The following is a 288,358-nucleotide window of genomic DNA, read 5'->3' on the forward strand; positions in this document are numbered from 1 at the left end:
GGAGAAATGAAGTGCTGACCAGAAAAGCAGACAAGAGGAGGGCTTGGTTGTTGGGACCATGGAGTTTGGTCCCTACCTTGTGGGCTGTGAAGAGCAATGAAGTGCTTTTTAGAGAAGAGTGACTTGGACAAAGAAGTTTTGGGAAAATGGCTTTGCCTGTAGGAATGAAGTGTGTGTGTCTTGTGTGTGTGCAGGCACAATTGTGCCCGGAGGCGAAGAGACTAGTTATCGGCCTCTTAGAAAGAAATGAATGTCTGGGTTAAGGGAAGGGGGTAGGAATGGAAGTAAGTGGTGAATGGTAAGGTATAGTCAGGACTTCGATAATGCCAACCAATTTTTTTTAACAAACAGGGCAATTTCCATTGAAAAAAAATCCTGGAATGCAATGTGACATGGACGGATTTAGAGACTTAAGGTTAGCGTTTTAAGATTATGCATATTTTAAAGATGGTTTTCTCATGCAGTAGCTATAGTTAAACGATTCTTTTTATTTTTTAACCTGCATGTGTTTTTCTTCCCTTATTATTTTAAATTCCACCACTCCACAATTTGCTTAATTTGATTTCAAATTAATCTCTTGCATGTATTTGCAGAAGGAAACCCAGAATTGGAAAAACGGCAAAGGTTTCATAGATGAGTTTCCTTCCTTGAAACCAGCTATCCACGGAGAAATGGGAGGCACGTGGCCAACTCTTGCTTTTTTAGCAGGTTTAATGTGACCTTCAAAACTCCTTAGGACAAGCTGCTCTCCTGCGGGGCTGCATCTCCCGTGAGACTCAGGCTGGCACGGACTCCGGGGCTGCCTGGATGTCTATGGCTAGCGGTTCTGAGGCCAGAGTTGGCAAAATCACGGACAAAAAAAAAACCAAACAAACCACAAAATCCCTTGCTTTACCACAGCTGGCTCATGAGTGAAGTCGCGGAAGGAAGGTTCTGCTCTTGCCCTGTTAAAATTCCAGTGCAGCAAACACACACACACACACACACACACACACGCACGCTGGTCGGCTCTTCCCACTCTCTGCCACGCTGCACCAGCATGCCTGCCCAAGTCCTGATTCATGAACCGTGCCACCTTTGTCTCATTTTAAACTGTGCAGACTATTTTAATCCTTCCACCCCCACCGCAGATTTCCCCCCTCCCTTCATCCTCTGGAAAGCTCTGATGCAAGGCGCTTGCTAGGTGAGAGCGCGCTTCTCCCCATCGGCTCGGGTGGGCGAGATCCCGAGAAGCCCCTCCGCGGGACTCCGCCTGCGGGGCCGCTGCCCCAACGCCGCTGGGGGCGCCTCGGGCCCTTTAAGGTGCCGCGCTCTCCGAAGTGCAGGCAGCGAGCTGCGAGCAGGCGCGTCCCAGGCGGGGTGGGGAAGTCCTGCCGCCCTCCCCTCCCCCGCCCCTGAGCCCTCCGGCCGGGGCCCTGCGCCCACTGCGCTCGGGCGGGCCATGCACCTGTGAACCATGTCCTCCTCCTACGCCAAGAACGGGACCGCGGACGGGCCGCACTCGCCCACCTCGCAGGTACCGCCCCTCCTCCGACACCCGCCTCCTCGGCAGCCCCGGAGCGCCCCGCCCTCGTGCCCGGCGCTCCGGCCCCCAGTCCTGGGAGTCCGCGGCCTCTCTCCCCCACCCTCCTCCGCGTCCCTTTCTCCTCCCGCTCCTCCTCTTTCTCCTCCTCCTCTTTTTCCACCTCCTCACCTCGTCCGGTCTCTGCGCTCCCGCTCCTCCGGAGCCCGCAGCCTTCCCCAGCAGATGCCAGGGACTCGGACCCCGCGCCCCGAGAGTCTTTGTTAATGGATGTGGTGGGTGCTCTCGGGCTGCTCCTCTCCGGCATCTTTTCAGCTGTCGAGGATTGGAGTGGGCGGGTGGGGGTGGGGGCTGGATCTGGGGGCCCCCAGGAGACTCGGGTGCGGGCTCTGGGGACCCCCGGAGGCTGGTCCGGGAGCGGACTGTAGCCGGGGGTGGCCGCCCGGGTCCACGCCGCGGTCCTCACCCGATTCCCTCTGGCCCCCGTGTATCGAGTCCAGGTGGCCCGAGGCACCACTACCCGGAGGAGCAGGTTGAAAAGATCCGATGGCAGCACCACTTCCACCAGCTTCATCCTCAGACAGGTAGGAGGCAGGTGCGGGACGGACGCTGAGGAGCAAATGGGCGGGAGGCCGGGCGCAGCCCCCGCGTGCGGGATCCGCGGGTCGCGTCTCCGTGGGTCGCGTCTCCGTGTGCGCCTCTTTCCGACCCCGGCAGGTGCTCCGGCTGCGGCTGCGAGCTTTTTGCTCTGCCGCCGGCTCATGGAGTCTTCGGTCCCGGCGCCTCAGATCCACCCTGAGAAGTTAGTTTGTGCGTGTGGACGCAAGTCAGCGGGGCCTGGTGTAGCGCGGGGACACTGGGTTTAAGACTGGAATGTTTCTGGTTGCGTTTTCAGTGTGTGGGGGAACGTCTTTAAGCAGTGTAACTGGACTTTGGATAACCAAAGCTCGTGAGGCCCGGCACCTGGTTTGATTCGGCTGAGAGTTAGGGCTCTCTCCTATTTTGAATACTCTTCTTTGTCTCTAGGTTTTGGGAGGAGATCTCCGAGCTCTAGTCAAAAGGAGGACACTTGGAGCAGAAAGTTTGGTCTCCGTTCGGGACCACTTCCTTGGTTCTCTAAATTAGGGAAAGAGTGCCAGATCTGTTTAGGTCGAAACAAGCGAAGGTCGGCTCTCAGTTCCCGGGGTCTGGGTGGTAATGCACTGAGTGTTTGTTTCTCAGTGGTTGTTTTTCTTCTGCATGGTTCCTGTGCGCGTTGTGTGTGCTGAAGATCGCAGGCTATGCGGAATACTTAGGTGCCTTTTATCCTGACCCAGGCTTTAATTTTCCTTCTGTCCATGTGTTGTAAATAAAACCACCCCTACAAAGCTGATGGGTGCTAGGAAGACCATGCCAAAAAATTTAAAAAGTAAGTCACCTTGATCTCTTTTTGGAACAGAAACTGTCAAGGTGTGTGTGTGTTAGGGGTGACCTGGGAAGGACGTTGGTCATTGCACCAAGATGCTATTATCCCAGACTCCACTGTGGACTGCTGGAGTGACCTTGGCAAGTCTTTTTCCCTCTAGGTCTAGGTCACTCAGAGCATCCAGCATTGTGAAATCTGTTTTTAACCTATGATGACAGCTTTGCTGTGTTTCTGTAGAGATTATCTCATCAATTTGAACAGGTTATCCACGACGAGTGGGCATTAGACTCAAAATTGGACTCAAACCCATAAAGCATAATTAGATATTATGTAGATATTAATTTTCTGCATTAACAAAAATTGTTACTACTTTTCTTTAATTCATTGAGCACTAAGATGTGCATTATTAAAATAAGTATATTTTGGATTCTGAGTTAATTCTAAAATTACATTCCATTCTCTTTGCTGTGCTTAGATTTCTTACATGTTTGATATGGCAAAGACATTCTTCATCTTTAAAAAATTTTTTTTTAGTTATGTGACTGAAATCTTATTCTTGTTTATTTGGTAGATACCTATTTTTGGTAGTGTTTTACTGTTGAAAAATTCTTAGAAATACCAATTACACAGCAGCATCTAACTAAATGCTTTTGAATTCATCTGCACTATCACTACACTAATGCTTTATTTTACTAAGAACAAACAAAATAATCAATGTTCTTTCTAATTTTATTCTGTCCTCAATTTGCTCCAATAAATGATTAAGTGAGATAAGACAGATATAAGTTCTGTATGCTGGTATGTGTTGCCATAAAAATATAAAAAGTATTCCATGGTACAATAAATAATCTGGGGAGTAATTTAAACCAATGCAGAGTTTTAGAACAAACATTTCATCAGTCTTTCTGGTACTGGGATTTGTTAGTTTGATAAAATGGTCCCATTTAAGTTGAAGAATTGGTTGTAATTATATCACATACACAATCTTCCCATATTTTTTCTGCAAAAAATACATACTTTTTAAAGCACTTACAGTTCAGTAAATCTTTTACACATGATCTCATCTCAATGGCATAACACAGATTTCTATAATGGCTACAAGAAAAATAACTGAGGATTTTCATTTTTTGAGAAGATTTAAAAATGATTGCAAATGATATTTAACAGTGTATTTTTGAAATAAAATTGAACAGTTTTTACCCAAATGTCAAAAAAATTTTAAAGCACAACAGCTCTTTATGTTATTAGAGTTTCATTATTTGTTACATGATCAGCAATTTACTATTTTTGAATTCTTGATGCATTGGAATACTGGAATTTCTTGGTAATATTTCCCAGTCTTTGCGATGCTTTTGCACATGAAGAAGATAGTGACAATACCAATAAAAATAGTGCTGCTAATTTCTCTGGCATATTATTTACAAATACATGGGAAGGAAACTTTCACCAAAAGAAAAGAAAAATTATTTGTCGAATCAGCTTCGTAAGACTGGGCTGGTGGTAAAGAGCAGAAGACAGTCAGCAAACTCAATAAAACAATGTCTATTCTTTGAGTTGGTGAAAATGTCAGTGTTTAGTGTGTACACGCACAGATATATGTATGTGCACATGCCTATCTGTGCACAAGTGTGAGCTGGCCTGAAAACAAGCAGAGGGGGAAAGAGAGCCTGCCTCTGAGAACTGTGCTGAAAGTCCCTCGGGCGTTCTTGACCTTGTTTCCTGATTTACTAGATTGCTGGCCTCCACAATTTAGGAGAGATGGAGGTTTTGGAAGGAATCCAGAAAACAACTAAGTGGTTTCTTTGAGGAAAGGTGAGAAGATTTAGTATTTTGCCAGTGAAAGGAGAGAGAGGTACAGGTGACCCAGTAATGATCTTCAAACCAAGGCGTTCTTTGGAAATGATACGGATTGTTCTCCGTCCTCAATGAGGATGAAACTCAAGAACTGGCTACAGTTAGAAAGAAATGAGTAAGACTTTCCTAAGACTGCTGCTGTCATTTTAATGGCTTTCCAAGGGAGGCTGTGAAACTTTCTCCCAGGAGATTACTTCTGAGAGGCTGTTTAAGAATGGATTATTTATTCATATTTTATATTTTAAGGAAATGCTTATTAAACATTTGCTATGTGCCCAGCAGTCTGCTAGATACTACGAAGGAGGAATGAAAAAGGTGAATGGGGCAAAGCCCTGGTAAAAATCCCTAAAAAAGGGATTTTATAGTCTAGTTATGGAGACATAGATGTATAGAAAGAAACTGTTTATGTATAGCATAGTGTATGGCAGCAATATTGCAAGGAATGAGGGCGTGTCCAAAATGCCTACGCGTGCTGACTATTGAAATGCCTGTGGATGTCACTCACTGCACATACAGTTTGCATGGTCGAGGAGTCCAGGTTACTCTCACTGGGGTTACTCCCAGTGTTCTCCCCACTGGGGTTTAAAGAGAAAGTCTGATCGGAGTGGGATTGCTTTGTCGACCTGTCCTTGTTAAGTCTGCCCTGATGGGGACTGCAGAGTCTCAGGAAACCTGGCCCCTACCAGCCTCCTCTCGAATCCAGAGCTCTCAGTTCTGGACATACCACCCTCCTGCCTGTCCCAGGCCTTTTGCACATGCTGAGACCTCTCTCTGGGTTCTTGCTCTTCCCTCTGCCTAGTTGACTTTTAATCTTCCTTGTGGTGGAACTTCAGTCATCACTCTTAATCTCTTTGATGAGGTTAATTTCCTAATCATGCACCTTATCTCAGAGTGCATTATGCCCATTCTCAGTGGTACCACCACTGTTATAATTTAACAGGTAATTAGATTTCTCTGTTAATGTTGTTCTCCCCATCTAGATAATAAGTTCCACTTGGGTGGGGACATGTTTGGTTTGGTCTCCTTCACACCCTCATCATTTAGCATAGCAGATATTCAATAAATACAGGGTAACCATGGTTGTATGGAAAATAATACAATAATTAATAAATAATACAAGAATAAACTCTGTGTTTTGCATTCTCAATGACCTCTCTATTCACTGGAATGAATGAAGGAACAGATAGATAGAGGGATAGTTTGGTGTGTTTTAGGCATGGAGTTAGGCTTCCACATTAAACTTTTTGTTTAATGGTGAGAAATCACTTCCTAACAAACCTTTGCAAAGTTGGCAGGGGTGTGCAACCTTTTGGTGTCTCTGGGTCACACATTAAATACATTGTGATGCGCAATCACACACCAAAAAATCTCATAATGTTTTAAGTAAATTTACAATTTTGTGTTGGGCCACATTCATAGTCATCCTGGGCCACATGTAGCCTGTGGGTTGACATCCTTGGTAGTAGCTTAAAGCAACACTTAAAAAAAGTTTCTGTATGCTTACTAGATAGTTCTGCTTTATGTGATTTTACTTGGGCCTGGCATGGCTGATGGGACTAAAATATCAGTTGCTCATGTGTTTGGGCAGCTGGTGCTGGCTGCTGGCTGAGAGCTGATCTAGAGCTTTTGGCAGGGGTCTCAGTTTTTCTCTACCTGTGTGTTTGCTTAAGCTCCAAGGTGCCTGGGTTCCTAGAATGAGCATCACCAGAAGTGAAGGCTGAAGCTGCAGATTTGGTTAAGACCTAGTATCAAAAGCTATCTGACACTACTTCTGTTCCAATCTCTAAGTCAAAACAGACCAGAGGGCCAGCCTAGTTTCAAAATGAGGGTAAATAGACTCTATATTTTGATGGAGTAGAGAAAGGTCACCTTAAGGAAAGAGCCTGTAGAATGGAAGGTATTGCTGCAGACATCCTTGGAACCATCTGTCTTTGAGCAAGGAACCTTGTTTTTTTAAGGTATGCTAATCCAATGATCATTACAATAATTCAGTGAACCCACGGTGTACTTAGAGATCTACTAAGCTGATACTATAACCAAACAAGTTGGCAAAAAAAATTCTTTGGGTTGTAATTTGAACACTGACTATAGACACCTTTTTCTGAAGAAATGCAAAATTTTCCCCAATGAAATGCAAATTCATCAAGACAAGGTGGATATACTCTGTGCCTAGCTCTAAGAATAATCATATGCATAGAGGCATATATATGCAAAATTTATCCACAAATTTAGACTCACAGAATTTTAGAACAGGAGGAGATTGCAGAGGGAAAGTGCTTCAATTTCCTGTTTTCAGATAAATAAAACAAAAACCAAAGGACATAAAGGCCTTGCCAAAGTCATGCCAATTGATAGTGAGACAGTCTCAGATTCTACAGTTTTTCCACCAGAACATTTTCATCCCTGAAGAATCAAGGCAGACATACAATTGCACATCCATGTGGACACAGGAGAGGACATATGGAGCTTATTCCTCATAGGTCCTAGAGGTATTCTGAATTTATATGGTTATTGTGAAGAGCAAAGCAACATCCGGAGGATCTGGAGACAGGGGTTTGTTTTCACAATTTAACATGGGATGGGATTTTTGGTTGCGTTATTCGTGGTTCATTTAAACCACCTGGTGTGTTTATTTACTAGCCACTGTTTTACCTAGAGTCTAACGAAGAAGCAAAACTTCTTGAGTTTTTATAACGGAGGGACTTAGGTGATGACACAGAGAAGCTAAACTTAGATGTCAGCAGTAGTGAGAAGCCACTATCACCTCTAGGCTAGAAGGACAAGGAGAAGAAACTGTTATAGGAGCCCAGGGGCCAGAATCACCTGGTAGATGCTGGAATCACTGGGGTGCCATTCTGCAGGAACGAGAGACACACAGGATATTACCTCATACCTGTCAAAAAGACAAGAAGTAACAAGTGCTGGTGAGGTCTTGGAGAAAAGGGAATCCTTGTGCACTGCTAGTGGGAATGTACATTGGTACAGCCAGCATGAAAAACAGTGTGGAGGTGCCTCAAGAAATTAAAAATCGAACTACCATATGATCCAGCAATTACACTTCTGGAAACAAAAATACTACTGACTCAAACAGATGCCAGGGAATTAAGAAGTACAAATAGGTAGTTACAGAACAGTCATGAGACTATACAGTACAGTATAGGAAATGGAGAAGACAAAGGACCTACCCATGACCCATGGACATGAACAATGGTGAGGGGATTGCCTGAGGGAGTGGGGGAGGGACTGGATGCAGGGGGGCAAAGAGGGAAAAATTGGGACAACTGTAATTGCATAATCAATAAAATATATTTTTTAGAAAGAAAAGATATATGCACCCTCATGTTCATTGCAGCATTAGTTACAATAGCCAACATAAGAAAACAACCAAAGTGTCTATGGGTGAGTGAATGGATAAAGAAATTGTGGCGTATATGTTACGGAATATTAGCCAATAAGAAGAGGGAAATCTTGCTATTTGTGATGACAGTATGGATGGACCTTGAGGGCATTAGGCTAAATGAGATAATTCAGACAAAGAAAGACAAATACCATCTGACCTCATCTTTATGTGGAATCTAAAAATAAAAAACAAACACCCCCCTTGCCTCCCCCCACCACCCCCAAGCTCATAGATACAGAGATCTGATTATTGGTTACCAGAGGTAGGGATGGGTGAAATGGGTGAAATGGATCAGAAGGTACAAGGGTACAGTTAATAAATAATACCGTTGTACTGTTTTGAATATTTGCAACTTGCAAATAGAGTCGATCTTAAAAGTTATCACAAGAAAAAAATTGTATCTATGGATGATGATGGATGTTTACTAGACTTGTGATCATTTTGCAATATATACATATACCAAGTCATTATATTGTACACCTGAAAGTAACGTAAGGATATCGGTCAATTATGTCTCAATTAAAACACAGAGAGACACACACAGAGGAAATGCAGCCTCTGCCAAAGAAGCCACTTGAGGTGGAGAGAATGGGAGAGAAACACTCTGGCTTCTTGCTTTTTTCCACCCGCAATCGCACCCTCACTCCCTCGGCCCCACGGAATGCCTGCCATCGGCTGAGTGTAGGTACGTGGAAGCCAGCCAACATGGGAGCCTGGGAAACAGCCCGCCAGCCTCGGCCCCCCGGAGACAGAAAGCACAGCAGGGAAAGGGGAGAAGTAAATCTAAGGGAAACAGGCCAAGACCGGCACAAGCATTTATTATAATTTAGTTGCAGGGAAGACAATAAAGAATCGTTTTCCCTCAGCAAAACTGAAAGTTTTTATTTGACTTGTGAGTAGACCTTCCTTGCTAAATGGTATAATCCAGTCACAACTAACTTTAAGGAAAAGTTTATACTGTTTCCTCTCTGAATTTTCTCTGTAATGCATCTCTCCAAATTGAGATCTGATAGAGCAAGAAGGAACTCTGCCTCTCAGAGCGAATTCTTGCTCTTGGCTTTGAATAAATGGAACTGAATTGATCAAGCTCCTGATTGACAAATCTAATTATTGGGCAGCGAACCAGTTAACCGGTGATTTTTTGCTTTTCTCCAAGTTCCTGTTTTTGGCACACAGAGTTCCCTAAATGTTATTTTTGTAGAAGAAAAAACTCCTTCCATTTATCGAAACTTAGATAAATTCTGATTCAAATCTTGATCTCTCTAGAAAGTCGTAGGGTGCTGTGTGGAAACATAAGCCGAGAATGCCCTCAGCTTTGCTGTGCTCGCCCCTTAATGCCGCATGTGCAGATGGTGTGGTCACTGGGCATCAAGGACCAGAGACTGCCCCTTATTGAGGGGCAGAGCAAAGGTGGAGCTGAGAGAATGTAGTTCAGTCAAACCGCGTGGTGTAGTTAGTTGTGGAAACTGGTCTCCCCAGTCCTGGCGAGTTTACTAACTCAACGGGGTTAGGTGGGTCCAGCAAATCTAGGTCTGGCCCATCTTTTCTGGCTGAGGCCATGGCACTGTCAGGCTCATCATCTTCCTCTGAGTTGGGCCTGTTCACTGTCTCATTTCTGCAGTTTAGACTCAGAAGAAAGCACAAACCCTAACCAGGGCAAGCGGGCTTGCAAGTCACCCAGATTCACTGATGACTTGGAACCATCCCAGCTGTGTGGGGAGTGGGCATGACTCCCCGCTTCTCTCTGTAGCTCTCCATGTTTGGCCTCTGCATGCTTTTTAAAGCAATATTTGGAAATGAAGTTCTTCCTAGGACCACAGGCAGTGCCACTCTCTGGTTGCTCCCTCTTTGCTGGAGCTGCCTTCCCAGGAGCAATGTGTTTACTCAGAAATGGAGATCCTGAGCCCTGCAGGCAGAGCCTGTGGATGTTTTCACTGTCTAGGAACCCAGGTGTTGACCAGTATTCTCACTGTGGGCTGAGCAGAGCACTGCCGTAACCATCTGCAATCAACTCTCTTTACAGTGCCTCTCCGGATTACAAATCATGAAATGAGTAAGTCTCAAGAAGAGGTAGGCTTTTATTTCCAAAGTGTCCCCATAAACAACACTCTGACTTGAGCAGCCGGTATTGTCCTGCCTTCAAAGTTACAGGCTCTGGTACTTCATGAACCAGGAACACGTTCAGGTAGAATTCAGCACTCTCCTAGAAAGAAGGTAAGTTACAGACTACAGAGCAAACCATGAATTTTACATGGATGTAACTAACCATGTGAACTGGGGCAAGGAGAGAACTAGAAGCCTGAATGAATGGGCTAAATCAAAGATTCAGTTTTAAGGGAATACTTTTGTTGCTTTCAAGTAACAATGGTGATAAGCTGTGTGCTATGGCAGCCAGTTTTCCAAAATAGATGAGGCTGATGCACGATCAACACCTGGCCTGTGCGCAGATCGAGATTTGAAATTCCTTGAAGGTAGTTCTTATTTTAACCAGGTATACATGCCGCTCTGCACACTCTCCTATGTTCTTTAACATATCCTTCCTTATTCCGCGGAGCAGAGGTAAAGTACTCGAATCTGAAGGGATGGCATTCAGCACTTGCACTTCAGCCACTGAAAGCGTTAGGGGAGAGGGGCTGTGAAACAGGCTGCACAGCACTGGATCTTTTGATCATTTCACTGCAATCATCTGGATGACAAACCATTTCTATTTTATTCTTCATTTGATGTTTTTTTCTGTTGCTGGAGTATCTTTGTCGAGGGTTGCAATTTAATTGCTACAGTACACAGGTGGCAAATACAAGGCCAAATCCGGCCCTCCACCTTGTTTCTATCCGGCAGCAGCGCCAAGGGCTTCTTCGCCCCTAGTGAAGGAGTAGTTACATGTATGCAGTCTTAACATTACATTCAGCAACTGCAAGGCTGATGTGGCCCCCAGTGAAAATGAGTTTGACACCCCTACTATAGTAGTAATCTTGAAAAGAATCTGCATTTTTCCTGGTTATCAGAATCACTAGAAATGGCAAAGTTTTGCAGCGTTCACTGTGTTTGAATATTATATATATTCATTATTTTTAAATTAGGAAAATTTGTTTAGGAATTTCTTTCTTAATAGAGGAAAGACCAGCAGTAATGGAAATGCACAGTAATTTATGTAGATGAATTTATCATACTTTCCTACTTTCTTCTCAAATGGCGGAGTGCCAGTGTTAGCAGCTCAAATGCTGATGGTTTTTCCAAGTCCGACAGGTGGGTAAAATGATCACTGTGAAGGTTAGAGTGCTCCGCAGGCGTGATTTCTTATTGGCCTCATTGTGTGCGTGCACATGCGCGTGTGTGTAACAGAAAGGGGGACGTCATTCCGTAATTCCGAGGCTGTATTCTGTTACCACCGTGATCCAATTTTAGACCACCTTCACCACCCCAAAGGAAAGCTTGTACCCATTAGCAGTGGCTTCCCATCCTGCTCCGTACCCCAGCCCTAGGCACCCCTTAGTCTACTCTCTGTGACTATAGATTTGCCTGTTCTACATATTTCATGTAACTGGCATCATACAATAATTTAAGAACTTCGTGACTGCCTTCATATTTTTTCATTAACATATTCTCTGCACCAGCTGAAGCCCCTGGCCTAGATGTGCAGATGTTGGCCTGTGGGTGGAAAGGGACTTGCATCAAGCCCACGTCCCAGATGGCTTTTCAAGTGACTGTGTTGAATGGGGTGTCTCATGTTTACATTTATTTTGGAGCTGCAGTCTTAGGTAGTTTTTAGCAGAATTTTTTTTAAGTTTCTTTTTTTTTAAAGATTTTATTTATTTATCTTTAGAGGGGAAGGGGGAAGAAGAGAGGGAGAGAAACATCAATGTATGGTTGCCTTTTGTGCATCCCCTGCTGGTAACTGGCCTGCAGGGAACTGGCCTGCAACCCAGGCATGTGCCCCGACTGGGAATCGAACTGCGATCGTGTGGTTCGCAGGCCCGTGCTCAATCCACTGAGCTACGCCAGCCAGGGCTTTAGCAGAATTTTTAACCTGCGTGGAAATGACACTCCTGATGTCGTCCTCCTCGTTCTCAGGATTGAACGAAAGTGAGTGGCTCCCATCTACAGGAGAGGACATTATGGGATGAGAGGAACAGGATTACTGTAATCTGTCAGAGCAACATAAGTGGTTACAGCTATCATTTTCAGTAACTTTTAGTAATAGTAATGTCTTGGGTATTTATAAATCAAAATAATTCTTTTCTTTTATCTAGATCTTCACAATAACTCAGCTTTGGTAATTGTAATATTTCTTCCTTGAGAGATACAGTTCAGAAGAAAGTCGAGTGTTTGTGAAGCTAAGTAGCGCATTTATGGGAATTATTGGGCACATAGAACTGCGCTGTCCATGTGACAGGTGCCACTCAATTATGTTTGAGCGCTTCCCTGGGGGACGAAAGTCAATTATCAACACCGTCGTGTGGCAGAGAAATAGGTCAGCTGCAGACATTCTCTGCTGATTTCAGGAAGATTGGGGAGCGATTTAGTTTGGAGGACTTCTTTATTCTTTTTGTCCCGTGTCGTAGGGAGACCTTGCAGTAGCAAAGGCTCAGTGTTTCATTCGGTCTTGATTGTTACGCTCACTTACTTTCATGTAACATAAATATTGTTTTGATCTTATTACATAAATAACCATGTAATACAGAAACTAAACCAAATAATATCTTTTTAAAAACTATGTCAACTATACACTAAGAATAATAATGTGTACCATGGTTATTGTTATTATTTTATTGCTATTTCTACATAAATAGTGATGATGCTCAAGGTTTAAACTAACCCAATAAAATGCAAATTTCATGTTTCTAAGTATTTTGTTTACCTAATGCTTCTACATACAAGGGATTAATTGCCAAAAAAAGGAAGGACAATGGTATTTTTTTTAATTATGTTTTTTTACATTGTGGTAAAATACACATAATGTTAATTTTACCATTTTAATCACTTTTAAGTATATAATTCAGTGGCATTAAGTATATTCACTCATGTTATTTTTAAATGAGTGTGGCAGGTTATTTAAAAAGTACAAGCAGACAAAACTTAAATATATCCAACTTACAAATATGCTAAAAATATCCACCATTATCCAGGCCTCCTAGCACAACTGCGGCCTTGTTTAAAGCAACAGAAAACAGACCTGGGAGTGCTCACCAAGCCATGGGCCCCAAGCGGGGAAGGCCCAGGAAGCACTGTGGACGCTGACCAGGCAGACCCTCGGGGCGGGCACGGGAAGTTAGGGCCGGGGCGGGACCCTCCGCAGGGTGGTGCCCTGCCCCAGGATTCCTGCTTTCCCACCCTGAACGCTTTCCTTCTTCCTCCACTGTCTGAAATCCGAACAGTTTCAAGATGATTTAGGTTATCGAGCAGCCTATTTTTAAAATGTGATCGCTCCCAGGAGCCTTAAGGGGTGCTAGTCATTCATACATTGTTGTCATTTGCCTCACTGCTCACAGATATGCTCATCTTACCGTCTTACAAAAGCCCAGCACAACAAAGCAGAGGGGCTCCCCAACAAAGACCCCGGGGTCCTGGGGCAGTTGGTCCCTTCCACACAGTGTTCTCCCCCTTCTTCTCGATCCAAGCTCCTACCCTCTCCCCTCCATTCTTCTCCCCATCCCTCCATCATGTCACGCCTTCTCCTTGAAGAGGTCTCACCATTTCCACCTGATGACAATCTTTCTATCTGTCAAACCCTTCTAGCATCTTCTCCTCTGTGAAGCTCTGCAATACAGCTCCAGATCTTTTCCTCTGGCACTCCCTGACATCCTGTTTTGACTTATTAAATTCTCCTTGGTGTAACCTGGAGGTCCCCATGACTCATCAGCCAGTGGGTCTACCTGGACATTGTCCCTAGCCTATCATGTGAGACAAGAGCAAAAAGGAGCAAAAGAGGAAGTTACAAGGGATCAACATTAATAATCCACATTTTGCTTGTTCATCTTGCTTAACTGTCATGATAAAAACTGAACACCTTGCCTACTTTCTGTGAGTCTGAGGGGTGCTCATTACTCTGTCCCTTATTGGTATCTGCTGCCATAGCCTTCAGAGAAGGCTCGTAGCTCTGCAGTTGCTCTGCCTTTGTGAGAACACTACTGAGAAGCTGTTTCTCAGTCAAAACCTGGAAGGCAGCAAAGGGCCCCATGTTCTCAGCTTCTCCATTCAAGCTGTGTTCCAGACTTTCTCAACTCTGGGTCTCTTTCTGTCCCCTGGGCCCTTCAATGGCACCTCCTGTGCCCTGCATTTCACAGATTCCTTTGAAAAGCCAGACTTGTGTGCTATCAGCCCTCACTTTTCTTTGTAGGGTTACACTGGGGGACAGACCTCATTCTGCCTCTGCCCCAGGACTGTCCACAAGACTTGCTTCTAACAATGACTCCAATATAAGTTGACCTACACAATTTGATGTATACAAAGATAAACTTTGAATCCCTTTTAGCCTCAGCTGCAACATACTCTTAATAATTTATGCTCTTTTCTTGATTTTTGCTTTATGAATTTGCATTGGGGACCATGGTGTTGAAGAAGTAAGAGGAAAGGGAAAGGTGAGGGTAGAGCTGAAGTGCTTTGGGAGTTAGCGTGGGCCCGAGTGGGGCGTCGGAATAAAGACCTTGGGACAGGTGGAGGGCACTGGATGCCCGGGGAAAAAGACAGTGGTGGGTGGGAGTTGGTTTCAGAAAAGGTGGATGAGGACCAAACTTGGTTTTTTTTTTAGACTTGTTCTGGAACTGTGTTTGTTGGGCATCTTTCAGTCGCAAATAAACAGAAATTCAAGACCAGGTGGCTAAGGCAAAATACTGAATTGTTGGCTGACGCAAGTGAAAAGTCCCGGAGCAGGTCTGGCTGACTTCAGATGTGGCCTGTTCCATGAGTTCATGACTTCATCAGGGTTCCTGCTCTCTCTCCCTCTCCCTCTCTCCCTGGGCAGTTCTTTCAACATTGCCTGCTCTTCTGTGCTCAGTTCTGTGTGCTGGCCTGGGCCTCAAGTTAGCACCTGTCATGGCAGGGGCAGTGGCCACAGTGGTTCAGGATCTCCCATTCATCTATTGCCCTGTCCATAGGAGGAGATATCCTCTCTCCTGGTGGCTCCAGCAGAATGAATGGGATTTTTGTTTGGCAGACGTACTCTCCTCCCCCTGCAACACACACACACACCTTGAATCTTATTGGCCTGAAATGGCTCATGTGTCAACACTGCGCCAGCCAGGGGACCGCCTGGAGCCAGGAGGTGGCCACTCCTAGAGAAGAGATCGGGGTCTGCGCTGCCAAGGCTGAAACTAGGGAGGACCAGTTCCCTGAGGGAATTTTGGGAGCTAGTGGTGGACAGAGGGCAATACGGCTGTTGCAGAGGTAGTCAGCCAGACGTCGGCTCAGAGAAGGCCCCGACTCAGGCAGAGCCAGGCAAGGTCGTGGGGATTTCCGCCTTTTCTTGCTCTTTCTTCCTCGTGTACCATGTTTCAGCTGGTTTGTGGGTTTAGGAATTTTCAAGAAATTGTGGTAAAGTACATATAAGACAAAATTTACCGTTTTAACCATTTTTAGTGAATAGTTCAGTGACAAACACATTTATATTTTTGTGCCGTCATCACTACCATCTACCCTAGATCTAATTTTGTAGGCTCATCTGGCATCCTGACTTTCTATTGTGATATTGTTTCTTAGTAAGAAAATATGTACCAAGTCTCAAATAACTGTCTAAACAATGGATTTCTGGGACACCATCCAAGTATTAATACGGGAGTGACTACCTGCATTAATATTTCTCAGGGCCTGTTTTCCTGCTGGCAAAATGGGGGTTTGAGTGGGGTGGGCTTGGTGACCCCTGGGGTTCATTCAAGCTCTAGTATTACAGCACAAAAGTCTGTGTCCACAGATGTGTGTGGTCAACGCATTTGTCTTAGAAAACACTGTTCTGTAGTTTTTGTGGAAATCCTGGGACACTTAGCTGCTGAGATGAGCTCATAAAACACAGAGTTATCAAAAATTATTGACAGTATTAGATGAAGACATTGTTTTCAGAATGTAGCGAAGAGTTGATGTGGAGAGAAGTTCACAAGAGGAAAGATAATTTGGATGGAGCTGGCAGTTATAACTCTTTCAAGCATATGCACGCAGAACAAAAGGATATGCAAAGAATAGAGTGGGCTGTCAAGAATGAAGTGTTTGTGAAATGTGGCACGACGATTCTCAGACATGCATCCTGGAAGCTATTAAGAGGAAGTCGGCTGAGGAGTAGTGTGGCTCCTGCTGTTAAGATTATTAAAGCCACCAGGAAGAGCAAGGAGCTAATGGGGCTTCACATCTATAATAAGAATAACAAAAGTTGCCAGATTGAAACTTTGCTCTACTCTAGGTGAGTAGAACCACAAGATTGATTTTCTTCATTTGAAAGCACTGCATTAAGAGGTTTCAGTACTGACTTTTCTGCTTATCCCTGGTTTCTCGGAACATGATATTTTGTGTAGGTAGTTCAGCACAGCTTCCTGTATTCTAGTGAGGCAGGGATTTCTGTTTTTAAGTGAAATTACGTAGTGGGCTCTGGGGCATCTGTTTACAACAGACCTTGTGTGTTCAGGTTGCCTTGGGTAAGCTGGTGCGTTTGACTGTTTTCCTCCTCACCCTTCTTATAGTCGATGGCACATGCTCCTTACTTATTATTTACAAAAGCATTTATATACTGCTTTTCTGGACATGGTTTAAGTTACCTTGTGTGTTATCACAAATGAATAAAGTGAACCAAGGAGAAAATAAGGGTAAGTCAGTCAGTGCCCTGAGTGCGCAGAGTGTGTGCCAATGGAATCCTAGCCATTTGCTCATTGGGGGCCTCAAGTTTATCTCTGCAACTTCTAGGAACTACCCAGAGAGGACAGCAGGAACATTTACAGGCTTTACAAAGTCCAAAGGTAAAAGGACAAGGCACAAATATTTCCCACACTGAGACTGGATAGAAGTTTCTCCCATGTTCTCATGAAGTTGACACTGTGCAAGGCAGTAAATTAAACCTTATCATAATTCTGGAATTCTTATAATATCATTTAGTATGTAGCTAATATCCCTCATCGTGCTGGAGTACAAGTGCAATAAAAGCAGTTATTGGGAGTCATTGCAATATGGTCCACAGACATCTGTGATTCTTAACCTTGGCTGCATATTAGAATCATTGGGGCAATATATAAAAGTCCCCATGCCCAGGCCACTTTGCAGCCTAATTAAATCAGAATTTATGGGGCATTGGGGAGACACAGGCATCAGTATTTCCCAAAGTCCCCAGGCAATGGACGTGGTTCTCTGGTGTCATGTAATCCAGAGGGAGATTTTAGAACAGCTGTTTTCAACCGGGACATATGAATCAGGATAGGTTAGGTGCTGGTGCAATAATCAAACTTCCGCAAAACAACAGCAATAACAACAGCCTATTGTGCACTTCAAGTATCTCCTGAATTAGCTGGGGGCTTGTCCTCTGTTTTTCTGTCTCTAATAGAGCAGCCACTATCTGGGACATTTCTGCTTGCTGCAGAAAAGGGACTGAGACCCATGGTAGATCATACATTGGCTATTGAAGCAGCACGAGTATGTGCTGAGCTGCTGTAACACTGAAACTAAAAGATACAGTGTATATTTCTGTCACTTAACAGCCCAGAGATAGGTGGACAGTTCAAAGTGAGTAGATGGCTATTTGAGTTCCAAGAGTTTAGTGGTCCAAGGTGGGAGGCTCTGCCATTCCTGATATTTAACTTCCAGTTTTGGTTCCATCGTGGCTGCTACAGTCATCATCATTTCCTAGGCAGCTCAAGGGAGAAAGAGAATAGTAGTTTCATTTTTAAGGGAATGACCCAGAAGTTAACCACATTTCTTCTGCTCACAACCCATCGGCCTGAACTTTGTTATGAGGCCACATCTGGCCTCAAAGGAGCCTGAGAATGTAGGGTCTAGGTGAGTAGCTATGTGAAAGCTAAGAAGTGTGAGGGCTCTGTCTCTGGAAGGAAGGGAAGAATGGATATTGGAGCTAGTTAGGCAGATTCTGCTTTACTAGAATTAACATCATTTACATATCCATACTACCCCAGTAATTCTATAGAGTCAGTGTAATTGAGCACAGTAGTGATTTTCAAACTTTGGTTTCATCATAGAAACCCTTTCTTCACATGAAGTTGCAGACACCATCCTTGGAGACCCTGACTGATGAGGGGTGCTGCATCTGGAGCCCCCCCACTTCCCCCCTCCTGCTCTTGGCCACAGTCCTAGTGGAATCTTAAAGGATCATGAAAATCATTGATGCAGATGAACTGGTAGTTTTATAGACCATTCTCCCAAAACACTGTTCTTCTTTTTTAAATCCTCACCGGAGGACATTTTTTTTCATTGCTTTTAGAGAGAGAAGGAGGATTTTAAGGAGGAAGAGAGAGAGAGAGAAACATCGATGTGAGAGAGAAACATTGGCAGGTTCCCTTCCATATATACCTGGTCCAGCGATTGAACCCACAACCTAGGTATGTTCCCTGACCAGAAGGAATTGAACCCACAACCTTTTGGCTATCACATGATGCTCCAACCAACTGAGCCACACTGACCAGGGCCCCAGATACTGTTCTTCACAGCAGAACTTGGGAATGGTACTGAAATGATGGATCTGAATAATTCTTCCAGCTAGTTCTATCTCAGAAAGCCATCTCAAAGCCATGCATTTCTCCCCATCTCTCCTGTTGCCTCCTTACTGCCTCCTCTGACCCACCACCATCTCTCTTCTGATCTACTGGGTTTCTCTGCCTCCATCACCGCTAGATCCCATTTCACACAACTTCTGCAGTTATCTTTTATTTTTACTTTTTAGATTTTTATAAGATTTATTGGGGTGACATTGGTTAATAAAATTATACAGGTTTCACGTGTACAATTCTATAATACACCATCTGTATATTGTGTTGTGCATTTAACACCCACATCAAGTCTCCTTCTGTCACAGTTTATACTCCCTCTACCCTCTTCTACTTCCCACACACCCTTTCCCTTTAGTGATCACCATACTGCTGTCTGTGTGTAGGAGGATTTTTCTTGTTAAACCCTTCACCTCTTTCATCCAGATCCCCAAAACCGCTCCTCTCTGATGCTGTTAGTCTGATTTCTGTATTTGAGTCTGTTTCTATTTTATTTATCTTATTTGGTTCATTAGATTCCATGTATAAGTGAAATCATATGGTATTTGTCTTTCTCTGACTGGCTTGTTTCAGTTAGTGTTATACTCTTCAGGTCCATCCGTGCTTTTGCAGAAGGTAAGGTTTCATTTTTCAGGGTTTAGTAGTATTCCATTGTGTAAAAGGTACCAGGGCTTTTTTATCCACTCATCTGCTGATGGGCATTTAAGCTGCTTTCAAATCTTGGCTATTGTAAATAACACTGCAATGAACATAGAAGTGCATATGTTCTTTTGAATAAGTGTTTTAAATTTCTTCAGATATATTCCCAGTAGTGGAATTGCTGTGTCATAAGGCATTTCAATTTTTAATTTTTCGGGAAAGTCCATGCTGTTTTTCACAGTGGCTGCACCAATCTGAATTTCCACCAAAAGTGCATGAAGGCTCCCTTTTCTCTACATCCTTCCCAACACATTGTTTGTTGACTTATTGATGAAGGCCATTCTGACAGGTGTGAGATGATATCTCATTGTGCTTTTAATGTTCATTTCCCTGATGATCAGTGACATTGAGCATCTTTTCATATATCTATTGGCCATCTATATGTCCTCTTTGGAGAAGTGTCCAATTTTACCCATTTTTAAATTGGGTTGTTTGTTTTATTGGTGTTAGGTTGTATAAGTTCTTTCTAAATTTTGATTACTAACCACTTATCAGAGGTATCATTGGCAAATATCTTCTCCCAATTGGTAGGCTGTCTTCATTTTGTTGATGATTTTCTTTGTTTCTTTTGCTGTACAAAACCTTTTTAGTTTGATGTAATTCCATTTGCTTTTTTTCTTTTGTTTCTCTTACCTGAGTAGATAATCAGAAAAAAATATTGATATAAGAAATTACTGCCTATGTCTTCTAGGACTTTAATGGATTCAAGTTTTATATTTAAGTCTTTCATCCGTTTTGCATTTATTCTTGTGTGTGGTAGAAGAAGATGGTCTAATTTCATTTTTTGCATGTAACAGTTCAATTTTCCCAATACCATTTATTGAATAGACTGTCTCTACCCCATTGCATGTTCTTGACTCCTTTGTCAGATATTAATTGACCATAAAGATGTGGGTTTATTTCTAGGCTCCTCATTCTGTTACATTGATCTATATTTCTGTTTTTATGCCGGTACTATGCTGTTTTGATTACTGTGGCCTTGTTGTATAGTTTGATATCTGGTAGTGGGATTCCTCTTCCTTTGTTCTTCTTCCTTAATATTGCTGTGACTATTTTGGGTCTTTTATGGTTCCATATAAATTTTTGGAGTATTTGTTCGAGCTCCATGAAATATGCTATTGATATCTTGATGGGGATTACACTGAATCTATAGAATTATTGGGGTAGTATGGATATGTAAATGATGTTAATTCTTTCTGTTCATGAACATAGTATATGCTTTCACTTATTTGTATTTTCTTCAATTTATTTCTACAGTATCTTACAATTTTCTGAGTACAGGTCTTTTCACATTCTTAGTTGAATTTATTCCTAGGTATTTTTTAATTCAATAGTACATGGATTTTTTTTTTTAGTTTCTATTCCTGATAGTTCATTCTTGGAATTTAAAAATGCCAATATTTATTTTGTATCCTGCTACTTTACTATATTCATTTATCAGTTCTAGGATTTTTTGTGGGCATCTTTATGTTCTGTGTAGTACAGTATCGTGTCATCTGCAAATAATGACAGTTTTACCTCTTCCTTTTTTGATTTAGATATATTTTATCTCTCTCTCTTGTCTGATTGCTGTGGCTAGGACTTCCAGTACTATGTTGAATAAGAGAAGTGAAAGCTGACATCCCTGTCTTGCTCCTAATCTTAAGGGAAACTCTTAGTCTTTGCCCACAAATGAGATGTTGACTGTGGGCTTGTCATATGTGGCCTTTATTATGTTGACGTATGTTGTCTTTTTCCACTTTGCTGAGAGTTTTTATCATAAATGAGATGCTAGATTTTTGTCAAATGCTTTTTCTGCATCTATTGATATGATCATGTGATTTTTATCCTTTATTTTGTTTATGTTGTGTATCACATTGATTTGGATATTGTATCAACCTTGCATCCCCAGAATAAATCCCACTCGATCATGGTGTATAATTGTCTTAATGTTTTTCTGAATCCAAGTTGCTAATATTTTGTTGAGGATTTCAGCATTGATGTTCATCAGTGTTATTGTCCTATACTTTTCTTTCTTTCTGGGGTCTTTATCTAGTTTTGGAATTAGGATACTGCTGGCTTTGTAAAATGAGCTTGGGAGTCTTCCTTCCTCTTGAATTTTTTGGTAAAATTCACCTGTAAAACTATCTGGTCCAGGACTTTGGTTTGCTAGGAGTTGTTTGACGACTGCTTCAGTTTCATTAGTTGCAATCTGTTTATTCAGATTTTCGGATTCTTTCTGATTCAGTTTTTGAAGATTGTCTATTTCTCAGAATTTATCCAATTTTTCCAGCTTGTCTAATTGTTGGCATATAGCTGTTTGTAATATTTTCTTATAAAATCCTTTATATTTCTCTGGTGTCAGTTGTTTCTCCTCTTTCATTTCTGATTGTTTGTCTTTGAGTCCTTTCTTTTTGATCTTGAATCTGGTTAAGGGTTTATCAGTCTTGTGTATCTTTTAAAAAAAACAGCTTTTGGTTTAATTGACCTTTTGTGTTGTCTTTCTAGACTCCATTTCATTTACTTCTACCTGATCTTTATTATTTATTTTCTTCTACTCACTTTGGGCCTTGTTTATTGTTCTTTTTCCAGTTCCTTTCAATGAAAAGTTAGGTTGTTCATTTGAGAATTTTTTCATTTCTTGAGGTAGGCCTGTAGTGCTATACATTTCCCTTTTAGGACTGCTTATGCTGTGTCCTATAATTTTGGGTTGTTGTGTTCTCATTTTCATTTGTTTTAAGGTATCATTTGACTTCTTCCTTGATCGCATTGTTCACCCATTCATTTTTTAGTAACATGTTGTTTAGCCTCCATGTCTTGTGTGTTTTTCAGTTTTTTTCATGTGATTGATTTCTACTTTCATAGCATTGTGGTCAGAGAAGATGCTTGATAGGAGTTCAATCTTCTTAATTTATCAAGACTTGTTTTTCGTTCTAACATGTGGTCTGTTCTTGAAAAGAATGTATAGTCTGCTGCTTTGAGGTGAAATGCTCTGAAGATATCAATTAAACCTATCTGATTGACTGTATCATTTAAGCCCCTGTTTCCTTGTTGATTTTCTGTCTGGAAGATCTGTCCATTGATGTCACTGGGGTGTTAAAATCTTCTACTATGACTGTATTACTGTTGATTTCTCTCTTTATGCCCAAGATTTGCTTTATGTTTAGGTGGTCTTATCTTGGGTAAATAAATGTTTACAAGGGTTGTATCCTCTTGTTGGATTGATCCCTTCAGCATTTTGTAATGTCTTTCTTTGTCTTTTATTATGGACTTTGTTTTGAAGTCTGTTTTGTATGATGTAAGTATTGCTATCCTAGCTTTTCTTTTCATTTCCATTTGCATGAAATATCTTTTTTTCATGCAAAAATATCTTTTTTTTAAATATCTTTTTTTATTTGTTTACTTTTAGTCTGTGTGTAACTTTCATTCTGAGGTGTGTCTCTTATAGATAGCATATATATGGTACTTGTTTTCTTATCCATTCTGCTACCCTATGTCTTTTGATTGGAGCACTTAAGCCATTTACATCTAAGGTGATTAGTAATAGGTAGCTGTTTATTGCCATTTTATTCTTTATAACTATGTTTTGCTGCTGTTTAGTCTTATTTGTCATTATCATTGTCATCGTCTTCATCTTCTTTGTCTAAGAGTCTTTAACATTTCTTGATGGTAATGAACTCCTTCATTACCACCAAATGAACTCATTACCTTCCAAATGAACTCATTTGGAAGCTCTTTATTTCTCCTTCCATTTTATTTTATTTATTTATTTTTCTTCTCCTTCCATTTTAAATGATAGCCTTGCTGGATAAAATAGCCTCGGTTGTAGCGGAGTTATTTTTTTTACAAAGGAAATAATATGTCATTTTTCTGTTTAGAACCCTCCTATAGATTTCAGTTGTGTTAAAACAGAATCTTAATTCTTATTGTGGTCCACAAGGCTCTGTAATGATCCCACTACCGCCAAACCCTCATATTTCATCTTTAACTCTTCTGTTTACTGCTCTGCAGTCTTTCTCCCACCCCATCGCTGTATCTCTGGCCTTCTTTGTGTTCTTTGAATCAGCCCAAATTAATTCTGTCTCCAGGCCTTTGTACTTTTGTTCTCTCATCCTGGAATGCTCTTTTCCCAGCTGTTCACATGGCTGGACTCCTTGTCATTCTTTCAGTTCAGCCCAAACATCTCCTTAGAGAGACCTCCTCCCGCTGCCCATTTAAGGTAGATTCTTCTCTTCCCATATTGCTAGTACATTCCTTTACTGTGAGAAGTCATCTTATTTATGTAGTTTTCTTTTTACTTATTCATTCTATCAATCCTCACTGGAATGTAAGCTTCAAAAAGGCAATGAACTGGTATATCCTTGTTACTGAACATTCCAGGAAAGAGAATAGGCATCTGACACCTAGTGAGTGTTTAATGTTGATTGATAAATGAATAGAAATGACAGCAGTTTTTTGATTCAGTAGCTGGCTAAGAATCTGGGTAAGGTCTAGACTTCATTGTTACTTGTTTTTCACTTTGTAGCATAAGAAATCATGCTAAGGACAGACTTGATATTTTTCTTTAAGAACTGAGGTATCTAAGAAGAAAAGTTTCTTGAAAAGAAGGCTTCGAGGTGATCCAAGCCCTGAGGTACCTCCTTGAAAGTAAGTTTGGAGTTTACTCAAAAAACACACCAATAGATATTAATGGACCCATAGTTTCAAGGTAAAAGACATAGCTTCAGGGATTTTGGCTTGGAAAGACTATTAAAGCAGTTGTGGTCACATGCCACCTTAGCCCCTACCATGACACATCTGGGTTTAAGAAATTCCCTTCCTAATCTACTTTCCAAAAAGTCCTCATGACAAACTATCTATCACTGGCACTGCCTTACAGGGTTGATGTCAGGGATATTGTCTACAATTTCGTGAAGTACAGGTGAGCACTCTGTTTTCATTGGGCTGTTCCATTCTGGATTTGCATCAGGGCAGTTTCTGCCTTAATAGAGGTCATCTGAGAGGCCTCTTGTCCATCAGCAACTGACCAGCACTTGGACTCAGCTCTTAATCTCCTTGCAGCTGATACTTTGGTCTGGTGCCAGGTGTTGGACACCTGAATCCCTGCAGATGAGAACCTTTTGTCCCAGACTACCTTGGGAAGCAGCAGGACTCTTGGACTGGAATTTGAGCCAGAATTAAGAAAGGGTGAGATGAGCGGCTATGTGTAATGGCTGAGGGGTGTACGGCCCCACAGGAGTAAAGAAACAAAGTGATGGTTTGACCAGACCAGAGGGGAGGCTGTCACCTGCAGGCCAGAGGTCAAACGTGGGAAAATCAGCAGAGCCAGTGGGAGTGAGTAAACGTTGCCCGTGTCCTTCTCATCTGCTCTGCTCACACTCCACCGCAGTGCTCCCCCCTCCGCTGCTTTTTCTGGAGAACTCCTACTCCTTTTCTTCGTGATTGCATAAACGTCATATCCTCTGCAAAGTCTTCTCCAACAGTCGCGGGCAGAACGAGTTTCTTCCTCCCTTAGTATATTTGGCGCACTTTCACACTGTTTAGAAATGTTCTCGTTACAGGCCTCTCCCGTTACCAGTGGACACCTCAAGCACGTGGCTCACTCTTAATTTTCTTCAGAGAGGCTGAGCAGCAGCGCTATTAACGGAGTCAGCTCTGACGCGGGTGGACAGGAGTGTGAGGACAGGCGTGTGAGGACAGGCTCCATCGCTTTCTACTTGTGTGACCTTGGGCTAGTCACATTATCCCCGGAGCTCATTGTCCTCCCTCACGGAATGAGGATAACAATACCTGCCTCATAGCGTGCTACGAGAATGTTGAGAAATAAGATAGTATATGTGCTTCCTGGATGAAAATTATTTTCTTTAAAACCACAACCTGCTGTTGCTGTTCTGCTTTTTAAGCAGGTTAGTGGTCATAATTCGTGTCAGTGCTGCTGACTTCCATTTTTAGAGACTGATGGGGAAGGCTGACATCTCAAAGCCTCTGCCAGTTCCTCTGTGCTGGAGGAATTCCAGAGGGATGCTGGTCAAATTGGTGATAATGATGGTGGCTGTGCTGATGGTGGGGTTGAGATATTTGTGGTACCAGTGGTGGTGCTAGTGACCATGGGGGTGTGGATGGGGTGGCAATGGTAAAGGTGGCTGGATGTGGTGGTGCTGACTATAGGGTGGTGCTGTGGAGGTGGAGACGATGGTGCTGATGGTGATGAAGGTGGTAGTGCTGAGGTGGCACTGGCGGTGGTGATGATTGTCATGTTGGTGATGGTGATAGTGAGGATGGAAGGTGGGGATGACAGCTGTGGTGGATCTGACGGTGGTAGTGTTGGCAGTTCTGAATGTTTTGGGAACAAGGGGTTTCTGACATTTACCCTGGGTTCCTCACCTGTTGCTCAGCTTGCCAGTTGGGATTCATGATTCCCAGCCCTGGGAGTAATGATCACACAGCTTTATGGGGTTGTTTTTTGGTCCTCTGTCTATTTGCTTTATTCTGAACTCAGTGCCCTGAGCTCATGGGCTTACCTGGGGCTCTTCACCTGGCTCCCAGCCCTTGACTCACGCTAGTTTTGGAGGCGGTTTCCTGATTCTAGCATAGACGTCTAGCCTGTCTGTGCCCAGCCTGTAGTCCTAGAGCCTTGCCTCTTCTGGTCCTAGGTCCCTGCTCATCACCCAGGAGCCAGGAATGTGTCCCCAGTAAACTTGTCCTTTGAGTTGCTTGTCAAGTGAGAGATTTTAATGCTAGAGGAAGACATTTCTTACTGAAGGGAGTGCTCCAAAGTTCTGAGAGTCCCCCTCTTGAAGCTGTTTTGAAGATGTGTTTCTTCAATCTGTTTTCTTAAGGGAAACAGCTGGCAGTAATGGAAGTTGGGCTTTCTTTTCAGCAATGACAGCAGTTTGACATATATGCCCACAATCATCTTTTTTTCAATTCCCCAAATCTATCCTTATTTTCACACAGTTTTTATTATCCTACACTGTGTTCCAATCTCTTAACATCACCTCACTATTTGTTTATTTGTATATGTAGCAATTCATTTGTTTACAGCTCCATCTCAGCTTGTTCAAAATTCATAATAATTCCGTTCTCCTGCCAACTTATGCCAGGCTTGGTGATGGCACTAGAATCCGGGGGCAGCGGCTACATTCTCACGTAAACATAGTGAAAACATGATTGCCAGCTTCCTACACAAGGGAAACGGCATCAGGCTAAAAAGCAGCCACTTCAAAGGGGAGGGCACATCCGGGTATGCTGAATTCGGTACAAAGTCAGGGGTGGAAGGTGGGATAGGAGACTTTTGGGGGCCTTTGATAACAAGGAAGAAGATCTCCTCCTTAAGATAGTCACTGTTTTGACATTGTAGCACTTGCATTTTTTAGTGGCTGACTATCCTTTCAGCTTTCTGGACCCTATTGATTCTTTGGTGGTTGCACAAAGCAGGTATGTATGGATTTCTTCCGAGGACCAGTAGCATTTGTCATATATTGCTCTGTGAGAGCATGTCTTCGTTGTTGCATAAAAACCACTAAATTGGCACTAAATTCTGGTCTATTAGAAAGAGCACAATGATTACAGCAAAAACTCAAGTTCAAGGTGTAGCTTTACCATTTCCTCGCCCTGGAGTAAGTCACCTCACTTCTTTGAGCTTAGTTCCATTTTTGTAATATGGAGCTAATAACTGCAGTGCCTTTATTGTAGGGTTTTTATAAGCCTGACTGAATTAATATCTGTGAAAAAGGGTTATAACATTAAGAGTTTACTATTGTATTTTTATATTTAACTTACAACACTTACTTAGGAGTGAATGCTCTTTACCTGGGAAGTTCGCTGCTTAGGAAAATTAATGCAAATAGCACAGATACGTGTGAAAATCATTACGCTTTAAAACCACTTAGCACGTAAAATTACCCTAACATTTAATATTTATTAGGCCATCCTAGCCATGTGACTTTCTCAAGTTGTCTTAGAGCTGTGACATAAGAGATTGGAGGCCGACATTCTCCAGATTTTTGCCTCCACACTGTGCTCTCACAGCCTGGAATGACTGTCCCCATTCCCGCCTCCTGTATGTCTCCTCATCTCTCAGGCCCCAGCTCCAAAGCCACCCTTCTGGAACACAAACTGCTCCTGGCGGAAGGAGTCATTTCTGTCATTTTACAGCTTATTCTCATCTGTAAACTGCCCCTCTCACTTCCTGTCATCTAATTGTAAATGACACCTGAATGCAAGCTCCAGGAGGTCAGGGATTTTTGTTGCTTTTGATCCCTGTGCACTTCCCAGTGCCTACAGACATGCCTGGTTCACAGTGGGTTCATGGGGAACCTTTACCGCATGAACAGACGGGTGAATGAGTGAGTAAAGCAGATAAGTCCCCTTCAGTTTCTGGAGGGCGTGAACTGGCTGACGTAGATGTCCCTGTGCCTTTACCTTAGGGCTTCGTGCCTACTAGGTTTGCATATTTGCTGAATGAATAAATTTCTGGATTAGGGACTCATCTATCTAAAAAACAGAAGAGAAAGGCTAAATATTACAAGGTGCTAAAAATGTCACTGTATTTTCACGCCATAGTTGTTTAAAATATGTTTTTATTATGTTTTTAGGTTATCAAAGACATTATTACTATTTTTATGAGAATCTGTGATAAACATCTGGAGCAGTTTTTAAAACCAAACAAACTGAATAATTAGGCTTCCCTGGACTAGTTTTTAATAAAAATTTTAGATTTTTCCCTTAACAACAATGCAAACATCATTAGCATAGAACATACCAAAGTATGTTTTATAATTTTAGTGTCCTAATATACAGATATTAATAGTTGCTTCTAAATAAGACTTATTGCAAATTCATAGTTAGTATCAAAATAATGAGAGCCAGATTTTTGTAGATGGGCATTTGCCAGATTTTTTTTGTAATTTCCTCCCCCCTACTGTGTTTGAGGAAGTCTTTCTCATAGTAAGGATTCTAGAATTATACTTACAAAATTTTATATCCTCTTCAGCAGATGAGCTGACCGACTTATAGTCTCCATGGTAACAAGGTTTCTGCATCTCCCCCAACTCTTTTTAAAATAGCCTAAAGTCACAGAAGGGAACTTAGATATTAATAGCCTATGAAATTTCACCATGAACAACAGTTATTAAATATGCAGCTTTTGATTATTTATTTCTTGATCCAGAATCATCATGATATATAGCAACTAAGACTAAGCATATATGAATGTGATTTTAATACTCATGCAGATTAGGACATTAGTTTGCTAAAATCCTTAACTGTGGGCAATGGGTTTAAATTAGCCTTCACTTCCCAACTTCCCTTTTGCTAGTCAAGTCAGATTAGGTACTGTCCTCCATTGAGGAGTGAATAGCATAGTAATAATAATGCTTTAAGTTACTTTAACATCTATGTGAAAGACAAAACCAGGGCTCTTTTGTTGCTATGCAATTTCTGTAAACACCCATTTATGTTAGGCGTAAGTGTGCTGTTTGTACTAAATAAAGAAAAAAAGCAAGGATGATTTCTTGGGGCTGTAGACTTTGTTGACTTGTTTGGATTCTTTGACACCCATAAAAAGTTGCAGATCTAAACTCAGCTTGTGCATAAATGATTCTCTAAGCCTAGTAAGATATTTTGAAATAGGATTGTATTTAGTTTCTTGAAATTCTGTTTTTTTCCCCAGAAGTACCCGATTTTTGATATAGCATGACGTGGAGCATCACACAGAAAAACTGATTTTTATTTTTGGACCTACTTTTAAATATTTATTTTTGAGAAGTCATGTCATATTCTCGCTTGTTTGCTGTAAACATTGACATACATTATTATTCTATCAAAGATCTAGAATAAAGGATACATTTTTCTCTAAAAAAGCAGAAATTTATTAATATCTGGACTTCTTGACATTGTGATGAGCTTTTAAAAATGTTATTGGAGCTATAATCCTATTACAAGATTGTTTGAGAGTCATACCTAAGAAGCCACTCAAACTATTTCCGCCTCACTTTCCACTGTCATGTCTCCATATTTATTTTCTTGGCTGTCACCTGATCAGGTGGAGCTGTGTAAGACCGAGTGTGAAGGGTATGTGCGAAAGTAGCAACCGATTCACTAAAAAAAGAAAAGGGTGTTGCTTATATGCTTGTGATTGAGATTTGCTTGGGGGGGGGCGGTCTGCTGATGAGGCTGTTGTCATCACTGCAACTCCTGTGTGGGGTAAATCTCCTAGGAGCCTGAGGTCCTCCTCTACTCCTTGCCTGCAGCGACAGGGCTTTGTTTGATCCAAGGTTCCTCTGAACACTTTTGTGCAGGTGGTTTATTTGGGAAGTGATGTCCGGGAGCAGGAGTGGAGAGAGTGCAAAGCCAAGGCCAGAATGTGTTCACAGGTTGGCCAGCGCTGGGAACAACGAGTGGTTGACGACACCACACCTCCCTAAGGAGCCTTATGAACTGCGTGTCAGACTGTCCACCTGGACCACCAAAGGGGGAAGCACTTCTCCATGGGTATCTGTCCCCCACTGGTCAAGGGTGGCCCCATGGGGTTGGCTCCCTCACACTACCAGGTTGCGCATGCATGAGTATCAAGTATCCTGCCCCTCCTGGTCAGAGAACCCAGGACTGGAAGCTGGAGGCCTGGGGTCCAGGTGAGGCCAGGCAGTGTCGGATCACACTTGTGTGAAGCTGGCAGAAGGCTGGGTGGCACGGATCACTGCAGCAGTGACAGGAGTGAGGGGTGGAATCTAGAAGATGTGAAGTGGCTCCTGAAAGGTACATGTGTGCATCTCAAAGACACCAGTGCCTGCCTCATCAGTTCATGGCTTATTACCTTGTGGAGGGAGAATTCTCTGCATCCTTCCAGGGAACGAAGGTGCTGAATCTTTCAGTCACATGTGATAGATCCATGCTTACAACCTGCCTGACCCTTCCGATCCCTTCCTCAGCCTGGTACCTCCGCCTCATTAAGAGAAAACCATCATCATGTCCCAGCTTCATGCAGCCATTCCAGCTGAATATAAGGACAGTGTCAGGTGTCCTTGACAGCACTTTGAAACCAGAGTCACAGGAGAATGTTCCCACGTCAATGTTACTCTTTACCCAGCTTTGTATTTTCTACCTTCCAGTCTAAAGCCCTCAGGATCCAGTCCAAACAGTCTTCTTCTGCCTCTCGCTGATATATATTCCTTTAATGCTTTGATGAATAAACAGTTTGCTTCCATTTAAAAAGTTTTTTATTGATTGATTTGAGAGAAAGACATCAATTTACTGTTCCATCCATTTATGCATTCACTGCTTGGCTCTTATATGTGCCCTGACTGGGGATCAAACTCGCAACTTTGGTGTGTGGGGATGACACTCTAGCCAATTGAGCTAAAAAGCAGCTTATTTCTGACTATGCAGTTTGCTTCTGAAGAAGGAACTGCATTTCCCTGTTTGGGCTGTGCCAAGTTGTGACCCCAGTTATCATCTCAGAAGCAATGAGATGAGTAGCAGCAGATTTTTAAAAGGACAAGAATTACCTTGTTTTCAGGCGCCTACCTTGTGTCAGGACTTTGCATGGTCTCTGAGAAAGGGGAGGCTGCTCTCCTCCAGCAAGGAGAGAGCTGCTGTTCATGGCTGGGAGGATTCAGGGATTTAACATGCTTAGGCTCATCCCCCCAAAGGTCCAGATTCCAGGTCAAATAATCACCCGACTGGGTGATTTCCTATCAGGGCCCTGACTTCAGCCGAGGAGACACGTTGAGACTGCACTCAGCCCCTTTGCAGGCCTTTCAGCGTTACAGTTAGTGCCTGCGCCTGATTTTCCACACTGTCTGCCTGGTGGCGACAGGAGATGAAGGTCAACCTAATGGCTGTCAGAGAGGCCTTTCACAATGTGCCTTGTGTTTGTAGTTGACTCACCTGGACGTGTAATTTTAATGGTATCTCTTCAAGGCTCCCAAAGCAGTTAACAAAAGCCAGATGACTCTGATTCTTACCATTACCCTTGACCCCCATGTCATTCACGTACCACAGCTACCACTTAATTCAGCATTTCATATTCCATTTGTGCCTCATCCTAATCCACCGAAGTTAAGCGTAATAGTAAGTGTGATGATACTGCACGCCGGGGAGTCACCACCCTATCACTGCCAGCAAAGGGGTGAGTGATCCAGCTCTGTTATCCAGAGGGTCTGCTTTTCAAGTTCACTTCTTTATTAACTTTCTTAGCTTGGCTCCACAAGGAAGCAGAGCCTGAGATAAACACTTTCATGCAGGCAGTTTATTTGCAATGTGACCCCAGTTGGATCAGAGGACCTAGGAAGAGAAAAGGGAAGGAGGGAAAGCCGAAACATGCATTATCAAACTGACCACTGCTGAGGGCAGCGGGTATCCCTGTACCTTTGAGGAGACTTATAAGATTTATCTCAGAACTGTCTGCCTGGCTGTTAAAATGAAGAAGCATGTACCCATTGGCTTCTGTCCCTGTTGGTCAAGAGTGACCCAAAGGTGATGACCTCCCTGCACTCCTGGGTGGCAAGTGCATGAGTGTGGAGTGAATACCTGTGGGTGCCTAAGCCTTTATTGGCATGAGGAAGCTCTGGAGCAGGAGCTAAAGGGTATGTAGAGGGGAGAGAGAGAGACGGAGGAGAGGTGCGGTCAGATGACACCTGCACAAATCTGGCTGAAGCCTGTTTGGACCTCCTTGCCTCAGCAGGGCTGGAGTGGGACAAGGGGCTGAGAGGTTGCCAAGTGATGGGTGAGGGATGTGTAACAAGGCCTCATTGGTTAAATAGATTCATTTGTTATACTCACTAATGGTATCCATTTTCTCTTGATTTTCTATTTTTCTAATGTGAAAATATTTAACTTTTGTAATCAAGAATAATGTTATTAAAAATATTATCCCATTCCTTAAAAAAAAACCCAAAGTATAGTCTTAAAGCGAGGTTATGTAGGACTTCCTGGGGGAAAGGACAAGTGAAGAATGTAGAGAAGCAAATAACTTAGGAAATTAAATTACTGCTTGCTGTTACTTTGCAAGTGGAATGTAGGGAAGTTCAACATGATAGCAAAGAACCTGCACTTACACTGTGTGAAGTCTTTGAATTGCTGGTCAGAATGGCTCATTGTTAAGAACTCTTCTTTCTAGCACTTCCTTGACCTCTTAAGAGGATTATCTGTGTGTTTTAACAGATCTAATAACCAAGTCTTTAAAATAGATGTTACCAGCCAGGGGACTTGTCAGAAGTTAAACTCCATGGGAAAAAGCTCATTATTTCTCTTCACACTGGCACTATCCTATGGATCAGGGTTGGAGGACGACAGATATGCAAGTAAATAAAATTTACTACTCAAGCAAGAGTATACGTTGAGTGCCTGCTCTTGCCGCTGGTGGAAATTATGTTCTTTCACAGGCTCTCAAGGCAAGCATTCTGAGAGAACCACCATCCGGGGCTGCCCCTGGGTGCCCAGTGTCTCATCTTCATCCATCCTGCCATGGAAAGAGTCCAACCTCATCTCCATCAAGGCCAAAATGAAGGCCAGTGTCCAAAGAATCTGTGCCACTGGTCCAGCATCAGCACTCTCCTTTCTCGTTCAGGTAGCTTTGCACTGTTCCTGGCTGTGATTGATTGCTGTGCTGCTGTACCCAGGCTCCCTCTTGAAGCTTGCATTTGGAGTCTGTGTGACTGCTAAGGCCACATGGTTGCTAAGGAGACAGAACCCACTGAGCGAATAGGGTGAGTGTGTGTTACTCAGTGAGAGAGAGAGAAAGAGAAGGTGCAAGGTCTTTGTTAGCTGGGATTATATTATCTCGAGGTTGGGAAGGACCAGGCTTTATTTTCGAACTAGCCAATCAATTTCCCAAGATTTCATGGGCTTCTGATGGGTCCACCCCCTAACCAATCTATTTCCTAAATCTTCCAGGGTTATGTCTCTTATCTAATTTGATTCTTTTCTCAGGCTAGACTAACAGGCCTCTAAGGTCACCATCTTGGGTCCTATTGCACATGTGCTCACCTCCCCCTTTATTGTTCCATCCCTTCCCACTGTGATCTGTGTGGAATGGACCAGTGTGAAGTAACTTCCTAGGGAAGGAAGCAGGCTTATGCTCCATACTATATTATGTTTAGTAATGTCTGATTTCCTTTGGCCCCCATCTTTATTAATAACTAGCTAACTACCTATGCCAACACTCTGTGCTAGGCACCTGGCACAGGAATGTAAATAAGAATCAGCCCTTGATCTTAAGAGCGGTTCCTTCTGCTAGTCCTCATTTCATAGGAGCACTACTGTGTAGCAGCCAACTGGGGACTGATGTGTTCTGGTTTAATGTTGAATTGTTGGTGAATTCTCTATATGCCTTGCATAGAGAGGATATCTTGGATTTCATAACTATGTAGATAGGATGTCTTGGATTTTATGATCTAATTTCTTTGCCTGAGTATATTTTGATGCCGGTGTAGGTATAATTATCATAGCCAACCATCTTGAAGAAGTTTGTTTTCTTTTTTATGTATATCTGTCATTTGAAGAATGTATGCATGGAGTTCTTGAAAATACATAGACATTGTGATGCACACATAAAAAATAAAAATTTAAAAGAATAAAAAGTAGAAATATAAGTTTGACTGTTTTCTTTTTGCACCCTAGTGGATGTTCTCGCCTACCACTTGGAGTGCGGGACATCCACTTTGGCGATGCTTGACTTGGATGGCCACAACTACATCCATGTGTGACAACAGGGGTGTTGAAAGATGTGAAAACTCATGTACGTGCCATTAGACAAGTCCAGACCTAAACCAACCTCTCTGATACTTGTATATTGAAGACTGTCTTAACATTTCAGAATCTTTATCAATTTCCGGTTCTCTGCCATTCGGAAGGCCATATTGCATTGTCTGCTAGAATCTAGAACAAAGGGGGGCAGCCTATGTTTGTAGATAGGTTTGGTTGGCTCATCATTCAGAGAAAAAGAACTCTGAGTGAGTGCCAAGACTTGAAGATGGGGGTATTTTGCACTGGGTACTGAATTTTTAACTTGTCTTTAAAAAGAGAAGTTACAAAACTTAGTTCTGCATTCTTTCAGGGAGACAATTGTCTGGCGATAACTGCATTACACAGGCATTTCCTCTCTCTGTCCTCACTGATTCCCATCCCCCACTTCTCGTCGCCTCACACCCAGCATGCTTCACTCAGTGATGCTCTCTGTGTGTCTTCTGTGGAATTTAAGCTGTCTCCTTTGATCTAAATTTTGAAAATGATTAATCTTTAAAAAGGTTTCTTGCAATCATATAGTGTGCAGAAAATCTATTCAGGCCTTATTCTGAAAGGAATGCTGTTTGCCTAGTTTGTTCGCTTAAAGCCCCAGAATCTAGATTACATAGGCAGGTTGAAGTTGGCTCAGAATAGTGTGGTTTATTATAGTCTAGTGGTTACGGCACAGCCTCTAGACTGCGATTACCAGGGCCCAGATTCTGTCTGCCATTTCCTCGCTGGGACCTCAGGCATAGTACTTAGCCATGTCCTGCCTCAGTTTTCTCATCTGCAAAATGGAGATAATAACAGATGGATAGATGTAAAATAAGTGTCAAGTAACATTGCTTAGTGTGTAGTAAGCAAGTATTGGCTGTTATATTATCTTTAATTTACCAATTCCTTTAATTTAGTATTTAACGATGATTATTTCACAATCTCTAGTTAGATGAGGAAAAACTAAACCCACAATGTGGAATAATCTACATGCAGTTAATTGAACATAAATATTTGTACGATAGATTCCCATTAGCATTCTGGCATGTCTGATATTAAACCAATAGTTTCCACTGAGGAATTGGTAAGTTCCTTAGTGTGAAGCAGCCATGGGCATTGTCTCTGACCTGGTCCATATGGATACTTCTCAGCTCATCTGCTGAACCTCTCCTTTGGGGCTTACTGGCCCACACCCTAAGGCTGATTGGAGTTCAAAGGGGCACTTTTTCATCCCCAAAGTAGATATGCTAATTTCAGAGAAGCGCCAGCCTTTCTGTCTAAAACTGCTCACAGTTCATGCCTCATATGCTGCCTTCTGCTCTGTTTCTTTTCTAATTTGTCATTAGACAGGTCTGGGGAAAGCCAGACTTGAAGGAAGTTCTCTCCTCTCCTGCATCCTCTCCCACTTGCCTGCAGTCTGCTTTGCTGTGCTGCTCCAAGTTCAGTGCTCCTCCACCAGCCTCCTCCACTCCTCAGAGATGAGGAGGTGGCTGCTTCCGTGGCACTTCCAGTCTGGCTCAGCCACAAGGGTTTACTGTTTAAATTTCATGCCCATACCGGGAGTGTATCACTTTCGTGTGCTTTAGGGGTGCATGTATCTTTCAAGATGCTGTTTTGTGAGTTCTTTGTTGTGGTGGTTTAAAGCAAACTCACCTATGCAAATGCACAAATGGCAAGGGCCTGAATCAAAGCTAAAAAAAAGTGACTTAGAAGAGTGGTCAGTGAAATGTTCAGTCAGTGTTTGTCTCGACTCTGCGGAGTGGTCCAGACGCCTGGCCGGGGGAGCGGGACTTCGGTGTGTGCTTTGCAGCATTTCTACTCCCTGAATAGTTTTTCTGAAACTCTCCGTCTGTTCTTTTTTCTTCTACTTGTTTTGATGTGTTAGGAGTTCTATACATTGATTGGCTTGTGCTTATTAGTGGGACCAATAAAAGAATAGCGAACCAAAATTTCCAGAAACTTTTCCACATAAGACAACATGGAAAATGAATTTACCCATTCATCTTTGGTATTTGCTTAAAAAGAATTACCCAGGATATTTGAGTATGCACCAAATATTCTTAATCATTATTTTTACAAGTATACTTTGTTTTGCTATTTGAAATGACCAGCTGCATCTGGAAACATCCCTAACATCGCCTTCCCTGCCTTGGGAGTCAGGAACCGCAGCCTCTGCATCTGGCTTTTTTACTTATTCTGTGTGTGACCCGAGCAAGTCATTTACTGCCTGTGAATATACTTAATAAGCTCTTTCTACTTCACAGAGTTCTGGGAGGCTCCAATAAGCCCACTTATTTAAAGTTACTTTTAAAAGTAAAAGGCGATAATGTTGGGTGCTTTCACACTCCAGAATAGAAATTTAGTACATATTCAGTAGGCAGTCCATGTTTGCTAATTTAAGATAATACTAATTAATTCTTTTCTCTATTTTTAAACAGTTTCAAAGTTTTTGATTGAAAAGGAGCACATGCTCATTGCAAAACATCAGAGAAATATAGGAAAGTGTAAAGATCACCTATAATGTGATAACTGCTTTCTATCAGCATTTTGGTGTATAGCCTTCCACATCTGTGCATCTGTATGCAGAACGTGCATTTTTACCAGCACTTTTATATTGCTCTGTTACTTGCCCTTTTCACGTAAGACTGTATTGTAGACATCCTTCTCGGTTAATAAGTAAGAGCTAGTTTATTGCCTGTGTGCATGTACCATGATTTACTTAACTAACCTCTATTGCTGGCTATTTGGTTTCCCATTTTTTTTACTTTAAAAAATAATGCTGATGTTTTATTCTTTTATGATAAATTTCTAGAATGGGAATTCCCAAGCGGTTGTTTTCTGAGCCAAAAAATCTAACGTACCCCCACCAGGAGTTATAGAATATCTAGTAACAAGGAACATATGCCTGTAAAAGAGTGTTTGGTACAGTTTGGGCCTCACAGCTCCAGAATCAGACTGGTCAGAGCAGCAGTTTGTCTCTCACATGTTTAGAGGAGTCACACAGTCGTCACTGGAAATAGCCGAGGATCTCATTACAGGGTAGCTTTACTTGTAGCCCAGTACAGTGGTTCTCCTGTGCATGAATAATATGTTAATAATTACTTTTAAAAGTAGTTATTTTAGTGTAATGATGTATAATGCATACACATTTAGCAAACATTTACAGAATCCTGAGTGTTTAATCAACTTTTTGTCACACACTGGGGATATAAAGTCAAATGAATTGCAGTTACTTTTCTTGAAAAACTCAGTCTAGTGGGGGAGATAGACATGTAAACAAATAAACACAGTAAGTTATATTTATACTAAGTCCTTGGAAAAGTGAAAGTCCATCTCCCTGATGCCTGCCCTCGACAGAGATTAGAGAGAAGAATGGTCTCCCTTCTATCTCCATATTTTATATATAACGTATTAATGTATATTAATATATATTTTATATATTACAAATTGTTTTCAGATTTTTACCCTGAGGTAGAAAGTGTCATGAAGGAGGAGGGAGAGAAGAGCAAGAGAGGCTGAATAACACAAGGAAGTGACCTCAGGATTCTTACAAACTAATTGTCCAATGTTCAGCTTTATGTTTTTAGGATTTCTGTGATATAAAGCCTCTCTGTCTACTAAACCATGAATACATAGAAGTCCCAAGTGAATGGAGCTCTTTATTTATGTGTTAGGTTTTTGTATTAGTTATCCATTGTTGCATGAACAAAACCCACTTATTATCTCATGGTATCTGTGGGTCAGGAATCTGAGCCTGGCTTAGCTGGGCCTCAGGGGCAGTCTCACGGCTGCAGTCAAGGTGTCAGGCAGGCTGGGGTCTCATCTGGAGTATCTGCTTCTGAACTCACCTACATGCTGGTATCAGGATTCAGTTCTTTACGGTCTGTTGTACACAGGGTCTCAGTGCTTGGCTGGCTGTTGACCGGGCACCACCCTCAGTTCCTTGCCACATGGGCCTCTCCAATCAATGAAAGGGAGTCTGCCAAGAAGGCAAAAGTCATCTTTTGTCATCTGATCCTGAAAGTAACATTTTTCAGTGTTGCCAGATTCTATTGGTTAGAAGGAAGTCACTCATGGGGAGGGAATTGTACAAGCCAGGAATACCAGGAGGTGGGGATCATTGGGGGCCATCTGATAGGAGGCTAACTTCAGTTTTCAGTGGGATTCAGCATAAGGAATTGAGGTTCATGTTTGTGGAAGCAAGGTTTAGCCACAAGGCACAGAGCAGAAAACAAGAACTCGGTGGAGGTAGAAAGTCAGAGGCAATAGTGGCCACAGAGATGGAGCACCAATCCCCCTTCCTCCTCTAGGAATTTCAGAAATCTTAGATGAGTATCGAATTTTCCCCAGGGTGGAACTATGGGATAGGCGAGTCATAGCTAGAACAGAAAGGGCAGGGTAATTCCAGTTGCCCCCTGGGTTATAATAATAACAGAACTATGGAGAAAATGCTGAGGATATAAAAAAGGTAGAATCTGTTAATTATCTGGCAGAGTTAGGAAGACTTCACCAGGAGGCAACACCACCTGGGTCTTCACGCATGCGCAGGAGTCTGCTCTGAGCAGGAGGAGGAGAGCACATTTGAGAGCAAAGGCAGTTTTAGGTGTCCAGTGGTTTTTGGATAAACAGAGAAATTTGATAAGCCTTGAGTGTGGGAAATAAGGGAGATACTTGTGTCAGATAAGATGGAGAAGTATTTGTGGACTTGAAATTTCTGAGTTCTGAAAATTTCTGATGTCAGAAAAATCTTGAATGTATTGATGAGCCAATTGATATGATCAGATTTTAAATAAGCCTCCTCTGGTGGATCAAGGGGGTGGTGGTGAGCATGAGTGATGATACAAGAACCGGAAGCTCTGAGCGCCCTGACTTGCAGTGCTCATTGACTTCACTGTCACATCTTGCCCAGTTTCTCTTTCCTTCCTCCTTTTTAGTCAAACGTAGAGAATTTCAGAGGCTAGAGTTCCTCTGAAGACAGTTATTTGTCTTTGTAACAACTTCTTAATTATCTTCTCTTTGAATGGAGTGGTGAGGGATCACAGCTACTTTAAGTATTAATTAATTCCAAAAGCCTCTAGAAGCTGAAAAGCCTTGTGTGGATGTGTGAGGGTTCAGTAATGATCGCAGTCACAATCAGAGAGCAGCAGGACTGGGTGGGTGTGGAACGCACTCCCATCTCGCGCCCCCTGCGGGCTGTGTCATCTGCTGTGTCTGCCTGCGTGAGGGAGTCGGGCCACGGAGAGGCCCTGCTGCCAAGTTGGAATGGAATTGCTGCCTGAGGCCAAGAGACAAATGGGAAAAAGCTTGTTAAAAAGAAGTTCATCTTAACTCAGGACACCAAAGTATAACTAACCCATCAAAAAACAGATAATTTGGATTTTGCTAAAAATTTTTAAAACTTTTGTGCTTCCAAGGACACTACCAATAAGTGAGAAGACACCCTAAAGAACGGAAGAAAATATTTACAAATTATACATCTGATAAGAGACTTGTCTCTAAAATACATAAGGAACTCTTACAACTCAAAGTAAACAAAAAACCCAAATAATTAAAAAATATGCCAAGGATCTGAAAAACGTTTCTCCAAAGAAGATACACGAGTGGCCAGTGATCACAAGAAAAGATGGTCAATATCGTTAGTCATCAGGAAAATGCAAATCCAAACCAAAATGAGATGCCTCTTTATGCCCGCTGGCATGGTTGTAATCAGAAGACAGAAAATTTTTTCTAAGAATGTGGAAATAATGCTTTGTGAGAATGTGAACTGTGCTGGTAGGAATGTAAAATGGCCAAGTGGCCTTGGGGAATAGTTTGGTAGTCCTTCGAAGGTTAAACATAATGAGTTACCTCAGCAATTCCATTCCTTGGTGTATACCCAAGAAAAATAAAGGCTTATGTCCACGTGAAAAAATTCTATACAAGAATGTTTATTGCAGCATTATTCAAAATAGCCTAAATGTGCACCAACCCAAGTATCTATCAGAGAAGAGGGAGAAAGAGGCTGGGGGAATGAGGAAGTAAAATATAAAATGGCCATACAAGGGAATATTATTTGGCAATTAAAAGGAATTAATTGCTGATATCTGCTATAATATGAATGCATCTTGAAAACATTATGCTAAATGAAAGAAGCCAGACCAAAAAATAAACCTCCACGTGTTATATGAGCCCTTTATATAAAAAGTCCAGAATAGGCAAATCTCCACAGAAACAAAGTGGATTGGTGGTTGCCTAGGGATAGAAGGGGTGGGGAGCTTGGCAGGTGACTACCGAGGGGAAGGGACTTCTTTCTGTGGTGATGAAAGTATTCTTGAATTGTGATGGTTTCACAGTCTGTGATTATACTAAAAAAACATTGAATTGTACACTTAAATGGCTAACTTGAGTGATATATGAATTATATTTCAATAAAGCTGTAAGAACAAATAAAAGAAGAAGAAGTTAATAGTAGAAAGCCAGTGGGGAAGCTGGCCAGCTCAGTAGGGATGGGGGAAGGTCAAGGAAAAGGACTTTATTAGGTAAACTTCAGCAGTCACCCGTCTTTACTTTGTCATTCTATATGTATGTGGTTTTTTATGTTTTGTTTTTAGAAAAAATGGATATACTTACATTTTCTTTTCCTCGCTAGACTAGACCTGGCCCCATTTGCTTGTTAAAAAAGCAGTGCACATTGGTGGAACGTTAATGGTCTGAACTACATACACTTTCCATCTGGCTGGCACTCTCCAGGAAGCCTCTTTTTATTTGGTTGCGACTGACTGATTAGGTGGTTTGTTCATGTTTCATTTGCGCTAATTTGGCTCATTGAGAGTAAGTCTAGTTTGTGAGTTGCCCTCCTCCCCTTCCCCAATACTCCCAAAAGCCCTTATTTAGAGACTGTGTTCTTTTCATACGTAGAAAGTGATCATATTTCTCACCAGTCAGTGTGAGATAAGGATTGAGGGGACAGTGAGGGTTGGAACTGTGTGTGGGAGAGCCCAGACACTTTCTTCCCTGGTCTCTCTAAAGGACGGGAAGCAGGCTCTGCGCAGGACGCTCCTTTGGAGAACCCTTTCCCTGGCTCACTGCGTTTCACCAGGGAACCTGCGGCCTTCCCCCACCTTGCTGCCTGCTACAGCAGTGGCAGCTCCGCCAAGATACGACCACAAGGCACAGGTGGGCTCACACTGGGGCTCTCCAGGCAAAGTACAACGACTGGATAGCCCACTCTGTCTCACCTGGTTGTTTTGATAAACAGGCCGACACATTTGGCCTTCACTAGGAGCTCCTCCCCTGAGGGTAATGATGGTCATTTGCAAACACGGCCATAACTGGAGTCCTGCAAAAGGAATCACACACTTCCCTGTTTATCGTTCATGCGCTACAGCAGGAACTCAGCATGTGGAAGCCTCATCCTTCGGGATGCAATTTGGCTTTCTTTCTGTAGATCTAAATCTTTTGAGGAGATGGAATGTAGGGCTGTGGCTGGTAACCTACTTCCTTCTTATGATGAAGGTCAGGGAGAGAGGGAGAAAGAACGAAAGAGGGAGGGAGTGGGAGGAAAGGAAGGCAGAGGGGAAGAGAGAGAGAGAGAGCAAGCAAGAGGGCCACAGAGAATCACAGCAGGAAAAGATGTAAAGGTCTCTGGCTGGCGTAGCTCAGTGGATTGAGCACGGGCTGTGAACCAAAGGGTCACAGGTTCAATTCCCAGTCAGGGCACATGGCTGGGTTGCAGGCCAGGTCCCCAGTAGGGGACACATGAGAAGCAACCACACATTGATGTTTCTCTCTCTTTCTCTCTCCCTCCCTTCCCCTCTCTAAAAATAAATAAATAAAAATCTAAAAAAAAAAAAAGATGTGAAGGCATCCGAGTAAACCAGAGAAAGGAGGAGATGTGAGCTTGTAAGACAAGAGGGAAGAACGCATGTGGGGGAGGGCAATATCAGAGCGTGAAAGACCAAAGAATGAGTTAGGAAGGGTAAAGCTGCAGGCACTGTTGAAAAATAGATGAGTAAAACGCTACTGATTATTGATTCTTCCTTCTTTATGTTCTAGAAATTGCATTTGATTGTACCCGGCCTTAATTCTCCATGACTTTGAAAACCTTAGCTGATGCCCCTTCATGCACACCGACCGCGCAGCCGCCTTCGAGTTTCCCATCATTTCCTCGGTCCCTCTGCCTCCTCTTCTCCCTGCTTCTTTCCCGTACCCTCCCCCAAGCACTTGGCACTTTGACTCTAGAAGTAACCTCAAGGAAAGTCTAAGAGATTTGGCTCTTTCACTTAACAGAAAAAGAAATCCAGAAAAGTTAAATAACAGGCCCAAGGTTATACAACCAGCGAGCTGCAAAGCTGGACTAGAATGCAGAGCTTTCACTCCAAGGGCACCTGGCACATCCAGGTGTCTCCATTTGGCTCACGCCCTGCAGAGATGATGTTATGGGTAGATCTGGTTGTCAGAGGGGAGAGAGGGCCAGTGAAGTGCTAGCCTTGTCAGCTTCTTTTATAGCTGGGGGCTGGGATGGGTACTTCTTATTTTCCTCTTTACTTCATTTAGCTTGGGGATTGAGGTGGAGGTCAGTTGGTTTCCACTTGGACAAATTCTCATCCTTTCTAACCTTGCTCCAGCTGGGCTGCCTGGAGATGTGCCTTCCCAGATCTATCCCGTGGTCTCTGGAAGGGTGGAGAGTGGAAGTGGGTGGGGAGTAGATGTGGGGAGGAGAATTCACACAGAAATTTCTGATGGTAGTGGGGGTGGGGCAGTAGGACGGAGTCTCACTTTACCCCAGTGGTTCTCAGCTGGGGTGGTTTTGCCCCCAGGAGGACTTTTAGCAATGCCTGGGGACATCCGGGAGACATTTTTGGTTGCCCTTTCTTGTAGTGGTTAGAGACCAGGGATGCAACTAAAGGTCGTGTAATGACATCTGAGAGTGAGAGTGGGAGTGAGAGAGCGAGAGGGGGGTGGGGGGCACCTGACTGGTCACCCCACCCCCACACATGCCCCAGCAAATTCGAACCTGAAACCCAGGTATGTGCCCCGACTGACAGGGGATCCAACCCACAAGTTTTTGGTGTATGGATGATGCTGTAATCAACCGAGCCCCCCCAGCCTGGGCTGACCTAACCTCTGCATAACAGACACTCAGGACCCACCGCCCAGGACAGAGACTTTTTCCTAACTGGGTGGAAGCACCTGGGGACAGTTTAGTCCAGATACCTGGGGCTCAGGCAAGCTGTTTGAGATGATAAGCTGACTAGAATTTCCGGGTTAATTAACTTAATTTAAAAAGCTGAGGTTTGATGAAAAGCAGGCAGACTTCTTGTCTCCTTTTGAGATGCTTACAGCTCAGCAGGCCTATCTCAGCTGCTCTCATCAAAGGCCTCTTGCCCAGGGCGACATCTTAAAAAGGCAGAAATAAGGGCTCTCTCCGATGTAGCCTCCAGTGGTCCAAGTGTGACGTTGAATAGATTTAACTGCCAGTTGTGGAGAATGAAATGGAAAAGGAAGTGAGCGTGAGACCAAAGGGTGGGAGACAGATTTTAAAAAGGGCAAAATACCTGTATTTTGCTACATATAATGCACACCCACATTTTTGGTCCAAACTCTCAGGAAAAAATCTTTTTTTTTCAATTTTTTAATTAATTAATCTTAGATACCTTTTTTTGGTATTATAAAGAAATTTTAGCATTTATTTTTTAACATATTATGGTACAAGAAATTTTATATAACAGATAACTGCAAAACACAAGAACGGATACAAGAAATTTTATGTACTGGTAACAAATTTACGATATTTATGCATCACAGAAGGCCAAGAACTTTTCATCGCTCTCAATATCAGAAGTATCTTCTTCTTCAATTTCCACATTACCGGTGTCTTCTGAAGTCACTTTCCTCATCCCGGTAAATTTCTTTGTCCTCAGTTCCATCCGTAGCATTACCGATGCTGCAGCTTTCGAACAATTTCACAACCACTTCCTTCTTGACACTATTCCATGATCTTAGGATTCAATCACATACCTGGGTGATGAACACTTCCTTGGTCCTGCCTGTAGGTGTTAAATTATTGTCAGTTGACTGCATCCACCACGTCCACTCTTTCTTCATTAGGGCCTTAAGAAGCCTGTTTACTGACATGGTTGCAGTTGGCTGGTTAGCCCGCCAGCTATCACAGCAGGTTGGGTTTCAAGTCCGCTGTGACTGGTTTTATACTCTGTGTAACATGGGCTTTGCAGTGATCAAAAACAAGCAAAGCTGGTTTTTAAAATACCGGCAGATTGTGCAACTGTTTGCTGCAGGCAAGTTGAAACCAGCCACTGCCACAGGGAGATCATCATTTTAGGGCTTGTTCTAGGCCAAAGGTGTTGGATTTAACACATGTAGAACGTAACCTCATTTTACCTTGTTGAGCCCCTGAGTGTGTTTGTATTCCTAGCAGAACACATAGCTTCTTTCCCCGGGAAAAGGTGTGTCTCCCTGTGGCTGCATCAGAGAAAACGGGTGTGCTGTGCTTCGGGACGTCCTGGTCTCCGCTGAGCGGACAGTCCATAGAATGTAAAACTATGCTCTTGTGTAATCAGGGTTTCCAGGTGAAAAGGTGCCGTTTTCTTCTGATAACTCATTTCTCTATTCTATTAAAAAAGCTAACTCAGGTTGACCTAGATGCCTTGATTTCTTCTTTCCTTGTTATTACAGTTGTTGTTACAGAAAATGCTCCCCACCCTTCCAGTGGTTCTATTACTGTAAAGAAGACTTGCTGATTTCTAATCATTTATTGAATTTTTTAATCCCTCTATTCCAAAAAAAGGGGGAAAAGAACCTTTTGAACTGTTCATTACCTGTGGGATTTTTTTTCCTCTTCAAAGAATCTGCAAAATTTTAACAGATCCTTGCTCACTCCATGTCGGCTTGGAGCTGGGGGCTCTGCAGTCCCGGAACCAGGGCAGGGAGTTCGCAGGAGTGGGATTGTGGGTGTGAGCCACAGGATGGGGGGGAGGCTACTTGAAAATCTGTAGAATGTACACTGGATCCTCTCCCAATCCTTTTTTTTTTTCCATTGTGATAGAAATTTAGCATGGAAACCCTTTTTAAGTGGACTGGAAGGTGGCATTAAGCACATTCACACTGTTGTGTAACCGTCCCCACCGTCCATCCCCAGAATGCTTGCTTCATTCCGCACTCTGTCCATGAAACAGTAGCTCCCTACACCTGCTGCCTCCGGCCGCCGGTGACCTCTGCTTGGCTTCTGTCTGTGTGAATTGACTGTGCTTGGTGCTGTATGTAAGTAGAATTAACACGGTATCTGTCCTTTCGTGTCTGGCTTATTTCACTTAGTGCAATGTTTTCACGTTCACCCCGTTGTAAGATATATCAGGATTTCATTCCTTTTTAAGGCTGAGTGGTATTCCACGTATGTAGAGACCATGTTTTGTTTATCCATTCATCTGGGGATGGGCATTTGGGCTGGTTCCACCTTTTGGGCTCTGTGAATAAACATAGTTATACTCCCAATCCTTGTCTTTTAAAGCATGTTAAGGACTCATCTGCCTTGTTAAAGCACCGTAATGATAGCTACCTTTCCATATCTATACGTACAACACCGATATTTGTGTATTTATCCATATGTATGTACTGGGAATAGTTACATAATGGAAATGGTTTTTTCTGACCTGAAGTCCTGAACCAGAACAGTAGTACCCTTACAACACTTGCTTTGTCTCTCCCCTTCATTCCACCCAATCTGTTTCTCTCTCCTGCTCACTGTTACCATCTCTTTCCTAACTCTCCTTTCTCTCAGTTTAATTTAGCATACTTTTATTGTTGAAAACTCTTCGGGTACAAGGTGCTCTGGGAATTTTGAAGACTAAAATTGCCCTTGAGCTCTCCTGGCCTGGTGGCTCAGTTGGTTGGAGTGTCGTCCCGTACACCAAAATGTTGCAGGTTTGGTTCCTGGTCATACTTAGGTTGTGGGTTCCCTTCTCGGCTGAGGCACAGATGGCAGGGAATTGCCTGATATTTCTCTATCCCTCTCTCTTGCTTCCTCCCTCCCTCTCTAAAGAAAAATAAAGACAAAAAAGGTACATCTTTAGGTGAGAGTTAAAACAAACTGTGCTTGAGTTGAATTGTTTATAGTCTCTTATTGGAGACTAGACCGGTGACACCAGTGGCGTGAACCTGCTGTGACATTGGGCTTCCTGAGGGACGGCAGAGGTGAGGGGAACGTGTTTCAGGCACAGACAATGACCCTGGTGAAGGCCGTGCAGCGGGAAATGCTAGGGATGTTTCGTTTTGAGTTGATTTTCTTGGTGTGTGCCCTTTAACAGTTTTTCATTACTCCACCTGATAGCAGTAGCGATTTCTAAACTCTGTATGGTAGGTTTTATATGGGAAGGTTCTCTTTCATAATTTTGTTTTGAGAGAAGTGCTGTGATGTGTTTGTTTGCTTGATATAATCTTAACAGATACTCTCCATGGTTCCAGCTGAGGGGCTAGCATGTTTTTAGTGTATTTTACGTCAGTCATTTATTTTGATTTTTTCAGGTAATTTTATTTTTTTATTAAATTAATCTGATTGAATCAAATGTTTGTGAGGCCTCTCAATTTAGTTGAATATTTGAAGGATAGATATTGCTCAGTTGAACGGTTTATATTTGGAGAATGAAGGCATTTATGTTGATTTATTTAACAAAAGAAATGAATTCTAGATATTCACAAATGCATTAAAAACTCAAGTATGAGACTTTATGGATATACACGTATACAAGGCTGTCTCTAAAATGTCCAGCAATTGCTAATGTAATGAGAATGGTTGGTGCAACATTGATGTAACTTGGCAGCCAAGGACAGTGGACTGGAATGTGCATGTGTGAACAATGACGACTTCACTGTACTAGTCAGTGGGGGTGGTAGATGCTGTTGAGTGAGAGTGTGTACTGTGTGGCCATCACATTCAAAATGACTGAGTGAGTAGAGCAATGAATCTGCATCAAATTTTGTGTTCAGCTTGAACATTCCTCCATGGAAACTATTCATATGATTCAAAAGGCTGGTGCTATGGGCAACCGGTGATTGGCAGCTTCACCATCACAACACACCTGCTCATGTATCACATCTCGTGCAGAGTTTTTTGGCAAAATATCATATCACCCAGGTGATTCAGCCCCCCTACAGCCCAGATTTGGTGCCCTGTGACTTCTGGCTTTTCCCAAAACTAAATCACTAGATCTTTGAAAGGGAAGAGATTTCAGACTGTCAGTGAGATTCAGGAAAACACATGGGGGCAGATGATGGCAGTTGGGAGAACTGTGTGAGGTCCCAAGGTGCCTACTTTAAAGGGGACTAACATGTCATTATTCTATGTACAATGTTTCTTGTACTTAGTATTTTTTCAATAAATGTCTCTATTTTTTATATGACATGGATGGATACCATTTGGATAGACCTTGCATGTATATATTTATGTATATTCTTTTTTTCTCTTTTAATTCTAAGTATAAAGGTAAAAGATTAATAATCCTTTCAGCCAAAAGGGACAACCTAAGATGTAACATACCATTTTCCTTTCTTTTAATCATCTTCCAATGATTAGCTGCTATTAGCAGATGGCCACACAATATGAGCAGTAAATAATGTAGTAAATTTAGCTGGTGTTTCTGGTCAATGGTACTGCCAGTCTAGCTCCTTGGACATCAGCCATGCTTTGCAGAGTAAGTCTAGTCTGTGGGACTCACTCAGGAAACCTCAGGGGCTTGAGAGCTCCAGGCCTCTTTGTGATCAGGAGCCCGAGAAATGCAGTCCAATCCAATGCACTGGACAGCCACAGCATGCGAGAGTAGGGCCTGGGGAAGGAGCAGGCGGAGGAAAGGGAAGGAAACTGCATGGCATTCCCAAGGTCAGAGGGAACAGGAGCAGGGTGCTGTTTGAGACTGTGCTGGTGACCCCAGATGAGGTGGTGGGATGGGCCAAAAAGGCATTGTAGCCTTCTTACCATTGTCGCAGCAAGTAGTTTGGAGCTTCTGGGAGCTTGGCCCTTACAAAGTCATTGACCTTGCCCTGGGTGCTGGGAGACAGAATACTGCTTTTGAAGCAGGACTTGGCCCATTCCAGCTCCGCATTGGGGTAAGGTCTACCTAGAAGAGTGGTGAGCTGAACAGATTACAGTTTACTCATTTGTTCACACATCCCACTAATACTTATTGAGCACCTACCATGTGCCAGGCATTATTTCAAATGCTGGTGATGATGAAACAAACAAGACAAAGGCCCTGCATGGAATTTATATTCTGATGGAAATGTTTTATTTGATACATGTGAAATGATTACCATAATAGGATTAGTTAACATTACCTCACAGAATTACAACTTTTTTTTGGTGGTGATGACACTTAAGAAGTACTCTCTTATCAACTTTCAAGTATATAATTCAGTACTAATTATAGTCACCACGCTGCACATTATAGATCCCCAGAAATTGTTGCATCAGGTCAAGGTCGGGGCCACAGTTGTCACTCTGCTGCTGTGGACATTGAGGGCTTTCTCGAGATGGTCAACAAAGGGATTTGATCACAACGCAGTGTTGTTCACGTGGACATTTTCCACTCGGAAATTGTTCTGAAGATACCAATTATTTCATAGAAAAAGTCAACTAGCCGCAAATTACCACCGCTTGGCACAGGTAGTGTGCGTATTTGGGCGTGAACTGAGGGCCAGATTGTTAGGTAAGGCCTACATTTCTCTTACATTGAAAAATTCTTTCTGAACTTACTGAGTTGAAGGAAGCGTTAGTGAAATATGAGACCTGGAGTAGGCGTGGCATCACTTGTTTTGAGTCCATCTTTTTCTGAGCCAGACTTGATAATAGGGATTTATAAATTTGAAGGGTCTAGATGTTACTGAATTCTTTAAAAAATGTTAAAGTTACATTCCATGACAAAGGAGAATCATGAACTTTCTGACACAGCAGATGTATGAAATTGTACACTTTAATTAGTATATGGGTTACACCTCCTGATATTTTGGATACATAAAAAAAAAATTCCCAGCTAATTTACTCAGAATAACCCTTAAATGAGACATTCCCATGTAGCTGCAGAGAAAGTAGGGGGCTATCATTTACCAGCCAGGATTGTCTTTGTAGAAATGGAACGTGGAATTAGAATTCAGATTCTGTTGGACATAAAATATGTTTCCCGAACACAGTGAAGGAGCTTTGGTGCTTGCCATCGAGTTGTGTCCGAAGTGTGCACAGAATCCACAGCGTCATTAAACACCTTCTTCTTACTTCCTGTTCAAACAGATGCTGTTCCACATATGTTCGGCTTCAGTGCCTACTCTGTGTCTATGACTGTTGCTAAGGCCTTACTTAGTTTTCTCAGAGCTTTGCTCTTCTTGTCCAGTGTCAAAAAGGAATTCCTGCATTTCTCTGAGCAGGACTGGTCCCACCCTCGTTCTTTGCCCTAAGTACCTGCTGTGAGCAGAATGATCAGTCATGCATTTTCACTGAGAAATGGACAGCAGTGTGAAACAAGGCTGATCTCAAAGGGCGATAGTGTGGTTGGGAAGGTCTGTGAAGACAATCGTGGACATTCTAGGGCTCCATACGCTGTTCGGCAAGTGCCTAGAGTAGGAATACTATAGGCTTTCTGCCACAGACTGGTCAGGGAAAGGTTCGGGTTCAGCATTGGGAGATAAAAGTTTTAAATAAGTAGGGATTAGAAAGCTATATTTCTTGATTTTCTTTTTAATACAAGGAAACATTAGCTCATAGAGCTAAACCTTTAAACAATGCTGTTTAATTACCCCCATATAAACTAACCTTCAGTTTTGGATTAGTTTCTTATCTTTCCACTCTACTGGTCCAGGGCTCTTACAGAGGGCTGACAGGAAGTCATCTCTGGGTGGGGACCTCTTGAGGACGGGACACACAGACCCGGGGAGACAGTGGGAATTTCCCTTCAGCCCACAAAGTGCCTGGGCTCCCTGCCCTGTGCACCACTGACTTGCTGTGTGACCTCAGCCAAGTCACAGCACCTCACAGGGCCTCTGTCTACCTGTATGGCAGCGACTTCTCAGTGTCCCACTCCTGGAGTCCCTGAAACGGCTGAGTCTGAGGCCAGTCCTGCCTTTTTATTGCCTGTGTCTTTCATGGAGAGAGATTCAAGAGGGGAGGGAAGCCTCAGCCTCTGCCTCTGCTGTTAATTTGCTCTAGAAGATGCTGGGCTGTGGGGAGGGGCCCGGCCGAGGCAAGGCCCGCTTTCCCCCGCTGGGCCTCCCGGCTCCTTCACACCTCTCCACTGAAGTCAGTCAGGGCCCCAGTGGAGTCCGAAGTGCTCTCCCTGCTGAGCACACTCATTATGTGCAATCAGGCCGCACTTACCAGCCAAACCCCTGTTGTCTGCAGTAGAAGTTGTGTGGGGGATTTGCAGACTGAACGCGCCCCATTAGGCCACTGCAGACAGCTGAGGCATGAGATCAGCCAACTCCAGTATTCCAAAGTCACCAACCTCTTGCCTTACAAGGTTATTTATTATGTTCCCACTGCAGGCGAGCATCCTTGATTCTTTAAAGTATTTAGGAACATTGCCATCAGCAGGATTTATGAAAGCAGCCAGCACTCCCAGTTCCCGCTCCCGAGTACAATGTAGTAGGTCACAGGTTCCTGACATGCATTTGTTTGGGGACCCCTCAGATTGTCCCCAGTTTTCCCTGCTACTGTGAACCCTGAATAGATTCCCTGGGGCCTGCATTTTGTCACAACTTTTTTGGGGGTCCTTGCCTTTCCCATCCAGCTGCTGGAGCCTGGCTCCATCTTCCTTCTAGTTTGGGTTGTGACTAGCTCCCTGCTGTAGCACTGAGCAGGTAGGTCTGATGAGGGGGGCAGGCAGCTCTGGGGATGGGCGGCAGTCAACAGTACTGCAGGCCTGCTGATGTCTTGATTGCAGGTTGGCCAAGCCGGCTGACTTTCAACCAACTGGGAGAAGAAAATTCTGTCTGGCAAAGTACCCACTCCCTTTGGGTCTCAGAGGTGAGGTGTGGCTGCCCTGTAGCAGTTCTTCATCCCTCCCATCTCTGGGAAAATACTGGCGTCCTCCTCAGTGCCGTGCCTTCACCTGGGGAGAGGTTAGGTGCTTTTGGACAAAGCAAGAAGGGGAGAAACATAGCTCTGGTCGGAGTCAGAATGTGCCAGGATATGTTTCTTGCTTTACCACATATTTCCTGCTTCTTTTTTTGCTTTGAAATGCCTAAATCAAGGAGTCAGATGTGCAGGCACTTGCAGAACTAGGCTTACATAAACTCCACAACAGCATGATCTCTCTTTCATGTCTGCAGATGCATTTCTTTAGCAAAGACTGAGGTTTGGACCCAAGCAGGATTTACTGTTTTTGGAACAACTCGGCCTGTAAATCAGTGGGATGAAGATTGCCACACGAGCGCTGATCCTTATTCAAAGGAGGAGAGTCTTGTTATATTATTAGGTAGAGTAAGTGTGTTATTACATCTGCCTTAGAACTCTCATCATAGGGGGGTCTAATGGGGGGGGGCTAGCATTATTTCTGCCTAGACCAAGATTCTCAGATATGACTCATTGAGAAGGTCCCAAAACAGAAGGCCAGGATAAAGACCACAAGGAAGCCCTTGGGAACCTATTGCTATTTGTCCCCCCAAAATTAATGGCGGCACAATCAGCAGGTTGCAGTATGCTCTAATGGCGCCCTCTTGTGGCTAAGGTCATTATGAATATTTTGAGATAGAAACATCCCAATAAGGATTCTGTCTAGGTTCATTGCCCTTTTGCATTTTCCAGTGTCTAGTGCAGGTCCTGGCACACTCAGTCTTTGTCAAACTGAAGTTTGTGGAGGGACCTCATATTGCAGCAGAGGATACTTGTTCTGTATTAAACTAGAAGGCATAGCCAAGGCTTTGACATTTTGTCTTTCAGCCATGGTTCCTAGGCCATTGGGTCCACGCTAGGACGGAATACTTTGCATCGAGTCTGGGCTGTCCAGGGTGTCCTGGGGCATCACTTCCCACGCTCTGGAAATTGCCTCCGCAGGTTGACCTCCTCGTTGAAATCGACCCCTCATTGCAGTTAACGCTTCTATTTTCATGGATATGATGAGGTTTAAAAATCTTCTGGGAATTTAACTTCTTTTTGAAGTTTTAAACTCAAGAGAATGCTTGAAGGAAAAAGGTTGAGGGAAATTTTTATTGGCTAATCTGAGGTGAAGTCATCTTGTGATTTGTCAACCAGGACAGTCTGAATCCACATTAGATCCCTTCTAATACTCTTAATATTTTAAAAGTTATCTTAAATAATTTTTGGAGCAAGGAAGGGAATAAATATACAGAAAATAGTGCATGTAAGAAAGTTTTCTCCTCCCAGGAAGCATTTGGATATTGCCCGTGATGTGGGGGAGACAGTGCCAGGCATTATCTTTAGCTGGGAATCTGAACTGTCCACCTCCTACCCAGACATTTGGGGTTTTGCCGGGCGCTGGATTATACAGGGGACCTGCCCATTTGTGATTAGGATAGGACGTTGGAAATCCGTTCATTCAACAACAGGGCCCCCTCATCAACCACTGACAACACTTGGCCACTGCCTTTTGGGGACGGCCACCTGCCCACATAGTTCTTTTGGTCACCTCGTCTGCCTTGACCCCATCATTGGTTCCACTTAGGATAAAAAACGAAAACCAGGCAGTCCCATTTAAGCAGCACCACGCAGTACTCAGTAAAGAATAAAAGGGTCAGGGCCGCTCTTCCCCCCAGAACACTTTTTTCTCACTCAAAGGTTGGCTGTGTTGGGGCGCGTGTTGCCGTGAGGGCATCCACTGCAGGAAGCAGCAGCTCTGCCGGATGCCACGCCCTGGTCTTTGAAGGCCGACTGCAAACACCTGGAGATCAAAAGGCCACATCCTCCTCATTCATATGCAAAACATTAAGTTAAACTTGGCATTTATGGGATGCTTTTCATCGAGGCTTTTTCTGTAGAGAGGCTGCCTGCACAGCCCGATTTTGTGGTAACAGGGCTTAAAATAGAGAAGGCCAGAGCAGGCGGTGCGGTCAGCTTGCTCTTCTTGCAGGAGGTACGTGTCATCCTGGAGTCCTCAGTAACCGCCGCCTCGGAGACTTCAGGAGCATTCTGTCCATTAAGCGTTGCCATTTGAGTGCCAACCTCTGCTCCCATGTCCTCTACAGAGTTCTGCTGCCCAGCATGGATGTATTAAGACCTACTTTGCAAGACATGACTTCTGTTGGGATTATAATTTGAAATGAAATTTGAATGCAATGACCCTGTGCATTCTGATAATTTGAACAGCCCTGTTGGGAGATACTAATGAGGAGAGAGTCCCTCCAAGTCTATCTTACCCTTAAACCTGACAGGTTTTATTTGGAATGGCAGCCTGTTAGTGAGGGAGAAATGCTCATTTTTCTTCCTGCCTAAGGAGTCGTTGAACTTTATTTTTCCCCTAGGTGTTAGGAAACAGGAATTAAAAATAGCAGCTGACCCAGACATACTGTGCAATCAAAGTTTCTCTTCCTGTGTTGCCAATTACCTGCCTCTTATTAATAGGGAAGAGAAAGATGTTACCTAAAAACTGAAGGTGTCAATAATTCTATTCAGGGAAATCTAAAATATCAGAGGAATTAAAAGAGTTCTTTCTAAAGGTCAAAAGCTTACATTTTTCATTTTCCTCTATTCCATGTGACCATTTGACCTTTGTCTTAAAGCTTCCCTCCCCACACTTTGCACCCCCCCTAGTTAAATGTTGTGTCAGATTATTTAAAAGTTTCTAAATAGGGGGGAAATTCTTCCACGTTTGGCTCCTCTGTCTTTTCAGCATATATGGTCTGAAGGAGAATTCATAAAAAGGTGGGAGGCTGGGTTTCCTGTTACTTCTGGAAATGGTATTCACCCAAGTCACGCCAAATCCGCCTCGTGCCCTGAACAGTAGACGCTGAGAGGGTGGGATCTTCACCCGCCAGGAAGGCCGCTGGAGACCACGCTGAGACCTCGGGGTGCCCGAGCTGTGAGGTGGGCCTGCATGTGTGGAGAGAGGCTCAGGCTGCTCCTCCAGGGTGCTGGGCCCAGCCTCTCAGTACCTCGGTGCTGTTTCCAGTAACTCTGAAGCTATGGCAGTCAATTCACAGCACCCAGGGAAGGACTAGACCAAAGGGTTTAATTTGCATCAGGAAGCAGACATCTGCCCTTTTGCACAAACACTTGCCAGCCCAGCTCTTCATCCCTGCTCCCCTCCATTCTCCGTGGTGGTTATTTAACCAGCCACGTGGGCCTGCGAGCTGGCCCTCAATGCACCCGGCTCATCCCCACCCAGTCCGCTGCCCTGCTTGGCGTGGTGGTCTCCAGGTCTTTGCCTGGACCCCTGTTCCTCACCCAGGCCTGACTGCAAGTGTGACCTTTGTCGTGGAGCCTGTTCGCACCAACCTAGTGTATAATTTTTCTGTTTTCTAGCTTCGTAGCGTTTTTCAGTTCCAGGATTGACCTCAGATTCCCGGTAAAAGCAGACTGTGGCCCCATCTCGTAGGTGTATCTCAGCTCCACTACTTACGTTAGAAGTCGTCTGTTTGCCCTTCCAAGTCCAGCTTCTACTCTCCTCCACCACCTTCTGTGCCCAGCCCATCTCTGGGCTTCTTGCCTCTGGCTTCTGTTTCTTCTTCCTCCTGGTTGGACTCAGCCATTGGAGGGAGGCCGGGGGAGAGCTGAGGTCAGTGCACCCCTCCAGGGATGACCACACCTTCAGCGAGTGACGCTGTTCATTCACCCGCCCTCTCCAGTTCTGCCCCTGCTCCCTGCGCTGGGCTGGGCATGGCCCTCCCTGTTTGCGCCCCGGGGGTTCTGCACTACCCCTTGTTAGTTTCCTTAAAAGCTTCCCACACATTTTTGAAAAGTTGAATTCTCCTAAAATCACTTAGTTTGAGAATGTCAGTTATTTCTTGCAGAGGCAAATAACTGAATAGCTACGGGCAGTTAATTCACGGCTCTGTGCCTCAGTTGCTGCATTTGCGAAGTGCTCTTAACAGTCTTCACAGAGTCCTTTTGAGATGAAATGAGTTAATGTTTGCAGAAATGCTCAGCAGGGTGCTTGCCGCATGGTAAGTACTACGAAAGCAGTTGCTATTTTAACTGTTGTTGTCGTGTGCTTGTTGACCCTTGATCCTGCCAGCATGCCTGCTACTTGGGGGCAGGGGCTCTGTCTTCTCGCTGCATTCCCAGGTTCTAGAACAACGCTTGCTCCACAGAAGCAATAAGTATACTCGTATAAATTAAGTCTGTGTGCACAGGGGACTTAAAGACATTATATCCATTTTTCTAGTGTATGTGAACAAAGATCGTACGACCTGTTTTAGCAACACTAGTAGTTGCTCTGACAGTAGTCAGTGCCTGGATGATACAAAGGAGATGAAGCTGGGGGTCCGATTCCAGTGAGGAAAAATGGACAGAGACTACCTAGAAGACGCCTAAGCTAATTTTGTCCAATCAGTGGTGTGTTTAGCGAGATTCCGGCAGTTGCCGTGGGGTCTGGAGAAGCTGAGTTGGTGTGGCAGCTCCAGAATCCGACGTCCGGTGTTCAGATCCCGGGCTTGCCCTCCACGGGCTGTGTCCCTTGGTCACATTTTGCTTGCTCAGTTGTCTCTTCCGTAGAGGGTGACAGTTGTCGCTCTTCTCCTGGGGTGATGAGGATTAAGTGAGTCAATATATGGAAGTCGGTGAGTTCAGTGCTAGCTGTTATTATTTGACCTTTTCATTAACCTTCCAGCAGAAACACCAAAAATTTCTTAGGGCGGAAAGATGTAAAGTACATCGAGGTCTTTTTTGGCAACAGAAAACGCATCAAGTGAAATACCATTTAGATTTTTGAGTTCTCCATTGTTAAAAGTTAAGTTTTTAAGAAGCATCTTGGTAATAATATAGTTTAACGACAATCTTTATTTGCTGTCCTCAGGGAAGTCGTCATTCACTACAGCATCCTGACTCGTGACACCCTGAATTAGAGGTGTCCTCTTCCGTAGTTGATGGATTGAATGAGTTGCAAGTTAGCGAGTCAGCTGTTGATTTCCGTGGGCTGTAAAATCTGTTTTGGTCCAAAGTGCTTTCAGGGGGGAGATGGTTAAAGTGAGTCTCAGGGACCTGGCTTTGCCCCTGGCTGGCTGTGTGGCCGGTCGGGCTGCAGACCCGTGCCTTGTTGGAGGACATTGTTGGACCGGTGAGAACAGGACTCCTCTCAGCTCTCTCAGCCTTCGGATCTATATTTTGAAACCATCTGCAGGGCAGTTTTAACAGAAGGCCTGAGAAATCCGACTTGGTCGAGTGCCTGCAGTTCCTTTTTTCTTCTCCCTTCTCCACCACAGTTTCCCACCTTGGGGGCTGCAGGCACACTTGAGTCACGAAGGCTGAGCTGGGCTCTGCTCTTGCCTGAACAGGACATGAGGGAGTCTGCTCTCCCCTCATTGAACCTGAGCTAAAGTACGGCCTGGGCCACCGAGCTTTAAGCCCCTGGTTTTTCAAGACCATCCTTGGGGCACTTAGCTTTTAGAGAGTTGGGTGCCAAGAGAGAAGGCAGACTTGGAGTATGGAGGGAAAATCCGTTTTCTAAAAAGGATACCTATGAAAGCATTCTCCTCTTTCCTTCCCCTAACCCAGGACTCCCCCTTCGCTCCTGGGAGGCTCTCAGGACTCTGACACCTGCACATGCAGAGCAGTAGTCAGGGAGGGGAGAAAGCTGGGATTCAGGATGAGGATGTGCCCTGCCCGGTCCCTTTGGGCAAGCCCCTGGTCATCTCCCGCAGGTGGTGTGGCCTGGGAGGGCCCCGTGGGGCCTGCAGTGGGGATGGCAGCACCTGTAACAGCAGAAGGTCCGGAGGAAAGACATCATCACCCTGCACACTCTCTCCTCCCCCACGTCCGTGTGTCCAGTTTCTGGAGTGTCCTCCTACCAAGCCGAACTACATGTCACATGTCACATGGGGCCGCACTTTAAATCACGGTTCACTCTTGCCTTTATCTTGTCTTTATTTCATTATCTTAATACCTTATAGTCATTACTTGCTCAAATTTAATAATTTGTGAAGTGTCCTTTGTACAGTGACCAACTGACCTGGGGACTGAGCAGGTTTTGCAGGACGTGGGAGAAAGGTTAGGTGCTAAAACCAAGACGGTTCCTGGCCAAGCAGGACGATTGGTCAGCCTTTCTCTGGGTCTTTTCTGTCTTGCAGGGAGTTTCTCGATACATCCTTATTTATTGTCTATGAGGTTTTTTCTGTCCCATAGCAATACCTTCCATCTACCGCAGACGCCCTTCCCTGGTGACTGCCTCACCCTAGTCTTTCCTCTTCGCTCCCTGGCCTTATGCCCAGACCCAAGGCTGAACAGCGAATGTGCCACCTTCCCTGGACCTCACGTGACATCTTTCTCAGTCTCAGAAGGTCCAAGTGCTCAGAGCTGCTTCTGGAAGACGATGAGGCATCATGAATCTGGGCTTCAAGGCCGCCTGCTCAGCACACCCTTTCCTATGGTTTCTGCCTCCCTCCCCTCTCATCACGATACCGCCTTCCCGTCCAGTGGCCTTACAGCCCCTCGCTGCGGCCTTACTCTGTTGCTCCTGGCTGGAGTGTCCTCTCCCAAGTGACCTGGATTTTTCTCCTCAAAGCTGCTTAGTGCCATCCTCTAGGAGGCCTTCTTGAACAAACCCTCTCCCTCCTTTCTCATCCCTAGCACTCGCTGGTGCCCTGTCGTGCATTTATCCTTTCCTTGCTGCTGTCCACTTGTCTGAGTTACTTGTTGCTTAGTAAGTTTTAAGTACTGAATGCAAGGGTCTACTCCTCGTTTCCTGGGACTTTGCCACAGCCTCACAGCCCCATTTGCCATGTGGTGACGCACGGCTGTTTTTGACCAACAGATTGCTCATTTGGTCTCAGTCTTGGTTGGACGCCAAGGAGAACAAATTCCAATAAATACTCCCTTCTGCTTCTTTCACAACAACACAGGTCTAAGCGATGTGATTATACTGATTGCATCATGATAATGCAATGATTGCATCACCACCTGGCCATCATGCGGGCTGAGTGTTCAAAGGCTCACTGAGGGAGTGGTTTGTCTGCAGGCCACAGTAGAACCGGTTGGGTGCATGAGGGCCACAGGGCGCGTGGGCTGTTCTTTGTTACAAAACAGGAGGCGGCACTGGGGGCAGGAGGTTGCGTATTGACTCGTGCAGGCCATGTATGAATCTGGGCCACAGTGAACTGCTGGTTCATGTTCTGTCTATATGTTTAGGGTAGCTTTAATGTTTTTAATGCAACTTTCCCCAGCTGTGCCCATTACTGGTTTGGAGGCTACAATAAAAGCTAACAAATCAGCAGCCCTTTGGTTTAGCATCTACCATCGGAATCCCTGCAATTCCTAGTCCTAAATGATTTCTTTCCAGTTAGAGGAAATTAAGGGCTGCCTACTCCTTTGCTCATCCCTCGTTCACTCACTTTATTCAGGTCTCGGCCCAGATAACCCTTCTCTTGTGGTTGCCCCCGTGGGGTGGCGAGGTTCACTCTGACCCTTGACTTGGCTCTGATGTGGAGACAGTGATGCCATACAGTGACAGAGAGGCTGTGAAGAGATGAATTACTTCCAAGTTGAGACTGTTTGGGGAGCGGAGGGCAGGTCCCCAAGCAGTACTGAAAATGGCTTCAGGGAGCAGGGAAGGGCATTGGCTTTGGCTTTTCTACTAGATAGGGCTTTGGGCTTGTGTCGTTTGAGCTTCGCACCAGAGCCAAGAGAGGTGGCACACGGCTTTCCTGCCAGCTCGCCTGACGTGGGCCAGGAGGGGAAGAGGAGGCATGGGGCTGGAAAGGTGTCAGCAGTGCAACATCCAGCGTGGAGGAAGTCCCTTTATCACAGCCCTTTTCAGGGACGATTTCTCTAACCACCACTTGGCACTACCTGCTTTCATATGAAAAGTTTATCTGATCACTGTTCCCCGATAGATGAAAAGAGCACTGTCTAATTTGTTCACCACCCAGTTCCCAAGGTCAAAAATTGTGCAGTGGAAGCTCTCAGTAGATTTTTGCTCAAAGAATGTGGTGGCGTGGGTGGATCCACCTCCTGCCTACCGACTGCATCTCCGACCCTGCCCCCTGTGGTATCTTCTCTGCCCCTTCTCACCTGCGGCTCCCAAGGCACTGAGTAGACTCCCCTTCTCACCATGAGTTCATTTATGTGGGCATCATTGTCAGAGTGGTGTTCGTACATCTGCAATTTGGAGAAGTGATTAATCTTGGGCAGTAGCAATTAGCCTCAGTATTTTTACTGGTCAAGAGTCTATACTTTGGGATGACATATACTTAGGCTGCTTAGTAATTGTGTAACTTTGCTCTGACTGGTGTGTCTTAGCTGGTTGGGCCTTGTACTGTAAAGTGAAAGGTTGCTGGTGTGAGTCCCGGTCAGGGCACATGGCTTGGGTTGTGGGTTTGGTCCCCAGTTGGGCCACAAACGAGAAGCAACAGATTGATGTTTCTCTCTCATGTCGATGTTTCTCTCCCTCTCTTTTTTCCTCCCCTCCACTCTTTCTACAAATAAATAAATACAATCTTTAAAAAAATTGTGTAACTTTGACAACTTACTCAACAATTCTCTGCATATATTTTTTCAAAGGTAACATGGAGGTATAAGAACTTAGCTCTTAAGCTGAGTGTGCATTACAATGCCTGACATGTGAAAAATAATAAATATTATTATTATAATTATTGGTCTTCTCATTCATTCATTCATCATTCAACCTCTATTTATTGAGTGCCTATTATAAGCCATAACCATTCTTGGCGCTAAGGATCAGCAGTAAGTGAGCAAAATGGACTAGAATCCCTGGCCTCATGGAGTTTAAATTTCAGTAGGAGAAATTGAAAATAAAAAGGTAAATTAGAGAAACACATACTCTGTTAGCGTGTGATAAGTGTCATCAGTATATTACATTGTGTGCTCACCGCCCAAAGTCAAGTCTTCTTCAATGACCATATATTTGACCTTCTTTACTCTTCTATCTTGCCCTCACCCCCCTTTCCCTCTGGTAACCATCAACAGTTTTTGTTTGTTTGCCTTGTTTGCTGGCCTGCAATCTCTGTTTTATATTTCATGTGAGTGAAGTCATAAGGCTCTTGACTCTTCCTGTTTGACTTACTTCACTTGGCATGATAGTCTCAAGATCCACCCATATTGTCGCAAATGGCTCTATTTTACCTTTTCTTATGGCTGAGTGTATTCCATTGTGCATATGCACCATATTTTTTCCCCCCTAATCCTTTATCAAAGGACATTTTGATTGTCTCCATGCCTTGTCCACTGTGAATAATGCTGCAGTGAACATAGGGGTACATATATCTTTACAAATAAATGTTTTCCAATTTTTTCAGGTAGATACCCAGAAGAGGTATTGCTGGGTCATATGGTAACTCTATTTTTATTTTTTTGAGGAATTTCCATACTGTTCTCTGTAGTGTCTTTACCAGTTTACATTACGACCTGCAGTGAACGAGGGATCCTTTTCCTCCACATCCTCTCCAACACTTGTTATTTCTTATCTTGTTGACAATAGCCATCCCGACAGGTGTGAGGGGGTATCTCATTGTGGTATTGATTTAAAAGTTACAATTTTAAACAAGGTTGGCAGAAAAAGACCTCAATACGATGACATTTAAGTAAAGACCTGAAGGAGATCAGAGAGGGAGGCAAGGGTTCCGTGGGAAAAGAGCGTTACAAGCAGAGGTTACTGCCAGTGTAGAAGTCCTGAGGTGGAATCATGCTTGATATATTTAAGAAGCAAAAAGAGCACGTAGAAGATATAATTCAAGAGCTCACAGGGGTCAAGTCATGTTGTGACCTGACTTCTATTCAAGTGAGAAGGGGAACCATTGGGAAGTTTGGAGCAGAGGAGTTACATGTTCTTTCTTATATTTCAACAGGACTTCTCAGGCTGCTCAGTTGAGACTAAATTTAAGGATAAAAGTGAGGGTGGAAACAGAGACACCAGTCAGAAGGACATAGCATTAATTCAGGCAAGAGAAAAGGACGGCTTCAACTTCTGGTGAAGGTGGCGGCATAGGTAAACACAGCTCGCTTCCTCACACGATCACATCAAAAGTACAACTAAATTGTAGACTAGCCATCACTCAGAACTGTCCGAAATCAAGTTGAATGGATGTTTGACAGCTACGGCATTAAAGAAACCACATCCATACAGACTGGTAGGAGGGATGGAGTCATGGAAAGGGCTGGACCCACAACCACATGTGGTGGATAAAAATTTGGGAGGAATATCTCAGCAGGGAGGAGTCCCAACCCTACACCAGGCCCCCTGCCCAGGTTCCAGTGCCAGGAAGATAAATCCCCATAACTTTTGGCTGCAAAACCCAGCCAGGACTCAGTTGGTAGAAGAAACTACTAGATTCCCAAGAGGTGGGTTCTTTAAGAGGTACCGAGAAGTTCATCTTAAAGAACTCACACACAGACATACTCAGATTCACTCCTTCTGGGCTCCTGTATTGGGTAGCAGTTTGGAAAGCACCAGTGGCATATAGGAAGGAAGTGAGGGGTCTGGTATCAAGGTGAGAGCTTGGGGACAGCTTTCTTTCAGACAGAAAGGCCATTTTTCCTTTTCTGAATCCACCTGTCAAAGAGCCAGAGAACCAGCAGTCAAGAGCCATAGCTGAGACTCCATCAACCTGGCTAACATGGTTCGCCTTGCCCTGGAGATCCCCTGAGACTCTGTCCCACCCAACTTACCAGCCTACCCAAAGTATTAACAGGGGCTTTTCCATATGAATGGCTGATCTTGACTCAGGCTTCACAACTTCCTAAATCCTCTCAAATAAGCAAGGACTGACCTCAGTGAGTTGCTAGCCCCCCTACCTCTTGCTAAGTGGCACCAGACCTGGCATTAGCAGCAGCCAGTTTAGATTCACACCTTGGCTTTCCCGGGGAATCTCCAAGCCCAGCACAAGTAGCAAGCATCTGAGATTGCTTTATAACCCAGGCAGGGTGGCCCTGGAAAAAGCATAGGTGGGGGCTGACCTTGGCCTGCACCACCTGGGAAACCCTAAAGCCTGTGCACCGAGTGGACAGCTACAGACCACATCAGAGCACCACCATCCTGCCCCTGCACAGCTGATCCTCCATGGAGGGCAGAGGTTGGTGGTCATTGGTCATAACCAGTCCTTGTAGTTGACTGGCCTGGGTAAATCCCTCCCATTAACTTGCCAACAGCAATCAGAGCTCAGCTACAAAAGGAGGGTGTACTCAGCCCACAAAAAGGGCACACTTCCAATACCCAGCTTGGGTGATAGGGAAGCCTGTGCCACTGGATCCTACAGGACACCTACTACATTAGGCCATGCTACCAAGACAGGGAGTCATAACAGCTCTACCTAATACATAGAAATAAACACAGGGAGGCTACCAAAATGAGGAGAAAAAGAACATGACCCAAATGAAAAAGCAGATCAAAACTGCAGAAAAATAATCATACAAAATGGAGATAAGCAATCTATCAGATGCAGAGTTCAAAACACTGGTTATAAGGATGCTCAAGGAACTTAGTGAGGACCTCAATAGCATAAAAAAGATCCAGTCAGATATGAAGAATTCACTAATTGAAATAAAGAACAATTTGCAGGGAAACTATAGCAGAGTGAATAACAGCATGAATCAAATCAATGATTTGGAACATATCATTGGAAGCAAAAAACAACCAATCAGAACAACAAGAAGAAAAAAGAATTAAAAAAAAAAGGATAATTAAGTAGCCTCTGGGATAACTTCAAGCATTCCAACATTTGCATCATAGAGATGCCAGAAGGAGAAGAGAAAAAGCAAGAAATTGGAAATCTCCTGGAAAAAAATAATAAAGGAAAATGTCCCTATTTTGGTGAAGGAACTAGACATGCAAGTCCAGGAAGCCCAGAGAGTCCCAAACAAGATGGGTGCAAAGAGGCCCACTCCAGGAAACATCATAATTAAAACACCAAAGGTTAAAGATAAAGAGAGAATCATAAAAGCAGTAAGAGAAAGCAGTTAGTTACCTACAGGAGAGTTCAGCCATAAGACTATCAGCCAATTTCTCAAAACAAAACAAAACAAAACAACACAAAGCTTTGCAGGCTAGAAGGGTACTGACAAGAGATATTCAAAACTATGAAAAGCAAGGACCTACAGAAGAGATTGCTCTACCCAGCAAAGATATCATTTAGAATCAGAGGGCATATAAACAGCTTCCCAGACAAGAAAGAAGGAGTTCTTTATCACCAGACTGTTATTGTATGAAACGTTAAAGGGACTTTTTTAGGAAAAGATAAAAAAGTATGAACAACTAAATGGCAATAAATACATGTCTGTCAACATTGAATCTAAAAAGCAGACTAATCAAACAAAGAAGAACCTAGACAGCATTTTGATGGTTGCCAATTGGGAGGGGGATGTGGGGGCAATGGGTGAAGAGGTGAGGGGATTAAGAAGTACAAATAGGTTCTTACAAAATAGTCATGGGGATGTAAAGTACAGTATAGGAAATGGAGTAGCCAAAGAACTTATGTGCATGAGCCATGGACATGAACAACGGTGAGGGGATTGCCTGATGGTGGGGGTGTTGGATGGAGGAGGGCAAAGGGGGAAAAATTCGGACAACTGTAATAGCATAATCAATTAAATATAATTTAAAAAAGAGATAGTGATGGCTTGGACCAGGGAAATGAAGGTATTGAACAGTGTTCACATTCTGGATCTATTTCGAAGGTTGAGTCAACAGAAATTGCTGTGGATTGAATGTGGGGAGTGGGGATTGAAAGGGGAATGTGGAGAGTGGATTGAAAGTAGAGTTGAGAGTGACTTTATAGGTTTTTGGCCTGAGCAACTGGGAGAATGGAGTTGCCATTTTTAGGTCAGGAGAGGAGCGGGTTTGTAGGGGAAGGGAGTACATCAGGAGCATTGTTTTGGACATGTTACGTTTGAGATGCCTATTAAAAATTCAAGTCAGATACGTGAGTCTGGAGTTAAGCAGGAGAGTTAGGGATAGATATATAGAGTTTGGAGGCATCGGATGAGCCGCCTGCCTTGGGTACCAGTTGGTGTACTGTTGATATCTGCCACAGCTGCATTAGGTAGGTTGCTGTAGGCCCAGACTCACTTCAGGTGCAAACTTACCACAGCCTCCAAGTGCAAGGGAGTTAATGCCTCCAATGAAACCTTCCACCACTGGATAATGAAGCAAGTGGGCAAATGCATCAGCACTGTGGGGTGGGGTTGGAGGGTATTTCTGTGCACTTTTCAGGAGGCCTGGTAGAATCCAACCCCTGTTGCCCAGAACAGTGACCCTGGAAAGGTACATTTACGCTGGCTTTTCTCATCTTCTCTCTTATTCTCCCCACTTTCTCACTTCTGATAAATGGGAACACGTTCCAAATAAACTCTCTGCACTCAAGTCCTCGAGTCAGGCTCTGCTTTCAGATGAACCCAAACTAAAATGCCAGTTTGTAAAAAGTACCTAAAGCTACCAGTTTGGATGCTGAGACCTCCCAGAAAGTGAGTGTAGACAGAAGAAGAGGTCTGGGAGCTGAGCCATGGGGTGTTTCAGCAGTCAGAGCAGGGACTGTCAGTCCTGGAGGAACATAAGATCACTGAGGGGAACCCAGTCACCCACCCATGCCTGGGGCCCTACCCTGAAGAACTAGACCAGAGTCATTGGGAGTAGGCTCTGGCATCTGTATCCTTTAAAAGCTTTCTGGATGATTATAAATGACAGCTAGCATTGAGAACACTGATTAGAGGTTGGAAAGACGATGCTCCAGCAAAGGTACCTAAGGAGCAGCCAGAGAAGTAGGAGGGGTTGCCAATGGAAGGATGGAAGGAAGAAAGAATGTTAATGTCATCTGTCGTCAGTGGGTCAAGATTTACCAATAGATTTAACCACATGGAGACCTTTGGTGACTTCAGTGAAAATGGTTTTGGTGAGCAGTGGTAGAAAAGCCTTACCGTGATGGGTTCAAGTTAGAGGGTGGGAAGATTGAAATTGGAGTCAGTTAATGTTGGCAACTGTTTCAAGGAGCAAGGCTGTGAGGAGGAGTGGAGAACTAGGGAGCTAACTAGAGGGAGAAGTGGGTCCCAGAGAGGGGTTTTATGATGGCGTGTTTCTATGTTGATGCTGGTGGAAAGGGCAACACTGATGATGCAAAAGAGAAGAGAGGGAATTTCTGGAGCCCAGTCCTTGAGCCCACACTGGGGGTGCTGGTGGTATGGGGGTCTAGGCTCTTTGCTCATAACAGCAAGAGTGCTTGGACCCATTACAGGGAGGACGTAGATGTGGAAGTTTGCTTCCGATGGCTCCCAGGAACCTCTTCTGGGCACTCCAGCGGCGGCCCCAGCTCTGTGCCCGCCAGAGGTGCCTGCTGCATCAGCGTCTGTAGTGAGTGCGCTTTGTGGGTTCCAACCATACAGCCTTTCCCTTTACCAAGCACAGAGATAGGTGGGGCAACACTTCCTGCTGTGAATGCAGCTCTTCCTGTGCATGTATATTTTTCTACAATGCTCTAGGCTCAGCTCAAAGCACATTTAAAAACAAATGTAAACAAAGGAAATTTTCCCAAGGGAAAATTCATTGTTTTAATGGTGTGACAAATGACATTGAACATTTTCTGCAATTTTGTAAAAAAACACACGGGGGCGCTATTCCTTTAAAACTGCAGCATATCCAATTTTGATGATTGAAGGAATGACTTCTTTGAAGTTAAGTTTCCAGAAGTTCATTTTCTATGAAATGAGAAGCTCTCGTCACAATAACAAGATATTTTCCGTACCTCACAGGGCATTTGACATGTTCCAGAGACCTGGATTTCTTAATTTAATCTGGCTCTTAAGCAATTCTTTTACTTCTCCTGCCACTTACTTTGCACTTAAAGCACAATGCTTATTTTTTTCTTATTTCTACTTCTTCATCTGCTTATGATACAGGCTGAAGGCTAGCCATGAATCCAGTTTGTGCTCACATCTGGAATCAGGTGGACTGAAGTGGGCAGTTTGGGAGAATTTGGAGAATGTGCCTTGTCTTTCTTGGTTCCCACTCCCCCGTTTCAGACTCTTGGCTATGAATTTTGCTCTGTTGCATTTTGTATGTTGTGAAAGAGGAACTTCTTTTGGACCATTTCTTGTTTTCAGTAATTCACAATTCCTAATTTCTACAAATGAAAATAAAGGTGTTGGAGGTGGGGTAGGATTGGAAGAACAGTAAAATTCGGAATTTCCTTACCAGTCCAGCAATAGAAGCCAGTGGTTGCAAATAAGTTAGCCACAATGGCCAGTCGGTCTGAGGTTACTTCTGCGTTTTAGATTTCTGGTTTTGCAACTTTTAAATTAGTGCTGCCTACCTTATTGCTACACTGTCAGGTCGCTGGGGGTGCGGCACCTGTCAATAACGTAATGGTATGCTTGTGGGTAAGATTCCATAGTGCCTGTCAGAGTTGGTGTGTTAAACTAATCAGCAACAATCGAGGTAAGCATTTCTCACCTCCTTATTTCACAGTTCAAAGCTAAAGTAGCATATAACCTTTTTGTATATGTTTTATTGATTATGCCATTACAGTTGTCCCTTTATTCCTCTCCATCCTGCATACCCCCCTTATTTCATGTCCATGTGTCACAAGTTCTTTAGATTCTATATTTCCCATACTATTCTTGCCCTCCCCCCTATCTATTTTCTACCTACCATCTATGCTACTTATTGTCTGTACCTTCTCCCCACTTCTCCTCCTCCCACTCCCCTGTTGCTAACCCTCCATGTGATCTCCATGTCTATGGTTCTGCTCCTGATCTAGCTGTCCTCTTAGTTTGCTTTTGTTTTAGGTGTGGTTCTTAATAACTGTGAGTTTGCTGTCCTTTCACTGTTCATATTTTTTATCTTCTTTTTCTTAGATAAGTCCCTTTAACATTTCATATAATAAGGGCTTGGTGATGATGAACTCCTTCAACTTGACCTTATCTGAGAAGAGCTTTATCTGCCCTTCCATTCTAAATGAAAGCTTTGCTGGATAAATCAATCTTGGATGTAGGTCTTTGGATTTCATGACTTGGAATACTTCTTTCCAGCCCCTTCTTGCCTGTAAGGTCTCTTTTGAGAAATCAGCTGACAGTCTGATGGGAACTCCTTTGTAAGTGACTGTCTCCTTATTTCTCGCTGCTTCTAGGATTCTCTCCTCCATTTTATTCTTGGCTAATATAACTATAATGTGCCTTGGTGTGTTCCTTCTTGGGTCCAACTTCTTTGGGACTCTCTGAGCTTCCTGGACTTCCTGGAAATCTATTTCCTTTGCCAGATTGGGGCAGTTCTCCTTTATTATTTGTTCAAATAAGTTTTCCACTTGTTGCTCTTCCTCTTCCCCTTCTGGTACCCCTATAATTCAGGTGTTGGGACATTTAAAGACCTCCTGGAGGTTCCTAAGGCTCTCCTCATTTTTTTTGAATTCTTGTTTATTTCTTCTTTTCTGTTTAGTCATTTTTTTCTTCCTTCTGGTCCACCCCCTTGATTTGAGTCCCAGTTTCCTTTCCATCACTATTGGTTCCCTGTGCATTTTGCTTCATTTCACTTAGTGTAGCCTTAATTTGTTCCTCTAATTTGTGACTAAAATCAACTAGTTCTGTGAGCATCCTGATCACCAGTGTTTTGAACTGTGCATCTGATAGGTTGGCTATCTCTTTGTCACTTAGAAGTATTGGCTCTGGGGCTTTGAGCTGTTCTTCTTCTTGAGCCGTAATGTTTTGGTCTGTTTGTGCCTGTTATGTATGAGGGGTGGAGCCTTAGGTGTTCACCAGGGCGGGGCAACCCTTGTCGCTGGTTTGTGGGGGCAGGGTCAGAGAGGGGCAATGGCATTTTTTCTGCTCTCTTTCTGATTTTGGTCCCCTCTGCTGCTTCCCACAAGCAAATTGGGCCCTTCCGGTGCCAGATGTGTGGGCCTGTGCACCCTCCAGAACCCTGTGGGTCTCTCCAGTGAACTCTCTGTGAGCCTGGGAGCCTCTCCTGGCACCTCAACCCCTGAAAGTTTTTCCAATTGGTGCTTTTAAGCTTTAATTCCTGTGGCTGAGGCCATGGTTTTTGTGGTCTGCCTCACTGCTCACTCCTTTGCCTAGTTTATCTGAGTGTGAATGTGTGACCACGGTCAGCCAGACACCTTGCACCCTCACTGGGTCTGCCAGTTGCCACCCCACACCTGGGATCTGCCAACTGCCGCCTGCTCACCTGGGTCTGTCAGGTTGCTTTTTCCTGCTGCGACCCCTCTCCACCAGCCGCCGACCCCTCCCCTCTTACTGGTCTGGCTGAATGGTTTTTTGTTGTCAGACTTCGGTACAGTTCAGTTTTCTTTCTGTTTGGTTGTGTTCTGGTTTCTAAATCTTTGTTCTTCATAGACTTGGTTGTGTGAGGAGGTACAGTGTTTTCACCTATGCCTCCATCTTGGTGTGAAGTTGTAGCATATAACCTTTTAATGACATTTTTAGGATGATCCAGTTGGAAAATTACAATGTCCCTTATGTAAGAGCTTTATGGAAGCTGCTTAAATATGAAAGTATACAAGCAAAATACAAGCAAAAATAATGAAGAGAAGCCATGTCAAGCTAAGTAATTACAGAACTGTGGGCTACAAATATTTGTTTTTAACCACTTTGTGTTTTTCTCAAGTTAACTTCGACTTGTGAACAAGCGGTCCCTAAAGTAGACATGTTAGTGTCTTCTTGACATTTGCTGTACCTCTGTCTTGGTGCATTCGTCATGCTCCATCTTAAATATCAGTCATCACCCTGGTGCTCACGGTGCCCAGGACACAGTTCTGAGTTGTCTGTATTTGCAGAGGTTCTCTTTTTGGTTTTATGATAACAGAAATGCTTTCAATTCTCTAAGTTGTACCCTTCAGTTGTTTTTCAAAACAGAGAGTCCGCCACTTTGCTCGGGGGAAGCTATTTAAAGTGAATCCCGAGATGAAGATTCAATGTGAGTACTGTGCCCATTCCATCCCTACCGTGGCCTTGATTCTGAGTTGATTCTCTTCTCATATTTTTTTGTACAAACCTATTTCAGTCTTGCTGTTCTTGAACCTCCTCAACTTTCCAAATGCAACCATTGTCAGGAACTAGCAACTCCAGCAACCTCAAAACCAGCCCCCAAATCCTTAGGATGATTGCAGTTGTGAGGTGTCACACCATCTGCCGGGGGAGCTGCGGCAGCGGTGTCACAGCTGCGGGGTGCGGTGGGTCCCTGCGGAACACGACGTCTCTACTGCTTTTGACTTCATGTCATTGCATTAAGGAAAAATCACACCAAACATCTCATCATGCAACTTTGCAAGGAGGGCTGGAACAAATGTCGAGGTTACATCATCACACACACGAGTGGAGCCTATTGGGGAGACGGAGAGGTACGACCTGCCGGCACTTCTTTGAGAAGGGATGTTGCACTTCTTGTCCAACCTAATACAACCAGGAGATTTGAGAAACATTGTAGCAATAGAGACAAATCTTGGTTATTCTTCAGATTTTTATGCTGTACTTGGGATGAATTCATTGCTTTTGCACTCTGAAGCACCTTGCTTTTGTATGAGCTGAGCCATCACTGGGGTTCTTGGTAAACTGGGTACGGGTTTCTCATTTCCTCCACCACTTGTCTCGAGTGGCTGTGGACTGTGTGGTTCGTCTCTGCCCTTCCCTCAGCATATAATGAAGAGTGAAAACGAAACAAACTGGGTTTACTTGCAGAAGTTAAAGCGAGAGTGGCGTGCATTTGGGTGGAGAGGATGCGGGCGTGTTTGGAGGAGGGAGATGCAAGTAATAAGCAGATTGCTGGAGAATGGAGCTGAGGGCCCCCTGAGTCCCTGCAGTGGTGGCTTGTGGGCTGTCACTCCAGTTTTGGGGAGCTTGTCTGTGACTTTTGATGACAAGGGGCTTACAATTCTTCGATGTACACAACCTTAATGTTAACTATATATTACACTAGAGAAAACCTTTTTAGGAAGAAGACCAAATGTAAAAGCCCCATGCCCACTAAGGTAAAGAAGAAGCTGTACCCTTTTTAAGAGGACAGAATTGAAGGAAGAAAGTGGAAAAGAAACACCAGGCTACTTTCAGCTTTTTCGTTTTCTTCCTTTCGAGACTCTGTGTATATAGTTCCACGCGTGTTGTCTCCAATTCTGTGACGTCTTTAATCAAATGATATTTTTGCACTTGATAAAATGCGCACTTTTTACACTCAACATTTTATACTTAATAGGCTGATTCATAAATAAAAGTACAAAAAGGAAAAAAGGTACTGTTTTCATATTTATTTATTTTTATAATGAATTATCACAAAGAAATATCTACAGAGAAAGAATACTTTTTTTTAAAGATTTTATTTATTTTTAGAGAGAGGGGAAGGGAAGAAGAAAGAGAGGGAGAGAAATATCAATGTGTGGTTGCCTCTTGAACACCCCCTACTGGCAACCTGGCCCACAACCCAGGCATGTGCCCTGACTGGGAATTGAACCAGCAACCCTTTGGTTTGCAGCCTGTGCTCAATCCACTGAATTACACCAGCCAGCATGTTTTAATATTTAGAAAGGGTGTCAAATATTCTTTTAAATTTTGACAATATTCTCAAAAGGAAAACATTTTCATGTTAAGAAACTTTTCATCTCTCTTCTCCTAATAACCTACTGACATTTCTAGGTGAATCAAATGGTAAGGGAGGATGGGTTGATGGGTTGCTGCAAATGATACCCATGTTTTCATTAAGTCAGACTTTGGCTGTCTGAAGTGTGACATTTTTCTTTCCCTCCCTCCCTCCCTCCCTCCCTCCCTCCCTCCCTCCCTCCCTCCCTTCCTTCTTTTAACTCCTTGCCCCACCAATCACCCCACTGTTGGGGTGACATTTTTCCTTGCTTGAAGTTTTAACCCTTTATGTGCTGATCTACAATTTTATTTTATTTGATATTCTCAAATGGATTGTGTATTTTTTTCTGCTTACTGAAACAGGTTGTACAGAACTAAATTTGAAAAAAAAATGTCTTAATGTCTCAAGAGTGCTGTGTATTTTGAGAGCAAGTCACAGATACAAGTGGCAGGTTAAATGTATATAGTTTTATACAGCACATTCTAGGTGCCCTGGTTTGAGCTCTTGCTCCTTCCCATACTCCCACATTGTTTCAGAGAGGAAATTCCTGAGCTTTCCTTTCTAGGGCTTCCTCCTCCTTTAAAAGATTAAAAATCTTTTTTTAAAAAGATTTTAGTTCATTATTTTTAGAGAGGGAGGGAAGGAGGGAGAGATGGAGAGAAACATCAGCGTGTGAGAGCAACGCTGATTGGTTATCTCTTGCATGCACTCTGACTGGAGCCTGGGCCCACAACCAGGGCGTGTACCCTGAGAGGGAAGTGCATCAGCCACCTTTCGCTTTGCTGGATGACGCCCAGCCAAAGGCCCCATAGCGGCCAGGGCTCCAGGTGCGTTCTTAATCCTCCAACCCCACCAGCTGGTCGTCATCTGTTAATTGTCACTTTGTTATGCTCTGGAACTTCAGTCTCCGTCCCCACCCCCACCCTCTGAGCACTCCTTTGGCTGCAGTGGTACTTAAGTATATCCTGTTTTGAGGTCAAAGGAAGCATAAAAACAAAGCTACCAAGTCCTTACCATTTCCCCAGGAGACTGCTGGATCGCTCTCTCATTCCCTTGCTGTCAGAGGTCTTGGAAGAGCAACATTTTACTCACTGCCTTATTTCCTCGTTGCCAATTTACTTCTCCGACAGAGACATTTGGCTTCGTGCCCCATCGTTCTACTCTGAAATGCCCTCTGAAAAGCCACCGGGACTTCACTGCCAATTCCCAAGCCTTCGTGGAATGCCTCTTATCATCTCCGGAACACTTCACCTCTCTGGAAACTCTCCTCTCCCTGACTTCTGAGTCACGCCCCTGTCTCTAGACTGCAGTGCTGCCCCCTTGCTGCAGGTCCCGTTTCCTTAGCCGGCTTCTCTTTACTACTTGACATGTACTTGTTAGAGCTCCAGGGTCCTGACTTAGTCACAGCCTCACCCTTCATTCCTCTGACAGACTCATCCATCCGTGTGCTGAGTATTCCCCAGTGGTTGTACCGTCCCCAAATAGTCTCTGGGAGAAGGAAGACAAAATGGTCTTTTGACTCCACCACCCAAGTAATCCCAGCTCGCCGCTCACTTGGAAGTGTCCTTGCAGACAAGGCCCTTCTCCTTGTTGAAAAGGCTCTTGTCCGGCAAGCAGCCATGCACGGCATTGGGAGGTGGTCACTGCGTGTCAGGCATTGTCAGGCTTGTGTCACTGTGTGCCGCGGAGACATGTCATTGACCAGATTTCATCTTTTCACCTCACTTCTCTTTTTCATGTCATGTCCGAATGTTTTTTTCTTCAATTTAACTGCTATTCTTACTTTCCCACCCTTATTCATAGATGAAGTTTAGAATCCTCTTTTTGTGATGAGTGTTTTAATATCTGTTCCCTTACTGCTGCTTGGCTAGACCTGTTGTACAAACTTCTGTTTTCTGTCATATGGTGTGTATCTCAAGGCTTAACCTATTTCTTTACTATTACATGTAAAGAGAGACACTCTGCTTTCTCCTTGCCTTTGGAACCAATAGGAGTATCCACCAGAGGCAACCAGAATATTTATAACGTGAGAAGGTCATAGTCACAAGGACAACTTCTGGGGCCATTTGTCTCTCTTTCTACTAACTTGTCAGAGCCATGGGGACATAGCTCCCTGTCTGTTCTTCCCCAGGAGCCTCAAACAGCAGACACCTTAGAAGGGCAAGGAGAAGAATGCCGCCCACCACCTGAGCCCACCAAAGCCCAGATGGACATGACACTCTCTCCCAGTTCAGCTGTTTGAGCCCAGCACCACCCAGGGCCGCTCTTGGGTAACTCTCAGTCTGAGAAGCCCCCCTTTCTCACGAGAGTAGGGCTCATAGTGCACAGAACCAGGACCTGTAAACTCTGAGGACTTTGACTTGGGGATGCACGTGAGGCAGTACTGCAGGCCGTAGGGTTAAAAACCTTGAGTTGGAGACAAAATAGAAGCACAGTAACTCTTTCCTGAGTTTTTTAGAGCTTCACCTAGTGCCTGGGCCCTCTTTACCCACTCAGCTCCCACACCGACTGCCGCTCAGTCTGAGGGCCTCTCCTGCTGTTTGGGCAGACACGTGTCCTGCTGGCTTGGCCCCCGTTTCAGTGACAGGGTCCTCCTGCTGGTCTGGGGGCGCCTGTGAGAGGTGTTTGAGTTTCCGGGACGGCGGGAGGGAGAACACCAGCTTCATCAGGGAGACCCTCCACGCTCGCGCCTTCGCAGTGGGTGCCTACACACACGGGCGCGTCCACACACAAGTACGGACGTGCTGGCCGTCCGTCCTTATTTCGTCCATGTCTCATTTTAACACCGTTTCAGCATTATTCCTGATACTCTGTTGCTGGGGAGATAACCATCCTCTGTATTATCAGAAAAGCCCTTAATTCATTTATACAATACATCCACCCACTCCTTCTTTCGGTAACCCACGCATTCATTTACCCATCTCTCCGTACACCCGCCCACCCGCCTACCCAACCATTAAAAAGGCACCGAGGAACTATGTTGTGCCACCGCTGCCTGATGCAGGGAACTCAGAAACTGAGAATAATCTCCCTTTACTTCACTATCTCTCTTGTCTTACACATACACACACCTAACTTTTTGCATCAATTCCAACTGACCGTGAGGAGTAGAAGTGGGATGGAAAAGATGCTTGTATAGAGAATGATACTCCCAAGGCAGAGCGGTAACAAGAAATGATCTGAAGTAACTGCTGTCATTCAGTTTTACTGATGGAAAGGAGTCCGGGTGAAAACGACCACTGGGGCACGTGTCCTGAAGCGCCTGCGAGGTAATCAAAACTCCTCCCCAAGCGCCCACGCAGTGCTGATCTTCGTTCACCAGGAGAGTCTGGTCACCATGCCAACGTCAGAGCGGCGTTGGGCTCCCAGGCAGCGCAGGACAAGCCACATTAGTTCCGTCCCTCTTCCAAGCCCAGGCCCCAGTCGCCGGTAAGGCCTTTTCCCCTTGGCTTCACCCACCCTCACCGGTCAACTGGCTTGCGTCTCTCTAGCCCTAGAGAGAGAGAATGGTTGCATACCAATTGGTAACAAGCACTCACATTTTTATAACTTTAATGGTTTTAAATGAAAATTTTCCTTAAATATCTGATATCCTTGTCCTTTGAAAATAGTATACAGAGTATTGTAAATCATGAAAATTCCCCCTCCCATTTGTTTTTGGCTCAACATCAAAAACATTATTATTATTTTTTTTTACCATGTTTTGAAAAATAGTGCCTGCTCCAGATGTGTGGAGGGATCACGGTTTTAACACTGACGCTCGCTGGCTCAGCGCTTCTTTGGGTGTTTGCATTTGGACACTTTTCTTTCTGCTGCCTTCTTCCTTGCTCTCCCGTACCAAGCTTGCTGCTGCTGTTGATGTTTCCACCCGAGGTCCCATTTTCCCTGCTGTCTTTGTTTCTGATCTTCAGGGATCTTGAAAATCAGGTCATAAATGGGTGTTGTACCTTATCGAAAGCTTTTTCCGCATCTATTGATATGATCATGTGATTTTTGTCTTTGCTTTTGTTTATGTGATGTATTACATTTACTGATTTGCGTATGTTGAACCATCCTTGCATCCCTGGGATGAATCCTACTTGATCATGGTGTATGATCTTTTTGATATATTGTTGGATGCGATTTGCCAATATTTTGTTGAGGATTTTAGCATCTATGTTCATCAGCGATATTGGCCTGAAGCTTTCTTTCTTTGTTGTGTCTCTATCTGGTTTTGGAATTAAGATGATGCTGGCTTCATAAAAAGAATTTGGGAGTTTTCCATCCTTCTGGATTTTTTGAAATAGTCTGTGGAGAATAGGGGTTAGCTCTTCCTTAAATGCTTTATAGAATTCTCCTGTGAAACCATCTGGTCCAGGGCTTTTGTGTGATGGGAGTTTTTTTATTACTGCTTCAATTTCTTTTGCACTTTACACCAGTCAGGATGGCTATCATAAACAAAGCAACAAACAACAAATGTTGGAGGGGTTGTGGGGAAAAGGGGTCCTTAGTTCACTGTTGGTGGGAGTGCAGACTGGTACAACCATTATGGAAAACAGTATGGAATTTTCTCAGAAAAATAAAAATCAGCCTGCCTTTTGACCCAGCAATTCCACTGCTGGGATTATATCCTAAGAATCCTAAAACATCAATATCAAAGAACCTATGCACCACAATGTTCATAGCAGCACAATTTACAATAGCCAAGAGTTGGAAGCAACCTAGGTGCCCATCAGTAAATGAATGGATCCAAAAATTGTGGTACATATACACAATGGAATTCTATGCTACAGAGAGAAAGAAGGAGCTACTACCCTTTGCAACAACATGGATGGAACTGGAAAGCATTATGCTGAGTGAAATAAGCCAGGGGTTGAAAGACAAATACCATATGATCTCACCTTTAACAGGAAGCTAAACAACAAAACAAACAAACAAGCAGAAAAAAAAAAACCAAAAAACAAAGACACTGAAATAGAGAACAAGGGATAGTGACCAGAGGGGAGAAGGAAGGGAAGTTAAGGGGAAAAAGGGGGAGGGATTTGGAGGAACAAATAGGAAGGACACAGGGACGAGAACTAAGGGGTGTGGAAATGGGAGGGAGGTGGGGAGCAAGGGGCGGGGGAGGCTGGGATGGGAAAAATAGACAAAAAAACTGTACTTGAAAAATAACTAAATACAATTATTAAATTAAAAAACAAAACAAAACGGAATACATCAAGCTAAAAAAGTTTCTGCACAGGAAAGAAAAGCAACCTACTGAATGGGAGGAAGTTATTCACCAATGACACATTCAATAAGGTGTTCACTATCCAAAATTTACTGGGTTAGCCAAAAAGTTCATTTGGTTTTCCTGTAAGCTGGCTCTAGTAACACCTAGTTGTTTTTCATTTCATTCAAAACAACTGTGTGAGATTGTATTGTGACAGATGTCCTATCAGCATGTATTTAAAAATACTTACAGAAATTGGAGAATTTTTATGTAGCCATTTAATATTTAAGATGGAAATAATATGCTAAGTTATTAGCCCATTATGCTTTATTATTTCAAGAAAGTTTGGGTGGAGGAAGTGGTGAGGGGAAAATACAGACAACTGTAATTGAACAACAATAAAATGATTTTTAAAAAAGGTAAAAAAAAAAAAAAAGAAAAAGAAAATCAGGTCACTGTGCTTCTTAGAGCTGTGGCTTCAACTCTTCAGAATCAGAAGAAATACACCGTGACTGAAGGTCTGAGAAGAAGTCTGAGGATTAAAGTACAAGAAATTGATTGTTTTAAGACTTTTATTTTCTGCTTTTCTGTCCTCCAAGGTTTTTAGAAGGCTGTCTTCTGTATCCCAGCCTTCTTTTGCATGGGTAACGTTGCCCCATCTATCTGCAACTGTTCATTAGCTGATTTGGGATAAGTCCAATTTTCCAAAGTGTAACCTGCAGAACATCTGCATCAGAATCACTAGAGGTGCTGTTAGAATGCAGGTGCCTGGGTCCTACTCCCAACTCATTAAATCAGAATTTTTGGGACTTCTGGCCAAGATGGAAGTGTAGGTAGACACATTGTGCCTCCTTGAACAACCAAAATATTTAGAACAACCAAAATATTTTTCTAAATATTTTCAAAATATTTAGAAAAAAAATTTAGAAACAAAAAACCCCCCAGAACTGAGAGAAAATTGAACTGTACGGAAGTCCAGCAACCAAGGACTTAAAATAGACACATTCATGCAGACCGGTAGGAAGGGTGGAGTCAAGCACTGGGCGGAGAGGGTTCCCCGCAAAAAAAAAAAGCAGTGGCTTGCAAACCTCGGACCACAAGACAGCAGCTGGTGGACCCTGGGCTCACAGGCAGTGAGTGGCTGGCAGACCCAGCAAGGCGCACAAGGCAGCTGGCTGACTGGGTGGTCCCACATTCGCCTACAGATAAACCAGGCAAAACTGGGGAGCAAGACAGACCACACAACCCAGGGCCCCAGCATGGGGAGATAGAGCCTCAAAACACTGATTGAAAATACCTGGGGGGGGGGGTGAGGCAGTGGGAGAGACTCCCGGCCTCACAGGAGAGTTTGTTGTAGAGACCCACAGGGTCCTAGAGTGTATGCGAGCCCATCCACATGGAAATTAGCACCAGAAGGGCCCAGTTTGCTTGGGAGAAGCCGAAGAAGGGACTGAAATCCAAGCCCCATTGTTCCCTCTCAGACCCTGCCCCCACATACAGCATCACAACCCAACAACTTGGGTTGCCCTGCCCTGGTGAACACCTAAGGCTCCACCCCTTATATGTAACAGGTGGGACAAGACAAAAAAATGGCCCAAACAGAAGAACAGATCAGAGCTCCAGAACAAATACAACTAAGTAACAAAGAGATAGCCAACCTATCAGATGCATGGTTCAAAACACTGGTGATCAAGATGCTCACAGAATTGGTTGAATTTGGTTGAAAGTGAGATGAACAAATGAAGGCTAGGCTAAAGAAATAAAGGAAATGAAGGAAAATGTACAGGGAACCAATAGTGATGGGAAGAAAACTGGGACTCAAATCAAGGGGGTGGACCAGAAGGAAGAAAGAAACATCCAAACAGAAAAGAATGAAGAAACAAGAATTCAAAGTGAGGAGAGGCTTAGGAACCTCCAGGATGTCTTTAAACATTCTAACACCTGAATTATAGGGGTACCAGAAGGGGAAGAGGAAGAGCGACAAGTGGAAAACTTATTTCAACAAATAATAAAAGAGAACTTCCTCAATCTGGCAAAGACAATAGACTTCCAGGAAGTCCAGGAGCTCAGAGAGTCCCAAAGAAGTTGGACCCAAGAAGGAATACACCAAGGCACATCATAATTATATTAGCCAAGATTAAAATGGAGGAGAGAATCCTAGAAGCAGCAAGACATAAGGGGACAGTCACCTACAAAGGAGTTCCCATCAGACTGTCAGCAGATTTCTCAAAAGAGACCTTACAGGCAAGAAGGGGCTGGAAAGAAGTATTCCAAGTCATGAAATCCAAAGACCTACATCCAAGATTGCTCTATCCAGCAAAATTTTCATTTAGAATGGAAGGACAGATAAAGTACTTCTCAGATAAGATCAAATTCAAGCAGTTCATCATCAGCAAACCCTTATTATATGAAATGTTAAAGGGACTTATCTAAGAAAAAGAAGATAAAAAATATGAACAGTGAAAGGACAGCAAACTCACAGTTATTAAGAACCACACCTAAAACAAAAGCAAAAGCAAACTAAGCAGACAACTGGAACAGGAACAGAACCACAGAAATGGAGATCACATGGAGGGTTAGCAACAGGGGAGTGGGAGGAAGAGAGAGGGGGGAAAAGGTACAGAGAATAAGTAGCATAGATGGTAGGTAGAAAATAGACAGGGGGAGGGCAATAATAGTATGGGAAATGTAGAAAGTGAAGAACTTATGACCCATGGATATGAACTAAAGTGTGGGTGGAAGAGGGTGTGCAGGGTAGAGGGAAATGAAGGGGGAAAATGGGATAACTGTAGTGGCATATAAAATATATGCTATTTCAATAAATATGTTTTAAAAATTGGGGGGTAAAGGGCCTAAGAACATGCATTTTTATTAAGCAGCCCCAGCTACTCATTTGCCCTAGAGCTTGATAACTATTGGAATGGGTGCAATGCCTGTGTTTTTAATCTGAGCTAAGCCTATTTTACATTCGTAGTTGCAAATTTCTGAGATACTCAAAGAGGCAGAAAAGTCTAGTGGTTAAAAGTGAAGGCTCTGGAGCAAGTCTGCCCAGGTTTAAATCCCAGTTCTGCCTGTAACTGCTCCATTTTATTGAGCAGCCTATGTAAATGCAATGTGCCTCAGTTTTCCCATCTGTAAAATGGAGATGATAGTTCCTACCTCACAAGATTGTTGCATTAGTATAGAAACAGTTAAAAACTGTAAGCACGCAATAAATGTTCACTTTTATTGCAATCATATTTTTGCATAGTGGCTGCGTCATACCTTTTGTGGTTTATGCAAAGCACAGTGACCGCTGCTACACATAAGAAAATCTTCCCCACCGCTCTCATGCTCCAGCACGCATGCAGAGAGAGACATGCATACCTGGTACCACGAATGAGCGACGTGTCATCACTTGGTTTCAAGTAGCACAACTGTAAGTCATCCGTTCCTTTAAAGTTACTGCCATCCCTTTGAAAGCCGCATATCTAAGTTTGAAGGAGTATCACTGTCATGAGCTATTTTTTTGTCATGAGCTTAATTTTTTTGTACCTATTTAAGCCTCAAATTGTGAGACTCATCAAGGGATTCAAACCAGAGTTATGGCTTTGGTTTAAGTTGAGACAGTGAGGTAGGTTCATCTGTGTGCACCAGATTATGCATCAATTATGATGGAATCCCATCCAGAATTATACTGGTTTCTATGGAAACCAGATTCAAAATAGGATCTTAGAAGCCTCTTCAAGTAGAAAAAGCAAGTTTAATTCCTCCTGTACTTATGGAAAATATAGTTTATGCAAAGCATTTTCTAAATTGAACTTGAGTTTTTAAACTTATCTTGCCATTAATAATTTTAATGTTGTTGTAGTACTACATTTCTAAATTTTCTCTGGATCTCTGACTGAGAATCTTGGGCCTCCCTAAAGTACTCATTTTGCTATGAATAGCTAATGTTTCGCGTTGTTGCTCATAACAGATGCACTAGGTATTTTTACTTTTCTGAGTAATTCTATAGTAATTAGTAAGAGGAGGGAGCAGCTGGTACAGAATTTCCAGGTTAGCAAGTCAACTTATTTTTAGTGGTAATTTAAATAAAAAGCTTTTGAGTAAATGCTTAATTGGTGTAAAAGACGTATTTTAGCACGTATCTGTCTGAAGCAGTTCCAAAATTGGAGCTTGTGATCACGAAGGCCACGTCTTTTGCGGATACTGACTCAGTGGTTTGGCAATTGCAAGTATAGTGGTGAGTGAGGGTAGGCTGGGTTTTGCTGTGCTAAGAAGAAGCAGGCCCAGAGTCTCAGTGGCTTGTGGAAACAAAAGTTTACTTCTCGCTTGTGCTTCCTGTGCATTGGGGGTTTTCTGCAGCTCCTCTCCCTGCCATCTCACCCTGGCACTTGGGTTCACAGCCAGCCCCTGTGGGAACATGGCTGGTCCTGGGAGGTAAAGAGAACAGAGCATGACAAGGGGACTCCTGACTCTTAAAGCTTTCTGTCCAGAAAGTGACACATGCAATTTCTTGTCTGCTCACAGTTTTTTGTCCATAGCAAGTCTCATGTGTGGGCCTGAGTCCACAGGTTCGGGCACATTGTCCTCCTACAAGGCAGTGACTGTGGTACCCCCGCAGCAGTGAAGTCTACCACAGCGGGGGCGTCAGACCTTGGAGATAATAGATTTTTACGGGGTGCTGGTGGTGGGGAGTCATGGCAGAATTACAGAATTTTTGAGAGCTTGGGGAAATGGTCTGTGAGGGTTTTGTGACTTCCTAATGTCCCTGCAGCCATTTAGTGGCAAAGCAGCACTAAAACCAGGTCCCTTGGCCCCAAACCTAGCCTTTGTTTCTCTGTAAAATTAGGAAACTTGGTCTCACGGCCTTGATGAATGAGCTCTTCATACAAGATAGCAAACTAGTCAGTTTTGGGTTAAAGTGCTTTCTCTTCCATTTGTTTTTGTCCTTTTGATTAATGTTACTTTGGGTAATTAAATTAAACTGAGCATTTTAATTTCTGGTAGTAGAACACAGCAACCGCATTAATGCTTTTCTAACTGGTTCTCGGAGCACAGGACCTTGGAGAAATGCAAATGGCTCAACAAGACCTTTTCCCAATGGTAGTTTTTTTCACATTGATGGGAATTATAATTTTTCAGATTACACTCAAATCATCAGAAAGAAGAAAGCTCTAGAAAGAGACAGACCTGTACTGGACCAAGAAGGATGTTTTTGAATTGTAAGGTGTCGTCCGTTGGCCTGGAATAAATGCAGGACTCCAGCTGGGGCTGGGCCAGTGCCAGGTGTACTGGGCCGTTGTCCTGCCCTGGGCAGACTGGTCCTGGTGGGTGGGACACCAGTGTGGCCATGCAAAACACCTGGGCTCAGAGTCCAGCTCTGCCACGTGCTGATTGTGTGACCTGTGTGTCGTTTTCTAATTTTGGAGTCTCAAGTAAAATTTGTCTTTAAAATGGGGATAGCAATCCTTCATCCAGTAGGTATTGTGAGCAATAAAAGGACGACACATGAAGTGTGTGGCATATAAGCTGTTCACGGTTTGTTTTCCCATTGTTCTTAGTATTACATTTTATTGATTCAGGATAATATTGTTTCAGCTGTTTAGTAGCTGTAGCACTCTTTTGCTCTCTGAACTGGAAATGATCTCAAGTCCCCAAGTCTTCCTCAGGTGCGGCGGTTGAACTTGCCTCTCCTGTCCTTTTGAAGGCCCGTAACAAGTTTCTCATGGAGATGCCAGCACTTGCCTCATAGGACTGGTCAAACTTAACCTCAAAAATGTATATCTCAACCCAGGGAAGGCAGACAGCATTGTGCTGGAATATTTCTTAGTGTTCTGTGTTCTTAACCCCAGATTCTCGATACCCTTTCAGCAGGCGGCTCCACTCAAGGAGAAGGACCAGGAGCCGTTTAGATCGCAGGGGCCTGTTTTAGGCCCAGCAGAGGAGGCCGGGCTGATGTCAGGGTCGGCGGGTGTGGCCGGCTGCTGACCATCCTTCCTCCCGCTGCAGCGGTGCCATGTGAGTTACACAGGTGTACCAGAGGCACCAACCTGTGCCCCAGCAGGAAGTTCGTCCCACACATCGGCGCTGTCATTTTGATGCTCTGTTCTCTGCCTCCTTTTTAAAAATAAACTTAAAAAAATTTTTAGAGTAGTTTTAGATTAGCAGTAAACGTGGGAGGGTGGTTCAGAGTTCCCACACACCCCGCTCTCCATTCCCCCTGTTACTAGCACCTTCCATCTGCATGGTGTGTTCGTCACAATTAATGTACCGCTGTTCATACACTGTTATGAACGAACTGAAGTCACACTTTATTCAGCTCTCTTAGTTTTTACGTAATGACCCTTTGCTGTCCCAGGGTCCCACCCAGGACACCACATGCCATTTAGTCATCATGTCTCCTTGGGCTCTTCTTGGCCATGATGGTTTCCTTTGCCCCATTTTTCAGCCTGTTTTGAGGTAATTTTTAAGAGATGCTTTTTTCATATTTTTGACAAAGGCTTGATAGTGGGTGCTAATTTTCAGTCAGCAAACATGTACAGAGCACACCTGCAGCCAGGAGGTGACGGAACCTAATGACTGTGGAGGTAAGTTGCTTTTCCCGATCCTCGTGCCACTCAGCCCTTGAAGTGCCACTCATGACTGTGCACACCACCCACCCTCTGGGGTCTTACTGAAATGCAGATTCTGGTTCAGCGGCTCCAGGGCAGGGCCTGAGGACCTGCATTTTTAACAAGCTCCCAGGTATGCCTGTGTCATGAGGGGCCACACTGTGAGGATCGAGACCCTGTACTTGTGCAGAGCTCCACGTTAGGAGCTGGTACAAGCCGGGGAGGGAGACGGAGAGTTGCATAGGTTGTGACTATCTCTGTCATCAAGAAGTTTGTGATTTTGTTAGAAAAAGAAGAGAACAAAACAAGGGAGTAAAAAGCAAAGTGAAAAATGGAAATTAAGATAATAGACATTTTACACTATTCGGGATGGCTATTATTAAAAACCCCAGAAAATAATATGTGTTGGAGATTGCTAATGGGAATGTAAAATGGTGCATTTTCTATGGAAATGTATGTAATGGTTCCTCAGAAAGTTGAACATGGAATTATCATATGATCCAGCAGTTTCATTTCTGGGTATATACCCAAAAGAATGAAAAGCGGGGTCTTGGATATCTGTACAGTTATAATCATAGCAGCATTATTCACAGTTCACACAATTGAATTATTCACAAAGTTGGGAGAAGCTCAAGTGTCTATCCACAATGAATGGATAAACAAAATGTGGGGGTGTGTGTCTACATGTATGTATATATGTATATATATATATATATATACACACACACACACACACAAACACACACACATTGGAATAATCAGCCTTATAAAGGAAGGAGATTCTGACATGTAACTATAACTTGGATGAACCTTGGAGACATTATGTTAAGTGAAATATGCCAGTCACAAAGGGACAAATACCATTGAGGAGGTACCTAAGACTAGGAAAACCCAGAGACAGGGCAGAAGGGTGGTCGCCAGGGCCTGGGGGCAGAGGGAGTGGACATCAGTGTTGATGGGCACTGAGTTTCAGGTCTGGAAGTTCTGCGGGTGGATGGTGGCTGTGGTCACGCAGCAGTATGAACATGATTGACCCCACCGAACTGTACACTTAACAATGGTTAAAGTGGTGAATATTATGTTATGCATATTTCACCATAATTTTAAAATTATTAAAAAAAAGACATGCACAAGAAGTACAATAGGTGATAGAGCTGTCAGGTGAGGAGGATGAGATGACGAAGGTGAGACGCACGTGTGATATGCAGGCTGACAAGTGCTTATGGACTCGTCAGCCTCCCACAGCTACCCGTGACTACCCTGCTCGTGTATCAATACCCCTGTATCAGTGATAGAACCACGAGAGGGGCGATATCACTGAGGTCTGTCACAGCAGGAGCAGTGGCCAGTGTGGAATTGAAGAGGACCTGGGAGAGAGACAAGAGTCTGGTGGAAAGATGTTGGGGTGTGTTCCAGATGGATGGTGGAGACTGACTAAGGAAAGATGCGGGGGCCGGATGGGAGCCGCTGTCCAGCTCCATGACTGCATGTGGAGTGATGACTAGAACACATGGCAACTGAATAGAACACATCCCACCTAAGTCGTTCAAATCTCATACATAAACCTGGAGTAGCAGGGGCCACTGTTGGGCTCCCATGCAGGCATCAGATGGTACTGAACTCAGAGTGAAGTCCCTGTGCCCCTGAAGGTGTGCAGCGGGATGCTGAGGGCATGTAAGACCACGTGCCCCACGAGGCACATCTTCCTGGCTGTGACAGCAGTCCTCGAAGATCGTGGGTGAAAATTAATGCAGTTTCACTAAAGTACTTAAAATATTATTTTTATGTTATGACAAAGATAAATGGAGTAGAATACTAATGTAGCTAACCAATTGTTAGCACCAGTATTTATGTTCCAAAATTTGAAAGTGCGTTGTATCAATGAAAATAATGCGAAGCTAATGCTAACTGGATGCTCACTATGTGCCGGGTGCCATTCTGAGCACTTTGCATGTGCCGTCTCCTTCGATCCCTCCTGAGCCCCACGTGCTCAGTGCCATTGTTCCCGATTTACAGCTCAGGGGACAGAGGTGCTGTGGGGGGGAGTCGCTAACCCAGGCAGTTGTGGCAGAAATCTAGCATGCAATTGTTGTCTTAGATGCACTTACAATTAACTCTAAGTTTCATTGCTTTTTGCACGGCACCTCAGTCCGAGAGTAATTTAATTAGGGACCACTAGATGTCACTACCTGGTGCTCCTTAAGAAAGCGGAGGGCCCCCGTGACGCCACCTTGAAGAAAACAAAAAACCCACATAACCACTGGTATTTACCGGTTTCTTGTGCTGATGTGACTTGGTTCCCACAGCACCTCTGTGTCCTTTCCTCCCACCCAAGGTCCCGCCCAGCTGCTTGGGTGCCGTTGGACCCCCGCCTCCACCCCCCACGTCTGCCGGTAGGTTTTATGTTCAGGAAAGCAAGGCACCATCACTTCATAAGTCAGTTTCCTCCCAGACAGACTGCCACCCCCTGCACTGAAGGCAGGGGGGCAGGGTTGATAGAATGTGTGTGTGTGTATGAGAGAGAGACAGAGTGAGTGTCTGAGTTGTATTTGTCCCAAGTGTGGATAACAGAATAACCTGGAACATGTCCTTGCAAATTGGACTGGTGCTTTCAAATAAGACCTTTGCCACCACAGTGCTTCCAAAGGGTAGCAGTGTGACAAACATCTGCTGTTAAGTTGCACAGAAGGGCCGGACTGGGGCTTGTGCACAGGGTGCCAGAAAATAACAGGGGGATCTGGAAGGGAGTAGGGAGGATACTGGGCCTCTGGGGGCAGTGAGTGTTGGAGGAGAGGAGGAATATGTGTCAGGAGCTCATCAGAGGGAAAAGAAGGGCCAGCACAAGGGGCCCCATGCCTCTCTACTGGTACCCGACCAACAGTGATTCAGGACATAATAGAATGTACATGTTCTACTTCAAGTGCATACACAAGCTTGTCAGAAATGAGCAAATTAGCCCTGACTGGTGTGACTTGGTTGGGTGTCGTCCCTCTAACCTAAAGGTCACTGGTTCAGTTCCTGATCAGGACACACGTCTGGGTTGCGGGTTTGGTCCCCAGCTGGGGTGTGCACAAGAGGCAACTGATTGATGTTTTCCTCTTGCACTGATGTTGCAATCCCTCTCTTCCTCCCTTACTTGCTCTCGCTCTAAAAATAAATAAATAAAATCTTTAAAAAATGAGCAAATCAAACATACAAGATTTTAAAAACTTTTTTCTTCCTTGATTCCAGCATTCCCCAATTAATTTTGAAATCTTCCTTCTTTACTATAAACTTCTTGAGAGTTCTGTACTTACATCAAAACACGGTCAATGGAATGATGGATTACATTTTTATTCCAGTTCACTTCATGAGCAGAGTTCATATTCAGCACAACGAACAGAGGGCCTGTGAAACATGGTGCTCCTGCAAAAGGGGAGCAGAGGAGGGGAAACTGGCTGGAAAGAAAGGGTAGTTTTCACTGAGATGGATCTCCTTTCTGTGGGAGAGGAATCAGCATATTAATAGATGCATCAGAAGCTGTTTTGAAAAATGGGGCTAAATTATGAGGACAACCACAGAGATCTTTCTTTAAAAAATCTGGACAATCAAGCAAACAATGCAGGTGAGCATCTTCAAACTGCAGGAGGCAACGTCAGCATCAGGCAGAACTTTGCACTGTCTGTGGGCCCCGGAGCCGGAACCCACTCGCGGGGCAGTGGACGGTGTGCCGCACTGGCTTCACTGATGGCCTGTGTTTCCAGCATTTGGAACATCATAACTGGTGCTATCAAGACACTTTCTACTTTTATTATTTCACATGGGAACTTTCTGCTAGACACTCAGAATGAAAATGCTGATTTATTTCAAATAGGAACACTATTGACATTCACTTCTTTGCTGTAGGCAGCTACGCATGCTGCTTCCATTTGAGTCCCCGAGTCATCACAAACACCACACAGAACGGCAGCAAGCTCATTTGCATGCTGCTGCGTTTGTGTGATAAGAATAGCAACAGCCATAGCACACATCTGAATCCCACTTTATCATATGTGATTGCATTTAGTTCTTACAGCAGCCCGTGTGGTATAAGGCACACACTGGTAATTACATTTGATGGATGACAGATGAACAAACCACGGCTCAGAGAGGTTAACTTGCTCAAGGCTACAAGTACTTAGTTGCTTAAGTTCATATTTGATCATGGAAAAAATTATTAAAATTAATTAGATTCCACTAACCAACATTTTGCTTTGGGGAAGAAGCTGCAAAATATTGCACTGCAGAAATTTAGTACTCTCAATAGTATTTGTTGTATACATGTGCAGAGAAAAAGCCAAGAAGATATATCTTTGATTTATGTTAGCTCCATATTGTTCAGTATTGAAAAAAGCATCTTTCTAAAAAATTCACATTCCTAGTTTATTGAAACAAGAGGTGCCATCACCAGCAAAAGAAACCATCACCAGAAGTAAAAGACAGCCTACCGATTAGAAGAAGAAATTTGCCAATGATACATCTGATAAGGGGTTAATATCCAAAATTTATGAAGAACTCATACAATTTAACAGCAAAAACAACCCCCCTCCAAAAAAGGGCAGAGGACTTGAATAGAAATTTCTCCAAAGAGGACATATAGATGGCCATTAGGCATATGAGAAAATGCTCAATGTCACATTCTCAGGGAAATGGAAATTAAAACCACAGTGAGATATCAAGTTACAACGGTCAGGATGAATAAATCGACAACAAATGCAGGTAACGATGTGGAGAAAAGGAAACTGTCCTGCATTGTTACAGGGATTGCAAGACGATGCAGCCACTGTGGAAAACAGTACGGAGGTGCCTCCAAAAATTAAAAATAGAACTGCCTGTGGCCCAGCAATTCTCTGGATATTTACCTGAGGATATCAAAAACACTAATTTGAAAGCTACATGTATCCCTACGTTCATTGAAGCATTATTTATGATAGCCAAGATATGGAAGCAACCTAAGTGTGCATCAGTAGACAACTTGATAAAGAAGTGGTAACACACACATATGTATGGTGGAATATTACTTGGCCATAAAAAATGAAATCTTACTATTTTCAACAACACGGGTGGACCTGGAGGGTATTATGCAAAGTGAAATCAGTCATGCAGAAAAGACAAACACCATATGCTCTCACTTATATGTGGAATCTAAAGAACAAAATAAAACAGAAACAGACTCGGAGAGAGAAAAAACTGACAGCTGTCAGAGGGAGGGGGTTGGGAGGATGGGTGAAAAAAGTGAAGGGGTTAAGGAGTACAGATTGACAGTCACAGAATAGTCACTGGCATCTAAAGTACATCACGGGGCATGTAGTCACTAATGTTGTAATGACTGTGGGGTGCCAGGTGGGTATCGACTTACTGGGGGAATCACTTTGTAATTTATATAAATGTCTAACCGCTGTGCTGTACACCTGAAACTAAAATAAAATAATACTGAACAGCAGCTGTAATTAAAAATTAAAATAAAAATGTGTTATAGAACTATACACTTGAAACCTATGTCATTTTATTAACCAATGTCTCCCCAATAAATTTTTAAAAATTTTAAATAAAAATAAATAAAAAGAAGTGCCGCATGTTTGTTTTGTTTTTGTTTCTGAGGAGAGGAAGAGGGAGGAAGGTGGGGCCCCCCCCCCAAGTCCTCACTGTAAGAATATGGCTACACTGGAAGTCAGGCAGTCGTGAGACTCTAGAACGATCTTTGCTCTGAAAGATTCCTGGTGTTTGCCAATAGTGGAGGTGCAGGCGCATCTGCGATCACGTCTGAAGTGGGCAGGGGAAGGTGGGTGCAGCGCTTTTGCAGTGGCACAGGTCTGGGGAGGTGTCAGTGTGTCACGGACCACCGCCCGGAGAGCTGGTCATCGCCAGTGTCTGTGGGTCCAGGCCTGGCAGGATGGCAGAAGCCAGTGCTCCAAAACCACCTCTCCCAAGTCCCCTGGTGTCTTTTGCATGGTCATTGTCCCTCATTTGAAAAGTTCCCGCTGACCTTCACATCGACTGGCATTCTTGTCAGCGGGCCATCAGGACGTGTCTGCCACACCCCTTCCCTGAAATCCAGCCTGATGGAAATGTCATTCTCTGGAAGCATTTACACTGGCACAACTCATTTTTAAAAAAAGTTATTGTATGTACCATTACCATCTAGCCCCTTACACACCTCTCACGACTCGTTTGTTTTTTTTAACTGAATGGGCACTGCCTTACCTGGTGGTGGTTTTGATCAGGAACGTACAGCTTTCACCTCCCTGGCTTCAGTTTAAACTTGAGGAGGCCAGGAGCTGGGTCCTAGGCCGCACTCTTGCTATCCACCCTTCCCGCTCCCCTCAGCACCCAGCCCCAGGCCAGGCCCCATGTGCTGAGAGGTGGTGACTGTCACCGTTAAGAACCTGAACTCTGGGCCTCATTTCCTGGGGCTAGGAATCCTGGCTGCTACTTACTGGCCATGACCTTTGGCAAGTCAGCCTCTTAATCAGCCTTTAAAGTGGTAAATTGTAATAGTACCTGCCTCACAGGGTTGTTGAGAAGATTCACTGAGATACAGGATGAAGAGTGCTTAGAACAGTATCAGGTGCTCAGGAAACACAATACAAGCCTTAGCTGCTGATTTTCCTCGAGAAATTTCTGCAGGCGAGAGACTGTGAGGAGGCCGGTGGGGCAGCGAGGGTGGAAGAGATAGCTCAGTGCCTTTCTCCACACCCCCTGGGCCCTTGCCAGCTGGGGCTTGTGCTTCCCAGGAGTGGAGAGTAGGTGCAGCACCCCTGCTGAGAGAGAATTCCGAGGTAGAGCAGACAGGATTTGGTATCTGTCGGAGTGGATGCAGGGGACGTACGTGTGGATTTAATGATGTCTTCCAGCTTGAGTGACTAGGTTGAGAATGATGATGTTAGCTGAGTGGCCCAGGTGAGAGGGGCAAGAAACGAGTTCATTATAGACGCGCTGAGTCTGTGGTGTTTGGGATGCATCTGGCTGGGGTACCCAGGAGCAGTGACGACAACAGATGACACGTACTGAAAGATGGTCACATCTGGTAACCATTCCAAGCCCTTCGCTGGGTTTAATCTACTTAGTCTCACAACCACCCTACGAGGGAGACACTGTCGTTATTCCCATTTTACAGATGAGAAAACTAGGTGCAGAGTGGTAACACCATTTGTGTCAGGCCACACTGCTCATAAGGGATGGCACGAGGCTGGGACTCAGACAGGCTGGGGTTGGAGCGCCTGTGGTTAGCCCCACTCTACGCGAAGACTCTTTGTCTGAAGTTGCAGAGGGAGGGGGGCCCAGACTTGTAGATGTGGTGAAGCCGTGGCAGTGAGATTCGGCTGCAAGGGAGACTGCCGAGTGCCGTGGGTGTTGGCAGAAAGACACTCGTTTGCTGATGCAAGTGAACATCATTGTGGAAGATACAGTTTCTGTAATGACTGGGACAAAAGGTCAGATAACTGGGTAAAATTCTCAATGGACCGAATGCTTATGTCCCTGCAAAATCCATATGTGGAAGTGCTAATACCCAATGTGACAGCATTTGGAGGTGGAGCCTTGGGGAGATGCGTAGGTCTCAGGGTAGAGCCCTCACGGTGGGGCGAGCTCTCGCAGCCTCAGCCCAGTGAGAAAGACACAGCAGGAGGCAGCTGCAGGTGTAAGCCAGAAGAGGGTCACCCCGAAATCTGAGCGTGCTGGCTCCCGACCTTGGACTTCAGAACGATGAGAAATAAATTGTTGTCTAAGCCACTCAGTCTATGGTGTTTTGTTATGGCAGCTCAATATGACTAATACAATAATAGTCTTTTTGTAAATCTCCAAAAAAAGGTTATGGGCTTAATGGCAATAATTTGATACAGATTTGATAAAACATTTCTATCACCCATCTCAGTCAACAAGGTTTGTTTAAATTATTTCAATTTCCATAAATTGACCCTCTTGTGAGGTAAGTCAGTAGAAAGTGTTATTATTGAGGGCACAGGAAGAGAAGACTATGGGGGCAGAATCCTAGCTAGATGCTCCCCCCAAGCACTTATTTAACAAAGCACCATTGAAAGAGGATTTAAACTAAAAGTAATAGTTCTGTCCTGAAGTTGAGTGAGTAATTGTCAATGAACTTTTGGGTGGTGTGGCCTGGTACCAAACAGAAGGAGGTGGCTGCTAATGACTTATTTTGTCGTCTACACGTGCCTTTATCTTACCACGGGGTTTCATGCTCTCAGCTCTGGCCGCACATCCGAGTCACAGTCACCCAGGAAGGAGCTTTACGGAGCTGAGCCCTTAGGCCCCAGCCCTGTGAATTTCAGTTCAGTAAGTCAGGGTGGGGGCAGAGGAGCAGGCTAGTGGCTTCTTTTTTAAAACTAATGCATTTTTTAAATGGGTGCACTTTTTGTCAAGATGATAGAATGATATGGTAGTTATTTCTTTTTCTCTCCAGAAGTTCACTGAATTGATTTCTTCAAAAGGTATGAGAAAGAAAAAAATCCATAATCGAGCTGGAAAACAGGAAAAAGGACAATCAGAAAAAGATAGGAACTTTTGAGGATTTTCTGGAACATATCAGATGGAATGGGAATTAAATAGAGTAGAAGAAAACGCTAAAGGATCTGGCCTGACCTGCCTGGCCTTTGGGCAGCAGCTGGGAAGAAACGCTATGGCGCCATCTCGTGGAGGTCAGGAGTAGGCCTTGGAGTGCTCGCTCGTCAGTCTAGTTAATTAAAAGATAACCCTGTTCCCACCTGCTTCCACATGCCCAGCAGCTGGTGACAGCGCTGGTTCCCAGCGCGGCAAGAACAGTTCTTTAAATAAAATTCGGGCTCTGTGTTGGGGTGAGATTTCCCAGCATTGGCACCCAGGGGTCAGAGAGACACAGAAGAAAACTGGAATTTGACGGGAGTGAAGCTCACCACGCTTGTCCTACTTTGGTGGAGGGGTTGGTCACTTGCCGTGGCACCCACCCCCATTCCCACCCCACCTACCCCTGCTCACACAGACAATGAGAGAAGCCTGGCCATGGCGTGTCTGCCCACTGATGTGCAGATTCTCCAAGACACCCTAGACGGCTCTGACTTCATGTGTACAAATAGAACTTCTGGGTGTGTGCTGAATAAAACAACATCCTGACCCAGATTAGACAGAGCAACCAATTAGCCATATCCGTTGTGGAGTCTCCAACATGGGTTGCTCAGTGCCTCTGTGTGCGGGTTGCGGAGGGCCGATGGGACAGAACAAGAATAATGAGCACTGTGGGTTTCCGTACATTCCCCAGTCATGCTCACACCTCTGATCTGAGCGTTAGAATAAAACCTTGTGAGCCGGTACTCCCACTTTTACTCCCACTTCACAGATAAGACAGCTGAGGGTCAGAGAAATTAAGGGACTCATTCACACTCATACAGGTAATACGTGTCAGAGTTTGGATACAAAACTGGGTTTGGGGACATCCGATTATGTTCTCTTCACTTACATAGTTTCCAATTTAATTTTAACTACTCGATAAGCATTTGTTTCTAGATGATAGAATGGACTCGGGGATCCTTAGGTAGCGTATGTTATGTGTGCCAATGCCATAGACTAATGAAGCCGCAAAATATCGAGACATTTTCTTCCCTGATAGCTGTTCTGGGAGTGAGATGGCAGTGTGAAGGGGACAGAGTAGTGTATTAGAAATGGGTTCATTTAGGGCTAGAATTGCAGGTGGAGAGGGTTCGTATTCGTTTCCTGAAACTGCTGTAACAAATTACCACAAATTCCGTGGCGTGAACAAGGAGACATTTATTTTCTCACAGTTCTAGGGCCAGAAGTCCACAGTCAGGGAGTCAGCAGGGTCACCTTCCTCTGAAGACCCTGGTGGGCGAGTCTGTTCTTTGCCTCTTCAAACTTGGCTGTTGTCGTTCCTGGACTTTGTGGCTTGTGGCGATATCACTCTGATTTCTGCCTCCATTTTCACATCATCTTTTCCTCTGTGTCTCTGTGTCTTCCCCTCCTCTGTCTCTTACAAGGACCCTTGTCACTGGATGTGGGGCCCACCAAGATGATCCAGGATGAACTCATTCAGCATACTTAACTTAGCTGCGTCTGCAAAGATCCTTTTTCCAAAGGAGGCCACTTCTGGACAGCCCGGAGATGGAGGTGTGGACATATCTTTGGGGGTGGGTGCTCCATTCAGAATCTAAGTATTTCATTTATTTTTCCACAGTGAAATAAAAAACTCTGAGCCCTTTACACCCTGTGATGTATATTTATACAACAATCGGCACCCTTCATCTCCAGGGACTAGATCCATGTTATATTTTCTTAAACACCAACAGGTAGCAGCTCTTATTTGGAAAATGAGAGCTTCTTTTGAGCCTTTCCCACACCCGTGTGTGGTGACATTTCTTTTGCCTCCCTCTCTCCCTCCTTGTTTTTTTTTTTTTTTTAGCTCCCTAAGCCAGATATTTGGATTTCCAGTCTTGGAAACTGCTTTTCAGAAGAGAGGCAATCAAGTGAAAGAAAATCAGAAAACTGTTCTGTGGTTTCTGTATGCTTTAGTTGTGTAAAGGAGTGGCAGGTTTACTCAGCTCCAGATGGGAAAGAAAGATAAAAGTCTTAGGAAGGGAGTGGAGACTGGGCTATCTGAGTCACTCACATTCTTCATTTTGCAGATGGAAAATACTGAAAGCCATAAGGCTTATATAAGATCACTTGGCAAGTCGTAGGCTAACCCACGATGAACACTTGGAGGTTCTGAGTTCTCTACTTCTATTCCCCAAATCGCAGTGTGTCTCGGAGGTGCTTACTCTGTTATCTCTGGTTGTCTGGGCGGTACAGGAGGGGCTTGACACTCACAGTCAAACGAACACAGAGGGGAAGTTAAGCCTTGAGTGTGTTGTACTGGAGCCTCATTCAATAAATGAGTAAAAACAAAACAGAACTTGAATGCTGTGATTGTATTGTTCAGGCTCTCCAAGCTGACTCGTGCAGTGGTGTCTGCAGGCGAACAGATTTTTACGGATACCTTACTGATATCTACCATTGGCAGTGCCTTTCTTGAATTCAACTAAGTTGTCTGTATGATTCTGGAGCCACTGTTTGTATGAGAAAAACAACAAAGCAGAAGACAGCCTTTGTCCTTAATAAGGACATGCTCCAACTCTCCGTCTAAGAGCACATTTTCCCTTTGCAGACTCGTAACTGCTTTGAACTCGATTGCAAGGTCAGCCCTCCAAGATTTCAGTAGCGGCAAAGGTATTTGGGGAGCTGGAGCAAATGTTTAAGTAAACCGGGCCAAGGAGAACTTGGCTTCATCTCAGGAGCAGCCGAGAGCTCTAACAGGTACTGGTGGGTGATGTTACGACACGGCCCGAGAGCCAGGCGGTGTTGCCAGGTTCCCAGGGGCTTCTAAGTGAGGAGTAGACTTTCACGAAGCATGTTTGTTAGTGGTGTTATGCTTTGAATCATTTCGTCCATAAACTTAATGCCTTTGTTTGGCTAATGTACTAAGTTTCCTGCCGTGGTAAGCACATGACTGAACAATTACAAGCCACAAATCTTACACTCAGAAAGTTCACATATGATGTTTTTTTCATTTGACCTCCTAAGTGCTTGGGTTTTGTGGTTCTTTGTCCTGCCTGGGGGAGTTTTCAAGGCACATTTTTAGGACTCCATCTAAAGGACTTGTGTGTATCTAAGGGGAGGGTCACGTTGGCGGTTATGTTGGTGCTTAAGCTTGCCAACCTTTTAAAGGTACTCAGTGGGCCAGTAATAACTTGGAATATGTCTTCTTGAGAATAAACATCTGAAAAGCTTAAAATCCAAAGGTTCTGCAAATTTATCAAGTTCCTGATTTGATCAGCATATGGGGCCTCAGTTCTAAGTTTGTTTTCTATTTTTTCTTGGACACAATAGTCATTGCCAGATAAGGTCATCTGACCCTGACCTTGTGCCAGAATTTGCAAGGCTCGTAGAAATCAGTGAGCTCAAATGAACCTGGCCTAAATGATGTCATCCACTAGATGTAGGCTAGGCAGGCAGGAACACTTGCTTAAGGAGCACCGGAGGCGTCCTATGGCAAAGGGCCCCTTTTCCACGGTGCTCATAGTAGAATTTAAACCTTAGTATGAGGATGTTTGGCATGTTGGACTGATTTTCTCCAAATGTGTTTCTTTGGGTTGATCCATTTCACCTTTGGAAGTGGTCCCCAGCCTCTGCCCCTGTATTCAGAGAGGTAGCCCCTGGAAGTAGCCTCCTTTTCTGATTACCTATGTGGCACATAATGCAATTTGTTTGCCTCCCCTGTCCTATGGATTTCTCACTGCTGTGTTGTCTCATCCTTGCTTTGTCACTTTTGCCCTATGCTCCTCTGGTCTGACTCAACTTTCATTGGCTCCCACGAATATCATCTCTCCTGGGCCTGAGGCTCCTAGTTCCTGTCCCCGAAAGTAGGTCTGGGCTTCCTGGGTCGCACAAAAATGGTATCTACAAATTAGTTTGTCTCACAGAGTGTTTCTAGATATAGTCAGTGATCAAAAAATGTGTTAAGAAAACATGGTTCAACATCTCTGACCCTGACCTTATCCAAGATGTTTTCCGGTCCTTTCTTCCCACACCTACCCAAAAAAGGCACCAGAGTTGAGAACCTTGTGAGATCCACTCAATTTCAGCCCTGTCAGTGGGTGTGAGAAAAACAGTAATTACTGAATTTGGAAGCCTGTGAAGGTGTCATTTTGACAGTACTGAGAAACTAAAGTTTTCTGTTTGCAAAACTTACAAAACCATTTGCAATTTAGGAGCTGGAATATTCCCGAAGCTTCCTTAGTGACATGGCATGGCTTGGATTTTGCAGGAGTAAGGGTCAGAGGATGCGGAATGCTCAGCTTGCAGTGACCAAGCGCTCAGAGCACCACCCTTTTCTGGGGGTGACAAAATTGGCCCCAGTTGGACTAAGGGAAGAAATGGTGCTGCATCTTTGATTGACAGAGTGGCTATGGTCTGGTCGCAGCTTCCCAGAAACTTAAATTTGCTCCCCACCGGGCCAGTTTGCATTCACACCTGTCAGGAACTATTATAGTGACATGTGAAATAGCTATGCTGTTTACAAAAAAGGCTGTACCCTTGTGTTGGTGAGTAAAGGCCCTCCAGAGTAGGCATCCATTTAGTCGTTCCTGCCAGTGGTTAGTGTATTTATTTACTTTCCATGGTTAAGTACTTAACAACCTCCCCAAGCCACAGTTGCCTTTACATTTCATTCTTAATTACTTGAAAGATAAACTAATAATGCAGGGCACCGAATGAATGTGCACCGTTATTAATTAAAATCCCCAGGAAATGGGACAAACTGAAGAGAAAGTGTTTTTTAAAAATAGTAAGTGTACCTTGCCGTGCTGCCTAGAGAATCTTATACCCACATATATAGATGTAGCTGCCACTTCCTGGGCCTCACCCAGCATCTCCTGGGAGCACCTCGGATTTCAGGTGCAGCTGTGGTGGACAGTTCTCATGCGGGAACCTGCTTACCTTGTCTCTCTCTCTTTTTTTTTTTTTTTTTGCCTGAGGGTTTTGTCCTGAAGCTTCTGGAGTTTACTCAGACCTGGCAGAAGCCAGTTCCAGATGGGGGGAGTTAACATCCTCTCAGCCAATGATGGGTCAGGAGAGCACCCAGGATAAATGCCCTCACCTGTCATCCCTCAGCGGGGCAATGCAAAGGGCATCTCACTCTGATGCTCACAAGTCCTCGGAAGGATTGAGCCCTGAAATGGCAAATCAGAAAAACATTTTTCATGGGCTTTTTCTTCCCTAAGTCAGTCTCTTGTCTCCCCGAGGTCCCCTTCTAGAGTCCATTGTCTTCGCTTCTGCTTTAGGGGAAGCCTAATTAAGACAACTGCCGTGATGGAATGAAGAGACCATTAGGACATAGCTGTCAGCATCTCCTTTTAACTCCCTGTAGGTAAAGTCAACAGTTCCAGATTTTTTAAAAAGAACAGTGAGAAGCCAGAAAAATGGAAAGATGAAGAACAGAATTATTTGTTTCTTAGGGTCATGTCAAAAAAAAAGTACATAAGTAAAAGAGACTTTCAGAAGCCCTGCGTTGATGCAGTGGTGGCTTCAGACAGTGAAAAGCACATTCTTCACACCCCGTTTTTAATTATAGACGTGCGACTTGACACATGTGCAGAGTTTGGCACTGAATGGCTGCTCCCAGTTCAGAACCAGGTATGTCGGACTGTAAATTGGGACAAGGAAAAGTCCTATGGTTGACCCCTTTGGCTTCTGACAGTGCAGGACTTACGCTCAGTGTCTCGTTAGGGAAGAACATGGAAAAATATTCCACGCTGAGCTTAACAACTATTTAGATCAAGTCTGTGAAGATGGTTCCCCAGGCTGGGCTCCATTCACTCTGAAATTTTGGTTTTAACTGCTGTTGATTAATAAGAGCTAACTTAGGTCTCCAAAATGGAACTCCTGTGCTCGGAGTCCTAAAGTCAATCCGAGCTGAACTCTGAGTTAGAAGGTGATGAGCTGCTGAATTTCACTATTCAGAGCAGTAGCGAAGCCCTCTTTCTAAAGAGAGGTTCACTGAATGCTATTTTGACAGGAGCATGTTAGACATAATCTGAGTTTCATCATGAGTCAGATATTTTCTGATGTAACCAAAGGACTAAAGATAAATAGCATTTTGACATGCAGTTTTTGAAAGAACTTCAGGGTAATTTGTATTCCGTGTGTAACTCATTGCAAATCTATTCCCACTAGATTATGTCATTTTCTATAGCTATACAATTCACCAACTCCCACTTGGGAAACAACACTGTAAAGTGACATTTCAAACAAATTATTAGTGAGATTGTAAATGGACTTATTTGTCATTTTATTAAATGAATTTTTGAAAATTCTCACATCTCTTTTGTGTCTCTGCACATGGTACCCTCTTTCTGATGGGGTCGACCAACTACGTCCTTGTTCTCTCGGCTTGCTCAGTTGAAATTGTGGCGTCGTCAGGATCGGCATCCTGACATCGGTGTGTTGGACGGCATCAGGGAGCAGCGGGGATCAGAAGGTGCTTCATGGAGACTGCTTTCCCGAGGATGAGGTTAATCCCAGAATCTGTAGGACTCTTTCAAGTGTTAAACAGGTCGGAGAGCACGTTCATATCACAGGCACTGCACCGGCCGCTGAGGAATCAGCAAGGTGCGGTCCCTCTTCCTCCCAGAGCTCCCCTTCTCACCTGAGCGTGGAGGGGGCAGTGGGACAAGGTCTGTGATATGGCGGCACCCAGACCTGGGACACCTGGCAGCAGTGGCATGTAACCTCTGACGGGAGAGGGATGTGCCTAGGCTGACTTTTGGATGAGAAAGTAAGGTAAATGAGGACTGTGGGAGTGAAGCAATTTTTTGGAGGGAGAGGGTTCAAAAAACACAGGTAGCAAGAGCAAGTACTTCAGGAAGTACAATAGTGTATGGCTGGGGCATATGGTGTGAGGAAGTCACATCAGGAAGTGGTTTGGATTGTACTTAATCCATGAAAGAATTTGAATTTTATCACAGAGAAAGGGGGGTGCTCTTGCCATGGTTTAAACAAGAGTCATAAGGTAAGATGTGCAGAGTATTTTGATATTAAAGTGGGAGGGTGTGTGGAACCTGAGAGGAGGGCACAAGTGGAGACAGGAGGAGCAGGTAGGAGGCTGTCACAGCAAATGCAGGGAGAAAACTGGGGGCGCCCGTGCTCCAGGGACTGGGGAAGGAGGAGGCATCAACGGTGTCAGGGGCGGCAGTATCAGAATGTGGGATTGTGTAGAAAGAGGGAAGGGAGGCATCCTCAGTGCTTCCCGTCGGACAGTCTCTAATGAATGTATGTGAAGACATTCTCTGAGCAAATTTATGCAAATGTATAAATGCTCAAGAATGGACACCAGGAAATGATACGTATGACTGAAGTATTGTCGTTGGAAGTGGAAATACACAAAAGGAAAGACATTTAGATCGGTGAGCCTTACTGAAACTGTGATGGACTCTCTTTGTGCATAGGTACTAAGTTGTCTGAGGTAAAAGCATTTATAATGACACTAAATTTAGAAAAATAAAAGATATGAAGATGAGAGAAAGTGCTAGCGTGGTGATTTACAGTGACACATAGCTAAATGGCTAGCTGTGAATGTGTGACCTTGTGATTACACTTTCGTATGTGTGTCCTGGTTTGCTAATTCCAGTCAACGAGTTTGCTGTACTTGTTAATGCTTTTTTTCTCACTTGGTTCAAAACATCAACAGGATCTCCCCCCCCTTATTCATGCATCATCACAACTTATTATGCTCAGTGGGTCCAAGCTTTTCTGTCCCGAGACTTTTTTGAGGATGGGTCCATGACAGAAACAATCCAAAGGCAGGCAGAGTGGCCTCTGGAGACAGACGAACAGAGTGAAACACAGTGTTCACTTTGCAAGCCCAGAGATCGAAGCACCCACCCTGAGATCCAGTAGTAAATATAAAGAATATTCATTGCCACATAAAGATGTAATTTTTGAAGTTCAAATAGCCTTTGCATCATTGTCAATTAATTTGTACCAAGAGCCAAAGATAACAGTTGGCATAGTAATGCTGATACTTTGGGGAATTGATCTACAGACCAGACAAACTAATTTGTTTGGACTCATGTTCCTCCTAATTTTGAAAATCTGTCCCTTCCTTTTCTTGTTGAAAAATTGGAGTGAGTTTTCTACTTACGGACTTGTCAAGGACATGAATTTACTCATTCCATCCTGACCTGACATTGTAGGTACTGGCTCTTAGCACTTAAGTTGGGGCCTTCCTTCCATTCCCCTTTCTCTGGCGTGGTAGGGAATGACCACGTTTAGCAGCTGTCGGGAAAGAAACGATCTCTGAAACGACCGTGGCGGACCTCCTCGCACTGATGACGTGTACCTGTCCAAACCGTGATCGCCAGCAGGGAGCAGGCGAGAGGAGGCGCTGGGAGCCAGGCAATGGAGAGGGGGTCTGATTGGACCCAGGCTGTTTCTACGTTAGTGATTTGATGTGGCAGAAACTTTTCTTTCTCACATTGGATCTTCTTTCATTTCCCTTCACATCTTCCCCTATAGTGGTGTTAGCTCTGACCGGGAGAGAGGGCACTTCATAAGCCCACATTACATCAGGTTGACAAGTATGCAAAGCCATGTGACAACCGTATCAATAGCCGTGAACTTCCAGGATGGTGTTTAGTAGGGTGTGAGGGGAGTAATTGGTTGTTTAGAGAAGGGAGAGGAGTTGGGGGTGAGTCCAAGGGTTAGCTGGGATTTCATATTTTGGTGAACATCATCATAACTCAGTAAATAATGTGAATATTTATCCCAGGCCCATAGAATACAGGCAGAAGCTGTCTTTGAGTTGGAAGAGGAGCCACTTTGAAAAGTCACACCAGATACTTTTCTACTGTATAAATACTTAAGCCAAATGCTGAGTATATAAACAAAAGGTATATCAGTGTTTAAATTACTTTCTTTTCATGTGAAACAAGATCATTCTTAGAAATGAGACTAAGAGGTATGGGCAATGTCATGTCACCTGGTAAAAGTAGATTTCACAGGGTGAATAGGTTGCTTTATGGATATAAGGTCAGCACCATAGAACAACATGAAAGGTTAGGGCATAATGCCCCTCATTATATGCCTAGGGAATTGCATGCAGCTGCCTATTTGCCTAATAGGTGTGATGTGTAACTGTCTCAGTCTTAGCCCTGTGGTCTTCTCATTCAGTTGCCTACTGAAATGGCAATGGAATTTTTAGAAAATAAAGATGGTAGAACCTCTACTGAGCTTGACTTTTCAGAAGGTAAATAGGTTGTAAACAAAGCGGGCGATGCCGATCTTCTGCCACGGTTGACAGCTATAGCCTCGGATGTCTTCTTCACGAGACTTTCCCCCAAAAGAGGAAACAGAAATCTCACAGTCTGTGTTACTTAGGTGTGAAAATTCCTCATGCAGAGCCAGTAGATTTGCCATGCTTGTGAAGGAAGCAGTGTTTTTATGTGTATACATATCTTTTCACATATATATGTTCACTAGCAAAAAAAAAAATTAAAGCAGCAGTGAGATGCCACTTTGTGCATATCAAATGAACAGATGAAAAAATTATACCTTTAGGTCCCCTCTTGCCCTATTACTGGTCATAGGGCTAACAATTAGAACTTCACATTGCACTAATAGGAATATAAATTCATGGAATCATTCTGTACAGCATTTGGCAATGCAATCAAGTGTCTTAAAATGTTCATACACATGACTCCCAAATATCTGGGAGTCTAAACCCCCAAAATAATCTGAACTTCTGACTAATATAATTCCAGCATTAATTATAAGAGCATAACAATGGGAACTGCATATTACATTTATATGATGAAATATGTCATTGTAATAAATTATTTTTATGAGGAGTTTTTAGTAACATGAGGAAAGGCTTGTGTTACTGTTAAGAGAATACAAAATACTGCAGAGAAAGACACCAAAGTATTGACAGTAATCATATGGTTTATAAGTACATTTACAGTTGTTCATGTGGAAAATAATACAATAATTAATAAATAATAATACAAGAATAAAATCCATTTTGCATACTCATAACCGTAAAGCTACTTTTGCCCCTCCGTGTATTTTAGTAGCTTTTTATTCTCATTTTTATACTTAATTTGTCAAGGTTCCTACAATAGTACTTTCTTAAAAATTATTTTTATCATTAGAAAAATAAGTATACTCATTGGAAATGCTTTGACAAGTTTGTAGAATTGTCAGTGGAAGATCTCATTAGAGAGAGTTGATCTGTGGAGTGAAGAGTCAAGGAAAATTTTGGTCGATTAGAAAAATGCTGAAGTTGGCTTCAAGCATGAAAAGCAGCAGGAAGCTGGATTATAAACGCACACATGTTTGGGGGAAAGTGTAATGAGTGGATGAAATGGGAATAAAGTGAGAAAGATGTAAAGTAGAGGTGGCAGTTGTCAAGTAGATGGAGGATGAATATAATGAAAAATACATTTTATTCTCTTCTTTTATTGTTTCAGAATTGTGTGATGCTAGGAAACTTTCCCATGATCTCTAACCCTTCAGATATTTCTGGTTTTTTATGTTCCTCAAGTGTATGGGTTAACTGAAGTCAACGCAACCAACAAGAGCTGAGTGTGGAAGGAACTCAGTGACTCCACTATGAAGTGACCTCAGTCATCCCTTCTCCTACTGGCCCTTTTCTTTTTCTCCCCAAACTGTTGGTAGTCAATTTGCTTGATTGAAGGTAGGATAGTGATTCCTAAAGTGGCTGTGCTGGTTAATGTCTTACTGTTCTGGTAGATAATCTTTTAAAAAGGTAAGCCTTTATTAGTTGAGGCCCACAAACCATCTGCCTGACATAGTCTTTCAGTTCAAGACTTTGATGGAAAGCTTTCAAGGTATTTACTTGGTAGAGAAAGCACATAATTTTTCATTATGTTAGGTAAATCTGAACATTTACTAATAATGTCCCTTCTCCTAATGCCTCCTGATTGTCTTCTGACACAGTGTGTTGATGGATTTACCCCGTTTTCCTGTGATGGAATATCGGTGTGTTCTATCTCTTTCGTGGTGTGTACACATACCCAAATTATGTTAAGACAGTTGCTTCATATTCAAGGGACCCATACGTGCAAATGGAGAGGTAGAGGAGCCGGAGAAACCTAGGGAACATCGGGATTTGACTTTACTTCCAGACTGACGAGTTACTAATTAGCTGTCTTGTAGCGTTTTATACGTATACAGAGCTAATTTGTTGTTGAAAGAGTAACTTAGAAGGACTGCTAGAAATAATTTGCTTTAAATTACTGTTTTTGAAAATTATGATACTATTGCCTTTCCCAGTTTAAAAGAAAATAGATTTTCAATGTACACAGGACAGAGGATCAAGTAGTATTTATACCTTTCCCTCCCACACAGGGCTCAGAAGTGCAATGAGTTCGGAGTGCCGTAAAGGACATGGCACCTAAATATTTATTTGAATGTTGGTACTTTGACTTTTGATCTTTCTTAAATATTTGAGGAGGCCTCTTTGTTATGAAGAAAAGGCACTGCCAGACACCTTGCGGTGCCGTGTGTGTGTTGCCAAAGTCTCAGTGCTGTGTTTGTGCTTTTGGGTTTATGAGACACACCGACAGATACAAGAGATTATTAATAACTTTTTACATTCCTCTCTGTTTTCTATCAGCATTAATGTACAGTATTTTTATTATTCATCCCCAAATGTATACTGTTTTTTATGGAGATAATTGCTATTTTCTTTGAATACTTGATGTAAGAATCACTTCCAAGAATTAGAATTTAGATCAGGTAATGCAGTCTGTTTCTGTCTGTGCCTCTTGGGAAGAGGCTCTGGACTTAGTGCTCCAGCTGATTTTCCATCCAGTGCTTTGAAGGAAAGGACCAGCTGGATTGGGAACTAAGACAAATGATGTTGAAAATACAAATCTTCATGAGCAAAGCCTTGTAGACTTTACTTAAAGGTGGTGAATATTTCCCTTTTTGTAGTGGTCTAGTTTAATTCTAAAACTGAATAGGGTTAAAGGTTTTCTTTAAATTCATTTGGGCTTTGAAAAAAAAGGTATAGAAATTGGCAATTTATGTTGCGTTTGGCTTACCAACAATTTTGGTTTTGTTCCAAATCTTTGATTTCAGAAAATAAACATGCTCATTGAGGATTAACAATTATATAGCAATGTTCTAATTTTATTGGGGATGGAGCAGCTGAGGTGGGGATTTGCTAGAACTGACCCCCACCTTGCTTTTGTGAGCATTTTGTAAAAGAATGAGAGAAACCAGTGAGGTTACTTTTCTGCATCCAGGACCTACCTTCCAGACATGTTTTTCTCATTGCCTTGTTCCAGCTCTAATGAACTGTATATTTCCATTGCTCTTCCAGCTGGTATCAGTTAGTGTAAGCTAATTCAACAGACATTCCCAGGTAAAGATGTCTAAATAAGATGCAGGTGTCTTTCTCTTTCATCTATGGGAGAGCATTCCAGAGCAGCAGATTAGCCCTCTCTACATGTCATTTACTGACTCAAGTTTCTTTAGCCTGACCGCTCTGCATCATCCGTATATACAGTGGAAATTAGTTCATTAGCACCACATGCAAAGGAATGGGTAAGAGAGTATGTGTTAGATGTGTTGGGCAACCAGTATTCTTTCAAGAATACGATATGTGAGTTGGTCACATTACTTTCACTCATTCTGTTGGCAAGAACAGGATCACAGCTAGCTGCAAAGGAGACTGTAAAATGTAGTTTCTTATTGGCGATGCATATTCCTTGCTAAAATTGGGTGTAGAATGGGGTTTATTGCTACAATGAGGAAGTGGAGAATGGATATGAGGGCTTTTAGTTGTTTCAGCCACATAGAATATGAAAGAAGTCAAAGCTGCTGTTCTCCCGTGATTGTCCACTGAGTTGCAGAAACTGAGAACTGTCTATTGCCTGAGATAATTCTACTCAAGTCCAACAGTACTTTAAACAGCTCTAGGTCTACTTGTAGATGGGGCCTAGAGTGAGTATTATTGCTACTTTAAGTTCAGTATTTTGGAGTGAGTCAGACTTCCCTGCTCTGCTGTTGAGTTTCTAGCCTGCCTGATGCCTGAGGCTGCCTGAGACATGCTAGAACTGGAGACGGGAGGTGCACTTAGTGCTGTGTTGTATTGTGAGGGTCACCTACATCATGCTAGCTTATTCGGCTTTTCCCAGTGTAGTTATTGAACTTCTATTTTCCAGCTGTTGTGAAAGACACTGACTTAGAAAGGGGTATATTGATAAAATAAGAGATAGTTCCTGGCCTGGAAGGGTACATAGTCTAGTACTCTTTTCCAAAGGGAAATAGGCATTTCTCTGAAAACATGCTCTAAGGCAAGAAAATGTTGGGAAACATGCCAGAACTCTAATGCTAACATCCATTCATCATCTAGTAATATCTCCTCTGCCCCATACATTTCACCCCAAAAAAGTCTCTAACACTGACCAAAGTTAGCTCACATCTGAGTCTCTGACACCCCTTTTCGTTTTGTAGTTTGTTTTCTAACTCTGCAGCAGCCCTAAAACTGGCCTCATGCATTTCCAGCTCATGACCTTCTCTGTTGCCTTACAGTGAGGTCTCCAACATCTACTAGAAAAGACTGCATGGATTTTGGTGGAGGCAACATCATCAGGGTGCGAAGGGTGGGTTTCTTTTTATGTTTGTCATTTAGTTCCTGTAGCCAGTATTAATCGAGGATTTTCTATGGAATGGAGCATTTGGGGTACAAAGTTGGGTAAGACATGGTTCCTGCTTGGGTTGTTCATCTTGTAGTGGAGGAAACAGGTCTGTTGGAGGAATCACGCCGCTGTGTGGTCGGCCTGTGAGTAGAGAGAAGTTCAGGAGAGTCGAGTGCAATGGGAGTATAGAAAGAGCGTCCAATGTTTGAGGGAGTCGGGGAAGGTCTTAGTCACATTTACATGGGACCTGAAAGAAGGAATGAACTCGCCAAGTAGAAGAAGTTAACAGTGGGGTACGGCTTCCCATACAGAGAAACACTGTGTTCAAAAGTGCTGAAGGTATGAAAGATCATGGGCTTTTCGCTCCCGCACCAAAAAACAAACAAACAAAAACCTCGTCCACACACTGTAAATTATGTTTTCATTGAAATGGAAAGCATTGTTAAAACAACACCCAGGTTATCTGATCTGTAAGAATCTGACTCTGAACAGGGCCCTCCTATTCAGGCCATGAGGACAAGTTGGTGAGGACCCTGTAGGGATGTTCATGTTCTGGGTTTTCTTAGCTCCAAAAAATGCCCACATTTCATTTTGGGAGTATTTTTAAAAATTGTATTTTAGTCACTGCCCTGTTTCGGCAGCCGCAGTGCAGGAGTAGCCATGGAGTTCAGAGCCATTGTGAATTATTCACATATTTATTGAAAACTATCTACATGCACGGCACTGTGTTAGGCAGTGGGGGCATATAATAGTGATTTCTGTTTCCACAGAACTCACGTTCCGGACACAGACGTTACTTCATCAACATCCCTAATGCATGTTCATGGGGACAGGGCGGGGGAAGTGTGGTGTTTAGGCAAAGAGCTCAGAATGGACAGAGTTTGGCCATAGAAGGGGGTGTGATATGTCCAAGAAGGCCAGACAGGCTGTAGGGGAGAGGGTGTAAGCGACAGAGGTGCAAAATGAGAGAAGCAGCTCTTCTGTAGCTACCCATTTGTACTTCCTAATCCCTTCACCTTTTTCTGCCATCCCCTCTACCCTCTTCCATCTGGCAACCATCAAAATGCTCTCTGTATTGGGGGTGGGGAGAGGTAGGAGAGGTCAAAGCGGGGATAAATGGTGATGGAAGGAGACTTGACTTGGGGTGGTGAACACACAATATAGTGTACAGATGATGTATTATAGAACTGTACACCTGAAACCTATATAATTTTATTAACCAATGTCACCCCAATACATTCAATGAAATTTTAAAAAATGTGCCCTATGAGTCTGCTTCTCTTCTGCTTGTTCACTTCTTGTGTAGATATCACATATAAATGAAATCACCTGGCATTTGTCTTTTTCTGTCTGACTTATTTCCCTCAGCACGACAAATACAGCACAGGGAATGTGGTCAATAATATTGTGATGATTGTATACAGTGTCAGATGGGCACTGGACTTATCCGGGTAATCACTTCATGAGTTATATGAATATCTAATTATGGTGTTGTACACCTGAAACTAATATTGTAGGTCAACTGTAATTGAAAAATAAAAGATTACTTAAAAGAAAAAAAAACAAAGAGAAATATGAGAAGAGAAATGTTGAGACTGTGGCTGGACCATGTTAAAGATTAGGGTCTTTATCTTAAGAGCAATGGGGACGCCTTGAAACAGGAGCTGCCACAATCTGATTTTGCTTTGGAGGCAATATTAGATACTCAATAAGAATTTACGGATGTTTATTAGGTGACTGAATGCATCTGTCTGTAAGCTGTGTTATCAAATCATGGTGAAAAACTCCCCCTAGGAAAGAAAAACATAAATTTCTACCTAAACGCAGTAGCAAATTAGAAAATAAAATTTTACATAAAAAACGAACTGACCTGTCTCTTCTTTGCAGCAGATTTGGGATCATGGGAAGTGGTTTGCCCTGGGCCAGGGTAGGAAGTTGGTGGCTGACTCATTTCTGCACTGTTCATAAGTGAAACCCATGCCTTCCTTCTGGCTTTCCTGCTTCTCACCCCTGCTGAAATTGTGCAGATAAAGGAATCAAATTACTCTCTAGTTCTGGAGCTTTGATTGCACCCATCACCTCGGTTCTGTTTCTGTCCTAAGGACCCCCAGTATTGCTACCACGCCATCCCTCTGTCAGCTTCCAGGGGGTGCAGTCATGTCTTGCTGATCTTCAAGTTCCCAGCCTGGAGAATAGTGCAGAGCAGCCGGCAACTGAAAGCTGTAATTGTTAAATTAGCACTGACAATATTAGCTGAACGATGTCGAGGCAGCAGGGAGGAGACCAGCTGGACCGGTCTCCTCACTTCATTTCGGAGCAGAGTGGAAAATAGAGCGGCATGGCATTAATGAAAATTGTGGCTCTGTGGAATGTTTTTGCCAAGAGATTGGCATCTTTTTTAACAGAAATTTCAGAAAGTGAGAGAATACTGAGTAATACGTCAATCACAGGGTGGGATCTGTCATTTTCTGGCAAGTTGAATAGGCCATGGGAATTTTTTACCTCACCTACGCTCACTCTTTTATGAATTATGAAGTATTATTTTTTCCTGCAGCCATCGAGAATTGCAGAGAGGAGGGAAGCTAGTCTATATAATCATTCTTCTGAATATCTAGGGTTTTCTGTTTGCCTCTTTCTCCTTGTCTGTCTGTCTGTGTTTCTGTCTGTCCTTATCACCCTCTTTGTGCCTCCTGGTTAAGAGCCAGTATTTGCATGGTGTCACATGATTTTTGTGGGGGTGTTTACTTGGCAGTGGCTTGTGGCAGGTCAGGACAGTTCAGGAGGGGTTGGTGGGGGTGATGGAGGTAAGAACTCTATTTTGGCAAGAGACCAGGCCATTGGGAAGGCCAGTGTGAGGATGGTTGGTGCCCAGGGCACTCAGGAAAGATGCATAGTTCAGCAGGGTGGCCGACGGGTCAGGGTGTTATCAGGCCACGGTGGCCCGGCTCACACGCCAGCTTCAGCATAAGGAATAAGCGGCCTGGCCAGATGAACAGGTAGGCAGCCTGGAGGAGGCTGGCACGAAGCTAAGTAGGGCAACAGGAGGCAGGATGCTGGTCTCAAGCTCTGCTGGTGGAGACCGGGGTCCCAGGTGGGGTGTGAGAGGATCAGGCCAACCTCAGGCGCAAGTATTAGGAATGCCAGCCCAGGGCACAGGGTATCAGGCTTCAGGCCAGACCCAAAGGAAGCAGTGACTGATGTTCAGCACTGAGTTGTGCCAGGTACCGTTTTGAGCACTGTCTTCTCTCAAGGCGTTTCATCTGCAGAGTAATCTTGGGATAGTCCTCATTTTATAAGTCAGGAAATGAAGGCAGGGAGAAGCAGAGTAGCTTGCTGCGTGTTACCCAGCCTGGAAGTGGCACGGCAGGGATTTGTGGGCAGGCTGCCTCCAGCGCCCCTGCTGTATAGTATTCCTGCTTCACTGCCCAGGAGTACTGTGCACACGGATGCAGTGCGGGGGGCTCCTTGGAGCTGGGCTGTGTAGGCGGTCCTGGTTCCCTACTACTTCCCTTTAAAAAAGGGCTGATTCTTCTCTCTGCCTTCTGTGCACCAGGAAATTCCTATGTACCTTTCATTCATTAACTCATTAAGTCCGGAACTGTTTTTATCTCAGTGTTACAGATGAGGCCCAGAGGATATGCCTGCCTAGGTAGTGAGGTTTAAGTTCAAACTCAGAGGATGAGTAAGAGGGGAGTCAATCGTCTGTAATGCTCTGTTATGTTTTGTTTTCATTCCTTTGCTGGCCATGCCGACACCACCACCTGTCTGAAGCACATCAGTGAGGAAATGGGGTTACAATATGTATGCTCACTGTTGCACAGATTTCTAGATGAAAACAGGGGAGTGGATTAGCTCTTGCAGAGCCAAAGAGGGAGAGAACCATCTAGCCCACTGCGGTCACTTCGCAAAATTTAAATAAAAACAAAAAGCAAAATAACGCCTATAGCTGAATTGGCAACTAAGGATGTTGGGCTTGTGTTCTAATTTATAGAGCCAGCGAGAGTCCAGACATGATCTCTTTGTTCCTTCCCTGACCATGCAGCATCCAAAACTACGCAGCTTCGGAAAGTTACATTCCAGAAAAATGTGGGTGGAAATTGGGCAGCAACATTTCTGTCAGCTTCCACATCTACCCCTCTCGTCTTGATCACTCAGGGCAGATTAGCTCCCTCTTGGTTTTTCTCTCCCTCTTCTTCCTCTTTCCAAACACATGGAAAAGAGAAGTAAATGCTTGTCCTTTGCATTCCACCATCAATCCCATTGTTTGCCATGCCATGAAGCCCACCCCAGGTAAGGGAAAGGAGCTTCACGTCCCTACGTTTGAAGCCAACAAAAACTAACTCAAAGTACTGTCCTCCTGAGATGCAGAAGAGGGCTTTCTGATTTGTTGAGGACTGTGCCGTTTCTTCTGCTGAACTGAGATCAGTTGAGGCATTTGTTGAATTACAAGAATAACCTCTCTGCCAAGAATCATGTGGAATTTATGGGGTGGGGGAGTACAGGGGTATAAGTGCAGGTAACTGCACTTGAAAAATAATAATTTTAAAAAAAGATGTTCTCCAATACTATCTTAAATCTAAACAAATAACAAAACTATAAGTACAGTCCCGACTTACAGCAAAAATAAAAAGAGAGAATCATGTGGAATTTATGGCAGAATCACATGAGCACGCTTTGTTATAGGGTCTTTTTTGACTCCGAACTGCTGATCATTATGAGAAATAACTTGAAAGGAAGTGGATCAGAAACATAGCCAGCAAGCAGTCTCAAAATGGGAGACTTTTTGGGCATGTGACTTTGGGGGCTGCTCACTGTTGAGAGGTAGGGGGCAACTGGCAAACACCAACACAGGGTGACCACAGGGACTTCATACTTGTTGTCATTGTAACCTCAGGTAGGAGAAGCGGACCACCCTTTCAACCAGTCACGGAACTGGAGAAAGAACTCTTCAAGTCAGTCAAGAGACTGCCAGTCCCTTAGTTCCTTTTCACCTCTTGCTGCAGTTCAGTGTGATATGCTTGAAATTGGGCTCTCGGAACTTAGTCCTGCTGGAATCCTGAAGCCCTTTGACCGAAAGCTGGTGATGCGGGATGTGAAACAGGCCCAGAATGCTCCCAGGGCCTCTCCCGGCTTTTCAGTCAGTTCTTAGTGCAGGGCATCTTGGGATAGAGATGGTCAGTTCCAAGATCCTCCATGAGCTTTGAGTTCATTTTTCTGGACACTCCTCAGACTTCCTCTGGGGAAGTCCAGTCTGATCTCTCTGGAATTCGGGATCAGCCTGAGCATGGAGTCGAAATCTTACCTGACTTGCAGGTGCAGTGCTTGTTCTGCATGAACCCAAATGCTAGGGCTTCCCTAGCCTACTAAATCGATCTTCAGTTGTCAGCTTGTGGATGACCAAATGACTTGATTAGACCATTTTTAGAAGGAAAGGAGTGGTAATAAAAAATAGTCCCCCCCCTCACCCCACCAAAGTGGCCTCCTTCTGTTTCACCAAATTCCTTCTGGGGACATGCCCACTGCTGCTCGTCCCTCATCTTGAAAACCCCATCGGGAAGGGAGTGGGGAGGAACACTCAACGCTAGAGATTATGGCTTTGAATACGGCAATCTAACCATTCTGGGTATTAAAATGAGGGCTGGGTTAGGTGACTCCGGGGTTCTCCCGCCTCTAGAAATCTGTGACTCTGAGTCCAGTATTTTTCTAAGCTCCTGAGGAGCAGGCTGAGGCAGGTTGCCCCTGTTTCACATCTGCTCTTAGTCCTTGAAGGGTCGGATGAGGGGTTGCAGGAAATAACCACAGGCTGCCGTGCTCCATCAAGTGCCTTCCTCCTGACATCCCACCCTGAGTCAGACTCGCTTACTGCATGAATTAGTCTACCACAGGATGAGCCTCTGAGCTTTAAACACTTCCTTTAGACCCTCACATTAGCTGTAGGGAGCACTCCGAGGCAGGGAAATGCAAGAAATTGAGTCATGCGCGGTTTTCCGGTTAGGGGCAGTTTCTCTCATCTGGGTGAATAATGGAAGTGGACTGCCTCTCCTGCCCCTTCTCCCACTGCCCCCCCCCCATACCTTAGATTTCCATTTAAGATACTCAGGAAATATCTATACTCTCAACTAAGGTGGTAAAGTAAGGAAATGATCTGGAAAATCTAAAGAGAAAAAAAACTGTCTTGCCTCAATTTTCTGTGGATTCTGGCTAAAATATCACAGTTCTGTATAGCTACAGAGTTCATTAAAATGACAGGATGTGACACAGGGATTTGAGCTTACAAATCCTTTGACTCATTCCCCTTGCTTCATGGAGGGGAGAGCTGAGGGGCAGCCTGGGAGGGGACTTCCTTCAGGACACACAGTTGTTGACAGGTAGAGCTGGCGCAGGATGTCCCCCTGTGGTATCCTGCCAGTCACACCCTTTCTCCTTTGCCCTTATTCCTCTGTGTCGGCACAGATGGCATCCTCTGTGAACCCTCCCACTCTGGGCTTCTGAAGGACAGAGAGTCCTCTTGCTATTGTTTGTATTTGAAAGTGACTAAGTACTGGCGCCCTTCTGAAGGTGCACAGCTGTGACTGAAAGACATTAAGGGGTCAGCGCAGACTCAGAAGAAGTGCGCTCTGCTTGACAGTTGTAGTTCTGGTATTGCTTTTTGTGACTCGGGTTTGTTTCTTTATGAGTTACACTTTTCAGAGATAGTGGTTAGAAGGACAAACCTCATTTCCTAGGTCCAGAGCCAGCCAAGTAGTCCGTGCTGAGCTCCCATGATCAGCAGTCAGCGCCTTCCAGCTGACAAAGCAGGGTTGTCCCTGGTAAGTGTTCATGTTGCACTTTAGATTTTGAAAGTTCTTCCTCTGAGTTACTGCTGACCTCAGTTTGGCAGGTGGAAAAAGTAAAAGCCATAGAGTGGTGATTGGTCTAGAACCATCCGACTAATTCGTCGTGAAGCTGATAGTGGACTCAGAGCCTGTGAGTTCCTGGGTCATTGCTTACCCCAATGAGTCATTCAGCTTCTCTAGATTATGTTTCGTGCCCCTCACCAAAGTCTCCCCCCCAAATACAGCTGTCTTCTTTTACAGTTAACTATAGAGCTCTCCTGCTTCAAAGCCGCAGAACGTATTGATTGCCCAGAAAACCCTTTTAAGTGTTTAGGGGAGCTCCAGGGTGGGACCTGGTCACACTGCCATGGTGTGGTGGCAGCGGGGGAGGGAGTGGGGCTGGTCTGTGTGAGTTTTGGGGAAAAGATCCATGCTGTTTGAGGAATATTAAAGTTGTAAATAAACGTTGGGAAGGGGATGAAGGACTTAAGCTAAAACATCGGCTGTTACTTAAAGGCAGTTAAAAAAATTAAATTGAAGAGGCAGTAAAATTTTTACATTCAAATGAAGGCTTTTGAGAGCTTTTGGTTTCTCTTTTCACATTTCACTCATTGGGTTGAAGAGGTATTTTCCTGCCAATGAGGCAGGGAATATTGAAAACTTTTCATTGAGAATATTGAAAACTTTTACAGTATAAATTCCCACAAGAAATCTTACCATCTGTTTATTCTATCCATTTTTTACCTTATTCCTTAAAAAAAAAACAACAAAGTTTTAAGTGAGTTATTGCCCATTTGACAGAAATTGCATCTGTTATGTACAGATGTTGGATTGAGATTAGAATCTGTTTGCCTATCTTTACACTGTATTCCCTGAGAATAAAATCTTTCCTTTGCTCCCCTACCTCCCTTCAATTGTGAATTTAATTAAGAAGATGAGCAGTTGTGTTGAGAGTATCCAATAGTCTGCCTTTCCAAACGTTCCAGGCAGCCTCTTCGATTTTGATGTGTTTATGGCGGGACTGTGTACAGTGCAGGCGAAACAGGAAGCAGCTCTTTGCTGGGGAGGATGCTCCAGTCGCCCTCCACTCTCCCAGGGAACGCTCTTCAGCTGACTGAAGCAGGCAAGCCGAGCCAATCAGAGGCCGCTTTCCTAGCTCAGTCACCAGCCTGTGGTTGAGAAAGGGTTTTGCTTTTTTTATGCTCTGTATTGGGAAGGCAGATAAAATGCCAGGTCTGGACTGCCTCTGGTGATAACCTCACCCTGTGTGATGTGAATGAATAGCATCTTGCCTGGCAAATCCACAGGAATTGATAAGGCAGGTGCAGTTCTCCACACAGGCCTTTTCTGTCTCTTAGCTCTAGCTGTGGCTTCTGTGGCAGTTTTGCTTTTTGCCTTGAAAGAGGTGCTCTGGATTATCAGACCTCCATGTATGACAATTTGTACCTGCATGGAATTGAAGACTCGGAGGCTGTAAGTATTTTCATAGATAGCTGATTCCCTCTCCCCTCCTCTTCCTCCTCCCACTAAACTCACCCCCTCCCCCATTTCTTAGGCAACGCAGGGAACATGGAGCTGAAAGCTAACATCTTTTGGGTGCTTGCTGGCTGCCGTGTCAGTGTTCTCTGTATACTTTAGAGTTAACTGAAATAATTCTTTATTATATAATTTCCTGTCTAGCAAAAAAGGAATTAGGATGATAGCAAAGGCAGCGAAGAGAGTTCGCTGTTTGGATTTGTACACTGCTTGGTCCACGTTTGATCTCACTAGGGGTAACTGCTCCTTGTAGACTGGCTTAAACTCTGCAGAAAGTGACTGTGTTTTCCAACAGCAGGGTTCATAGAAAAGGCTCATTCATTATATAATACACATTGTTTATGGAGCAAGCATGAATGGAAGTTCCTCAGCTGTAGCTGTATTATGTGCTTTCTGGCCAAATAAGCGGTACGGATCGACTGCTCCTTTGTTAAGGAAATCAGATGCGAAGGTAGTAGTCATGCAACACCACAGTGCAGAGGCAGGGGGTCGTGTGCCTGCACACTCCCCTGGGGGACCAGAGTGTGCTCACATGTGTTCTGGCTTAGAGAGCTGGGCTCCTTTCCCTCCACAGGTCAGGCTCATGTCATCTGTTAAAGTCAGGATGAAAATGGTTTTCTGAAATCCCTAAACTCATACCATCAGAACGCCAGCTTTTGAATATAGGGTAAAGCTGATTAGTGAATATTTCTTTTACTATTGCTAGTGGCAGTTCTTTATTTTAAATCAATTATGTAGAAACCTTGCAAGGTAAAATGATTCGAGGTGGCTAATGGGCACTGCTGTGAGGAGTCGGAACTGTGTGTGAGTGTGATGCCATACATGTCGCTACCTTTGAAACAGGACTGTGTTATATAAGGTTCTCTGGCTCAATCACCAAGTAAACAGACTATAACAGAAAAACTCCATGATATACGTCAGTACAGACGTATGTACCAAATGATGTGCTCTCCATGAAAGATAGAAATCCTGTGTTTTGATAAGGCATTTCATTTTTCCTCCCTGTCTGTGTGTTAGCTCTAACTCTAACTCTGTTTCCGCAAAGTCTCTGCATGCTGCCCAGCGTGCTCGTAAATTATCAGACTGTCAGTTTACTGCAAGGGACCATAGGCTGAAACAGTGTTGGCTAAAATAGCCAAGGTGCACACTTGCAGGCGGGACTGGGAGAACATAAAACGCAACTGGAGGGATTCAGTAAAGCAGCTTCCCCAACTGGGTTCCTCAGGAGGCCTGATTATTCCTCACCCCTTCTTTCCACGGCAAGTTACGAAACATGTAATATATAACTGAACTGTAACTTTTTATTTTCAGCCATTGGGTGTTGTATTGCACTTAAGTGGATTGGTTGGAGTTATTTTAGAAGACAGCAGCTATGAACAGAGTCAGCTAGGAACTAAAGTATCCAGCACCTCGTTCTTCAGACCTGTATACATTTCTGATGCACTGGTTCAGAGGGGAGCCATTATAACTATGAAAACATTTTTCTTTCCTTCTTGTCCAGCCCCGCGGGACGGCCGAGTTTTTCTGTAGGGTGGGAAGTGAAGAAAGAGTGCAGTGTCTTGACTCAGCGGTGGCAGTCGATGGCGGGTAGTGCTAGGTACTGCAGTGCTGTGCGCCCGGTGACTCAGTGGCAGTTTGCAGGCTGAGAGCCTCAGAGCTGTGCACATCTGCGGGGGCGAGGAAGGTGGGAACCCCGAAGAATGAAGAGAGGCATTGGGCCCCTCCTGGGTGAAAGCACGGGAGGGTTTCGGAAGAGTGGGATTGAAATTGTGTCACATAAATCAGAGGAAAAGGCAGAGGTGTTTGAAGGGGGTGAACTGACTCTCAATGCTTATTTGAGTTTATTTGTTTTTATAAGGACGAATAATGTGATGTGTTACCCAAGATGGTGTGAACAAAGCTTCAAGCCAGTGGAGAAGACTAGGCCTAAATAGCTGACCCGGTGAAGTGACAAATAAAGCCACACCTGGAGTGCCACATCCTCAGCAGCCTTTCTCAGTGCCAATGCATTTATGGCTGTAAGTGTGGGGTTTGCCCAGGTGGAAGCAAAGCTCTCAGAGCAGGTCTGGTGCATAGGCGTGGAGAGGCTTTTCTGAGAGGGCCCGCTGTGGTCCAAGAATATCCAGGCACTAAAAGCTGCGTGCGGCGCTTCCTTCGGGGTTGGGGAGACATCCACATCTGTCCTGCCACTCCGTGATGTTGCAGGTGTCTTTGTGGGGTGCGTGGGGTTCAACATGTGACGAGTGATTACGTTTAGTGTGTGCACATAGTAAGCCTATAATAAGATCATCTTGCCTAGGGACTATTGTATTCTGCATAAGAATGAAGCAATATTGTCTATTGCTAGCACCTTCCTACATCCCTGCAGTATGAGAAAGATTTGGGTACTGTGGTGTGAGGTTTTTCTTAGGAATCTAGTCTAGAGGTAGATATTATACTTACTGTACCCTAGATTTTTGTTTGTAACCTCTGTTTCGTGAATGATACATTTAAAGAGAAGGAAACAGGAGCCATGCTGGAACGTACTGGAGTCTTGGGCATTTTAGATTCTTGGGTCCTGTGGAACCTTTTGGTCAAGTCCGTTCTGCTCTGGTTTCTAGGAAGGTAGTTAAGTGTCAGCACCATTCAGAATTACAAGGAATGATATAAGACCCTTTGGGGCCCCTGCAGCAAGGTCCCGTGTGGGAAAAAGAGATTCCACGCCTTACATCACTCCTTTTGTTACCCTGACACAGATCATGGAGTGTGTGCTCCTGAGTGAGTCTGTGTCGAGACCAGGCCAGTCAGGATGGGTCATGCACACAGAATCCCACCACACTCTCCTCTGGGAGGGTCGCCGCATTCCACCTTCACTGCCTACACTGGTTGTCATACAGCTCTTGGTGGCTGAGATGTTCGTTACTAGGGGAGCCCCCCAAAAACATTATGTATTTTTTTATCTGAGTCACAATAGATTTTGATAGATCTGCTCCCTGGTATACATGTTTTATAAGTGGAGTCAGTGTGTATTTTGACATTTGTGGAATCATGATCAAAACAGAGTTCTTTTTTTCATTTAGTAGGTTTATTACACAAACTATAGGAGGGATGTTCTTGGATCAATGGAAGAAGCAGATAAGTAGAAAAAATTACCTAAAATCCTCCCAGACATAATCACACTTAACATATTGCTATGTATCCTTTCAGACTCTCGATGCACGCAAATGTCAATATGTCATTTTAAATCTGCTACTGCTTATTGCATTTCTGTGAAATGCTGTTTTCACTTAATCAAATACTGAGCACACTAGTGCCAGACTGGCCTGTGCTGGAGATGCTTTACAAAATTTAAAGCTCCTACATGGGCCTTCTGGAATTTTGAGCAATTTTAATGAAATACAAATTTTTATAGTACACTGTATTCTGTAAAGTAAAACCAAGGTTATCGTCACACAGAATTGATAGCTGATTTCTCTGGTACAATTACATCTACTTCCTAATGCTTAAATTCTAATGTATTTGGAGAGAGAAACCTGGTTTATTTCAATAGAAAAGATATATAGTTAAAAAATTGGGGCATTTACTAGAGAGGAAAAAACACACTTTAAGTGTTTTCAGTCCTAGAAAAGTAGCCATAATATATTAAACCATTAGACATCTTGTAGATATTGCCCTGGCCAGGCAGCCCTGTTGTTGGAGTGTTGGTCTGTGCCCCAAAAGGCCGTGTGTTTGATTACTGGTCAGGGCACATCCCTAGGTTGCTGGTTCGATCCTGGGTCAGGGCGCTTCCCCGGCGCAACTGATCAACGTCTCTCTCTTTCCTTCTTCCTCTGTTTCTATAGTCCATAAAAAACATGTATCTTCTGGGCGAGGATTAAAAAAATCCCATTAGCCTTTTAAAAAAGAGAAGTCTTATAGAAGTTAAAGCAAAGTTAAATTTTACGAACTATAGTGTGTGTATACAAAAGCACATATTTAAATTTGTATGTAACTATTTTAAGGACAAATATGTTGATTATTTAAACTATTCATTTTCTATAACTTGCGTATTTTGGCTTAAATGTCTGTACGCCCATAGGCGTGTACACACTATACACCCTCGTACATTCACGCATGTTCATATCTAGACGCACTCCATGCTTGGCTAATTGATAGTTAATGCTAAGTGGGAGATTTCTGCCATAGAGCTTTTGGAGAAGGAAAATTAACTGCGTTTGACATAAAGAAAGATACCCAAGAGGGTTGAAAGGCAACATATCTGCAGGAGAATAAAGGATTGCTACTTTCAAAGGTGCAATCAAGTTATTTTAAATATGGAGATATGTTCTCGTGCTTACTAGGAAGGGTGAGCTACAAACAGAAGGCTTGGTGTGCTTAGGGACCTTTGGAAAAACACTCTAGGGACAGTAAGAATTAGGTTTCTTTTGGAAAAGAAATGTGTTTATGATAGATCAGAGGACCCCTTCTGGGGCCAGGGAGTGTTTCTGGCCAGTTTCTAGAGAACGAGGCCTGTTCTTTAGAAGGGTCCAGGTGTTGCCATCACTGACCAGAGAGCAAAACCAGATGCTGCTCATGGTCTGTGTAAGAAATTTGACGAGAAAATCAACTTGTTTTACTCAGCTGAGTGATTTTGGTGTCTGTCTGGAGTCTAGGTAAATGATGAACAGAAAATTCTCTTTAATCAAACAGTTCTTAGCAGTGATGGTTTTCTAACAAACACATTGAAATGATTTCCAGATGCAATCGTCATAGAGCTAAGGAAAGAAATTCCTTAAATCAAACCAGAACCCATGAACTGGCCTCTCTGAGGTCATCGGTGCAGCTTTCTTTGGAATTTCCATTATCAAGTGAACGAGGGATGATGTGTCAGGCTCAATCGCTGCCTTTCCTCGGGGCACCTGCATCTCCTTTCCTGCTGGCGCTGTTTTTCCTGTGAGATGATGATGTCAGTCAGGGTTTCAGAGTGTGTTCCTATGACTCCATACCTCAGGTGCTGGGACTTGGTGAGCATTACATTATTCCGTGGTGCAAGACCTTCTGGAGGACGGTCATCAGTAACCATGAAAAAAATTCTTCTAAGGGTGAAGGTGGGGAGGCATCTCATTGCCTTACCCATTCTTTTCCTATCAGAGTTCAGCTTGCATCTTATTTCTAGGTGGTGGTTCTTATTGTTCTGTTCACTGTCTCCCTGTAATATCCCTTACTTAGGTAAAGTAAGCCACCTGAGGAGACATAACTGGATTGGTTATCATTTTGTTCTCTCCCTTCCTTTTCCACTAGTTTTTATAATAATTGTCAAGTCATGAACTCAGATATTCATGGAGCTAAGTTAAAAATTATACCGAGAAGCTGTATAGATATAGATTCTGTATTCTGATCTAAATCAGGTAATGCGTTTGCATCAGGCCACACAACTTTGAAAACAGCAGCAGCTCTGAAAGGCCAGGCTGGCAGACACTTCGGGTGTGACCCATGTGGTCTCCTCACCTATTGAGGACAGGACCCTCGTGGGCCACGGCTTGGTGTGTGAGCTCCGGGGAGTTTACAGTTCATATAACACAGTGGCAAGCAGCTTGGGCGTTGTAGGTTCTTATGCCGTGGATTTTGAGCTTTTTAAGACTTTGACTAGAGTGAGTCTGAGATAAACCTGTGTGGCCATTTTTACAGCGACTGTGGGTTTGGCCAGAGGAAGATGGCCTGCATGCATCACGTGATCATTTTTGAGCTCGAAATGGACCAATACTCATTCTTACTCTGCATTTATGTATTCTCTTAAAGCATAATTATGCCATTTCAATAATAAATATTTTTTTCTCATCTTAAATTGTGCTACAATGTGCTACATCCTATTTTTTCCTTGTCCTAAATCTAAAACAGGATGTTTTGAATTTGCTTTCGATCTTTTTGTTCGGAGGACATGATCTAAGGGATACATCCTAACATGAATATTGGCAACCCTCAAATATTTAGGAGCTTGATTTTATAGTTTTATATGACTTAGTTCTCTTATTTTACCCTTTTTTTATCCTATTACTCCTTAATGTCTCTCTTCTTTTTAGCTTGAGCATCATATAGTAAAAAGATTCTGACCTTCACTGTTATTACTCTAATAGCAGATTTGTTGAGTTCTGTGAGTGATAAGGCATTTCTGAATCTTTTTTAACCTCCATAAAACTTTTACCTGCTATTGACCATGTCTAACAACCAGGGAAATAGCGTTTGTTCTTTATACTTTGTATTTTGAAACAATAATGTGTAACAGTTTTGTGATTAAAAGCAGAGACTCAGCCCTGGCTGGTGTAGCTCAGTGGATTGAGCACAGACCTGTGAAGCAAAGGGTTGCTGGTTTGATTCCCAGTCAGAGCACATGCCTGGGTTGCAGGCCAGGTCCTCAGTAAGGGACACATGAGAGGCAACCACACATTGATGTTTCTCTCCCACTCTTTCTCCTTCCCTTCCCCTCTCTCTACAAAAAAATAAATAAAATATTTAATTAAATTGCTAGGGATGAAGTCCCAGCTCCCCACTTCCTAACTGGTGGTCCCGGGTACACTTCTTAAATGTTCTGTGCCTTGGTTTCCATAGCCCTGAACTGTCAGTAATAATGGAACCGTCCTCTTGGGTGGTTTGGAAGATGAAATGAGTTAACATGTGTAAAACCCTTAAAGACAGGAAAGTGTTTTCCGCTATGGTTATTACACATGTAATGAACTTGTTTATACATTTGGAACTAAACATGCCCCTTCCTCTGTAGGTTTTGATGTTCCTACCAAATTCTTTGGTTTATTTTTGGAGCACTTGCACGATTTTTGACAGTGATTTCTAAAAACATTATAGATATTGATAAGTAAAAGAAAGCACTAATCTCCTAAGGCCTTGTTAATAGTTTGTAGAATTTCATTTCGATAGAGCGTAATGTACAGAACACGAGGAATGCAAAGTCTTGGTCTTTGGCACTTATTAGCAGCTATTTTGCCCAAGTCATTTAATTGTTTTAATCCTTTATTTTTCCTCCTATAAAACCAAGAGATTGAATTTAGATAATTTCTAAAATTTTTTTTTGTATCCCAAGTTCTGTTCTATTTGCTGATAATCAATTTCTTCAGTTGGGATGCAAATGCCACGATGTGACATGTGCTTCCTGAAATGATCAATTACTGTGGTGTCTTATGCCTTCTAAGTAAGATGTTAGCATTTGGACCTTGAACCTGGATGTGTGGCCTTTTAAGAATCTTTGAAGGAAGAAAGTGTATGTGGTGCACATCTTTAACAGGAGTAGATGTTTGAAAAGGGAGACATTTTATTTAAGATTTTTAACTCTAGAAGCCAAAAAGGATGCTTTGTCTATTGCTCATTTGCTTTCCAATACTCATGATATCTTTCTAGCTCACAGTGATTTGAGTTGGAAATGTTTGAATCTCATCTCTCAGAAGAAAAAACAATCAAAGGCAACTGTTTACTGAGAAGTCAGCTTCTAACTCTTGTCACAGCAGGATAATCAAGGAGAGATATGTGTGCTTTAAATGCTACCTTTTCTTCTTGGCTAAGGTACAAGAAGATGTCTTAGCTATACAGTAGGAGAGTGTTGGCCCCAAAAAACAAGGTCTAAATAATTGTTTTATGGTTGTTGTGATGCTTAATCATTAAGAATGTTTATTGGTCAGTGGTTTTTTTGCTTTATAGTTTATCTTCAGCTCATTATTATTATGTCTTTGGATATACTAAAACCATAATCAATTAGAAAACCTGGGAATATAATAAATTCTAAGAGACATTCATTATTTTCTAAAAAGGCATATGTAACATTTGAAAGGAGTAACTGTGCCTAATCTATTTAATTTTCCTCCATGATAAAGTGAACGGCCACAAAGACGAGAGAAGCCATCTTTACTTTTAGCCCAGTCTCTCAACTATCCCCCTTAATTATTGCCTAACTGTAGTAAGAGTTGGAGGTGAATATTTATCTTTGAGCTCGAAAAATATGGTGAATGTCATGCCAAAATAATTAGAGGATAAACAAATTCATTCCCCAGTTTATTTCCAGAATCATTATTGAAACCTTAATATTGTTTAATTTCAAATGATGTCCAGAGATTAGCATCTTGAGGCTTATTTGATTCACTGGCTCTGTTGATCCAAATGTTAGAATTAAGAACTCATTGACCAGATTTTCAAGTTATCTCCCATTTGATTGTGCTCTTAATGCTCAGAATATAGGAGTGGAATCAGGCCTATTTGATAAAGAGGGGAAGCACAGAACACTTCCTCATTCTCACGAGGCACAGGGCCCTTGGTGAAGTGCTAGGATGCTGCAGAACAGGGTGAGCAATAAACCCGCACAGATGTAGAAAGGCTAGGTTGATTTTAGAGATTAAAAAGAAAAGACCACGTTGGTTGCATTTAATTATGAAGTGAAGTCCACAAATTTGTTGCATAAAACATGATGCATCTTCCTACAGTGCTGATGCTAATTTTTCTATATTATGAAAATTCATGAAGTTGTAGACTATATTGTATCGATCTTAAAGCATTCCACCCCTGTTCTAATACATGTGCATCTTAAAACTAATGGTGTCTAATAGTTTTATTGACAGTTTTCTTCCCTTAGTGGTACATAATCTAAGGTTGAGTCTTAAAATAATTGGTATCTTAATTTGGTGAAATGAGTTTTTTGGGGGAAAAAGTCTAAATGATACAAAACTGGATAGTGTGAGAAGTGAGTCTTCCTTTACAACTTCCCAACTTATTTACCTCCCCACGGGTAGCTGTCTTAACACTGCACTGGATATCCATTCTGACCTTCTTCTATACATTGACAAAGTTGGGTGTTTAGGAAGTATACTTAAAAATTCACATATCTTATTTGTAGTTTTAAAAATATAAATAAGATTGTAATAAATATTATGTGACTTTTTTTACCTAAAAATGTTCAATGGCTATTTTTCCATATCAATTTATTCTTTTTAATAAACTGAGTGACACTATGATCTTACAGTGTGAATTTATCATGATGAATTTAGCCCACTGAGAGTTTTAGAATATTTCCCATTTTTCAATTCTGCAGATAACTCCTAGAGATACCATTCCTATATATGAATCTTTGTACACACATGGAGCCATTTCTCTGAAATAACTTCCTAGAATTGCTGAATTAAAGGGTTAGCTCATTTTTAAGATTTATGTTCATTGGTGAGTATTGTAAAACATGTCCATGTTAAAAGAAACATGAACCTTTTTTTCATTGAGAATAAACTAAATTAGTTCAAAATTTTAATCTGAAATATTAGACTTCAAAGAAGTTTTTGATTATGGGAAGCAGCTTTAGGCTGCTGCCTCCAGCATCCGTAAGGAGAATTTGTTTACTTTCTGTTGTAAAAAATTGGTAACAAAAACTTGAGAAGTTGCATCCACCAGCCTTCCTTTCATGATGAGAAAAACCGAGGTCCAAAGAAGCTAGGCCATTGTGTAGAATGACCCTGACAATTTGTAGTGGAACTGGGCCTAGAAACCTCCTCACATACCTTTCTAGAGCTCTGTTCTTTTTATGATGCCAAATCCAAGGGTTAGTAAAATTAAAAACTAGAACAAACCACTGAAGGGTGATACAATCATCTTATTTGTATGGTTCAGGCTTGACAGCTTATAAAGCAGTTGGGTGTTGGGAGGACTCTCCAAAAGAGAGACAGATTGCTCTTTGACCCCAATGGGGAGACCTTATCTACTCAGAAGCCAGATTAGAGCCCCACTTTCTTTCAAGCTTTCTTGTTTGCTATTGCTTTCTGATATGGTGTGAATGACTGAGTCATTGATGAATTAAAATGACAATACACCCACAAAACTTCAGAAAGAGGTTTTGTGTTTTAGGGAATTGTTCTCATTATTTTTATGCAGAGCTTAGTGACAGTTGCACATTGATGCCACGTTTGGCCTTAGGAGTATCAAAGTTCCTTTTTATTCCATCTTTCTCATTTTTGATTCATCTCCATGAACTTCCAATTCAGGAAAACATTTGCATGATTCCATAATGATATTTTTTAAAGTAAAATGGATAGCAATATTTGATAAAAGTAAACGGAGGTGTAAGTTCTGAGTAGAGGGTTGATGTATCAATCAGAATCCCTACAGAAAATAGATACAATCCTTAACGTAGGACAATTTTAGAAGGTTTAATAAATTTAAACAGTGTCGGCAAGGTGTAAGGAAACCAGAAGGGATAATGCAATATTGGTCACTGCAGAGCTGTTCCCACCTCTAAGCCCAGTGGGACCGGGGAAGGGCCTGATTACAGGAACCTGGGAGGATGGACCCTTGAGGAGGATGCATCCTTTCCCATGAAGAGATACAGCCCTCCTCCCTGGGGAAGAAGCCAAGGAATAAATTTCCCAATCTCATTTCCCTCCTCCACTCTGATCTCTGCTAGAGCCCCAGTTGGCCAAAGCTAACCGGAAACCAAAGAGCAGAGCTTACTGGTCAACCACACTGTAGAAGAACAAGAGTGGAGAAGGATGGAGGGTGATCTGGAGGGGCAGATGCATGCTGGTTTCATCCACATTGTTGATGGGCTCTGTGAGTATGGTTGTATCAGTAGGTGAAACCATGCATTTTGAAGACATTCCTAAATCACACGTCTGAAGATGCTAGTACAGCTCTGAAAGAGTTGCTGTTGCTCCTTTTGAATTGGAGATGTGTGTTGGCTTCTCATATCTGAATATAGTTCCACTGTAAATGGTGACTTGGATTTTAATACCTATACTGTTCTCGTTAATTAGGATTTGGAGTACTTAAAAAAGTTCTTGAAATGGGATAAAATAAAAAATTTAAATGTTAGTTTTTTGGAGAAAACTCGAGAAGCTCAGCTATGAGGGCTTCCAGGACTGCCTGAAAGTACACAAGGGTCTCTGCAGATAAGGAGCAGATACAGAAAAGCATGTATCAGACCAACCTGTGGCCCTGCTCTACTTCACTGTCCTGAGAGTACCAGAAGAATTCTCCTCCAAATGTCATCCTGTAATGATTCCCACCACATAAAACAGTGAGAGGACTGCTGGGAGTAAGGATTAGCTTCGTGAGATTTTATAGTTCCTCTGACAGCCTCCTTATAAAAAGTATATCGACTGAGTGTGGGGTGGAGAGGAACGCTAAGAAAGTATCTTTTTACAGTGTTGAAGACAGACTTGTGTTGGAAGGTATAGGAAGCCTATGGAAAGTAGTAGCCTGGAATACAGGCCTTGCCATTTTTAGTAAAGCTAGACAGACCTTGTGTGTCTCTATTAAAAAGTCAATTTTGACTGGCTGCCGGTTACACGGTATGTAAAATTTGTGAAAATCTATTGAACTCTACAGATTATATATACAGATTTTTGCATGTGCATTATACTTCAATTAGAAAGTTTGGGTCTCTTTTGGGAAAACAGGTATGACTCATGGGATTCTGGAAACTGGGATATAATACAGGCCCTTACTTCCCATTGTTAGTGCTTGTGAAATGTTAGAAGGGAGTGGGTTTATATACTGACTAGATGCCAGAGTCTTGCATTCAGAAAGAGCACTGTCCTTGACTGGTAGACCTGGTGGCCAAGGATAGGACACATGATTCATCCCTGGGAGATGGGAAGACTCTACCTTCCAGTGCCTGGAGCAGGAGGCTCTCTCATTAGCTGATGCTCAGCTTGATCTCTTACTTGCTCCATTGTGCTCCTGGAACAAATCTCTCTAGTGGTGTTCATGTGCCCTTTATAGCAGATGCTTCACCTCCCTGAAAACTGCAGTTCTTAAGGTAAGGAGGACTCTGGGGAGTAGATGCTCTCCCTGCCTCCAGCGCTGTCTGCAGGGTCAGAGCCAGGCTGTTCTCAGTGTTGAGAGCTGGTCCCACTGCTTAAAGAACCGGTGCCCAGCAGGGAGCCCGTCCTGATGATAAGGGATGGAATGATGATTGCCCTGAGCCTCAGTTTGGATTTACTTTAGTAAAGTTGTAAGGTTCAGAAGTTTAGTTCTGGAAATGAGTGTGTGCTTGGTACGTGGGTATACACAAACACTCAGTAGAAAGGTCCTGCATAAGTCTTTACATGTACAGAGCTGTGTTAAAGCTCAGCTAGCCTACATATGATATGAACACTGCTTAAATGTTTTCATTTGCAAAATATGCACATAAAATGTTTTTCAGAGATTTTTTAAATATTATTTTTATTGCTTTAATTCTTAAATTATTACTAGTGCAGAGCGCTGTGCTGTAAGAAGGCCATGGTAGATCTTATAATTGAAGTACACGATTACCATTTGTTATTATAGATGCTTTCTTCACCTGTGGCATTTTGAATGGTGTGTGTGTATATGTGTGTGTCAAAGCTATAACATAAAGAACTAAACAAACTATGCAAGATATTGCAACAATCAGGATTTTATTAGGACTGTATAGTATGTTTATAAATACAGTATTATTTTGTCTTGGTTTCGAAATACACACTGGTATAAAGGTAACTAAAAAAAAAGCTGTTTGTGCCACACCCCAAACTTAGTGTGAGTGAATCACCCAAAAAATTTTAAGAGGAAGAAAAAGAGAAGAATATAAATAAGGCAGAACAAGGACAAGGAAATGCATAACTTAGCTTCTATCAATGTTTGATTCATATCCCTTTTAACTAAAACATATTCTGGCTGTAAGATGTGCAACTAGTTGTTAGATTTTTCATTTCAGTGTTGCATTTACATAGAGAAGTTGGCTTTCAAAATGCCGGCCAGCAGCCAATTCAAACACTGAAGATTTGTTTGACTTAGTGACTAGTTTGGTAAGGAGATATCTTGAGGATGTTGTGGGGAAGGCACACACCAAATACCTTGTACTGGAAACTCAGCCAGAATTTTGTCAGTTGTGATCTACCTGATTCTTAGGTTATTTGAGTTTTCTGTTCTTAATTTAGGACTTAAAATTCATGTGAAGTCTCACTTCCACGTACTTAATGGAATACAGATAGTTTTGAAGTTCCAGATTGCCTTCCTGGAGGAACCTGGAGGATATTCAGCAGACTCTGGCTATAATTTATACCATCTCTTTAGAAGTATAAAAAGTACCCATTACCCCACCAGCATTTGTGTTTTAAGTGACTTTTGAGATCCCCTAGCCAAGGACATTGACAGACTCTGAAATCCTTTCCCGATTTTTGTTATGGGGCCTTCCTCTGGGTCCTGAGTCTCCAAGGAATTATTGGACCTTTCTGTCTGGTGGACAGACCAGACACTGAGAGGTGGTCCTCTTCATTGTACCTGCATGTAAAGATACCCAGCCTCCAATTTACAAAGAGCCCTCCATCCGCCTGTTTTCTATCATGCAGTGTATTAGTGTTCTACAGAACTTACTGTGAAGGAAATTATTTGCTGTAGGTAACTGAGAGCTATTGAAGGATTCTTGAACTGGAAAGTGGTAGGATCAGCTATGCATGGGTCAGAGTGGAAGATGGATTTGAGGAGAGGGAGAATTCAGGCAGGAAGTCTGATTAGAAAGCTGTTGAAATTGTACAGGTATTAGATGATGGAGACCTCAACTAGGGCAGTAGCAGTGGGAATAGAGAGGAGGAGGTGAAGTGAGAAATATTTGTCGTAAGTGCAGCAGGTTTTATAACTGATTAGCTTGGGAAGGGAGAAGAGTCTGGGCTGAACACCTCCACTCTGGCTTGGGTGCCTGACTGGCTGGGTGGTGTGGCTGCTGAGATTGGGAAAGTAGGCCATTTCTCCTGATGCATTTTGAATGGACTCAGGGGAGCAGAGGTTAGAATCGGGTCCAGGTTTAGAAGGCCTCAGTCCTCCAGCTGTTGATGTTGATTCCAGATAAGAAAATGACTGGCTTCATCCCAAGGTGTGAAATAGTTTTAACCTGAAGAGCCAGGGCCCCCAGTGACCAGGAATCAGCTGCAGAATAATTAGGTTCTCGCTCTCTCCCTCTGGTCTCTGTGCTCATCCTCATATTATTTCAGATCTGAAAACCATGGAGGGAATGTGCTGTGCTCCTCTAGCCTCTGTCCTGAGGAACGTCTCAGCAAAGAAATCTTCACATTGATTTTGAAACATCCCCTGCCTCAGTAAATGAGTGTTATTCCAAGTGACAGCTAGACTACAAAAATGGGTGTTTGGTATATTGCTCAGATAGTAACCAGGAGCAAAACTATTTTAAAGTTTTTATTCATATATATATATATATATATATATATATATATATATATATATCTTTTTCTTATAAAAAGTAAAAGATTATCATATTTTCCAGAGTATCTCTTAATTTTGATAGATAAGTTTCTAGCCATTAATTTAGTATGCCCATTGACATCTGTGGAAGAAAATAGGCCCTTAGTCAAAGAAGTTTGGTAATGAACACCTCTGTCCCTTCTCAAAGATTCAGAGCACAGAGTAGGCCACTAAAATCTCTTAGCATTCTGTCATATAGAAACCAATTAATTTTTGTTTAACTCAAAGTTAGCCTAAACTTTGACATCAGAACCTTTTTTTTCCCTCCTAAGAAATGCCTATGAACTACTGGATGAACTAGCATTTTGCAGAATGTGTTTAGAGAAATGCTGGCTTACTTTTTCATATCAGCCTTATTTACTGCAGACAATCTTGTTGTCTTTGATCTATTGGATTTTGTGGAATGGGATGGGGTTAACATTAGATAGGTATATATGTTCCTGGTCCTTCCGCTCAAAGGCTTGCACCCAGTTAGTTTGGGATGGGGCTTAGGACTTACATTGCTGGCAAACACTCCCAAGATGATTTTCAGGTGGATGACTTTGAGAAGTACTGGGTCAAATGATTGTCCTCATCAGCCAGAGTTTGTGACAACACATAGCACTTACCGATCCCCTTTCTTTTTGGTCCCTGTCTGTTTGTCCTGTCTCCCTCTGCAGTGGTAAGCACTTTAAAGTAGGAATGTCGTTCTTAATCCTCTCCCTCCCCTTGCATAGCCTTACCTGCCTTGTGTGCTTCCCCAGGCAGGAACTCAGTAAATGATTGCTGGAATGGATCGCCATTCAATGACCTTAATTCCTCCGGAAATCAAGAGGGACCTCAGGAATGGTCAGAAATGATGGAATATGATACATTTGTCAGGGGTTACCAAGGGACTCATATAGATCCATGGCCAGCCACACTATCATTATTCTTTTTGAAAAATTAAAATGAATTAAAAAATGGAGGTTAGCAGATTTAGGAACTTAAAAAGCCAATGTTTTTTTTTTAAGAAGTCAGAGTGTGATAAGGGAAATTCAGTCTTCTCTCCTTGTATTTCCAGCTGGGCTATATTGATTATAAACAAATTAGTGACAATATAAGTCTCCCCCCCACCACCACTCCTAGACCTATTCTCTAGAGTCCATCTCTCTTAACTGTTCGTGTTTTTAAATAACAGCTTTACTGGGGTGTCATTCACATACCATGAAATGCACCCATTTAAAGTGTACAGTTCAGTGGTTGTAGTGCATTCAGTTGTGTGACCCTTCCACAGTCAATTTTAGAGTGTTTTAATCTCCCAGAAGGAAATCCTGCACCTAGAACCAGCCACTTCTGCTTCCCCCTCGACTGCCGGTCAGTGCATCTGCCTCTTCCCGACTCCTCACTCTCAGGCAATTGTGCAGTATGTGGCCTTTTGTGACGGGCTTCTTTCAGTTAACAGAATGTTTTCAGGCTTCATCTGTGGACCCATCAGCACTTCATTTCTTTTTTTCCTACCTAATAGTCTGTTGTCTCAATATCACACAATTTATTTATTTATTTATTTATTTATTTATTTATTTATTTATTTATTTGCGGATGAACATTTGGGTCGTTTCTACTTTTTGGCTGCTATGAATAATGCTGCTAGGAACATTTGTATACAAGTGTGTGTATGTATATGGAACTGAATAGTTTTTGACCAGTTATGTCAAACTTGTAGACCATTTTAAATAACTTGAGATATATTAAAGACATGTGGAAAATTGCAGGTATTTTTGCATCTCCCTCCAGTGTCCCATATGGCCCTGTCTTCACTATTTCCATGTAACCCTGCTCTGGTCAGCATGGCCCCCCGCCACAGGTGTGGGTGGGCAGTGCTCAACTTCAAGTACAAGAATTTTGGACACCATTTCTGCCACTCCCGGCTCCTCTTTTCAACTCTTATTCTGCTTCTTTTGTGAGGCTCTTTCCGGGGTTTTCCAAACTCTTCTGAATTCACACAGTAGCATCCTGCCAGACCCCTTACCTGGGCATTAACCACCTCAGCTTCAAACGGCTTCTTCTGTTATTTCATATGCCCATGTCTCATCTCTGCAAATATAAGATTCTGAAGGACAAGGATCAAGTGCCACCATTCTTTCATACCTCCCTTCCCTCAACCACAGCTACCAAGGGTAAGAGAAAGGAATAAGAAAGACACGTACCTCAGTGACACAAATTAATATTCAACGAGTGAGTGGATGCTATAGCTCAAAGTCTCTGTGGCATTGGTGTTCTCAATGCATCGTAAAGTGAGACTGGTTTTCACCACTCACTCAGGAAATGATAAGAGTCATCAATTAAACCAGGTGCAGCTCTGAAATTGCAAGGGCTTCATTTAAAGAGTTGCTGGCGTCTCACAGAACGTGCTGAAAGGCATCCTGTTTAGAAATTATCTTGTATGAACATTATACATTCTCTTCATTTCTTCTTACTTGTTCTCATTTGCAAGGACATGTTCAGGGACATTATGTTAGAAATAGGATCTTTCCAACTTCCTCTCTTTTATTTACCAGCTCAGATCATAATTTAGCAACTGTGTCATTATCAGAGCCATTGTATCTGTGAGGGTCATACCCGAAATTTTAGTGACTTCACAGACACTGTCAGCTCTTTGCATAACAACCCCCAACCCGTAACACACACACCTCCTCGTGTCAATCTCTGAAACCAAATGGAAGCAACAACAAAATTATGGAAAATCAGACAAAGAAGTATAATAATTTGAAGCAGAATAAAGATACTTTAGTTTTCCTGGTGCCTGGCAATTAAACTTTCAACCATTTTCCTATAAAATCTCCTCTTTGGATACTTCTCTGTGCAGAGACTATTAAATAAATCATCCCAGTTCTTTATGATCTAGTTATGAAGAATTCCATGGAACTAATTCTACTTAAATGAAATTACTCTATCAATTCATAGCCTTAATTTTTTGTGATGCTGAAAATAACTGTGGACTAGGATAGTAGCCCTTGGTCACTGCTACCCTGATTTAGAACGAGGGCCGGTCGAGGGTTGTAGGGGCAGACTGTACATGGTAGTGAGGCTGCAGCCGGTACATGTTATTCAGGGCCATGCAGATTTACCTGGTCACAGTTGTAATAACAGGTAGAATAGTGGTAGGTCCCTTTAGTAGGAATGTGTCCTTGAATCTCCCCGAGGTCATGCATGTAAAGACAGGGTCCGTTGGACAACTTCGTTAAGTTTTTACTGTGCAAAAATACTGATGTATTTGTTCCATGAACAGATGGGATATTTTTGTGAAAACATCAGTTTTATAGATTATTTCTAGATCTATCTATTGGTGATCATTGTCCAGGGCTAGGAAATAAGTAAAAATGTCTTCAAAGAATTATTTACAGAAGTATTTTTTCTAAGCATGTAAATGAACAGTTAGCCTATACCTGTGGCATATCCAATACCATGCATGGGGCAGTACCTTTTATAAGAGTAATAGAAATAGATGTTCCTAGTATGAATTAAATCAAGAGGACCAGACCCCTTTATATGAAACAACCTGGAGGGGGCATAAAATAATGGGATGGGCTTTATTTTGCAAAAAGCATTGGATTCATCACAGTGTTTGACATTTACTGTTTGGATTTTGACAAATTACCTTTCTGAGTCTACTTCCTTATCAGTAAAATGGGAGTAATAATATCCTTACCTGGCTGTTGTGGTGATGAAATCAATTTAGGTAACATATATAGAGAGCTAACTACAGTTCCTGATACACAACTTAATAAGGTTTAGATACCATTATTAATTGGAAGAGAGCTTTGGGTGACTAAAAAGAAGATTCGAGAGGTTTGGTATAGAGCATATACATAGGAACAAAGGAATTAGAATCATAAAAGACTTTGGAGGCATGGAAAAAGTCAGTATAATTTCAAAAGAGTAATAATATTTAATCCAGACCACTGTGACTATGATAGAAGTTACAGTGGCTGTGGGCCATGGTTGCTCTAAAGGGTCTACATGGATTCTTTCTCTTAATTTTCACAACAACCTTATGATATACCTTTGCCATCCATTTCCTAGGTACTGAAAATGTGAAGTGATATGGCCACTATCATGAAATTAGTAAACGGTGGGACTAGGTTTTGAATCCACGCATATGACTCAGAGCCTTTTCCTGGAACAGAGAAGTGAGGGGTTTGGGCAGCTAGAAAGGAGGGCGTGGCAGACCAAATGAAGAAACAACAGCAAGAAAAAGAATAAGCCAAGTGGTCATAGACTAGTAAGGATGGAGGCCTGCTGGTGATGGGAAATGGCTATGGGACCGAAGTGTTTGGACTGATCAGTAGGCAGAAGGAAGCCACTGCCTCTCAAGGTGGAGCTTCCTTTGCACCTGGAGGAATTTGGGGAGCCTGGTGGTCTCTCACTATTGCATCTGCTTCCTTTTTGAGTTCCTGCTGATGGTGACTGAGACTTGAAATGTCCATGTCCTGTTTCACAGTGGGCTCTCATCTCATCTGAATCGTCCCCACTTTTCTTAAGTTGAAGGCAGAAATTGCATTATAGTAGACAACCTAATATTTAGTTTTTTCTCTAAACATACCCTGTCTTCTCGTCACAAGCCATTCAGTCACTCATGCAGCTCCTCATTCAGCCAGGTCTGAACACTTGAGGATTGTGTTAGCAAAATGATGAGCAAAGCCAGAAACTGTTTTTCATCCTTCTCACACGATTCCCTGAAATTTACCCCCTACTCCCAGGAATATAAATGCTTCAAATAATTTTGAGAAACAAGGCTAGAATGTGAACCCACTACATCACCAAACATGCTGTCAGTTCAGCAGACATTTTCCATCCCACTGTAGTAGTCCTTTTTCTGGGAAGGAATCAGGGTGCTGATTTGCATTCTGGTGCAAGTTCCTATCCCACTCGGGGTACCTCACCAAGTCCTCAGCTGCTCTAAGGTCTTTCTGTCTGGGGCCTCTAGACTTCTCAGGCAGATATTGGCCAGTTTTAAACACACCTCGTGCATATTTACATTTCCTTTGTGCTTTCAAGTTTCTAGCAAATAGGATCTATTTCGCCACCTTCGGTGGATATCACCTGCCTACAGAAGTGGGGCATGAGCACAAGGAGGCTCCCAGGTAAGGGGGACCTTCAGAGATCTTTTCTAGCCTGTGTTTGCCTTTATCTTATACTTAGAGTTACCCAAGAGCAGTCTGGGTGTTACACAAACGATGACCCCTGGAATCGTATTTCCAGCTGCCTTTTCTAATTAATAGTAGGGTTCCACTGAAGGCTTATTATGAACCATGGACTGTTTCAGGGCTGAGCTGTATGTTATTTATGTGGCACACAGGCAAGACATGGCTGGTGTCCATTCTGATCAGGACACTTATTTTTGGGTTTATCGTGATTTGCTAGTGTTACACCAGTTATCAAACAATGTGAATATTACCCTATACTTTCAGAATACCCTATAAGATGTATGTCATTTAATTCTCACAAGAGCGGATGCCGTAGGTGTTATTACCTCTATTTCAGAGATGAAGAAACTGAGGAATAGATAGGATAAATAACCTCCCATACTCACGCAGTCTCTGGTGGAATCCACACTCACACCCAGAGCCTCCGGACCTGTTTCATGAACATTGCTACTTCCCAAGCCCTAGAAAGTTCTCACTCAGTTCTTAGTGTGCCCCAGCAATGTCTTGCTGCTTTGTCGATTAGATGAAGTCTCTCAGAAAGCCTCCTTCACAAAGACTGCGAGAGGGAGGTTTAATCAGCTTCCTGTGCACAGCACTCCAGCTTTTTCATAAGTCTCTTCTATTAGGAAGAGACAGAGGCCCAGCTGTGGCAGAAACCAAACACTACAGTCTGCAAGCATCTCTGAAGCTACTTCCACTGAACACTTTTGCACTTGCTTCTGCAATGGGACTTAAGCTTTCTTCCCATGCAAGTGTCTCATCTCATCATTACCCCGACTTATGGTATATCTCATTTCGCGCAAAGGAGCAAATTGAAAGTGGTTCTCACTGACCCTCCCTGATTCTGAAGGCCCCTCTTAGCATCCTTAAGACAAACTGAAAAGTGTGGTCCTCTGTGGCTGTCCCACAGCACTGGAGGTCTTGCTCTGGTCAACTCCAGCCTTGGAACACTTCAGTCATCAGGAGGTGGATTGTTGGAGGAGAGGGCTGGAGAAAGAGAAGAGTGAAATTATGCTACTGGGTTTAAAAAAAAAAGGTTTTTTAACTAAGATAAAATTTATATACTATAAAATTAACTATGTTCAAGGGACTATTTTACTTGCATTCAGTATGTTCATAATGTTGCACAACCACTATCTCTATTTAGTTTGAAAACATTCTCATCACCCCGGGATAAATAAAGCCCAGTCCCCTTTAGGCAGTTGCTATAGACCTAGTACCCTGTCTTCCCACCCTCGGCCTCCACCAATCTGCTTTCTGTTTCTATGAATTTACCTATTCTGGGTATTTCATACGAATGGAATCATATAATATATGGCCTTTTTTGTGTGGTTTCTTTCACTCAGCATGTTTTCAAGATTCATCCATATGTATCTATCAGTACTTCATTTTTATGGCAGAATAATATTCTGTTACATGGATAAGCCACACACATTCGTTGATAGACCCCTTGCACCTTTTGCTGCCTGTAACATTATTATTTATTTATTTCAGTAGCTATTTTCAATTCTTTGGGGTATATACATAAGAGTGGAATTCCTAGGTCATATGGTTATTCTACAATACGTTTAACCATTTGAGGAACTACCCAACTGTATTCCACAGGGGCTGAAGCGTGGGTCATCAGTTTTGATACAGATTTTTAGGGTGAAGATCATAAACACAGGGAAGGACATATGCTTCTGTCTCTACGGAAAGTCTACACATCTTGAAATAAGACTGAAAATGTACATTTGGATGTCTTCTGTGGACCAGTGTGGAGCAACAAAAAAATATGGCTATATATGTACCCTAGCAGAGATTTTTCTTATGTCTCTTGGTTCACATCCCACTGGGATTATTGAGATCGCCTCTTCAGTGGTAGCTCTCCCTTCGCATCCCTGTGCCTTTCCAGTCCTTCCCTTTGAAGTGGCTTGCTCTCAGAATTAATTTTTCAAATGCAAGTCTCACCTTATTACTTACCTATTTATGATTCCGAAATGGCCCTCCACGGCCTGCAGAGCACATGGCAGATTCCATTTTCTTTTCTTTATTTTTTTTGAACATCAGGACCTTTAGCCCTGGCCTGTGCTGGGGTCCTTGCTTCAGCTTATTCTCTCTTTCTCAGGCATCCTTACACTTGGACCACATCACCTGCTTGAAGATGCTCAAGAGGATCATGTTCTTACATAACTTCTTTCCTTTGCACACGTTCCCTCCTTTGCCCACAAGCTAACTGTTACATCTCTTTAAGGCTTGACTCAAACACTCTGCTGCCCAAAGTCTCCCACGACTCCTCAATCTGAACTCTGGGTACTCTCCCTTGTACTTTAATTACTTCTCTCTATCTTTTACTAGGCTCCAAGAGGGCAGGGGCTATTGCTCTGTGTCATTCATCTTGTGTCTCAGATACCTGCAGTGGTGCTCGGCACAAAGGAGCTCTTAAAAGAGGTGTTAACCGAATGAGTGGAGTCCCTTTTAGGTGAGGCCGGCATTTTTCATTTTGTTTTTCTACTGTCTGACAGGTCATAAGTACCAAATAAATGTTGGTTGAATGAAAGAAAGGGAGGAAAGGAAGAGGAAGGTGCAAATGAGAGAGAAAGAGATAGGAGAAGGTGAGGACAGAAGAGGAAGAAGGAAAAAGCAGGAGAGGCAAACAAGACAACAAAGATTAAAACAGTGGGAAAAAAGAGGTGTGGGAGTGCATGAAACTGAAGTAGGCAGGGTGTAGTTAGGCCAGTGATGGCTAGCTTCAAAAATGTAGCCATTTATTCCACACATTTAAACTTAATATATTAAAACATGTGCTTGCATATTAGGGAAGAGGGAGGAAGGCTGAAGGAGTGGAGGGCTTCAAGTCTTGGAAGGAGTGCCTCCCATTTCCATGCCATTCCACCCCATTTCAACTACATTCTGCACTGGGACCAGGGGCAGGAGAACTAGCATTTTTCAAATCTCAGAGGGTATAAGGCACTTGGCAGGGATAGCTGTTTCCACGAGCCCATCATTCTTAATCTGTTTGGGGGGCCCTCCGGGTCAGAGCGCATAAAGGGACAGTGGAAGTGGCTGTCTTCTGCCCAGCCTAAGCTCCTGCCTTTTGCTTACACAGCACATATTACATAATTTACACTTTGCGAGCAGCTGCTAGGTGATGCCACTACCTTCTGGCTCTGCAGCTAAACAGAAAAGGCGCACTGAGGAAATGCTGGTGTGGGCTAGAAGGCTTCTTAAATTCAGGTCTCTGCGGAGAAATGACACCAGGTTCATCCCTAATTTCTTATAAGGGGTTTCTTAGCAGCCAGTCGAAATGTGATAAATGCACCAATGACACTATCATTCAAACCCACATTGCTTTTTGCATGCCAAAAACTGAAGGCCTCTGAGTGAGTCATTGGTCTCCTAGAGGCATGAACTGTAAGTGGAGCATCAGGATGCGCTCACCTGTCTCGGTCAGCACCAGTCAAGAATAGACGCCTCAATATATGACTTCTGTACTCTCCTTTAGTGGCCATTTCTTCCCCTTTGAAAGCTACTGCTGCTTGTTTTCTGTAAAACCAGGCACTAGTCAGCCAGCAAATTGGCATTCTCGTAGCAGTGATTAAACCCGATCTCATAGATCTCTCTGCTGGGCCCTGTTGGGGCAAGTGCCTGCAGGAAGTCCCGAGCAGGCTCAGAGAAGGCGAGTGTTGCTGGCAGGCAGTTCTCACTCCCAGTCAGCAGCCTCTGCTGCCAGAGCCAGAAGACCTCACAGCGTTTTGCAAATCAAAGAACTTTCCCCTTACAAAGGGAGCCCTGCAGTAAATGCTTCCAGAAGCACCTTTGGTCATTCAGGAACTGTCTCTAAATTTGTTTAGTCTATGTGTGATCCATAACCCCTACTGCCGTGATTCTTAGGAATAATCCACAGGCCACTGCAGTAGAATCACCTGGCAAGCTGGTTCGGAATGCGGTTTCTGGAACCCCATTCAGGTTCTGCCTGGGGAAGGAAGGGGCACTATCTTTAAAAAGCACGCTGGGTTTTTTTTGTTTTTGTTTTTTTTTTTTGCTCACTCAAGTGCCAGAACTACAGTCTTGCAGGTTGACAGAGCAGTGTATCTTGACAGGCAAGCCCCTGGCATCTACTCTTTACATACATGCACAGTTCCTTCCCTGTTGTCTGAAACTCTGATTTAATTTATTCTTTTCAGCTGGGTTTCTTTTTCTGATGATTGCTCTTTTCTTCATATTGGCCACATACAGCATGTTTTTCATCCGGTGTCTCTCCTTGGGGGGTTGGACTGAAATCAAATCTCTGGCTGTGAGCACATGTCACACCAGGATTTGTGGCACAGGGCACCAGGATTTACTCAGATTTTGTTTTCTGCAGGATGCAGAGCCGCCACAGTCATTCAGGGTCATACTGTCACTTCCATAAAAATCTAGAGAAGAGATCCTTATAACTCCGATAAAGTACCCTTCAGCTAGGAATAGTTTCTGCTGAGATCGTGTGGGAGAAATGGCGTATATGTGGAACTGTTGTTTCTTTCCTTCTTTCCCCCTCCCTGTTTGACATGCTGGCCCTCTTTCCACCTCATTTGGCCCAATGCCCTGCTGTCAGGACACATGCTGAAGCTCTGATTTTTTTCCGACTGCTGATCACCCATGAGAACTTACCTGTCATGTGGCTCATGTTCTCAGAATTTTGCTAGCTAAATTGATGATCTAATAGTAAAGTATTAAGGAATGCTTATGGTTTAAACAGGCACAACCATTCTCTGATAACACTTGCATCTCACTAACAACTGTTAGCGAAACGAATGATTAGGAATTTAAGGCCCCTTAGCAAGACCCATCCAGGTTTGCCTGGGCCTGACTTGCGTCCTGGGAAACACCTCAGTCCCAGGCAAAAGGTTAGCTATTCACGCCTACTTGGGGAGCTGTTGTATCATAATAACAACAGCAGCAGTAATAGCAATAACAATAGCTATCAGTTATAAGGTCCTGTGTGCTAGGTGCTGTTCTAACTTCTTTACACATATGACCTTGTTTCTTTTTCTCAACAACCCTATGGCCGTGTATGATCATTTTCTCATTTTGTAGATGGGTAGACCGAAGTACAGACACACTTGCCCAAGTTCATGTTGCAGAGGAGGCTTTCCGGAATTCCTTAAGTTAGCCATGTGCCCGCCTACCCTATTTCTTTGTTAAGGCCACCCTGCCAGAGATAGTCCTGGCATAAAATTGTTTTCTTATTTTTTTCTTATTCCAGGTGGCTCTCCTGTTGATGAACTTTCACTTTTGTGGGAAAATTGAGAAGTCGTTTTAGCAGACAAATACATTGAGGCACCTGCAGACAGTTTCTTGGTGTTTGCCGTCTTGGTTAGTTGAGCTTTTAGTAAATATTGAACTTCGTCCCAGTGAGGGACTGAAACCCTGGGTGAAGATATTAAATAATGCCCAAGTTATCGACCATGGTCCAGAAGCAAGATCTGAAAGAGCCCACATTCTGTGTATTAGTCTGCTTGGCCTGCCATAACCAACCAAATACCACAAACAGAAATTTATTTTCTCACAGTTTTGGAGGCTGGAAATTCAAGATCAAGGTGCTGGAAGGTTTGGTTTCCTGCGAGGACTCTCTTCCTAGTTTGTAAAAGACTTCCTCCTCACTGTGTCCTTACATGGCCTTTCCTCTGTGTGTTATTTCTTGAGTCTCTTCTTTTTCTTATGCAGACACCAGTCCTGTTGGATTAGGGCCTGCCCTTGTTACTTCATTTAACCCTAATTACCTCCTGTGGCCTTATCTCCAAGTACAGTTACAACAGGGATTAATGCTTCCACATATAAACTATAGGGCACATGATTTAGTGCATAACAATCTGGAAGGCGGAACTTCCTACTTTAGGTCTTGGTTCTGCCACTACCCATGATTTGCCTCATGATTGGTTCTACCCATGATTTGCCTCATGGGTAAGAGGTGATTCTAAAACTTCTTAAATTGGTCCTTCTGCACAATGCTGTGATAAAAATGGTTCCATCCAGTGGGGCATATAGTCTTGTCTAACTTGGGCTCATCTTGCTTGGGCTTAGTTTTCCCAAACCCATAACTTGGACTTTGGGTTGTTGTTGTTGAGTGTGCATGTGTGCGTCTAATGGCACGTACACCCATATAACATAAAATGATTATCACACAGGAAAGCTCTATGGGAGCAGAGCTGTTGCTGAGTGACAAAATGGGTGGCTCTTCCACCATACTTGCTTCTTCCAGCATTGGTGACTTTGGACCCTGGACCCTGAAGACAGCTGTTTGGCACAGTTGCTCCCATCCTGGATATCTTTGCATCACTGGTTTACACTGGCCAGGGTTTTCTACCTCTTTGATCCCTCCTACCTAACCTTTGCTGTCTTCTTTTCCACCTCAGAATTCCTACCATGTGCTGTTTCCTAAGATATATTTAGTCTTTGATTTTTTTCTCTTTCTTCATTGTAGAGCTCTTCTATTTCACATCTTCATTGCAATAAATCTCAACTCTTTGCCTCAGATTTAACTTCTAGGCTCTAGTACCACAGCTCTAATCACCTACCAGATATTGCCACTTTTGTATCCTCCCATGTTACTCACAGTGCCCCTGAATAAGCTTACACCTTCAGCATCTCATCTCCTGTAAGTAGCTAATGGCTAAATCCTGACAGCTTTTCATATGTTAGGTATTATATTACTTCTTTCTCATTCCTGTTAAGAGTGACCCAATCTAGACATTGTTTTCTCATAACCGGATTACTTCCAGAGCCTCATTGCTGAGTTTCTGGGTTGTAGTCTTTCTTCTTCATTCTATTACATATGCTCCGGCTAGACCTGTCTTCAGATACAATTTCTATCAGGTCTTTCTCCTGCTTTCTATTTGACTCTCTGTTGTCCTCCCAACTAGACCTGAAAAACTCTGACTTTGACTTCTGCTACATTCTAAATCTCTTGGAATCATAGATACTCAGCACAGAAAGACCTTAGAAAGCTTAATCCTGTATCTGACAACCAGTGTCTCACACAGGCTATCACTCAGGGACAGTTTTAACAAGTTTAGTGACAGGCACTTTCGGAAGCACATTCTCTTTTCCCATACTTTAATTGTCAAAGAAGTCTTTCTTGAATACAGGTAAAATCAGAGTGTCTATAATGATTGTTCAGTAGCCTCAGTTTTGTCCTTTTTTTCATCCACTAGCCTTTAAATATTTGTTCACGGTTACCATGTGTTACTATCCCCAAATGATACAGGTCCAGTTTATGCACATGAGCCTCAAAAATCTCTTACTCTCCTGGTTGTCTTCTGGAGGCCCTGCTGGTTGACACTGCTCCCCCTCTCATGAGGCACCTGGAACTGAACCTCATATTAGCTTTGAGGAGTACTGTGCTGACATGGTGAATATTGGCCTTAGAGCTAACTAAACCCACAACCCTTTTTAATTATTACTTGTACTACTTTTGAGACATGTCTCTCATGACTGTACTTGGGAGCTTTCCCCCTGAGAAATAAGTATATTTATCTAGATTAAATTTCATCTTGTTCAATCTGGCCATCATTTTAGCTGCAAGAATTCTTTATGGTTTTTCCATGTCATCCGGTGTATGAATGTTCTCTCCCAATATCATGGTCAACTATAAATTTGGCTATTAACACCATTTATGTCTTTTTTTAATGGCTCAAATGTGGTATAAGTTTATCATTGGTAGGGCTGCCATGTGTTTTTGGTTATTCATGGCTCTGGGCTGATGTTATCTTTTATAAATATATATTTTATTGATTATGCCATTACAGTTGTCCCAATTTTCCCTCATTGCCCCCCTCCACCTGGCACCCCCTTTACTCAGACAATGTACATATCTTTATTCATGTCTGTGGGTTATGCACATGAGTTCTTTGGTTTCATTTCCTATACTATACATCGCCATGGCTATTTTATAACTACCTATTTGTACTTCCTAATCTCCTCACCTCCTCACCCATTCCCCCACACTCCTCTCCCAGAAGGAAACTTTCAAAACTCTCTTCATATACCTGATTCTGGCTTTGTTCTTCTTTACTTAGTTTTTTTTTTAGTTCAGTTGTTAATAGATATGTATTTGTTGCCATTTTATTGTTCACAGTTTTTATCTTCTTTTTCTTAAATAAGTCCCTTTAATATTTCATATAATAATGATTTGGTGAGGATGAAGTTCTTTAGTTTTTTCCTTGTCTGGGAAGCATTTTATCTGCTTTTCGACCCTAAATAATAACTTTACTGGGTAAAGCAATCTTGGCTGTAGGTCCCTGTTTCTCATGACTTTGAATATTTCTTGCCAACGCCTTTAGTCTGCAAAGTTTCTTTTGAGAAATCAGCTGACAATCTTATGGGAACTCACCTGTGGGTAACTAACTGCTTTTCTCTTGCTGAATTTAAGATTCTGTCTTTATCTTTGAACTTTGGCTTTTTAATTATGATATAACTTGGAGTGGGCCTCTTTGCATCCATGTTGTTTGGGACTCTCTGTGCTTCCTGAACTTGTATGTCTATTTCCTTCACCAAATTAAGGAAGTTTTCTTTCATTATTTTTTCAAATAGATTTCTAATTTCTTACTCTGCTATGCCTATGATGCAAATATTGGAACACTTGAAGTTGTCCCAGAGGCTCCTTACACTCTCCTCATATTTTTGGATTCTTTTTTTTCTTGTGGTTCTGATGGCTTGTTTTTTGCTTCCTATGTTCCAGTCATTGATTTGATTCTCAGCTTCATCCATTCTACTGTTGCTGCCTTGTAAATTGTTCTTTATTCCAATTAGTGTATTCTTCATTTATGATGGGATCTTTTTTTATAATATTGAGGTCCTCACTAAGTTTTTTTGAGCATCCTTATAACTAGTGTCTTACACTCTGCATCTGATAGATTGCTTCTCTCTATTTTGTTTAGTTCTTATTTGAAATTTTGATCTGTTGTTTTATTTGGGCCATGTTTCTCTGTCTCCTCATTTTGGCCACCTCCCTATGTTTGTTTCTATGTATTAAGTAGAGCTGCTATGACTCCCTGTTTTGGTAGTGTGGCCTAATGTAGTAGGTGTCCTTCAGAGTTCAGTGGCACGGTCTCCCCTATCACCCACACTGGATACTCAGAGTGTGCCCTTCATGTGGGTAGAGTACACTCTCCTCTTGTAGTTGAAACTTGATTCCTTTTGGCAGGTCAAACAGGGATTTACCCAGGTCAGTCAACTGCAAGGACTGGCTGTGACTGCTGACCACCAGTCTCTGCCCTCCCTGAAGGATCAGCTGTGCAGGGGCAGTGTGGTGGTGCTCTGATGTGGACTGTAGGTCTGTAGCTGTCCACTGGGTGCCCAGGCTCTGTAGTTTCCCAGACAGTACAGGCCAAGGTCAGCTTCCAACTGTTTCTGCCCAGGGCCACCTTGCTTGAGCTATAAAACAATATGATATGGCTACTACTTGTTCTGGGTTTGGAGATTCCCAGGCAAAGCCAAGCCGAATCTAGACTGGCTGCTGCTAGTGCCAGTTCTGGGGCCACTTAGCAAGAGGCACAGGGGCTGGGGCTCACAGAGGCCAGTTGTTGCTTATTTGAAAAGATTTAGAAAGTTGAGAAGCAGGAGCCAAGACCAGCCATTCATATGGAAAAGCCATTGTTAACAGTTTGCATGGGAAAGTAAGTTGGGTGGGGGAAGTCTCTGGGGATCTCCAGAGCAAGGCAAACTGGTGTTAGCCAGGTTGATGAAGTCTCAGTAATGGCACCCACCTGCTGGCTCTGTGGTTTTTGTGGGTGAAGGGATCAGAAAAAGCACAGTGGCCTCTGCCTTTCTTTCTCTCTGAGAGAAAGTTGTCCCTCAGATCTTGCCTTGATACTAGACACTTTAGTTCCTCTCTTATGTCATTGGGCCTTTCAAGCTGCTACCCTTGTTCTAGAGCTCAGAGGGAGTGAGTCTGAGTAAGTCCATGTGTGGGTTCTTTAAGAGGAGCTACTTGGGACTCCAGAAGTTTTGTCCACTGACTCAATCCCTGCTGGTTTTTGCAGCCAGAAGTTATGGGGACTTATCTTCACTGGAATGCTGGGCTGGGGTGTTACATGTCAGGCAGAACTCCTCACTCCCAAGATATCCCTCCCGATTTTTATCTACTACATGTGTGTGTGGGACCACCCCATTCTGCATTTCCATGCCTCCTACCAGTGTGGATGGATGTGTTTTCTTTAACTTCACAGTTGTCGCATTTCCATTTGACTCACTTTCTGATAGTTTTTGAATGATGCTTATTCTATAGGTTAGTTGTAATTTTGGTGTGGTTGTGAGGAAACGAGCCACATTTACCTACACCTTCATCTTGACCCAAAGTTGCCATTTATGTCTTTAAACACATTTCCGGTAATGACATTTGGAGCAGGACACCTTTTGGAACCTGCAGCACAGCACTGGAAACCACCCTCCTGCCTGGTATTTGAAATATCAGTAGGCATGATTGTTCAGACACTTGTGAATCCATCTAACTATCCCACAGGCTGTATTTTTCCATCTTGTGACTAACTCTGTCAAATGGCTTTTGAATTCCACCTAGCATTTTTTTTTGTAGTCACAACAGAAAGGAGCATTGAAATCAAGGTGGATACTTTACTGTCCACCATCCATGCCATGCTCAGGGTCACTTTCTGGTTTCCTTTTTTCATTCTTTCTGCCTGAAAGCTTTCTTGTGTGTATGCACTCTCTCTCTCTCCCCCTCACCTTTTACTTATATTCCTAGTACTCTTTCATGGTCAAAACAGTTCTTCCTCCTCCAAGAAGGCAGCGCCCATCTTGTCTCCAATAATTCCAGGCATGCATAGTTGCTATGTAAGGCAATTTAGCCCCTAACCTCCTCATGGTGTATTATATGTACACCCAGAATGAATCACACACTTGGCAAATATTAGTTGGAGGAGTGAAAGTTAGTCTTCATTTTGATCAGTCCATAACCATAAGCTTCTTAAGGGGAGCTGCTAGTTTAACAATCACTCCCTCTTCTATTGAGGTAGAATTCACACAAGATAAAATGAACCACTAAAGTGAACAGATCGGTGCTTACAATTCCTTTAAACTCCCTTACAATGCATGGCACACAACTGGGCATACAGAAATGCTCAAGCAGGCATTTGCTAACAATACCTGATGTAATAATCTATTGGTTTCCTCCATAATCATGCTGTGACTAATGACTAATTGCCCAGATCCTTTGAAATGGATTTATAAACATAGCCAGTGTTTTATTTTTGGGAACTCTAAGTTGTGGACTAAAGGAAGCTTTATTCTGAAAATATTAGACTCTTCTGTGTTGTTATTTAGGAGACAAAGAATTCTTCTGGATGAGCAAGTAGCACTTAGAAAGTAGATTTCTATTTAGCACATCCAAGGAAATATATAAAATGAACCCAGACAGACCAGGGGTGATTTAGAAAGAGAGGCAGTGCTCCAGCTGCCTTTCTAGTCCATTTTGACTGCCCAAAATTAAGTGTCATCGTTGTGGGGACAGTAATGAAATAATTTATTTACACATCTCTCTCCTACAATCCTTTATCATAATGCCACCATTAGGAACACAGGTGTTTGGCATAGTTATTTTATCCCCAATTTAACTGTTAATACCACATAACCCTCTCTTGTCTTCTTTAATACTTTACAGTTGACAAAGGATTTTCCCCCTCAAGAATTTACTGAGTTAGGTAGTAGTATATCGTGCCTACTTTACAGATGAAGTCGAGACTCAGATAGGATGAATGTGAAGCCCAGCAGTTAGTAAAGGCTGAGTCTGAGAGCCTTCTGTTCCAGCCTGTGCTTCCCAAGTCTTTGGATGCCCCAAAGGGACGTGCACTTTAAGCATTCAGATTTGCCCAAGTCAAAAGGAGTCAGTGGTCAGAAATATGGCCTCCTATTCTAGAATCCTGTTTTGGAAAAGGAGTTTAGCTGAAACTTTCCTCAGCACTAATACCTTTTTGTTGTAGACTGCTCTGCCATGGTTTTAGGAGTTGTATCTCGATCCCTCGTGGCTAAGGGCGAGGGACGACCTTTGGAATGCCAGCCGCAGGAGACAAAGCTTGTCTCTGGTAGCAAATGCTGCCTCAGTTCCTCTCCCTGCCCCCAAAGCTTGGTTGGAAGTCAATGATGGGTAAGACCCCTCACAGCGAGGGGCAACCTAAGCCAGACTCAATCACTTGGGAGGCCTTCATGGAAGGACTCTGGGAGCTGCAACAAAGAGCAATAGACTCTCGCCCCCCCAGCTTTGACATACCCCGAGTCCCCATGTCCTCTGGGAGAAGCACTTTCTGGCTCTAATCCCCTTAAGCCTGAATACCTGATGGGGAGAGGTGCAGCTCCTTACCTTGCTAGAGTATGTCCTGGGGGAGCATTCTGGCACCACAAAGACTTCCTGATTAACCTGGGAAATCTGCTCTGCTAAGAGTGCTCTTATTCATATAATAAGGGTCCAAGAGGAAATGAGTATGTCTCCCAAAGTTTCTGCAACTCTTGTCCTGACAGACACTGACTCAGACTCTGAAGCCCCCAGACCTCTTTGAAATGTTATCTACTGTTTGATCCTTGCCACTCTGTATTCCTGTGTATTACAATCCAATAAAAACCCTGGAGCAGGAGGCTCGGGGCCTTTTTCTCCTCGAAGAAACTGGCCACAGCCCACTTTTCCCCACCAAACAGATCTCATCATGTCTCAGCCATATTCACTTTTGTTTGTGGCACTCGTGAAGAAGTTGCTCCCACACCTTTTGACCTATGTCTATGTTATTTCTCTCTTCTCGTGCCACTTTCTGTCCAAATCCTATTCAAATGCAGAGGCTTCTTTTGGGGGAGGTTCCTGAGATCTTACAGCTTAGTTGTAATTTTGACCGGTATCATGCTGTAAAGTTTGAGGTCAGCACCTTGGACTTCACATCTGGCATGCGTAGAATGAGACTGAGAACAATATTTGTTAACAAATGTCACAGTAGCCAATAAGAACCATTTTTCCTAGGAGCAAACTGGATTCCTTTGCTTTGCTTATTAATTTGCTTGTGCATATATGTCCACATTAACACTGCCAATCATGTAGATAAGTTAGGGATCCTTACTTGGGCAAATTTGATTAGGCAGGAACAAGTTTTTTGTTGAACTGATTTTTAAAACCAGCAAGAGTGTAATTTAGGTGTAGAACAAATTATTTGATACAAAAATTGACATAGTTCTCAGCCAGTCCTATCTAAGAGGCTGGGCTTTTTTACTTTAACAACTGAATTGAACGAAATCAGTGAAAGATTTTTTTTCCTTATTTGCTTCTTAAATCTTTACATTTTATAGAATTTTTTTCTTTCACCAAAAACTGTTACATCATAACTGGGTGAGTTCTACCATTGTCTAGCCTTATCAATATTCTTTGGTAGTGGACTGACCTGCTGGTCAGTGCCCTGGGTCTCTGAGAAGAGGGTTGCTCACAATGAGCAGTTGGGAAGGGGCTCAACACATTGGGGCACAGGCAGTTACTTTGGTTGGCTAACTCCCAGGTGAGGTGCCCTGGGAGTGGCAGTTCCTCACCTGCCGGAGAGAAGAGTTCAGCCTGAGGGACCCACGGTGACCACATAAATGATGATGGATGATGCTTCTTATGGAGGCCTCCAGACTGTGTTGTTTGTTCAAGAAGAGTCCTTGGCCATTTCCATTTATTTCCCATGGATCCTCAGGCCTGATCCCCTTGTCTTAGATCCCTTGCAAGCCTCCTTTCAGGTCAGGCCCTGTGCTCCCCAGGTCTCTTTTCCACCCTCAAATCCAGGTGGCCCTCTGGGACCTTTGGCCTTCTCCCTGGAGAGCTTCCTTTTGATTCTCAAGGGCACTTTCTTCCCTCAACCAAATCCACTACTTTGAAAAAAGCATTTTGGCTTTCAAAGCTGTTATTTCTCATGCAAGGTTTTTTTAAAAATCTATTTTGGAATTCAAAACTGAATATAGGCTAGTTTTTCTCACTGTATTCCTGCTCTTTGGATGCCAGTCTTTTTTTTTTTTTTAAGTGTCATTTTGTTCTCTTGCTCTTTATTGAAAAGTCCGGGGTGGGGAATGGGAGTGGTGATGGGAAACTTAACTACAGGAGTGGGTACAAGTAGGTTTACCATTGCAATACAAATAAATAATGCAACAATTAATAAATACAATAATAAACTGTGTTTTACATACTCACAATTGTAAACCTATGTTTACCCACTCCCCTGTATTTCCTTTTTTCTTTTTTTTAAATTTTATTTAGTTATTTTTCAAGTACAGTTTTTTTTGTCTATTTCTCCCATCCCAGCCTCCCCGCCCCTTGCTCCCCACCTCCCTCCCATTTCCACCCCCCTTAGTTCTCGTCCCTGTGTCCTTCCTATTTGTTCTCCAAATCCTTCCCCCTTTTTCCCCTTAACTTCCCTTCCCTCTCCCCTCTGGTCACTGTCCCCTTGTTCTCTATTTCAGTGTCTTTGTTTTTTTTTTCTGCTTGCTTGTTTGTTTTGTTGTTTAGCTTCCTGTTAAAGGTGAGATCATATGGTATTTGTCTTTCAGCACCTGGCCTATTTCACTCAGCATAATGCTTTCCAGTTCCATCCATGTTGTTGCAAAGGGTAGTAGCTCCTTCTTTCTCTCCGCTGCATAGAATTCCATTGTGTATCTGTACCACAATTTTTTGATCCATTCATTTACTGATGGGCACCTAGGTTGCTTCCAACTCTTGGCTATTGTAAATTGTGCTGCTATGAACATTGTGGTGCATAGGTTCTTTGATGGATGCCAGTCTTAATTCCCCTTGAGGCAACACGGATGCTGAGGGGAAAGGGCTCCAATAAGGAAGGGCATTTAAAAAAAAAGGTTAATCTCTTGCATCAGTATATGGTAATTGGTTTTTTTTTAATTCTCTTAGGAATAACCTGGGAAAAGTATTATGTCTACTTTATAGACAAAGAGATGAGCTATAAGGAGAGCCACCAAGGTCTCATAGCAGACCTCAGAAAGCATCTAAGTGTCCTGGCTCATGATTCTGCTTTCACTAGAAAACATGGCCATTTCTCATCTTTGGTTTCCTCCATTGTCTTCACCAGTGTTGGGCATCCAAGGCTGTGTTTACTATGTTACTGTCCCTTCCCTCAGATACTCCCAATGCAGAAAGAAATCCCAATTATGCTTAATTATGTGTGGGGAAGAGGAAGAGTGCTGGTTCAACCCTACTCCTACTTTAGATTATTTGTAATCTTTTTTATCTCACTCAAATTCTGACATCCAGATAAAACTCTGAAATGATAGGAAAGGTCTTAACGTAAAGAAATCTAACTTAAAGTAAATGTAAAAATGGCTGAATTTCTAAGCACCGATACATGATAGCCTGTGCTCATGCATACCCAAGGGAGCAGATTCCATTCCTTGTTAGCCTCACCTCTTCCTTCAGACACAGGGCCATTCTGGGGAGACACAGATGAGAAATAGAAACTTTGATCTGGGAGGGTTTTTTTTTTACAACCAGTCAGAGGCTACTTATTTGGGTACAAGATTTCAAAATGCTCTATCTTATCATCCTTCTAAAAAGCAGGTGCAAATATGTAGCTATAAAAGAAGAAATAAACAGTTAAGAGTGGTTTGAATAGTCTTCCAATATATTCCGGAAAAACCAAGATACCCTCTGTATGTCTGTGTCTGCTGAACAAAGCTGATATGGTTGTCCAGGAGGCCATATTAGCACATTCGTATACTTTGAGAGAGAACCTCAGCCAAGACTTTTACTCTCTTTATTTATTCATATTTGCTGAGAATGTGCTAGAATTTCTTTAAATCAAAGGCAGTGTGTTTATTCTCATTTCTGGAATAAAGAGACTGTCTTCTGATAGTTGAGTAATTCATGCATGTCTGCCTTGTGCTGTGGGAGCTCAGAGTAATAAAATAAAACCCATAGGTAGAAGTCTCAGGGAGGCAGATTTTTATAAAACATAAGAATAACATGTTAGAAATTGCTGAAAATTGAATAGGTAAATTCCCCAGATCTGCAGATGTTCAAGCAGAAACTGGAAGACCGCTTGACATTTATTTTTCACATGGACTTCAATTTTAAATTGGAAAATGAACTAGACCCTCCATAAGAAGTCTTCCAACCTTGAAATGAGATGATCCTGTTTGTCAGTTGGAAGTCAGACTTTGGAACTTGACCATTATTACATCGGTGGCCTTTAGCAGTCACCAAATATATGGTACTGTGACATAAGAGTCCCTTGCTCATTGCAAATTCTACAGGTCCCGGTACATCCACTGTCTACAGAACAGGGGTCCATGAATGATCCCTGGGATAACATTCCAAGACTACAGAGGCAAAGATGATGCACTAATTCCTTAGAAGACCTTCAAGTTTTTATTCTGACTTCTGAGCTGGTACCATTCCAGAATGCCTGTTATTTTGTCCATAGTATGCAAAAGTACATAGAAAATTGAAATAAACTCAGAAAGCTTTCCTTCCTTTGGTGGGGGGGGGGGCTGTTGTCTCAGATCCCTTCTCTTCCATCTCCAGGGTTTGCACTAACTCCCTGATAGTTGGGAAGTAATCTCTGAGTTGGTGGCTGATAAAGGCTTAATGTAGTTAGTGTCCCTCCCAGAGGTCTCTGCATTTTCATCAGAAGTTCTGGATGATCAGGGCAAAATGAAACAAAACTTGAACACTAATGGTATAACTTGATTCTGGGACTGGCAGAAAGGGATTTTTCATTGGAATGAGGACAGGGTGGAAGAAAAAGAGCCTTCCTGGCATATAGGTCGTTATCTAACCTAGGCCACTTAGAAGGCCTGCTCTAATAAGAATTTACTGAAATGTGTTAATTTTGGTGGTTTCCAAATAGGAAACTATGAGTATGGAATGGAATTCATTCATTGCTGAAATTGAGTTTCAAGTTAATTTGGGCCCTTCCTATGAATACCACATGTCTCCTCTGACAAGGCCTCCCTCCATCTCCACAAAGAAAACCTTATTTGCCGAGACATATAAAGATTCCAAATGAACTCTCATGAAATGACCTCTATAAATCAGCTAAAGCATCTTTAGTGATTTATGTTGTGAGGGCCCAGAGAACATTTATAATCTTGAAACAGGAAGGCTTTTAGAGGTCTTTAGTGGCAGTTTTTCTGGTTTATATTAGATCAAGGCATATTAATCTGCAGGAAGAGAATCTGATTTATACCTGAAGATGTAACAGGCATCTTGTTTCCCTAATGAGAGTGGTCCATGGCCCAGGGCCCCTCCCAACTGCCATGACTGAGAGAGAAAGTTGAAAGGAGAAGGGAATGTCCCCTTTCTAGTGTCAGACGTGCTCCCAGGAAGGCTGCTTCTCATTCCTGAAGGAGGCAGTCGATAGGCAAATGACCAAGGAATCTAATACCACAGAACATCTAATCCAATACCACAGGCACAGAATATGTTAATTCACAAAGCTGAAATGAAGCAACATGATTCTTTTTTTTAACAATCATTTTTTCACAACAGAACCCAGAGCCTTTTACTATTCTTTGTGGAATGGAAACCACATAAGCAAAGTTATTTGCATGAAATTTCTGTGGTGATCTAACTCCTGTTTTATGCTTTTTTGGCCAAGGTCTTTGGCTAAGATTCCCTGAAGAAGTGGGCAGAAGCAGAATGCAGTGTGGTCCCCGACTGTCCTCTAGAGCCTGAATTGACTTCTCATTGCAAGAAAGCTATAGTCTTCTGTGTAATAAATGGAGTTGGCTGCTCCCCAGAATTTGTCAGTCAAGGATTACTTACTAACTGCATGCTGTTTGAGCTTCCACTTCTTGCAAAATTAACATGGGCTCTCCGCAAAACTGTTTACATTTGTGTTTCAAATAGCACAGAAAATTTTAGATATTGTCCTTTACTTCAGGCCTTCAATTTATTATAAACCACATTGCTTAATTGACCAAATCCTGGGAATCTTAAGTTAACACTGAAATACTTTGGGATGTTCGTTCTTTCCTGTTTTCAGAGCTGGGTAAGAGTTCCAGCATGCGTTAGAATCAATAAGCTTGATCCATACTAGTTCAGGAATTTGAAAAATGGTAGATTCACTTACACAAAAAAATATAGCAAAAGGAAAAATAATAGTCTTTCAGAAAGCAATCCATATCCCCTTTTTCTAGGTATCTCATAATTTTTAAAGGGAAATCTTTTTGAAAAGTTGATATTTCAGTTGAATAAATAAATATGTAACAGTTTAATAAATATTATTTCTCTAAATATAACAATTTTATGTCTATTGGTATCACATTATTTTGATAATTTGTAATGAAATATCATAAATACAAAGTAATCTAAATTGTCTTGGGTTCAGCATTTTCAAGTACAGTGATTATGTTCACATGTGGGTCCCTCTATGGTGATGTGCTGTAACTACCATAGTGGTTGGTTCCATGTGTTCATGAATACTAATGGAGCTTACTTCACTAGGTTCGGATAACCAGGTCTTATTTAAGCTGTTCTTATGTTGAAATCGGAGTCTACACAAACCCAAAATAAAAGTATAAATTTCACATGTGCAGAGGTGTTGCATGACAGACCACATGGTAATTTCCACAGACTCAGCCTCATGCCACGTGCACTGATGTGTCGTCACTCTTACTCCAGAAGCTCTGTGGGAGACACACACGCACACATCTCATGGTAGCTGCACTGTGACAAATGAAGAATAGAGAATGAGAGATGAGAGAATTCGTCATCTAGCCAAAGGCACAGCTGATACATAGGGGAGCCAAGGATTTAAACCAAAGTCTCTGATTTTAAAACCTCTCAGTCTCTTCACTTTGAGAACTTTCCCTCCATCTACACAAGAGGCCTTGTTTCACACTGCACTATATACTGTGCAAATGAAGGCAATATTTTGAAGTTCTAATTGCTATAAGAGTTCTACCTTAGTTAGTCAGCCAATGAACACATATTTAATTTTCATTCACTCCTGCTCTCAGGTGAGTTCTGGAAAGAAACGGAGATCCCTGCTAACTACACAAAGAACAATATCACTAGCACCTTTACTTTGAAAACATGGAAATATGTGCATATTTGGCATAGTCATAGTGTTTATGTATGTTTAGTTATATCATATATTAACACCCGATCAAGAAATATTATTGAATTTCTATATGTAATGTGGTATCATAGAAAGAGTAAATATGGATTTTGATTGCATTCTATATCTAGTGCTCTAATTTCAAGTGTCACTACAACTTAATTGAGAAGTCCAAATGTAGCAAGCTTATCCTTTACTCAACACAGTGCCACACTCTGGCGGGGATACCTGGGTACAGGCAATGGGATTAGCAACTCAAAGGGTGGACTTGGAGTTTTCAGACCCAGATTTGAGTCCAGGCTTTTGATGTGTGTGATCTTGAGTATATTGCTCAGGCTCTTTGAGCTGCAGTTTTTCTATCTATAAAAAGGGAATGATGATAACAATGATACTAACGACCTCAAGGATTGGGGAGGTTATATAAAGTAATACATGCAAAGCACAATGTTTAATATTCAGTACGTAACCAGAAGTGTTAGCTGTCATTATACAGTAAGATGTGGTCAAGGTGCTTTCCCGACTTTGTTAGAGAGATAGTAAGTTTCCACAGAACAATCAGATAATGTAATTCTGTTAATAACATAGTAAGTTGTGTGAAATGTGTACTAATGCTGGCGCTTAGACAAGGAGGTTTTTCATTTACCTTGTTAGTCTCTTGGGTCTTCCCTATCAAAGTACCACAAATTGGGTGGCTTAAAACACCAGAAATTGATCATCCCACAGTTCTGGAGGCCATGTTCCCTCTGAAACCCGTGGGGAAATCCTTCCTCGCCTGTCCCAGCTCGTGGTAGCCTCAGCTGTTCCTTGGCTTGTGGCAGCATAATCATGTTCTCCCTGCGTCTCTCCACGACATCTTCTCTCTCTCTCTGTGTCTGCTTTTGTGTCCCATTCCCCTTTGTTATAGGGACAACAGTCATATTGGATTGGGGCCCACTATAATGACTTCATTTTAATTTGATCATCTCTGTAAAGACCAAATTGCCAAAAATAAGGTCACATTCTCATCTACTGAGCAGTAGAACCACAGTATGTCTTTTTGTGAGGACACAATTCAACTTGTATTGGATGCATAGTTTCTAGTGTTGTCTATAACCTGAAGCTCCACTGGCGAATGTCCTTGATGACGGTGTTTATGGACTGCCCTGCATTTTTCTGAGTTTGTGGTTCACATCTCTCGTGTAGCTTTCAGGCACAGTAGAAATTGGTCGTGCTCACACAGATTCTTCTTCTTAGGATGTATACTTGTTCAGTGGTCTATTTTACTCTCTTTTAGAATGTCTTCCTTTTGATTTTATAATTTTAAAATTGCAAAAGTAATGCGTGCTTATTGTGACAAGTCAGTGATATACAAAAGCAAAACTTAGCCATTTCTCCCCAGCTTTCTTCCATTTTCATCTTCAGTGGTAAAGTCAGTAATAATGACCTAGTGTCTGTTTTTCTGTTTATTTCTTCTTGTTCAATCATGTACAAATGTGCCTTGTCATTTTTGGGGGGGTTGCTTATTTTTACAGAAAATGGGATTATGCCATATTGATAATTTTGCATCCAAGTCACTAGATAGAGAGCTGTATCTCTTTTTAATAGACTTTACTACAATTGTCTAATATTTGTATAAAGGTTATTATTCATGTAAAGAAAAACCATTGTTTTTTTATGTTAATATAGTAACCAACAATTAACTCAATTTTATTCTTATTAATAGCAGTTTTGTAGTCGATTCTCTTAAGGTTTCTAGGTATACAATCGTATTGCCTGCAAATAATGGTAATTGTTGCCTCTTCCTTTCATCTATGGATATTTATTTTCTATCTTGGTAAAAAAATATTTGTATGCTATTACAGAGCAAAGATAATCATGTCTTTTATTTCTGAATTCACATAAATTATTTAATATTTTTAAACTGTAAGTCATGACCCACTGTGGGTCATTAAATACATTTAGTGTATTATACCCAGAAATAAAATTAAATAAAAATAGAAAACTATCAGAGAACATTACATGTAATGTTATGAATGTTTCAGTTGCATATGTGCACGTTTATCACAGGGAAAAATTAATGTCTTACCATAGGTTGTGGCAAAAGAAAAGTTTTAAATACATTTATATGAGTGATCTCATTTCTGGAACTTACAAATACTTTTCCTGACACCTAATAATCCCTCCGGCACTGGGAGGGTACCCACTCATCCTGGCTGCATCAACCCTTCATTCCCTGTGAGTAACGGGAGCGCTGCCGGGGGTGATGTAAGCACTCTCGCAGCCTGTCAGCCTTTTGATGGAGTGCCAGTGGGCAGCAGCAGCTCTGGGGTGGCGTGTGACACCTTCAGCAGAGCATCCAGGAGATGGAGACTGGACCCAGGTTGCTTAGTAGCAGCAAAATGAAGGAATGATTTGTTGAGTTCAGACAGAATAATGAGTCCCTATATATTACCTTTTGGGGAAAATGATGAGTTATTTGCCAAAGTGCAAGGTTTATAAATCCACACTTGATTTTTCAGGTACCTTTCTACTTACTTAGGCAACTCAGTTTCTTAAGGAGGAAGAAACAGGTGAGATATAATCAGGGCATAATCCCTGCAGAGTCACCACCTGTGCGTTTGCGGCCAGCCCCTCAAGCACAAAGGGATGTCCTAAGAGCTGCAGAATAAATGAGATGTAGTTCTTGCCTTCACAGGGCTGCTTTGGGTTCTGTTAAATTATAGTTATTCAGATGCTTACATTTTTCCTAGCATTTAAATATCTACAATTTAACACAAAATGTAGAAAGTACTATTAAAGCGGGCATCAAGCAAGTCAAAAGCTCCTATTTGTAAATTGGAAGTCATTCAATAATAAAAAGGTATTTTAAAAAATTAGGTAACCAAAGGCTCTCATTTGCTTTTATACCCTTTTATCCAGATGGCTGTGTGTGCTCAGAGCCTGAAGCAGCTCCAGGGACCAGGTTCTGAACAGGTCATGGCCTGAGCAGCAGGAGCCGATAGATCCTCACTCCAGTGCTCACTTGTTCACCTGTTTGTCTGCTACCTTGTACTCAACCCTGGTTGCTGCTCACTTAAGACTTGTACTTCCTCACAGCCCCATGCCTCTTCAGTCTCCAGACTTTCAGCTTCTGCTCCTGCAGCCACAGGCCTGATGATTTTGCTTTCTCTCATGTTTGACTCTCCAAAAAGCAGGAGACATGAAAGGGTAGAAAGAGAAAATGAATCTGATTGGTCACTTCTCTTTTGTATAAGAGCTCTTTACTTTCCACCCATTGGCCACCCTCAGCAAGCTTGCCTTTTCTTTTGCTTCTTCACTTTCACAAGCCTGGTCGTGGCCACCTCTCCGCCTACTCAGCACCTGCGCTGCGGCAGCTGGCGGGGTTAGAGTAAAGCACGCATCCTGCTGACTCACTTGGAACTTGTCATCATGAACCTCAAGTGAGTCTCCAGTACTGTTCTCCTGTCACCCTGCATTCCACTGGTCCATTCACTCTCCTACTGTCTGGACGACCACTCCATTCATATCTTCTGCTCTCTCCTCAAAGCTGTAGCACCAACTCTCCTGTCCTCACTCTTGGCTGATGGCTTTGCTTCTTATTTTAGTGAAATAATAGGAACAATCAGAAGAGAACTGCCATAGAGGTCGCCTCAGCCCCTCCTCCCACCTCTCTGCCTCTCTGTGCGTATTCTCTGCCTTCTCTAACTGTGCGAAAGTGGCACCATCTCAGGCCAGCTCTCCCACTTGTACATTAGATCCATCCCTCTCGGTTACTCAAGAGCACTTTAGTAACCCTCCCTATTTCTACATCCCCATTTCCATCCTCTCTACTGGATTATTCTTATCTGCAGTACAAACATCTCTTTACCTCTCCCATGATAAGGCATCCTGTCGTTGTTTCATCCTCCTCCTGTTATGCATTTCTCCCTTCCTCTTTTAGCAGGTGTTCTCGCCTCTTTGTGTCATGACAGCCTTTACCAGTATAGTGAAGTCTGTGGACTGCTCAGAATAATGATTTTAAATACTTAAATAAAATAGACTTGCAAAAGAAATTATATTGGAATATAGTTATCAAAATAATTTTCAACTTTTGTGATATGGTGACAAGTTATTCTTTATTAATGCATTAAATAATACATTGAAAATATAGGGAAGCTAATGTTAAATTTTGTTTTTTAAAGGTGTATTACTGCACAGGTTCTCTTCAGTCATAGCTCCTGCCCCTACCTGGCTTACAAAAGGTTGTGGCATCTAATGAGAATTAAATTTTTATTTGATGTCATTTTGTAAAATTTAAACAATTAAAATCTGTTACCTGTTTTCCCGTTTTCATGTATCAATCAACAGAGAAAGGGGACCCTGGAAAGCAACAAAGATATCTGGGCTACCCATATCAGGACAGGTGCCTTCACCTCCAGTGTGAGGACGGGTACCTTCACCTCCAGTGTGGGGACAGGTACCTTCACCTCCAGTGTGTGGACAGGTGCCTTAACCTCCAAGCAGCTGGGTGACTTCTGGGCACGTTGGCCTAGTGGCAGAGCTTCTGCCAGCAGGAGGGGGGGTCACATGAGATCTAATGCCGGGTCTGATAGTTACTGTTGATTTGAACTATGGAGGATCATGGTGTTTTCAGATACCTGTAACAACTTCATTGTCATATGAAGCTGGCAAAGAAATAGACACTGATGATTTTACATTAATAGTAAAATATCAAAGAAAATATTAGATTAGCTAGAAAGTAATGAAAATTAGGATTTAATCCTTTTTCCATCTAAATTCATGAGCTCTCTGAATTCTACTTACAGGTTCTTTAGGGGCCCTGCTTTTATGCACAGAGGCCCTGTTTTGATAGCAAAACTCTCTGTGAATTGTTAGATTCTCTGCTTTTTACTTCTCTTTCCCCTTCCACCAGTGAGTCCCTGCCAAATAGGCTTTTGCCCTCTTAATTCACTCTAACTGTTTCTTATCAAGGTCAACAATGACTTCTGTATTGTTATAGTCAGTGATCTTGCTTGCCTTATCAATATTTGAAACAATCAGTCACTCTTTCTTTTTGATATACTTTTCTCCGCTTGGCTTCAAGGATACACACTCCCGTTATTTTCCTCCTGCCTTTCTGGCTGCGAGTTCTCAGATCCCTTTACTGGTTCCTCATCTTCTGCCTGCTAAATCTTAGAGGGATGCAGAACTCAATCTATAGACATCTGTGTCTATCAGTACACATTCTCTTATTCATCTCGTCCAGCCTTGAGGCCTTAAATACTCATTGTGTTCTGACATTACGATGCCACCAATGCAATAATTATAGCTGTGACCCGTCCTCTGAATTCCACACTACTGCCTCCTACTGCCTGCCCAGTATCTCCACCTGGTTGCCTAATAGGCAAACAGATTCATCACATCTAAATCTAGGTCCCTGATGTTCTCCCCAAACCTGCTTTTCGGGCCACCTTTCTTACCTGAGCAAGTGGCAGCTCAATTCTTTTAGTTGTTTCAGTCAAACCCTGCGGAGTAGGGTTTAACCCTTTTTTCTCTCACACCCCACCTCCAGTCCGTCAGCAGAACTTGTCAGGTCTCTCTGGGAAGTGTGTCCTGAGTGTCACCATTTTCCAGCACCTCACTGTTGTGACCCTGACACAAGCCTCTGAGGCCTTTCCCCTGGAAATGCTGCGGCCTCCTCACCATCCTCCCTGCTCCTTTTTTCTATCCCGAAAGTTGGAAGTTCACAAACCTTACAATCGATCCACCCACTCCACTCCTCTGAACTCAGAAGAAATATGTACAATGGCCTAATAACTCTATTAAAAACTCTTGTAAGTTCCCCATACTGCTAGTGTGCACGATTCCAGAATGGTAGATATATTCCCATGAATGACTTACGGAATTCATTCAGCAGCAACATCATTAACCTGATAGGATTTTAAATGTAGCCTGCAGGTTTAATGCCCATAGTAAGACAGTTTGAAAAGCATGGTGCCTCAAACTTAGGGGCTTATTTTTAAAGGATACTCAGAAATTGTTTCAAATGTTCAAATAAAATTATGGTCTGTGTTCCCCAAATATTATGTCACTTCTGTCATGTGACTGCCAAAACCACAAAATGTGTTAGCTAATAGCCGCATTCTACTACTGTTTATTCTCTGCCATGGAATAAAAAAAAAAAAATAGAAATGCCACCAGTAGCCTTTCTTAGCAATTATTTATGTCATTCATTCAGTAGACACTATTGGATGGTTTTTGTGTGCAAGGCATTCCAGTGGGTGCTGGGGTACAAAGATGCACCGAATCCAGTGAGCATCTTCAGAGAGAGCACAGAACTGACTAAGTGTAGGATATGCAGCATAATAGAGGTGATTGGTGTTAGGGACAACAATAGCACAAAGAATGGAACCATCAGCTCTGTTTAAGTGCCTCAGGACGTTTCTTCCTGAGGCATTGTGGGGGATTTCTTGAAAAACAGTATGATCTTGGTTACCATGTATAAAGGGTACCTGTGTCTTCCACACCCCAACTCTGTTCCGGGGCTTAAAATTCTAAAGGACGAAAATGGATATCATAAGTGATGTACACACCCTAGGGTAGAAAATGCTGGCCTGAAATGTTCTGGAAAGTGGGCTCTATTCTGAAACTTCCTAAAGTAAATATATTCCAGAACCTCTCTTGTTCGTTTCTGGATTGAGAAACTTTCTTAGGGATTCCTATCTTATAAATTTACATTGGTGGGCAAAGCAGGTTTACAGTTGTGAGTTTGTGAAACAGTTTATTCTTGTATTAGTGTTTATTAATTATTGTACCCTTTATTCCTGTTACAACTGGAAACCTACTTTTGCCTACCCATCCCTGTATATAATATCAAATATGTTCTGAATGGAGATGAGATGGAAACTTCTGGAAAAGTATTAGAAAATTCCAAACACTACCTAAGTGTGTTAAAAGATCATCTTGCTCCCATCTGACTTTACTATTGTAATAATAGTGCATGAGCCAGGAAGGAATCCTCCGACCCTCTTCATGTTACTCATGAGAAACTGAGAGCCGTTTGGAGATGAGGAAGCTTCCTGGTTGCCCCGCTGATCTGTAAGAGCATTGGGAGTAGAACCTGAGCTTCCTGTCTCAGTGTAGTCCTGCTGTGGCTGCTTCCACTGTGTCGATGTGATTTCACCTCCTGATACACAGAAATGACTTTTGCCTTCAGGATTCTGGGGGCTAATCTGAGATTATTTAGCCAAGAATAAATATTTTTAGGGGGGATATCAGCTAGAATGCATTCAGTGGTCTCCGCCCAGGCTCCCCCTCCCCTAGTGGCTACAACTGAAAGGCCACGTGAATAGCTCTAGCCATCCTCGGGTGAGGGGCCCCATGGGTGTCCACAAGCCTAATGCCGACACTGGAGAGTGCAGCACAGGAGAGGTTCAGGGTATGGAAAGCAATGCACTGAAACCCAGACTACCTGTGAACGATCCAGTACCTAGACAGAAAAGCAAGATGGGATGTCAGAACCTTTAAGAACAAGAAGGAATTGAAGGGCAAAGTGAGGCAAAGCTGTAATGGCAGAGTAGTAATAGCGGGTCCTCTGGAGCTGTAGAAGCAGGAGCCAGGTACAGAATGGATGTGACCTCTAGCAGGGGTAGCAGATTTAACACCTGGGAGCCAAATTGACCTTCAGTTGTATTTGGTGGAGAATAGTTATTATTTTTTAAAATTGCTTTAGATGCTTTTAGGCAGGTCACATGCTGTCCCTGTCAGCACAGTCCCACCTGTTGTCTCCCACCCACTCAGACAGGTCCTTAAAGAACCCAGGCTGCTGTTTCCAAAGGGGTCCAGCAACTGCGCAGCTGGAGAGGGAGCAAGCCCCGGCCCCTAACACAGCCTGGCATTCCTCATAACCTCACAAGTCTGAATGAGGGTAAATTCCAGCATGAAGTCCTTTTCGCAGTAGGCAAAATCAACAAGTCTTGGGCAGTGACTAGATCTGGTCCTTAAAAATCAACTCAATATTTTTTATGAAACTAACTTATGGAGTTCAAAAGGTTTCAAAATAATGGTAAGCATATTTTCAGTTGATTTTCAACTGACTTGAATTTTTTTTTAAAGTTCTGATTGTCAGGAGAGTCCAGACCATCCATACGAATGAACCAACACTTGAAATGGTATGGATCTTATAACCAGGGCACATTTCATGAGAAATTCCCTGCGGTAGACAGAAAACTGGCCTCCCAGAGATTCCCACATGCTAGTCCTCAGAAGCCACGAATATGTGAGGGTACATGGCAAAGGAGAATTAAGTTGTTTATCAGCTAGCCCTGAGATGACATTATCGTGGACTATCCCAATGTTGTCCCTAGGGTCCTCATAAGTGGAAGAGGGAGTCAGAAGAGAGACAACCAGAGGTGTGGCAGCATGAGGAGTCAACCAGACATTACTTGCTTTGAGCACTGAGGAAGATGTCTGTGAGCCAAGGAATACTGTGCCCTCTGGAAGCTGGAAAAGGCAAGAAAACAGATTCTCCCCCACAGCTTCCTGAGGGAATGCATTCCTGCGAATGCCTTGGCTTTTGACCAGTATGACAGATTTTGGAATTCTGACCTTCAGAACTGTAAGATAATAAATTTGTGTTGGCTTAAGCCACTGACTTGGTGATCACTTTTTGCAGAAGGAATATAAATCTAAAGGAGGTATGACTAGGTTAGTGTGGCTCATTAACTACCACTCATGTTGTTTTAAACCAAGATTCTCCACCTGATATGTCTGATTTGACTTTTACAACAATCATTGTTTTTAGATAATGGAACTATGACTTATTTCCAAAAGATAATATTTGCGAAGTTCTTTCAACTTCTTAAACCTACTGTGTTGGTTTTAAAATGGCAAAAGCTGAGGATTCCAAGGGCAGCCCTCAAAATCTTAAGGCCTTGTCATAACTCTCCACTTAGCACTGTTTCACTTGTCAATTATAATAGTTGCATGTTTAGGTAGAATGTCCTCGTTTGTAAGTGGAGAACCTAATTTTAAATTACGTTGGACTGGTAAGTGTCTGAGGTTACTACAAAGACTCTACACTTAAAGTAAAAAATGAACATAAAACAAAGGCTTTTTACAATTCTTCTATTTCTATTAATTCGTATTCACAAAGGAAAAACACACCCTGACACCTAATAATTTCTAAATTGGTGTGACACTTAACTGGTTGCCATAATAGGGTTACCAAACATATAGGAGGAGCTAATGAAAAGGTATTTGATTTGGAAATCATGACCATTGCAAAATGGCTTTAAAACTGGATTTTGCTGGGTGTTCCTCATGGACAGGAAGAAAAACGAGTTAGCCAGAAATTCAACTCTGTCTTGTCTAAGTTTTCCAAGGTGTATTCTGGTTTTTAATTTTATGAAGGAAAAGAATCATTCTAGGTAGTTTTTGTTTTTAAAACTTTCACTTAAGATATGCTTCTTTGATGGTGGATCTGGTCCTCATGTTTCCTTTATGCATTGCTAGATCTTGGTTCTCCAAAGAGGGCACAGAGGACTGATGTACAAAGTAAATGGGGCACCAAATGCAAGGAGGAAGAAGGGGAAAGGTGAGCGACAAGGCAAGTGAGGAGCCTAGCCTACAAAACTTAAGGAGGTGCACACTCTCTGGAGCATGCAAATACCAGCCTATGCTTGCAAGGCCCTGAGGGTGGTGACTCTATAAGAGGAGGTGCTTGCTCACTCTCAAGGTCTGAGTAAGCCACATGCTGAGTAAGCACTTGCCCCACCCTGAGGGTGGGGGCCTCCTTACATTTTGCACTCAGGGTACCCCATTTGCCTCAGTAGCCTCACCCTGGAGATAAGAGCATGACCAGTGATGACTGTGACAATGAATATAAGCCTCTCGCCAGCTTTTAAGTCATTTTCTGTCCAGAGCCTACTCACACATTCCAGACCACCCCTGTTTGCCAACTCCGGGACCAATTGAGAGACTATACAGAAGGTTTACCTTGTACGGCTCCAAATCAGTCCAGAACTGAGCAGGTCCCCCTTTGAACCATATTTCTAAAGGCTACCTGGCCAAGGTTCTAGACTCACCTCTCAGGGCTTGACTCCACAGTCAGCTTCGATCTAAAACGCACCTTCTGTGAGTGAACAGAACTTCAGGGAACAGGATTAATGAGACTCTCCTAGATGCCTTTGATTTCAAAAAACTCTTTGTCAGTGATTATCTGAATCTATCTTGTATAAATAGAAACATTTAAAATTTTATAAAATCTGTCCAAAGTCAGATTAATTAACTATAAATGTAGTTAACATGATATTTGCATCTCTGGACATGCTGGCATTTCTAATTATGCCTTTTATGCAAGGGGCCCCTTGCATGGAATGCCACATAGTGCAGATACGAGTTTTACTTGGCGAACAATTAATAAGCGGACACGTAGCAGCGTGCACACAGTCATTTGAACTCCTCCCACAGCTGGGGCCAGGCGTGGATGTCTGCATGCACCACACACAGCCACAGGTCTGGTAGAGAACACTGTGTGTTTATAGGGTCAGCAGTCAGGGCGCATCTCTGTGATTGTGCAACAGTGGGAGCCCTCTGGTCAGGGAAGTGGCCTTATTGGAAGAAGGCGTCCGAAGTTCAGCGGTCGGTATCAGCTCATTTTCTGTTGAGCTGAGCCAGCTTTCTGCTCAGCCAGTGAAAGAGGGAAGGAAACATCTCAGGAGCCATCCATATTTGTCTCTTGCTAACAAAAGTCTATTGTTCTCTTTGTCTATTGTGAACAATTTGAGAGGAAAGAAGAAGTCATGTGGATTTTTACAACTCCCACAGTCCCCTGCCAGTGGTTGAGTGCGTACTGTGTACTTGCTGATTGAATGAATGAAACAAACTTCAATCAGTGCTGCGTGAATGCTGTATCAAAAAAGAAATACGTGCTTTTGTGGCAACTTGAAAACATTGGCTATGCCTCCACAATGGCAAAGCACATGAATCAGCAGGGAGCAAACCAGTGCGTGTGATGGAGGGTGACTGTTCATGTTCTCAATGTGGAACCTGGTGGCACCCTCTCCCCCCAAGCCCTCTTCACTTTTGTTTCAGAACATTTCTTTCTGCCACGTTGAGAGAAGTGGAGACGCAGCCTCCTTTAGTTGTCAGTACACTGAGGTTTGCAGCCAGCTTTCTCTTTAGTGTCTTTCTAGTTGTGCATAGACAGTGTGTTTGGAGGGGAGTTGTTTGAGGTTAAACAATAGTGTTTATTGTTTTGAAATATTTTTTCAGATATTAAAAACATCCTCTTTGTATAGATTTGGTATTCATAGTAACAACGGCAGTCTTTTATTATGGCCAGGATATTTTTGAACATTTGCTCTGTGTCTTGCAGTATACTGAGCTTTTCATGTCACCTAGTCCTCAGTCCTTTATTAAACCCATTACCAGCACATTCCCAGACCTGAGTTCACCTTGGAGTCCTTATACTTCTTAATACAAACAGGGAGCTCACTGACACTCAGTCTAGCAGGTCTTGCTGGGTCTTCCCACTGCCTTTCAAGTTGACAGTCATCTTTTCATCCATGCGGTTTTGTTCTTTCACAGGAAGAAGCTGCATCCTATTCTGGATTTTCAAAGGCTATGTGATCAAATTATTTATATTATAAAGTAGTTATAAATATTAACATTGTATTTGTGTTGCCACATACTAGCTATCTTCCTATTGAAGTATGTTGAAAAGTAAAGCTCTAGTTGGTTTCCTGTTAATCAGATAAACACAAACATATATCCACTTAATTAAAAAATATCCTGGTCACTAGGATAGCTGATGATTATAAGTCAGGGTTTTTTTTTGTGTGTACAGAGTTTTGTGTCCACAGTTTGATCAATTTGGATATGTGTGTGTACCCATGAATCAGTCACCACATTCAGAGCAACAGAGATATTCATCACCACCAAAAGTTTCCTTGTGTCCCTTGGTAGTGTCTTTTCCCTGTGGTAATGCATGATTTACTGTCTTAACAAATTTTTAAGTGCACAATACAGTATTATATTAAACATAGGCACTATGTAGTAAAGCAGATCTCTGTGACTTAGTCACGTCCCATAACTGAAACATTGTAGCCATTGAACAATGACCCCTCTTTGTCCCTCCCCTCCAGCCCCTGCCACCACCATCCTACTGTCTGCGTTTATGAGTTTGACTATTTTAGATACATCAGGTAAGTGGACTCATGCAGTGTTTGCCCTTCTGTGACTGGCTTATTTGTCTTAGCGTAGTGTCCTCCAGGTTTATCCATGTTGTTGTAAATAGCAGGATTTTCTTCTTTTCTAAGGGTAAGTAATGTTCTACTGTCTGCATACAACTCATGTTCTTTATCCATTCATCTGTGGATGGACACTGGTGTTGTGTACACATCTTGACTATTATGAATATGCTGCAATGAACAACATGGAGTGAAGGTATCCCTTTGAAAGCCCAGTTTCAGTTCTCTTGGAAATATACTCGGAAGTGGGATTGCTGGATGATACGGCAGTTTAAGTTTTAATTTTCTGAGTAACGACCGTACTGTTTTCCATAGCATAAGCCAGAGTTTCCGAACATCAGCACTACTGCCACATCTTGGACCAGGTAATTCGTTGTCATGGGAGCCTGTCCAATGCATCCTAAGATGTTTCACGGCATCCCCAGCCTCTACCCAATAGATGTCAGTAGCATCCCCTACCCCCCTGGTGTGACAGTCAAAGTGATCCCTGAACACTGCTAAATGTCCAGTGGGGGGCACAATCCCCCTAATTGGCAACCACTGTTCTAAGCCCACAGTCCAAAAAGCTTGACCTTGGACCACGACAGAGATGTGCTGTTTCCTCTTGTGGCTCTGAAGGCAGTATGCACGGTCCATATTTTGGCTTTGTTGTTGTTGTGGGTGGCTATGAGTAATTATTAAGTACTTTGCAGTCCATAGGTAAATATAAATATGCATAATTCCTTCCCTTCAACAACATAAAATCAAGATTTAACATTTTTTAGTTGACTAGTTTAAAACCAGTAATAAATTCTTATTATTGAATGTTTTACTCCACAATAGGTCTATTTCAATGGAAAGCTTTTAAAATAAGCATGAGTAATTTTATGCCTGTAAGCACTTTTATTTTTTAAGTATTCATATAAATATAGAGTAACTGGTTTGTTTTATATCTTTCTTGATCTCTCATGCATTTCTGTTTGTTTTTCTCTATATCCAGTAAAGGTTCTATCAGGAAATCATGCATTAGGGGGCCTTCTATGCTTTAAAAGGGACAGAGGAGAATGCAATCATAGTTAGAGACCTCTAAACATTAAACAAGGACCCAGGAATAAATAAGTCAAGGGTACAACTTACCTAAAGTTTTTTTTCTTAAATTTGTTATCATTTTTCAAGCATAATTCCTGAATTCCTGTCCTTTTTAAAAAATCTTCATTGGAGGATATGTTTATTGATTTTAGAGAGAGAGAGGAAAAGAGAAAGAGAAAAAAAGCATTGGTGTTAGAGAGAAACATCAATCTTTTGTGCCCTGCCAGGGGATCGAACCTGCAACCTAGGTATGTGTCTTGACTGGGAATCAAACACGTTACCTTTTTTTCATTCATCTTCTTTTTTTTTTTCTTTTTTAGTGTATTGGACTATGTTTCAACCAACTGAGCTATCTGGCCAGGGCCCTGTTCCCCTCTTTCGAAATAATTAAATTTCACAAAGTTTGGAAATTCTTTATGTTAGCATGTTTGCTTTTGACTTGATGAAAAAAATAGGAAACTATCCAAAACTCCAAGTTATACTCATTTAAGTAAACTCTCAGAACTGTGAGGGAACTTGAGAAAATAGGCATGGGATTCTACATCCTGTATTAGAAACCTAGTCCTGTGCCTAATAATTCTTAGTGAGTTGGTCAAAAAAAAGTATCCTCATGCTGCAAGAAGGCGTGTTTTCTCTTACTCTGTACTCACTGCAAAATTACTTTTCCCCAGCCCTAGAGTTCAAGCCATTCAGATTCTTAAAGCATGTTATTTAAAATCTTGCCTTGGCATTCCTTCTCCAGATTAGTGGATCCAAATTTCTTTGTATGATCTGTCATCATTTGCGATCCTTACATGCTTGCTTCAGGATCTTTGCTTCCCTTTGCGGTGCAGACCACTGAAATTAGCCATAGGTCAGCCTGTTAAGGTATCCTGATTGGCTTTAACTTACAGTCTGACTGGAATAGCATCCTCTCTTCTTTGTCATCAAGCAAAAAGTTTAGCTTCCCTTTGCCTTAAAAGAGTCCCTGCATGGTGTCTGCTTTCAAACTTTCCAAAGTGCTCAAGTTCACCACCTCTACCTAAATATAATGCTCTGTATCTTATAGAACTGGGAACACGGAAATTAGCAGCAAACGAGTTCCTTATTTTCCAGCTGTCAATGCCATATGGACCTTGAAAGGCCCCTTTGCTGAAGTCTGGCGCCTTTGTTCCTTTTCCCACTGAGTCCTTCCTCACCAACCTCCCTGCCTGTTTTTTTTTTAACAGTAGCAAAGGCCCATCCCATCCCCCTATTTTCCTCCTGCAGTTCTTTTTTCTAACTCTCCACACCAAAAGCCTCTTGAAGAATATTTGAGAACTTTTGATCCACATATGATCCCTTTGTAAAACCAACTCAGGACGCTCTTTGATACTGGTGCTTTCTCTGCTATCATCTCCACTCTACCTCAGTTTCTTGTATTTAGAAACTGTGTGCTGACCTGATTGAAATATTCTTAGCCCACACAAGTGAACAGCTGTTCCCGGCAGTTGAAGCAGGACAGCACCTGCTGCTCTTTTTGGCTGAGACCAGGCAAGGAGGCCGCTGGCTGGCCACCCACCACACGACAGACGGAGGAAACCAAAGAACGGCTGAGAACGTTAATCAATCTTTGAACCAGTTTTTCTTATTCGCAATCAAGTCAATATTTGACTTTGAAAAGCATGTACTAAATCCAATATGGTGTCCTGAATTGGAACAGAAAAAAAGGATGTTAATGGAAACTGGGCACATCTGATACTTCATTGATGGTAACGTAGCAATGTTAGTTTTTTCATTTGGACAGATAATCACGGTTATGTAAGATGTTCACGTTAGGGGAAATGGAGCAGAGGGAAGGTGAGACCTCTGTTTACTACCTTTGCAATTTTTCTGTAAATTTAATATTACTTCAAAGTGAAAGGTTCATTTTAGACAGCCACAGCTCTGCCCCAGGCCCCTCTCACACCCACACAGGCGTTTTCAGGTGCACTGGGTGGAGTCGGGTGGTGACCTGAGGCAGAACTGCCACACCGAAGGAGGAACCATGGCCGTCTCCTCGGTCCCTTGATGCTCCTTCTCCGCCAAGGCCACTTCTACTTTTTGAGCTGCCCATAAATTTAAAATAAGAAAGGGAAAATTATTGTAAAAAGTTTTATTTTAAAAGATAGAATATTTTTGTCCAGAAAAATTTGTGTTACATCTATTTTATAGATGGCCAGTATATTAAGGACCTAATTCAAGGAAAAAATATTAACATAAAATACAGCCACTTTAACTGTTTAATTGTTGGGGCTATAACTCATCTATCTACCTAGTGATAGTATCAGGTATTTATCTGGTACTTTAGTTCCCTTACTTGTGTTGTTTTTCTTACCTTCTGTTCTTGGCTTATCCATACATTATTTACCCATGTATGTGTTCCCTCATTTGATAAATGTTTATAAAACCAGTTAGTGAGCTTAACCCTGAGGGCAGAAATAGAATTGAATAAAGCATGGTTTTTACCTTGAAGGAGTACACATACCAGTAGGGAATAAACATGGAGAGGGATAATTATCCCTAAAAATCGCAGTGCAGTGTTAACAAATAAACACAGCAATTTTATTGAAAGGTAAGGGAGCCCACAGAGGGTTATCAGAAAAGCATCTCAAGGTAGCACACCTGTTTTTCCAGGATGAGTGTTGGGAACTGCCCTGCCTAGTTTCAGGAATTGTAACTGCCTCCCATGGCTAAGTGAGTGACCTCCGGAATGCAGGCCACAGGAGACAAAGCTTGTCTGTGGCAGCAAGCGCTGCTTCTGCTTCTTCACCTGCCCCCAAAGCTTGGTCAATGTTCATGACGGGTAAGACCCCTCAGAGAGGGGCAACCTAGGCCAGATACGATCACTTGGGAGGCCATCATGGAAGGATTGGGGGGGCACTGTGACAAAGAGGGAGTGATGGACCCTCGCCTCCCAGCTATTGTGACATAGCCCGAGTCCCCATTTCCCTCTGGGAGAAGTGCTGCCTGCCTCTAATCCACTTAAGCCTAAAAACCTGTGATGGGGAAGGCGGTGGTGCAGCCCCGTGCTGGAAAGGGTGGGTATTGGGGTAAATCAGGCCTAAGAAAGAATATGTAAAATCCTGTGAAACCTGCTTTGTTTAGAATGCTCTCATTTAAATGATAAAGATCCAAGCAAGAAGTTTCTTCCTTAAAGATTTATGGCTCTTTAGCCTGACCCTGACCCTGACTGAGAATGAGCCCTCATGGTTCTTTGAATGCTACCTATTGTTTGATCCTTACCTGTATTGTGCAAACGAACCCAATAAAAGCTCATTGAGGAAGGCGCTCTTAGCCCTTCCCCTTTGAGGAATCAGCCACCTTTCCTCTCCAAGCAGATCTTGTCTTGGTAGTTTCACTTTCATCCATGGTGGACTGTGGGACTCTGTGGGCAAAGTCGCCCCCACAGATGAGTAGGAATGAAAGATGAGCTTATTCAAGAGACTCAGAGTAGGAGTCTCCATGACGTATTCAGGGAACTGGAGAGGCACGAGCTCCTATCGCAGCATGTGGGGGGGGCAGCAGGGAGCGGTGAGACAGGAAGCTGGAGGAACAGACAGGGACCTGTCTTAGAGCCGTCACAACTAGGCCTTCTGTTGTGGGACAAGCGTGTAGATGAAATACTAAGACACCAAAAGGTAAAGACCAGACGATTTTATCTTCCCCTCATTGACCATCAATTACAGTGGCTCACAAGTTTCTTGAAAATAGAGCTGACTCCTGAAGGAGCAGTTTTCACCATGAAAGAAGTTGGTGGCTTTATAGATGGAATGACCACTCTTGGGCTTACACCCTCCACCTCAGGAGCTGGAAAGAGCAGTTTATTTTATTTTTAGTGTTATATAGGTACTAATGCTTAATAATGAGTGCCATCTGAACAAATAATAATATATAATTATTTTTACCTCAGCAAAAGAGTAAAAAATAAATCTTTGACTTTTATTCCTAGGGCAACCAATGTCCTTAGTTACTTTTCATTTTAAAAACTTGTGATGAGGCTGGTCAGGGCACATGCCGAGGCTGTGGGTTCAGTCCCTGGTCCAGGCAGATAGGAGAGGACACATGGGAGAGGCAACCAATTGATGTTTCTCCCCCTCCCCCTCCCCCCCTCCCCCTCCCCTCCCCTCCCCTCCCCTCCCCTCCCCTCCCCTCCCCTCCCCTCCCCTTCCCTCTAAAATCACTGAGCATGCCCTTGAGCGAGGATAAAAAAAAAAAAAGAAGAAAAAAATCATTGATTAAATACAAGTTCGTATTTAAAGAACATAAGTTCCTTCTTTTTCATGTTTTCACATTATTAACCACATTTAAATAGAGGATTTCTAAGAATGAAAGTGTATCTGAGTAGTTCTTTCTTTATAGGAAGGCCCGTAAACTTTTTGCAGAGAAAAGCCAATTCTTTCCATTCCTGGAGGCTTTTGAGTGGGTAGCTGGTAGCATGGTGTGCGTTCGTGTGCATGCACACACGTGTGTGTGTATCAGAAAGAGAGTAAGGTAGTTGCTGCTTATGCAGAGGTAGAAGGAAACAAAGTAAAGTTTTGGTTAAACACCTTTTTACTTGGAGATGATGCAGCTATGTGAGTGTTTATGCCATTGAGTTGAATATGAACTGGATGTGAGGAACTGAGCATTCTTTCAAGTTTGTGAACAGTGTCATTAAGAAATTACTTCAGGCAGTAAATGATACATTTCCATTTCTGGCCAGTGAATGATTTTTGACATCTAGCTCTCCTTGCTCTGGTTTCTCTTGTTGAGTGTCTTCAGATCCCAGCCTGTCCTGGTCATCTTTCCCTTGCTGAGCCTGGTGATGTTCTCTGAAATGTGGAGAATAACCATTTGTTAGCTAAAGTCCTGGCCCTGATACAAGCAACCTGAACTTGATCCTCACTCTACACTGTGAGGCATTACACACACACACACACACACACACACACACATATGTATATTTGTGTCCATTCTGTAATATTATTAATTTCTTCAGGGACCTAAATTAAAGAGAGCAGTGGATTGTCTACCCAAGATCTGAAAACATGTGGCTTGAACAATCAAATCATTTACTTCTTAAGCTTATGAATTATTCTTTTCTGCTGCAGAGTTGGATTTTTAGCTTGAAAGATGAGTGCACATACAGAAAATGTGTGTTAGATGGGACTAATATGCAGTGCACATTATCTGTAGCATCTAAGAAATTGTAAAATGATAATACCATGTATCAGCAAATGGAGTGACAATGGGTAACAAGCAACTGGCTGGTGAGAACCCCAGTTTTAGGGAAGGAACTGTCTAGACATGGTGGCCGAGCTTTTTCTTTCCACCTTTGGAGAACGGGTTGAATATTTTAGGTAAATCCGCAGGCCTATATTGCATTTAATAGCACACTACCCTGGCACGCACTTGAACCTGCTGAGAGGCTGACAGCCAAAATGAGCTGGATCATGTTCCCACTTCATTATTTGATTGCAGACTAGGAGGGGAAATGATAGTATTCTAGTTCTTCTTTTTGGGAAAGTCTGCATTACATTTTAGAATGTTTCATTGCCAGATACTGCATAGCTTTCAAATGTAGTTCTCTCATCCAACCTAGCAAAATAAACCTTTCTGAAAGCCAAAGAAAGGCTTTCAATTTCAGTTTCAGTCATTAAGATGTCTTTATGTTGAGTGTCTCAGAGTCCACTGATTTATGGGATGTATCTGGACTTTTTAAAACCCTGTTCATAGAAGAAAACAGGAGATTGAATGGCATCATATTTACATGACAGTAACCAACCGGACAACTGGACTTAGCCTACTTGTAGCTTTTGTAAATTACTCAGCTGTTTGTCATTAACGGCAGAGTTCATTGCTCGATTTTGATTGGCTAAGGAGTAACAGTGGCTCCATTTCAGCAGATAAATACTGAGGATTTGAATCTTTAGTAAAAATTAATGACAGCTGGAGGAATTCCCAGCTGCATACGTTATTGTAAGTGCCTAACTACCCAATTAATCATAAATGGATAGATTCAGTGGAACATGAAATTCAGTCTGCTTTTGAAAAATTGGAGGCAAGCATTTTTCTCTACTGAATGCAACTCAGTAGTTGAGTGGCTAATAAAATGCCATACATTCCTTTTTAAAGAGCAATGCAAAAAAGTATTTGCCCTTCCCTTCCTCTCTGACTCCCACCCTCCCTCTTTTCCTACCCACCTACTTACCTCCTACCTACCCACCTACCTACCAATATTTATCATACATCAACATGGGTCAAGCCCATATTTGGGGCACCAAGGTAAAAGATGCAGTACCTGCCCGAGAACTCACTGTCAGAAAGATAGAACAACTACACATACAAATTATGAAACAGTGGATGAATGGAATGGAGTGTGCCACGTGGAGAGGAGAAAAGAGGCTTTTCAAATAAGGGTCCACACCCTGGCCAAGGGCAGGGAGGCATCAGAGCCTCCCTCTACTGCCCAAGAAGTGTCCCCGAGGTCCTGCTGCCACACAGGGAGACTTAAACATGCTTGGAAAAACTGGAGGTGTGTATTATGACCTGAGCGTGTTGGAGAATGATGAAAGATGAACCTGATGTTGTCAGGGACAGTTTAAAATATCATTTTAACAATGTTGCTCCCAGTTTTGTTCTTCTTTTCAAAGTAAATGAACAGACATTTTCTTATTTTTATTCTAGCTCAATGTTGATTAAATATAAAGAATAATGGGGCAAGGTTTTGAGTTGATTCAGTACATGTTTATACCCAATCTTAGTAAATAATACAAAGACACATACTGAATAAATCACAAACTCAGGGCAGAACCAGGCTAATGAGTGGCATAGTAAACTACTTAATTTCTTATTTGGAAACCTCCAAGTGGCTAGCGGGGACCTGGGAAGACAGCAAGATAGGAATTGAAAACCTCCTGTCTGGAAAAAGAGACTATTAATTTTTTTTAACCAGATAGCAGCAACCAAGGGCTCAAAAGAACTATCTGTGTACATCTCTAAAGAAAACAGGGGAAACCTTCAGTCATCACAAATGGTGGGATACAATTTGATTAAATTTATTGTTTTTTTAAAATTTCTGTATGAGAAGTTGCACCTCATCCAGAAGCAATTTTGAGATGACTTCAAAGACACCTCTAATATATAATAGCCCCCGAAAAGGTTGATAACAAGCAAAAGATTGGAGTCATGGAAAATATAGATTAAGATAAGAGTTCTATACCAAGAGGAAAGTTAAACTTAGATCTGAGCTTCCTGGTGGCTGAAGCAAACAATAAAATGTAATCAATTATAGGCTTCTCATTGTCCATAGGGAGGACATATCTCAGAACAGGCCATGACTTAATTTTTATTATCAAGAACACAAGGTTCCAGTATTTGTGAAGAAGCCGTCTTCATTTAGTCATTTGAGGAAGCAGATTGTAGCCAGCCGTCCGTGTGTTGAGAAGCGCCGTGGGGCTGGGGGACTTTGCCCGGGCAGACATGGGCTGTTGCTGCTGCAGTTTTCACGCGAGCTTAACCGACTTTCCATGAGCAGGCCAGCAATGATGGTACCCACCTGGAAGAGTGCTGCCAGCTTCAGCTGCCCCTCCTTTATTCTCATGGGGCCTGCTTTTTGACAACACGTGTAGAGATTCGGTTTTTGGTAAAGTCTGGGTGTTGTCTCAGTGTAAACTTCATTTCCTTTTCATATTCAGCATCTTTATAGCATTTCATGCTACATGCTGATAAGTTCTATTGTGGTTTCAGTTTTGTAATGGAGTCATAGAATTGGCAATAAAACCACGTTCCCTGGAATTTGTTCAGTAAAGCAGCGATTGCTTACAATGAGAAGTGTTTGTTTCTCAGATTCTTTTCTCAAGATCAGTACAGGCCCCAGACCCTGCCCAGGGAGGCATTTTGCTTGCCTATCATTGTCAGTTTTTATGCTTTCTTTGGTTATAAATAACTTCTGAAACAAGTACCAGACCACATTTTAATGGCAATGTTCAAAATTCAATCCACTGTCCTTTTTTAAATCCTTTATGATCTTTCCTAAAAGGAAGGGTTATTTACTAATTTTAATTTTGCAGTATTGCAGACAGTATTGCCTTCAAGCGGTGGAGCTTAAGTTGGTAAAGAATCTTTTCACAAAATGTGAAGTTGCTACTGAGGATTTGCTGGACTTGCTAAAGAACTCCAGAGATGCTGAAACTTTCCCGGCTTTACTACATTGTCTCTTTTACCATCTCTTGATTTTTATTTCTCCTCATCTCTGCTGAACAGAAGATAGAAAAAATGCGGAGAGTTTATTGATAGATTTCACATATTAAAAAAAAACAAACTGAAAAGTACTTACTTGTCTTCAAGTTGAAAATGATTCAACTAAGGGATCTTCCTTTACCTCCTATATCAAATTTAGTGAGCCTTTAATACACACACATACAACCCGTCAATAAATTGCCTGTATCTCCTGCGTCCTGTCAACCCTTTTTAGAATATGTTCTTTGAAATGTGTTTCTGGTTTGCCTCGGCTCCCTCTCCCCACTGCCATTACCCTTTCGGTCTCCTCGTCAGTCTCTCTGACCTTGAGCTCTCACTCCCCGACAGACCCTCTTCACACTGCCTCTTCCGTGGGAAACTTGCCCACCCACCCCACGGGTAGCGTCCCATCTCCCCATAGCCGGAGGGCTGCAAACCCTCCTCTTGGCTTTCCTGGCTTGGTAGGGTCTGCATTTACTCTGCTGTACGGTTTTCTTTCCAGCTCCTCCTCAACGTGAACCTCTGGACTGCTCATTCCCCAAGCCGTCAGGCAAGGAGCTACTTTCGTGCCAGTCTGTGTTCACACTGCCCCTGCCTTCTCTTGAAATGCCTAGCAACATCTTTCTGCCCCCAGCCAGCCGTCCAGATGAAGTTCTAGCGCTGCCTTCTCTGTGCAGTTCACGGGGCTCAGCCACTTCAGACTGACCTCTGCCTTTTGAAACTCCAAGGGCAGTAGCAATAATTGCTTTTTAAAAAAATAACATAGCTCTAGCACTGAACCGCTGTGTTTCATGAACACATATTTCATCTGCTCAACTTCAGTGCAAACCTTTAAAGGCAATGCCCACGCCTTTTCTGTCTGCCACATGTACTGCAGCTCTCACCCCAACAGTGACTGCAGAGTCGCCAAACTCCATCATTCTCCAAACATCTCCTCTATTTTCCTGCCCCCTGGCCCTGCTGCCTGTCCTGACGTGACCCTGCCTAACGCCCACCTCCATCTTCTCCCAGAGATCTTGTGCTCCCCCAAACAGAATTCACCAGACACAAAATCCGTTCTCTCCTATTCATAGATGGACTTGTGAGGTTTTTTGCAGCACTTCTCATGCTCTTCATAATGTGGCGATTTGCGTAACTGTCTGCCTTACCAGATTTGAGCCCCTGTTAGCAGTGACCTTGTGTTACTCATTTCTGTGCCTGCTGTTGCACTTAGCACAGTCTCATACATTCTCAACAGGTGTTTGCATTTTGAATCCCATAGTGGCTGGTAGACACCCAGCTGTCACTGACATCGTGTGGCACCTCCGACTGTGGTTTGTGTGTGGAGGCTCACTTACCTGCTCAGTCCTCTTGGGCTACTCAGAACCTGGTGATTGCTTCAGTTAGATTCACCTGGTTCATATATATATATGGAACTTCATAAAGTACTTAGATGAATAACTAAAGCCGAACTGTGGAGTTAGGACCAAGCAGTTAAGCATTATTTCACATCGCGCATGCAGCAAGCCACACAGACTCTGCAAGGCTGTTGAATATTAACTTCTGGTCCCTGTCATTGGGTGTTGGCAGCACCCTCACCCTGAGGAACAGGAGGAAAATGTCCCTGGGCCCCCATCTTTCCAGAGCCCTTGTGCGGCACTGTTGACTGGTTTGGTGCTGTTTCTCTGGCCACCTCCACTGGACTGTTCCTTCCTCATGTGAAACCTGTTAATTCTCTGCCTGTTGTTAGTGTTTAGTGTAAATCTTAGTGTTTGTGTCTATGTGTGCCCTGGATTTTCTATTAAAGTGCCAAATCTCCCTAAGCTGGCTCTCTCGGGCTTGTCTCTCCTGTCCCCACAACCCAGAGCGCAGTTGCACGTCACACTAGAGAGCTGGAAGCACCCGGTGCTGGCTGCACTTTTCAGGGTGGCCCACTTCCGCACTGCGGGTCTCCCTGCGCTTTGTTGCCACAGCGTGGAGGGAGTTTTCTACCCCCTGAAATACTGGGGAGAGGAGAAGAGCTTTCAGCGTGAGCCCAGCGAGGAAGGAGCTTTCCCACAGAATGGATATTGTGTCTGTAATGTGTTGGTATGAACTCCCTCTTTCTCCCTTTAGGCTCTTGTCTTCCCCTGGGCTTAGGGTTTGCCCTACAAACCTTCATACCTAACAATGGAGACTGTAAGACCATGGTACTCAAACATTGTAAATGTATTTCAGATCCAGCCATTTAAATTATATGTGTTTATGGTTTGTGAGTTTTTTCTTATCTATCAAGATGCAGAGTGATAACAAAACCTATTTTAATAAATTCATCAGAGCTTTAAAGTGGGAGTGTAAAAAATATATATTCTAAGCATGTATCTCAAGGAAGCAAAAAGAGCAAGAAAATGGTGCGAAGGGGGACTTAGCTAAGTAAAGCAACTGCTACCTTATTTTTCTCATTGAAATGACAGGAGGGCATACTCTATGGCCAGAGCTCCTATTCTGCTTTTGGAAGAGAAAAGAGAGTCTCGTCTCTCAGGCCTGACTTCGAACCCCTTTAGGAATCCAGAAGTCTTGGATGGACTGGCTGGTTCTGTTGCCAGGGCCGACCTGGAAACCCGGGAAGTGGCTTGGGTAGGAGAGGACATGACAGTGCCGTGTGACTGGTGACCACCCCAAGCCCTGGCCATTGTGACAGGGCCCCTGGAGCCTCAGAGAGAAGGCCCCCACATCAATATGGGCTAATGGGCATGTGGCTTGGAGCTGCCAAGCCATTCAGAGAGTGAGTCAGCACCACTAGCAAAGGACAGTAGTTTTATTTATGCTGCTCTCTGAAAAAAACAATACTGATCATCTCCAGGTCATTCCCGAGAAGGAATTCCTCCTGAGTAAACACAGCTTTTGCAGGCAGAAGAAAACATGAAGCAATAAGGCCAATCTGATTTATAAGTTTCATTTTAGCGAATACCTGTAACTGTTCCTATTGAAGTTCTTACTAGAGCCTTTAATTCCTCTTCACCCTGATTAATTCAAGCTTTACATTCTATCCATTTTTAAAAGATTTATTTATTTATTTTTAGAGGGGAAAGGAGAGGGAGAGAAACATTGATGTGAGAGAGAAACAGATCAGTTACCTCTTGTATAAGCTCTGGCCAGTGACCAAACCCACAACCCAGGCATGTGCCCTGACCAGGAATTGAACCTGCTGCCATTTGCTTTGTGGGATGATGCCCAACCAACTGAGATACACCAATCAGGGCCACATTCTATTCATTTTTAAGGGAGGGGTTAAAAAGAGCAAACTGGGCTCATCCAAGAACCAAGAGGCCAGGATAAATCCATCAAGTGAAGTGTACTCGCTAAGTATACTGAGTAGTTCCACTGCTGAGTGCTTACACTGTTGGCCCTGAGTACATATCTTCACAGCAGTTTCATAAGTTAATATGCTCCTTTTCAGAAAAGAAACTGAGCATAGAAGGACTGTCTTGTCCAAAAGCAAACATCTAGTGGGTGGCAGCCTTAGGAGTACAACCTAGGTGTTCTAGCTTCAAAGCCCAATTCTGAATTGAGGATTTGGCTCCAGATCTCAAATGACTAATCATTTGTTCTCCTTACATTTCCTAATGAAAAATAAAGATGATTACAATAAATCATAGTATCTCTCCCAGATACATTCTAATCAATAATTTTATGTTTTTTGTTTGTTTGGTCCAAAAGTTTCTAACAACAATAAGAAATGAGCAGATGTGGATTTCCTGTCTGACCACGTAGGATGTATTAATGAGCTAATGGATAGACCTGAAGGAATGGAAGAAAAAACCTGCAAGTTTGATAGTCACGTCATTAGTAATAGTTGATTGTATATATTTTCATCTCAGTTGAAGTGCATTGCCAAGTACTTGAACACCTAATTTCTGACCCTATGAAGACATCTTTAAGAATCTTCGATATCATTCAGGAGATGTTCTTGCCATAAACACAAATCTTGGCTTCATCAGTTTGTGGCTGGGTGACTTAGGGCATACAGCTTGACCTATCTGTAAGGCCTCAAAAGAGCTTTGGAGAGAAACCAAATGAACGTACTGAAGAAAATACAGCACACTCGGTAATTGTCAGTTCAATATAGATGCAGAGAGAGGGAGTGAATGGAGGGGTGGATCAGGGAAAGAGGTTCATAGTACTTTCTTTGTGCCTCCAGCCTTTGTCATCTGCTCATCCAGAATTGCCTTGCCAGCAAGGACTTTAGAGTCAATCAAGTTGTATGAGATCATCCTATTTTACTTGTTGCGTGACCTTGGGCATATTATTGGTGTCTCCCAGCCTTGTTTACTGCAGTGTGGATAACAAATGCTACTTCTTCAAGTTTTTATGGTGACTAAATTAGAGAATGTCTGTAAAGTACTGTTTTATTCCAATTAAAGTCTCATTTCCTAGTTCCAAAGGTTGAACTGAGAGTAAGTTATTTTCTTCTAATTTAGTGAGTTCTAATGCAGAATTATTAAAAGGGAGTCAAAAAACAAGCCTCGGTTTCAGCTCCTCTCACTTCGGAACCCACTAGGGAGGAACGTGCACCGCTTCAGGTCAGGGTGTGGGCTCCAGCCCTTCTAACTGCAAACAGGTTGGTCCTCGCTGATGGGGAGGGCTGGGTCCTGTGCCATTGGAATCAAGGCCCTAAAGAGCTAAGGAGGTGACTGTCCCCTTATCTCTTGCTGCTTCTAGGATTCTCTCCTTCATTTGAATCTTGGCTAATGTAATGATGATGTGCCTTGGTGTGTTCCTTCTTGGGTCCAACTTCTTTGGGACTCTCTGAGCTTCCTGGATTTCCTGGAAGTCTATTTCCTTTGCCAGATTGGGGAAATTTTCCTTTATTATTTGTTCAAATAAGTTTTCCACTGGTGGCTGTGCCTTTCCCCCTTCTGGTACCCCTATAATTCGGATGTTGGAATGTTTAAAGATGTCCTGGAGGTTCCTAAGCTTCTCCTCATTTTTCTGAATTCTTGTTTCTTCATCCTTTTCTATTTGGTCATTTTTTTCACCTACAAAGGAGTTCCCATCAGACTGTCAGCAGATTTCTCAAAAGAGACTTTACAGGCAAGAAGGGGCTGGAAAGAAGTATTCCAAGTCATGAAATCCAAAGACCTACACCCAAGATTGATCTATCCAGCAAAGCTCTCATTTAGAATGGAAGGGCAGATAAAGTGCTTCTCAGATAAGATCAAATTCAAGGAGTTCATCATCACCAAGCCCTTATTATATGAAATGTTAAAGGGACTTACCTAAGAAAATGAAGATAAAAAAGATGAACAGTGAAAGGACAGCTAAATCAGGAGCAGAACCATAGAAATGAAGATCACATGGAGGGTTAGCAACAGGGGAGTGGAAGAAGGAGAAGGGGGGAGAAGGAACAGAGAATAAGTAGCATAGATGGTAGGTAGAAAATAGACAGGGGGAGGGCAAGAATACTGGGGGAAATATAGAATCTAAAGAACTTGAGACACGTGGTCATAAACTAAAGGGGGGAATGGTGGGGGAGGGGGTGTGCAGGATGGAGGGGAATGAAGGAGGGAAATAGAACAACTGTAATGGCATAATCAATAAAATATATTTAAAAAAGAGCTAAGGAGGGATAGTGAATGTGTAAGGGACACAACAGCCTGAAGACAGGTTTGGTGACATTAAACTGCAGAGAATTCCTTCTTCTTTGGAGATAACTAGGGGCAGGCATGGCTCTTACCTAGAGAACAAACATTCTGTGTGTGCATAAGGTGCAAAGCTTTGTTCTCAGTGAAAGTCAATAAGACCTTATCTCCACCTGTAATGCAGTAAGTAGATGCTTCTCTCTGGCTTCCATTATCTCTGCAGCCATCTCTGGGGACACATTTCTATTGTGGATGACACACCTGCACTCTCTGCACTGTCAGCACACATTCTCGAATGAGAAACTTTAAATAAAAATTGTTTTCAAGGAATTAAAGGTGATATTTCATCAGCTTTTGAGGCTATGGAAATGATGCAGGAGCGGCCAAGCCCTTTCCATACTCTTGTTCTCTTCTAAACCAACCCTATGTAATTCCTCCTTTCATATGCCAGAAGGAAAAATCTTTTCTTATTTTTTAAGGTGAAGTAATTGCCTGGAATTATATCTAGGAGACACATATTTACTCTTATCATATCTCCACTATGACTCTCAGGAAAAAGGAGCCTGGTGTAAAAGCAGTGCTGTTCGGGCCCCTTTGTAAGCCACCCTGGAGGAGTGTGAGACAGGAGCACTTCTCAGTCAGCTACTTTTCTTGAAGGTCATCAAAGTTCACATTCACAAGAAACTGGTAGCTGCCTCGTCTTTAGGCAGCCTTGAATCTACAAGCAGCACATTCAGGATTTCCTGAGCAAATACTGTCATTTCCTTTTTAACATCCCAGCTGAGATGAGAATCAGTGCAGCTGGAGCTGCAGTCCTTGAAAGAAGACCTTGTGCCTTGGCTACTGCTTACAAGGTGCCATCCAGGTGTGGCCACCCAGGCACTCACCTGGGTCACATGGATTGGTCAGAAGCTCTCACTGAGTTTCAACCAGGCAGCGCTGGTTCCCTGGGTGGCTGCTCAGTGTCCTATGATGTTATTCTGTGGCCCGTGCAGAGTAAAGCTTGAGTGCTTGAGGCCACCTCCTCCCAGAAAGTGGTCACTTTTCCTTTCCCAGTAAGAGAGTGAGCTCCAGGAACACACCATTCTTACCAAGAGGATAAAGTTCTTACTACATGCAAAAACACTGTTAGCCTTGAGTCTCACAGGAGAGTTCTGATTTATTGCTAATTGCGTTCATTGGTGTAACCCTTCTTACATACTCGTTCAATATGATGCACTGATTACCAAAGCAGTTTTGCCAGAGAGCATATACATAAAGTAATCTTTGTGTTCTGTTCACCCCCAATGTTATGAAATTGCAGTTCTTACAGTAACCGGATGTGAAAGGGATATGCCCTGGTCACCACTATCACCACTGCCGTCACTGCAAACCCGCTGTAGCCTGCATTTCCACTTCTGTTTCCCAGGGGCCCAAGTGGCCATGGCTGATCCAGATTTCCCTTCCCTCTCCATGTGGGCCGTTTCATCACCTCTGTCCCGCTCTCTTTTCAAAGCATAGTTGCTATACAATGTACATTGGCTAGAGTAGTTTTAGGTGTAGTGAGTTAGGGTCTGTGAAAGTCTAATCACTATATTGTAATCACCTTACAATGTGATCACCCCCACTAATTCTAGCAAACATCTGTCACTATGCAAATGTCACCTCCCGCTTTGTGCTATGAGGTCCATTAAAATTCTTCTGCTGTTATTGTATCTCCTTTAATAAGTCTCCTTTAAAGACCCATTAATGGAGATACAGCTGGAAAGAAATAGCTTTCTGAAATCAGGCTGTTACAGCCATTGCTAACCCAGTCACCATAACGACAGAGGTAAGTTTGGCTACATTTTCTAAATGAATGCTACTTCCCTTGAAATAAATTATATAAAACAGTTATAATGGAACCCATCAATTTAGATTCCACTAATGAGATAATGCAGATAAAGCCTATAGTCTGTTTTAAACTAATTTTCTACATAATTATAATTTGATTAGGAAAAATAACCTGTATGTGAGTAGTATAAACACAGTTTGAGGAGTTACTCTTATGAGAAAAAAGAAAACTCTCCAGGGTGCCTGAGAATCTCCTACCAATAACTGAAAGGCTGAGTAAAATCTTGTCATGAAAGCAGAAGCTCAAAGAATCTGCAAACTAAAACCTTGATAATCTGGAGATACCATGTGGAGTCAGAATCACAATATGTCTTCTAATTTTTTTAATCCTCACTCGAGGATATGTTTATCAATTTTAGGGAAAGAGAAGCAGAGGTGGAGGGGAGCGGGGGAGAGAGAGAGAAACATTGATGGGTTGTTTTCTGTATGCATCCCAACTGGGAACTGGACCACAACCTTTTGGTGCAGAGGATGATGCCCCAACCAGCTGTGCCGTCCAGCCAGAGCTGAAAACAGGTCCTTTGAAAAGTAGTCTGCAAGTCACTTTCCATGATCTCAGATTTCCAGTTCTTTCCCTAAATCCGATCATTTCAAATTAGTGAAATATTGGTCTATGAGCAGTGGTAACAAAATATTGCAGAGTGTCACGTTGTTTTACGGAAGGCAGGTAAAATGTTTGACATTTTTACGTTTTTGTATCAGATTTTGTAGAGGAATTTTTTTAAAGGATTCTAGCTGCCCTGCTGCCCCAATAGTGCACACCAGGACAGTGGCACACGGAAGTTCTTACTTCCTGAGCCTCAGATACCTCATCTCTGAAATGGGGACAGTCGTAACCCTCCTCACAGGGTTGATGGGAAAATTAGTGATTCACGTAAAGCAGGCAATGTGTAAGCATTCATTCTCTTCCCCCTCCCTTTACAAACTTTTCTGAACATACTCCTTTGCTGCCCTTGACTGTTTGAAGCCTAACAACAAAGCTTAGTTCAGTTAATGACTGAGGCTGGACTTTAGATCTTCTGTCTAATGAAAGTGGGCTGCAGAGCTTGCCTTATTATTTCAACCCACATTTTTGAAAACCTCCTACTTACAAGAAATGGTACAAAATACCTTAGGCCAAAGTTAAATTGTCGTCTCTTAGGTATAATTTCAAAAGTGCCTGTTCTGTCTAAATGCTGGGAATGTGGGCATCATAGGGCTCCGGATTAAGGCATTGAAGACCACGACTCTTAAAAAAAAATCTCATAGGGTTGGGATTGCTAACAATGAGCATCACACCCAATAAGCATAAACCTTGGCCAATTAACCAACCATCACAGAACAATTTAAAACCATGGAACAAACAATACATAGATTTTTATGGCAATGAGATTATCTGTCTTTCAACAAGCTTGCGATGCCCCTGGGTGCCAGACACTGCTGCAGCCTGTGTACTTGGAGGCACAGCCTGGACCCTGCTGGCCTGGGTACCCTAGCAAAGAGCTCTGGACAAAGTTTGGTGAAGGGGAGTGAAGGACAAGAAAAGCATCAGCAAGAAAGCAAGGGACTGGCCTGTTAAAATAAATGTTGCCTACGAGATGTTTTTGCCTAGGGCAGCCTCGTGAGTGGAGTCTTTACCTGCCTACCCTGGGAAAAATTTGTTCCTTCTGCGGTGTGGAAAAAGTGCATTGTCAAGTCATCACCAGCTCAGTGGAGAGAGACAAGCTCAAATCCTTTGGGAGTGATAGGTTTCTGTGGACATTCCGCCGTCACCTAGTCCACTTAGTGCAATCATCAGAATACCAAATTGACACCAAGTTTGACATTCACTTGTCTACATCTGGAAGTGAAACTGACATCTGGAGTGTCTACTACTGCACAGGCCAATATGGTAGCCACTAGTTGCACATGTAGGTATTTAAATTTAAATCAATTAACATGAAGTAAAGTTCTAAACATCTAAAGATTAAATGAGCAATTCAGTTATTCAGTCTCACTAGTCACATTACAGTGCTCTATAACCACGTGTGGCTAGTGGCTACCACAGTGAACAGCACCCACAGGGACCTCATCCATCTCTGCAGAAAGTTCTCCTGGACAACACTGGTTTAAACGAAGCATCATTATTACGCTGTACACCGTTGTCCTGTGGTGTCTACGGATTCTCCAAAACAACCCTGAAGGGTTTCATTCCCGTTTTGTGGATGAGTAAAGAGTCTCAGAAAAGTTAAGTGGTCCTCTGCTCATGTAGCGGCCATTGCGGAACCTGACAGTTGACCAGCGTCCAGTGAATGTGAAGCTAAGCTAGGAAGTGGGAGTCCCAGACTGGTTGACCATGCAGCCCAAAAGTCCAACGAAAACAAGGTTCTGTTCTAGTTGTTATGCATTTCAAAATCAAACATTTGTAATCGCTACTCCCCTCTGCTCAAATTTATGACATGTCTAAATTCTAAAGTTACTCATAAAAAGGGAAAGTGTATTTTAATTTAAAAGGACAGGATAAATAAGTGGATACCTGGGTTGAGTGACGGGATTGAAGAGTGGCTACAAATGGGTACAAGGTTTCTTATAAGGTGATAGAAATATTCTAATATTAGACTGTGCTGTGAATTGTGTTTTGCAAATTTATTCAAATCATTGAATTGTTCGTTGAAAATGTGTGAATTTTATGGTACATAAATTATATCTTAATAAAGCCATTTAAGGGGGAAAAAAGATACGAATCCTAAAACTCTAGGACAACCAAAAATGTAATGTTGAGAAGCTGCCAAAAAATTTAATTAGTGAGTCAAAGATTAATTGCTGGCTTTTCCTAACTTCCCTCATGACGGTAAGAGAAATGATGTTCTGTCTCAAGTCAAACACTAGGGAACTGTACAAGGTTCGCATTATTATTCTCATTTCACACAGGAGGAAATTTTGAGACTTAAGGTTAGAGTAAGTTGCCCAAAATGCACAGCCAGTGAGAACGGGCAGAGTCGAGCCCCAAGCTGGCCCAGCCCGCAGCGTGCCCCTGCCCTCTCGCTGGGAGAAGACACCCTTCCAGCGTTCGACCTGAGATCACTTTCTGTCCTCCAAGGCAGCAGTAAACTGATTTTCCCATGTTTCTGTCAACTTTTTAAAAACTTTGTACTGAAGACAATCCAGGAAGGGAATAGACTGGAATCTGTTTTCAGTGCTAAATAAAAGGGGAAAGAGAGCCTGGGCCGGACGTGAATGGAGAGATGTGTTCCTTTTGATGTTCACTGGGGTACATTAGTTGATGGCCTTACAAATTATGTCTGGGTGTGTGTATAGAACACATGTTATATCATGTATTTACATAGAGTCTTTCAGCAGTTGTTTCCATTTCCCTCCTGCTTTGGTCAGTTCATTGGAGACTCTGAGATGTGACTTCCCAGGGTGGCTGCTTGGTAGCTTGTGAGGAACTAGCCTCCGGCTGCCTCTCACCCATGCACAGACAGCCCAGGACTGGCTCACTCAGTAAGTCAGGGAGCTCACGCTTTGCCCTTTTTGTGAAATGGAATTCTGAAAAGTGAAAAGCGGATGGGGCCGCATTCTCCAGCTTTGGCCAGGGCTAGTAACCTTCACATCTGCAGGTCTATCCTCTTAGCATCTAGCATTATTTCCTGTTAACCATTTCCCTGTTCCTGATCATAGCGGTTAAGCAAACCTCCATCTGGGCAATCCCCCTCCGACCCCCCAGTTTGTGAAGCCTGTGTAGCCCCTCCCCTCCCCGCCCTTCCTCTGTTCCCCCCCAGGCAGTCTCCACCGCCTCTCCGGGGCTCTGACGGTCTCCCCCTGCCTTTGTAATAATAACTGAGGGCCTTTTCTTTTTCTTCCTTTCTCCTGGGATATGTCAATGATCTCTTTAAACCGGCTGAAACAAAACAAAATAAAAATAAATAAAAACAAGGAACTAATTCTGTGCCGCCAGCAGAACGCATCCCGGTCCAAACGTGGGCTTTGATCTTGCCCCTCTGCTTTTCCCTCAGACCTTGAGTGACAGCAGCAGTGATTTCCAAACCCGAAGAAATGCAGGTGTCACCGAAGAAAGAAGAAAACACAGAGTAGATGTTGTGATGATCTAACACTGTAATTATGAACATGGGTATCATGGTGCTTTATTTTTCCCTCTGCCAATACTCCTAGGAACAGGGAGGTCACCAGAAGCTTTTGCTTTTACATATTTGGCAATAGTAGAGCTTATTAAGTAATTTTGAAATTCTTACGATTTTGATCACATTTCAAGATAAAATTTATTTGCAAGAGTCCTTGAATCACTTCTTGTGTGCTCAGAGATTGAATGCCAGGATTTGAAATGCCATTAAGGTAGTTTCAGGAAATTAGCCATCTCCTAGTGTCAACAGTAGGTTGTGTATTTTAGCCGTTTGACTCACTGCTTCGGTGGGCAGCCTGCCTCCCGGAGAGCTGTAGCCATTTACCTCCCCCAGCACATGTTTTCCAAGCAAGGCAAGTGCCTCCTTCCTGACCTCCTGCATCATAATCCCTTTATGGTCCAGACGTCTTCACGCAGCCAGTGGGCTACCGCACTTACCACCCCTCACCGAAGCACTGGTTTCATATATATATATATGTATATATACACATGAATGTGTGCACACATATATGTATATATAAACATGAGTTATATATAGATATAAATTTGGACAAAAGACGTTCTGAGAGAACTCTATTTTAAAGGATTTCAAGGTAGTGCATTTGAAAGCAATGAATGTACCTATAAAACTATCCCCGTGTATTTATTCATTTTATAGGTCCAGGCTTTTCCCCAGTAGATTTGCACAGAACAATTTGGTTAACAAATGCATTTTTCTCTGTACAGGGCACTTTCAAAAGCACTGCATAAAGTGTGTGGATTTAGACATATCGCAGTTATTAAACATAGAGCGTATCATTTTGCAGTATGTTAGTGTGTCAAATCAACAGGTGCACAATATTATATATCGATTATATCCAAATAAAAGTGGGAGGAAACAGTGTTTTCTTTGCAGCAAATACAATAAGAAAAAAGTGGATACATTTCAAGATGGGCTGTTGTACATAATCATTATAAGGGAGTTGAAAAATGATTCGACTCTGATTTCTTTAAATCGGTATAGAAATATCAGCACTGGGAAGGAGTGAGAGTGGCTAGTGTGCCACTGCAGGCCAGGCCCTGGAGTAAATATTGCGTATCCAGTGCAGCCCCGCAGAGGGTCTGAAGCGGCCGGCTCTAAGATTGGACGGCCCAAGTTTGAATCCCAGCTTCCACACACAGTACGGTTTCCAAGGCATAAGGTATGCAAAGCAGCAAGCCCCATGCTGATGTAATAGTGGGAGACAAATAAATATTAGCTGTTTACTGTATTTTATTCCATTTAATCCTTTGATGTAGTCAGTGTCCCCATTGTACAGACTGGAGGCTGAGTCCAGAGTGATCTAAGAAACTTGCATAAAGTTTCAAAATTAGGTTGCAGAGGCAGAACTCAGAACCAGGGTTCTATGGTCAGTCTCATAAAACCTCTGACCCAGAGTTACCACACTAGGCTGCCAGGATGATCTGTGCTGGGACCTTTTTCTTTCTTTTTTTAATGGTGAGAAAACACCATTTATATCCCCAGCTGGAATAACACCCTCTACTGAGAGGCAAAGCTGTCCTTATAGGCAGCAAATTTAGAAATGATGTAGAAACAAACAAACCTTAATATTTCTAAGTTTAGAAAAACTTTCAAAGGGCCCATGTCAGCAGTCAACCATTCTTAGAATTCTTTTTTCACTTTGAATAGTAAATTTTAGCTATATGGGTCTATGCTTTTCAAAATCTGTGCATCATTTATGAAATATGCCAAGTACACCAATCCTATTAATACCTCTGCTGTGTAAATGTCATCATCTGTGCAAATATCAACTTGTAATGCCCACATAAGGAAGTTGAAGGATGTTCCTTTAGCAACCGGAAGGCCAATGTCCAGGATGTAAGGCAGGAAGTAACTTTCTGACTGGCTGCTGCAGTTTACCATCTCTTTCCACATCCTGAGTGGCCAGTGATGCTGGGCACCCTCAGTCCCTCAACCGCACCGCTCAGGCTGGGTCTCAGTATCATCCAATAGCCTTTCTAGATGTGGGCTTCAACTGGGGACATCCTGTTTTCATCCTCAAGGTGCATGGCTTAGTGGCCATAGTGACCAAGTATGGCCACTGTAGGACCAGGATTGAAGTTTTAATAGTGAGAGAGTTCAGTGGTGTTCACATTGGAATTAGAAAATCATCTTACTAATGCAGGATTCTGCTTGGCTCTGTTGAAATCCTAGGCAAATAAGTCACCTGCAACCCAAGATACAGATAGGATTCAGCTCTTGTCATGGGCTGACCCTCTTCCTTCTTTAGACATATGTGTACAAGAGGACAGAATTAAACTTCAATTTCACAAATGAATGTGAGCTTAATATAAAGAGAACAGAAAACAAGAGGAATTTGGGCTGAATATCACATAATTTTCATCGCAGTTTACTTCCTAGCACTTAATCCAGTCAAAATATTTTCTTCACAGCATTGCTACCTTTGGAGTTATTCAGATGCTTAACTGTATTCTGCCGTCTAAATTTATATCCGCAAGAAGGCACAGAGTGTATGCATCACAATCTATGCAAATGAAAAGAACGCGCTTCTCGTTATGAGTGGGACAGTTTTAGGAAGCTTCTCTCCGCATCAGCTAAACCACTCTGGGTTTCCCTTTCCAGGGTTCAGCAGATTCCTACACGAGCAGGCCGTCGGACTCCGATGTCTCTTTGGAAGAAGACAGGGAGGCGATTCGGCAGGAGAGAGAGCAGCAAGCAGCTATCCAGCTTGAGAGAGCAAAGGTGACTTTCTTACCCCCCTTTGGTTCCCAAGTGGAATGTCAATCAGCTCTCTTCCCCTGCCTCAGATTTCTCTGACTCACTATAATCATCCTGAGCAAGCACCAGATTGCAAGGCTTTCTGATCCATTCACCCCTGAGAGAGGTTTATTGACATTCCCAGGGGCCATTACCTAACACACTGACACCTCACCCTTTCGTGTTTAGTTTGGGGGTGAATTTTTTGGTCATCTTCCAACCTAGCAGTTGCCGCCAATATCAAGCTGGCCACACCCAGTGTTGGCAGGAGCCTCCTAAGGTTCGAGCTCGCTCCACCTCTTCCGGGACATTAGCCTTCCCTGCAGGCCACACTGGCACTGTTGTTCCCTGGGTGTCCCTGTTGTTCTCTCTGCTCTTCCCCCTTGGTTTCAGTCTCCCACCTCAAGTTCACAGTGAAGCTCAGAACTCTGGACAAGTACTAGCATTGCAGCAAAGAGGAGCAATGAGGGTATTGCCAAAATAGACCTCCAGACACTCCGCAGGAGAGGACCCCCCAGTAGTCCCTGCACCTGCAGGAGGCAACAAATTGCATTTTCGACTGTCAGAGTGAGAAGCGTCACTAGAGCTCTCCCATTCTGTGTCTTTTAAACTATTTTTTTTATTTTTTAGCACAGACTCCTTTTGCCCAATGAAATCTTATGCACGACAGCAAGTTTTTTAAAGAGGAGGATGACGCAGGCAATGAGGTATCTTCTTTCGCTCCAACACCTGCCGTGCCTGTGTTAGGCTGGCAGAAGGGTGTTTTGGGCAGAAGAGTCATCAGTGGGACTCGAACTTGGGTCCCGCCTCAAATGTTGCTCCCTGGCCGTGTTCACAGCATGAACAAAGGAGCCCGTGACGAATCGGCGTGGGACTGCACGAGCCTTGTGTGCTCATTCGCGGCTGATTTTTGTTCTAGTTTTCTTTCAGAGTCTGTTTTGGGGCCGTTGTGGTCACATAAAAGTCAGCGCAGTATACCATTAGTGTAGGCTGGTGGTTTGCTTAACCTCGTCCAGGCGGCACCCGCCCAAGAGCATTTGGTCCAAAAAGACTTTCAGAACCGACTTCTGCCAGGTAGGGAGTAGGTGGTGTGTGAGCCGCTCTGCCCTTCCTGTCTCCCCGTGGCTGGCTGTTTTTCCCCCTGGCAAGATAAGGCATTCTACTGAATGGGATCCCGCGGGTTTTCAGGTCCAGCTCGCCAACCGTACCACCACAATAACCTTTGTATTTCAGACGTAGCACACGTTTCCTGTATCGGGACGGTGGGAGTGTCTGTCATCATTTAAAATAACAAACAAGCTTCATGGCTAGAGGGCAAAGCAGGCAGCCCCTCCCACCTTTCCATCCATTCTCAGTCCTTCAAGGCACATTTTCGTGTGGGGTGTTGGAAAGCACCACACTCATTTTCAGGGTCCAGTCTGCAGATGTCTTGGTGCTGCCTGAGGATGTGAAACCCATTTGAGGTCCCCCTTTGAAGAGTGACTTCCCCTACTGCCTGGTACTGCCAGTTATCTTACCGTAACACCACATGCCAATATGAAAAACCCTCCTCTGTCTTCCTCCCTCCATCCTTACCCCACGATTCTGTGCCCAGTCCAAACCTGTGGCCTTTGCTGTGAAGACGAACGTGAGCTACTGCGGTGCCCTGGACGAGGATGTGCCTGTCCCAAGCACGGCCATCTCCTTCGACGCCAAGGACTTTCTACACATTAAAGAGGTAAATGTAGCCACTCGGTGGCCCCTAACCCGTTCTGACGCCAAAGCTGGGGATCAGCTCTGAGCCAAATACCACGGAGAGGCCCTGAGGGGCTGCCGATGCATCACCTCCTTTGATTTACTGGGACTTCCAAATCCATTCTTTCTCACCAAGATTTAGAGGCCTGAGATCATTGCTTGTATTACCACACATTTAAAACATTTGATCACAGTCATCATAGGATGGACTTAGTACAGACCCGTGGTCTTCTGATCACCTTTTAATCGCCTTGCATGACCACAGAGCCATAGTTCTAGGGGTCTACCTTAGGGAAACATGATTTTGGTGGCATGGCACCTACCCACGAGGGACCATCTGCAAGGGATGTTGTCATTATAAACATCTGGGCTATAATCCTGTGGACCTTGACCTTGATATCAACACTCGCCAGTGTAATAATTAAAGTGTTGGAACTAAGAAGAGGGCAGAGGTCTTTGGGAAAAGGAAAGCTTAAGGGATTGAGCAATACTACGAGGACTTGAAGCCTTCCAACCCAAGAGAGTGAAATAACGACACCCAAAACTTTTATTCACACGACCTAGGGATATTGAAGTCCTACTTCGTGTCAGGCATCGTGCTGGGCAGTGGGAGGTCAGAGATGAAGGCTCAGTTTACCCCCTGCCAGGGAGCTCTGAGTGTGGTGGAAGAGACTGAGAATCACACAGTTTCTGCACAGTTGACAAGTTCTATCACAGTGCAGTTGAATGGGTACTGTGGGAATCCAGGTGAAGAGCAGGAGACCACCAGGCTGAGGAGTAGGAGGATCAGGGAGCCAAAAAGCTCTACAGAAATGGTGAAGCCTGAGGGAGTTCACTCTGGGGTGGGAGGTGGCAGCAGGCAGAAGGGGCAGCTGGGAGCAATGCAGCGTGGCTGGGGGGCAGTGAGTAGGGAGTGGTACATGGGATGGGCCGGGGCAGAGAGGCTGGACCCTGATGAAAACAAGAACCTCTTAGGCCATGGCAAGAAGGCTGGACTTGATCACCATGCAGTGCGCTGGAGAGGAATTTTAAATAAAGGACGAATGGGGCCAGCCTCTCCCGACCAACTCTGATGGCCAGGAGAGTATTGCAGAGGATGGGAGGCACCGTGGGGCTGGAGAGTGGCTGTAGCAGCCAGGATGGAGAGAGGTAGCAGCTTGGAGAGAGAGGTAAGGGGCAAATGGACAGAAATGAAGGGTGGAGGCCCGTTACTCTGACTGACTTGAAAGGGTGGAGGATGGGGTCAGCTATCAAAATAAAGAAGGCCGAGAAGGGAGAAGACTTGTGATGGGGGTGAGCATGGTTATAAATTTGCATTTAGATACACTATGTCAGGGGTGCTGTGAAACTCCCATGAAAATACTTAATAGACCTTTATCCATCTAATTTGGAGGCTAGAGAGAGGAATGCAATTTTCTCTGCCTAAAATGCTAAGAGTTGAAAAGGAGACTGGGCTCTAATCAGGAGAAGATAAAGAGCTGAAGCATTGTTTTAAAATTTGGCTTTGCTTTTTTTGTTTGTTTTGTTTTCTTAACATGGGAATGATTCAAGCATGTTTTCCACGCTGAGATACTGAACCCAGTGAAATATTTTGGAAGGAAAAGGTATAGCTGATAGAAGGAGAGGAGGGAGTAGAGGGGAGAAGACGGCATCTGGAAAATGGGCACAAGAATTAGGCTCAGTCAGGAGGAAAGTCTTGCCTCCCTTGAACTTCTCTGTTGTGCACAGAATTTCCTGATGGGGCTGGGGGCAGATGCAGGAGGACAGGCCTGCTTGATAGTCTCCATTGGCTCTGCTAGAAAGAAGGCATTGGAAATTACATCTGAGGAAAAGGAGAGTGGAAAGGTAGAGCAATGAAGTGAAAGCTGAGGAGCCTGAAGAATGTGATCGACATAAACATATCACCTAGTGTCACTGAGACACCTGCCTGGTAAATGTGTAACAGTTGTGAAAATCATTGCCTTTGAAACTCTGCACTCTGCAGTGGCGTTAGTGACACCAGGACATACGCATAGCTTTAACATTTTAATTATTTGATTCCAAGTAAGTCAAACATCTGGATGTCTGCAGATGTCTCACTGTCTTTACATGGCACCCATGGGACCTACATTCGTACGGTCACTCACCTGAGACACAGCTCTTGAGTATTCGGTGTGTGCCAGGCTTGGGCAGGTATTGGACAGCTGTGAACAAAGCAGACAGGGTCCCTTCCCTCACAGACTTCAGTTCTAATGGGGAGACAGGTAGGAACAAGTGAACATTCCAAATTGTGAATGCTTTGGGGGGGGGCATGAATTAAATACTGACATTTTTAAAATCTAAGGATGAGGGGGCTGCACGCTTGCACATGAAGGGTGATCAGAGAAGGCCTTTGTGAGAATAGGACCTTTAAGCAGAGACCTGGAGGATGAGGAAGAAGCATCCTTACAAAGAACAAGAGGAACCTCCTCAGGTGAAGACTCTGCACATGAAAAGGACCCAAGGCGGGAAAAGAGCGTGGCACAGCCAGTTACCTGGAAGAAAGACATCGGGCTGGAATGCAGTGAGCCAGGGGCCCAGGCGCAAAAGACAGAATCGTAGAAGTAAGGACACACATCACATAGAACCTTAGGTAATGGCGAGACTTCAGGTGTTTATCTAAATGTAATGAGAAGCCATTGGAAACTTTAAAAGCAGAGAAGTGAGATGAAATTTTTTAAAGTTTTCTGACCATAGAGACAATGGATTGGAGTGGGATACCTTGTGGAATCCTTCTAGGTGAGGGATACCTGGATTGAGCCAGCATGGTGACGAAGTAGACAGATTTGAGATATATTGCAGACATTGAGTGAAGAGCACAGGTGATGGACTCAGGCTCGTAACTAAAATTGAGCAACTGGGATGTTCATTACTTAGGTGGGGAGAGGATGGATGGGGAGAGAGGTTGGGGAGTGGACACTTCAAAGAAGATATCAAGGAGGAAGCTAGCTATAAGAATCTGAAGCTCAGAGGAAAGGGTTGGGCCAAAGATATAAATTTGGGTCACTTGTTTATTATACCTGGCATTTAAAGCTGTGTAGTCAAGGAAGTCACTTACTGCTAAAGAGAGAGTAGAGGGAGGAGAGATGGCAGCTCTGGATCAAACCCAAAGGAATTCCATCCTGCAGAGGTGGGGTGCACAAAATGATCCAACAAATAAGGAAGCTGAAGAGGAGAAGTTGAGACAGAGGAGGAAAACCAGGACAGAGCAGTATGTGGACAGTGTGAGAAGAGTGTATCCACAAGGAGGAAGCAGTTGGCTGTGGCGAATGTGACATACCCCCTGAGGTGAGGCGTGAAGGATGGACAGGGGATTGGCGGCATGGTGGTCAGCAGCATGGAGGTCACTAGGACCACTGTTTGGAATTGTGGAGATGGAAGCCCAGGGGAATGGGATGAGGAGAAAAAGGACTATATTAAGTGGAGACCATGCTTTCAAGGAAGTTGACACTGACCAGGCAGTACACTGAGGAGGGTATGAAATCAAAAGTGGTTTCCATTTCAGACAGGAGCTATTGGAGCACCAATATATGCTGTTATTAACAGAGAGAGAGAGGTGGAAAAGGAGAGAGAGGAAAAGGAGTAAAGTTTTTGAGTAGGCAAGAAGGGTGGGATCCATGCCCCAAGTGGAGGGACAGCCCTTTAATAGGAAGAGGGACACTTCTTTATTGAACGTGCAGGAAAAATGCGTGCAGACACACTGCCTTGGTAATGGGAAGCTGACAAAGCATCGGCTCAATGGTGTCTGCTCCCTCCATAGTGTGTGAGGTGAAGGTATCCAGATTTGCCTAGAGGGCAAAAGCCCTGGACCCGAAACCTGTGCCCTGGCATCTGAGTGGTTAAGTTCATTTTGTCTCGTCATTCCCCCCAAAATGACCAACCGTCTTCATCAGTTGCTAGTACTCTTTGTTCCCAAGGAAAAGCAGAACTTCAGAGATGTGGTCAAATACTCCATGCACACTCACACACACCGGTGCCCCCACCTTGCTGTACTTTATCGCTTTTCTCCATTCCATCCATATTTTCCAGTCTGTCCTGTTGGTTGCTTTTTGATCCATATGCTCCTTGATCAATGCCTTTGCCTTCATTCTGGCAGTTTGATGTGTGGTATTGAGTTGCTAGTCCTACGTGGATTAGAGCCACTTGTTTCAGATCTTGAAATATCAGATGGGAAAACATCTTAGAAAGGGAAAGCACTAATCATTTTAGGGAAATCAAAGTGAGAATGATTGGAACAACAGTAGGGTGGCCTTGCCAGCAAGCTGGCCCGTGCTCTTGGAACAGCAACTCAAATGAACACATTTCTGTAATTAGGTCGTAGCCTTTCCTCTCATCCGTTGCCTAGGCGGCCATCTATTATGCACTGTTTTCAGTACTGTCTCAGTAATGAAAAAGTTCAAAAGCAGAGAAAAGCTACTGCTCTCCTTATCGCCTATACTAAATTATAAGCAAATTATACTCTTGATTATGTATAGCGACTTTCTCCCAAGTAGCTCAGAGAACTTTTATTTATGTGAGTCAGATTCTCAGTGTGCTCTATCTATAGTTTTGTAGAACTAAGTGAAAACATATTGGGACGTTGCAGTAACCATTTCAGGAAGCACTTTAAGGTCACTTGGGTACCATTTAATAAATTAGTGTTCCAATGGACTAACTTAATTTCAGGAAATAACTTAAGCCCCAGGAAACTATGACTCAGGGTCTGTTTTGACCCCACCATGGTCAAATTTGAATACCAGGCCTGTGCACCAAAGATTCTAAAAGGTCCCCCTTGCCTCTTGTTAATCCCAAAACAAATAGACCTATTATTTCAGGTCTATTATCCTGAAATAAAAGATAGGAAGATGGGAAAACCAAGATTGTTCAAGATTTTAAATTGATTCAACTCCCATTTCTCCAGTGTTGCCTCATTCTACATGCCATGCATGACTTGTGTAGAAGCTGTGTGCATAATAAAAGCCAGATCCCTAAATCACATCTTTCTGCTTTTGAGCATTAAGGCAGAACGTCATGATGTGATGAGGCAATTAAACTACCCATTTTTCCTTCACAATGGTCAATGTTTTATGCATATAAATTCTACTTTTTTTTTCTGAACTAAGCAAATTGTACTACATGAATTTGTTACATTTTGGAAAAAGTAGATATATTTGGATCAAGCTAGAGAGTTATATTGTCCACCACCCATCAAAACAATAAAGGAAGTTCTGGGAATCGTCTCTGAGGGTGTAAATAATGGGACTGATAAATCTACTCTCTGGAAATCACTAGCTGACACCTTCCTTTGAGGCAGGTAGCTGGATTAAATGTGTCTTTTCCCCTGGGATTCCATAAATCCATAATTGTAAATGCAGTTTCCCTGACCCATCAAATGGGCCACGTTGACAGAATCTCACCCTGTGTTGACTGAGCCCTTTGCAGGGGTCCTTCAAGTTTATGTGGCATGGAACTTTATTCGAATAGAAATTCCGGTGTTCCTGTTGGGCTTTTGGCCATCTGGAGATTATTTCCAAACAATTCCACATACAAATATATAATATGCATAGTCTTTGTAAGATGAGGCTTCTTTTTCTTCAGGTAGTGAGGTTGACCTTAATTTGCAAACCTATATTTGGCGGTATGAGGGAGGAAAAATAATTTTTCTTCTATTCTTCCAAATTCTTCTGACTAGTCTTATAACCTAATTAACATGAGCTTAACTGGAGAGAATACCCAAATTTATTATGTATGTACCTACAGCAGTTCCCCAAGAATATGAGACCCAAGAACACATCGGGCAGTTAAAATTTGTATGTCATTCTGGAGCTAAGAAGAGTGTGTGTGTGCACACATGCATGTGCTAATGGTCTGACACTTCAGAGGGCAGGAGGGCAGTTCACAAGGAGATGAAAAAGCCCATGTTGGGTAAATCAAGTGTTGGCTGGGCCATCTTTAGCAATGGGGTGCAGAGAAGACTTGGAGCAAATGGGCCTCACTAGGTTTGCCCTAACACACTTAGTTCATATTAAGATATCATTATCTAATATAAATAAATTAACCAACTATGGTTACCTATGATGATATCTCCCTTCCTGAAACAGGTCCTCTAAATTGTTTCAGGCATTTAGGGGAAAGGTCAGTGGTTTTTCCTGACTTTCATTTCTTGAAAATAATCACCTTAAAATAATTAATATTTGGGGTGGCATATTTTGGGATGCTCAACTCTGCTTCCCCTCAGAAGATTATAAATTCTTCCCCACTGAGAGCAGATTACAGACACTATCATGGATTTTTACCTAAAAGCTTTTGACAAATAACTGCCTATTGAATGCATTTCATTTCAGATGTGCCTATCTTCAAGAATTTCAATTACACTGATGTGTATTTATTCTTATTAAATATATTCTTTAAGAATGGCTAAGGTGTTTTAATAAGGACCAAAGGAATTCAAAGGTTAGGACCTGACTTTAGATCAGAGATTGGCAAATGGTGGCCCCCTGCCATTTTCTGAAGGAAAACATTTATTGAAAGACAGCCACGCTTCCTAGTTTATGTGTTGTCTGTGGATGCTCCTGTATTATGACAGCAGGTTTAAGTAGTTCAGACAGAGAGCATATGGATGGCAGAGCCTGAATATTTACTATCGGGGCCTTTAGGTAAAAAGTTGGTAGACCTCCACTTTAGTGTTTATATAAAGCCTGTCCAGAAGGTATCCAGCCATGTAATATGAAAAACAGAGACCTTTATTGAAGAAGATACAGGATACAAGAAACATTGTACAGAGGACAGCGACACCTCAGTCCCCTTCAAAGTAGGCATCTTGGGACCTCACACAGTTCTCCCAGTTACCATCAGGTACCCTGTCGTATTTTCCTGAAACTCATCGATGGTCTGAAATCTCTTCCTTTTCAAAGGTGACTGTAGTTTTGGGAGAAGCCAGAAGTTGTAGGGTGTCAAATCTTGGCTGGGGTGGGAGATACAGCTGAGTCACCTGGGTGATTTGATGTTTTGCAAAAACACTGCATGAGATGTGATGCAGAGCAGGTGTGGTGTTGTGATGAAGCTGCCTGTCACCAGCAGCCCACAGCTGCAGCCTCCTGAGTCATCTGAATAGTTTCCATGGAGGAATGTTCGAGCTTGATGCAAATTTTTTTTAATATTTTATTTATTTTCAGAGAGAGAGGAAGGGAAGGAGAAAGAGAAGGAGAGAAACATCAATGTATGGTTGCCTCTCATGTGTCCCCTACTGGGAACTGGCCTGCAACCCAGGCATGTGCCCTGACTGGGAATCAAACCGCGATCGCATGGTTCGCAGGCCTGCGCTCAATCCACTGAGCTACGCCAGCCGGGGCTTGATGCAAAATTTGATGTAAATTTGTTGCTTTACTTCCTCAGTTATTTTGAATGTGACAGCCACACAGTACACATACTCGCTCAATGGCATCTACCGCCCCCACTGACTAGTACAGTGAAGTCATCATTGTTCACACATGCGCATTCCAGTCCACTCTCCTTGGCTGCCAGGTTACATTGATGTCAGCAAACCGTTCTCATTATATTAACAATGGCTGGACTTTTTTTGGAGAGGCCTCATATGTATAATATAGTACAATATAGAGTATGAATGATGTTTTGTTCATTCTGGTGCCCTGAAATTAATTAATGGAATGTGAAGATAAGCGAATTACTATTGGTAGCAGTTTTATTTCTGCATTCCAGAAATATAACAATGATTGGTGGATAGGACGGCTGGTGAAAGAGGGCTGTGAGATTGGCTTCATCCCAAGTCCACTTAGACTGGAGAACATACGGATTCAGCAAGAACAAAAACGAGGACGTTTTCACGGAGGGTAAGGTTCCTTTCTTTCTCTAAACTTTGTGGGTGGGTGCAGGTAGGAACATTAAGATATATTCAAGCTTGCTCATTAGGTTCAAACTGTATGCTTTCAAAGTAAAAGATACTTTTCTTTGTATGGGGTGTTTCTGAAATTGACACAGAAGAGTTTCAGACATGCATTCTCCCTGAAGCCCGGCCTCACTGGAACCCACCCGAATTTCTGCAGCCTCAGCAAACGCTCCTTGGAACCTACTCTTTCCTTCATTAGAGTCACAGAGGGCGCCTTTCTCAGTGTGGGATGTGGGAGCCTGGCTGGAGGCGGCATCACGGCTGTTCCTGGTTAGCGTTCAGAGACTCTTTCTCAGGTCGTCAGGGAATGCAGGGACACGTGCAGGTCCAGGTACTAGCAGCACCTTCCCCAGCCAGGGCTCTTTGGGGCACCTGCCAACTCTTGGTAATAAAGTGTCGACTCTGTCTAGCTTCGGATGAATCGGCACCTAGTGGACTAATGAAGTAGCCACACAGGTCACAGCACGCAGGTCCCAGGAGTACACAAAGCTTGAGAAAAATCAGAATCATACTGAACCTGCATGTGTGAGCCTACCTTGAAGCATCGATTTGAGGAGTTAGCATTTATTTCTAAGGCCTAAGATAGAAGCAGTTCCTTCTCTTGACCCTCAACCTCTTTTTTCTGTTGGGTCCTTTTTTATTTCGAAAATGCCTGTGTTTACGTGAGGGGCCCTGTTGCCTTTGTCACATGGGAACCTCTGAAACAGTGATAGGAGATCACAGAAGTATAGTCAGCCCCACTTTTAATTATCAGTCTCATGTAGCATATAACATGCCTATAATGTTCATTATTAATTCCTCTTGTTCCCTCTACTCTCAACTGTCTCTCCTGGTGCTCTTTAAACACGTCGGTGATACAGGTTTCTGCCTCGGGACCTTTGTACTAGCTGTCTGCCCTCATTGGAGCCCTTTCCCTCACTTTCCCACCAGATTACTCCATCATCTGCTTCAGGTCTTGTTAAATGTCCACGTTCAGTGGCCCCTTTCCTGCCACTGTATTTAAAATTGTGCCTACTTCCCATCTCTACCCTGTTTTCTCTGTTGCATCTATTACTGTCAGAAATACTATATATTTGCCTATTCATCTGTTCAACACCAATATCGCCCACTAGAGTCTGTTGCTGTATGTGATGGGATTTTACATTTTTCCCCCCACTGTTACACGCCTAACTTTGGGAACAGTGGATACTCAATAAAATATTTACTAAATGAAATAATAAATGCAGTATAATCATTATTTCTAAAGTTGTTCATTTATTATTATTGCTTTTCCATGATATCATTATATACTTATATAATTTTGGACTAAAAGTTTACCATGCAGAAGGTGTGAGAGTAAAGCCGAGAGCTACAGACACGATCTTATTTTCTTTATGCCGACCCTGGGAGGTGTACCCTCTCCTTCTGCAGATGAGGAAGCCGAGGCTGAAAGGTGTGATAAGATGTGCCGAGGACCCACGGCTAGTGAGTGGCACAGCCAAGATGAGAAATCAGACGCTTCTGACTCTGGGGACCATACTCACAAGCACTGAAAGGGAAGGTCACTGGGGAAGTGGAGAGGCAGGCTCTATGGGCCCCTGTGGGCTCCAGGGGGGCTTCCAGAGCCCCATGAGGAGGCCCGTGCTGACGAACTTCCATTCTGGGCCACACACAGTATTGCTTCTCAGAAGAAATGCTTCTTCCTGGTCTTCCTGCTTGTTTTGAGCTGTGCTTGACATCTGAGTGGTGCCCTGGTGGGCCACGTCTGTTAAAAGCCAGCTGTTCACAAGAACATGCCTGCCAGTGATTCCGCTGCCTCATTTCTGTCTTGAATACCTAGGAGAGAAATTTTTGCAAAGTATTTCCAGATCCCAGTTAGTTCCCCATTTTCTCTGAGAAATGAGGTCAAAGAAAACGTTTGGACAGATTCTTGAAGTTCTTCTCTGTAGCAGGATGTGGTGTGTTTTGAATTATCCAGGAGGATTGAGGCCAAAGAAAGCTTTGTACTCTCAGGTTCCATTTTTAAGGGATCTGGGGAAGGACTCTTATGTTCCTGTTCTATATCCTAGGAAATCCAGTGGAAATTCTTCTTCAAGCCTTGGAGAAATGGTATCAGGGACATTTCGAGCAACACCCACATCAACAGGTAAGGGTTTCAGTTAAACTCTTTGTAATGGAATGTTTTCCTTGCTTAATATTTGAACATATGTGCAAGTATTTTTACTAATTTGTAAACAACTTAAAGGGCTTGATTTAAAGAATCTTCTACTTAATATTTTATGGCTCATTTGCCTTTCATAATAATTTGATTTGATTTAAAGGGTAGGTGTGGTACTAAAAATTTAGATATTTGTGTAATATTGAAAAATCTTATTTACTCATCATTGTGTAAACCCATTTGAGGCAAGTTTATTATTCCGTTCATAAACTCAACAGTCCTGATGATGGTGAGGGCCAATTAAAACTAAAAAAAAGGCTGTTGACGCTCAAAAAAATACTCTGTTTTTTTGCCAATCTCCACAGGCAACTGCAGGATGTTCTGGTACAGCCTGGGCTGTGGAGATTGGGAGGGTTGAAGCAGAGAATGAGCCTAGATGAGGGTTGGGCCCCCAATTTTCTTTGGCTCCTAGACAGCTAAGCTCTGAAGTTAATGGTAATGAAGAGACAGTGGTGGCCCAATCAAGAGTCATGCATTTGGAAATCGTGGAGGTACTCAAGCAGGATTTTTCTTCCGTCACATTCTCTGACACGTATAGGCTAATTTCATTCTGGCCCAGAACTGGTGCTGTGGTAGGTCATTGCCTATTACCAGTTCAGAATGACAAGTCCAAGGTCTCTCCTGGCCTGCCGTAGCTGCAGGAAACTGCATCAGTTCCGGAATAGTTCTGAGTGTATGGGTCCTTGATGCATGTGAGTCCTTGATTTCAGGACTCTGAACTAACTAGGTCTCTGGGTTGCCCCCACATGGACTGGGCCTGCTTGGATGGCCACAAATGCACTTTAATCAGATATTGAGTATGTTTTGCCTCATCCCCATTTACTGGACATTTAGGGCATTGCAGCTTTTCACTATTACAAACAAAAACAAACAAATAAACAAATAAGAATAACTGGTTATAAACTTAATTGTAATCAAGAGCAGCATAGTAGGAAAGATGTATCACTATCCTGAAAAGTGAGCTAAAAGACTTAAGAATGCATAAAGGACTGCAAAACCCCAAAATAACAAGTGATGGAGGTGCTGATTATTTTTACCCAAATTGTTATTCTAAGTTTCTCTTCACCACATTTGCTTTGTCCATGATGTTCTCAGCCACACTGTGTGCTGTGTTTGGCAGGAAACCACGCGTGGCCCATGCTGGCCCAGAACCCCCGGTGTTGTTTTGATACCTACCCTCCCCATGCAACAGGAAATCGGGATGTAAGGTCCCTTCCACGTGGAGGAAGTTGTCTGTTATTTCATGTCTTCAAAGGGGGCCTGTCCTGAGTGAGATGACAGAACTGTGTTCTGCAGAGTGGGTGGTAGTGAGACAATGAGAATCACAGGGACAAGGCATACATTCTTCCCTCCTTTAAAATCATGTGCTATCGTTTACAGAGGTGACGTATTTTGATATGGCTCTCATTGTTGTCTTTTAGCAAAACAGAAGCAAAAAGTGGTAAGTTTGTACTTCCTTTTTAAATCTACCGTTAAGGTTTCTATCCATATGTGCCTGCCATGCTCCATTTCAGTGACTTGATTGGCTGTAAAATAAGAGATGAGTGAGCCTCATCAGCGGGGGCCTGTGGTAATCATTTTTTGTTGGACCTGAAAATGATGAGTGTTGTGGCTGTTGAGGAGGTAAACTTCACCTTGTCACGAGTGTCAAATCGTCTCTTTCAGACGGAGCACATTCCTCCTTATGATGTTGTGCCATCCATGCGTCCGGTGGTGTTAGTGGGGCCGTCACTGAAGGGTTATGAGGTACAAATATCAGCCTGTTATGCTTCAGTTCTTGATCAGGAATCTAGGGGACAGCCATCTGGAGCTGAATCTGCGGGCTTGCTTGCAAATAGGTACAAAGGAAGCCGCCTCTCCGCATTTGAAGGTGGCTGGTGCAGTACGGGGCTTCTCATCTACTACATATTACATTGTTTGGAAATCAATTCTATCCCTCAAAACATTTATAATTAGAGGTTCTGTTAAAAGGTTTGCTTTGCATTACATTCAAAGAAATGGACTTTATCTGTCCCAACCATTCCCGTTACTGTTAGAAGAGACAGGACATGAACAGCACATGGGAACATATAGACAATCTGCCAGCAACACTAAACCCTCAAAGCACCAACACATCTCATCCTTCTGGTGCTCAAGTTGATGGCATAGTCCACAAAACATATTTCTCTGCTTATTTATTTCAAAGGACATAAGAAAAAAACTCACTAAAAGTATTGGTGAACTTCTTCACAGAGTAATTAAACAGCACTATGTTAGAAGGAAAGAGTAAGGACTTAGACGTACTACATTGCAGATGTTGTGGTTTTGACTTTGTTCTAGCATAGATAATAAGTGGGACATTAAAGCTGAGGTTGGGCAACCTCCTCCAGAGCACCATTCCTGTAGAGCTAGGACAATGGCTAGCACCTAGTGGGTACTCGGTACACATTTGTTCAAGGCATTAATCAGTTTCTTTGAGGCAAATCTGAGAGTCCCATCTCCTTCCTGCCTCTTTTTCTCCTCCTCCCCCACCCCGTCCCTCTCCTTTCCTTGTCCCCTCTCCCTCTCATGGGGACCTTTGCAGAAGAGCAGGAAGAGTGACCTACAACAATCCAGCCCTGGGCACAGAGAATTTCCACCAACACGCAGACTAGCAGGAGCACAGAGCCCAGGGCTGGTCTGCAGGGAGGGGTCTCGCTGCTCCTCACTGGAGGCCAGCGCCACTCAGGCTGTGGCAAGGGCAGGCTGCACCTGTGTACAAAGCCAGCCTGTGGCGGGCTGCCGAAGGTAGTTTGGAACCTGATAAGGGAAGAGGGTTTGCTTTGGGTCAAGTGAATATTGCTGGTTTATCCCTTAACATCCTGGGGGCAAATCAAGGGGGAAAATTTAGTAACTGCAGGTGAAGAATGAAAAACACCTTCCACGGAACCTGCCCCTTGGAGAGGACTGGCTGTGCGTAGGCCTTTGCCCAGTCACAGTGCCCTTCCCTCCCACTTTTGACTTCTTTCTCTCTCTCTGCGTGTGTTTGCCTCATTCTCTTTTTCTCACCTCTGCAAAGGTAACAGACATGATGCAGAAAGCCCTCTTTGATTTCCTGAAGCACAGGTTTGATGGGAGGTGAGAATATAGATATTTTTGTATTTTTATTTTTCTTTAATCAAACATGTATGATGGAATTTTTTGTGGATCTATGTTTCCAGCAATTGCAGAAGATCTGTAATGAAGAGTTAACTCAGTCAGGGAAGGATACAGTGAAAGAGCTCTAAAAATATGAAGTTATGAAGCATAGCATTGAATCCCCAAGGGAAAAAGGGCTTTGAGTAGGAAAATGATCCATTCGTTTTACTTACCGCATTTTGTAATGCATTGTGCACTCCCGTGTATAATGTACACCCACATTTTTGGCCCAAACTTTCAGGGAAAAAATCTTTCATTTTAATTTTTTTAAAGATTTTATTTATTTATCTTTAGAGGGGAAGGGAAGGAGAGAGGGAGAGAAATAACAATGTATGGTTGCCTCTCATGCGTCCCCTACTGGGAACTGGCCTGCAACCCAGGCATGTACCCTGAACTGGGAATCGAATTGCGATCCTTTAGTTCGCAGGCCCGCGCTCAATCCACTGAGCTATGCCAGCCAGGGCTCATTTTAATATTTTAATTCAATTTTTTATTTATACGTAGAAACAAAACCTATTATTGTATTCCAGGGTATTATTTTGCAGTGGGTATCATTATTGCTCTCTAGAGTTACACTTTTAATGCATAAGCATAAATACAAGAATTAAAAACATTTATATAGATATGGAATTAGTACTACCCATATATATAATGCACACCCTTGTTTTTTCCTAAAAAATTTGGGCAAAAAAGTGAGCATTATACACAGCATAATATGGTAAATGTATGTGTTTGTCTTTATCTTCTCACTGGTTGGTGAATTCTTACCAAACTTGTTTTATGAAAATTATTAATTTAAAATATAGAATAATTATGATAAATATGGTGGCCTGCTGAGCGAGGTGGGTCATACTTAGGAGTTACACATGTGTATGTGTGTGTATCATATAGAGAGAGAAATGTAAAGTACTCGACTTGCTCAAAAAAAAACATGGAAGAAATGTTTTCATCTTAAGCCTCTCAAAGTGACTATTTTGTAGGGAATAGTACTTTGGATGTTTGACTCAGGGTTTGTTTTCTAGAAATTACCTTGTTATTTTATTGGCCTATTTTATGTGCATCCTATGTACCCATTTATACACACCCATTATGAACATGGCTCAGTCTTTAGCTATTAGATAATTTCATCATTTAAGTTTTGTGAAAAATGTCTAGGAGTTTCTGTGTTTTGCAGAGAAATGCTAAAAAGTTCATATGGACTCAATACTAAGTACTAAGCTCTTTCACAATGCATTGTGAATAAAATAACCGCCTGCAAATACCTGAAAACTTATTAGAAATAAAAAAACCCTAAGTAGCATGTACTAAAAAGTATAGTTATATTCATTCAACATACCAAATATTTTAATAAATATGGTATTCTAAGAAAAAAGGAAACATGATAATGCTTTAAATACAAATTGCACATACTTGTCAAAAGAAAAACTTTCTGGATAATTGTGTTAAAAATAGTCATTCATTTCTTGGACTACATACAGAGAAAATAAACTGAGATTTTTAGTTCCAGTAATTGAGATTTTAGTCCAACAAATCTGAATGCCTCAGTGCAATTATTTGAATTACTAAGTACCTTAGTGGAGGCCAAGGTGCCTTAGTGAATACATCCCAAAACGTATCATGATTCCAACACAGTGAAAACTTACTGTTGCTCATGTAACAGTCCTAGGCAGATGTTCCCCAGCTGAAAGCAGAGGAGAGTGGAGCGAGGGGAGGATAGGGCAGAAAGCTTGCTCTGCCCATCTTTGGGGACCTTGGCCTGAGGGTGGTCTCTCCAGTCATCTGGTGGGGACAGGAGCATGCCAGCCTGGAAGTGACACCCACTGATTTTCACATTTCATTGGTTAAACTCGATCACGTGGCCACACTTAATTGTAAAGGAGGCCAGGAAGTAATGAAGTATAGAAATGATCCCTGAAAGTATAGTTTTGAGGCTGGGACGTATATAGTCCAGCTGTGTGCCCAGGAGGAAGAGGATAGAGATACTGTTGACCAAATAATAGTGTCTACTATATGCATCAAGTGGACCCAAAGAGCTATAAGCAAACCTGGAGTTTATCCTGTTACCCTCTTTTTTAAAAAAGACAGGCAAAGGATAAAGTAGTTACAAAACAACCAAGTGAATAACACTGAATACTAGGTTATTGGAGTTGGAGGAAAATGTATAAATTCTTTTATTCTAATCTCTTTCACAACCACTAACCTGCTTCTCTTTGGAAACTGTTGGCTATAGGAAATTCATTTCTTAAGAAAGCATTACAAAGAAACAGCGGAATTCTGACTCTTTAACTTAAATAGTGTTTGTTAGGTTTGGTCCTGGGCTATGATGATCTGAGTCTGAATATCTGCTCAGATGCAGCTCTCCGTGGATTGGAGGCAGCTGACATGCATGGCTCTGTCTTCTGTGTTCTTGGTTGCACACATACACGTCCTTCAGCTATGCTTGGAGTCACATGGTTTTAAACCATGGTGCCATAACCTAAGGAAGTTCTGAGCAGTGCCTCTTTCTGTGGCCCCATAACAGCTCTCGGAGCTGCACAAAGTCCACCCCATACATAACACAGCCTTACTTTGTGTTAGACGGCTTTGGTCCCCACACAGCATCCTTATAAACAACAGCATTAAAGGTTTGAAATGTAGGACCTATGGAAAAAAGAAAACAATTATTATAATTTGGCAAAGAGAAAATGAGTGACTTTATTGCTTGCAAGAGTGGAGAATCTGAGGCTTCAGGCCCAGAATGAGGAAATGTGTTTAACTGCACCAGCAGAGATTTGTTTTGAATCAAGGAGAATCGTCTGCATCAAGCAAGTACACACACTATTGAAAATGATGTTAATGGAAATAGAATTAAAATGCTCATGCCAAGGGCTCCATGGGGTCTGATGACACAGCAGAGGAGCCCAAGATATGAGGGTGAATCCAGCAGCAGCAAAAGTAATAGCTGGAGAAAGTGACTCAACCCCAGAGAGATCTCATGTACGACCGAGTTGGAGAAAGATAGATGTTAAAGGTGGCAGTAGGTGAGTACACTTGCTTTCAAATAATGAGAGGCCAGTGCGACAGGAAACTGAATACTGAATCTACTGGCTGAGTGTGTTTGGAGACTTTGATGAGGACAGACTCTGACATGTCTGTCCTTACATTTTGAGCGATGACAATCTGCTGCATGATGTTTTGCCAGTGAATAAAAGGAGAGAATACAACAAATAGTCTTTCATTGAAACCAGCCAAGAGAACAATTACACAGAAGGCATTAGCCCAGAGATACAGCATACACAATATGTTCTCCTGGAAACCCACTCTGTTTCACTGGCCGTGGATGCAGCAGGCCACACAAAATTGTCAGGAGAAAGTCTTCTTTTTTAGAAAGGGCAAAAAGGGAATCCACTTACTAAGAGAAGATTCCTTCTTCGATACTGTTTTCCAAATCTTGGTTAGAAAATAATTCAACACATTGGATTAAAGTCCAACAGCTTGATTGTTACACAATCATATGCTTGCCTTTTTTTTGGTAGCTGAGGAATTGAGTCAGTTTAGAGCTACTTATACAATTTCTTTTTGCTATAACTTCTATCGTAGGGTCTAACAGTAACACGTGTAAAAAAAATGAAAAGCCCAAATGCAATAGTTCCTGAGGGATCCCTGCAGGTGTGGATGTTCCCATATGGTGACAATTCCTGTGCACAGATGATAAACTAAGTGAGCCCGACAAGCTGCTGCGATGGCACAAGCCTGGTGAGGACCAAGTGGCTGCACAAGAGCAGGGAGCTCTTCTCCTCATCTCACACCACACACCTGCACTGGGGACCCGCCTCGGACTGAGGCTTGTTCAGCTGGTTGCATCTACCATTCATAGGCTGAACAGCGAGCAGTCAAACTAGTTGTGATGTGTTGACTTACACTAATTATTTGAAATCTCAATAAAGTTGGTACTTTAAGCTTTTTGACACCTGCATCACATAAACTCTGTGGCAGTTATTGAAGACTTTCTAACAGACATGATCATGAGAAAAATTCTAAATGAACATCATGTTACACAGATCGGATCTAAAGGGGAAGGAAGTTATTAGTCAAACACTTGAAGAAAAAAAAAAACTTGAGAAAGAATTTGAAGAAAAGAGGCCGAGAAAACAACTTAGGGAGATTCAAGACAGCGTTTATTTATAAAAGGAAATGGGAACAATTGAGGCTATCCCAAAGCAGCCAAGCCATGAAGAGTGAAAACAACTTATAATTGCAGTCAGCAAATGGAGAAGAATCACACAGTGCCTTCTGTCATAATCAATACCCTTCCTCCTCCCATTCTCTATTGAAATGCGGACTCATCAGTGGAAGAGCACCAGAGATAATTAATGGAACACTCTAATGCCAAACATGAACATTTAAATTAGCAGGTTTTAATTACATGCCCACCTTGATTCTCCCACCCTCAAAGTATATGCAAATATCACAGACTCTGGAGATAGGAGAGTTCATGGTAGACTAACTTTTAAGGACAGGATATAAAGAAACTTTTTCAAGTCTTTAAATATCCAGTAATTGTCTTGTATACATTATATATGTACCTATCCATATAGGGCACTGTGCATAATTATTTAAGAATGCTCTTTTCATGTATTACCTTGTTTTCTCCTAATGACAATCCCATGAGATAGTTTGGCGAAGCTACCATCACCATAACATTGACCACAGTACCAATGCCCCCCGTACAGTGTGACTTGTTCATAGTCCTGCAACCAGCAAGAGCGACATCCAGGAGGAACACTCAGGCCTAGGATGCTTTCCATCCCTGTTGTCTTGTTGGTGCCCTGTCTGTCCTTTGGAACACTTTTCTCCATGAATATTAGGATCTAAAAAATATTAACATACTAAGGGGACTGCATATCACGTATAGCAAGGATAAAGTACAGAAGGATCTTACAGCTGTTCCATTACCAACATAGAAATACTAATTTTTAAAATTAATATGTCATCATCAAAAGTAATATCTTTCCATAGAAAATCACAGAAAACTGACCCTCACAGATCATGATGGATTCTAGCAACTATGGTGAATTCTGACACAGAAATAAGTAACAGTTGGGGTTCAGATTTGCTAGATTTCAAGAGTGGTTTTGCTAGTTTCTGGTGACACTTGCTAGTGTACCCAGGCTGCTGAGGAACTGACCTCCTCTTAGTCTTTTATCTACAGACCAGCAACTACTGAGGCTGCCTCCCAGGAAACTCCCAGGGAACTCTTCAGAGACACATATCAAACAAGATGCATGGAAGTGCTGAAAGACATGAAAGGGGAGCATACAGCAAGAAAAAAAGTAGAAAGGATATCACTTTCAGTTAACCAAAAGTGTATAAACTACATAACATTTCATGGTGAATGTAATCACATTGCTGGGGAGCCTTTTACCAAAACAAAAGAAAACAGTATAGGTTTAGATTTGGTTTCTGATTTTAATAATAGTAAACATCTTTGCCTTGGGGGGAAAAACTCTTGCTTTGTCCTGTTAGAGGGTTCCTGGGACCGTGTCTGTCTTCTGAGCCCTTCCAACCGTGTGTACTTGTATTAAGAAGTAACTTGTATGAACAAATTAGCTGCTATTTTATTAACAAGCAAGACAAGAAAAAGAACCCTCTATTGTCCATACATTTTCCTGTGTGGGGAATACAGGAAGCATTTTTTTTTCTGTTTGTATGTGTGTTTGGCAAAACTTCGGGTGTGTTTGAAAATGGCTTTGTCAAAATGTTTATAACCCAGAAAAAATAAAAGTATCCATCTGTTGATAATCCCTTAAACTTTTAAGAACCAAGGGTCACTATTTGACTTGTATGGAACCATAATATTTGATCTTCATCTAAGCAGAATAGACTCTGTGGGCCCTTCAAAAGTAATTATTCTAGAAAGTTGAATTGCTCTGCAACTTCACTCTATGCTTCTAACCAGCAACTTCATTTCTGAAACAACAAACAAATGAACAAAGAACAGAAACAAAAGGGATAAACAAGCAGACCCAATCCACAGGACCGCCTATGAGATTTCGTAGTTGCAGGGACAACTGAAAAAATGGAGACTAAGATGTGACTTTAACCTGAACAAATCCTGACCATCTCTCAGGTCGTGGCCAAGACTGACTGGGCTTCTGCACTGTGATGATTTGGCTTCTGGCTGGAGAGCTGGGGTTGCTGGAGAAGAAAACTGAAACTCAAAGAGAATTACAACTCGGATGACTAAGGACTGGCCTTGTGCTTGGGGCCTGTGGGTTTCACCTCCTTAGCCTCTTACTAACCGCGTGAAACTTCCCCTCTGCATCTCAGTTTTTCTTCTTGGTAAAATGAAGAGATATTACTTGACCAGTGTTTCCCAGTGTCTTTTAGCAGTTGAAAAACTTTTAGCAATGAAATCATATAGAAAGCCCCATCCTAGACAACAGAAATGCAGAGGCCTTTGCCCGTGCTTTCAGTGGGAAATCTGGAGCCCCGCCCACTCAACCTCCTGTAGAGTTCTCAGTGCCCCGGACGTGTTTCGAGAAACTGGTTTCTGCAGAAGACAATGTGAAGATGTTTCAAGTAATTTACAAGGGCCTAAAAATTCTAAAAGTTCAAAACTTTGAAACTTCCTGACTATCTGCAACTTATAAATACAAAGACACAAGCAAGGGGTACTTTGCTTTAAGAGGGCACCAGAATTTTTGCACAGTCTGTTACTTTAAAGAAGCAATTTTCGACAATTTGTTAAATGAAATATTTTTAATTCTCCACAAGGCTTCCGGTCACTGAAGCCAGGTGAACCATCTCCTGAGAGGAGAGGCTGATAATGTTGTCCAAAAACAGGTGTGAGATGACATAAGACTTTATAATTATTAGTAATTATACCTCTTCCCTGGTCCAACTCCCGAAGGAGTTTGCAAATGAAGGAGAATGGATGCACCAACTGAGTATGAAGAGAAAGGACTGCTACTCCCCTGTCTGCTTTTTGGAACTCTGCCAAGTTGGTCTACGGTGGCAGTAAATGGCTTAGAGAGTTGTTCTTTGCATTCTACAAGCAGATAATAGTCTGACACTGGGCGCAACCCCAGTTTAAATGAAGAATTCTTAAATCATAAGTTCCAGAGATTCTCATTTGATAATCATATGCAAGTAGACCCCTCTCACCATTCATTTGCTGTGCCTTTAATCCCCACCGTGTCCCTGTGAGTCAGGCACTGCACTTGGTGTTGGGAGAACTGTGTTCGTTTCCTTTATTGTGCCTTTCCTTTATTCTCTTTCATGATGGCAGGAGACTTTCTAACGTAAAACATCCTGGTACAAGCCTCACACTGCCTTCTTATGACTGCCCACCATCTAGATTCAAAGTCACATGCAAATATGCTAAAGAATCTTGGGCCTGAAAAAAAAGAAATCATATTTTTCATATTCTTAGAAGTGAACCCTTCCTTTGGACTGGTAGAGACATGTGCCATGTATTATAAATTAACCGTTGAGCACCAGGAATGCAACATAGCTACCAACTGGTTGATTGTCTTTGATGATCAAAATGAAGAAGGTTTCCCCCTTTGACCAACAGCATGAATATGCCAGGGCATCTAGAGTTTTTGAAGGTCTTGTTCAAGAGCAACTCAACTGTGAATTGTAGAGAAAGTGTAATGCTGTTTCCTAGAGAGAACATGGTTTATTCATGCGTTTTCATTGCCTCCTGGCATGGTGTACATTAAAGAGACTCTAATAAGGCAGACAACAGTGGAGGGAGATCTGCAATTTTGCTGCTGTGATTTTTTTTGTTAAATAGTCTAAATCTTCCTCTGTTCTGCTCTGCTTGTGTTTTAATACTAGCCAAAGCCTGTTTAAAATACTTGTGGTCAATGTTTATTATACTGTGGTTGCACTATAGTATGCAAAGTGGTTATTAAGTACAGTGGTTATAACTCATTTGAAGAGCCCTAAAACATTTTTACTGGTGTGTTTTTGTTCTGTGTTCCTATTCATAGGATATCAATAACGAGAGTGACAGCTGACATTTCTCTTGCTAAGAGGTCTGTCCTAAATAATCCCAGCAAGAGAGCAATAATTGAACGTTCGAACACTCGGTCCAGCCTAGGTAAGATGTTCAAATGTGGTACTCTCCAAGCTGTGCTTTCAGACTGATAATGACACGTGTTGCATTTGGGGTGGCTTTTCCAGTTTGCTCCCCATTTTGAACGGGGACACACTGGTTACTGAAGAGAATGCTCTCCGTGGAAAAGAAGTGAGTAGAGTCCTACAGCAGCCAGAGCCTCCTCTATCTCAGCTCTAGTCCATTAGCTCATGAGTAGTCTGGTGGGAAGAATCCTCAATGGGATCTCCAGTCTGTCATTGCCTAACCGTGTGAAGCCACTCATCTCCACTTTGCCCTAGTTTCTGTGTGTGGTTAATGATATCTGTCATACCTGAGTCACAGCTGGCATGAAAGGAAACGAGATGTTCTGCCCTCTAAGGTCTTTAGAAGAAGGCTAGATCTTGGTGTTCTTAATGTTGCTTCTGCTGCTGCCTGGGAGTACCCAGAAGAGTCACATCTGAAGTGGAAATAGTAACCACTATTAATAACATGCAGGTTGCTTAAACATGTCTTTCTTGGAACACCAGTTAGAAAACATGTTGAAATTTCCCATGATGCAGAAGAAAAAAACGCTGGATAGGATTAGCTCTATCAAGCCCTATATGAGCAGGACTGTGGAGGCTGGATTCACCATCCACAGAAACAAGTCTGCGCTGCTGGTGAGTCACAGCATTCGTATCAGAAGGCTCCTTTCGAGCAGTGTAGTCCACTCACAACTTTCTGGGAGTCTCCTTTACATTCACATTCTAAAGGCAACTTCTTTGACTGCCATCTTCCTCATGGGCAGATAGGGGTCTTCTGTGCCATTTCATTTTTAACTACTGAAATGAGTTCAAACATGTCATCAAGAATTCGTTGAAGGTTGTGTCAAGAATTGAGCAGGTTGGAAAGAGGCTACAAAGTATCATCTTTATATTCCTGGCATGGAATTGGCACATGGCAATTGATCAGTGAATGTCTGATGAATGCTTTGTGAAAGAATGCTAAATTTGCCAAATGAAATAGGTGTCAGAGCTTGTCTGGTCAGGATCCCAGGATCAGTGGTTTTTCCACATACAGAATGAAACACTTAAAAGCACAATATTTTCTTTCTTTTTTATTTTTAATATGTTTTATTGATAATGCTATTCCCCTCCTCCCTGCACACCCTCTCCTACCCACAGTACCTCCCTTTAGTTCATGTCCGTGTGTCACAAGTTCTTTAGCATTTACATTTTCCATACTATTCTTACCCTCCCCCTGCCTATTTTCTACCAACCATCTATGCTACTTATTCTCTGTACCTTTTCCCTCTCTCTCCTCCTCCCACTCCCCTGTTGCTAACCTTCCGTGAGATCTCCATTTCTGTGGTTCTGTTCCTGTTCTAGTTGTTTGCTTAGTTTGTTTTTGTTTTAGGTACGGTTGTTACTAACTGTGACTTTGTTGTCATTCTACTGTACATGTTTTTTATCTTCTTTTTCTTAGGTAAGTTCCTTTAACATTTCATATAATAAGGGCTTGGTGATGATGAACTCCTTGAACTTGACCTTATCTGAGAAGCACTTTATCTGCCCTTCAATTCTAAATGAAAGCTTCACTGGATAGAGCAATCTTGGATGTAGGTCCTTGCCTTTCGTGATTTGGAATACTTCTTTCCAGCCCCTTCTTGCCTGTAAGGTCTTTTTTGAGAAATCCGCTGACAGTCTGATGGGAACTCCTTTGTAGGTGACTGACCCCTTATCTCTTGCTGCTTCTAGGATTCTCTCCTTCATTTTAATCTCAGCTAATGTAATTACGATGTGCCTTGGTGTGTTCCTCCTTGGGTCCACCTTCTTTGGGACTCTCTGAGCTTCCTGGACTTCCTGGAAATCTATTTTCTTTGCCAGATTGGGGAATTTTTCCTTTATTATTTGTTCAAATAAGTTTTCCACTGGTGGCTGTTCCTCTTCCCCTTCTGGTACCCCTATAATTTGGATGTTGGAATGTTTAAAGATGTCCTGAAGGTTCTTAAGCCTCTCATTTTTTTGAATTCTTGTTTCTTCATTCTTTTTTGTTTGGTTGTTTCTTTCTTCCTTTTGGTCCCTTCTATTGAGGTCCCAGTTTCCTTCCCATCACTATTGGTTCCCTGTGCATTTTCCTTCATTTCACTTGGCATAGCCTTCATTTTTTCATCTAATTTGTGACCAAATTCAACCAATTCTATGAGTATCCTGATCACCAGTGCTTTGAACTGTGCATCTGATAGGTTGGCTATCTCTTGGTTGCTTAGTTGTATTATTTCTGGATCTTTGATTTGTTCTTCTGTTTTGGCCATTTTTTTTTTGTCTTGTTGTGCCTGTTACATATGAGGGGCAGAGCCTTAGGTGTTTACCAGGGTGGGTCAACCCAGTTGCTGGGTTATGATGCTATATATTAGGGCGGGGTTCAAGAGGGAACAATGGCACTTGCTCCGCTCTCTGTCAGACCTCAGTCCCTTCTGCCACTTCCCCCAAGCAAATTGGGCCCTTCTGGTGCTGGTTACCAGGTGGGTGGGCTTGTACACCATCCAGGACCCTGTGGGTCTCTCCAGCAAACAGGCTGGGAGTCTCTCCCTGTGTGTCAACCCCAACAGGTGTTTTCAATCTGTGTTTTGAGGCTGTATTTCCTGGGGCTGGGACCCTGGGTTGCACGGTCTGTCTTGCTCCCCAGTTATATGCGTGAGAGTGTGGGACCACCCAGTCAGCCAGCTGCCTTGTTTGCAGTGTCTCACTTCACACTCACCCCCTTGCTAGGTCTGTCCGTTGCCACCCTGTGGCCAGGGTCTTCCAACTGCTGCTTGGGCACCCAGGGTTGGCCCACCACTGTCTTATGTGCCCTTTTGTCACCGCTTCCTGTGCTGTGACCCCTCTCACTTGGTCTGGATGAATGTGTCTATTTCAGCTCCTTGGCTGTCTGACTTCTGTACAGTTCAATTCTTTGTCAGTTTTGGTTACTATTTTATTTCTAAATTTTTGTTGTCCTTATTTTGGTTGTTTGAAGAGGCACAGTGTGTCTACCTACGCCTCCATCTTGGCCGAAAGTAGGCACAATATTTTCACCTTGAGGAGATGATGATGGCAGAGCTGCTGCTGATGAATCAGATTAGGTAACTGACTAAAATCAAACATCATGAGTGACAAGGATGCCAAATTAGATTAAAGATTTCTCAAATAAGCATCTGGTCCCTGCTCTCCTGTCTTTTTCTCTCCTCTCCTCACAATGCCTTTGCCTTCTTTTGATGGATCGCTTAAAACCATAAGCTAGGTTGCTTGACTCTATCATTCACACCAGCCAAGGGTTTCATAAATATTCTTTGAAGTCATTGGCATAGTCCAGTCACCTGTTGTCAGAGGCAGTGGGCTGGGTGGGATGGAGTTAGCGTAAATATTGAGGAAGAAACAAGGTCAATGTCAGTTCACTGCTTTTTTCCTTTGTTCTGAAAACTCACATACCACAAGCACTGGAGTTAATGGAATGGTGATCTGTTATAGTAATCACTGTGTGAGCCACCTCTGTCCATTTACCTGCTTATTCACGCACACTTGCAGATTCCTTCATCAAATGTTTATTGAACACTTGAAACATGCCATGCGTTGTGCCAGACTTGGGAAGTGTGAACATGACTAAAACTAAGTATCATCATACCCACAAGCAAACAGAAAGAAAAAACAGGTGGTTACCATACTGTTTGATAAGGAAATTATGAGCCAAGAGCTAAAGGTATAAAGAAAGAAGGGCAGGAAGTGAGAGGTGTCTGAGAAGACATTGGGAAGTGATGTATGAGCTGGTTCTTCAAGGCAGACAAGAATGTGCAGAGGCATCAGCATATATACATAACAAAACATTGTGTGGTTGAGAAACACCTGTTTTGTACAGAGCATACCTAGAAAATGGGAATGATGACATGTTTGAAAGTGACAGAAGAGGCTAAAAAAAGTAGATTGAGGCCGGTATGTTAGGGATATGCCATGCTAAAGAGATCTCCAAAGTAGAGCCCATGAAATGTTAATTTTAAAAGATACTAAACAGTTGTTATACCCAAAATATTTTTTATGGTCAAATAAATTTGGAAATTGTGGATTAAACAATGAGCAAGTTTCCTCATTGGAACACTTCTTATAGCTGTAACAGAAACAATGGATAATGCACATTTGAAATTCCAAAAGAAACTATTATAATATGCAACTATTCCAATAGAAACTATTATAATATTTCTCTTACAGAAAACCTCCTTCTTCCCATAGCATGTCTTAGGGGATTGTGCTTCCAGGGTACCCACTTACTTCGGGAAATGCTGCTTTGAGCCTGGGAAGCCATGGAAGTAGTTACAGCATTCGGATAGAAAAAAGATCACAGGTGATAGAAAGGCTGGAGAGAAACCGGTCCATATCAGTCATGGTCACGTTTGGAAGTGTTTGTTAACATTCCTCCAGCACCACACTCCATGACTTCTCAGAGCTCTCTCTCTCTCTCTCTCTCTCTGAACTAAAATCATGATGAAACTTCCATTGGAAGCCTTCTGAAAAATCTGCCTGTGTAGTCAAAGTTGTTGAGTTTGGTTAAAGTTTTGTTTTAAGAAAATCAGCTATGTAGATAAACATGCCTTTCTCTTCCTCACACGTACAATTTTTTTACTGCTTTCTGTATACATATCATCCAGATATTGGACCCACTTCAGTATACAGTGTGTGGCTCTCTGCAGCCTCCTGGCTAGCTCTGCCCAAGTACCTCCCTGTTCATGCCAGAGTGCTCATTGCCCACAAATTTTGTGCTGTTTAAGCAGGAGGTGTGCCTGCCCTCAGTGCCTGTCAAAATCCACACTTTCCTCATCACTGGTGCAGAGGAAATAAGGCCAGGATTTCTGAGTTACTTACTTGGACACTCAGAGTGTCTCGAATGTTCTTATACCAGAGCAGTCCTGTTTGTTGCTGCCTTTTTGCTACTTCGGAAAATGCCGTGTTCAGATTTGAAACTTAAAGCAACATAAACTTGTCATAGGTTGGTCTGGGCCAGGAGTTACATTAAACCAGTGGCAGCTGAATAAAAACAATCAATGGAGAACATACCCCCACAGCCTGAGGCTGAAATTGACTAATAAGTATATATAATTTATTTTTTAAACTTCTCTCATAAGAAAACTCTTTTTGTAAACTGTTTCTGACATGAGAAGAAAAACAGGTATGTTATTATTACTAACAAATATGGAATGTAATTTCAAAAAATTTTTGAGTAAGCCTAACTGTCCAAATGTTTTACATTGCCATCCTCAAAGCTAGTCACCTTTCAAAGCAACATGAAATCTTTCAAGCCATTGGTATTAGATAATATGAAAACAGTAGATATATTGACTCTTTACATTCATCCTTCTAATACAGTGATTGTGTGGAAAATAAGAAGTTTATACTATTAGGCAAAACCCCAGAAAATAAAGTTACGTGATAGTTTTGAGCATTCATGCTCCCACACACTCTGTCAATACATTGATTATTGAAGGGAGGCAACATGAACTTGAGTTTATACTGAATAAGCAAAACAAGCCATAGGATTCCGGTACATGCCCTTTTCGGGGAGGATATTTGAGCAACGCTGCCTTTTTCTAGGCCATCTTTGCAATAATTTAAATGAGGTATCTTAGGCTACTCCTTGTAATTTGGATGAGGTTACATTGTTAGGTCATACCTGTAGCCCAAAATAAGAAATAAAAAGCAAACCAAGATCACCTCTCTGAAAATTGTTTGACTCAAACTTTGAACATGACCCAGTGAGAGTCAGTTTATATATATATATATATATATATATATATATATATATATATATATACATTTTTTATATTTTAGAAAGCCATATTATGTTTTATGGATAATCTGTTTTGCTTTTAAAAGTAGCTGGATTGCTTTAGACATTAATAACTAGATTTTTTGTTTGACTGGATTCACTCATAGATTCAAATATCTTGGCCATTACAGCCACCGAATAGATTTGCATCTAGATTTATTGTAGCATTTTAATATAATTGGTCTTAGTTTTATTTTGAATAAAACTGAAGATAATTATGCCTCAGAACAGTCAACTGGCCCTAGTACTTAAGTTAAGACTTAGCAATACACTAGTTATAAGGTTAGATCCAGAATATTTAACCAAAGGTCCAAAAGCCTGCACATCAGTCAAAACAGATGAGTTGTGAGATTTTCTAAAAGATACCCATAAAATATTAGTATATAAGTTGTTCATTGGTAGAAATATTTTTTCTAAATGTGGTTTCAGTTTCTATAGCCAGAATAAAAGTTCTGGAGACAAAGCAACCACCAAAAATAACGTAGCTGTGTCAGTAGTTAAATATTTGGGTGAATGTGAGAAGCAATCCAGAGAGCCATCTCCAAATTCCCGCCAACTGGTTTTATGCAAAATTCAACCCATTTCTCTCTCTTTAGGAAAAAAAATCTTAAGTTAGATCAGAATATGTAAACTTTAAATGTTCTGTGTTACAATGTAGACAAATATCTGAAAGGGCTACTATATTTTTTAAATATAAGAACTAATTAATGAAAATAACCATTCCTTGTTATTTATTATCTCTCCTTTTAGCGGAAGTACAGAGTGAAATCGAAAGAATCTTTGAGTTGGCAAGATCTTTGCAACTGGTTGTTCTCGACGCAGACACTATCAATCACCCAGCACAACTTATAAAGACTTCCTTAGCGCCAATTATCGTTCATGTAAAAGTCTCGTCTCCCAAGGTAATTAGCTCATCTCTAGCTTAAGAATTAGCAGCCCTTTTTTTTTTTTTTGCTCTGCTTTTCTATTAGTGGGCAAGGAGAATGTCTTGTTTAGACCTTTTAATGAGCACAGGTTTTAATTCCCACAGTTTGTAAAGATTCTAGAAATTCTGATGTAGCAAATTAAATTCCTTCAAAAAGCTCACAGTCTATTGTGGCTCCATAACCAGGCAGTTTTGTAAGAATATAATGGAAACAGCAAATTAAGAGAGGTGAGGAAAAGTAACCTCTGGCTTTTCAGAGACTTTGGATTTAACTCTGGTAAATTTCTTGGGTAATGTTGATTATTGTATCATCTATATTTTCCTAACCCAGTTAAGAGAGTACGTAGTTCAGAAAAGGTATCTAGATTTATCACACATAAAGTCATACATCACTGTACACAATCTCTTATGGAAACATTATAGACCCTTACATTTGTGCTTAGGTTGGGTTCTTTGAGGAATGTAGTTATTCTGTGATTAAGCACATGTGATATTTGCCAGGTGTCTTCATGCCACCAGGGGAGAGAAAGTTGAAAGTGAGGCTGCCTCAGATTATTGGTCTTTTTTTATTTGAGTTTTCTTTAATTTTTAAAGACTATTGATGTTGCAAAAACTTCATATGAAATATGAGGTCTGTCCAAAAAGTATCCCACCATGTACCACGAAAAATAGAGACAGTTATTGAAGAAGATACAAGGTACAAGAAGCATTGTACATATAGGACAGCCAACACCTCAGTCCCCGCCAAAGAAGGCACCTTGGGACCTCACACAGTTCTCCCTGTTGCCATCAGCTACATGGTAGCATTTTCCTGAATCTCATCAACAATCTGAAATCTCTTCCCTAGCAAAGGTGATTTTAGTTGGGAAAAGCCAGAAGTCACAGGGGGCCAAATTTGGGCTGTAGGAAGGCTGAGTCATCAGGGTGACTTGATGTTTCTCAAAAACTCTGCATGAGACATGATGGGGCACATTATTGTGATAAATGGGTGCATTATCATGATGAAGCTGCCAATCATCACTTTCCCATAGCTGCAGCCTTCTGAGTCATCTGAATAGTTTTCACAGAGGAATGTTCAGGCCTAATGCAAAATCTGATGCAGATTCCTTGCTCTGTTTGCTCAGTCATTTTGAATATGATGGCCACACAGTGCACATACTCACTCAGTCTGGTCTACCGCCCCACTGACTAGTACAGTGACTAGTCACTGTTCACACATGCGCATTCCAGTCCACTCTCCTTGGCTGCCAGGTTACATCAGTGTCACCAAACTGTTCTCATTATATTAAGAATGGCTGGACTTTTTTCGGACAGGCTTCGTATGTACCCTTGGGAGATACTACCTTAATAATCAGTGCTTTTCAGTGGATCCAACAGTGCATTTTAATACTTAAATGCCAATTCAACTTGCAACCAGAACAGTCGTCTCCTGTCATGGGTGGAGAATGCCTACAGAAGCTGCCTTCACAGCCTGTCTGTGGTCCTTGACCTTCCATTCTGGCACTGGTTCTGCACAGGATGAACTTGGGAATCCTGACAAAAACCAGGACCTTTTGGGAATCATTAGAATAGATAGAAGTTGCTTTAACTGCCTGGAGATCTCTTTGAAGGGGACTGAAAGGGATTCAAACACCCTTCACTGCAATGATTTCAATCCCTCTCGCTCCCTGCCCCAGTCACCACGAGGTTCATAAGTACAAGAAATGGGGTTCTTATAGGCATATCTGCTGAGATATCACAGAGCCTCATACACTAGTGCCGTTTTGGGGAGAGGGTGCTGTTCCAGCTAAAAAAAAAAAAAACTAAGGGAAAGGGCAGTGTATGGCAAAATGCAGTTATAGCAGTGCCCAAAACACAGATGTATCACTGGTTCATATGTGGCAATATACCAGTACAAATGTTTTGCTTAAATTTCTATCATGAAATCATCTTATTAATGTAAAATTAAACTGGAATGTGTATTTGGGGGAGTAATGTTTAATTATTGGGATAATTATTAGTGACAAAGGGACCAGATATATAATTGGCTCTGATATTTATCTGACATTGAGGTAGTAAACCACAATATTACTCCTGAGCAGCTGAATTTGGACATAAATGACCTGGTACAGTTTAGTTCCTCCACTTTTGCAGGGCTGTTTTTGAAATCTCTGGGTAAAATGTAGCAGGGGGGAACTAGATCCCACCAAGAACTCACATGGAGTGAGAATAGGAAGAATGCACCAAACCCGAGCTCACTGAAAGCCAGTGCAAGTAGACAATGTCATTACAGAGTTCATATGTGATTTGTCACATTGCATTTTCTCGCTATTAATACTCATTGCTAAAGAGACTGTAAAAGGGGCCTGGGTTTATTCGGTTTTCTGCAACTCACTGACAGTATCTCAGATTCCTGTCTTCTTCTGTCAGGTTTTACAGCGCTTGATTAAATCCAGAGGAAAGTCCCAGAGTAAACACTTAAACGTGCAACTGGTGGCAGCTGACAAACTTGCACAATGCCCCCCGGTGAGTACAATCATTTTTGTCTTAATTATTCTTGACTCGTTAGGAGAGGGGGTGTTTTTTTCACGTCAGCATTGTCGTTTTTATTCTAGAATGATGGTGAAGATGATATGTTGTCATAAACCTAATGAATTTCTTGAACTAAATGGACGCTGTCATGTTCACCCCCCGCAGGCATCCAGAGCTGGTGGTGTCTGCTATGTAATCAAAAATGAAGGTAGTTAGTCCACTCATGTGGAACTTTTATGAAATGAAAAGAAAACATACCGATTTGACTTTCCTTAACTGTTCTGCCTGAAAGTCCTGATAGGTATAAAAGATTATGACTTTGGTGGTTGAGAATTTATTGGGACTAGAAGAGCCCTGTGGAGGTAGCAGGTGAAGAGGTCAGGGTTAAGTAAGGTGAAAAGACATATTATAGCAACTTTTTTCCCAGTGCCATTGCCAGAAAATAGCTGCTGAGTTGGAAGCCAGCAAATGGTGGGAGGTGGGTGGGTGGGGGCGGTAACCACTATCATGTGGGTGGGTCACCAGTGGCTGATCAGTGTCCACACCTGCCCAGCTGACTCACTGTTTCTGCCTGTGTTTCTCTAAAAGAAATAACTGTTTTTTCCTACTGATTTGAACAATAGATTTATACTTGTATAAGGATGGTGTATGCTGTGTAAAAGGATAAAATTCAATTCAGATGTTTACAAAGACAACACAGCATAGCTGCAAAAATGTATAGACTCTGGAGCCAGACTGCCTGAGTTCAAATTCATACTAGAGGTTACATCCCTACTTGTACCTCCCTCATTGGGTTTATGTAGATTTAACAAGTGAATATATCCTAAAGCTCTTAGAACAGTGGCTGGCACATAATAAGTACCATCTAATTGTTTCTGCTATAATAAATAGATGTACTTGTGCTATGCCATGCCCAACCTTCAGGCTCCCTAAGGATATGTTCCTGTCTGGTTTACTATTGTATATCAAACTCCTATCATGGTAGGCCCACAATAAGTATTTAGTGAACGAATGAAAAGATGTACAGGCAATGAGTAATAACGCATCCTTTTACTAGATGCTTACAATGGGCCAGATGCCATGCTGAATGTTTTATATAGATTATCTCTGATCGTCACAGTTACCTAGTAAGATAAGTGGTATTATCCCCATTATATAGTTGAGGCAACTGAAGTCAAGAGGTGAAATGATTCCCCTAAGGTCAAAGCAAATTGGAATTAGATTTATGATTTATCTGGCTCAGTTTCCTCCCCTCAAAACCCCACTCTACTACACACACACAACTTATTTCCTACCTACAGATAGATAATTTGGATAGCTTGGAGTCTGGAGTGCTGTGTTAAGAATCTGACTTCACATTGTCTACTAATGAAGTCCACTTATACAGTGGATTGTATGATTGAAGCACTGAGCAAATATAGAAGAATGTCTTACCCAGTTGAAGGACACTAACCCTTATGGATCAGCTACCAAAAGCTGGGAACTGTTACTGTTTTCAATTTTTAGAATGGTCTTCTAGGGATAGTTATGTCAGTTAGGGTCTTCTAGGAAGCAGAGACCTAAATGAAATTAGAGGTGCAGATTTAATGGAAAAAATACCAGTGAGAGATGTATGGGAACTGGCAAGGAGAGCCTTGAGACCTGCTGCAGGCCTGACCCTGTGAAAGAAGGGTGGGAAGGAAGGAGAATGGGCAGGAGAAGCCTCAGACTATGATGCAGCCTTAAGAAAATTTCAGTTGCTTACATGGAGATCCCCAGAGAAAAGATCACCCATTAGAGGAGTCTCATGTTGGGCAGAACTGCCCAGGCTCCAATCCTTGTTCTGTGCTCAGGCATTGACAGGGAGTAGCCCAGGAAGGGCGTGGCCTCAGCTTGAACGCTGTGATGGATACTGAGGGTGCAGCAACCCAAGTCTGTCTGCTGCCTACACTCATCACAGCAGACTCTCACCCAAGGGGAAATCTGAACACGCACCCCTATGACAGCCCTAGTAAATAACAGTATCCTTCCTTTCTAGAGGAGAAAGTAAGTCCCTGGTTAAGAAACCTGCTGGAGGTAGGAATTAGTAAACGAGAGCCAGGATTCAACCCTAGATCTCTCTGACTCCAATAGACCTCTGTCCACTGTGCCACTCCACCTCTGCACAGAGTTGTGTAGTGTAAATGAACCTCTGGTCCCAAACTTGGCCACGCAAGAAATAGTACATTTTATATTTAGACGCCCACTCCATGAGGCAGGCAGGATATTTAGCTATGCTTACAGCCACATTTACCCTAACCAAGAGCAGAACAAAGACCCTAAGTTGTAAAGGTAGGGTTGGTGAGGAAATTGACGGAGTAAGAGGGAGAGTTCCAATTTAGAAAACCATTCACCAGGTCCAGGTGATCCTTAGGGGTGGGTGTGCTGCTGTGTCAAACCTCATGTAACATTGCAGAGGAGCTCCCTTCCTTCTCTGTCTGAGGGGAGGGGTGTCTTCCTCTTTTCCCCTCTTGTTGCTATTAAAGGAACTTCCTTTCAGCTTTGATTATACTAAAAGCATCCCCACTTTCATTTCCAGAGGTAGTTAGTAAAATCTCTCCAGCAAATTTAGACTTTTGGGAAACAAAACCCAGGACTGGAAATGGAGAGCTGGCAATTTCCTGCCACAGTCTCTATCCCCCAACTTCCACCTCTTTCTCCACTACTTCCCAGACAAGGGAGAATAGACCCTGTCACCTATTTGAATGGCAGACAAGAACAGGAAAAACACAGGTTAGTTTCTCAAAACTTGTTTGCCATGTATATCTTCATAAATGTAGGAAGATTTACACTATGAAGGCAGCAAATTCTGCTGTTGTCCCATCTCTGTGAGGACCCAGAGATGGTGCTAAGATCAGTGGGAGGGACTTCCAATCAAAATAGCAGCATGGGTTAACATGGCTTGCCTCCTCACAAACCACATCAAAATTACAAGTAAAATACAGAACAACCATCACTCAAAACTTTCAGAAATGGAGTTCAATGGAAGTCTGACAACTATGGATTTAAAGAAACCACATCCATCCAGACTGTTAGGAGAGGTGGAATCTTAGATCTGCTGGTCCCTTGCCCACATGTGGTGGATAGAAATTCGGGAGAGAACTCTCAGAAAGAAGTGAGTCACAGCTCACACCAAGGCCCCCAGGTAATGGTTCCAGTGCCAGGAAGATAAGTCCCCATAACTTCTGGCTATAAAAGCCAGTGGGGATTGAGTTGGTAGAAGAAACTTCTGAAGTCCCAAGCAGTTCCCCTTAAAGAACCCACACAAAGACTTATTCAGACTCACTTCCTCTGAGCTCCAGCACTGGGGTAGCTGCTTGAAAGGCACCAGTAGCACACAGGGAGGAACTGAAGTGTCTGGCATCAAGGAGAGAGCTGGGGGACAGCTTTTTCCTATAGAGAAAGGCAGGCAGAGGCCATTGTCCATTTTCTGAACCCTATCCCCACAGAGCCACAGAGCCAGCAGGTGGGAGCCATATCTGAGACAATACTTGGCTGACACTGTTTGCCCTGCCCAGGAGATTCCCTGAGACTCCATCCCACCCAATTTTCAGGCCCACCCAAACTGTAACAGTGACTTTTCCATGTGAATGGCTGATCTTGGCTCATGTTTCATAACTTCCTAAATCCTATCAAGCAATAGCCAGCCTCAGTAAGCCCCCAGCTCCTGTACCTCTTGGCAGGTGGGCACAGGCCTGGCACTAGAAGACCCCAGCCTAGATTCACAGTTTAGCTCTGCCTAGGAATCTCCAAGTCCAGCATGAGCAGCAGCCATCTCAGATTGCTTTATAGATGAGGCAGGGTGGCCCCAGGCAGAACATAGGTAGGGGGTAACCTCGGCCTGTACCACCCACAAAACTCCAAAGCCTGCACACCCAGTGAAGAACTACTGACCACATTGGAGCACCACCACTTTGCCCCTGCACAGCTGATCCTCCATGGAGGGTGGAGATTTTTGATGTGAGGTAACAGCCAGTACTTGAAGCTAACTGGCCTGCAAATCCCGCCCATTGAATTGTGCTCAATTGTAGTTGAGTCTTAATTAGGCTCAACTACAAGGGGAGGGTATACTCAGCTCACACAAAAGGTGCACCTCAAGTATTCAGCTTGGGTGTAGGGGAGGCTGTGCCACTGGACCCTACAGGACACCTATATTAGGCCACACTACCATGACGGGGAGTCATAGCAGCTCTACCTAATGCATAGAAACGAACAAAGGAGGCTGCCAAAATGAGGAAACAAAGAAACATGACCCAAATGAAAGAAAAGATCAAAACTCCAGAAAAAGAACTAAATGAAATGGAGATAAACAATCTATCAGATGCAGAGTTTAAAACACTGGTTATAAGGATGCTCAAGGAACTTAGGACCTCAGCAGCATAAAAAAGATCCAGTCAAAAATGAGGATACGCTAATTGAAATAAGGGACAATTTACAGGGAAACAACAATAGAATACATGAAGCCAATAATCAGATCAATGATTTGGAACATAAGGAAGCAAAAAACAATCAGTCAAAACAACAAGAAGAAAAAAGAATCCAAAAAAATGAGGATAGTATAAGCAGCCTCTGGGACAACTTCAAGAGGTCCAACATTCACATCATAAGGGTGCCAGAAGGAGAAGAGAAAGAACAAGAAATTGCAAATCTATTTGAAAAAATAATGAAAGAAAACTTCCCCAATTTGGTGAAGGAACTAGACATGCAAGTCCAGGAAGCACCAAGAGTCCCAAACAAGATGGATGCACAGAGGCCCCTCCAAGAAACATCATAATTAAAACACCAAAGGTCAAAGATAAAGAGTCTTAAAAGGCTCTAAAAGTTTTTTAAGACTTTTGTCTTGCTTAAAAGTCTTACTTTTAAGCACGGGAGTTGGTTACTTACACGGGAGTTCCCATAAGACTGGCAGCTGATTTCTCAAAAGTAACTTTGCAGGCTAGAAGGCATTGGCAAGAAATATACCAAGTTATGAAAAGCAGGGACCTATAGCCAAGATTGCTCTACCCAGCAAAGCTATCATTTAAAACTATGAACAGTAAAATGTCAGTAAATATCTATGAACAACTGAATCTAAAAAAGAAACTAAGCAAACAAGAACAAAGACAGATTTATGGATACAGAGAGTGTTTTAATGGTTGCCAGATGGGAGGGAGGTGCAGGGGAAAGGGTGTGAAGTGTGAGGGGATTAAGAAGAAAGGGTAGGTAGTTTTAGGATAGCCATGTGGATATAAAGTACAGTATAAGAAAAGGAACCAAGGTACTTATACATATGACTAATGGACATGAGCAATGGTGTGGGGATCTCCTCATGGAGTGGGGGTGCCCGGTGAAGGGGGACAAAAGAAGTAAAACTGAGACAACTGTAATTGTATAATCCATAAAATATAATTAAAAATAAAACTCCCATAAGTTCTGTTACCTCAAAAAATAAAAATAAAAAATATTTTGGGAGTTTCCAGGAGCAGGTCTGAGTGGACTTGAGAGCTGGCAGGACTGTGTAATTTCATTAGTCTGAATGGTTGGACTGACCCCCCCCAGGAGAAAAACATTTCACAAGTCTGCCCAGATGGAAATGCCAAAAACAATGGGCTGGATTTCTAAATAGTAAGTCCTTCTTACAGGGGTATGGGTGGAGTAGGCACTATGAACAGAAGGCAGATATGTTATGAAAGGAATCTTCTCTGGTGAAGGCTAAGAGTATATGGTAAGCTAAGATATGGATATGGTATCTAAGATTCCTTCTCAGCCCTAAGATTGACTGTTTAGATTTTGGGAGTGATCAGTATAGAGATACTATTGAATCCCTGTGGGTGGTGGAGGCCAGGGAATAGGAGAATGTAAAAATAAGAGACATCAAATCAGATGATATCTTCATTGTTTCAAAACATCAAGATCAGATACTTCTACAGGTCACCAGTGGGCATGTCTGAGGACATGACATCCATGTCTCCATGTGGTTGAACCAGACAGACTTCAAATATTTAGTCATCTCAGTCCCATGTGGCTCTCTTGCAATTAACCTTGGCAAGTATTAAAATACATTCAGCAAACATTTAAGGCCTGGTTACCTCTCTAGGGTAAGGGATTCAAAGGCATGTCCCTGCCTTCAAGGAGTATATGGACTAATGATTACAGTTTGTTAAATCAACTCTTGGCAAACAATTTGGTAAGTCATAAATCTCATAGATTAAAAGAGTGGTTTAGATCAGTGTTCCTTAACTCAGCACTATTGACATTTTAGTCTGGATAATTTTTTGTTGTCAGTTCTCTTCATTGTAGGATGTTTAGTAGCATTTCTGGCCATTAGCTACGCTCAAGCGTGACAACCAGCAACATCTCTAGGCATTGCCAAATGCCGCTCCCCCCTTCATGGGGGCGGGAATCACTTCAGGTTGAGAACCACTGGATTAGATTAATATATATATGCACAAGTTTGGTAATCATGTTATAAGAAGTCTCAATTCCTTGAGGTACATTTTAGGTGAGTTTAACCTGTTTTTTTGTTCATTTGATCTTTTCATGAGATTGAGTTTATTAACATTGATTCCTAATAATTACTAGAGAAAATACTCATGTCCTATTAAAATGAGGAATCTTAACTGCTGAAAGAGTTGCATATAATGCAACGTGTTAGATCTGAGATAGCTGGAAGCAAGAAAAGATAAATGCATACTAAATGCAGATAATACTGTGAGCTGCCTTAGTGTTACCGAGCAGAGTGGTATTCAGGTGTCTGACGCTGAACACAGCATGAAACAAAAGTTGGTGGGGAAGAGAAAAGGTCTTTATTGAAATGTTGCCTAATTTAGGGAAACAGGAGAGCCATCAACTCCAGGCCAATCTCTTCCACAAAACACAGAAAGAACATAGCTGCCTCCAGAACCAGAGACAGTGTCTAGAAACCCTGCTCCATTCTTATCCATCCTGGGGCACAAGCATGCTACGTGGATGTCTCTCTGGCTTCACGCTCCCCTCCTCGAGTTATGCTTATGGGGCAGATGCTACCATTGCCTCACCGCAGCTTCCTGTGTTATGGCCTGGGCCCTGCCAACCTCTGCACCTGGTTGTCAGGGGATTCATCTGCGGGACTCAGCACTTGAGACTGCTTGCGTGCCCAGGGCTGGCAAGGTCTCTGGTTGATGATCTCATAGCAAAAGAAGGGTTGTAGCCTGGCACTGTCCACTGAGCACACAAGATGTAGCAGTAGCCATAGGTGGCTGCCAGGACAGACTTCCCTGGGGCACAGCCCAGCTCACTGGACTTGGCCTCTGCCAGGGGGCCCAAAACATATGAGTGACAGGCCAGAGAAGGCCCACAACTCTGCCTACCCTCTATTTAAATCTTTGGTCCCAAAGTTCCATGCACACTGGAAACAAATGGGTCTTTTCCTCAGTCCAAACATTTTAGTCTGCTGGCGCAAACTCCCCGTGAGCTTCCTCCTGCTGTATTATGTGACAGTTTTGTTTACTCTTTACCCACAGGTGTGGAAATCTATCAGGGCACTGCCCTGTAATTTCAGTCCCACAGCCTGTGGTGTTTCCTTCCGCCCCTCCCTTTTCTGGGGAACACAGGCTCTCACACACTGCTTCAGGGGTCCTTCTTCTCCCCAGTGACCTCTCCAGATCCTCCTAGGATGTGTCCCATGTCAGATATGTTAGACAGCCTCACACAGTGGGAAGAGAGCCTTGCCCTAACACTGCCTCTCAGCAGGATAATAATTCCTTGTTTTACAGCATTTGTCAGATAACCTGGAATTTTATTTTATTTTTTAAATATATTTCTGTTGATTATGCTATTACAGTTGTCCCACTATTCCCCCATTGCTACCTCCACCTGGTACCCACAATTCCCTCCAGCAATCCCCCCCCCCATAGTTCATGTCCATGGGTCATGCAGGTAAGTTCTTTGGCTCCTCCCTTTCCTGTACTGTTCTTAACATCCCCTTGTTTACTCTGTGCCTACCAATTTGTACTTCTTAATCCCTGCACCTTTTCCTCCATTATCCCTCTTTCCCTTCCCAATTGATAAACCTCCAATTGAACTCCAGGGAACCCCCAGGGTTTCTGCCCCAACCCCCACTGATTTTCATAGCCAGAACTTATGGGGACTTGTATTCCTAGCACTGGAACCCTGGGCTGGGTGGCCTGGTGTGGGGCTGGGACCCCTTACTCCTGAGGTTTCTCTCCTGATTTTTATTCATCCCAAATAGGTATGGGACCACTTGTTCTGCCTGTCCAGGTCTTCATATTTCCCTGTCTCTGACTCTCCACATTTACGGCCCCCTTCCCATCTCGATGAATATGATTTTTTAAATTCCTGGTTGTTAGACCTCCATACAGCTCGATTTTCTGACAATTCTGGGTGATAGTTGTTTTGTAGTTTAGTTATAATTTTTGCTGTGGTTGTGCAAGAAGGCGAGCTGTGTTTACCTATGCCTCCATCTTGATTGGAAGTCTCCGATATCCTGGAATTTTAAACAAGCAGTCTAGATAAACAAGGTTACTTTGTGTTTAATACTTTAAAATACTGTTTACATTATGAAACACATTCATTTGTTAGTTTGTGGTTGAGGAATTGTACACTCGATGTTGACATGCCTGAAGAAATCTCTGGATTATTAAAAACTAGGAGTAATCTATGTCTGATTTTTCCCTGCTTTATATCTATCTCCATTCAGTCAAATAGTGTGCAGTGCTTTCTCTAAGTTTTGACTATACAACCATTTTCCCATAGAGCATCCTGTAGGTCTAGTGTTTCACAGAATGTTTTAGGGAAGGACTGATCTAGTCCGACCTCCTCGTTTTACTAATGAGGGACCAACAGAGGTGAACCTGCTTTCAAGGTTCCACTTACCTTGGCTACAGTCAGCATAAGATCTCTGCCTTCTTTAGCAGAAATTTAGATAGTGACTGGCAACGGGCTGGTTATCACATATATTCTCCTGGAGAGAAATGATGAGTTTTGTGGGGAGGGGGAAGGCCCCCCCGTTTTTTCTCTTAGTTTGTCTGGCTGGTCTAATAACCAAATTGACATTAGACAGATTAGCGAGAGAAAATAACCAAATTTAATTATGTATGTACATCAGGGGTTCCATAAATATATAGGACCTAAGGACAAATCTGGCAGTTAAATCTTATATGCCATTTTAAGCTTAAAAGAAAGTGGGGTGTGGTTTAGGACTTCAAAGAGCAGGAAGAAAATTCATATGGAGATGAAGAAGCAAATGTTTGCTAAACAAGTGTTTGCTGGACCAGCTTTAACAGTAGGGAGCAGAGAGGACTTGGTTCAAATAGGCTTCACTGGGCTCCTCCCTGTCCCTCACACCTGATTCATATTAAACTTCAGTTATCTGTGGTGATATCTCCCTTCCTGGAGCAGGTCCAGGTCCTCTGTCTAAATTCTGTTTAAGCCGTTAGGGGTCAGATCATAGGTTATTCCTGAGACCTTCATTTCTTAAAAATAACCAGCTTAAAATAATCAATATCCCCCAAAACCTCATGTTCTGGGGTGGCAAACTCTGCTTCCCCTGGGTTTCATGGGTAAGGCTTCTTCTAAAACGTTTTCAGGAAAGGGTCAAATAGTAAATATTTCAGGCTTTGAGGCCATTTGGTCTTCATAAAATGACTCACCTCTGCCTTTGTGAGTCAGCAGCCATGGACAGTATGTTAATGAGTCAGAATGTTCCAGTCAAACTTTGTCTATGGGAATGGGAGGCGGGCTCAGTGCCAGCAGCCCCCCATGTGGCTACCTCTGTTCTTTCCAGGACAAGATTCTAGTTACCTATAACTCTGCACAAAGAACTAGTTATTTATTACTGTTCTATTTATCTATTACTGTGCAAAAAACTACCTCAAAACTTAGTGACTTCAACCAACTACCAGATGAGTTGGTGGGACCCAGCTGACAGCTGACTGGGTCCCAGGGCAGGCGTGGCTGGAAGGCCGGGCCCGGTCAGCTCCTCTGCCTGTCTGTGTGGTGGCAGGGACTTTCCATAGCATCTCCCCAACAGAGATGCATGTTTCATACGCAGCAGCTCCCAGGGCACCAAGAGCATGTATTCCAGACTCTTAGGCTTAGATCCTGGGCTTAGATAGCGACACAGCAGGTTTCTGCTAGTCAGAGGGGTCACAGAGGCTGCCCAGATTCCAAGAGAAGGGACACGCCCTCCATCGGGACACAGGACCTGTCAAAAAATTGGTGGCCATTTTTGATCTGCCACAGACAGAAAGATGAGTGGGAGTGGGCTGGGCTTCTGAATACTGCTGCTCTGGAAGAGGGAGGCCTTTCCTTCCCTGCCCACTCCGGAGCCACAGAAGAAAAGGTGGGGTACAGAAAGCAAAGGGCCTGTGAGATGAGGACCCACAAGCCCTTTTCACATACACCTTTTTATATGACTGGCCTGAGTTTGTGTTTATAATATACATCTGTGCAGTATATTGTTAGATTTCATTTGGTTTCTACCCATTTACTTTTCAGAGAATTTGAAAATAGTACATTTTAAAGAAGCCAAAGTTCCAATTGCCCCAGTACTACGGTAATAAGAGCTACATAATGCATGGTGAGAAAAGCAGATAGGCAGACAATTGAATCTATAAATGAAATGTAATCCTTTAATCCTACTTAGTTACAAGCTGGCTTGTGTTACCAAAAGCTGACCCAGAGGCTCTTTGAGCTATGTATTTTTTTTTTTTTTGTGCTGGTAAAATGACATTGATTGCTCTTTCTGCAAGAGGGGAGCTCATCTCCTCCCAAGAGTCTGGCAAACCTCTAATGTTACAGTAACCATAGTAGTTCTCCTCTATCATCCTTTCTTTTCCATTGCCGAATGGACTCAGATTTATTCTGTTAAACACAAGACCTCTGAAGTGAATGATAGTGCCCAGTGTCCTTGATCATATTCCTATCACAGCAGTCATTTTCCATGCCCTTTTACAGTCATTTTATTTAAATTATTTAGAATCGTATGGACTCACCCATCTGTTTGAATTCAATGCCGTCCCCACTGGTGCATTCATTATTACAGAGCCTCTGCGTGTCCGTAGTTTAATTCATAACACTGCCTTTGAAAAAGAGAGTCATCGATTCCAGAGGTTTCCTTCACAAAACAAGGCCACAGAGGATCTTGTTTATCTCTGTCTGAAGGATACTGCTCTTGCTGCCGGCACTGGGCCACTCAGGGAGTTAGGGATAGTTCACTCCCACCCACCCATGCTGACTTCCTGGTTGCATTAACAGTAATTTAAAAGCACTGGGTGCCTTCTCTACAGACAGTAAATAGCACTGGTGGATCTCGTTATACTCTCTGAAGGCTACGGATGGAGGGAGTTGGTGGATGGGATGGGGCGTGTGGGGAGGAAAATGTGACTGGGGTCATAGTGAATGGCACAGACTTACAAGAAAGAAACTAGCAGGGGTCAAAGTCACTGATGTTCTTTGCCTTCACATTTTCCCCTCCAGTTAGTGACCCGAGTTCTGATTATCTTTCCATTAGCTCACAGAAGTGAAAACTGTGCCAGAGACGAACTGCTAGAGCCCCATAAGGTTGTGGGTTTTCCTTTGTCCCCGCAAGACCCCCCAAATCTTGGAAAATCCCTGTAACTTAATTGTCCTATTCCCTATCACTAATTGACGAGCAGCGAGTTAGGTACTCAGGATTTAAAGTGCTTTAGTAATATAAAGAATGCAGTTTTGATAGCCAAGAAACACTGGGTGGTTATTTTGTAATTAGCATTACATGTTTGCCATTTGGCCATTTTATTTTACTAAATGGTATTTTCAGTGATGGCAGATTTAGGAGTTCTATATGCCAATAGAAGTAAATACAAGGATTCTCACCCTTATTATTTCTTTTTGTACTTGGAAGCAGGGAAGTTGTCCCACATGAGGCTTTGTGTGGGCACAACAAACGGGTGTGAAGCCACGTTGCCCCATGGGAGACGGTGTGTGTGTGTTTACAGCCTGGGTAGCTGGGACATTCAGTAAGGCACCAACCTAAAGAAAAGTTACACTGCAAAATGAGTTTCTAAGTTTTATAAACTTTTCATTTAAAATATTCAATAGCAACTTCCCAGATAACACTCGTTTTAGTGAAATTCTTCTGTTCTAGGAAATGTGTATTTCATAGTCATAAAGAAGCCCTTGCTCACTCTCTCTTTCTCTCTCTCTATCTTGCCTCACAAAAGAATGTAGAAGAAATGAGTAGAATCTGTTTCAATTCTCAGGGTAAGAAATGTTCTGTCGTCTGTAAAATGTAGGATGGCCAACTATTCCAAGTCTTCCCTAATTTTCCAGATTTTGACATTAATGGTCCCAAGTCCCCACTCAGTCCCTGGCAGACCAAGACAGTTGGTTGCCCTAATTCAGGCGCCTTCCCTGAGGGAAGGATGTGATGCTCTGTGACTGGAGGACTGGACAGACCACTAAGTGCGGGTGCTTACAGTTTTTAAAAAGGACGTGGTAGATCTTCATTTCCATTTTATTCAGCTTCTGTCTTTTGCCTTCTTTCTTCTCATCGTTTTTGTTCTCTGAACCCCTGGATGAGCTAGAGGCATGTTTTTCAGTCACTTAAAATTCTTTAGTTTATAATTTTCCTGAAAGAGCTTATCTAGAAAAAGGGTTAGTTTTCTAATAGTTTGTTTGAGCCCTGCTCACTGTAGTTCCATGGCCACACTATTTCCACCCACCTCAGCTGAAGAGCACATCCCGTCCCAGAACGTCAGGGGCACTCGAGTGACTACTCACGCCCTCCTCTGCTGATTAGGTAGCTCTCGGAACCATAGCCACGCTGGAGGCCTCACATTCTGCACAGTAAGCTGCTAACTGGACTTGAACCTTTGAAGTTTATGAAAAATAGGCAAAGCTGGCTTGCATAATTCATTGAGCTGCTTCTCTTTGAATTTCATGTATAATTAAAATTTTTTTCTCATTACACTCACTTTCTAACACTCTGGTTAATCAGCTGTGTTATTTTCTAAACAGTTCAAAAGAAAAATCGTCACAGATATACAAGCTGTAAAATTCTTAGTTGAAAGTAAGTTGTGGGATTTCATTCAGAAGCTGAAATTTGCTCTCCTCTATGCTTTTGAAAGCCTAAAAGCAGTTTCAAGCCATCTTCCACCATGGAGCTGTTGTTTTGGCACTGCACACACATCATTTCCTGGAAATGACTGAGCCTTGAGCAAACAGACCTACGCCAATCTAGAAAACGTCTGTCTGTTAGCACAGAGACATACTTTATCTAAATTAATTGTAACTACGCGTATGTTTAATTGTGCCTGCAGCCATGACAAAGTAGCATGTGGGCAGTCAAGAAGACCTGAGCCTCGGTCAAATACCGTTCAGCAGTAGGTGCTGCCGACCTAGTTTTGCCCTGTCTGGCTTTGCAGTCCTGGCTGTGATAGTGAGGGACCTCACTTCAGGTGTCCCTGCAGGGTTCTGGAACTTGAAGAAAGCACAAAAATGGCTTACTGAGATTACATGTAGGGGAGAACCGGCATTGTAGAGTGAGGCCTATGTAACTAAATAAAACAGTTAGCATAAATAAAATTATGTAAACAGCTGATGCCACACAACACATATTCTAGAATTTGCTAACAGTTCTAACCCAGAGTGGCTGACAGAGTGGCCCTTCCCTCCCGTGGTGGCCAGTCTCCTCTTCCAGTGTCATCTGTCTCAGTCCAAGTCTGTGCACGCTCTCTGGGGCAGGGCAGTTCTGATCCTGCTCAGGTTAGCACTGCCGTGCTATCAGAGAATGCAGTGTTTATGTCAGAGCACTGTGGTCAGTTCTCCGGCTCTATATTTGTAAAGTAACTGTTGAAACGTGAATGGCAGAGGGGGCTTTCAATCGCAAGAGATAGACACTCTCTTGACTCACTTTAGTGGAAAAGGGGATTTATTGAAGAAATATGTTCATGAAACTGTAAAAACTAGCTCTTTTCCCAGTCTCTCATGGGCCAGATGGTCTCTTTCTTCCATTGTGTCCTTGCTTCTCTTTATCTGTTTTATTCTCTTATCTCTTCAGATAGAATTCTTTGACTTACTCATAATTTCTCCTCCCTCATAAATTCCACTTTTACATGTCTCTTCTGGGCCTTCTTTCAAGTCTAGAACTTGAAACTGCAGCTCCAAGCATTGACTGACTCAGTCTCTTAATTGTTCTGAATTAAAGTTCCCATGTGACATAGCTAATTAAGGATTTTAATACTTGTCTCTCCCACCATACATGTTCTTGAGCATATATTTCTTTGCCACTGTATACCCAAAATGCCAAGCACAAAATACATACTGGGTAAATATTTGATGAATTAATGAAATATGAAGAAAACCACCTGAAACCTACTAATGGATGTTCTCATGGAGGAAAGGTTTCCCGTGAGTTGAATCAGATGACACTTCTCAATCAGCAGTCGGTTTGGACTGGTCATCTTATTCAGGGTCAAAATGTTCAGTAAAGAATAATATGATGTGCCCTGGCTGGTGTGGCTTTGTGGACTGAGTACCAGCCTGTGAACCAAAGGGTTGTCAGTTCAATTCCCAGTCAAGGCACATGCCTGGGTTTCAGGCCAGGTCCTCAGTAGGGGACCTGTGGAAGGCAACCACACCTTGATATTTCTCTCCCTCTCTTTCTCCTTCCTTTTTCCTCTCTCTAAAAATAAACAAATTAAAATTTTTAAAAAGAATAATATGATGAAAAGATTCAAATAGTAAATGTTGGGGGAGAAATTGCTTCCATGGTGACTTCTGCCTCAGAAAGCCCTCACATGGATGAGTGAGTCCATAGACTCACTACCAACTCAAAGTCATCCAGTTGACATTGACCTGTAGTCCAGACACAGTATTAGTGCTGATGCAGTAACCCAGTTTGATTCATTAATGGGAAGTGTTTTTTTTTAATTAAAAAAATAACTTATAAAAGCAGGTGGTTGGTGGTGGAGGTGGTAGGAGAGAGAAGGTACAGATTCAACTGTTGGTAGTTGGGGTGTGCTTTCACTTACCTGTGGAGTGGCTTTTCTCTTTGCTGTGGTTTCTGACTGTCCCTCTAGGGAATCTGTGTCCCAGGTATATTCTATCTGTGTTCCCCATCACACTGCAGTGACAGAGGGGCCACTCTGTTCCTCTGGGGCAGAAGAACACTTCTTGATTGTAAGCCATATAAGGTTGTTACTGCCAGAAACATGGGCACCAGTTCCTTCTTGTGTGACACTCCCCCCCCCCACATTAACTACTCCTGGTTCTTGTCTGCCCTTAACTATTCCACAGATTTCATACAATGATCTTCTGTTAGCAGAAGTCACTGTAATGTGATTTTCTAGTATTAATCCTAAACCTTCTTTCCATATTGTGTTATGAGACAGATAACATCATTTTTATAAACATTCTGAAAATTATCTAAGTAAATAACATTCCCTTCAACAGAGTTTACTTGGGGAGCTGAAATCTGTATTGCAATGATATTGTCATTACCCAAAACAGTTTAGATCTCCTCTTTCAGTACCATTAATTGCTTCTCTCATATATGAACTAAGTATAATTCAACTCTATAGGAAGATATAGATAAAGGTGAGAATACATTATCTTTTCACTATATTCTACTTATAACACCTTTGTACTTACCTCATCTTTTTCTTCTAAATAATGACAGCTCTAAATATTTCATGAGTACTCCCATTTCTGTATCCACGTTCGAGTTTGCACCTGGTTACCTCTGCAGCTCTTCACTTGACTTTGACTTCAGAAACTGCCAGCACTGCCCCCAGCAATTGATATTTGCTGCTGGACATGAGACACACTATGATCTGCATTAAGTCGAATTTTGGGCTTCATTGCCTAAAACATGAAGTGTAAATAAAACGGATTTTTCTTGCAGGAAATGTTTGATGTTATATTGGATGAGAACCAGCTGGAGGATGCCTGTGAACACCTGGGAGAGTACCTGGAGGCCTACTGGCGCGCCACCCACACGACCAGCAGCACGCCCATGACCCCGCTGCTCGGAAGGAACTTGGGCTCCACAGCGCTCTCCCCATACCCCACGGCAATTTCCGGGTTGCAGGTACTGTCGGTTCTCACTCGTGCTCTTACATCCTTCCTTTGGGATTCGGTAGGGAGCAGGATTGGGATAGGGGCTGGGGTTGTTCTTAATCTGAAGAGGGAACCATGTGTGGGCATCATATTAAAAGATCTAAAATATTATTTAATCATGGTCTGCCCTTCACAAAGTGAGCCAGAAAGTGGCCCTTCCTTTAGAAGTTGGCTCTCTGTTCATTTAGAATGGCTTTCACTTAGATAACGGAATCCCTCTATGTCTAGACTCTAACACCTAGGCAGTGTGACTGTCCATTGTTTCTCTGTGTTACCTCTTAAGGATGATACGGTAGTGACAAGCTAAGTAAAATATTCTGGGACAGATGAACCTTTTGACTGCACTTAACTAATCCCACCCCACAGGCTGCTGGGCCCTCTAGGTTGCCCAATCTATACAGGATGTGCCACAAGTAGAACCGCTATGTTTGGAAACAGGGACAGATCCCTGAGTTTTCTTGGAGGTGCATGGGACCCACCTTAGTCAGCGGCTGTGGCAGATGTCCTCCAGGGAAGCTGGGGACAAACACAGGCTCTTTCCCCTGTTGTGCTGCTGCTGCACTCAGAGCCACATGCGGGGAGCCAGAGGCATCATGACACAAAGTGAGTCTTGCCTTCCTACACCAATTATTATTTACCATTTATCAAGCAGCTGCTGGAATGTGGCCAAATCCCCAGCTGACTGAGGAACAGGTCGTCAATTGAACCCTCTTGCATCATGATGGTTTTGTATTAATGGATTATAATGATAGTCATAATTGAAGATCATGCAGAGTTAACTCTGAGACAAGTGGCACTCTCTGAAATGCTATTATAACTGTATTACTCTGCTACAGAATGACATCTTTGTAAGCAGAAAAACCGCCATATGAATGAATAGCTTTTCAGGCTAGAAATGAACATGGGAAATGTGCTACTGTGCAATATACATATATACTGTATACAGTATACAATAATGTATACAATACACAGTACCTATGTATGCACCAGGACTGTTCCTTGCCTTGTTCCATTGCCTGTGTGCTGGTCCAAGTGTGGCATCTCCACCGACTAATTTGGGTTGGCTCCAAATTGTACACTGTGGGATGAGAAAGGGGTGCGTCAGACCATCTGCTTCTGAAATGGACTTAGAAATGAGACGTTGTACTTTGTCTGTAAATACAATTCTCTTGACTCGTCATCTCTAAAACATCCACCGAGAGTGGTTCTCCCAGTTTCACTTGTATCCTGTGACCTATTTCGCCTAGTAACCATGGCATTTAATTGTTAGACCCCAGTGAGGTTAAAGGCATAGGCTGTGGCTGTTGACTGAGTTTCCTTCTGTGTGAAGGGGAGTGTCTTTTAGAGGAAATGTACCTGGATCTTTGGCTTTATCACCATCCTGTTTCTCAACTGAGGTGACCCTTCTAAGCAGGTAGACACGGCTGTGGTGATACATGTTTTCCCATGATCTGAAGAAAAACATTGAATGACATTTTCTGAGCCATTAAATAAGTGTCTAAAGGTAATTTCAATCAATGGCATTAGAGGAATTTAGTTTATATCTGAGGATTATTTTTGGAGGACATTTCACTTGAGGAAGCAAGATTTGTAAATGTGTCAATTAGTTGACTACGTAACTGTTGTATTGTACACTCCTTCATAAAGAGTATTACATTTCTGTAGGATACAGAAACAAATGAATTATTTTATGAGCACAAATCATAGTTACATTAAAATAGCTTTAAATGGTATAAGGAACATTCAGGTAGTGACCATAAGTAGAGAAAGATTTTTATCAGTTCAAGAGAGAAATAAAATTATAGATGCTATTCTGAACTTTATTTGCCAGTAGTAAAATACCCCTCAGTTTTGAACAGAAGTGGAATTATTAGGCCTTCCTAAATATGTGAAGTTCTATTCAGCCGTTAACGTTCAATCCTGTATTTTAATAGGAAGCATAATCATGCAGCATTATGTAATTAAATTCATAAACTATCAGCATTTTGGCATATTTGCATGTTATGTCCCAAATAAATAAGATCAGATACTTTGAGCAGACCCTTTGTACATCAAAATGCTTTATTAAGTCAGATATTCAGCATCTTATTGTATGGAGCCTACTGTTTGTACACACATGTACATGTTCTAGATGAATGAAGCTGACATTATTTAATCAATGTACTATCTGGTATTTTTAGAGTCAGCGTGTGAGGCACAGCAACCATTCCACAGAGAACTCTCCAATTGAAAGACGAAGTCTAATGACCTCTGATGAAAATTATCACAATGAAAGGGCTCGGAAGAGTAGGAATCGCTTGTCTTCCAGTTCCCAGCATAGCCGCGATCATTACCCTCTCGTGGAAGAAGATTACCCTGACTCATACCAGGACACTTACAAGCCCCACAGGAGCCGAGGATCACCTGGGGGATATAGCCATGACTCCCGACACAGGCTTTGAGTCTGCAGACACAAACGAAAAATTCATTTGTTGACAATTTGCCATAGCACTGCTAGGATAAACCATCATCTAAACTTGGCAAGTATGGCACAGTATTTACTGTGTTTATAGGCTGCTGTCACTGGATGCTAGGTAAGGGGCAAAAAAAATGTACATTATGCCCTTAAGCCTGGATGGATATTAGATGCCCAATCATATAGATATTTTAAGCGCAACATTTACATAACAGTACATTTATTTTCTTCATTAGATTTAGACACATCGATTTGTAATTTAGGGTACTTACTGAGGCACATATAAAATAATTTCCCATGCTGGAAATTCCAAATGACCAGTTCCAGTTGGAACCAATTTATAAACCAATTCCTGTTGGAATTTGGGTGAATTGACTAGAAAGTCTACTTGAGCACGTTGCGATCCCTTTAAAAAATCTGAAAATAACCAATGGGGATATCAAAATACCAACAGAAGCCAAAACCAGCTATGGCATTTATTTGCTGAAAGTTAAATTTACCCTTAAAGTTGGAATACACACACACTTTAATACATGTTAATGTTGCCAGAATGGCTTTTCTAACTTACCAAATATATTGATAGTGCCAAAAAACCTCAAATTAATGCAGAAATTATACAGTCTCCTCAAGATTTTAATATTTTTCTTCCTGGCACAGCTGTTGTTTTAAAGTGTTTTGCTTTTTGTTTAGTCACTACTGTTAGCTCTTTTGAAGTTGGCAAAAAAAAATCTCAAAATTTCTTTTGCAGTGAGAAAGAAGAGTCAAGGGAAGCCCAGTCAGAGCTGGGTAGATGAAAGGGAGGATGGGGTGTTGTCTCCATTTTCATCAGTCTGAGCACAACTAAGCACCCCCAGGAGTCTGCAGACAGGCAGTGGGGGTGGACACAGACCCTGCCGAGGGCACAGCTGAGCGTCTCCAGGCGGGAGTTTATCCATTCCACTCACTACAGACATGGGTTCAATACTTCCCACCAGACACAGTTGAGCATTTTTTCACTGCTTCACTCAGCCTCTGTCTTTCAATATCTGAATGCTCTAGCCCTTCACCAAAATTCTTTATAATTATGCTAAAGATCTTAGTTTTATATAGACACATTCAATTTTGATATTGAAAGATGTGTTTATACAAAACAGTTAATTGAAAATGTGAAAACAAATGAATTTAAAGGCTTGCAATAAAAATAAACATAGATTCAGAATATATTTGTTCTCTAAACATAGCATTTTTATTGCAAAGAATTATAAAGAATTTGGAGATTGAGCCATCTTATTTCTAATCAACATTCCTCTTCACATATTAAGTCTACATATATTTTCCAGTGGCTAAAATTATGGAATTGGTGACCTTCTGTCCTATATTTTTAAGGAAGACTTAGATTCACTATGATCTAAGAAATTATTGAAATTGACCATTTTATACAGTACATACATGTCTTTAGGAAAAAGCTCTTGTTTCTAAAAGTCTACAACGCATGTGTTTTTCTAAAGCCCCAATTGGACCACGCATAAAAGTCCTTTTGTACTGGTACATGTCATAAAACCTATTTTTTGAAAACAAGAATAATTCATTTTCTATTATCGTATTCCCCCCACCAGGCCTCTCAATATTTAGAATCTCAAAGCATGCACCAGTTAAATACTTTTCCTCACCGTGAAAATAAGTTCCATATTCTTTACGAATTATACACGTCTTCAACCCCGTTCCAACGTCCCACCTCCCCTCTCCTCGTATTCACCGTGCGTACTCCATTATGAACCTGTGTCACTGATAATGAGGATGCCTATAATTCTGTAAGTTATCGCAAATATTTGATGCAATTCAAAATAGGGGCTCAGTAAATTCTAAAAGTTAACATGTGATCTTGGCTTATGCGGTTCCTTTGTCATCTAGTGAAGCCTACAGAACTTTTAGTTAAGACATTTAAAAGAGCTGTATCCATTAGGCACTTTAATAAACATGCAAACTGCCATTACTGAATATTTTGTTAGAGCACAGAAGAGCATTTTCCAGCAAACAAAATATATTTATTACATGTACAGCACATATCTGCATGAGAAAGAAAACATTAGCCAAAACATTTTTCTAGATGCTTTACTGGTTTCTTGTTTGTGCTCATTAAAGTATTTAATTGCAAAGAGTGCGCCAAGGTGTATAAATTTAGACTAGACAGCTGTTCTGCTTTTTCTGTAGTAGCATTAGCAATCCGGTCCTCTAACTACTTTAAGATATTTACATTTTACGGCAGGTAGCTATAACAGCATTTACATATATTTCCTAGTCAGCAAGATTACCATATTCTTTCAACTTTAAATAATCACTTGTTCGAAAAGGCCTCTCAAAGCCTCATTTCTAAGTCTTCCGTGTCATGCCAATGAAGAGAGAGGCCCGTGCAATACCTGCACAAACCAACCTGTCATTCACCACAAAGTGTCCACATCTGTCTTGCTTTGCATCTTATTCAAAAGCTAACGATCTTGGAAAGGGTATAATGTATATTTTCTTGATAGATATATTTAAAATTTTACTTTGATATGGCATATTTTTCCCATTCCTTTTGTAATGTTTATCTTCTCCAAATGAATAAGAGATGCATTTTCCTTTTTTTAAGCCTTAGAGTTTATTGTGTAAATGATACTAAAATACAGATATATACTAAGTGAAAAGTTTTATTTTTGCCAAGCACATCAAGCACCTTTGGAAAATACATATTCTACAGATAATTTGTTTTTAACTGATTTCATTTGAAAATAGCAAATGATAAACAGGAGAAAGAAGTCTTATAGTATTTTGAGGCTGTTTCGACTTGTAGTATAAACCACATATTCTGAAATTTCAGTATATGGAATTTCATTATATGTAAGTTACATATTCTGTAATTTCAGTCATTGAACTTGTAACAGTGCAGACTCATGTGACAATGTGGAAATGTAGTCTTGGAAAAAAAGGAGTGCATTTTGTCAATACTGATATTAATTCTCAAGGCTATAATGTGACTTCAGTATTATAATCAATAATGTGATCTTGTTTACTCCAATATTTAAAGCAACACTTAGAAATGTTTATAAATGACTAACGATTCTCTTATCTTTATACAGTTCTATCGGGAAAAAAATTGAAATTAACAATTTAGACTGATAGTCTTTCCTAATAAGAGAATCTTAATTATGTGACAATATTTCATTGCACTTAGTCCTTAAGGAAATGAATTTTTTAAACATAAAACAAATTCTGAGCAAATTATTTGTTCCCTTTAAATAATTTGTGAATTACTTTATTTGTTATTGTTGTTTGCAAATTGTATTTTTGGAATGTTAACCTCTTTTCATACCTGCATACTTGAACTTGTCTTTTGTGTGGGGCCTTAAAATTCATAATAGGAGCTAGGACAGTGGAAGGGAGGGAGAAAAGAAAGTCATGCCAAGAGTGGGTTTGCAAATTTAAATTCTTTGAATGAACATATCATAAAATGTTGTTGAGACCCAGGATGTCAGTTAAGAATATTTCTAGATAACTTTGATTTGCATGCTAGTGTATTTTCTTAGTTATACAATTTTATTTTGGTATTTGTTAAAAATAAAAACAATGTAATACCACCATAGAAATTGCCCTATATGTTGATATTTATACTACCTCTTCTCTAGAGAAGACAAGCTGTCTTTAAAGAGAAAAACACTTTTCAGTAAGTAGTGATCAAATTTATCACTATTACTACTAACCTTGCTGCAAAGCTAAATACATAAATTGTTAAAATATACTTTCCCTTTAAATTTAAACTGTTTCCAAAATGCTCTTCATACCCTTTCATTTCTTCCATGTTTGTGAAGTTTCCTTTAAATTGGTTCACTATTTATTAGAAGGCAAGGTTAATGAAATAAATCATTCACCACAGGGAGCAGATCACACCGTGGGGGAACTGCCTTTGTGTGTAGTTTGTTGTAACATCTCGCTCTAAGTCCAAAAGAGAGCAGATCTGGGTACTTGCTGTTCAAGTGCAGCTGGCGTGTGAATTCCAATCTTGTCGAACCTTGACTTCTCCTATGGATACTTAGGCATTTCCTGGGTAAGACTACACATTTTGTTGGACTCCCATGTCACTGAAAAGAACTTTATAAAATATTTCAAATAAATGGGAATGGACCCCTCATTTCTTTTCTAGTTCTGCCTTTGTCTTTCATGACAATGTTGCATGTTGTTTTCTTTTTAATTATATAAAACTCCTCCTTGAATGACTCTATGAATGGAAACGTTATAGGAAATTATATAATAAAATTCATTTGCTTAGCTCCACATATCTTTAAATATTGTTCATACTCTAGCGGTTACTACGTTGCTTTCTCAAGCTGGCTCTACAGGTCAGAGAACAGGCAGCTCTCTTAAAGGGGAGTCGGGGTCAGATCGGTCAGAGCAACAGCGGGCTGACCGCAGGGGCCGCTGTCTTGTCGTTCACTTACACAGTCAAGCGAGTCAAGTAGTGGAATCGCTTTGCACAGACAGAGAGCTAGAGCATTCAAAATTCCTTCCTGAAGGTTTCTTTTCTTAAAACATTCTCAAAGGAAATACATCCTCGTATAGCAACTATTTCTGTCTGCTGGTAGATGATTTACTCCCAAATGCTTCATACAATCGAGGGACATTATCAGAAGACTGGACAATATATCATTCAATAATCTCGACTAAGGGCTGTAACTCCTACTTACTATGAAAAAATGTATAAAGGGCATAAATGTATGAGTAAAGGGCAATTAGTTTGGGGGAGTCATAGTTACATATGAAACATTTCTTTGTTTCTTTTAATGTATGTAAAATGTTTGCAGAAAATTATAAAAATGTTTCTCATGAATTCAGAGTGGTTTGGAAAATACACTGATGCTTCCTCTTTGAAAATTATGAGTTAAATGAGAATGATTTAAGAACCAAAAGTAGCTGGCCTCTACCTTTGCAATACTTGGTAAGTGTTCTTGGTTATGTTTTGAACACTTAAATTTCTCAACAAATGGCTATGTCTATATTTATGTAGGGGCCACTCTTACCCTACTCGCATGCCAGCCTCACACACTTGTAACTGAAATCAGTGTGAATTCTGTATGTATAAGGGATGTACCTAAGATACAGGACCATTAATGCTATACTGTTGCATACTGTTTTTCATATGCCTTACAATATTTTCTGGGATGTTATTAAAATGAAAGCATTTTATTGCCAAAATAAATCTATGTTGTTACTTCTAATCTGCATTAGCAGTAGAAAAAATAATGTAGCAAAACATATATTGTACAGTACAAAGTTATAAAGATATATATATTTTGCCAATAATAACAAAATAGATTGAGGAGAAAGAAGCACATTTGTTATAGCACAAACTTGCAACAAATTCACTGTTAAAATTGGAAGTTGTATTTTTTAAAAAGATATAGCTTTAGTTCTAAGTTTTATCCTATATATTTCACTTATCATCTTTCTAACTTGCTACAGAATACTTTTCCGGCAATTTGCTTCAAAACCCTGCAATTTGTGGATGTAACTTATTTTACTTTATTCCCTTCCATAAAATTTATTAAATTTTATTTTGTGATAAGACTCATACTATATTTACTGTTCTTATTTCTTCTTCAATCACAACTACAGAAAAGTAACAGCAAGTAAGCCTGTAGAGTTCCTCTGGATTTCAGACACGTTTGAAATGCTTTATATTTTTCACAGCCTAAAGTCAGAATGATAAATAAAAAGTGTCCCAACAACAAAAAAGTAGTTAGGGATGCTTCAGTTGGTCTGGACTGAATACTATTTTGAAACATAAAGCCATTATTAGCTTTTGTATTCTGAAGTGGTGGTGGGAGGGGAAAAAACAGAAACTTACTACTAATAAAAATTAATATGCCAATCGATGTAGAAAGTTTTCCCCACTCTCCTGAGAGGGCTGTTAGTACCCCAAGCTATTGCTGTATTGCCAGCTACAAAGCGCAGGGGAAAAATCACCTTCGTCACGTGGTTTTTTCTTTCTTTAAACTTTAGTTATTATTTTGATAATTGACTCCCTTTTTACTTTTCTTACATGGGTAAATGTGTAGCATTCTACAAGGCATGCTGGGTAAAATATACTATGCAAATGTGTACAGTGCTGCATGTTTTGTTCTCCCTCTGCTTCGGTGGCTTTAAAGGAAAAAAAATGTGTTGTTATTTTTGTGAACTAAAACATTTAACGAAGAAAATGCAGAGTGCATGCATATAGTATACTGATTTCTATGGATTTGTTTTATGGAATTTCAATGTGTACAAACCAACTGCATTAATTTTTTCCTTTTATATAATAAATGAACAAAAAACCACTGAAACCAGCATTATACCTCTCCTTTATATTATTTATTATAGAAAAAAGAAAAAGTCTAAACATTTACCCTCAAAACGCAGATTCAGTTAAATAACTATTTCCTGACTGTACTGTTAGGAGCTGTGAGAGATCACAAAAGAAGGATGGTAGTGTTCGGAAGGAGCTTGTGAGTTAAATGCATACACCCATGAAGTAGAATATTTTACAATATACGTGTGAGATAGGATTGAGAACGATGTAGGAGAATGAACTAGATAAACCACACTGCTCAGAAGGAACCCCTGAGTGATTAGTTTAGTGCAGCAGTTATCAGACGTGCACCGAGGCATTCTGCACCTGGGGCGTGTGACGAGGGCCTTGCGCTTGGGGTCAGTGGTCCATGCTGTGACTTGATCAGCATTTGACGTTTCTCTCATTGCAGCGACCAAGAACTTGAAAGGAAATGTGTACCACTAAAGCATTGATTAGGATCACTGCTTTAGAATCATACAATGATTGATTGTAGCCAAGTTATTTCAAAGGTTTATTGCACTTTGCCCTAGAAAATAGGCAGGGCAGAGTATCAGACCCAACTTCAAGTGAATAAACTAAATTTCATTGTAACTTTTCTCTCTAAAGTACTTTTATTAAAAAAATACATATATTAAATGCTGTTAAGATGATAGTCATCTGAAGCACACGAGAAATGCCTAGAGCAGAATAGTTGTTGACTGAACGAACGGTCCCTCAGTTATTAAAATGCTGTGGGAGGCTGCCCCGAGGTCAAGGCGTTGCACCGGACAGCCCGGAACTCGGAGCCGGAGGAACTGCAGCTCACTGCAGTCACTCCTGCCCGGCCGTGTGCCCGAAGCCACCTCTCTTGTCATCTGCACAGCTCCACTAATAAGACAGACTGTGGAAACAGCTGGTTTGTCCTGCCACGTGACGTGCAGAGTAGCACGGAGGTTCCAGCACGGCGCGACCTCCCACGTGGGTTCAAAGCCTGGATCCGTGAGTAACAAGCTTTGAGCTTGGGGCGATCACTTCGCTTTCCTGTGCCTGGGTCTATTTCTGTTCAGTTATTTTTCTTTTGACGATGGGTCACATTTTCCTGTTTACTTAAGTAATTAAAGACCTGATTAAGGTGACATAAAACACAAATTATTTTGATAAAGCAGAATCTTTGCTTTCTTGACAGAAAAATTTCGTAATACTGAGAGCAGACCAATCATCCCCGAAAACTTGTGCTTATGAAAGAATATTAGGTTTAGTACAATATTGATATTGAAGCTTATTTTTTAAAAAAACCCTTGTAACAAAGTTATTCAGTTTTATCCAGTTTTATCTCACATAAAATTTCTTTCCAAGGTAACTTTTTATGAATCTTTCCTCAGAAATGCATTTCCATACCTTATATCTTCTTTCCTGAAAGTACATATTATTTCCTTCCATATTAATTAAAAGTCTTAACCCTAAAAACCTTAATTTCTAATGACAACTGAAAGGTAAGTAACTAGCATTCTTTAGATTGAAAAATTTATGAGTACATTTCATAACCTCTGGAACTAGAAGCTCTTGATATATATGTATATGTGTATTATGTGTGTGTATGTATGTGTGTGTGTGTGTATATATATATATATATATTTTTTTTTTAAACAGACTTAACCACTTTATTTTCCTGAGGTAGAGTTATGTGGTGGCCGAGCTGGAGCCCAGGTCCTCTGCATGGAGACTCTGGGGCAGCCTTTGCCAGGTGATCAGTGAGCTCCTGTAGGGGGGGCTTGGTGAACACAGTCTCTTCCCAGAGATGGGAGTGAGAGAGCCGTGGTAGGTCTTGGAGGTGACATCAAAGGTGGCCTTGGCGAAGGTGACTATGGCTCAGTTCTGCCCCTGGCCGAGCTGTGGCAGTTGTCACTACTGGCTGTCATCAGCACCCTCTCGCACACAGGGGCCGAAACAGTGCCTGTGCCCCTGGGTGTGGAAAGAGTGCACCAGCACAGAGCCGTAGCGGCCAGTCACCTGGCAAGGGACGGCATGGGACTTGTTGATGTTGTCCCCCCAGTAGCCTTGCCACATGGGGATGACAGAAAGCTTGACCAGAGTGACAACCTGAGAGATGGCAGAGACTACTTCTCTGGAGCGGTTAACACTCAGACTGACTTGCCCGTTGTAGTCGTCAGTGGTGGCAAGTGCCTTGAATGTCTTCCGGCCAGGGTCAGTCTGCTTTTGCGGCAGCGTAATCTTTAAATCCTGGCCTGGAGGGATGCCCCAGGGAAAAGTCAGTGGTCTCAGATTCCTTAATGGGCATGGAGAAGAAAAGAGCTCTCCTCCGGGGGCTTAATCTTCATGTCCCTGCTCAGGGGTCCCACTTGGTGACTGGGATCCACTCCTCATTCTAGGCCTGCTGTTGGCCTCACCTCTGTGAGCTCCACAGCTTCACCCCAGCTGATCCTGTTCTCAACCTTGGCCTTGGATACTGCTCTCCAATCCACTGAGGCCATGGCCTCCCGCTCGAGGGCTCATCCTCCTGCCAGCATCATCTGCCACGTGGTGATTCCTCAGAGAAGAAATACTGGCAGGCAGGCCATAGTGTTTAGAAACATATGCTTTCTTAATAAAGCACAAAACATACTGCAAATCCAAGTTTATCTTTTAGTTTCCCTGTAATGAGTCAAAAAACATAGATAAACTTCTTTAACAATTAATGTTTCAGTATTTTATCTTATTTAAAAATGATCTAGATATTCTATTACTTTGATTTGACTTACCATTTAATTTAACTTGTCAAAACTCTAAGGTTTCAAGTTACCAAAAGATTTTGGGAAACTAAATAGACATACCATAAGACGTAAATAACGCTGAAAAGTTCACCTAAAGACTTATTCCATCTATATCTATTTATTTTACTTGTTCTCAATAATTACGTTTGGGTTACTTATAAAAATTCCATCATCCTAAGTTGTTTTTCTTGCTGACAAGTTCTGCAACCAAGATAGCATGAACTTATTTGACTAACAAGCCCAAGTAGAATAAAACTATTATACTTAAGTCTAGTAACTCCAAAGACATGCCTAGTTAACCAAACCAAACTCAAATTAGCTTCAAGATCAAATATTTTCTCAAAACACATGATTCTGAAAAGCACTTGGGTTCCTTTCTATTATATTTTTGAGAATTTTTATATAACTGCTTAATTCCTTTAAACCAATTCAACACAGCATTTTATAAACCAATTCTAGCAATATCCTTCAGAGGAAAAAAAAATATATATATATATATATATATATATATATATATATATATATATATATATATGCAGATGCAACCAGAGAGCTGATGTCTTCAATTTAAAATTTCAGCATTGATCCCTGGCTGATGTAGCTCAGTGGATTTAGTGCTGGCATGCAAACCAAAGGGTTCAATTCCCAGTCAGGGCACATGCCTGGGTTACGAGACAGGTCTTCAGTTGGGGGTGTGCGAGAGGCAACTGATTGATGCACCTCTTGCATATCAATATTTCTCTCCCTCTTACTCCCTCTCTTCCCCTCTCTAGAAATAAACAAAATCTTTAAAAACAAAAAAAGTAAAATAAAATTTTGTCATTGAGACAGGTATGGTAAGGTTTAAAAAAACCCCTACCAACTCATTAATAGTTGGACTAAGTTAAGTTTATTCACTCACTTGGCTAAGCCTATTTCTTATTAATACTTGTGGTAAAGACAATTAAGATTTGTATTGTTCCTTGGTGAGGGGCCTTGGAGCCAAAGCGTCAGTTTGTGCTTTAAACAACTCTTCTTTCCAATTTTTTTCTTCAGCCTTGGGAATTGAGGATGGTAAAGATAAGTGGAATTCTGAACTACTTCTAGAGTTGCATTTCTGGTTTTGAAAAGATTTTTAAGATAAGGGCAGCTGGTCTCACTTCCCCCAAATTAGGTTGTAATTTAAGTGACACCACAGGTTGATCTACTCATCCAACCGCATCATTCCTAACTTCCCTCTTCCCCTCTGGGCACATAGTTTTATCTTACTTTAGGGGAGAAGGCCTTAACAACATTCCTTTCAGGCTCTGAATCTTTAGCTTCCAACTTCACCAATTTTCTAACCCCTAAGTTATCAAATCCTTTCAGATGCCGTGTCGTGTTTCAGGTAGGAGGAACAGTAAAAGACTTTAGAACACCTGCTCAGGTGGCCAGAGTTTCTTTCAGACTCCTTTTAGGATGTGTTTTTTGAAGTCATTTTGTTTTTGAGATGTTTCTGAATATCAAAGAATGAATTCCATTGTCTTCAGAGAGGTTTGGAATTCTCTCTTTAAGGGAGGCCCCTTGAGGTGGATTTAAAGTTTTCCCTTCATGGCCATTAGAATTTTAAATTATTTTGGCTACATTGGTCCATTTTATTAAAAAAGGCACAATAGGAGGGACCAAAATGTTTGTATATACAGCTAGCTGGATTCTGTGGGAAGGAAGTTTTGACTTTTCTTTAATCCTAACCCGAGGACATTCTTTTATTGCTCTTTAGAGAGAGGAAGGGAGAGAGAGAAACATCAGTGCAAGAGAGGAACATCAGTCAGTTGCCTCTGGTAGGTACCGGGGATCCGAACCCACAACCTATATGCCCTGGCATCAGAATCAAACCTGAAACCTTTCTTTTAGAGGACAGTGGTCCAATCAATGAAGCAACACTGGCCAGGGCTTTAGGGAACTTTTTAGAAGTTTCCATGTTGAAGAAAAATGTCCCCGAAAGCTGTCATGGCCAGACAAAAGGACAAAAGAGATGTTGTCTATCTTTGAATCTTTCAGTTTCTTAGAGGCCTCTAAATACCAATTGAAAAATGCTTCTCTTCATTTCACTTGTTTAACATTTCTAAGATTCTCTAATTGTGCCTATAAACATACTAATTTCAGAATCCAGAGGGGCCACTGTAACTCCAAATTGTCCTTTGTATCAGAGTACACCTAGACAAATACTGAGCAGAAGGTGGACCATAAATCCAGCTGGCATTCCAGAACAGGATTATCCATTTGTAATAATTAAAAATAGGGCACCCAGTATTGGAGGACCCAAGAATAAAGGTCTGGACCTCAGCCAAGGCAGAGAAGTTCAAAACCGAGAGGATTCATAACTGGAATCCCAGAGCTGTTGGGGACGACAGAGCACAGTGGGCATGAGCAGTGACCTTGCTCAAACCCAGTGGTGGCACTGGAACTGCAGTGGAACATTCTTCAGATCCCATGATGCTGACACCATATATGTCAAAGAAACTCAAAAAGACTCTGGGAGGCTTTGCTAGGAATAAATTATTATGATTTATTCAAGGGTCTTCGAGGTTGCAACAAAAAACACAATTGGGCATGTTGTTGAAGAAACAGGGTATGTTGAAGAAAAAAGAAAAGCTGAGGGTTCTTGTAGTAGAAAGTACATTCTTTTTTTTTTAAGATTTTATTTAATCATTTTTATAGGGGAGAAGGAAAAGAGAGAGGAAAACATCAATATGTGGTTGCTTCTCGAGCACCTCCTACTGGGGACCTGGACCGCTACAGAGGCATGTGCCCTGACTAGGAATTGAACCAGTGACACTTTGCTTTGTAGGTGGACACTCAACCCACTGAGCCACACCAGCCAGGGTTAGAAAGTACATTCTTAAGAAGAATCAATCCTGCATTCTTTTTTTGTTTAAATTTTTATTAAATTTATTGGAGTGATATTGGCTCATCAAATCATATAGCTTTTAAGTGTACAATTCTATAACACGTCATCTGTATGTTGCACTGTGTGTTCACCACCCAAAGTGAAGTCTCCTTCCATCACCATATATCTGACCTCGCTTACCCTTTTCACCCTCCCCTAGCTCCCTCCCCTCTGGTAACCACCACACTGCTGTCTCTGTCTGTGAGCTCTTGTTTGTCGTGTTTGTTCATTTGCTGCACTCAATTTTACATCCCACATACATGTGAAATCATATGCTTCTCAACTTTTTCCACCTAACTTACTTTACTTAGCATGACATTCTCAAGGTCCATCCATGCTGTTGCAAATGACAGCATTTTATCTTTTCTGATAACTGAGTAGTATTTCATGGTGTGTGTGTGTGTGTGTGTGTGTGTGTGTGTGTGTACCACAGCTTTATCCAGTGATTTATTGGAGGACACTCTGGTTGTTTCATGTCTTGGCCACTGTGAATAGTGCTGCAATGAACATAGGGATACATATATTTTTATGAATAAATGTTTTCAAAATTTGGGGGTAGATACCCAGAAGGTGGACTGCTGGATCATATGGTAGTTCTATTCTCAATTTTTTTTGAGGAACCTCCGTACTGTTTTCCATAGTGGCTGTACCAGTTTACATTCCCACCTCTTTGAAGTCATTTTGTTTTTGAGATGCTTCTGAATTCCCTCCAGCATTGAGTCTGATGTTCTTAGACTCTGACATGGTCTGAGATGTTAATTGTCTAGATGACCAGTGGTCTGGGTAGTGGGTATCAGGTGGTCTGGAGATGTGAACATTCTTTTCTTAGTCCCTCAGGGGCAATCAAAGGACTGTCTGGAGGTCTGATGTCCATCCAGGTTGCCAGGATGATAGTGTGTGACTAAGAAAGGTGAAGTATTAAGATGTAGTTTATTGTAGATTTTTAAAATTTTCATTCAGGTCACTTCTACAGGGGCCCAGTTGTTGCCGGACTCAGTAGTGGTGGCTTTATTATAAATATGGAGGCTGTGGGCCCTGAGACTAGGGAACAGTCTGCTGGGCTGGAGGCTCCAGGGTCTCCCGATGCCCAACTTCTCCTGGTTAAAGGTAGACTTCTCCTAGTTACTGTTGCTGCTGCAGGAATGCTGGCTGGACTTGTTACAATATTATTTTTGCCTGAAAAGAGAAGCCCTGAATGGTTCAATAAGGGGAGTATGGCCACCGCTGCCCTACCAGACAGCGGGTCTTCCCTGGCCTTATGTGCCCTGGGCCGGGGCTCACTGTGTGGGCGGTGAGGGGTTGGTATGATCAACTTCCTGAAAGCTTTAAGAGTTCACAGTTTGTGGATCATGGTCATAACAGGCATAAAGGCAATGGCATCCTTTCCAAGTACAAGGTTCTCAAGCTGGATACAATGTACAACAAGATCTCCACTTCTGCATATGCAGGGAATTCTTGCAGTGAGCCATTGGGAGGCAATGCACAGGCCCCTTACTTGTCTGGCTTGTTACATTTCAGAAAACTTAACCTTATTTTTACCTGTACTTAATTAAAGCATTTTAATTGGTATATATACTAAAAATAGAAAATCTGGGTTGGCCAATTATACACATTAAATATTAAAGAGAATTTGTGTTTGTAAAACTTAAACTCAAGGAGTACCATCAAAATCAACAGGGAGACAGTGGCCAGACATGATGCACAAGATCAAATGGATTTAGCTGACATCTTCAGAGCATTTCACCCCCAAGCAGGAGAATATATATTGTTTTCTGTGCATATGAAACATTTTCTAAAATAGACCACATGTTAGGACACAAAACAAGTCTCAATAAATTTAAGAAAACAAATTATTTCAAGTATCTTCTCTGACCACATGCTATGAAACTAGAAATTAATCACAAGAAGAAAATGGAAAAATACACAATGACATGGAAGCTAAATAACATGTTATTAAACAATGAATGGGTCAACAATGAGATCAAGGAAGAAATCGAAAGATACCTTGAAACAAATAAAAATGAGAACACAACAATCCAAAATCCTTGGGGCACAGCAAAAGCAGTCCCAAGAGGGATAGTCATAGCATTACAGGCCTATCTCAAGAAACGCCACTGTGAAGCACAATATGGAGATACCTCAAAAATTAAACATGGAACTGCCTTGTGACCCAGCAATTCCACCTCTGGGAGTTTATCCAAAGAAACCCAAAACACCACTTCAAAAGAATATGAGCAATCCTATGTTCATTGCACTGTTATTTACAATAGTGAAGATTTGGAAGCAGCCCAAGTATCCATCGGTAGATGAGTGGATAAAACAACTATGGGCATTTACACAACGGAATACTACTTAGCCATAAAAAAAAAAAGGAGAAAATTTTACCCTTTGCAACAGGACAGCATAGATGGACTTGGAGAACTTTATGCTAAATAAGCCAGTCAGAGAAAGACAAATACCATATGATCTCACTCATATGTGGAATCTAATAAACAAACTAACAAGGAAAACAGACTCAGAGAGAGAGAGAGCAGGATGAGAGTTCTGGGAGGGGATTGGGGGTGGAGGATCAAGTAAGAAAGAAAAGGGCCTCACGAACTCGGACAACAGTGTGGTGATTGCTGGGGAGAGAGGGGTGGCTGGAGGTGGAAGAGGGTTTAAGGGGGATAAATGGTGATGGAAAGAATACAATAAAATTTTTTTAAAGAAGTACACTTATACCTTGGTACTTGTAATCATCAGACCTTGCCAAACCTGGTACTTGTCACATTTTGATGAAAAAAAAAAATGTTTCAGCACTCAGCACTTGCTAGAACTTGTATGAGTCATGACACAACCCTGAAAGAGAAAATGCTTCATCACTCGGTACTCATTGTTTTTGGTGTTTGTCAGAAGTTTCAGAACAAATTCACCATGAATGCCAAGTACCCCCGTACTTTATAGAGGCTGCTGTGAGACCTTACAAGGTGGGACTGCCTTGCGCAGCCTTAGTACCATGCTGAGGGACTGGCTGTCCATTGGCTTATGGCCTTGCACCGAAGCCGTAGCAGGCTGAGGAGGTGGCAGAGCATCACAAGCTTCCTTCCTTTGCACTTCAAACCTTGCCCGCTGCATTCCTCCATTCTCTTCCCCCAGCTTTTGAGTGACTGGCCGTGAGCTGGACTGTGGGAGTCCTGTGGGTTATCTGAAGAGTGGGCACTGGGAGAGCAAATTTTCTGAGTCTAGGGTTGGCACCGTGTCCCCACCAGCTAGCCTGCATTCCACTCAGGGGCCCTTGGCCCATTACTCCTGTGTCCAGGATGGAAACTGGCAACTGTCCAGGTTGGCATGAGCTTATGAAGAATTTAACTTCAGAGGAAGCCATTCATCACAATAAGATCTCCACCATAGGAACTGGATGAGTTGGCATGGCTTTGCCATCAGCAAACTGCTTCAAGGCTTGTGTGATGAGCTTACCTTGCTGGACCCTATGGAATCCGGCAAACTGAGGGGCCAAACAATGGATCTTCCACCTGGCAGGTCTTGGATGAAAATGCCAAATATCACTGCCAGCGAAGAATACCTCTCACTGCAAACTCCAACCTAGTGATTATTACAGCAGGTGCATGCCAGGAAAAGGGAGACACCCACCTTAATTTAGTCTGATGAAATGTAGTTGTATTTAAATCCATGATTTCTAATAATATTCAGTACAGTCCTCACTGCAAGATGATTGTCATTTCTAATCCCGTGTATATTTTAACTTACATAGCCTGCAAGTTAAGTGAAATTCTCCCCCAAAACATGTCATTGGAGGTGGTTGTAATCTGGACACTGCCCCTATTCCTTTCTTGATTGGGCAAAAGCTTGGTATCGCAGTCTGAAAGCTGTTGTGGGGGCATCCTTGTAAAGCGCGAAGACTCTCACGTCCCTGTGTGGAGTCTCTCTGAAGGGTCTGAATTCAGACATAGGAACCGATAAAGACCCTGAGCAGCAGGAAAGTATCCACAAAGATGTGATTGCCAGCACCTCTGAGGTTATCAGAGGGAAAAGTTATACTTCTGGGCCATTGGCCATTCTCTGGCTGATTCAGTGGAAAGTATTTTGCAGAGTTTTAGGGGAGTGCATCCAGTTTCCATCATAATTAAGGGTCTCTCTGGAATGAATGAAGTATCCGTCAAGGCTCCTCGTATACTAGGAGAGAATGTTATTACCTTATAAAGGTCACCCTGATCCCCGAGGAAGAGTATAGAAACACGTTGGCAGATTCAGAGGGCTGTCAAGTTTTAAAGATGTTAAAATTACCATTCTGAAGTTATTGAAGAAGGGAGCGTAGTTATGGGCTGTATATTTCAAAATTTTGAATGAACTTAGATTCCTAAAAATTGGAAACAGGAAGGAGTAGACTCCCCTGTTTATTTAGCTTCTCAACTCTTTTATTTAGCATCGAGTTATTTTTTCCTTCTACAATTTTTAAGTGACTGCACCAAAGGTGTTTTGGTAGCACTCATGGACCAGTACTTATCTTGCATTTATATGTAGTTGCCATTTGGTCCGAAAGACTGTGGCTTGTAGATGATTTTTGTGTTGCAGACATTGATTCTTTTCAGTAAGTACATGTTGATTCTTTCATTTTGGCTGACTTAGGTACCATTTCATTTATTTATATATATATATTTTAAATCTGTAACTTTTTCTACAATGTGAAAATAAATGTGCAGAAGTACTTTCTAAAAAAAATTAAATTTCACTTCTTGCAGAAGGGGGACAAAAACTGGTCAAAATGCCTCTTACAGCCCCTCCCCACTTCTTTCTCTTCCTTTTGACCAGCCTTAAAGAGAATAGAAGGGGATGGAGGGAGCTTTGAGGGTTTCTTCATGTAAGTGAAGTACATAACCTCCATTTTCCCCCATTTTTTCCAACAAGAGTAGAGACTAATTATCATAGTCGTCAAGTGACCTAGAATCAAAGACAGACCTCAGACAAAGACAGATCCTCTGCTTTTACATATGTGAAAATTGAGGCCTAAAGAGGTTTAAATGACTTGGCCAGTTAAAAAAAAATTCATACTCTGCCCAGCAAAGCTATCACTTCAAATGCAAGGACATACAAATTGCTTCCCAGGCAAGAAATAGCTAAAGGAGTTCATCATCACCAAACCAGTATTACATGAAATGTTAAAGGGTCAAGAAGGAGGAGGAGAAAGAGAAGGAGAAAGAAGATACAAATATGAACAATAAAATAGCAATAAATACACATCTATCAACCATTAAATCTAAAAAAATGGACAAGCAGAAGAACAGAAACAGACTCACACACACAGAGAACATTTTGATAGTTGCCAGATGGTAGAGGAGTTAGGGGGTTGGGTGAAAAAGAGGAAGGTATTAAAAAATACATATTGCTGACTTCCACCAAAATGGAGGCGTAGGTGTCGCTCCAACTTTGCGTCCTCGCAGAACCAAATCTAAAAATAACAAAGTTTTAACAATAAATGCAACCAAACCACACAGAAAATCGAATACAGAGTCCGAAAACAATAAACCACTCAACTAAACTGGTGAGAGGGGCGAAGCCAGCAGTGGAGCGGGTCAGGCAAAAAAGATCCCCCAACCCGGGCGGTGCACAGGCAGCCAAGGGCCCGGATCCCAGGCGCGGGCTAGCTATGGGCGGACACAAGGAAGAGGCACAGCTGGTGGCTGGCTGGCTGCGGTCGCACATTTGTGCGCAGATAAACCAGTGCAAAGGGAGCATTGAGTGAGACAGATCGCGCAGGCCCCGGCAGCTGGCACAGGGCGGTGGGCTCGCACATTTGCGCTCGGATAAGCAGGTGGGGGTGAGCGGTGAGGCGGACTGGAGAGGACCGCCATTGCTTCCTCTCTGACCCTGCCCCCACATACAGCGTCAAAAACTAGCGACTTGGGTGGCCTTGCCCCGGTGAACACCTAAGGCTCCGCTCCTCATACGTAACAGGCCCAAACAGATCAAAACATGGCTTAAGAACAACTCAGAGCCCCAGAGCCAATAAATCTAAGCGACCAAGAAATAGTCAAACTTTCAGATGCATAGTTCAAAACACTGGTGATCAGGATGCTCACAGAACTGGTTGATTTTAGTCACAAATTAGAGGAACATATGAAAGCTAAACTAATTGAAATGAATGATAATGCACAGGAAACCAATAGTGATGAGAAGGAAACTGGGACTTTAATCAAGGGAGTGGACCAGAAGGAAGGAAAAAATGACCAAACAGAAAAATATGAAGAAACAAGAATTCAAAAAAATGAGGAGAGGCTTAGGAACTGCCAGGACATCTTTAAACACTCCAACATCCAAATTATAGGGGTACCAGAAGGGGAAGAGGAACAGTTATGTGTGGAAACCTTATTTGAACAAATAATAAAGGAGAACTTCCCCATTCTGGCAAAGGAAATAGACTTCCAGGAAATCCAGGAAGCTCAGAGAGTCCCAAAGAAGGTAGACTTAAGAAGGAACACACCAAGGCACATCATAATTACATTAGCCAACATTAAAATGAAGGAGAGAATCCTAGAAGCAGCAAGAGATAAGGGGACGGTCACCTACAAAGGAGTTCCCATCAGACTGTCAGTGGATTTCTCAAAAGAGACCTTCCAGGCAAGAAGGGGCTGGAAAGAGGTATTCCAAGTCATGAAAACCAAAGACCTACAACCAAGATTGCTCTCTCCAGCAAAGTTTTCATTTAGAATGGAAGGACAGATAAAGTGCTTCTCAGATAAGATCAAATTCAAGGAGTTCATCATCACCAAGCCCTTATTATATGAAATGTTAAAGGGAATTACCTAAGAAAATGAAGATAAAAAAGATGAACAGTGAAAGGACAGCAAATTCACAGTTATTAACAACCACACCTAAAACAAAAGCAAATTAAGAAGACAGCTAGATCAGGAGTGAACCATAGAAATGAAGATCACATGGAGGGTTAGCAACAGGGGAGTGGGAGGAGGAGAAGGGGGAGAAGGTACAGAAAATAAGTAGCATAGACGGTAGGTAGAAAATAGATGGGGGAGGGTAAGAATAGTAGGGGAAATATAGAATCTAAAGAACTTGAGACACGTGTTCATGAACTAAAGAGGGGGAATGGTGAGGGAGGGGTATGCAGGGTGGAGGGGAATGGAGGGGGGAATAGAACAAATGTAATAGCACAATCAATAAAATAAAAAATAAAAATAAATAAATTTGGAAAAAATAAATACTGTTTGGAAAAAATAGAAAATAAAAATACATATTGGTAATAACAAAATAGTCAAGGGGATGTAAAATACAGCATAGAGATTAAAGTCAATATATTCTAATAACTAATGTATGGTATCAGATGGGTATGAGATTTATTGGGATGATCACTTATTAAGTGATAGAATGTCAAATCATTGGGGTGTACACCTGAAACTAATATAATATTGTACTTCAACTGCAATTGAAAAATAAAAATTAAAAAACAACACATAGAACAAGAACTCTGATGCCAAGTTACCTATTGATTCACTTACATTCTAGTTTTAAAGTAGTATCTCACAGTAGCGGGTTGATTAAATACAGTGCAAGACTTGTATAGCACAGGACACGGTTGTTTAAGGCGTACAGGTAAGAAGACTGGAAAAGCAGAGAGAACATTTGATCAGCTTTTTAACCAGCTTGGAATAATGGAAACTACAGCTGGAAAGGACAGCTGGGGTTATATTGCAGAGTGCAAGTATTTAAAGTGTTTGGACTCCTGGCCAACAGCTTTAGTGCCAATAATGATTTTTAAACATGGTTGTGACTTGATTGAAATTGTTGTTTAGGGGAAGACTGTCATGAAAATGGGAAATTGGAGAGGGAAGAGCCTCAGGTTCAAAAAAGACAACTGCCTAGGTAAGGCTACCAACTGGGTGTGGGGGCAGAGGTTTGGGGAAAATACGAAGCTCCTCTAAAAGTTCCTGCTGGAGCTCTATGTCTTTGAGATCTAGGACGCGGGACTTTTGGTGTAGGGAGCGTGAAGCGTTGGGGATGGGAACTGGGCACTCAGTAACATGTTTACATTATGGTTCTGCGGAGAAAAACAAAATTCGGGGTAGGGGCGGCGGGTGGAAAAGCCACAGCACGCAGTGAAGACCATGTGCTCCAAACCCGCAGCCCGCATTGCCAGGATCCTAGAGCTCAGTCCCGCCGCCTACAGGTCGTCTAGTGAAGTAAGGGCCAGCTGTGCGCCCTTTCCCCAGGCCCCGCCCCTCCGGCCACGCGCCTGCGCTTTCCCGTCCCACCCCCACCCCCTTCCCCCGCCCGCGTGGTCGCAGACACCGCAGCCGCCCTAGAGGAGCTGGGGGAGGACGGTGGCCTGCGAGGCTCGTCGCTGACAACGCGGCGGCGATGTCCCCGAGCCAGGCGGGTGCCGCGGCGGCAGCGGCGGGGCCTCGCGCGCGGCTGGGTGGCCTGGGGTTCGGCCTCCCTTCGGTTCCTAGGAAGCGCGCCGGCGGCCAGCTCGGGAGCAGCGGCAGCGGAGGCGAAGGCTGCGGCGCGTCTCTCTCCTCCCCGTCAGCCTAAGCCGGGGGAGGCTAGGCGACCGGGTGGCTGGAGGGGGGTCCGCTGCCCGAGAATGGGAATTCTCTTCACCAGGATATGGAGACTGTTCAATCACCAGGGTGAGGGGCTCGGGCCGAGGGTGTAGGGTGGGGGAGAGGGTCACCCCAGCCGGGTGAGTCGGGGTCTCCAAATACTTCCGGAGCGTGGGCGGCGCGGTCGCGCGCGGTCTCTGCGCGGGGTGCTGGCAGCTGCGGTGTGGGCCTGGGTCGTTCGGTCCCACTCTCAGCTCAGGGGTGGTTCCCGACTCGCAGCCCTTTGTATTAGGGGACCTTGCCAAGAAATCCATTCCTCAAATACACCCATTGCTCCGATTTCGGTTGGGGGGGGGGTGGCAAAAATTTCGTGTCTGACGTCCCTGAGTGGCACAGCCTGGCCTTTTAGTCCCTCTTCCTCCGGCAATTGGGTTTGCACACCAAGAAGAAATGCTGGGGTGCTCTGGGATGAAGGTTGTAGGTTATTACCCCGCCGCGCCACAGAGCGACCGAGGGTGGCAGAATGCGGAAAACACGAGGAATGGCTCTTCACTCGCCAATACACCTCAGGCTTATGAACTTTCCCTGCACCTCTACCGCCCTCCCCCACTCTTTGGGAACACTTCTGCATCCTGCATCGTAATGGACATCTTTGCCGTATTTATTTATATCTATCTGTGTTTAAGGGTAAGCTTGAGGTCATTTTCCTACTTGTGTCGCATATTTAAGTAGAGTGGGGTTTTTTTTTTATTTGTTTTGGTTGGGTTAAGTGTTTCATATAAAGCATTTGAAAACTATACCATGTGAAACATTTGTTAACCGTGGGTAACCAGCAAATTATACTCTACAAGTATAGAGTGTAGTATTGTATAGGGATGCTTAAATTAATCTAAACTTAGGTATCGTCTTGAAATGCGTGTCAGGTGTATTAAAATTTGTTACAAAATGAGTGTATAAAACTAGGGGAAGGATACAATTTTAACAAAAAGCCTCCATAGTCATTAGGATACAATATAGTTAGTTAGTGGTGTACTTTGTTTCTTATTAACTCAAGTTGGGTGATTCACTATGCCTGCTGCCAATAGCTTAGTTTGCGTTTTTCTCTTGTGTAAGCTGGTAGTGGTGTGACATCCCAAAGTTTTCCAATACTTAATGAATGGTGGCATTTGTTGTGCAAACTACTGCCGCCACCTCCTTCATGATTCAGTGTCGCCTATATAAGACTGTGACAGGAAGGTAACAGAACTTGAACTTGAGATCACGTGTGTTTCTCTTTCAAAAATAAAGATGATAGTGTAGCTCACATGATACTCGATGGAAGAGCAATATTTCCCGTTATTTTTCTGATGTGGGGATTTTCATAGAGAAAACCGGTTCTAATCTGCACTGTCTCCGGCTGGCTGTTACTGCTGGGAGAGATGGAGTAGGAACCAGTTGGTCACCTAACCTCTCTGGGTCTGGTCTAGGTGTTTTCACCTAGAACACCAGGGATTTGACTGTGTGACTGTGGAGCCTACAAATCTGGAAAACTTGATGTCTAGGTGTCAAGTATTGAAACTTACATTGCCATAAAATCGTGCTTATAGTAGATAAGATCTATCTTAGTTTTAATATCCATTATTTTAAAAATGAAGCTAGTTTCAACTCTGCTGTGAAATTTAGAATTTGCTTGTCAATTGACTATTACTGCAGCAAATTAGATATCTCCACTTTCTATTTTGAGTCAATGATAAAATTATTTGTCTTTGTAACTTAAGAATGAATTAGAGCTTTGCCAACAGCTACTTGCCAATAGTAAAAAAATAGAATGTGTGCATTGTTACCACCAAAAATCTACTAGTACAGTGTTCTTATTACCTGTATTTTGCAGTAATTTTTATCTGGACATTTATTTCAGTGCTGGGAAATTAACAGTAAGAGGAATTGATGAAGTTAAGTTTTAGACATTTAGATGTCAATATTGTAAAAATGTGAATAAACTATTTCTCTTCTGCTCATGATGTAGTATGTTATCAGTAGGGTCACTTTTCAAAATACTATTAGATTTAATGTCAGATGCTTGTTGGTCTTTTTGGTTCTCTGTTAAATTGGGTATATGTAATATATATATATATATATATATATATATATATATATATATATATATCTTAGATGCTTTATTTTACCTTCAGAAGATACAGAAAGCAATCCTATATTCTTTTCACATAAAGTCTTGGAAGGAAGATTTGGGGGATTACAGAATTTGCCATGCTGGTGAAACTTAATCTGTACCATAGCTCTTCTTTCTAAAACCTCTTCAGAACAGCATTCTCATTTTAAACTTAGATAGGTTGAATGCACAGTGAAAGCTAATTGCGTACTGCTCACACTTGAAAAACCAGAGTTTGCATGAAGATAACACCCATTTAAATAAAACAGAGTACCAGTTTTGTTATAAATGCTGTTGTATGCATCGTTTTAAATAGAAAAGCTTCAACAGATCTTTGAAGGAGTTACTCTTTTCCACTAAAAAGAGGAAACTGAGGTTCCAGTGGAGTGATTTTCCTGAGCCATGCAAGTTAAAACACTGAAGAAATGTGTTGCTGATACTTTCTTCTTGAAGAAGAGATTGGTATCATTTCTTTTTTCCCCAACCCACCCTGCTAACCATTTTAGAGTTACTAAACTTTAAGTCTTTAGGACTGTATTTTAGAATAGAAGGGCATGTGAACAATGGTTGGTTTGTTTATTAAATAAGTATTTTTGAGCACCTCTTGTGAGTGAGGAGGTGGTGGGCATAAAGCAGGGAACAAAACAGGAAGAACCTCCTGCCTTTATGGAACATTCATTCTTGTTTGGGGAGATGGAAAAGAAGCAAGCTCCATCTCTGTATATGAAATAACAGCAGTTAACATTTACTGATTTATGCAAGATTAGGTTGTAAATGCCAAACGCAAATTAGTTGATTTAGTCTTAACTGATTTACTCTGCACAACAACCCTACTGAGGTAGGTATTCTCACCATTTTATAAGGACATTAGGTAACTTGTTTGCTTAAGGCACTACAATGAAAAGTGATAGACCTGGGATTTTACATCTAGTGCCTGACTTACTGCACTGCAAAACAAAACAAAACCCAACAGACTTTCTTTGTATAAGAAGGGTTCGTGTTAAATAAAAGGAAGAACTTTCTGGCACTAATGTGAACTATGAAAGAAGTTGTGAAATTTTTCCTGTTGATAGCATATCATTTTCTGATTGGTTTTTAGAAGAGAAGTAAGTAGTAAATGAGTTTTGGAGAAACTGCCTGTGCTTCTAGAGCCTGGTGCTGGGAAGCCACCTCTGCTTTTTTAAAAAAAATTTATTTCTTTTTATCGTATGGGAGTTCAGATGTATAGAACAATACATATAGAAACTGACTGGCCAAAGGGGTGGACTGTGCTACTTATTAGACATTTTAGCTCCAAATTCACTGTGCATGCTCTGGTTATGGAGCTGGGTCCTTCAAATCCTTGTCTTTTGCCAGCTGACAGAACGTTGAACTTTGTCAGATAGCATTGCAGGGATTCTGCAGGAGGGAAGGGTTTTTCTTCATGGTTTAAGTGTGCCCTCAGCAGGATTTGCCCTGCTCTTGCACTGTGAACTCTTCTTCAGAGGCTGGTTCTTACACTGTGTAGTGGTCAGCAGCAGCCAGCAGCTTCCCACAGGACCCAGTTCAGTTGATTTCAGGATGGAGACCCTCCAGCGAAATATCTCCCAATGCACAGCTTTCCCCAGCACCCTAGACGGGGAGGATTTTCAGCATGATCCCCTGGCAGGTCTGCACAGCTGCTTCTCTGACATTCAGTGAGCAGGAGCCCAGCCCTCCAGCAAAGCCTGCATCTCAGTCCTGGGGAATTGGAGGAAGCTCTGTGTCAGCCCCGGGGGTAGTTAATGCTCCATGGATTCGACATTTCTGTAGTCTTCAGAGTCAGCTCTTATTAGCCAATCCTTCAATACTCCAACCCCTGTAATAGTTATTTTCTTTAAATTCAACTTTGCAAATTCAAATTGTGTGGTTTCTGTTTTCTGATTGTGCCATGTATAATTGCTTTTCATTCAGCAATTCCTAAATGCAAAAGATATGTTGGGCTTTTTCCCTGAATCTTCACTTACCTTTCCTATAAATAGCAAGTTTATCTTCAAACTTTGTTTTTATTGATGATACTTCCAGATTTGAAAATGGGATATTTAATACATGGTCCAGCACAAATAATGACCCTTTTTATTACATAAAAATCTTTTATTACCAAATCATAAGCATTAATTCTGTACCATAACAATATCACACTCAAGCACACCATATGGCATTTTGGGTGAAATGTTCAAATTGCTGTCCATCTCATGCGAGACATTTGCGTACCCTACCATCCACGCTCAGTGGCGTTACTTCTGCCGGACCATGTATCTAGTGACTTCATCGGTTATCTCCCTTCCAATCTTTATTATATTTTCTAGATTTATTTATTCGTTCACACTGTTCGAAGCAAGTGCTTTATTCCAGACTCTGCAGTGGCCTGAGAGAACTATAGTGAATGTGACAAAAATTGGACTTTTTGTTCTATATGAGAATCAATAGGGCTTAGTTATAATTTGGATAAGAGGTGAGAATGAAGAACCAGGATGGCTCTCAACTTATCTCCCTTAGTATTTGTGTGTCCTGGATGACATGATTTTCATTTGTTTGTTTGTTTTGCTAAATTCACTGACTGGTAGTTGGAAGGATGTATGTTGACTCTTAGAAACTAGCAACAAATGGAACTGGTAGGCTCCCTGGGTGTACGAAAAGGAAATAAGTGAAACTGGAAGCATTTTCATGACCAAACAGTAAAGTACTGATTAGGGAACTAAAGCCAAATGGCAACTCTGAACTCCATCCAAGGATTGTAATGGTGTAGAGTTGTTTGGCTTGTCGAGTAGCTATAAGAATGCTGTGGCACAGATAGTCTAAAAGAAAAATCATACTAAGCAGTAAACTTGTAATAAGTCATGTGCATCCAAGAATTGGAATAGCCAAAAGACTTACTGCATTTGCTCATAGTAACATCTCTTAAAATGCATATTGTATTTTAGGTTCTATAGAGTATTTGTTTTAAAGTACATTATAATACTTTTGGGCTACAAATTTATGTGTTGCATAAAATGCTATTCTGTCTTGGTAATTAGAATAGACTAGGATGGTGAAAAAGCCTAAGGCAAGTAAAAAAATAGTTGATTTAGCCCTGGCTGGTATGGCTCAGGTGGTTGGAGCATTGTCCCATAGACCGAAAGGTTACAGGTTTGATTCCCAGTCAGGGCACATGCCTAGGTTGTAGGGTCAGTCCCCAGTTGGGTCCTGTAGGAGAGGCAGCCAGTGGATGTGTGTCTCTCTGTCTCTCTCTGTCTCTCTCCATCCCTTCCCCTTTCTTCCTTTCTCTCTGGAAGCAATGAAAAAATGCTGTCTGGTGAAATGGTTTTTTTTTTTAAGTTGATTTAGGCACACCTCATTTTATTGCGCTTCGCAGGTGACTGTTTTTCACAGATTAAAGGCTTGTGTTGAGCTATTGATGCCATTTTTCCAACAGCATTTTCTCACTTTTTGTCTCTGTCACCTTTTGGTGATTTTCTCAATATTTCAGCATTTTTTATTATATTTGTTATGGCGATCTATGATCAGTGATCTTTGATGTTACTATTGTAATTATTATGGGGCACACTGAACGGTGCCTATTCATATAAGACGAATAACTCAATAAATGTTGTATATGTTCTGACTGCTTCACCTACTGGCCATTCCTTCATCTCTGTGTCTCTCCTCCGACCTCCCTTGTCCCTGAGACAATAATATTGAAATTAGGCCAATTGATAACCTTACAATGGCCTCTAATGTTCAAGTGAAAGGAAGAGTTGCATGTCTCTCAGTTTAAGTAAAAAGTTAGAAAGGATTAAGCCTCTTGAGGAAGACGTGTCGAAAGCCAAGATAGGCCAAAAGGTAGGCCTTGTGCACCAGTTAGCCAAATTGTGAATGCAAACAGAGAGTTCTTAAAAGAAATTAAAAGTACTGCTCCAGTGAACACACGAATGAGAGAGTGAAACAGGTCCTGGCTGGTGTGGCTCCGTGGACTGAGCACTAGCCTGCGAACCAAAAGGTCACTGGTTCAATTCCTGGTCAGGGCACATGCCTGCGTTCCGTCCAGGCCAGGTCCCCAGTTGGGGACGCACAAGAGGCAACCACACATTGATGCCTCTCTCCCTCTCCTTTTCCCTCCCTCTCTCTAAAAATAAATAAATACAATTTAAAAGAAAAGAAAGTGAAACAGCCTTATTGCTGATAGGGAGAAAGTTTCAGTGGTCTGGATAGTTCAAATCACCCACAACATTCCCTGAAGCCAAAGCAGAGCCCTAAGTTCCTTGAATTCCATGTGAATGGTAAGTGTAGGGAAGCTCCAGAAGAAAAGTTTGAACCTAGCAGAGGTTAGTTCATGAGCGTCAAGGAAAGAAGCTGTTTCCATAATGTAATAGTTCAAGGTGAAGCAGCAAGTACTAATGCCAAAGCTGTAGCAAGTTATCCAGAAGATCTGGGTGAGTCAACTAATGAAGATGGCTACACTAAACAACAGATTTTCAATGTTGGTGAAGCAGCCTTACAACAAAAAAGGATGCCATCTAGGACTTTCAGTCGCCTAAGAGGAGAAGTCAATGCCTGGCTTTAACGCTTCAAAGGACGGGGCGACTTGTTGGGGGCTAATGCAGCTGGCGACTTTCAGTTGAAAGCAGTGTTCATTTACCATTCTCAAATTCTAGAGCCCTTAAGAATTTTGCTAAATCTACTCTGCCCCTTCCCTATAAACAACATGGGTTACTGAATATTGTAAGTCCACTATTGAGACCTACTGCTTAGAAAAAAAGATTCCATTCAAAATATTACTGCTCACTGACAATGTACCTGGTCACCCAAGAGCCTGGGGATGTGCAGTGAGATTAATGTTTTCAGGCCTGCTAACAGGTGTCATTCTGTGGCCCATGGATCACGGAGTAATGTCAAGTTTCAAGTCTTATAGAAGATACACATTTTGTGAGGTAGTAGTTGCCACAGATTGTGATTTCTGTGATGCATTTGGGCAAAGTAAGTTGAAAACTTTGGGAAAGGAGTCACCATTCTAGATGCCATTAAGAACATATGTGGTTAATGGAAAGAGACCAAAATATCAACATTTACAGGAGTTTGGAAGAAGTTGATTCCAACCTGCATGGATGACTTGAGGAATTCAAGACTTCAGTTGAGGAAGTAACTGCAGATGTGGCGGAAATAGGAAGAGAACTAGAATTACAAGTGGAGCCTCGAGATGTGGCCGAATTGCTGCAATCTCATGATAAAACTTTAATGGATGAGGATAAATTCCATTAAAATGGAATGGATAAAACTTTAATGTTGCTTCTTATGGATGAGCAAAGAACGTGGTTTCTTGAGATGGAATCTACTGGTAAAGATACTGTGAAGAATATTGAAGTGACAAGAAGAGACTTTAGAGTATTATATGAATATACGCGATAAAGTTGAGATGGTGTGAGGAGATTAACTAATTTTGAAAGAAGTTCTGTGTGTAAAGTGCTATCAGACAGCACTGTATACCGCAAAGAAATTGTTCATGAAAGGAAGAGTCAGTTTATACAGCAAACTTCGTTGTTGTCTCACTTTAAGAAATTGCCATAGCCACCCCAACTGTCAGCAGCCACCAACATCAAGGCAGACAAAGAGATTACTGCTCTCCAAAGGCTCAGATGATGGTTAGTATTTTTTAGCAATAAACTGTTTTTTACTGTCTGTTTCTTAAGACATAATGCTATTGTACACTTAAGAGACTACTGTATAGTGTGACATAACTCTAATATACCCTGGGAAACCAAAAATTTGTGTGACTCACTTTATCATAATGTTCACTTTATTGCAGTGGTCTGGAACTGAACATACAATATTTTGAGGTATGCCTATGTTGAAAAGTGTGAGTAATCTAACCCTATTTTGGGGAAATAAGCTGGCTTTTCACCATTGACTTGGTACCTTTATCTTGGAGCCCATTCCACAATTACTTCTTAATTCAATAGTTTTCACTGTGACCTACATGTTATACCTTAAAGTTGGGAAGTGTTAAAAACAGCCAGTGGTGCTTTATTGTAAAAACACATGAAAACTCAAATAGAGACAAGTCTTGAGATGGAGTGGATAAAGTTGGCAGTGAATGTGGCTTGTAGGTGTTGAGGCAAGACGAAGAGATTCAAGACCTCTGGATTCCGCATTGGAATGCCCTTCAGAGATTTCAGGCTGCTCCACAGAAGCAGAGGGAAGGTGAGACTAATGACACACTTGTGTTAGTCTTGCCAGGATGTTCTTTTGCACATCAAGAAGGTTAAAGTACCACTCACTGAGTTGTACCATTGCTAGAAAGAATGGATGAAATAGCATATTTAAAAATGTTTTTAATTAATAACTTAACTGGTGTTTTCTTCATTTCAGAGCACAAAGTCATCATTGTTGGGCTGGATAATGCAGGGAAAACCACCATCCTTTACCAATTGTAAGTATTAACTGTTTTTAAAATGTTTATTTTGGCCCTGGCTGGTGTAGCTCAGTGGATTGAGAGCAGGCCTGCAAACCAAACAACCGCGGTTTGATTCCCAGTCAGGGCACATACCTGGGTTGCAGGCCAGTTCCCAGCAGGGGATGAACGAGAGGCAACCAGACATTGATATTTCCCTCTCTCCTTCCCTTCCCCTCTAAAGATAAATAAAATCTTTAAAAAATGTTTATTTTGTTGTTTGTAGTTACTTTTTCTGCCTGGGTGATATTTGATTAATGAGAGCAATAAAAATACTGTATGGAGTCTAAGTTACTTTGTAAAAAGGCAGGTTGGCCATAAACAAGGAACCTAATTTAAGCAACTGTTTATAGAGAGTTGGTATTGAGAATGTTGTTCAGTTGTTTTGCTTGTAGAAAGTAGAGAAATATGTGTTTATATAGTTTTCTGGAGTGAATATAGAGGATTGCAGATAGCCCACTACTGAGTTCCACCTCGGTTTAAACCCTTAGCTCACTCTTATGAACTACTGGAAGAGTTCATAACATATAACATATATTGGGTTGGCCGAGAAGTGTTCTTAATTTTTTCCATATGCTGACTGTAGTAGGGCTTAGTTGTCTTTAACTTCATTTGAAACAATTTTTGTATATTGTATTGTGACAACTCTCATATCAGTGTACATTTACAAAAAAACTTTTGTCAATCGAATGTATTAAAAGTGATTTGCAAAGTTTGTAGGTACTACTGACATTTTAACCAAATAATTCTTTGGCTGTCTTATGCATTGGAAGATGTTTAGCAGCACCCCTGGCCTCTACCCACTAGAAGCCAAAAGCAGGAGAAAGCCGACATACTCAAAATATCCAAATCAATGAGGTTATTGGTGAAAATGAAGAATATGTCTTTTATTTTATAGGAAAAATATAATGAACTTTTTGCCCAACCCAAAAAGTCCATAAAAGGAGATTGTGCTGATTTATCTGTTGACTGAAAAATATTCAGACAATCATCTTCCTTGCTAATTGTAATATATTTGAACCTTTTTTTTTTCAGTTCTATGAATGAAGTTGTACATACATCCCCGACAATAGGAAGCAACGTAGAAGAGATAGTGATTAATAATACACGATTCCTGATGTGGGATATTGGTGGCCAAGAATCTCTTCGTTCTTCCTGGAACACTTACTATACTAACACAGAGGTAATATTTCTTAATATACTAGAACTTCTTTGAGAAAAATGCTTAGAAACACTTCTAGATATTAACTCTTGTAGTTAGCTTTTGCAAATATCAGTGTGTTAATATAAGTAGAGTTTAAATGTAGTGGTATCTTTGATTCCCTGTTTTAGCACCATTATTCTGTATATCCATTCTCATTGAACCTTTGTAGGGAAAATGGGTCTGAGTATGTATTGATCCCAGAAATTCTTTTAAGTAGTTTATATAATGAAGTTTATCTCACAGTTTGTAATTTCATTTCTTTTTTACCATTTATTTTTGTGTAGAGGATGTTTCAATCCTGACCAAAATTTTACTATGTATTTTCTTTTATGCAACATAATTGCACATTAAAGAATTTTTTCTTTTGGTTATAAGGCAGTTTAGACGAAACCATGTTTTTATTTATAAATGCTATTTCCCAAGAGGAAATTTCAGACCAAGGACATTTCAGACCTTCATTGTGTTGACCTTGTAAATTAAAAGGCTGTGACAATTGTTTTATACTGCTGATTATAAGTTAATAAAACTCCAAATGTATACAAAGATGAATATTGTGAATAAGACACAATTAATGGCAACTAATGACCTGATCCCCTAAAACTCCATAACATATTTGATCATGTATTTGGAAGAAAGAAAGGTAGATATGGTTACCATTCCTAAATTTAACTCTGCAGGTATCAAAATCATGGTAACACTTTGAAGATTAATAGCTTTATTATATAAAATACCTTGGAATAGAATGAGTCTCGCAGTAATAAAGCCAAATATCAGTAATATATCAAGTGAGAGAGGAGGTAAAATAGTTGTTCTCTTACCCATCCTACTTTATGTTCACAAAATCTGAAGAATAGAAAAGACTGAAAATTACAGTGGTTTATTTGGAATTGGAAACCTAGTTCTAAAAAATAAATAGTGTGTGTTAAAAATAGGCAGTCTGAATTAAATTGACTCTCACCCGTGCCATGGTAAAGTGTGTCTGCTCCTGTTTCCCCTCTGGTGGGCCTGACGTTGAGGAAGGGGTGCAATGCAGCTCAGCCGGGACTGCCCCTTTAAGAGTCTTCCACTGCACGTTCTGAGGCCAGGATACTAGTCCTCTCACCAGTTCAGGAGAGAGCTGTACTTGCCTGTAGCAGGTGCCATTTACATAAAGAAGAGGAGGCAGCTTTAGATATAGCTTTATTCTTATAATTTGTTGATTTTCTTTTTTTTTTTAAGATTTTATTTATTTATCTTTAGAGGGGAAGAGAAGGAGAGAGGGAGAGAAACATCAATGTATGGTTGCCTTTTGTGTGTCCCCTGCTGGGGACTGGCCTACAGGGAACTACCTACAACCCAGGCATGTGCCATGACTGGGAATCGAACCGCGATTGTCTGGTTCGGAGGCCTGCTCTCAATCCACTGAGCTACACCAGCCAGGGTCTGATTTGTTGATTTTCAAAAAGTAACTGTCATGTTACTGTACTCTCATACCCATGCTGTTTTAGATTTTCAAATTGACATTAATAAATAATATTTATCTAGAAGTAATTTAAAATGTAGGACCACAGTGTGTTTTTCCTTACTGACTTACAGTATAAATGTAAAGAATTATCATTGGAAATGAGACTTTAAAGTCTCACAGACAACAGCAAGTGACTGTTGTCTCATTCATTGTGAGACATGAATGTGATTGTGACTCATTCATTAGACTGATATGGATGTGATCTTGTTATATATTGGTTAAAATATTAGCAGAATGTTTTAATAGAATGTTAGCATGTATTCTGTTTTCTCCTGTTTTTCTCTGAAAATTTAGAAAATACATTTGAATTAGAAATTGATCAGACCTGTAGGTTTCATGATTTATATAGTAGGTATCTCAGGTTTTCTAATTATACCATGCCACTAGGTTCTAATTTATTGATAGTTCTTTATAAATTTTACAGATATCAAATTATATAATCACTAATGATTTTTTTGTAATTATTTTAGTTTGTAATAGTTGTTGTGGACAGCACAGACAGAGAAAGGATTTCCGTAACTAGAGAAGAACTCTATAAAATGTTAGCGCACGAGGTAAGTAGGATTCTCGCAGAACGTGTATTTGTGGGGGGTTTCTGTCACGTTTCTTCTCTTACTTTCTCATGAGGATACTATTTCAAAATTTTAAGAAAAAGCACTTATCTACTGGCCATGCCTGCTTTATAATTTGATGCTTTTAAAATTGGAATTGTATCTGGAAGCAGCAGAAAGACTGTGGAGTCATTTATCCAATGTTTATGTATCTCAGATAAATTTGGTGTAGAGGTTTTCGTGAGCAAAACTACCTAAATAGGGTTTTTAAAAACATTTTGAAGAGATTAATTATACAAAGGGTTATCATTGGAAATGAGATTTTAAAGTCTCAAGACACACGGCAAGTCTTGGTTGTAACTCAGTTATTAGGCTGACGTTTAAACACAGTTGCTCTACCATCCCCCCGATACTGTCCTTTGACGAACAAGCCTGTCTGACTGCCCACATTTGCATAGTCCGGGAGAAAGGTCACAGGTAGCAGAGTTTAAAAATTGTATACACTGAATGATATAGTCAATAATGATATTAGTAACTATCAAATTATATAATATTTACTACAGTGGCGATTGATTATATTTTTAATGCTTTTTATTGCAGATGGAATAAACTCAATATAGGTGGAAATAGAAAAATGAATATTTAGATGTATAATATATCATTTTATTTTAATAGAATATTAATAAAGCTTAAGAACACTGGGATATCTTTGTAAAAAAGTTTTATATTTTAATGTTGACTTGATTTACTTTTGAGATTTGCATTAAGAATTCTGATATGTTTTAAGCAGCTGTGCAAAACTTAAGGAAAGCTAGTGACGTGATTATGTAAGTTAAAGTTCCTGTTTTTCTGTGGTGATCATGCCCTCCAACATGCGCTTTCCCCCGTTTGGGACTGGTTTTCAAGCCCCTTTGAGAGGGTGGTTAAAAAATACATCTTTCCATTATGCATGCATTTAACAGGTTGCAATTTCAGCTTGGGAAACAAACAAGGTATGAAAGAGGCACAAAACTAAGGATTTTTTTTTTTCATTTCCCCTTTGTACTTTACAAAAACGCAACAGTTTTTCAGTTAATACCGAAGGGTAGGGTCGTTTCATGTTATATGAAGACTTTAGAAAAAGAAAACTAAGACACATACTTGCCTCAGCTGTGTTTTGTACTCTGTTAACAGGTAGCCTCCCTGTTTGGTTTTTACTCTAATTGGCCAGTACGCAGCAGGATCAGTATCTAAAGTAGTAAGGGCTCAAAGAAAGTCACTGAATTTTACTTGCTCAGGGCATTGACTTGGGCAGGTCAATAAAGTGCATCTGTTATGGATGAGTACACTGAGGTCCAGAAGTTTATGTGACTTGACCAGCTTTTTTAAAGCCAGGATTTAAATGTAAGCATTCTCATCTCCAGGCTCTTTGATGGGGGATGGGGGACAGGGGTACTACGAGTAGGGCTTAGTGGGAAGTGGAAGGAAAGTGAATGAGCGGATTACCAGAGAAGGAAGGAGTGACAAATGAAGTTGGGAACCTAAGTAAGTCACGAAAAAGGGTGAAGAAGAGCCAAATAGAGTTCTGGAGGGGAACAGATGGATGAAAGAACGAGAGTGTGTTAATGAAAAACAAATTTTGACATGGGGTCAGTCAGAGGTTTTGTGCATACCACAATAACCAAGAAAATCTTATCACTCGTAATGATTCTGAAAAAGTACTATTAAATACAAAACTATAAAGTGTTTTTAAAAATTACTGAAAGCTTCATCTTAAATGAAGTGCAAAATCTTGAAGCTTATGAATTTTAAAATAATTCCAAACACAAAAGGACAGATGAAATTTTATTCAGAATGACTCAACTTCTAGGCATTATCTTCACAAATATAGCTTTGAGGAACAAATTGACAACTACATACATACGGCATAGAGAAGATGCTAAGCAAATATATCTTGCACGTGCTGTATGTAATTCATCTTCTTGACTAAACTAAAAATATATTTTTAGACTCTTAAGACTAGAAATATGTGATATGTAGCAGAAAGTTTTTTAAAGTGTTTAAAATGGCTAATGTACAAAAGATCACCACTGTTCACCTTGTATTTTGACTTCTTATTAAATTGATGAACTGCCTTAATCCAGTATAACTCATCTTACTATTATCATACATAATTGGTTCTGAGGTTATTTAATAAAAGAGTAAAGACTACTTTCTTTCCTTTCTTCCCAAATAGTTAAAAATAGGTAAAATATCTGTTGAGGTTTTTTTTTTTTAATATTTTATTTATTTATTCTTCGAGAGAGGGGAAGGGAAGGAGAAAGACTGGAAGAGAAATATTAATGTGTGGTTGCCTCTCATGCGTCCCCTTCTGGGAACTGGCCTGCAACCCAGGCATGTGCCCTGACTGGGAATCGAACCGCGATACTCTGGTTCGCAGGCCCGTGCTCAATCCACTGAGCTACGCCAGCCAGGGCTGTTGAGGGTTTTTTTTAAAAATCAAAAACACCAATAAAAAAGTTTTAAGCCTATGAGATCTAGAAAGATTATATTCATTGTGGGGGTGGGGAGGATTGGAGACCTTTAAAAAAAAAAAAGCTATTATGCTTTTCAAATTATAGTCCAGAGGTTTCTTTAAATAATTCAATCGCTAAAAGAAATACAGATTATTTATAAATAAGAATAACCTTAATGTTTCCTGACTTGTGCCAAGTATTTCTGTTGTCAAACTTGTTTTTTGAACATGCCAGCATTAGCGGTCCTGACCTATATAAAATTTCAGCAGACACTAGCCAGAGATATTGAAACCTGGAAGATAAGAAGATAGGAATTAAATCCATGGAAAGTCCATCTACTCAGTGATTCCACCACGTATCAACTATTGATGCTGTTCTATTTCCATTTAGGATAAGGGCAGAAAATGCCTGTATCCTTGATGGTGAATACACACACACACACACACACACAGTATAGGCCATCCATTCAGATTTTTGCCTTTTATATGAACAGATAAACTGAACTGTGTATAGGTGAAACAAATAGAGTGTGAAATCTTAAAAGGTAACATATTAGAGCAGTGATTTTCAACCTTTTTGATTTCATGGGACACAAAATAATTACTAAAATTCTGTAGCACACCAAAAATATATTTTATGCTGATATGACAAAAAAATATAGGTATAATTTTGATTCATTCACACCAGACAGCTGTTGTTGTGTTGTCTGTTGTCATTATTTTATTTGGCAATGTAAGGGAAAAGAGGTCAGTGCTCCTGACTAGATAGATAGGTTTTGCATTTTAAAACATGGTACATCAGTGTGCCTCTTGCTGCATAGACGTTGACAATTGGCTGTGCTAGAATATTTTTTTTTTGACTATGCTTATTCAGGTCACTGTCATGAACTGTAGCACCACAGCTGCCATCCTGCAGAGGGCATTGTAACTAAAAGTCTCCATTGTCATAGGAAGTCAATGAAACTATTTTAACAAGAGTAAAATAATGTGGAGCAATGTCAGTTTGTACTTACTGAAGACTTTTCTGCTTTAAACACATACACATGATTGAGACCAAAATATCCCACTAAAATCCCTAAGAAGAAGAAAGATGGGATTGAACACAGCTGAGAAAACTTGCAAGCATAGCACCCAAACCACAGCATCTCTTAATATATGAATGTGAAGAATTTCATGAAAGTTGAATCCACTGAGTATATCATCATGGATTCTTAGCCCATGATCTATGAATGGACTTTAGGGTGTCTTTGCATATATACCTATGTGCATTTTTATGAGGAGAAGATCCACAACTTTCAGTAGATTATCGAGGAAGTTCCTGACTGTAAAAATGGTTGGGAGAGGGGAGGGTGGAATAGTCACAGGAGACTAAGAACTTTGGTCTGTGTTCTGAATACAATATACTAGTCATTTGGAGCTATGCACAAGCAATTCTTATTTTCAGGGCAGTAAGTGAACTGATATTTGTTGAACAGTCTTCAAAAACCAGGTACTAAACTGAGAGCTTTAAAGGCAATAATTTCATTCATTTATTTAAAGAACATCCCCAAGAGGTAGGTGGTGGTCTCAGCATTTTGCAGATAAGGGGTAGCAGTTGTAATGGGAAGCTCTTAGCTCAAACCAAGTCCTATTATACAATCTTGTATGATTTACTTACATCTGAGGCTTAGTTTCCTCATCTGTAAAATGGGGATAGTAAAGCCTACCTTATAGCAATCTTGCAAGGATTAAAGATATTTTTATTTACAAAAAGGTTACTGTGATGGATAACTTGCTTAAGTTGGATACTCAATAAATGTTGGTAATGAGGAACAAATCAGAAGGGTTAAAGAATTTGCCTTGTAGTCAAAGAATAGAAATGGTAGAATATACTTTCTAATTGGGAAATCTGGTAAGTTTAATGTCAATCCAAGGTGGCCTTATCAAATGTTCAAATCTAAGAAATCTTCATGGTCACAGATAGAGGAGCTAGGACTCAGAAGGTGAATAGGATTGGTTTAGGATAGCACCACTCCACTGAGAGTGAAGCCCTAAGGTCCTGAGGCACACCTCATATATAGTGAATTAGTTTATTTCCTATGCACCCAGACGGTACTAGCTTTAGGTCTTGGTAACTATAGCTCAAGTATAGGTTACAGCAGAATTTTGAAAAACCCTTGAGTACCATGCTGAAAAATAGTTCTTAGGAGTCATACGCACCTAGTTTAGGGTTGGGGGGAACAGATAGTTACATACTTGAAGACATGACTGTTTGTTACATATTGCACTTAGGACCGTAAATGAATATAGGACCATAAGAAATAGTGAACCCATAAAAGTATAGATTGGTTTATTTAAAATGTGTTTAGTGTGAAGTTTATCTTTCATCAGTACAAGACTATGAGATGCTTTTATCAAGTAGTTGAGAAATTCTAAGTTAAAAGATCATCAAAACATTCTGTTTATAAAGTTGGAAAATCTCTGGAAAAATGCACTGGCCCTTACAGTTTTATTTGCCTCTATAGGACCTAAGGAAAGCTGGATTGCTTGTTTTTGCTAATAAACAAGATGTTAAAGAATGCATGACTGTAGCAGAAATCTCCCAGTGTCTGAAGCTGACTTCTATTAAAGATCACCAGTGGCATATCCAGGCATGCTGTGCTCTTACTGGCGAGGGGTAAGAAGTCTTCCTCATGGATAACGTGACTTTAGCTTAGAAATGTGAATTTCTTCCTAAAATCAGATTTTAAGGTTGCCATGTAGAGAACGTCATAAGGGAGAGGTACAAGGCACAGTCCATGTCTACAATGAGAGGGTTTTGATTAGATTCTGTGAAGAATAAAGCACATAGCGTACACATAAACACACCCAACTAGTGCGTGAGCATGTAGACAATAGTTGCTGTAGTTCAGAGAAACTGGGGTGCCGTGGAGATCCAGAGAAGTCAGAAACAGTTCTTCAAGGCATGGGGACTCTCAATGTAAGAAAGGAACCAACAGTGGCCGAGCCTGTCCTGTGCCGTGAGTGTTTTTCCTGACAGTGTGTCATATATTCCTAAGAATCATGTAGACCAATTGTATTTTAATCACACTTTATGCAAAAGATGTTGAAATAGAAGAGGATTCGTGTGTGAGACTACTTTGGATATACTCACTTTGCCCCTGGTGTTGTCAGGAGAGAGTCTTTTCCCTTGAAAAAAAAGAGTTAGAATTGGAGAATGTGGCATGAGGATCCTTGGTTCTGGAAAGAAAGGTAGGTGCCTAATGCCCAGAGATGAAAGGCTTTCAGGAAGGAAGTGGTCGTCAGCCTTGTGAAGTGTAAGGTCAGTGACCAGAGAGGTGGAGAGAGTGCTATCAGCAGAGGTGGAATGGACATTAGGAATAGGGTAAAAAGATAAAACGCTGGGCAAGCTAAATAATGTTTTCATTGAAGTTTATTATCCAAATGTGGTATATCTCTATGTATTTAAAAGCAAAGAAGAAAAAAATTAAACTTGAGATGAAGGATTCTAAAATTCTTAAATTTGGATTTGTGGTCCTCGGGTGTTAGGAATAGGCAGAAGCTTGGGGCACAGGTACAGTTTGAATAGCTGACTGAGTCACGTTTCACTGTGGTTTTGAAAGGAAGAGAATTTCTCCTGTTTCAACTATATAACTCCTCTGTTTATGTCCCAAGCTTCTGCCTTTTCCTAATACCAGAACAACCTCACCCCCAAATTAAGACCTCTCTTTAGAATCTGTTATATATATACCTTTTAAAAACAACAAAAATTAAATTGGATATGAAGTTGAATCTTAGTGAAATAGAAGGCACTATTGCCTAATTACAGATGTTTGGAGGGCTTAATTAGAACCTCAAAAAACCAAATCTGTTCATTTAAAGAAAAAAATAGATAATACCATTTATCCACATATTCAACTAAAAAATGTTACATGTTTCTTTATCAAATAGTTTTAATACATGTCAAGATATATACTTATATTTTTAATACATATCCATATCTATATCTTTATATATCCATATATATATCTTGATACATATATGGATATATATCTTTATACACATTATCTATGAAAGGACTTTGGGCCAAAGCACTTACTGTAATGCTAAATTTGACAACAAAAACAAATCTAGGACTGATACAATATTTAGCTCATATACTTTGAGAAATTGTGTAGAAAATATATCATTGGTTAGAATGGATGTGAAGTCTGGCAATTTCATTTCTGAAAGAGATACCAGTAGCCGTTGGTATCTTTTCAACTTCTGGCATACGTGGGCGTCCCTTTACAGCGGTGTGTGAATGGAAGTGTTTGGCTTGGGAGGAGATGTTGCCTGCTGCAGTCTGGCCACCTCTGTCTGGGTTCGTGGTTTGGGGCTGGTCGGGCATTTTGACTTTCTCCTCTGTCCTTTGCTAACCTCCCTGGAAGTCCATGTTTCCTCTAGTATGGGAAGGATTCTAATCTCAGAATTGTGGAGAAATGTTAAAATAATGGATAGTAAGTGCTTAGCACAGTACGGGCCAAAAATAATCATTTATTTACTTCTGCCTTTTTTATAATTCTGTATTTCTATTGTTAGGCTCATACTTACACAAAAATCTGAATTTTCATAGTTCCTTCTATCTGTAAAAGTGCCTCGTAGATAATATTTAATGCTTCATAACAGTTTGTTTTGTTGCAACATAGTATGTACAACCATTTTCCTCTTGCTAAACATTTATTTTCCTTTACCACAATGAACATCTCTTTATTTATTTTGGATTATGCTCAATTACCCATTGTTCAGCAATAACTGATGTTAGCAATATGATATTTTACTTCCTTTAAAAAATTTTAATATATAAATGTAGCAGACATATTATGTACATACTTTGTTTTAACAGCTCTTCTATATATTTAATATCCTGCCATTTTTATTTATTAATGAGTATTTTATCAAATTGTAAAATAGTCCTTGAGAGGAAATTTCTAATATTTTATCATGTAGACATTCCATAATTTGTTCAACTTTTCTCTATTTCTAGACATTTAAATTCTTAATAAAGAATTTCCTAATAAAAATGCTTTGATGAGCAGTCTTATACATAAATCTGTATGTCTTCTGTATTTTTAGGATACAGTTCTAGAAGTAGAAACATTGGTAGAGAGAATATTGATATTTTAAAGGTATGTATTGCTGAATTACTTCCCAGGGGCATTTACGTGTCAGGCCGTGTTCTAGGCCCCGCAGACAAGACAGACAGGAAAGCTCAGGTGCGGTGTGTGTGCGAGTGTGGCTTCACCACGGCACTGCCCGTGTTGGGTACTGCTGGTTCTTCACTGTAAATGAAAAATGATACCTCGTTTTAGTTGACGGTTTATAGCTATTTAGATGAGAATTTAATTCAATTACTTTGTCTTCTATATAGATTATGCCAAGGACTCGAGTGGATGATGTCACGACTTAAGATTAGATGATCTCTGCTGACCTCTTCTCATAGACTTTGTATGAACGGAGTGCTGGACTGTACCTGAAAGCTGCAAAAATTAATGGTTCGGATATATTTATGGCAAACTGATTTAAGCTTTTTCTATAAGAAGAAAAATTAAGACCACTTATTTGAAAATGAAGATGAAGTCTCACCTTCCAATTGCTTTCTCATTAGTTTCTTCCAAAGCAAAGTCTTAAAGCTGTGATTGACACTTTTCTCATGATGAATCCTCTCAGGACTTGTGTAGCCTGTGGTAAGTAGGAGCGGAGAGGAAGACATTTTTAACTTTACGAGCTTTATTATCAGTATAACCCTTCTTAGTTGAGTGTTGTTCTCTTCTTGTTCCATTAAGTCAAAGTACAAATCAGCCCAGATACTCAGTTTCCAATATTTTAAAATGTAATGTTACTTATGAAAAGTATTTTTGCATAATCTTGTGTCTGTATTGTATATATACCTCAACTTCAAGTTAATGGTTTTGATTTATGTTCTAAGGAAAAGTGAATAACAAAATTAATAATATTCTTAATTATAACAGTGAGATGAGTACTGGCATTGGTTTAGGTGCCAATCTGTACTTTTCCCCAATGTACTGTGTCTTGTACTGACCAACCCCTCAAAATCATTGAGCTGCTGTTTAAAAAAAGAAAAAACTATTTGACATTGTGTACCTATTTTTTTCTTGTTGATCAAATTGCGTACATGGAAATGTGTGACTTGGTGAGCACTATATCTGTCAACTTCTTGGCATAGTGTTACCAATGGGACAGTTACACACTGAGCGGTTATATGGGTCCCTTTATTAGACCTTATGCCATCTAAATTACCGAGTAAATTGTTAATCCATTAATCAGCCATTCCTTGTGATTACAATTACCAATTGATTTTTTTCAGTGTTAATTGAGAACTGCTGTGTGAAATGTCTACCCAGAGAAGCGTCACCTTATAGATATAATTAAATAATTTAGCTAGATTCTTCTAAACTATATGTCAGGCATTTGAAGTGAATTTGAAATGAAAAGTAAAGCATATTTTCCAATTAACAAGGATAACATATGAATTTGAAAAATGTCTATTTCTTAACTCTTGAAATACTTTGAGATTTTTCATTTCTTTGTTTTTTTAATCTCATACCACATGAATGTATTGTTTAATAATTGTAAAATACAAATGTTTTAATACTTTTAGGAATTTGGCTTAAAAATTGATCAACATAATGCATTATTTTTCTTAAGAATTAACTTGGCCAAAAATACCTTCTGTGTCCATGTAACCTATATATTTTTTCAGTAACTGAAAATCAGAGGTATTTATGTTGTGACTGTAAACAAACTTACCTAACTAAATGTATTAAAACATATTCTTGGGTATTCATTCCTTGAAAATCTGAGCACTAGCCCAAACTAGCATATTTTAGAATATTCAGGAAAAAATAATTACTTTTATTGTAATACCAGCCTAGAGATTTCACGAAGATTTTAGTGAGGAACAAATAATGAGGCATATACTATAAACATTGACAAAACTTTGAGAGTTTCTTTCTACAAAATTAAAATACTCAGTATCTAAGGCTAAGTTGGACATGGGAGATCAGTGTTTAACAGTGGATGTTTTGTGTTACAGTATAATGCTCAAAATGCAAGTATAACATTTTATTTTTTTGTCAACTTTTATAAAAGGAAATCCTAAATTACTAAGCTTTACTTGTTCATTAGTCTCATACTTTTTTCAAATCACTATAAGGAATTATTATATATTAAAACCTTCCTTAAAAACTGAAATATATGTTGTGGATATTGTAGTTTCATCAGAGAAAAATAGTCTGTACAGTAGCCCAGCAAATCCATACCTTTTATACTTTTTATTTTTTTTTATTTGAATAATCTCAGTACAGTTTCTTGGATTGCTGCCACATCAGTTCAGCAATACACCAGCATGTTCCCTGGTCATCAGTGTGTTGGCCGAAGTTCATTCTGATTGGATGTTTAAAACGTGCACTACATTGTTGCCACTGGTTTTGTGTAGTAGATTAATGACACGGCATCATGAGAAGGCATGAAATCTTAGTTCACATTTGCAAAGCATGTTTATTTTGTTATATTCCATTCTAGGTTAAACATAAGAAATGTGTTACCTATGTACTTGTGCATAAAACCAAAAATACAGTCGGGAAACAAATTTAAATTCATGTATGAAAATGCATCAAAATCATTTTAACACTTCCAAATAAGATGGAGAACCTCATGAATAGTCATACTGGCCATTTATATGTAGCTTAAGTAGACTTAAGCAAAGGGCAATAACTTTGGGGTTTTTAATATGCTACTTTTGAATGTAAACGAAAGATCATATTTTGGGTCAGAAACTTTGAAAAGAACAAAGTTTCCTATCTCTGTATGTGTGGCTGGATTTAAATATCCCATGTTTGATACTAATTTTGAAAGTTGTATGACTTCTCTGGATATCTTGGTAAAAATAACCATATGCTATAAGCATTTAAATATGTTGAATTTTAACATAATAACATTTATAAAATATATCTTACCTGGTATGTCAAGGATTCTTGTTTGAAATTTTCAGTTCTTTCTGTTTTCTTTGGCTCTCACTATGGGCAAAGAATACAGTGAAGGCAGGTAGTTTGGGGGAGAGGGGTTAGTCAGTAGGGGATGATGACATTTTGCCTTAAGAATAAAAAAGTGCTTTGGCACTGCTGACAGGCATTTTCAATGCAGGCGGTCAAGGTGGGTTTTAGAAGTGTGGCGTGAAGCAGGAACGTCTCTGTTTTCTGGCTCTAAGAAGTGCCTAGTAGGTGGTTACACTGAGATCGCAGAGAAGGACAGGACACTCAAGGGAAGTCAGGTAGTTCCTGAAATGTTCTTTTCTTTTTTGTCTGAGTGTATAGAGTTCAGATGCCTAGAAATGGGACTCCATTATCCCCTCTCTTATAGGCACTTTACCTTTACTGCTGTGACTACAGCAACCACATGCAGTACAGACAACCTCAAAATCTGTTTATATTAGTGTAAATAGAAAAACTGTAGACAATTTTCTAGTTTTCTCTGCAGGTGTTTTTGGGAATATATCTGTAGTGTGTTCTACTTTGTATATAGGGGATAGCAGCACATCCCAGATTATCTGTGGAATTTGGGGTCATCGTCTCTCAGTTGCCCAGTTGTATCTTGGCCTCAGTCCATCTTTCAGGGGTGGATAGAGACAAAATTTCTTTGTATGACTTAACTTTGACCCCTCCCACTGTCTAAATATAATCTGGAACTTCTCACCTCAGGATCAGCTTTCCCATAGCTCAGCCTTCCCTCAGCTGTACCTTTATTCACCAACCATGAAGATAGGTTATCTCCGTACTGCCTGTATCTACTGTTCCCCAAACCACTGGTTTTTAAGTAGACTCTCTAGCTCTTTGTCGTCCTCCCAGCACTGGCTTGATTCACTGATTGGTGCTTTGCTCATTAGAAAGTACCGTCAGAGTTGTTGAGTGCATCGAGGCTGGCTTGCTGTGTATACAGCATACAGATGCTGTAGAGTTCATTAAGTTGTACTGTATTTAACATTCTAATGCCTCTAAATTTGTGCTTTGCATGCTGAAAACTAGATTCAGAAAGATAAGAAAACTTTCTAGACGCTGCCAGCTCTTTGAGCTAAAAAGTTAGATGTGGAAAGGATTACCTTATATGAGTATTATCTTCCCATTTCCCAACTTCCAAAACTTGGTTACATTTTGGAAAGTACTAGTGCACATGATCTCAGCTGGAGAAAGGTGTCAGACCACATTTACATGTAGTACTTAACCTAAAGACATCTGTACCCCCTTAAATCCATAGACCACATTCCATTTTTCCCTTGTGTTTACTTCAAGAAAAAAGATAAACAAATAATGAAAATCATCACCTATCTTGTGTTGACTGTGTAGATGCAGACATAATACAGAAAATACTTAAGTGCCATGTACACAAAAGTAAAGCTTCAGTACTGTGCTCTCTCGAGGAATGTATGGTAACTTCAAGATCATGCTGGTGGAGCGAAGGGAAGACAGACAATTTAAGAACTTCAGGTGCTAAAAAGTAACTACTTCTGTTACACCTGAAAGTTGTGTGTGGAATTATAAAGAAATTGTACCAGGATGCAATTGGGTTAATTATGCAACATTTCTTACAAATTGCTTAGCCCTGTGTATTCTAAAAACTAAAGCCTCGGTCTTTATGGTCTTGCCTGCGAGATAGTTCCTTGGTAGAAAATTCCCATGGTCTGTACTCAAGAAGTGCCTAAAATTGATTCGTGTTGATTTGTAAGTCCTCTAATAAATTATACATGTTTTCTGTGGTATTTATTATATGTGCTTGTCTTACCGATGACACAGCCCTCTGAGTTTCTAACTCCCAGTTTGTGCTTTATTTGAGTAAAAGGCCTTGAAATTGAAAATACCCATCATAACCCTCAACAAACCAGTTTAAAGAAACATGAGTGAAACCACTCTTTACTGATACAAATATTCTGTGACCACGATGTTAGTTAATGCAGGGAATAGAAAACTGAACTCTTCTTCCTGTTTTAAAAAATAGTGTTAACACACAGAAAATTATACTGTGTGTTGTAAAACCTTAGTAAAAGTTTGTTGCTTGTGTAAGAAAAGCCTCTAAATTCTCATACTTAGTGGTTAGCAGGTTTGAGTCATTTGCATCATTTAGATTGTGAGCCATTTCGTGTGTACACGCGCCAAAATCCTTCTTCTTTGTTTAGAGTCTACTTAGAAACCAAAATATCTGGTAGAGCCCTTTTATGTTTTTTTAATATTGGGGTTTTTTTTAATCCATAGAGTATGACTATAAACCCTAGGGGCAAGGGCTTGACTGTATTTTCAGTGATTTCCAGTTAGTTACATTATGTTCATATTTTAAATCATCCTGCATGGAAAAATGCAATGTGTATGTGATTTTGTATTATTGTAATGTATACTGTTCCCCAGAACTTCTCACATTGATGATATACAGAATTCTTCTAATTCTTTTTGTTTGAAATATTTCGTTAGATTCAAATAGCCTTTTCTTACATACGTCCCTTTATGGTTCCTTGAGATGAGATGATACCTGCAAAGCACTTTTAAACCTATTTTCTGGGTTAATGTTCAAGATAACACATTGGGAAGGAAGCTGTAATTATATCTAGTGAGGGCTTCTTTTGGTTGCTAGAGATGAAAAATACACTAATTTGATTTCTGCTCACAATACATTTTACTAGTTATATTCATTTTCAATGACAAATTCTTGTAGGTATTAATCTTCCTTGCTCGTATTTTCCTAGGTAAAACTGTATGACAGTGTGTTCCAACTAGTCTCTGTGTGACTTCCCTTCTGGAGTTGAGCTATGTATATTGAAATAAGTGAAACCACATTTAATGCAACAAACTAGAAACCGTTTTTGAAAAATTTCAGTTTTGTTGTATTGAAATCTCTAATATGATAGAAGGTTTTGAGTCAAGCTTTGCAAGCAAGGTGAGGCAGAAAATTTGTCTTAGCTCTATCATGTTATGCACTTGGTTTCTCTGTATCCTAGGAAGATTTTACAGCCTAGGAATATTGCAAAAGCGATGATCTTAGAGTCTGTGGGTGCTTCCATATTTCTTCAGTGCTAATACGTTAGATACCCGGGGAGATAATGAATGCTTCAGGGCCTTCTTGATGAGACAGCTTCATGGGTGGTTGGGGGACATTTATGTTTGTTCTCAGGGTGGGAGGGACTAGCAGATTGGAGTAGGGGCCTCTCCTTTGGTAAAGCAGTGCAATCAGTTCTTTGCAAATGTGTTACTTCATTGTACTTGTAACAACATTCTTGTGTCCATCCGTAACTTACTGAACTGTTAAGCTACCGAAATGTAAGGCATTGGGTCAGGTGACCAGGAATAGGACCTTGTTTAGAATAAAATAAAGGAACAATGTCAAGATATATTTGGTGGTGGTGGGAGGGGGGTTGTGACCAATAAGATTCCACTGGTGAATTTCTATGTTTAATATGTATATTAACTTTTTTTTAAGTTGCATGTTAACCTGGGATAAAGTATTGTCTTTGCTTTATGCTTTGCTGAGTAAAAAGACAAAGAAAAAAAGTTAAACTGTTACTCTGTTATGTACTATTGTATATACCTTTTCTTTTAGAAAGGGCTAATTATAATTACTGTTCACACGTCTGTGTTGTCAGTGTTTTTATTCTGGTCTATTCTTTGAATGAGTGCAGACTTGGTGATGATAGTTCCATCATGTTAACTTTCCAGGGCAGTTGCAAAGGTGTGACAGGCGCATTATGTGCAGGCGAGAAAGGGTTGCCCTGGTCTCTAGGAACATTGTATGGAACTTAATCAATTAATAGAAGAGTATTCTCTCTTTTTCTTAATGGAAATTTGAATTAGACACTATTCTGATATATATTGACCAGCTTGATTAATTTATTTGTCTTAAACCCAGAGGCAAGTTGAGTCATTTAAAATGAGTACCATTAAAGTGAACATTCATAAAAATGGTTGATAGTAGTCAAAAAAAATGAGGGGGAAGTTCCGGGAGAGGAGTCACCCACGTGCATATGCTGATCTGAATATCGGTCCCTCTCACGTCCACCGGCTGTGAGTTCTGGGGTGTCAGTGACCATGAGTGTCTCCTCCATGAGTTTGTATCTCAGTGCCGAGTGCAGTGCCTAGTATGTGACAGGTGTTCAATTGATATGTTGGAACAAAAGAATGAGTGAACTATCAATATTTTTGAACCTACCCTTATGGATAGGTTTTTCTTACCTATGTGTTTGTTTACAGCATACTGCCACATTTAATTCTTAATTCGTATTTAATTCTGCCGTATTTTAAAAGGGATTTGAGGTGATTATGTTTTTCTCATGAGTTCTTATAGTAGAAATCAGACTTATTTCCTTAAAAATGGCCTGAAAACATCATGCAGTACAAATAAATATGTACAGATTTTATTTCTTTGAATTCTGCATGGATCTGCATCTGGGAATACCAGGAATGTACCAGAATTCACTGTAACCAGCTACAGACATTGGAACAGTAAATGGAACAATGGCTCTTTTGGGAAAAGATCCGTGTCATCTTCTTGGTCCTTTAGGCCCTTCTCTTTTTTAGTGAATACATCTGGAATATCCTCCTTTTGCTAGTGAGTAACTTTTGTCCCATGAAAAGAATGAGGTGTTTACAACATAAAATAGTCTCTGGTCGTCCTTTTGAATGTGTTCCTCATGACTGATACCAGTCTTTTGAGAAACCCCGAGTTAGGTTGAGTGACCAGTTACTCATATCACTGCATGCTTACATTCTAGCAAAATCATTGTGTCAGAGTGGATTGAATCTTTCGGAAATACTTTCAGTGTTTGGTTACTTCTCGTATTTAGACCACCAAATAATATTCTGTCATATTTCCATTATTTTTAGTGTGCAGTCTCTAACTTACAGTGATTCAACTTAACAATTTTTCAACTTACAATGGTGTGAAAGCAATATGCGGTCAGTAGAAACTGACTGGGCTAAGCTATAGTGTTGGGTAGGTTCAGTGTATTAAATGCATTTTTGACTTAGGATTTTTTAAAAGATTTTATTTATCTGTTTCTAGAGGGAGGGGAAGGGAAGGAGAAAGAAAGGGGGAGAAACATCAAGAAGAGAAACATCAGTGTGTGGTTGCCTCTCCTGAGCCCCTTGCTGGGGACCTGGCCTGCAACCTAGGCACATGCCCTGACTGGGAATCAAACCAGCGGTCCTTTGGTTAGCAGGCCCACACTCAATCCATTGAGCCACACCAGCCAGGGTGACTTAGGATATTTTTGTTTTACATTGGCTTTATCAGGACCTACACCCATCGTAAGTCAAGAAGCACCTGTACAAGGAACATTGTGATGGACGTGTTTCTCTGAAAGCTTTTTTCATGGTTAAGAGCATTTCGTTTGCTAGACTCCCAGAAATGAAATGACTGGTACAGGATTTGAGAATGCCTGTTCTTCCATGTTACATTAATATTGTGTGTTTTTCCAAAAAATGCCTTTTCACTTCAATAAGAGGATAAGCATGTTGTCTTGTTTTTCACTTACTTGATTAAGACTTTTTCTGTATGTTTGTTACTTTTATTTTGTTACTTTGTTCACTTATTTGAATCCTACTGTTTTTCTTGTGAATGAATCATTCTTTAATACCTGCTTTTGGTCATGTTTTTCAAACTTTCTAGTTTAACCTTTAATTTTTATAATTTTTTAGCATAAAAGTATTTCTTAATGTAAAAAATTACATAAGAAACATGCAATTTCTTTGAAAACCAGAAAAGAGACATAATAGGCAAAAATTTTTTTAAATTGTTCAGTGTCCCATCATCCTAAGAAAACTAGTATCAACAGTTTGGGAGATATATAAATATAAGTATAAATATAAATTTGAGTCAGTGTTTTGAATGTAGAATTCTAAAAACCCCTGTATTTTTACCACAATAAACTATTTTTTACATTTAAAACACTTTAATGGGTGTGTTATATTTACTGTTTGAACTATTACAACTTATTTAATAGTCTTCTGTTGATGTACATTAAGTTGTTCCCCATTTTTCACCATTAAAAACAATAGTGCATTTCGAACTCAAATTTATTTTCCACTTAGTTTACAAATTGAACTGCTGTGTCAAAGTGTATGGATAGTTGAGCGGCATTGTCACCCAGGGCCCAGTGCCTATTGGCATTGCCTGTTGCCTTCCCCAAAGGTTACCCACACCTTGGTCAATTCTTTACTAGTTTCAAGGTTACAGATTTTTAGCCATTAGTATTTAACTTTTCTACCTCTTTAAACTTTTAGTTGGCTACATTAGGCTTTCTTTATGGTTTGTGCCTTTTGTTCAACATTTTTGTGATGGAGAAGCTGGAAAATAACTGTAATCATTGTAGGATATTTTTATTTGTACCCCAGTGGATGATAGTGACTTTCTCTTTATTTCTCCCCTCCCCCCACTAAAATGTTCACAGTTAGTATGGTAAAATCAATGAGGAGGACGTGAGGGGTTTTTTACCTACTGGAATATGTGTTCTGCATTTTAAGTGTTTTAAAGAGTTTGCCTTCTTTGCAGAACCTTCCTAAGTCATATATTGAATACACTTTAAAGGTAAGAAGCATTAAAGTCCTGTGTTAATTCATTTAAATATATATATAGTGACCATCCATCAATACTAAGGGATTTGTTAAATTAGAAGATGAAACATCCTGCCATTAAATTTTTTTACCAGGAGCTTTTAATAACATGGGGAAGTGATAGTTGTCACGTGTGAGGTGGGTTAAAAGCGCAGACTTACATCTAGTGAAACCTCAACTCTGTTTGGGGTAAAGGCATTTAAAAATAGGAAGAAATATTTCTAACATTATATAGTATGGGTTGTTGTAAGTATTATGTTGATATTTTTCTGATTCTTTATGTTTCTGTGTTTTTCAAATATTCTGCATTGAACACATTCCATTGATAATTTAGAGAGTAGTATTTGATCGTTTTTAAAGAATCTTTTAAAATGGGGGTGGGA

The 288,358-nt window shown here is 42.0% G+C and overlaps 2 protein-coding genes and 2 pseudogenes across 5 annotated transcripts; 3 read left to right on the plus strand and 1 right to left on the minus strand.

Annotated features, from left to right (window-relative positions):
* Nucleotides 1-1,456: 1,456 nt before the first annotated feature.
* CACNB4 (calcium voltage-gated channel auxiliary subunit beta 4) lies at nt 1,457-241,523 on the plus strand. 3 transcript variants are annotated; one of them, XM_037131328.2, is made up of 14 exons: nt 1,457-1,516; nt 2,023-2,106; nt 187,420-187,539; nt 189,149-189,271; nt 197,005-197,135; nt 199,240-199,316; nt 200,810-200,829; nt 201,054-201,134; nt 202,426-202,484; nt 210,524-210,633; nt 217,213-217,364; nt 219,797-219,892; nt 235,782-235,967; nt 238,177-241,523. In XM_037131328.2, the coding sequence occupies exons 1-14, from the start codon at nt 1,457-1,459 to the stop codon at nt 238,435-238,437; spliced, it is 1,560 nt and encodes a 519-aa protein (XP_036987223.1). In that variant the 3' UTR covers nt 238,438-241,523. The 3 variants fall into 3 exon arrangements, with proteins under 3 accessions (XP_036987223.1, XP_036987224.1, XP_053527818.1); XM_037131329.2 differs by lacking the exon at nt 1,457-1,516 and adding an exon at nt 1,639-1,797; XM_053671843.1 differs by lacking the exons at nt 1,457-1,516; nt 2,023-2,106; nt 187,420-187,539; ... (1 more) ...; nt 197,005-197,135; nt 200,810-200,829 and having other exon boundaries at nt 199,254-199,316.
* A 4,908-nt stretch (nt 241,524-246,431) lies between these two features.
* On the minus strand, nt 246,432-253,563 carry LOC119038767 (40S ribosomal protein S2-like; annotated as a pseudogene).
* A 185-nt stretch (nt 253,564-253,748) lies between these two features.
* LOC119038766 (L-lactate dehydrogenase A-like 6B) lies at nt 253,749-254,649 on the plus strand (annotated as a pseudogene).
* Nucleotides 254,650-258,733: 4,084 nt separating this feature from the next.
* ARL5A (ADP ribosylation factor like GTPase 5A) lies at nt 258,734-284,995 on the plus strand. 2 transcript variants are annotated; one of them, XM_053671697.1, is made up of 7 exons: nt 258,735-259,088; nt 266,951-266,981; nt 267,514-267,574; nt 268,631-268,778; nt 270,774-270,857; nt 275,853-276,004; nt 278,738-284,995. In XM_053671697.1, exons 4-7 carry the CDS (start codon nt 268,635-268,637, stop codon nt 278,784-278,786), a joined length of 429 nt encoding a protein of 142 aa, XP_053527672.1. In that variant the 5' UTR covers nt 258,735-259,088; nt 266,951-266,981; nt 267,514-267,574; nt 268,631-268,634; the 3' UTR covers nt 278,787-284,995. The 2 variants fall into 2 exon arrangements, with proteins under 2 accessions (XP_036987218.1, XP_053527672.1); XM_037131323.2 differs by lacking the exon at nt 266,951-266,981 and having other exon boundaries at nt 258,734-259,088.
* The last annotated feature ends 3,363 nt before the right edge of the window (nt 284,996-288,358 follow it).

This window comes from Artibeus jamaicensis, unplaced genomic scaffold (assembly GCF_021234435.1).
Source record: "Artibeus jamaicensis isolate MK-2021 breed Jamaican fruit bat unplaced genomic scaffold, CSHL_Jam_final contig_1832, whole genome shotgun sequence".
In the NCBI taxonomy this organism is placed as follows: Eukaryota; Metazoa; Chordata; class Mammalia; order Chiroptera; family Phyllostomidae; genus Artibeus; species Artibeus jamaicensis.

Bases quoted from the DNA above. Each gene is read 5' to 3' on its own strand.
- CACNB4 (XM_037131328.2), top strand. From the start codon at position 1,457: ATGTCCTCCTCCTACGCCAAGAACGGGACCGCGGACGGGCCGCACTCG. The intron at 2,107-187,419 runs GTAGGAGGCAGG...TTCCCTTTCCAG, and splicing joins CCAGCTTCATCCTCAGACAG to GGTTCAGCAGATTCCTACAC. The intron at 202,485-210,523 runs GTGAGAATATAG...TCCTATTCATAG, and splicing joins AAGCACAGGTTTGATGGGAG to GATATCAATAACGAGAGTGA.
- ARL5A (XM_037131323.2), top strand. From the start codon at position 259,043: ATGGGAATTCTCTTCACCAGGATATGGAGACTGTTCAATCACCAGG. The intron at 267,575-268,630 runs GTAAGTATTAAC...TTTTTTTTTCAG, and splicing joins ACCACCATCCTTTACCAATT to TTCTATGAATGAAGTTGTAC. The intron at 268,779-270,773 runs GTAATATTTCTT...TAATTATTTTAG, and splicing joins CTTACTATACTAACACAGAG to TTTGTAATAGTTGTTGTGGA.